The sequence below is a fragment of the Xenia sp. Carnegie-2017 genome, unplaced genomic scaffold (assembly GCF_021976095.1).
Source record: "Xenia sp. Carnegie-2017 unplaced genomic scaffold, XeniaSp_v1 HiC_scaffold_18, whole genome shotgun sequence".
In the NCBI taxonomy this organism is placed as follows: domain Eukaryota; kingdom Metazoa; phylum Cnidaria; class Anthozoa; order Malacalcyonacea; family Xeniidae; genus Xenia; species Xenia sp. Carnegie-2017.
In genome coordinates, this window is record NW_025813480.1 from 194148 (window position 1) to 482505 (window position 288358).

General features: G+C 33.4%; 14 protein-coding genes and 11 long non-coding RNA genes across 52 annotated transcripts in view; 22 read left to right on the top strand and 3 right to left on the bottom strand.

Moving 5' to 3' along the window:
* The first annotated feature begins 7744 nt into the window (after positions 1-7744).
* On the top strand, positions 7745-9529 carry LOC124437939 (uncharacterized protein F54H12.2-like). The gene is made up of 2 exons (XM_046987900.1): positions 7745-8057; positions 8523-9529. Exons 1-2 carry the CDS (start codon positions 7745-7747, stop codon positions 9527-9529), a joined length of 1320 nt encoding a protein of 439 aa, XP_046843856.1.
* A 9942-nt stretch (positions 9530-19471) lies between these two features.
* Positions 19472-21944, top strand: LOC124437902. Its single transcript, XR_006945891.1, has 3 exons — positions 19472-19554; positions 21180-21259; positions 21807-21944. It is a non-coding gene; the product is annotated as an uncharacterized LOC124437902 (long non-coding RNA).
* A 984-nt stretch (positions 21945-22928) lies between these two features.
* On the top strand, positions 22929-24939 carry LOC124437909. Its single transcript, XR_006945899.1, has 2 exons — positions 22929-23716; positions 24219-24939. It is a non-coding gene; the product is annotated as an uncharacterized LOC124437909 (long non-coding RNA).
* Positions 24940-43974: 19035 nt separating this feature from the next.
* LOC124437915 lies at positions 43975-44934 on the top strand. The gene is made up of 2 exons (XR_006945904.1): positions 43975-44049; positions 44435-44934. It is a non-coding gene; the product is annotated as an uncharacterized LOC124437915 (long non-coding RNA).
* A 2866-nt stretch (positions 44935-47800) lies between these two features.
* On the top strand, positions 47801-48272 carry LOC124437912. Its single transcript, XR_006945901.1, has 2 exons — positions 47801-47859; positions 47940-48272. It is a non-coding gene; the product is annotated as an uncharacterized LOC124437912 (long non-coding RNA).
* A 1709-nt stretch (positions 48273-49981) lies between these two features.
* Positions 49982-69014, top strand: LOC124437892. The gene is made up of 26 exons (XM_046987867.1): positions 49982-50015; positions 50269-50346; positions 50529-50612; positions 51157-51183; positions 51462-51512; positions 52317-52349; positions 52641-52664; positions 54131-54160; positions 54905-54934; positions 59399-59419; positions 61697-61735; positions 62212-62490; positions 62942-62965; positions 63148-63171; positions 63540-63596; positions 63756-63782; positions 64060-64110; positions 64289-64324; positions 64786-64827; positions 65249-65371; positions 65515-66465; positions 66603-66656; positions 67030-67104; positions 67193-67243; positions 67325-67409; positions 67529-69014. Exons 2-26 carry the CDS (start codon positions 50283-50285, stop codon positions 68457-68459), a joined length of 3213 nt encoding a protein of 1070 aa, XP_046843823.1. The 5' UTR covers positions 49982-50015; positions 50269-50282; the 3' UTR covers positions 68460-69014.
* A 4551-nt stretch (positions 69015-73565) lies between these two features.
* Positions 73566-73753, top strand: LOC124437904. The gene is made up of 2 exons (XR_006945893.1): positions 73566-73612; positions 73690-73753. It is a non-coding gene; the product is annotated as an uncharacterized LOC124437904 (long non-coding RNA).
* Positions 73754-93891: 20138 nt separating this feature from the next.
* On the bottom strand, positions 93892-94527 carry LOC124437940. The gene has a single exon (XM_046987901.1). It carries the CDS (start codon positions 94525-94527, stop codon positions 93892-93894), a length of 636 nt encoding a protein of 211 aa, XP_046843857.1.
* Positions 94528-96020: 1493 nt separating this feature from the next.
* LOC124437941 (serine/threonine-protein kinase/endoribonuclease IRE2-like) lies at positions 96021-97452 on the top strand. Its single transcript, XM_046987902.1, has 3 exons — positions 96021-96716; positions 97100-97290; positions 97428-97452. Exons 1-3 carry the CDS (start codon positions 96051-96053, stop codon positions 97450-97452), a joined length of 882 nt encoding a protein of 293 aa, XP_046843858.1. The 5' UTR covers positions 96021-96050.
* A 17-nt stretch (positions 97453-97469) lies between these two features.
* LOC124437906 lies at positions 97470-97951 on the top strand. Its single transcript, XR_006945896.1, has 2 exons — positions 97470-97691; positions 97855-97951. It is a non-coding gene; the product is annotated as an uncharacterized LOC124437906 (long non-coding RNA).
* Positions 97952-102218: 4267 nt separating this feature from the next.
* On the bottom strand, positions 102219-109154 carry LOC124437899. Its single transcript, XM_046987877.1, has 3 exons — positions 108652-109154; positions 108388-108538; positions 102219-102429 (listed from the first exon to the last, which is right to left on the bottom strand). The coding sequence occupies exons 1-3, from the start codon at positions 108900-108902 to the stop codon at positions 102409-102411; spliced, it is 423 nt and encodes a 140-aa protein (XP_046843833.1). The 5' UTR covers positions 108903-109154; the 3' UTR covers positions 102219-102408.
* On the top strand, positions 106935-108272 carry LOC124437898. Its single transcript, XM_046987876.1, has 3 exons — positions 106935-107305; positions 107394-107628; positions 107708-108272. Exons 1-3 carry the CDS (start codon positions 107240-107242, stop codon positions 107875-107877), a joined length of 471 nt encoding a protein of 156 aa, XP_046843832.1. The 5' UTR covers positions 106935-107239; the 3' UTR covers positions 107878-108272.
* On the bottom strand, positions 107309-108359 carry LOC124437905. Its single transcript, XR_006945895.1, has 2 exons — positions 108296-108359; positions 107309-107674 (listed from the first exon to the last, which is right to left on the bottom strand). It is a non-coding gene; the product is annotated as an uncharacterized LOC124437905 (long non-coding RNA).
* A 101-nt stretch (positions 109155-109255) lies between the features above and the next one.
* On the top strand, positions 109256-110230 carry LOC124437913. The gene is made up of 3 exons (XR_006945902.1): positions 109256-109354; positions 109641-109707; positions 110203-110230. It is a non-coding gene; the product is annotated as an uncharacterized LOC124437913 (long non-coding RNA).
* An 11298-nt stretch (positions 110231-121528) lies between these two features.
* Positions 121529-122248, top strand: LOC124437942. The gene is made up of 2 exons (XM_046987903.1): positions 121529-121876; positions 122039-122248. Exons 1-2 carry the CDS (start codon positions 121661-121663, stop codon positions 122246-122248), a joined length of 426 nt encoding a protein of 141 aa, XP_046843859.1. The 5' UTR covers positions 121529-121660.
* On the top strand, positions 122216-184547 carry LOC124437890 (serine/threonine-protein kinase BCK1/SLK1/SSP31-like). Of its 24 annotated transcripts, XM_046987860.1 has the most exons (47): positions 122216-122603; positions 126462-126703; positions 128464-128496; positions 132166-132201; positions 132753-132785; positions 136712-136747; positions 137296-137334; positions 139194-139226; positions 140802-140837; positions 141388-141423; positions 142007-142039; positions 143612-143647; positions 144197-144232; positions 144816-144848; positions 146713-146745; positions 148608-148640; positions 150323-150358; positions 150692-150760; positions 151076-151096; positions 151356-151442; positions 152597-152626; positions 155199-155222; positions 156184-156264; positions 157241-157261; positions 157362-157418; positions 157499-157573; positions 157679-157732; positions 159865-159891; positions 160493-160513; positions 161477-161557; positions 162812-162892; positions 163990-164049; positions 164127-164201; positions 164307-164360; positions 167392-167412; positions 168458-168511; positions 169412-169465; positions 170573-170596; positions 171411-171479; positions 171785-171805; positions 172065-172151; positions 172356-172409; positions 173298-173351; positions 174409-174432; positions 175314-176026; positions 176349-176732; positions 180731-181165. In XM_046987860.1, exons 2-47 carry the CDS (start codon positions 126523-126525, stop codon positions 180758-180760), a joined length of 3210 nt encoding a protein of 1069 aa, XP_046843816.1. In that variant the 5' UTR covers positions 122216-122603; positions 126462-126522; the 3' UTR covers positions 180761-181165. The 24 variants fall into 24 exon arrangements, with proteins under 24 accessions (XP_046843816.1, XP_046843798.1, XP_046843801.1 ...); XM_046987842.1 differs by lacking the exons at positions 176349-176732; positions 180731-181165 and adding an exon at positions 183589-184547; XM_046987845.1 differs by lacking the exons at positions 176349-176732; positions 180731-181165 and adding an exon at positions 183589-184547 and having other exon boundaries at positions 164316-164360.
* Positions 184548-186657: 2110 nt separating this feature from the next.
* LOC124437900 lies at positions 186658-190758 on the top strand. Of its 2 annotated transcripts, XM_046987879.1 has the most exons (5): positions 186658-186776; positions 188207-188251; positions 188785-188805; positions 190087-190168; positions 190278-190758. In XM_046987879.1, exons 2-5 carry the CDS (start codon positions 188224-188226, stop codon positions 190432-190434), a joined length of 288 nt encoding a protein of 95 aa, XP_046843835.1. In that variant the 5' UTR covers positions 186658-186776; positions 188207-188223; the 3' UTR covers positions 190435-190758. The 2 variants fall into 2 exon arrangements, with proteins under 2 accessions (XP_046843835.1, XP_046843834.1); XM_046987878.1 differs by lacking the exon at positions 186658-186776 and having other exon boundaries at positions 188110-188251.
* A 2145-nt stretch (positions 190759-192903) lies between these two features.
* LOC124437907 lies at positions 192904-193242 on the top strand. Its single transcript, XR_006945897.1, has 2 exons — positions 192904-193057; positions 193127-193242. It is a non-coding gene; the product is annotated as an uncharacterized LOC124437907 (long non-coding RNA).
* Positions 193243-197018: 3776 nt separating this feature from the next.
* LOC124437894 (serine/threonine-protein kinase PLK4-like) lies at positions 197019-228116 on the top strand. Its single transcript, XM_046987868.1, has 10 exons — positions 197019-197043; positions 213240-213337; positions 215604-215670; positions 217687-218651; positions 219166-219878; positions 219966-220563; positions 221335-222047; positions 222428-223052; positions 226387-227096; positions 227185-228116. Exons 5-9 carry the CDS (start codon positions 219747-219749, stop codon positions 227016-227018), a joined length of 2700 nt encoding a protein of 899 aa, XP_046843824.1. The 5' UTR covers positions 197019-197043; positions 213240-213337; positions 215604-215670; positions 217687-218651; positions 219166-219746; the 3' UTR covers positions 227019-227096; positions 227185-228116.
* A 10965-nt stretch (positions 228117-239081) lies between these two features.
* LOC124437910 lies at positions 239082-240225 on the top strand. Its single transcript, XR_006945900.1, has 3 exons — positions 239082-239118; positions 239790-239891; positions 240178-240225. It is a non-coding gene; the product is annotated as an uncharacterized LOC124437910 (long non-coding RNA).
* A 916-nt stretch (positions 240226-241141) lies between these two features.
* Positions 241142-251688, top strand: LOC124437897. Its single transcript, XM_046987875.1, has 7 exons — positions 241142-241222; positions 243316-243401; positions 243658-243708; positions 248845-248944; positions 249047-249294; positions 251106-251187; positions 251295-251688. The coding sequence occupies exons 2-7, from the start codon at positions 243377-243379 to the stop codon at positions 251326-251328; spliced, it is 540 nt and encodes a 179-aa protein (XP_046843831.1). The 5' UTR covers positions 241142-241222; positions 243316-243376; the 3' UTR covers positions 251329-251688.
* Positions 251689-264410: 12722 nt separating this feature from the next.
* LOC124437931 lies at positions 264411-264855 on the top strand. Its single transcript, XR_006945917.1, has 3 exons — positions 264411-264482; positions 264552-264645; positions 264735-264855. It is a non-coding gene; the product is annotated as an uncharacterized LOC124437931 (long non-coding RNA).
* A 4597-nt stretch (positions 264856-269452) lies between these two features.
* Positions 269453-288358, top strand: part of LOC124437874 (serine/threonine-protein kinase/endoribonuclease IRE2-like) — a 125774-nt gene continuing 106868 nt past the window's right edge. For all 4 annotated transcript variants that reach the window (XR_006945876.1, XR_006945878.1, XR_006945877.1 and 1 more), the window contains exon 1: positions 269453-269576. The gene's annotated coding sequence lies outside the window, so the exon portion shown is untranslated. The remainder of the gene's footprint in view (positions 269577-288358) is intronic.
* Positions 281545-282835, top strand: LOC124437943 (serine/threonine-protein kinase/endoribonuclease IRE2-like). The gene is made up of 2 exons (XM_046987904.1): positions 281545-281950; positions 282285-282835. The coding sequence occupies exons 1-2, from the start codon at positions 281848-281850 to the stop codon at positions 282833-282835; spliced, it is 654 nt and encodes a 217-aa protein (XP_046843860.1). The 5' UTR covers positions 281545-281847.
* Positions 282836-284337, top strand: LOC124437945 (serine/threonine-protein kinase/endoribonuclease IRE1a-like). The gene is made up of 3 exons (XM_046987905.1): positions 282836-282993; positions 283081-283666; positions 284270-284337. Exons 1-3 carry the CDS (start codon positions 282991-282993, stop codon positions 284335-284337), a joined length of 657 nt encoding a protein of 218 aa, XP_046843861.1. The 5' UTR covers positions 282836-282990.

Sequence of the window (288358 nt, forward strand, 5' to 3'; positions counted from 1 at the left end):
TTTAAGGTTTTAGTATCCACCACACTGACTGTTTATGACAATTTTTTTGAAAAATAGAATGCCGAATGGTAGCGCCATGTTGCAACAAAGGGGAAATATCCTTGGAATTGAACAGCATAGACTGGACAACATTTGAAAGGAAACCCAGCTGGCTTGAACAGAAACTGGGATGCCACGTTTAAAGACCTTTTATCGTGGATGCTATGCAGTGCTAAAACCTGAAGACATGCCATCTGCCAATGAGGCGTTAAAACACCCTTATCTACAATCAGATGAAGAGAAATTTAGCATGCTGTGTGATATGGGGAACCAACTGGAGGTGAAACATTCACACAGTCAAAATTCTCCCACCAGATGTTCATAAGCAGTTGCATGGCTCCACAGAATGGATGAAGCGTATCGATGATGAAGTCGTCAAAGATTTGATCAACTTTGAAGTAAACGACAGTATAAGAACTCTAAAGTACGAGTCTACATGGGCAGGATGCTTAAGATTTATGCGAAACGTTGACCAACATTGGCAAAATAAGCCTCGTCCGCATCTATCACAACATGTGAAGCAAGGCAATTATAAAAAGTATTTCCTGCAACGTTTTCCTGAACTTCCTCTTCTGGTGCACAAAGTCATTAGGTCACTGGAAAACGAAATCTGTTCACAAGAATAATTAAGAACGTCGTGCAATTGTTCAGGATTTGTTTACACTATCTACTCATAAGTTTTATTGTCTCGCTTTTAAATTTAATGACTTTTTATTTAAACACTTTCTCACTCGATACTGAAGTCTTATAATTAATTATGTAATATATACTGTGAAAAATTTTAATCTCCGCAAATGGATATGATTACTTAAAATATTTATAATGGGACTGAAAATATTACTAATTCGAATGTAGTGGCAAGGTGTCCCTTGCAATACATGACATTCATGTTGTTAAATGAATTAAAATTGTATGTGGCTGCGACTCAAAAATATTTAGGTTTTTGAGCGTTGGAGATTTACCTCATCGCAGAATACAGCGAGGAGTTAAAAATTGGGTAACTCCAGTCATATGATCTATCCAGCATCCAATCATCAATGTATCTTGCTACAAGAAACAGTCTGATGTTATGATAAGTGTTTGTTGTAGACATTTAAATGTAGTTGAACTCTGCAAATAACAAATAAAGTCAATTTTTGACGTTTCAGTATCCACCGCCACTAACCTTGTAACTGTTATCATGTTTTTTATTCATTTTGGAATGCACGAATAGTAGCTTTTTATGTTGAAACAAATGGAAAACATCGTTTTGTACCTGAACGGTTTTTATTTTTTCGTAAATGTTTTCAGTAGGAAAGCTAGTTGATATTGGCAAATAGTCGAATTCAATTATTTAAGTAACACTTTATGCAATGAAATTGTCAAATTTATTCAATGAAATACAAATGTTTCACTTCACTCCAAAGATTTGAGAAATTTTTGAAAAATCTTCCTTTTCCCTTTTGCTTTTGATTATTGAATATATCCAAGCTGTTTGTACACCTGCCACATTTCAACATCATGTCGAATGCTTTATTGATAATTCTCTGCTTTCTTTGTAAACGGAAAACAACCATAGATTTGCCATATTCCATTGTACAATCGGAAGATTTTTTGTTTGCAAGCCTGTTATGGTCATTCTCAGTCTTACTCGTGTTACAGTTCATTACCGTTTGCATCAAATTATCTCAAGAGATATTTAAGATATCGGAAAAATAAACGCATAAACCGCAGTCCTGTGTTTTTCTACTGTAGAAGTCCAGCCAGGCATTTCTACGAAGTTGACCGACATTTCTTGCTACTCGGAGTGGACTTGGATGAAATCAAAGATGCCACACTAAAACCAGAAGACAAGCCTTCTGCAGACGAAGAATGTTATAAAGTTGGAAAACAACGATCGATTAAAACAAATGTCTGTGTTAGATAAAATGCAAAATGAATGAAAGCTTGAGCGCTTTCCGGCACCCGTGTCATAATTACCAGATATTCAACATGTTGAATAATTTCGGTCAGGAATGAATGTTTCTTCCAAGGCGCGCATGAAAAGCTATCGCTTCAGCAAATGTAAGTTTTACGCATGCTCTGTCTACGGTAATATTTGCTATTCAAGCAAAACGGCTGCTGTTTATGGTAAGTTTGATTCGTCAACAGGTGTAGAAGACAAAGAAATGTTGCTTTTGCCATTTTTGCGTTTGGCGAAGGCGTTTGATAGCAGCTAAATCAACTACATGAACAAAGCGTGGGATTTCTGGACGGCCTACACAGGCAGCTACAAATATTGTCCGTGAGCTGGACGCTAAAGATGCTGAGCAGTTTCGGAAATATCGTAGATTGGATTAAACCGCTTTCGATGAATGAATTTGGTCTTCTAACATTATATCAGCTATCACGTTTTGTGACGCCATCTTCGTCTAAAGTATAAAATGAGTTACTTTGCGCATGCGTAAAGTTACATTTGCTGAGGCGATAGCTTTTGATGCGCGCTCACATGGAGGAAACATTCATTCGTGACCAACATTATTTAACATGATGAATATCTGACAAATATGACACGCGTGCCGGAAAGCGCTCAAAAATGCCGCCGAACACTGGAGGAACTTGCTTACGCCAACTTTCGCGAGTGAAGCTTAGCTCAGCTACAGTATAGTGAATATACAGTAGAGCCACTCTATTGAAATTTTTTGTGTCACGCATATCTTATTACACAAGTGATTACCATAGTGTCAGCCAGTCAATTGCAATTTCTGACCAATAGGAATGATGAAATGGCTTACGGATGCCAGTAATCTTACAAAATATACAGCAGCCAGTTGCACAGTCATGAAGCATTTTCAACCCTGTGCTGAATTGAGCTCCGTTAAGTGAGTTGAAACTTCAGCTATGTCTTAATACAAATCATTCGCTATATCAAACGCGCGATTATAAGCCAAATTTTCTACCCTGTGCTGAGTTCAAGCCCGATGCTGAAATTTCAACCCCGTTTTAGCTAATCGGGTTGAAATTGCGGCTCCAATTTGGGGCTGATTACAGAAGCCGGGTAGCCGTGATTCAGCCAAGCGTTAAATGATTTTGGCAAATGGAAACGATTCAATACTTGTCATCAGATAAATCTTCTGGAGCAATTTCACAATATTCTGATTTAATAACTACGCAAAACATTTAAAATTAAAACAACCAACTTGGCCTAATTTGAGATCTACAACAGGAATGAATTGCGGCATTTAACAAACATTTACCCTTGAAGTTTTGGCCCCTTTCAATCCCTCGAAATCATTTCACGCCTCACTGAATCCCGGTTAACTGGGATCATGTAAACAGCCCCTTATCGTTCTAACTTCGCCATGTGTCGAACTCAGCACTGGAACGAAAATTACCACCATGTAATCGTTTTTATCATAGGGCTGAGTTTTTCAACCATATCTAGTCAATAGATGTCGGATAGACATGATTTTTATGTTTTATATTTCTGGTTTCTATTGGATTAGATTCCTGTTAATTTCTAATTACTTTTTAACTAATTTCCAAAGGCTATAATTTGTTTTGGAGGACCCCAAACAGATTTTTAGAGTTTTTGTATTTATGTAACACGGCGATTTGTAATTTTCAGGGTGCCAATTTAGCACCCTTTAGGGAAATGAAATATGGAGCTTTTGGCTGCGTACTTCTATTAAAAATGGACGCCATATTGAAAAACAAACAATGCTCTTTGTTTGAAATGTTACGCCATAGGGCACAGCAACAATAGAAGATTTATTGTTTGGTAAACGATCAGTATTTAGGCATAGACATCAAGAAATAGTTTTTTTTGCATACGGCTTATGCTTAAGTCACAAAATAATTTTACAAAACTTACATGAAGTAATTCAATCATTAGTAAAACAATCATGTTTATTTCAAGAACTACGGAAAGGTTTTAAGGGTTTTTCAACAATTATTTCTACATTATTAAAAAAATAATTAATGTGGACATTTTGTGCTCTTATTTAAAAATTGGAAGTCCCTTTGGAACTTTTGAAGATGGATAATTGTTTTTTTGAATGTGAAGACATGAGCAAAGTGTTGATAAAGGCAGGTAAAGAAAGAGTGAAAAAAATCATTGACGCGAGCAAAACTAGAGGAGATTCCATTCATGAATGGTTAGAAAAAGAGAATCCTTGAAGGGAATCCTGACTTTCAAATAAAATGTTGCAAGTCATGTGTATCATCGTATACTTTACTGAACCATATAAAGCGTCATTTAAAAATTCAAAGCGTGAGTCAAGAAAAAACTGATGCTACAACTTTCTCGTTTGTTGTAAAACGTACACGACATTCAAATTCAAGGGCAACGTTTTCTTTCCAGGAAGACTGTGTTTTTGCGGTGAAAAATGTTTTATGCGAAAAGTTCCCCGTCACTCTAGTCGATGGCATTCACTTACCTTGTGTAAGATGGCAGATCGTGGTGTGGGGCAAAAGTCATTTAATGAAACGATATTATATGCGTGTGACATACGTAATGATAAATGAGCAGAGCAAGTACAAGCCAGAGTACTAGGGGCAGTTAGTGACCTTTATGCTACCGATGCCAAATACCACTGGGACTGCCGACCAAATTTCATGGCACCACGACAAATGTTCAAATGTGCAAATGCAACGGAAAGTCAGAATAAGGAAGACGAAAGTAGTTAAGGTGCAGGTATGGTCCCGGAAGTAAACGGAGCTCTTACCCGTGTCAATTAGTTTCCAGTCCTAGGAAGTAAACAGGGCGCGCGCGTGTAAACCGGAAACGAACTTAACGGGGGAATGTTGAATGTGATAGGTTATCATAATAAAGGGAAATGAAACAATTGACAAGAAATATTATCTAATTTATTAAAGCATCCAATAAAATGTCTTAAAGCCCTCATTGTGTATTTCATTACACGATTCACTATATAGTCGAACTATCGTCTTAAAAATGTTATTTGCGTTGTTCATTATTGCATTGCTTTTGGACGTTTTGAAAAAAGACAAAAAATATGGCACACATGTTTAATCAGATATATGCAGACACTGTTGAGTTTGAAGAAGTTAGTCACAGCGATCTTATCAATTTGATTTTCGTCGATTTTATAAGTAAAAAGATTCAAGAGCTACGAAGAGCTGAAAAGGATGAAAGTAAAGCAGATCCTTGGGTAGAGTATCAAAACGTTTTAGAAATGATGACTGAGGAAGATCGTTGGTTCAATTTTGCAGCTCGAGCAGTCGAAACAATTAATCGCGAACATGTCTGGAATGGAATATGTGAAGCCTTTAAGTTTCTAAAGAACTGTGGACCTTCGAACTCTCACAAGACATATTTTGACAAACTGTTTAGTGCTACTTGGGTAGAACTAATGTTAATTTACACGGAGACAAAACGTCCTCCTTTTTTTCAACATCTCTTTGACTATGCTGATTGTAGTTGTAAACTGAAATACAAATCAACTATGTAATTGCTTTGACAAAAGAAAAATAAAATATAAATTTCAATGTTATTGCATTTTGACTTCAGTTGTTTTATGACCATGTCATTGTGAAAATGGGAATCGGTAGCAGCAAACGTGAAATTAGAAATGCAAAAAGGGATAAAAATCATAGTCGTCAGAAAATGTTTCGCTTGGGTATAAGTTTCGGACGCAACGATCTCAATCTTGAGGGTCATTTGCAAGCAGGATACACAAGTAAAACTGTTAAAAATTATGGACCCGCCGCAGTTAAACTTCCAACAGATAATGCGATAGAAGAAACACTGCCTGTAACTGAAAACATTGAACCCATCGATAATGAGTAGTTAAAAGAAATTGACATCTAATTGCAAAATTATTATCACGAGAACATTGTCATGAGTAACGTTGACCAGTACTTAGCCGGTGTATACTTCAATCCAAAACGTCCTGGAAGCTACGGAGGTGTTGAACGTTTGTACCGCGATGTAAAGGCAGAAGGAATATATGACATTAGTCGTGAAAGAATTAAAGAATGGCTCATGCAACAAGACGCATACTCTTTGCATAAACCTATTCGAAGAAAGTTTGAAAGAAATCGTGTCGTAGTGAGTGGTATTGACGACCAGTGGCAATTGGATCTTGCAGACATGCAATCTTTGCAAAAGTATAATGATGGTTATCGCTATCTTCTTATCTGTATCGATGTTTTTTCCAAATATGCATGGGCTGTTCCATTACAAAAGAAAACAGGATCGTCGTTGGTAGAAGCTTTTAAAAAGATTTTGTCATCAGGGCGTAAACCGACACACATTCAACTGATCAAGGCTCGGAGTTTTTTAATCGAGACTTTAAGAAACTTTTGGCAGAAGAAAACGTTACCTTATTTAATACATTTAACGAGACGAAGGCATCCATCGTTGAGCGTTTGATACGTACACTGAAAACTAAAATGTAGCGCTACTTCACAGCAAACAAAACCATGAGATACATTGACATGCTTCCTGATCTACTGTATTCTTATAATCATAGCATGCATCGCAGCATTAAGGAAAAACCGATCAATGTTACAAGTGAAAATGAAGATAGAATTCGGCAAAATCTATACGGGGATAGCAAATTAAATAAACCTATGCATGTAAAATATAAGTTTGATATAGGTAACCAAGTACGAATAAGTAAAATAAAACGAAGGTTTGAGAAGGGGTATTTACCGAATTTTTCAAAAGAAATTTTCACTGTAAGTCAAAAATACCGCGCAATCCTCCTGTATACAGACTGAAAGATCATGAAGGGACGAACTTCAAGGAACATTTTATGAAAAGAACTTCAAAAGTCATCAAGAAAGACGATGTTTATGAGATTGAAAAATACTTAAGAAACGTGGTAGAGGGGCAATGTACAATATTTTGTAAAGTGGTCTGGCTACCCTAACAAATTTAATTCATGGGTACCAGCATCGGAAATACATATATAAAACGTAACCGTTTTCATGATTTTTCATTTCACATTATACCTTAAAGATGAGCGGACACACTTCTATCTGACATTACCTAGTAATGCATCTCTCTCTGTATTTCCTGAGAATAAGATTTCAGGTTATCGCGTAAAACTACCTCACGTTGTGAATTTAAATGGTAATTGGGAAGTAGGATTGTATTCAATTACATATCCTCATACATGGTACACGTTGAAAAAAGGTTTGGATACACATATATATGTAACTCACAAAACAGGTCTACCTACTCCGGTATTTGTCGACTATGGCTTGTATGAAAAGCCTTCGACCTAGTAAAATCAGTTAACGAGACTCTTGACAAAGAAGTAAAAGACAATATCAAATTGAGCTTTGACCCCGAACAGAAAAATTAAAGTGCATGTAAGACAGGGTTACAAAATATCATTTAATCAACGAATGTCGGTCTTACTCGGCTTTGGCGGAAAAGACGTAGAGATTTTAAAACAACCGAAAGTCCTTATGCTTGTGATTTGCACGGATCCGTCATGATGTATGTATATTGCAACATTGTACAACCGCAAGTTGTTGGAGACGTCAATGTAAAATTACTAAAGGCAGTTGCTATTCAAGGAAAATATGGAGACATTGTTTCAAGAACATTCACTAATATCCAATACTTACCCGTGCAAACAAAATCTTTTGAGGACATCGAAATTCTCTTAAGGGACGAGTTAGGAAATCCCATCGCATTTGAACGAGGGAAGTCGATAGTGACACTTCATTTCAGAAAACAATCCTTATCTTATTTTACATAAGAAAAAATATGAGTAGAACAAACCGTTATGTTCAATATTATCTCAATCAGCAAAAAGGATACGGATCACAACCTGTCTTTAGAGGAGCATCCTGGCAAAAAGGTTATGGGCAGATGGGTTATGGTCTTGGTGGTTTATTTCGTAGATTGGCTAGAGCTGCAATACCTTTGGCAAAAACCGGCGCAAAAGCTCTAGGTAAAATTGCCCTCGATACAGGTGCAAACGTTTTGGGTGATGTTATCTCAGGGAAAAGTTTTAAAAAGTCTGCAAAATCTCGTGTTAATCAAGCAGCAAAAGAAACAGGGAAAAAAGCTGTAAACCGTATACAACAGTTTGCTCAAACAGGAAGAGGAAAACCCCAGAAGAAACAGGCAAAAAACAGCTAAAAGAGAAAAGCATCGTCTTCTCATGTCATTTACCATTCAGCCAAGAGACATAAAGCAGCTAAAGAAGCAGAAGATATTTTCGGTTAAATATGGAGTTCGTTCATCCAAAATCAGCAGAATGTACAAAAGTGAACTTGATATATTTTTCGTACCCCAACGCAAACCAGTTTGAAAAGGGGCGATGGATAGACCATCCACCTGTCTCTAGTGTATCTGAAAGCGGTCCGATTACCTTTTAGCGCCAGGTACAGAAGATTATGTTGACTTGTCTAACACAATGTTGATGGTCAGAGCAAAAGTAACGAAAGCTGACGGTGGAAATCTCGACGATGGCGCTAAAGTAGGACCGGTGAACAATTTCTTGCATAGTTTGTTTAAGCAAGTTGATGTGTTTTGAAAGGGAAGCTAGTAACCCAAGCGACAGGAACTTATCCTTATCGTGCATATATCGATACACTTTTGAATTATGGTCCATCAGCTAAACAATCCCAGCTGACAGCTGCGTTGTTTTACAAGGACGAAGCTTCAAAAATGGAGGTTGCCGACCCAGCAAACGCCAGTCCAAACAATGGCTTGAAAACACGAAGTAAGTTTAGTGCGAGAAGTGCAATTGTCGAAATGGGAGGCCCTATATTTTGTGATGTTTTCTTCGGTGAACGCCTCCTGCTTAGCTATGTTGATTTGAAAGTGGTATTGAACCGTACCAGTGACGAGTTTGCCCTAATGGCATCCGAGGACGATGCAGCATTTAAAGTGAAACTGGTGGATGTTTATCTAAAAGTTCGCAAAGTTAAAGTGAATCCTAGTAGAGCTATGTCTCACGAAGTTGCACTGAAAAAAAGCCCAGCCGTTTACCCTGTAAGGCGTGTGGACTGCAAAAGTTTCATCATTCCATCAGGAAACCCATCGTTGCAAAAAGATAATCTTTTCAACGGTTTGGTACCGAAATCACTTGTCGTCGGGCTTGTTGCAAGTGCTGCATTCAATGGTGCTTATAAATTAAACCCATTCAATTTCCAGCATTTCAACGTTTCATCCTTAGGCATTTCTGTAAACGGCGAATCTCTACCATCTAAACCTTTCAAGCTGTCGTTTGGTAACAATCCTAGATACATAGAAGCATTTCTATCACAATTTGCTGGCACTGGAAAAATGTTTTTGAACGCCGGAAATGGAATTGATCGTGACGAGTTTCTAAAGGGTTTTGCTTTGTACTGTTTTGATTTGACGCCTGATATGTGTGGTACGGGAGAACATTTTAATACAGTGCAAAAAGGAAATCTTGCCATTGACATACAATTCTCAACAGCACCAACTAATGCTGTTAGTCTTGTGTGCTATGGAGAGTTTGAAAACGTGATCTTTATCGATTCTGAGAGGAATGTTGTCTATGACTACATTGGTTAAATGAACACCTCACAAATATCGTCTGCTTTGAGATCGGATCCTGTTACAAGCAAGAAATTTCTTGGTGTTTTTCCAGCCAATCGTTTACCTAAAGTAATCAAAAGTTATCCGAATGGGTTTATAGCAAACACCGATATCAGCGGAAAACCTGGAAGTCATTGGGTTGCATTTTACTTTCCGTCTGAACGAAAAGCCGAATTCTTCGACAGCTATGGCCAGTCGCCTGAGACTTATCATAAATTCTTTAGAGACTATTTGAAACATTATGATTGGGATTTTAATGCACGCAAATTACAAAGTATTTGGACCGATGTATGTGGACAATATTGTATATTTTACCTAAGCCAAAGAGTGCGAGGTCATAGTATGAGTAGAATTGTAAGCATGTTTGATGGTAATACTGTTGAAAACGATAAGAAGGTATCGAATTTTGTAAACAAACATTTTCAAATAGAAACTAGTGTAATCCCTAACAACGGAAATCAGTCAAGTACAAACTTATTTGTAAAAGATTGAAGTGTTTAATAATCAATAAAAAGTTCTTTGTGTGACTTAATTGCTTGCATTTTGTATTTACATATTTTCATTGACAACAAGGAGGAAAATGATATCAACTGCGATTTTATTTAAAGAAAAATCCTTTACAAGACATATTAATAGCTTAACCAACGTAATTGAGTTTTCTTGTGTGTAGTGGAAATGAATTTCGTTTTGATGAACTAGGATAAACTGTTTCGTTTTCTTCACGTGGTGAAGTTTCCATTTGAGCCTCCTTCCATCTCATATCGTTCCTAACCAAATCTCGAGGAATGTTTATTTTTGATAAAACACGAAAGAATTCTTTAGACCCTTTAGGATTGAAATTTTCCTTCCTCTCACAGCATCGCTAATTAGATCTGTTATGTTTGATTGCGGAATGGTGACTCCCTCAAGTTTGACTTGTCCAGAACCGTCCCAAGATATTATACTTGGCTGTGTTCTAAGGCGCTGCAATATTGCTTTCGCCCGCTCACGCATAGTTTTGGCACACTTTGTACAATGACAGAGTCAGCTAATGTCTGATTTTCGTTGTCACTTATGTTTTTCATTCCCATCAGTGTCTACCACGTACCATGGGTATCTGATTATCTTTCTGTTGCTTCAATTTAAGGAATTGTTCAAAGTTTGCGTTAAAAGTTTTTGTCTTTGATCGTCACTCATATCGTCTTGTTGAAGAATATGAGAGCTGCGAGTCTTTATTCATCATATTCATCATGATCGGACTAGTTTCAAGTTTTTGTTGTTTTTCGTATCTGTTAAATACATCTTCAGGTACAAGAATCATACGCTTGGCATGCTTCATTTTGTCAACAAACTACCTAGCACTGTCAAAACCGGAGGTAGTAACGCAGTCAGCAGATTTCCCCCTTTTTGATTTAAAATCTTTTTCTTCTTGCACTTGAAATTCTCTTGTTGGCTAATGCTCCGTGATGTTTCTTACACCTCGACAATCGACATTCTTGATTCACAGATATAGATACAGTTCCTTTTAACACGTCGACTGCACCTTCACAAATACACAAAATAACGTCAGAAGGCCATGTTCGATGATCACTTTTCAAACTTTTGGTTTAGATTTTGGAAGTACTTGCAAATACGGAAGACTGTTCCTAATTCGCTTAGACATTGTGCTTAATGATTGTTGATGGCGATGATTATTACCTATGTCCATAGACAATATGCTTTCCACCAAGCGAGATATTTGTTCTGACATATTGTCATGTGTGAGCTGATGCATATCCAGCATTACATAACGAAAAGGGCGGTTTGTAGCATCTTGAAATGATTCCAAAAGGTAATTCGTTTTCTTCGGATACATTTGTCGTGCCAGTGTGGAGAAACCTAAAATGTCTCTAGGGTTTTTTGAAAATGATCATGTAATGAGAATTTAGACTTATAGTTCGCGATTGTTTACCAGGCGGAAATAAATTTTGCGTTAAATACATGACAGATATTCCGCGATGATGTGACCCGCGGGTAAATAAATCCGACATTCGTTGATCATTAGAACACTCGGACATAAGATCGTCTACAATGACTAAAGAGTTTTGACATCCTTCCAAAACATCGGTCAAGTTCTCAGGGAATCCTTCGACGAAGCAAATGTTTGGAATTTTCGATTCCATTTCACCAAATTCACTTTGCCGTTCGCCATAAGAGTAAATAATTTTATTCGGAACGGGATAAAAAAGTTCATTTAAATTATAAAGCATCGACCTAACCAAATAGCTTTTGCCTGACTGACTTTGACCACACACATAAAAGTTGGCAGGTGTTCTAAAACGTACGTCCATTGTCTCGCAAATAAAAGCAAACATGTTCAGCTTTCACTTTTATAACCACTCGCTAGTAAACATTTTGACATATTCAAAAAAAGAAGGAATGATTCGACTGGTTTGAATGGGGCGGTATTTGTAAAATAGTGACAAAGTGCATACATTAAGAATACATTGGACAATGAGCAATTTTTATTAAATATTTTTCTAATTATCTACATCAATCAAACAAAAAAGTCTCTTTGATTACATATGAACAAGTCTTACTCTAGCATATATTTATGACAGAAAATTTTAAAAAGCACTTGATGGTTTTACTTTAAAATCCTCACAAGCATAGGCATGCCTTTTAATCGTTCATTCATTTTGTAACTACATTCATAGTTCACAAGAGTTGTTTGTAACTTTTCCAATTGCCATAATAAATTCCTTGCTGCCTGCATGTTTTTTTTTATGGCGGCATGTGCAACCCATGGTGAAAAATGTGGTTATGTGAAGAGATATCATTTGTTAGATTGTTCTAACATGAATCTGAAGCATGTTCCTGTCGGAACGGTAAAAAATACACGAATAAGGATTTTGTCGTTGAGACGAAACAACATTAAAGCTGTGAATGAACTTAATGTTATTCGTGCGTACCCAAGACTTATGTACATTGATTTACGTGAAAAACCTCTGTCCTGTCCTGTAAATTTCTCAATGTTAAATGTGTGGTATGATCCGTGTCCAACCAGAAAAAGATTTGTATTTGACGCCTGTGAACTCATTTTCGTCTGTGACACCACTTTTTTCGTGTACGTCAGCCACAAGAAATCGTTTACCTCAGTCGTTCGTCAGTTTTTCTTCTCTTCCATCGTCGTTGATTATGTCCACCACATGTAAATCATCGCACGTTCCGTTGTCCCTCCGAAAGTTTTATGTTCATCCCTCGCTGATTTTTTTTAACATGTCAACCTCCATTTCAACTTCATCACAGTCGCTGTTATTATCGTCTACATCTTTGCTGTTGTCGCCGTCAACGTCATCAACACCTCCACATTCAGCGATATCATTTTCAACTTCAAAGTCATCACCCCTGTTGTCGTTATTACCACTGTTACCACCACTCTCACCATCAACATCACCACCGTTTCATTCGCAGCTGTCGTCTTCGTCTTTACATTCATCACCCTCCTTGTCGTTATCACCATCACAGTCAGAATCAATGGTATCGCCTTCATCGTTTATGTATTTTGTTCCACCAGCGAAAGAAAAAACTGTCAACTTTTATGTGTTGGTTCCTTCTACGTTAGTTTCCATATTTGTCTGTATAATGCTGATGTATTGCATAGTTCACAATTGTCGTCGCTGTTTCCCCTCTGTACATACCGATCACATAGAAATGACTGCGTATTGTGTTCAATCATCGTCAGCCTTGTCCAGTGTAGAAATGTGTCAAACAACCTTAGTCTAAAAATATGTATATTTGTTTGTTAGTTTGCTTCTCATTGATTCAAAACTATTCATCTTTTTTTTGTTGTTAAAAATGTATACAGTATATGTATGTATCTTTAATTTACCTGCATTGGTATTATATCTGTTGATCCACTTGTCTGTAAAATGAAAGTTCACTGTCGGATTGATCACTGTCATCTAGAAACTCCATATCTGATTGTCTTTCGGAAAAGACTTCTTCATCATTTTCGGAGTCGGTTATCATTAAATCAATCGACTTGCTAATTTCCTCCTCTTCTGACCCGCTTTCCATGTCATTTTCTTGCACAATTTTGATGAACGGATGTAAACAAAATATCATCCGTCACCGCATCGTGTGTGGGAGAAGTCTGATGGTGTGAACTTTCAAGTGTCGGCACCTTCGTCTATTATTATTCGTTAGTCAAAGACAACTTGATATTTTTTAATTTGATTTCTATTTACAAGATTGCGCGACCATTTTGCTCAGACTATTTTGCATTCTTCTATTTCTACAGTTGATGTTTTTTCTACATAGTTATAAATCATTTCTTTTAACGAATCAAAGTTTAAAAGCAAGCTTTTTTTAAGTTTCAATGTGACACCTCTTATTTTACAATGCTGTTTACCATTACTAATTGTATAAGCATTATTTCTAGGACCTCCACAGACAAATTTAGTAGTGTGCTCGCCTTTGTCAATTTCATTAGTCAAATCCCGCAAATAGTCACCCAGAAGAGGCTTTTCTGAATCAGGCGTTGCAACAAAAACTACGGTGTCCATATAAAATATTATTATGCAATCGGTCTAACACGTTGTATAATGCTAAACGTACCCATGCAGTAGTAAAAATACCAATAAATATATGTGTTGTTTTATTTTCCTTTGAAACTCACAATGACACTTGTAAATAACTTCAACTAAATCGTCATTCAGTAATTGCATATCGTGAATCTCGGTATCGGCGCTATTTAGTCGATTGTACAATACAAAGCGTCGTGAATAAATTCAGTAATTAACATGTCATTACTTTGTGCAAATTTACCCCACAGTGAATTCAAACAAAGCTTTGCTAGTGATCTTAACCCTGCATTTTTTACAATTTTCTCCTTACGCAATAGAATTCCCTCATGCTTTAGGTAGTCATTGATATATTTTGCCTGGTCTGATTCTGAGGAAATCCATGCGGGGTAGCCTGAAGCCTCTTGTTTTAATCGCAAAAGAAATTGACATTTTCGCTAAATAAGCTGTCAGAGCTTTCTTCGAAATGCCAGATTTCATGTATCTCTAAAACTTTGTAGCCTTTTCAATTGCCTTAGTCATTTCAATGGTAGTAAAGTCCCCAAAAACACGCTCGTTTTCTGAATGATGACATTCTGCCGTGTAATCCATTCTGCCAAAGTAATTAGAAAGGTCTTTAAAGGTTTTGTGAATAATTGTGGGATGACCCGTAGGATAACGTCGATTTTTTCATAACAAACATGTAAAGACTTGTAAAATCGTAATAAAAGATTTTCTCGTTTTCTTCAGCCTTATGAAACAACTTAAAGCCTTCAACTCTACCTCCAAAAAAACTATCAGTCGCGCATAGGTCTGTTATGAATTCGTGTGTGTTTAGAAAATACTGCATTTGCGGTGTCTGTCTCAGTCGTTTGAAATCATGCTCACATATCGTTTTCACATTATACCTTAACTCTAATAATCTTTTCTCACGCTCAATGGTTCGATTGTACGCGTCTCTTAGTGTTGTCCCTCTGTGATAAGGATTTTCACCTCTCAAATCAAGACATAAGGCAGCCGTGATAAACTTTACCATAAAACTCATACACAGTATTAGTGTCTTCGCAAAATCCGTTGACGAAAATATTTAAAATAGTAAACCTACAGTTTCATAAATATATGGACTCTAGCTGTGCTAGCCGATTCTAATTACCTCAAGGATTAAGTTTTGTCTGCATTTTTTAATTGTTTGATTAAGGCTTCTTTTAATCATGTTTCCGTTAAAATTTTTTCCCATGAAAATTACCAAAATAGTAAACATACAGTTTCATAAATATGTGGACTCTAGCTGTGCTAGCCAATTATAATTATCTCAAGGATTAAGTTTTGTCTACATTTTTTATTGTTTGATTAAGGCTTCTTTTAATCATATTTCCATTAAAATTCTTTCTCCACACGAATGATGAATAATTTCGTCTTGCTTGTTTTCATTGTATAATGACAAGTTAAAAATTGCAGAGATGATAATTGTTAAGACTCATAGCCATAATTTTTAAGACAGTATTGATACATAATATTTTTTCCAAACCAAAACTGACAATGACCTTGAAAGTTATTTCACAATCTTACTTGGCGATGCTTGAAATACATTAGGCATGCTGACATACGAGTTAATTTACTGTTTTAATTCTTTAATGCCTTCATTCAACCTGAAACGCACGCATGCCAAGGAATTAATCGATCCATTGGAAAATTACTGCCAACAAAAGAGCCTATGTCAATAATGTGCATGTAAAAGCACTCACAAAGTCTCAGGCAAGTAAACGGCGAAGGCATCAGCAAAGAAAACCAACAGCTAGAATGGCTACACAAAACACCATTAGACCGATTTTAAGTAAGTTGAATTGGAATACAATTTCAATGTTACATATGACTTTAGAAAATTTAAGTTGCGATTTTGTTCATTGTTTTAGGCCAGTGAGAACACTGCCACCTATGGGTGATCTGTCTACCGAGCTGTGGGCATAAAGTACATCTATCTTTGGTTTGAAGAGAGGCTAGTAGAATGCTTGCCATTCAAATGTCCGATATGCTTTAAAGTCAAATAATTAATATGCTTGCTGAATGTTGCAGTCGTGTTTTTTTTTATGTAATGTCCATTGCTTTATACTCTAGATGTTTTGACGAAGAAGTTGATCGCTTCTTAGAAGATTTTTTTGAGTATGTATTTTTATAATTCTTTATCTTTTGAAAAGTGATACAGTAGAACAGTCAGTAAGATTGATTTCTTTTTATTTCAGAGTGATCGTTGCTAGTTTCTTTCAATAAAATGTTTATTTCAATAAAATTTATTTAAGAATATCAACGTCTCATGTTCTAATTTGTTCTTTTTTTCTGTCAAAAATATTTTTCTCCAATCATTACAAGTGTACTTGATAAGTTCTAGCCCATTTACTATCGGAGTCATGTCTTGTAAACTATCAAAGAAGGATTTCATGACTTCTTCCTCATCAATTTTTGATACTGCATCTTCAAAGTAAATCGCTACCCTTTCATCATTAGGCATCATCAAGCATTCATGGCGCTTTTGTGAGGGGTGTTGAACGCGACAACCGTCACAGTCTTTTGCCACAAGTTCGTATATTTTAAAACCAATTTCAGTAGCATAGCACTTTAACAATTTATTCTGTATATTGCTTTGGCGTTCATCTAAAACATGGCTCTCATCTTCAAATTCGAAGGACGATTCCTTCACTTTCTTTGCTTGCTCAATGTCTACTTTTAAAGCCATTTTCGTTTTAGTAAGACAAAAATTACCAAATAACTTTAACTCAATAAAATTGTAACGTGTTCTCCTTTTTTATATTTGCAAAGGAAACAAGAAAGCGGATCTAATATTGCTTTAAGAATAGAAACCAATTGGCAATTTTAATTAAGTTTTATCGTGTTGCAATTAATCATGTCATCCAATAGCAACCTTCGTTCATTTTATGTCGTTTCCGGTTTACACGCGCGCGCCCTGTTTACTTCCTAGGACTGGAAACTAATTGACACGGGTAAGAGCTCCGTTTACTTCCGGGACCATACCTGCACCTTAACTACTGACGAAGATGAGGCTTTCCAAACTGTTATTAATAAGATAAGACCTGATTGTTTGCCATAAATTCCAAAGGGCTATTGATGTATAAAAAGCATTTTCTATAAAGTAAAAATGTCTTCCTATGTATGCAGATAAACCTTGAAATTTGGCAAAACAGCAAAGTATTTTTCATGATCACTAGGTAATTTTTCTGATGATCATTATAATTTCTAAACTAAATTATTTCAGATTTACATTTAAACGAGCTTTGATCATATGAAAAGATATTTATCATAACCAGTAAGAATGACACATGAACCAATTTCAACATTCATGTAATTATATGATTGAAGGCATGTTGGTTACATTCTGTTTGTATTGGCAAAGCCAATGCTACTGGTGATTGCTATAAAGCACACCTTGCATATAATTACAGAAGATAATAGTCAAGTGAAATGCAAGTAAACATTAAGCTGTCCCTAATTGCAAATTTTCACTCTGATAATTTTTGCTTAATCCTTGGCAGAAAAAAATTTTGAATTTTTTCTGGAAAGGTGAATTTGATGGCCCTGTTTGTGGAGATGGGTAAAGGGTTACAATAAACTTGCATGGTTTGAAGTTTGAACTTTTCTACATCTATGAACTGCCCCTTGTAGTACAAAATTTCTAACTTAACTAAACTCATTACATAGAGGTTTGGATGGGGGTCTCTAGGGGGGTCTATGCCTGACAACTTGATAGAAATTCTTAAAGACAATATATTTTTTGGAATAGCATTATTGTAAATTGAATTTTGTTCCTGGCATGGTAATGAGCCATATATTTGGCATGATAATGAGCCTAAATATTTGGCAAAACATTCAAGTATTGTTCACTTCAGAAAACGTAAGCAAAATGTTTTGTATTTGCGCAAAAACGATGCCCACAAATTGCATTTTGTATTGCTCTAAAACGCTGAAAATGGCATTTCCAAGTCTCTGAAATTCAAAATTTCCCAGGGGAGAATACCTCGGACCCCCCACAGGTGCGGAGCGCCTCTGACGTTTTATGACTGACGTTTGAAAAATCCTAGATCCGCCCCTGCTTTATCATATATGAGTCATAAGATATCATTATACTATAAAAATCTGGATATGACTGTTCTATGTCAAAAACAATGACCTTATTTTTAAAATACGGTGAAAGATCAGGAAATAAATGTAAAAAGAAGTCATAAAAACAGGTATGACTGAAAGAGTACATTTAAGCAGTATTAAAATATGTTTTTGTTATTGGGTTAAATTACAGTAATTTAGAAAATGTTCATATGGCCTTTGCCATAATCACCACAAAACGCAACAAACTCTTGTTCGCAACATTTTTCATTCAGTCTGTGGAAATGTTCAATAACAGCCAAATAATAAAATTTTAGATCCCTAACCTCTTTGTTTTAGAAAATCTTTGCAACTCATTTTGTATCTACATTTCTACAACACAGCATGCCTGTATCAGTATGTATTATTTTCATAATTTATTTAAACATGTGCTAAAAAGCAGAAGTGAGACAGTTCGGATGGCTGAAATCTAGAAATAAAATGTGTCAGCCAATATATGAGCTCTTAAATTAGATTTTCACTAAGGGTGCCAAGGTGACACCCTTAAAATTATGAATTTTATATTTTGTAAAGATACAAGAAATGCAAAAACCTGTTTGGGGTCCTTCACAGCAACGTTCTGTCTTAAAGTGGCATTTGGCAACTGGACTATAATTAGAATTTATATTTAGTTAATTTAACACGCACAATAAAACATGCGAGTAAACAGCCATTTTCATGTCAAGAACGTTGGTCAGAGAAAATCATTAATCACCCACATGCCACAATGGCTACTCCATTTTCACATTCTCTGCATGAACAAAAACTGGTAGTAACTGTAACGTACGGAGCAAATGCCACTAGCAAGCTGCTGTAGACCCAATTTGACTTTATATTTTCTTTACAACCCGCCTACAATAATTCACTAATTTTCTTATTTACACTTCTTTATTAAGTAAATTCTGTTAGTAACTTATACGTCTTTTTATGTACATGCACTATTCGTGTAAGACTTATATATTATTTATTGGCACAGGATCATGCACGTAGCCAGAACAATAATTGGGGCATATTCATATACATTAATTTTATAATCCGTAAAAACAAATTTTATCTTTACGATAGAAAACATGCTCAATTGCATGCGCATATAAAATTTAAATAAAAGATTTCCAAATTCATTATTCACAAATTTTATTTTCTCTCCACCCACCCCCTCCCTAAGGGAAAGTATAGTTTTTTCCAGCTGGGATCTTTGGAAATGCTCCATTGTTAAAAGATAATTTACATACGCGATGCAAAACAAGACATACGTATTATTTTGATAGTTGCTTCTCATCAGACGAAGCAAAAACTTTAAGTAGTGGAACAAGCACTGAAATTATTGTAAGTTTTATTTTTATCGTATTCTCTTTATGATTTAACAGTGGTACGCTTTGCCATAAAAATTTGCGAATTCTTTCTGTATATGTAATGACAATGCTGAAATTCCATTGCGTCAAACGTTTGACTTAAATGCCACAAGTTTGAATTTGTATGTAGTTTTAGTCTCTATTTATTTCTCCTTGTCTAAGATTATATTTTAAAGGTATAGATTTTTACAAATAGCGAAAATTTAGAAAAAAATTAATCAGACAGCAAGTACTAAAACAATTCCATATCATTGGGCTGGGGTGTTCGATTGTTACTCACTAATATATCGTTATTCTTATAAAATAGCGTTACAACAAGACCATTTTAAAGCTCTTATTATTTGGGCAACTTTGTTAGCGTGTATATTAAATATTTATTTTGTTCATGAGTCATGAGTCAAGAGACTTGAACTACGTAGGCGGGAATGGACACGCAAGCAAATTTTTCAATAAAAAATAAAATTCATAGGAAGATTGCTGTTGGCGTTGTTTAAATTATTTTCATCAGCTTATCATTTAGATCTTGACAAATTTCCATTGGTACTTCATGATGATTTGGTTGAAAACTGGTAATCGCTTGAAAACTCTATAAAATTGAAATTACATGGATTACTATGCAGCATTTCAATAAATACGATATTCAAGTTTATCGTTTGCATTTTTTCGTCTGTTTAACGTTTCAGAGGGAAAAAACTGTAAATCTTAAGTACATCATAACTGAAATAAATATTACTGAAAGATTGCCGATAAAAATTTCGCATAACTTATCTTTGACATTGAAAATATTCAAAGTTACCAGTTCATTAAATGCACCATGCTAAGCAAACACAAAACGGAAAATTGAAGAATGATGAGAATATTAAAATGACGTGTTCTCTAACACTCGAATTTATTTGCAATATGAATACGATGTGAATAATACATATGTCGTAATCAACTATCTCAAGTGTTATTATATATAGATAAGTAGATTGCAATGCAGTTTTCAAGAGCTTAGCTTGTTTTTAATTTGCTGAAATTTAATCGTTGTTGCTAATACCTGTATCTAACATCTTAAATTTTATTTTTTAGAAATTATTGTTTTCCTATCAAAGTAAAAACAAGTTGCTTTTCTTTCTGTCATAATGATGATTAAATGTCCAAGCGCTTTGATAAAAAGCAAAAAAATAAAATTGTCAAAGCCAAAATGATTAAGATACACTAAACTTAATTATTTTTATGATGCTTCGTTATTGGTCAACGCTGACTACATCGTACAGTACAAAATTCTTGTATATGCATTCCACACACATCTTTATAGAAGTTCATTTCACTGACTTCCACACACGCAGTTCAACCAATAATTTAGTAGAACTACCGCAAGTTTTTTTTCTTGAATTTATGTATGGCACTTTTCATTAATGAGATTATTTCTTCCTGAATTAAAGACTGAACATTTCTATAAAGCTATTTGCATCAAAGACAGAAGTGATGTATATTATTTCAAATTGTATATTTTAATTAGCCATGTATACATCTACATGCATAATGTACCTTTTAAAACATCCCATACAATTATCATACCGTCTTTGATTAGTAATTTTATTTGGTATTTTTTAGTTCTAACCATTTTGTCATTCAAATGGATCCAAGCTACAACTCCTCAGAAAGTCTGGTCAGAAACTCAAGCTTTTCAGAAGGTAACCTTAAGAACATTAGGTTCATTAATTCTCCGAACTCTTTTAACTCGACAGATGCTTTCATCATTGATTTTCAATCTCAATGTTTTCGCCTTTAAAGTGGAAAGGTCCTGACATCAACTTTTCCATTCACAAGAATTGAAAATTATTTAGCAGTGGAAAATCAAAAGCAAGCTGACGCAATTTCTAAAGTTAACGAGAGTAAATTAAGTGTGGAAACAAGGTGTTAATAACTTTTAAGAGGAGCATTCAGTCTAAACATCCCTCAACGTCCTTTGAACTAAATATCCCTCATCCGTGTGTTTGGGAGCAGGGAAATACGATGTTAATACAAATAAACTGAAGCAAAGGCAAACATGTTGTTATGTTATAATTTAGTAGCTAAATATAAAAGTCAGTTCACCTTAACTGCTAAAGATGTGTAGGTATTTCAAATCTTGTCTAATAGTCACATTTTTTTGATGTGCATATAATTAGAAAATTAAATTTCTTCTTGATACATTGATTTATTCCTTTCTAAATAGTCTACTTTACTTTTTAATTGAAGAATTGCTGTCTCAACCGTGGAAATGTTATGATAAATCAATAATGCATCACCAAATGTTCAAAATGATGGAGGAATATGGGCAGGAAAATCCAAGAAAAGTTAAACTTGTAAATGGTGTAAAGGTTATTTGTTCTGAAGAGTTTTGCTTGGTAAAGGAAGTGATGGAACTCGTGTTTACCTTGGACTCGGAAAGATGGTTACGGAAAAGCAGTAAAACGATTGCTTCGAGATAACTGTGCGGAGTTGGCCAAACGAGAAAAAGATATTTTGAATGAGTTGAATGCCAAGCGCTCAAATTATGTTGTGAATTATTGGTATCTTGAAGAAGAACCAGGCACAGATTATTTGTATTTGATATTAGATTTGTGTGAAGAATCGTTAGAGAGCTATGTGAAATCTTCTTCTTTGCAAGATCTTCAAAAAGTCGTTCCTAAAGTTCTTATTCAAATCTTAAATGGTCTAGTTCACCTTCACAGTGCTCCGTGTCCTATTCTTCATCGGGATTTAAGACCATCAAACGTTCTTCGAGATGTGGATGGAAATTTTTTAATCGCTGACTTTGGTATATGTCGAGAATTATTAAATGAAACTTCGACACATCAAAGCATACAAAAAGGAGCTAAAGGTTGGATAGCTCCAGAGTCATATGACGCATCAGATGAATCAATTGATAAAGTTCGTTACAAAAAAGAGTCTGACATTATGGTAAGTTCTTGAAGTAGAAATAGAGGTCCCTACCAAATACAACATTCAAATGTTGTATTTGGTAGGGATATCATTATCACTGCCACTGTTATCATTATAACTTTTAAATAAAATTTTTGTTTACCTTCATTGTACAGTCATATAGTGGCGAAATACAAGTTGTACTGTATAAAATATAAAAATATGTATATGTATGATAATGAATTGTTAATATTGCCTTATTGGTTTTACGATTGTATGTCTCTCATTTAGATTGCTATAAAAAATTCATGGCTACGATTCTTAATTGGAGAACATTATTCTGATTTTTTTCGAACTGAACTTGTATTTTTTGCAACTAAAAAATAGATTAACTCCATTTTTTATTGAAAATAGAATGCCGGAATGGTGGCTTATTATGTTGCAACAAAGGGGAAACATCCTTTTGGAATTAAACAGCATAGACTGGACAACATTTTGAAAGGAAACCCAGTTGCCTTGATCGAAATCGAGGATGCCACGTTCAAAGACCTTTTATCGTGGATGCTACAGCTAAAACCGGAAGACAGACCATCGGCCAAAAAGGCGTTAAAACACCCTTATCTACAAACCGATAGGGAGAATTTTGATTTGCTGTGTGATGTTGGGAATGAACCAGAAATAAAGACATCATCTCCACATTCTCTTCCCTCAAATATTCGTGAGCAGTTAAGTCTTTCAATAGGTTGGATGGACCGTATCGATTCTGAATTCTTTAATCATTTCAACAAAGTATCCGACTCTACATGGTTAGGTTGCCTAAGATTTTTACGAAACGTTCGCCAGCATTGGCGTGATAAACCTCGTCCACAACTGTCATCATGTGTTAAAGATGGAAACTATCAAGAGTATTTTCTTCAACTTTTTGAGGAGCTGCCTTATCTAGTTCACCGAGCCATAAGATTGAGTGACTGGAAGGCAAGACCTGATCTAGAGAAACATTTTCAAGTAAGACACAGAAATGAGTTTTCATTTTTGATGGCCAAGCTATAAATTAGGGGTCCATGACACTATATTTGTTATTTTCACTCTCGTTCTCCTCTTCATTTATTGTACTTAATGCATGTATGTTTTGAATTCTGTATATTGCCGTTGCAAATATATTTTAGACAGTGAGCATCCTGTAAAACTTGAAGAAGGCAAGGGAAAGAAAAGCGAAGCTGTTATTGACTACGCTGATCTTAACGGTAAATAGCTATGTAACAACAAACAAATTCTGTGTACGTGTCACTTTTCTTAAATATTCTACCAAAAACCGTAATCTCTTCACTTGTATCTGGTGCATCGTTTTCTAATTTTGTGCAACTGAAAATAACGGTTCCAAGCATGTGTGATAGTACTAGCAATAGTCAAAAATCTTTAGACGAGATAAACGATTTGTCCGATATCCAAAGATAGTGACGAGTACCTACGAATCATAGTGATTCAGAGACTTTGGCATATTATTATCGTATGGTAAAAGAAGATTATAGCTTATTATGTTTTCAAACTTGTAAAGAACACATATGCAATAGTAAATATTGTGTATCTTTTGCTTTATGTCAGCAAATGCTTTCACGTCATATGCATTAATGCTGAAATTGCAAAAAATGCTTGCTTAGAAAAAGAAGAGAGTTTTCGATTAGAGTTATTAATCCTTTTAGCAGCTCCTTTCACTTATTTTATTTTCTTTGCATTATTTATCCTAAGTGTAAATGGTCAGATGAAATGACGAATGGAAAAACAAGAACATTATCGTTTTCAATTTAAAGCTAAAATGTGCCACATCAATGAAGTCTTTTTATTGTCTGCAAAAGAGGTTTATGAGAAAGCAATTGGCAAGAAGGAAATCAATGATACCACAATTCAAGATCCTCTTTTATGTATGTTTTAATTTAAGGCTCTTAAGTAACCAAGTTGGATATTACATGGCCAGATTTCTATGAATTTTTATTGGATTTTGCAATGTTATATAATTAACTGTTATTTTTGTCTTCAAATGACTAACGATCCAAAACTGAAGGCGAATGAAATTTAAATTTGATTTCCATACATCATGTTTGTTATGTAAAATATTCAATAAATTTTAACATGTGTAATTTAGTAATACATAGCATTTCTTCAAGTATAACAATGTATAACAATACATATTACTATATATAACAATACAATATGGATGTCATGACTTGTAACGCAATTAAGGAGTTGCTCGATCTGTGCTCAAAATCCGTTGTACTTTAGCGTTATATAATTCTTTCGTATGAGCTCCGAGCGTGAGTTCAATGTACTAGAACGCTATTCAGTTTATGTACGTCACTACAGTACCACTGCAAAGGGTAAAAGATTGATATGCATAAAAAGAACAACTTATTGAATTGGGGAAATTGGTAATATTTGAATAAAATGACACTTTCATGTGAGGTTGTGATCATTTCCTAGTATTTCTTTTGTTGCAGCTTTGAAATTGTTAAAAGAAAATCTGTGTACGTTGAGATAATGATGACGAAGTCAAAGTTGCTGAACTTTTGTTTATTCAGGCTTAGTTGTGTTGCATTTTTTTTTTGAGACAAAAGATGGTATGTTTTAAGCCACAAGCTTGCATTTATGAATTTCAGTCTTTTAAATACTTCGCCAGATCTGTCTCTTTCAGTCATTTGTTACTTGTTAGGTCAAGATCTACATTTTCAGTTAATTTCCATTGATTCTATTATTGTAGTGTGTATCATTGGTGTGTATGGAATTCAAAGTATGAATACTGCCGAGGGACTCTACCATGTTTCATTATTTTAATTGAAACATCCATATTTCTCATGCCTTGCTTTACAAAAGACAATTTTCGCAATTATTCGTGAGTTATCAGTTATTTAATGATAAGCTTTTCGTCTTGAGAGAAGAATTTTTATCAGATTATATTTATTTTGAGGGCTATTTAAATTACAAATTAAACATAAATACAGTAAACCAAGTCATTAATCTCATAATTATGTCAACAACAACTCACTCGTAATGCAATTCGTCTTTGCATGTTGTCAATCACATTTTTTCCTAATTTTTGATCGCTTAGCTCTACAAAAAAAAATGGCTCAGGAGCCGCGAAGCTATGTATGTTCGGAAACCTCCAATTTTTAGATTGTGAGCATTTTATAAGATTTGATAAAAAATGGAATACCTGGTTTATACAGATGTGCAAACTTTTCAATTAGGGTGACATGATGCAGTTAAAAAAAAAATCGAATTAAATATCAAAAAATTTATCACACTAGTTTAACTATTGTCAATTACCACACAGTTAGCATGGCACAAACACAACTTTTCGAAACCCCTGCGGTTGCATGTATTGTTTTATATGCAAGTGTTTATTATATATTTCTGGGCTTGTTTTCTTGTTGTACCGACAGAAAATCCCAGAAGAAAAGAAGTGTCTGCTCGAAATATCAAGAACCAAACCAAGTCAATGATATGAGCCTGAGAGTATTTTCCTAAATTATTGTTGTGAATTGATTTAATGCCTTTTGTTCATGTTTTGTACTCCAACTTTCTACACTAAGTTATTGGTTGAAAGAACGATTGTTGGCAAAGCATTCAGCAGCTTTACCAGTCAATGTTATGCTTTTAAACAAAAAAATATAACATCCATCGCTAAAATGACTTCACTTAAGTGCATCCGTTATCAAAGAATGGGTTGTCTAATAAGGATGTGGATATTATGTACATTGTCATTGTTAAGAAGGAAGATTTTCAGCATTTTGGTATAAATCATATTGTATGATGCAAATGACCAGCTTTCAAAATTCGAACAGCTAGCCCACTGCAGGGCGTTCGTAGCGAGTAGAATGAGACTTATTTATTAAACTCAAGATTTGAACAATGCTATTTTCCAGAATGCAGTCTATGTTTAAGATTTTAGCAAGTTTGTAGATTCCGTGGACTCTGTAGCATGTGCATAAAAAACTGAAGGAGTCACGGTCCATTCCTATCTCGAAACACGTTTTTCTGAACGAAATTAAAATCGACTAAAACAGATCATCTCTACTTGTACCTAGTTCATGGTATTTTATAACTGTTTGGGACTCCTACAATTCATTGACTTGTTATCAATTAGGATCATGGGATTGGGACGAAAATCTTCACGACCATAATTAAAGATGGGTTAGGTAAGCCAGCTGGTAAAGGCCGTTGAGTCTTCAGTGGTCTGGGGACAAGTAAGATGATTACATGAATCTTAATTTTTTTAAATGGAAACATCGCTTTTAAATGTTGGTTAAATGTTGCCAATAATATAAATAAATATTTACGAAATGAACTTACATGAAAATAGTTTTATAACCATTAAGCTAGTTAAGTAAAGGAGAAATACATTTTTATAGGTTTTGTTATCTGTGGATTTTACAATGATTCACAGCAGTGGCGTGGTGGAAGGGGGGGCCAGGGGGGCCAGGGCCCCCCTAGCTGTTGATTTTGGGGGGCGCTGAATTGAATACGAGTCATCAAGTTTTAAAAATGGGCTATAAAAATTAAAAACGCATTTGAAACAGAACAGTTATTTTCGCAGTTATATATTCAGTGAATGAAGTTAACTTTAGGGAATTAGGTAAAAAGTAGACAGACCAAAATGAAACCTTGTAAGGGGGTCGAATAAAGAATAGGATATTGACGAGAATTCTATAATTAGATGTTTCGTTTGTGGACAACACCTGCATAATTTGTCACGATGACTGTAGACAACATATAGGGAAGAAACTAGAATTGTGAATATTCATATATTCAGCTTTGCCCTGCTGATTTCTATTGAATTTAACATCGCCAACAAAAGAAATCAACAGCAAGGCAGAGCTGAATATATGAATATTTACACCACCCCCCAATTAGCATTCTAGTTTCGCCTATGCGTACACGGCCAAATTGTCCTCTTAAGGGACGCAACAAGGCCTAAAATGTGTAATTTTTTGCCTATCTTAATCAATGTTTTTTGCTTCCCTCACAGACTGTAATCGTTACTGGCATTGTATCTTATAAATCCGAGCGTAATAATATATTTTCAAAATGACAGTAGTGCAGTCATTGGTAAATTGCTATCATAATGCATAGTCTAAAATGAAGTAGCCCTTAATGATACCGCAGCATGTACTGCATTGTTTGTTTTGTGTTATTTACATTTTCATCGTTACGACGATTCATTTGTCATTTTTAGTAGTAAAGCAAGTTATTATACGGTAAAACTTTTTTAAATCACTTAAAGGTTCTTCGTAAATGTTCAAGATTCATTTATCAGCAGTTATCGAATGTGCATAACAGCATATATTTAATTAAAATTAAAATATTTTTTAAACAACAACATTTGAAGACCAATTAAACTAATGTCTCAAAATGCAAAACTCTCATTTTGAGCAGATGTAATACCGATGTAATTCACACAACAAACATTTCATTTGATAATTCCTTTGTGTTGGGAAGTCTATTTTAATATTATTTAATGTACATCATGGATCATGGTGCAATGTTAAAGACTAACTGCAATGTCTAATTCTTTCAACACCACAAAGAGAAAAAAGTCGGGTGCTGAGTATCGAAGATTAAAGAAAGCTAGACAAGAAGAATTTTCAAAACTTGGGGAAGTTTTGCTTGATTACTTTAAACCTATACAAAATGACCCACCATGCATTTTGTCACAAACAACAGAGAAGTTAGAATTAAAACTCAGGGAAACGCCGAACATCAGTGAAGACCTTAAACAAGTGCATGCGCAAGAAAAATCTGAGTCGACAGAAGTAAACGATCAAGATGAGCATACTTTCAAATCAATCAAAAGCAATGATTCTGTTGGTGAATGCCCTGATATTGACAGCTTTGTCAATTCAAATGAATGTAAGGAAGGCGAAGGCATCTCAGAATCTGCTGAAAATGAATTGAATCAAAATTCCTCTATTGATACGAAAGAAAACACGTTTGATCCTGGGACAATTGTTGATCTTAATCTCAGCATTAGCGAAAAAAGGTGTTTACTTAAAATGAATCCATGCCAACCATCCCTGTTTGTTTTGAAACAAAGGAGGATAGTACAAGGAGATCGCACTCGCTATTGCTCCAAGCAGGTTTTTTTCCACGATGATGGGACAAGACGAAAATGGATTTCCTATTCACTAAGTGAAGACAGCTTGTTTAGCATACCATGCATTCTGTTTACAGATGTAACGTCTAGGGGAGAAAATATTCGGTCAAATCAAGGAAAAGCTTTTGCAAACATTGGTTTCTCCAAATGGAAAAAGCAGTATATTAGAATTCTGGAGCATGAAAAATGCAATTCTCATCTAAACGCAAAAGTTGCAGAAGGTCTTTTCCTTCAAGAAAACTCAATATCGGATCAGTTTCATCACCAGGGAAAATCGAGTCTGAAAGACGTAAAAGGAAGTTGTTTTAAACAAAACAGTTTTGAAACGTGTGATAGATGTTATTATGTTTCTTGGAAGACAAGGGCTTTCCTTTAGGGTCACTGTTCACTGACAAATTTCTATGTTAATACAGGAAACTTTTGGAAACGCTTAAATTATTGTCAGAGTACGATCAACCAATCAATGAGCATCTTGAGAAAGTTCGTGATCACCAAGTGCAATCGACAAAGAATGGTGGTAAAACTGATGAAAAAGGAATCAAAGGACGTGGCTCATGGCTAACGTTTTTGAGCAATGATATTCAAAATAAGTTAATCAATATCATTGGTAAAGAAATATATTCTGTAATTGTACAAAAAAATACGCAACTGCAAAGCATGGGCATTGATTGCTGATACAACACCCGATATAACTCATACAGAGCAATTGAGTATATGCGTAAGGCTTGTTAATGAAACTGGCGAGTGTTCTGAACACGTTTTGTCATGCCAAAAAGCAATTGGAACAATTGCACATGACCTATGCACTGCTATTACAACAATATTACAATTGCATGGAGTTTCATTTGAAAAACTTGTTGCCCAAACGTATGACGGAGCATCCACTATGAGCGGATGTTATAATGGTTTGCACGATTGTAAAAGAGAAAATCGGAAACCACATCATATTTGTTCACTGCTATGCGCATACACTAAATCACGTCTTGTCCGATTCAGCTTGTGTTGCTATTGATGTCATTACTCTTTTTGACTCTCTCGAAAAACTGCACGTTCTCTTTAATAATTCTCATAAAGTACACGAATTGTTTCAATTGGTTCAAAAGAATGAAAACCTCAAAATTTTTTCGATTAAACGTCTTAATACAGTTCGATGGAATGCAAGAGAATTTTGTCTAAACGTATTTCTTTGAGATTCGAGTGCATCATGCGAGTGCTCCAAAAGTAGCTGAGGAAAGATCGTTCACTGAAAGTCAGCGAGCAACAGCAAATGGATTGCAAGCAGCTTTTCAGACAAAGCAATTTGTTGCGACTGCCTGTCTTTCCAAGAAATTTTGGAATTACTGGACCTTTAAGTCGATATCTACAGAGCGTAAATGCTGACTTTGGAAAAGCAATGGATATGGTTGATAGCTCAATTTCTAGAATTCAAATCATACGTGACAAACCAGAAAAAATCATTGAAATGTCCGATTCTTTTGCATTAGATGTCGAATAGAGGTCTACACGACCTCGTCGACGACCAATGGACGGAGAACAAGCCAGAGATGATTTGGCAGATTCACCAAAAGCACAATGGAGGCGAGACACATTTTATAAAGTGCTAGATTCCATTCAATTTTCAATGAAGAATCGTTTTGAAAAGAATCGACCACTAATGAAATCATTTGCTTTATTCGCACCCAATCAATTTGACGAAGTCTCGAGCAAGTACAAGACATCTCAAAAGATCTTCAATCTGCAGTGAAAGCCTTTTGTGATGTGTATAAGATAGACCCAAAGATGCGCTACTGAACTGTTAAGCTTTGCAGAAACATTTAAAAAATTTCACTGTTCTCAGTTTACAACTCAAAGTGACCATGATCATAATAAGCAGAACTTTGAAACTATTGATGATGGTGATGGTGATGATGATGATGAAAATCATTCTGATACTGACATAAGTAAGCATTCGAATAATGCGTCAGATACCGAGAACGCTAAAACTCTGTCATTCTTAGATGCCTTGAAGCTGCTTTGTTTTCCAAAGTACCATTTACTCGACGCATACCCAACATTATGCAAAGTTTATTCAATTGCAGTAGCCATACCCATTAGCTCAGCAACTGCTGAACGTTCTTTTTCTTCGCTGAAGAGAGTAAAAACGAGGATTCGATCTACGATGGTACAGGAACGCCTGGAATCATTGCTTTTAATGAACGTTGAAAGGGAAACTCTCATTTCTATCGACAAAGATAGAATCATAACTTTACTTGGGAAAACCTCCCCAACGCTTGCAAAGGCATTAATATAAAATATTTTTCTATGAAAAACAAAAAACGTAACAGACATATAATTGCTTGATGAAACTTTGTTTTTAAGTTACTTTCTTTTTATGAAGATTCATGTTTGTGTTTTATAAAATGAAAATAACTAAAATACTTGAAAATAGCAATAACAAAAGGTGAAAGGGGCGCAAAATTTGTGTTGGCCACCGCAGTAAAAACTATGCCACCACGCCACTGATTCACAGTTAATTTATCATCAACCATTCAGGGTGAGTCGGTAATGAAAGTATGTATTGGTTTTATATTTGTTTGCTCTCAAAGCTCTTCTCTTGGTTTTGTACGTATAATATAAATAAAATTAGTAAATATTTACGAAATGAACTCACATGAAAATAGTATTGTAATCATCAAAGTTAGTTAAGTAAATGAGAAATATATTATTATAGGTTTAGTATATGTAGATATCATAATGATTCACAGTTTGTTTATCATCAACGCTTCAATGTGAGTAGATTTGAGATATATGATGGATATATATGGGTTAATGTTTTTTATAGATCAAATTTCCTCTCTAGGCCGTTGTTGGTTTGTTAGTTTACACCGATCATTTATGCAGTTTAGGAACTTGTGTTTGATTGCTGTGGATGGCAGACGTTTGTGGCTGTTCAAAACACATCAGGCCATGGAAAAATAATAAGTTTTATTATTGATTGAAGAAAGTAACTGGGAACAAGTAAGATAAATGTTTTGAATTTTTTTCAAATGAAAACATCTTTATTAAATGTTAGCAAAAATATAAATATTTACAAAATGAACTTAAATGAAAATAGTTTTATGCAGGTATTGGTTAATGGTTATAGATAAAATTTCCCCTTCAGGTTCTTTTGTTGGTTTTGTGCATATTAGCTTGTAATTATTCAAGTATGTAATTTATAATTAAATTTGAATGAGATATAGTGAGATAAGTTGCAGTACGATATTAAATGAAAGCTTGAACAAGGGCTACAAAGTGAAGGCTTATTTTTATTTGTGGTATCACCTGACATGATTAATGCAATTATACTAAGATAAAATGAAAAATGCCATGACATTAAAAATTCTAGTAAATGAATGTCCAAGGTTAGACAAAAATGATGTCATGGGTAATTGTGGGATATATTTCTGGAAAAACATTGAAGAAGTGTTTTAGGATTTGTTTGTGATTATTTCTTTGAAGCTCAAGGAAAAGTGAATGAATTTATCTGTAAATTGTTGGTGATTGTTATGAAGGTATCAAGCACTTGTGATATGTTGAAAATGAAGACTTATTTAGTTGAGAAATTTTAAGCATTTATTATGTGCTATTATTTTGTTTACCAGTAATTATATCTAACTTTATTAATTCAAGTATTTACTTAATTAATTTTAGGCCCATTCTCCTGAAGACATTCCTCTGTTGTGAAAAAATACTTTGGAAAAATTCGTGCCCTTGCTGGTTAGAGTCGGCCAAAGATCGTATTTTCATGTAAAGGTGCACCTGATTTTTGTATTATTGAAAAGAGAATTCCTTACATAAGTTCACCTAAAGCTATTTCTTACTAATAGTTTTCATTAACACATTATTTTGTTATGCAATCAAAAAACACCTCTACTATCTGCAAATGGGCTTCGAAAAAGTATATAATTGTTGGATTCCATTATTATTATGCTAAATTCATGCGTATTTTTCATAACTTGGACACAGTCACTGAATGAAAATGTATCTGCAATGAGTATTTTTAATGTTTGTTTACAATTACTCATTACTGTCTATCTAGTTTGCACTAATATTAAGCTGTACAATTTTCTGGGAGAGGTCTCACTGGTCTGTTTCAACATTGAAGGTGAGTTATTTTATTTGTCCGAGAAATTAGGCTATGGAAAACAAGAGAGTGGCAGACATCATGTCTGTGATGACACTCTATGCACTGCCTTTTTATCATATTTCTTAATTACAAAAAGTTCAAAACCTTTTTTCAACCCCCCACAAATAATGACAATTCTGTTGTTAGTATCAGGAGTTCAAAGTATCATGATAAAACAAGTTGTCAATCAATGAATTCAATGTTTCAAAATAGTAATATCGTTTGAACAATTTAAATATCAGGTCTTGAAGCATAGATAAATGGAATGAAACATAACTCATATTTCATCGCAATTGCCGGATGGTCTCATAACAATTGCGAATTGTTAAATTTATGCCTACTAGAAAGTTCTTATCCTGTGTTAAAGTGACTGCAACTCCACTTGTTTAAATCTTTTAGCGTCTCCTGTTTTACAGGCTTCGCACGTGTACGCAAGCGTACCTATTTTTGTTAATGCATTTTGTCAAATTCACAGAATGTCCGAAGTTTTTTCATGAGCAGTTGCAAGGTCAACAAAATGGTGACAGAAACGATAAAGTAAGGATTTTTTCTTGCTGCCCAAGCCATCATCCAGTATGATATAAAGAAAATTCCAGTTGAATAATTTAAGAAACAGTCCATTCATAAACAATTTGTGTTTTGCTATAGGTAGATTTACGCAAGATTTATTGGAATTAATGTTTATTTGTAATAACTGTTTATTTGTAGACAATACTTTTTTCAAACACATTTCAACTTTACGATTGTGAGCATACTGAAATGCAGTCATTTACGAAATCTGCTTAGTGAAATCTCCATAAAGCATGTTTTTCCAGCTATGATCTTTTGAATTTGAAATGCTACATTGTAAAAGAAATATTTCTTTCTCTCAAGGTCACGAGTTGAAGAGGAAGGCATTCGTGCTGTCAGACGGAAGCACAAACGGTGAAGAAGTGGAGGTTGTTGAAACTTTTAAAGGTGAGAGAACTTTTACAAACATAGTTGTGACATGTTCTTTACTGGATAAAAACTACATGTTGCTATTCTAGATTGCATTTGTGAATTCTTTCAATACCCTAATAACCATTTTAAGAACATTTCACGCGTCAGGCGTTTGATTCAATCGCCAATAGTTTGTATTGGGTTTTTCTATAAGATAGAAAGTCAGTCTCTTGTCGATTAAATCGAACTTCCAATCGAACTAAATGAAAAACTCTTAACATTTTGTTATTACCTTTATACAAAACAAAAGACTCCACAAATTCAATTTAGTTTTTTTGAGCGTAACAGTCTTTAATTCCATGTACAAATCTCTAATTTCTGTTTTTAACACATATCTTTCAGTTTCTTATTAGTTACAGTTAACAAAAAATAAATTTGAAAATTTACCAGGAAGAATTCGATTAGAATGATAATAGGAAAATAAAAATAGACAAATTCTCGGTATCCCTAGTATTGAATGAACAAAGATCTTTTTCTTGTTATTTTAAATAGATGCATCTTAAATAGTTATGCAATGAAGTGTGTCATTGACACGCGTAATATCACACTTTTCAATGAATTCTTGCATTTTAGATGAACGGACTATTCTAAATTCTAATACTGTATATCTTACATGCCAATAACCTTAAGGTTTTTTTCTTCTCATTAGGTGTTGCATGGTAGCGCCCTGTTTGATTCGGTTGTCCAAATTTAGAATCTCCTGTGTTTTTTTTTAAATCTAGTCGACTGCAATCAATGATTAATCACCAACATTAAACAGTTATACTATAAAACGTTCCATTTGCTGTGATTACAATAAGCGGATTGTGTTTTTATTTATGCTTTTAAATATCTTGGTAGAGATTTTTACGGAAAAAAGTAACTTCCAATTACGTTCACATTGACAAAGACACCATTGCCTTACTGAGTTTAAGGTGTCCCTGATTGTGATAGCTTCATCATAATTGGTGAAAGTAAACCATTGCACTTAATATGTTTCAAATCAAGTTTATAAAGATGAAACTTGACGATAGTAGTCTTTTCTATACCTTGTTATAGCTACCTTGTTGCTGTGACAAATTTTTTGTGATTTTGTTGTTTTGTTGGGTAATCATAATTTTTAGAATCTGTGAATAATAAGCTTTCCCCTAAGATGTAGCTACTTTGCTACTATTATGATGAATATTTTTGTTTCGACAATAATTTGTAAAAAAAAAACACTCTTATTTGGCGTACTTCAAATGATTATCGTAGATTTTTGACGATTAACTTCATACAGTTGAATGTTTTAAAACATTGATACAAGTAACGTTTAACAAGGATGAGTACAATTTCTGAAAATTTTCTTCCTGCGTATGTTTTATTTTTATAAATTTTCATCTATGTTAAGGTTAATAATCACAGAAAGTTGCATGTTGACGTATGGCGTTGAAGGTTATGATGTTATATGTAATTTAAACGCCTTAATGATTGAATATTAAAACTGTGCAAGCATTCTATTTTAATCTTTTCATTTCAACGAGTGAGAAAGACGAAGATTTAATAAATATGTATTTATGATTGCAGAATTTCCTAAGTTCGATATATTTACCTTGGATAATACAGAATTTATAGAGTTGCCTTCAACGAATGAAAAGTTACTTCATGGATGACGGTAAGTTATATACAATCAAATTTATGTGAGACCCTCGTAAATTGTGTGTAAGCTATACATGCAAATATATGGATATATTTACCAACATTTTATCGTAGAACATACATACACTTTATTGATCTTTTTATCTCGATAATCGTCTTTATGCACCAACTATAGATATATTTTTAAGGTTTTTTCAGAGTCGAATTTTATTGACTAAAATACTGTCACACGTTTGGTGACTTTTCAATTGACAAAACGTTACGAGTCTAAAGGTGAAGAAGCGGAATATTACCCCGACTATGAAAGTAAGTTATACTATCAAATTTATGTATAAGGCACTTATAAATTGTATCTGCCATACGTAGTGATATACTTTCTAACATTCAACGTATACTCCTTGATTATGTTTTTCCTTGTAATCTCGTCATCTCAGAATATTTTACGTCTCTTTGCCCCCAATATTTTTAAGCATTTTCGATTCAAAATCCCTTCATGAGATTGTTTGTGTAAGATAATAATAATATCCAAAATAACTATAAAAATAGCTTAAAAGCATTGTGGAAACTGGATGATTTTCCAAAGCTATAATTCACAAAGTTTAGGTGTTGAACAACACAAAATAAGTCAGTTTTAAGTTAATGTCATCATCAAAGAAGAGCTTTTGACAATTCAAATAAACATTCGGCATACAAGTTTCAGGCACCGTGGAGGATCGATAATTGGGGGCTCATATTCATATATTTATGTTGTAATCCATAGAAAACAATGGATTTCAAAAGATCTTAAGCCTGCATATATGAATATATGAATATTAGCCCCCAATTATCGATCCTCCGCGGTGCCTGTTTAGTATATGTTCCTTGTCGTTTTGAGTAAAAACGCGACAAAGTGTTGGATATGAATAGATCAAAATATTGTATCATTCTGATTACAAATCGTATTACAATGCGAAATAATATTGGTCAATTTTGGTGAATCTCAGCAGAAATAGATCCGTCCGCCATTTTTTCTGTTCCTTTCCGCCGTTCAGTGGTTTTATTTGTTTGAATTTTGTTACCTGAAATCAATTTAGAGGAGTTTGTAAAGATGCGTTCTGGCGGCCCCCATATGCCTTCTGGTAGTGGTGTCTCTCCTTAAATCATTCGTGGGGTATTCCCCCCTGACTGTACCCCAGCCACAACGTTTCATAGATATATCCTATGTTTCATAGATATACATAGGATCGATGAATAGGCGTAGGAACAGATTTAAATTTGGGGTTGGGGTTAAAGTCGAGGAGTATAGTATATACTCCACCCTTATTTTTTAAGCTTTAGTGAGTCTAGTAGAAACATTGAAAATGGAGTAAGTCATGAAGGCTTTATGATTTAGTTTTACTTCATTACAATACACAAAGTGCAAGTATTGTTCAAAAATCAATACATTGTACAAAACGAAAGAATTTAACTAATAACCTAAACGATTGGTCGTACTATTTGCAAGCTACGAATTCTAGGTCAGTGTCAGACTAAGATGTTTTCACTCTCTGAAGAGTTAAAAATGGACCTTTGTTGTATGCATTAAATGGGTACATAGAAGTTTATGAGCTTTACTACACATACAAGGACGTACGTTTTCATAATGTCCCTTATCGTGCTAATTCAAGTGATATCCATAATTCGCATTTGATCTTAGCATAAATTTTGCTCGTTTGCGGTCTTTACTAAATTTGACAGTATTGATATTGTTTTCCTTCTTAAGTCAATTTCTACTTCGTTCTTGAACTTTCTGTAGTCTGTGTGATGGGTACATAACATAAAACCCCTATATGCACCTATCACAAGTTCAATATTTGCATATCAAACTTTATTTGTCAAACCTGAGCTGCAGTTCATATCAAATACTGCTGTCCGCGTGCAACACTGTATACTTTACTTTTTTTTAAAAAAGGCATCGATCTCTGCAGTTCTGACAGTAAAACCAAGTCTCGCTCAAAGATTTTCTGGTAAATTAAAGTGAGCCACTTCAGCCATTAGTAAACCTAAAGGGCAAGATTGAGCTACACAATATACCAATACAGCATTCGGTTCTTGTCTTTGAATTGGGTTAAGTGACTGCTTTCAGATGTCAAGTCATATAGGTATTTGCTGCCCCATCATGTGCTTGTTTATGACTGTTCAATTCAGGGGAAGGTTACCGCGAATAAGGATGTTGTGACGATCAAGTCGTCATGCAACTTGGGAATAAACAATTTAATGAAATATACCAAATTACAATTTCTTACTTTCAAATTGCGTTAAGGACCGTTTGGTTCCACGTACAACATTCAAAAACAACAATTTGACTTTTACTCTAACTAAACAACAACACCCTTTCAAAACGTCACTTCCTGCTTCCCATGCTGTCCAAAGAGGCAATTCATACGGTAGCCACAATAGTGAACATAAGCATCAGAAAACTGACTTATTAAATATCTCGGGTAATATGTATTTGCTGTTAAATTCTGTGAAATTAAAGGTATTTTGATGAGCCTTGAGACAGACACTGATAATAAAGATATCAGTCACTATAGAAGATTTTATTATTGTCGTTCACTCCATCAAAGCAGCAATCTTTACTCAATAAAACCCCTGTTGCGACTCGTAAAGGTGAAAAATGTTCATTTTAGGCCATGTAGGATGTTGAAACTTCGTTTTCTTTAAATAAAATTTGATGGATATTTGCGATTATGAAAGAACAAATCTACAACAGAAATTTAAAGATGCTCAAAGTTACTTTACAACTGTAGTACTTAACCATCACTTAATTTATGTTTCTGTTGATAACGTAAATGTTTTACATTATTTCTCAGCTTAAACTTTATCGTTTCGTGTAGGTGACGTAGCTAATTCTATTTTCCCGATGACGTGTATTTAACGAAAGGAAAGCAATGAAAAAAGGAAAGCAATGATGGCAACATTGATGATAATTATGCAGGATATGTGAATTTAAGGACCAATTTTCCATGACTTAAAGAAAGAGTTTACAGCCAATAAACACACTGGTGGGAAGGTGTACTATGTTGGTCAACATGGTTATGATGTGTTTAATGTTCAAAACCAACAACTGTTCTTACTGTGAGAACTTTTCATCTACTAAGAAAGTCGAACTATTACAGGTCAGTCCTTCTACATCAAACTTTAAACATTAAACAAGACTTTGTTGAATGCTTATTTTTATGTGAAAATCGTCCACTGTTCGGCGTACATGTTGTTTTTTCCTTAACGAATGAAATATGCAATGATTTCATCGTCTATTAACGATAACTATTGTAAATAAGCTAGTTTTGTAGTTTCGTACTGCGTATGTATGAAATGACTTTTCATTTTTCTTGCCGGTGTCCGAAGCCTAATCTGTGAGTCTGCAAATCTAAACCTTTAATTCAATTATCGAAAACTTTTACTAATAATTTATCAAAAAATGCTTCGTTTCGAATCGGCAAATTTCGTGTTTCTATCCACTTTTCTAGAACATGGATGAACGTACAATATTGCAAAGAATATGGCTACTTTCACATTTTGAAGACTGGAAAAAGGATATCTTTTCTAAGTCAATATTTGTTGAACTGAGTCGCAAGAATGACTGCACGGAATAATAAAAAGAGAATTTAAGATCTGTTTCCGCTTGCCTATTGGTTTATCTGTTTTTCAAACTTTAATGGTCGTTTATTAGAGAGAATTATTTCAAGATATTTTTTCGAGAGGTAAGTTGTTAACACAATTTTGTTTAAGTTTCTGTAGAAAAAAATGAAAACTGCATTCTATATTACACCGGCTGAAAATGGTGGTTACATCCCAGATGTTTGGCAATTGCTACCAACTCTATAATCACCGTTATCGTAACTGCGTAAAAGCACTATAGATAAAGCGCATTTAATAAAAACGACAAGTTTTTTTTAAAATAAACATGTTTCAACATCTCATGATGCCATCTACAGTATATACTCTTTTAAAAAAACTTGTCGTATTATTTACCGTTATCACTTCGCTTGATTTCCATTTTCTACAAACATTTTCAATGTTTCAATTCAAGCATCGTCTTCTTAAATTCGATGCGAAGGATGGAAAAGAGTCTGCTTAAGGAGGCATATACAGTAAAACTTTTACTAAAATTATGAGAGAAATACTTTGGATGAAATTGATAGTGGTGCAAACAAGGGTGAATTTGAATATAACGTAAAAACAGACAAAGTTCTTATTTTAGGCTTAGAAGATCTTGGGTCTGTTGAAGAGAGTAAAGTTGGCATTAGAAACACGTTAGAAATGTCTCATGAAACCCTTCAAAATGCTGGTGTATCAGCGAATCAAACTCGTGAAGCTAAAGACAGTCGTGTGGACGACGTGATTCGTGTTTCCCACGAGAGTCGTGGATCTAACGTGGGACGAGTTGCTAATGAGTATCGTGTTGTTGAAGAATGGAAGTCTTCAGAGTTTCATGAAAACAGAAAAAAGGAAAGTGGTAATTTCAATGTTGATGATAAATATGGAGAATATGTGAAGCTAAAGTCTAATGCTCCACTACGTACAGAGAGGTTACAGCCAATCAACTTCTCTTCCAAGAAGACAGCCACAATGACGTAACATAGTGTGGCGTCACATGACAACCGCTCAAGAAACATGATGCCCAGTGATTCAGTGAGAAATTATACCAATATGGGCTAAAGTCAATATGGCGATGATGTGTCATGGTTCTGGTAATAGTAAAAGATACATTGTTGAACACCGTCCAAAACTATCCCATGTTAAAAATGCTAAAACCTCGATTTATTACAAAACTTCTGGTCGATCTAAACTCAGCTCACATTCAGATGCGTCAGAAGTAGATTATAAATCATCCCCTTCAAGACCAAATTAATGATCAAAATTCTCCAACAATTTACTCCGACAAAAAGTGGGAAGAGAAATCACATGACCCAGAAATCATGTCCATTGTCAGTGGCAGGGAGTTTTCTGAATTCCTACCCACTACTCCATGGCCAAGCGACAGCCAATCAGATATCTCTACAGATGGATATTCCCGTGGTAGTTATAAATCATTTAAAAACAAACTTGAAAGAAACTTTAAAGAAAACAGGGAGGTTGTTGTTGAAGACAGAAGTCAATCAGATCAAGAAAAGCATAATGAAGAAACTTTAGAGGTATTTATATGTAAAATAAAGTAAATGTATATAATGTTTTTTTGTTTGTCCTTGCACTGCTATGGGTCTATTCTATTTACTTAACTTAAGTTACAAAAATCTTTCACAACATTGCTTTAGATTGTCTTCTATCATACAATATTTTCTATTTTCTATAAACAGCGTTTACGAAATGGTAAGACGCGTGAGAGGAATGGAAACGAAAGTAGAAAAAACGTCGGTTCATAAATAAAGAGACGAGCAGTTCATCGTGGACTCATAATGACAGCGGAAAACGTTATAGAAATACACTTGTTGAAGTATCTATTAGAGAATGTGATCGGAGATGAGTGGTTTATCTGTAAGTTTACCAGACTTTGTTATATTGTATTCTTTACATGATTAAAGGCTGATATTCTTTAAAAATACTCGAGTTTGTGATTTCTTTTAGGGTGTATATATTAACAACGTTAAGAAAATTATATTGCGTCAGACATTAATTTTCATTGCAAAAGTTTGTGTATGTAACTTATTTAGATCTTCCTGTACAAATACTCCGATTTAGTATAGAAGTAAAGATTTTCTACCCCCATTTTTACAACTTAGACTTGTTTGAGTTCCATGCATAATAACATACTTCTCTGTCACATTGAACTTTTTTTTCTACTCTTTAAAATGTATGTTTTAAGTATTGTATAGATGTTGCCAACCTTCTCAACGTTAAGTAAAATTAAGTTCTATATTTTCCCGTTGCAAACGTTTTCAGGAAACATAAATCCTGTGAAAATTGAAGGAAGTCAATGGAAAGAAAAGTGAAGATATTATTGACAGCCGTAATCTTGATGGAAAATGAAGTATAACAAACTCTTAACTAATCATGTGCCACTTTCAAATTGTTAATTTGAACAACGACCAAGAAATTGGTTCATAAAGTCATATCAAGGATAACTTGCATGTATAGTCACTGAAGTATGATTATTAATTAACTTAAATTCCATCATATATGTATGTAAAGGTCTTAATTGATGTAGGGCGTGAATGCATGAAAAGCAATTACGGAAATGTTGTATTAATTATAGTCGTAGAGCATCTTGCAAATAAATATAATGTTTGTTATATACTTCGTCATAAAAGTTGAATATGTTACGAACATGTACATCTTTTCTATTTCAAGCTGGAGAAAAGTATTAAAGCGAGTTGTATAGGGTAGCCGTAAGTATGTTTACTAAAGTTAAGACCTTTTAAACAAAAATTCTTATGCTCCACTGTTATTTGGTTATCACAACATTACCGTACACTAAACATGGTTACTCTGGGTCATATGATATCTTCCACGTATATTTAGGGATATATTTCTGGAAAAAGATTGGAGAAAGTGTTTTAGGTCGCTCTGTTTGTGATTATTTCTTTGAAGCTCATGGAAAGGTGAATGAGTTTATGTGTAAATTGTTGGTGATTGACATTTGTTTGTTGGTGCTTGTTTGGTTGAGAAGATTAAAGTTACTTTAATGAACAGTTGCTATTATCGATTCGTCTCACAAAAGTGCATCTACGCAGATCAAATCAACTATCGTCATTCATTTTAAGGTCACGAAGACATTCCTCCAGTAATTGCAACAGGATTTGGTTATCTGTCATGATCTCTTATTTTTTTCTGTTGTGGAAAATGAAGGTTTGTGTTTGTTTGAAATGATTGATTAATATTGCTTATTTATGTTTATTTTGAACCCATTGCCTCTAATTGAAAGAGATTGATTGCCAGTCTTGATTGAAAGAATACAGCATATATTGCAAGGAAATGTTATCATTCAATGTTTCCAAAAACTGTGTTATTTCCTTTGATTAAACTTAATTTTGTATTCATGCAGGCTTTATGAATGTCATCTCAAAATCTTCGTCTTACTTAAAATGCTGTTACATGTCACATTTTTCATGTTGCATGAGGCATTGTATCATATCTACAGTGAACATTACAAGAAATGTATATTTGTTCTAGATTTGACAACGATTCTAGTGATTATTTCAAAAATTGCTTGTAACTTTCGACTTGTATCGTGAGCGTTTTGATTTGGAGACTTTCTATATGTAATCTCTCCATTGGATCTATCTTTTCTCACTGCCTCGTTCTTTGATTTCTGCCTGTCTCGACACTACTCGACCTAAACCATCATAAACAAAATTAAATTCATAGCCGCGTAAAATACCTTTTTGTAACAGCTGTTTTAATAATGGTTTTTCAAAACAGTAAGCGTCACAAATAGCACCTGCTATGACAGCGCCTTTTTGTTAAAATGCTGCACTTTTCTCTCCACAGGATCTTAGTTCTTATGTGACGACTGATTCCTTATTTATCTGCTAAAGACTGCTTCTCACAGAGATAGACGTCTTCAGATACTGTTTTCATAAGTTGTTGAAACATGTCTAAAATTTGATCAAGTTGTTTTTGAAACTGTCAGAAATGACGCATCGATTTTTAAGACTGACATAAAGAGAGGAAACTGCGTGTCAGTTTTCAATTTAAATACTAATGATTGAAATTTCTAAATAAACATGGCAATTTGTTAAACGTTTCTATTTCAGGAAATTTCATTGGTAGACGACCGTCGTCATGGAATTACCTGCAAACGTTTGTACATAATTCCTGACACTCGCTCATTTACATCATTTGGCAGGAAGACGTTTTACAACGAAGACAAATTTAAAATATAAGTTTTATCAATAACTATCGACTTAAGAAGAATTATAGGATATACAAAATACTCTAGTTTAACTTTAGAGACATGGGAAAAATATGAAATGCTCATGGTTTAGAATAAGTCTTTCTTATTTCCTCCGCCAAGTGTTTATTCGTTTTTTAATTTGATATGACAAAACAGACGATACATGAACAATTTTATTCATATGGCTTTGAATTGGTCATTGGAAATGTATTGCATTCCCAGAATTTTCTTAAGACGAACATCGTCCATCAAAAAGGGCATTTTCACAACTTTAAACAGCCATAAAAATGGAATAATTTGATCAAATCAAAAACTTTTTTACTGATACTCTAGAAATCGCACTTAAATTTAATATCGCCAATAATATATATGGCCCGTAGATGTAAAATGTGTTTATGTAGCACATAAAAATCTTAAAATCACATGTAAGCAGTGTCAAACATGAATAGCCAGGCGTTATGTATAGTATGATGTCGTTTTATATACAAACACGAAAAACACAGTTATTTCTCAATTGATATAAATTATTTGAAGGAATCCAAACAATTTATTTTATATAAAGCTCTAAATCTACATGAGTGGTGTCTCAAACATGATGAGTATTGTATGGGGCCATTTGTGCTAAAGACGAGAGGCATAAATAACCAATTAAAGAAAACGGGCTGTTTAATTAAGTCCACTTCTAAAAGTGTTTATTTAAATTTTTTTTAACTTTTTATTGTTACATATGTTTACAAAGGAATTGATTACATACAAACCTATTTTGAGAAAATGAGACAACATTATTCATTATCAAGAATTGGCTTACTAGTTCAATGCAATATCTCTATCGGTTGATAAATGCAAAAGTGCACTACCTTCAACCTCTTGAAGTTTTTCTGATGTGGTGACGCTTCCTATTATCACCGACTACTTGCCTAAAACTGGGAATATAACACCCCCCTCTCCCACACACATTCACCTCGTATGCTTTTTTACACTTAATTTGAACTACATTGACTATTAATTCATGTAGTTCCCTAGACAAATCCCGTTTTTTCAGGGAAGAGTTTTTGTGTCAGTGCAGCAAATGTGTTAATCCGTTGGTGAGATGAGAAAGATGCACATTATATGTGTTAAAGCTCAAAAACAGTTGTGTAAACCGATGGTTTTGAGCTTTAACACATATAATGTGCATCTTTCTCATCTTTCTCATAATCAATTTTTACATATTACAGATACTGGTATGACAAATTAATGAGAAATTACGTTGACGAAAAGAAAAGTTCAACGAATGTCTAGCATGATTTGTGTTCAACACTATGATATGCCTAGTGAGCGGTCTTGCGGTAAGTTGACCCTGTTTTGCCGTAAAGATGAAAAATATTACGCGTTGACTTGTTGCCACGTTGGTTTTGGACCTCATCTGAAGTTGAATGATGACCTTCTTGCGATTCAAGATGAAATTAGTAAAAACAAAGAAAGCATTCAGCGTTTATTGCATGAAAATAAATATACTTTCTCGGATGATGATGACAGCGTGGTTGGTCATTTTTCTGACTTCTCTTATGGTCCTGAAATCGATATCATGTCTATCACTGTTGGCAATAAAGAGGATTTTCAGAAGCTTGTTGGTGATGAATTGGAAGATGTTAATTCAAACTTTGATGACGTATTTAGCAAAATTCACGAAAGACGATGCCAAGGGGAATCTGTGAAAGTTCGCACAGCCACTTGTGGGCTACTGTGTTGCCTTAAGTTTTCACATTTTGAAAGCACATAAGGGCTACTTGTGTTGCCTTAAGTTTTCACATTTTGTTGAAAGTCATGTGATTTTGCGTAATGTTATTGTGATAAAAAGTGATGAGTCATTTCTTCAGGATGGTGACGCTGTTGTTCTTGTTTATTTTTTGGATGAAAAAATAATTGGCAACCGTTTGCGTATGGATTTGCAAAATCAACTGATTATCACGGAGAGACAGATTATATATGCTTGAGATTAAACATTGCCTTAAAAGCACTCGGCCTTCAGGGTGGTCAGTTTTTTAAACCGAGGAACAATGGCGACACTCTATCCGTTAGTGATAAACACATCGACGACGGCACTGCATTGAATAACACCAGCCGTGAGACGACTGATACGAGCACGGATTAACGACTGTCACAGACGAATCAACTATTACATCAAACAACAAGAACAAAGACTGAACAAACTGAAGGAGCTCATACCAACGACAGTAAGTGATACTTTACTTTCTACGATACAAACTATTTCAGAGAAACGAGCAAACAAGACAGAGACACAACACCAAATCAAACAACAACAAAAACTTGAACGTCTAAAACAAACTAAAACACGTACAAGACATAAACATGACGATAACTGGGTGAGGAATATTTCTTCCCACTCATTAGACGAAACTGAAACGCGACTACTATCTTACGGACTAAAACATTCCATAACACCTAGACAAATCCCGACTGAGACGATAGTATCAAGTGTCGAGGCTTTCCTAGCGTATCAAAGGGAATCGTCCGAGACAACCAAAGACGGGATCAGAAGCAGGATAGCCTCCACTTTACAATCGTCCTCTATACGTGACAACAACTTGACAAAAGACGAACAACAAGCACTCAAACGACTAAAACACGACAACAACATCGTCATTTTACCAGGAGACAAAGGACGCGTGACTGTGGTCATGGACAGGAATGATTACTTTAACAAAATGGACACCCTTGTTAACGACAGACAAACGTACGAACAACTCAAACGAGACCCAACACCATCATTAGTACGCAAACTTAACAGCAAGATTTTCTCTATGAAAAAATCTAACATTATATCTGAACGTATTTACTATCGACTCAGATGTTCAGTACCACGACCACCCAGACTATACGGACTACCAAAACTTCACAAATCACAAATATCCATGCGACCAATTGTATCATTCTGTGGTTCGCCTACTTACGAACTTTCAAAGTACTTGACTAACATACTGCAACCACTTACAAACAAATCAAAACACAAGCTACAATCCACTGAAACTTTCATTAAAAAACTGTGCACTATACAAATACCGGACAACTATATACTAGTTTCCTTTGATGTGAAATCACTGTTCACCAGTATTCCACTTGATCTGGCACTTACTTGTACAAAAACCCTCATTACAAACACCACGGACGTACTGCCATTACCGACAGAAGACATTATGGAGTTACTGGAGCTCTGCCTCACCTCGACTTACTTCCAATACAAAGGAGCACACTACAAACAATTACATGGGACAGCAATGGGCTCACCCGTTTCTGTTGTAGTTGCTGAAATTGTAATGCAATCTATAGGGGAACGGGCGCTCATGACTTACAAACATGCACTACCTTTTTGGTTTCGCTACGTAGATGACAAAATCACAGCACTACATGCAGACGAGATTGATGACTTCCATACTCACATCAACAAACAGAACAGCCACATACAATTTACCAAAGATGTCGAAGAAAACGGAACTCTTCCTTTTCTCGACTGTTTGGTAAAACATGACAATCAAAAACTACGAACAACAGTTTATCGCAAACCAACACATACTGACCGACTACTAGACCAATCATCTTACAACCCTACATCACACAAAGCCACCACAATCAGAACATTAACAAGACGTGCACAAGTCATATGTGATTCACCGGACGCTCTACAAAACGAAAACAACTATCTCAAACGTGTTTGACAAAAACAACTATAACTCTGACTTTATCAAACGCAACACTTACAAACCCAACGAACCCAACGAAACGAACAACTCAGTGACAGCAGCAACGATACCTTACATCAAAGGTACGTCTGAGACTATCTTGCGTATCTTACGACCATACCACATACGTGTCGCACATAAACCAATCACAACGTTACGACAAGTACTAACGAACATAAAAGACAAAGAACAACCCAACGAACGACAAGGTGCAGTTTACAAAATAAACTGCTCCGACTGCCACGCCTCCTATATCGGGGAAACTGGCAGGAACTTAAACATAAGACTTACTGAGCACAAACCAGCTACTAAGAAACAAGACAAAACTAATCACATTGCCGAACACCACCGAATCACGAAGCACAACATTGACTGGGACTCGGCAAAATGCATCACTTACAGTACTGACTATAGACAACGGCTTACATTAGAAAGTTGGTATACCAACTTGGAACAAACCCCCCTGAACAGATCACAGCAATTACCGGCACCTTACAAAAGACTTATTCACAATACAAACAAACGATCAACTAAAGACATTACATTTCAAACTAATTCACAATGACAATACACAATTGACACCCACACATTACAACTAAAAACGTCACACCTAAATCACACATCACAACTAAAAATAAAATATTTCATTTCACACTAATCCACAATGACAATACGCATTTCCTGTACACACAATACAATGACGTAAGAACCAGATAACAAATACGGCTAACCTGACGTTTACTCCTCATTTGACTCTGAAGATGACTACTGCTAAGGTTGTCGAAACGTCAGTCAACAACAACAAGAACAGTCCTTCTCAGGACTTTATTAACCTGGACGATCATCATTTACAAACATGTACTTCTCTGTCACATTGAACTTTTTTTTCTACTCTTTAAGATGTATGTTTTAAGCATTGTATAAATGTTTCCAACCTTCTCAACGTTAAGTAAAATTATTTTCCCGTTGCAAACGTTTTTAGGAAACATAAATCCTGTGAAAATTGAAGGAAGTCAATGGAAAGAAAAGTGAAGATATTATTGACAACCGTAATCTTGATGGAAAATGAAGTATAACAAACTTTTAAATAATCATGTGCCACTTTCAAATTGTTAATTTGAGCAACGACCAAGAAATTGGTTCATAAAGTCATATCAAGAATTACTTGAATGTATAGTCACTGAAGAATGGATTATTTATAGACTTAAATTCGATCATATATGTATGTAAAGGTCTTAATTAATGTAGGACGTGAATGCATGAAAAGGAATTAGTGAAATGTTGTATTAATTATAGTCGTAGAGCATCTTGCAAATCATGTCATACATTTCGTCATAAAAGTTGAATTTGTAAGAACATGTACATATTTTCTATTTCAAGCTGGAAAACATTATTAAAGCGAGTCTTATAGGGTAGCCGTAAGTATGTTTACAAAAGTAAGGCGTTTTAAAGAAAATTCTTATGCTCCACAGTTATTTGGTTATCACAACATTACCGTACACTAAACATGGTTACTCTGGCTCATCTGATGTCTTCCACGTATATTTAAGGATATATTTCTGGAAAAAGATTGGAGAAGTGTTTTAAGTCGCTCTGTTTGTGATTTTTTCTTTAAAGCTCAAGGAAAGGTGAATGAGTTTATGTGTATATTGTTGGTTATTGACAATTGTTTGTTGGTGCTTGTTTGCTTGAGAAGTTTAAAGTTACTCTAATGAACAGTTGCTGTTATAGATTCGTCTCACAAAAGTGCATCTACGCAGATCAATTCAACTATCGTCGTTGATTTCAAGGTCACGAAGACATTCCTCCAGTAATTTCAACAGGATTTGTTTATCTGTCATGATCTCTGATTTTGATTGCAAGAATACAGCATATATTGCAAGGAAATGTTATCATTCAATGTTTCCAGAAACTGTGTTATTTCCTTTGAATAAACTTAACTTTGTATTCATGCAGGCTTTATAAATGTCATCTCCAAATCTTTGTCTTAATTAAAATGCTGTTACATGTTACATTTTTCATGTTGCATGAGGCCTTGTATCATATCTACAGTGAACACTACAAGAAATGTATATTCGTTTTAGATTGACAACGATGCCAGTGATGATTTCCAAAATTGCTTAGAACTTGCGACTTGCATCGTGAGCGTTCTGTTTTGGAGACTTTCTATATGTCATCTCTCCATTGGATCTATCTTTTCTCACTGCCTCGTTCTTTGATTTCTGCCTGTCTCGACAATACTCGACCTAAACCATCATAAACAAAATTAAGTTCATTGCCACGTTAAATACCTTTTTGTAACAGCTGTTTTAATAATGGTTTTTCAAAACAGGCAGCGTCACAAATAGCACCTGCTATGACAGCGCCTTTTTGTTAAAATGCTACACTTTTCTCCCCACAGGATCTTAGTTCTTATGTGACGACTGATTCCTTATCTATCTGCTAAAGACTGCTTCTCACAAAAATAGGCGTCTTCAGATACTGTTTTCATAAATTGTTGAAACATGTCTAAAATTTGATCAAGTTGTTTTTGAAACTGTCAGAAATGACGCATCGATTTTTAAGACTGACATAAAGAGAGAAAACTGCGTGTCAGTTTTCAATTTAAATACTAATGATTGAAATTTCTTAAATAAACATGGCAATTTAGTAAAAGTTTCTATTTCAGGGAATTTCATTGGTAGACGACCGTCGTCATGGATTTACCTGCAAACGTTTTTACATAATTCCCGACACTCGCTGAGTTACATCATTTGGCAGCAAGACGTTTTACAACGAAGACAAATTTAAAAAGTAAGTTTTATCAATAAATATCGACTTAAGAAGAATTATAGGATATACAAAATACTCTAGTTTAACTTTAGAGACTTAGTAAAAACATAAATCGTTGGCCAGCATTGGAATGATAAGCCTCGCCTTCATCTATCGCCTTATGTTAAAGAAGGCAACTATAAAAAGTACTTTTTGCAATATTTTCCCGATCTTTCTCTTCGTGTGCATGAAATCATAAGGTCAACTGACTGGGAAACAAGACCTTATCTCAAGAAACATTTTACCTGTAAGCCATAAAAATGAATTTTCTTTTTCAAAGACATTGTTGAATTAGGTTTCCATGGTGATATAAATAACGTCGATTTAATTTTGAGGCTCATTAGTCTTTTTCGGTAAATTAACAAATTGTTTTTTTACTCCACCCCAACTCTCTTTTTTGGTTGTATTTTTATTCAGTGTGTTTTTAACACTCTATAATGTTTTCCTCTACACTTTAAGCTGTACATAATAATAAAAATACCGTTGTGAACATTTTTTAGATACTGAATATCATATGGAAATTGAAGAAGTTAGTGGAAAGAAAAGCAAAGACGTCATGGACAATCTTGATCTTGACGGTAAATAAAGTTACAACAAACTAATGCTTACTGGAAGTTAATCATTCTCAAAATATAACTCTTGTCTACAACTTAGCACATATTATATTAATCCTTTCTTGAGATGCTTTATTTGACATCGATTAACTTGTTATATGTAAATGTGAACAAATTTTTTTATCTTTAATTTTCATATAAAACAGAGAAGATTCAGTGGCAACATGTTGGTTGGCATAGCCATTTTGTTTTTCATATTGGTGTAGAGAAGAAAGGACGTCGTCGTAAAGGTTGGTATAGTCATATATACAACATATTAATGACGAATGTTTTTGTTTATTACGTGTCAACTTACCCTGACATTGACTTGATAAAATTGTGTGATGTGGTCTGCATTGGTCGAACATGGAGCAAAATTACTGTTACAGCAAGGAATGTATTTCCAATGAGCAACGCTGCGTTCAAAAAAACACTCCACACCAAATGAAACATTCATTTCATTCCAACAGTCAAAACATTTGTCATTGAAGATGGTAATGTTTGAAGAAATATTTTGCATGACAACATTCACCATGTTGAGAGAAATATTTCTCACATTCGTGTAACTAAAACAACTTTTATCAATTGAAAACAGTATGTTGCGTAAAAGAAACAATGTTGTTTTTAGTTTTTCATTCTTCACAAGATCTTACCGATATTTAAAGAATGGTAATATGTAAAATAATAGTTGTCTTTGCCTCATAGCTATTGTTCCTGGGAATAAGTTGATGATGTTGCAATAAGTTTTTAGCAATAAAAATCATAAAATAATATTCTGTTTGTTATTGTTTTTAGCAATTAGAGCTCTGAAAGTTCCCAAAGGTGACTATGTTGTGAATCATCGTCTATTCATGGAAACCATGTTTTTTTTTATTTTCTACTCCATTGTTAAATACAATTCAGTTAATGTGCACGAGAATGGATTTTGTTCAAATGACTAAAAATTGTGCATACATCCATAGTTTTATATTCTTTTTTCTTGGCATGATTTATGAAAGAAAGTTTATCCATTCCTATTTTTCACTCCTCGACAGTATAAGTAAACTGAAACCTGTCCATGTTTTGGTGCATGTAACTAATATAATTTTTTCATACTGCAGCCTTGCAGGCAAAAAATGTGCCATCGGAAAAACATCAACTCTTGAAGAAAGGTAGTATTGTAAGGCATTAGTACGACGATTGAATTAAAGAAATATAATGAAAAGTTTACAGGATACTCAACATGGATATTCGTTTTTGCATGGCAGGAGAAATGACTTTAGAGACAGTGTTATCTATATTAGAAAAAAGAGACGCGCGTTCATTTGTTCGCGCGTTCATTTGTAACAAGGAATACTGTAGCATAGCTACTTTTTTGAAAGTTTTTTACAACTCACTTGTTCTACCTTTCCACACACAAACAGAAAACTTTTGATACACACAAATGCTTCATTAAATAATTATCGTACTTATCTTGTTAGAACAATTTAATAGAACAATTTAACAATTTAAATTTTGTTTTAACCTGAGAACAGTTTGACGATAGCATAGTCATGCAATAAAATAATATCGACAATGTTTATTGTTGCTTATGCATCTTTGTTTTTTACTAAATCATGGAGAAAAGTTGAATTTATATCAGCTAGGAAGTTCTTTATGTCTATGTAGTCTCAATTTTTCAACAATAAGATAGTCAACCTGTCTTATGTAAATGTGACAATAATATTTATTTTTCTCTATAGTTTCGTTCTTGTATGCTATCCCTTGGTAGCATGCAAAAACATGTCTAGAGCAAAGGAACAATGTTTTGTACTTGTGATTAAAAAGGCAAAAACTCAAAAACCAATTATTTTTACAAAGTAGAGTTATATGTTGGCTATTATTTTTATTTTTAAATTAATGCACTGTGAATCAGTCAACCTGTCATTTGTAATCGTAATTAAAATATCTTATTGTTTGTTTATTTAATGCAAAAGAGATTCACGAGAAGGAAAGGCCACTTTGTGAAGGTTGGTATATTGATGCAGCATACTTATAATGGATACAGTTGTTTGGTGTTGTTATTTTATTCATCTTGGTGAATCTAGAATTATAATATTATTGGACATGTAGAAACTTGAGTATGACTGTTTAAGTTATTTGAGGCTTTTAAATATCCACGGTGTTGAAATTGAATTGAAAACTGAAGTGTAATTTCTACTTTGATCCACTGTCTTGTACTTCTTTTTTAACGTTTGAATCAAACTTGTCATGTGTGAACCTAATCATGTTGTTTTGTCGTTTATTTATTTATAATGCAGAGGAGCAACGACGACATCGTAAAGGTATTTTCTTTGGTATTATCTTGCGGCATACTGATAATAATATGTTTGTTTAGGGTTGCTATTTTATTTGCAATGTTGAATCATGAATGATCATATTCCTGGTCTTATTAGATATTTTAAAACTAAAGTATAAGTACAGTAACCTTAGTTGATAATGATGTGGCTGCATGTGCCGCTGTGTATTTAGCAGGAATTTTGCGTAGATTGTTTCCATCTCGGTTATGACGCGTTACGTAAAGCCTAATGTGAATGTTCAATGTATTGGTAGTTAGTTGCTCTTATAGGCTGCAATTGGTGTATTCTTTGGTTGGTAAAACTCTCCTCTACGAAAGATTGCTTTTTTCCAATTTTCATTTTTTTTTAACACAGTGTTTCAACATCTTTAATATTCTTTGGCAAACCGGCTTTAAACGCTTTTGTATGTTATTTCATCATGAACATTAGAGCCCAGCTTATTGCAATTACATGAATTGTTATTGCAAAAATAAGAATGTAATAAAGGATTTTATTAATTCTATTGACGTTTCCTCGCAACGCGCGACATCTTCAGAATATTGGTATAAAGTTGCAAAATAAGAATAAAAATTAGCTACAGTATTTACAATGCAGAATAAATTAAGTAGTAATGGGAGATTAACCAATCATAGGAAGGCTAGAAGAATGACCACCCAGCTCTTTGAAGGGAAAGAAATCGGACAGTCGGCAACCAGAACGGAACATAAAGTGAAGTGATAAGTGTTGGGAAGCAGACGAGCAGAGTTTAGTTAGTTGTGTTGGAACTTGAACAGCGTGTTTACCAGTAAAAAGCATGCTAAAATGCATGTTGTTTTCGGTGGTGTCAACGTCTGTATTATTAGTGTTAGGTGTGGCGAAAATGCGGCTTTCAAATTTACGTGTCAATGCGGAGCTTTGTATGTGGGCCAAACACGGCGATTCTTTCATACACGAATCTCAGAACATTTGGGAGTCTCGCCTTTAAAGGGAGAAAATGCAAAACAGCTCCAGTATCTATAAACATTGTAATGAAAAGGACGTATCTCCTTTCCTGACAATTTTTCCATAATATCTTATTCTAATTCTCCTTCTCTAAATCTCGAACAATTAGTTCGTGAAAGCTAACTTATTTCGAATCTTCAACCCTTCTTATTTTTGTAATAGCAATTTAAATCATTGCAATAAGCTGGGTTCTAATGTTCATTATAAGATTTTATTTCCCGTCTGGAAAATCTATTTATTTGTTCATGATGTTTGTATCAGGATAAGACAGATTGCATTGAAATTCATCCACCATTCTTCCACCTCCTCCGACGTTTTTGATTTTAGCATTTCACTTGACCTTTCATTTGTGAGTGTTGAAATAAGTTTGTTTGTTTTAAGATAATTACAGTTTTATGAAATGCTGACTGTGAATTAGTCGAACTGTCAAGTGTAATATTGTTTTTATTGTTTATTTTTTCATAATGTAGCATGGATGACATCTCTATTACTGCTTCAAGGTTGGTATAATCCTTCTGTATATTACAAAAATAATGAAAGTTTATGGCTATTGACATAATTTCAATAATAAGTCATACAAAGTATAAGTTTTTATTAAGCCTTTAATGACCAAGCGCGAGGTTTATACGGAGAAATAACGGACCGAGGTGCGAGGTTTGTACAAAAAGACAAAGGTCCGATATTTCTCAATAAAGACCGATAAAGTGAGGTTATTAAAAGGATTATTATATGGCATTATTTAACCTGAAACGAAGCTTGCTTTCTTTCTCGTCCTTGCTGTTTTTACAGGTTGATTTTCACTTTTCTAGTTTTCGTCCATAAAAAATAAAGTCGTTTTAAATTGTATTTTCTAGATAGTTTAACTGTTTTCCAAGTGTTTTTCCTTCGAATCACATTCGTAAATTGTTTTTTTGTTTCGTTCATTTTTCGTTTCGCTATTTGCTTTACGAAATTTGTTTACATTTGACTGTAAAATTACGCGTTTTGGACCGTGGTCGATTACGGTAAAAAAATAGACCGGCAAAAACATTTCTGAGCCAATCAAAGCGCATCATTTAGCCGGAAGTTACGCTTGCCATATAATAATGATGCTTAAATTATTTTGAACTTCGTTCTCACCTTGTAATTCGTATTACGAAAGCATAATTCTCATGTCTGGGTTTTGTTTGTCTTGAAAATTAAAGTTTTATTATAACCATAAGTAAGTTAATTTAAGAATTATATTGTCCGTTTTTACACTGTAGAAATAAAGCAGAAAATAAATCAACTTAGAGGTTAGTATGGTTATGCATGCAGTAATGATAATGACGAATGTTTAAAAGAATGGAAAAAATCGACTTTATAGATGACATTTGTAACATTAATTAAATGCTCATGTATACAACAGAAAGAAAGATCGTGGTAAATCCCCGTTACAATAATAGATTATTGCATGTTTGGTGAGTGCGTACGATTTTTATGCACGAGTTGAGAAGGATTGAAAACACACGAGTGAGCGCAACGAGTTTGTTTTCAATCCTTCTAAACAAGTACATTATAAAAATCGTACAAACGAACCAACCATGAAGTAATCGTTTTAGCATACGAGTATTGAAATTTAGATTATATTATAAATAAACACAATGAAACGCGTGCGCTGATTGGTTTAGAGCTGTGTTTGCATTAGCCTGGGCAAAACACATCTGAGCTCAACCAATCAAATCCATCATAACAATCAATCAGTCAAAGAGAATTTGCAAATCGATCACGAATGCATTTTAGAGCAAATTAAAAGGTTTACTTTAAATTTGTCTGTTTCGCATTATTGTTATTTTATAAAAGAAATAAAAGATGTTTTTCGTGTTTGCACTTTTCGAGCATGTGAAACCCTCGAGCTTCGGCCTCGGGCTTGCACTGATCTGCTCTCGAGCTCTACCAAAGGTCTCCTCGGTTTGCATAAGCCTGTGCAAACACAGTAAACATCTTTTATTTCTTAAGTGAAATTTTCGCCATAGAGAGCACAATTTCAAATGCTTCAAAACAATCACCTAATTTAAATAAAAAAATACATTAACACAAATAAATTGTTCATTGGGAATAACTTATTTTCCCGCCGTTTCTGTCTTAACATTTTGAAAGGTAATTCTTCTCGTACGTAGGAACTTTGTTCGTTTTTTTTTACGTTTTTTTTTGGAAGGAAGCGTAATAAACTTGATTAAATATTTATTAAGTTGTTTGACGGGAATATTGTCCATGCTTTAAAAGTCATGTTTCGACGATGAAAATTAGTGAAGAAATCCAATGTCCTGCTGTTTGAATCATTTCCCTTACACTTATAATGAATTCGCTTACGGATAGTGTCTTGGCAAACTCTAACGCCATTGACAAATGAAATCGAAAAAAGATTGTTTTTGTTTTCTTTAGTTTTAACGCTGTTCACCGTTCGTGGTAAAACTTGACATGTATTTTGTCACTAGTGAAAAAAATGATATATCTAATCAGAATGCAGATACGACGTTTTTCACTAGTGAAAAAAATCGTATGTCCAATCAGGTGCTCGGAAAGATCAGGCATATGATTTTACTTCATCGTTTTGTTGCGCATAAATTTCAGTACTCGTATGATAACAGAGTATAGTAGTAATTCGGATTAGATATAAGTTTAAATTGCTTATGAAACGAAAACTTTGCTATTTCAATAAAAGTTTTATTGAGCAGAACTTTCAAAATAATAGTAGACTTCCGAAAAAAGTTTATCCATATCGCTTTTCATACTCAAAATATTTAGGTTTTCGAATATTCAATTTATACAACTAATGACGTCACCACAATGCATAATGGAAATTAAATTTTCGGATATATCTACTGATATGTTACTTCAGCCAAGCAGAGTTTCTTCATTGTCAGAAGTATAAGTGTTATAAAATTCCCCCTACTCATTTCAATCAAAAATTGCCAGGAAACTAAAGGATATTTAAAACTTTGCAGTAACTCATCATGCTATGTATGACGTCATTAGTTATGTAAATCAGACATTACAAAAACTTCAATATCTTAAGAATGAGTAGAGTTATGTGTAAACTGTTGTAAGAAGTATACTATTCAATTTAAAAGTTCTGTTCTATGCATGAGAATATAATTTAAATAGAAAACTTTTTATTTCATAGTCACTTAAAAAATCATGCTCAGTTTATAGCAAAGATAAGATTCAAAATACGACAAAAACAAGCCAAAAACATAGAAGACAAGGCTTGTACAAAATGAATTAGTAGTCGAATTCGAAACGTACCGTATTTTATGCAGTGAACTCCATTACCTTACATCAAAAATAACTTTTGTAAGTGGAAACATGATGCCTTTTTTCTGTTGCTGTTAGGATTTATTGACTTACAGGTTAGTATGGTCGTGTAAGTAACAAATGACGAATGGTTATTGATAATGCATAAATGAAAAATTAGTTTTGTAATGTGAAAGATAGTTTTTCTTCTTAGCAAAAGGAGGTTAGTGTAGAACAATACCTCGACATTAATCTTTGTTTCTTCCATTATCATCAATGTCCACTGCAAAGAATTTCCTTCCATGATTACAAAACTGTCGTTTAAAATAGTAGCGAGAGACTTGCTGAGCGAAAATCGAATTCGTGTAATAAAAATAAATGTCCAACATAAAGTTTTAATCAAAGCCATAGAAATAGACGAAAGGTTGTAAAATTGAATTTATTGTGACGTTTCGTCTTTACTCAGGACATCTTCAGACAAGTAATAAATAATAAATAGGATGTTAAGACAAGATATTATATTTACAAAAGGTGTTAAATTACTACTAAAGGAGGCGTTGTCAAATGGATTATATGATAAGGAAGTTAAGAAGTAAAACCGATCACATTCACAGCTGAAGTCGAACAAAACAGAAAACTATCATTTCTTGACATTGACATCTCTCGCACAAATGGAAAATTCACCACTTCCGTCTACCGCAAACCTACTTTCACTGGCCTCTTCACTAACTTCCACAGCTTCATCCCACTTACTTACAAACTTTCACTAGTCTCCTGCTTACTTCACCGCATCTTCCACATTTGTTCTACTTACAAAAATTTTCACACACAACTCGAATTTACCAAAAAGTCACTCACAAATCACACGTCGCTTCCTTAACAACACCTTTGCCCCCAAACCACCTGTCTTGACTGCTCACAAAATGCCGATCTATTTTTGTCTTCATTTCACCGGCATGCACTCCCTTCAAATTCGCACACAAATCAATAGCCTTTAGGCTGCAGCCTCCCACATATATCTATTAAATTTGTTTTCCGCCCTTCCCAACGTATCTCTTCTTTCTTCCCCTTTAAGGACAAAATTCCCAAACCTCTGAAATCTGGTGTAGTCTACTTATTCAAGTGTCAAAGCTACAACGCGTCGTATGTGGCTCAAACCACACGTCATCTGCACACCAAATTTTCGGAGCATTTGGGAATATCCCCCCTTACAGGCAACCAAGTTTCCCGCCCAGCGTTATCGAGCATTTTTGCTCACATTAACGCAACTGGACGCACCCCCAACCTAGACGACTTTAATATAATTTCCTCTTCTAACGATTCTTATGAACTCTCCATTCATGAGAGCCTTATAATCAATAAATACAAGCCTTCACTTAACGTACAAGGAAGTTCCATTCCACTTAACCTCTTTTAATGTCACTATATTTTACTTCCTAACTTCCTTACCGTACAATCCATTTGACACCGCCTACTTTAGTAGTAATTTAACACCTTTTGTAAATATAATATCTTCTCTCAACATCCTATTAATTAATTGTTACTTCTCTGAAAATGTCTTGAGTAAAGACGAAACGTTACAATAATTTCAATTTTACAACTTTTGGTCTATTTCTATGTTGGGCGTTGATTTTCATTACACGAATACATTACTATCACATTTTGGTGAATTTTTGACACAAAACACAGATGCCCAATGTAAAATTTACTCACATTTTCATTGCTGTCTTGCATGTGTTAAACAATCTTTATATATCCTCTCACGTTTTTTACGATATTTGCCCATAAATGAGTGCAGCACTTTTTGGAGGAAAGGAATTATTTTTCAGTTTACGTTAATGCAACTGAAATATCATTGTTACATGACGTTCTATTTTGTACTTCTCTCTCCTCTCGTTTACCCAGGAAACACATTCTGTTATTTGAACTTATTCGTGTCTGAATATTAAAATTTTACAATTTTTAAATGTGTCAGTTAATTTTTCATTTGTAAACGGGAAAATATTGCTTTAAAGCGTTTTTTAGCCAGTATTTTGGATATATTTCGTCTTCGCGCTAAATATCAGCAGATTTTTTGTTTTCATTAAAGCAGACGCGATATCTTACGAGGTCTACGGAAATGCATCGATCATTTAATTTATCTTAATGTTGGTTTCAACAGTTCTTTTTAAAAATATATACCAAGGTTATAGTTGTAATTTACCATGGTAAATATGCTCATCAAAGCAGTATTTAGTTTTCTTACCACAACCATGCAAGGCTTTGTTTTATAAAACTTAAAAATTGTATTGTTTTCATTGTTACGTTTTTTATGTATAATTTTGTTTATGGTTGTTTATGCCTGTTTATGTTCACTATATCCAAAGTTAATTCATTTTAAGAGGTTATTCGTCTGTTATATGTTATGAGTTTATGAACAATAAGATAGTCATTTTAACCTATAATGTGTAAGTGGAAAAATAATGTCTTTTTTTATGTTGCAGATTTGAATAGTGGACTTAGAGGTTAGTATAGGCGTGTAATTAACTATTGACGAATGCTTATTGATAATGCATAAATGAAAATATGTTTTGTAATGTGAAAGATAATTTTTGTTTTTAGCAATGTGAAAGTTAGTATAGAACGATACCACGACTTCCATCTTTCTGTCTTCCATTATCATCAATGTTCACTGAAAATAATTTACTTGCCCGACACAACTATCACATTTTGATGAATTTTTGACACAGAACACAGATGTCCAATGTTAAGTTTACTCACATTTACAAAGTTTACATTGCTGCCTTACATTTGTTAAACAATCTTTATGATGTTTAAGAAATCTTTAACCTCTCACGTTTTTGACGATTTTCGCCAATAAATCAGCGCAGCACTTTTTATGAGGAAATGAATTATTTTAAGTTTACGCTGATGCAACTAAAATAGGATTGTTTCTATACGTTCATTATTGTACTGCTCTCTCCTCTTGTTTACCCAGGAAAGATTCTGTTATTTGAGTTTATTCGTCCATAAGTATTAAAATTTTACAGTTTTACGATGCTTCAGTTAACCTTTCATTATTAAACGAAAAAACACTGCTGTAAAGAGCATAGTTTCCGTTGTTTTAGATATATTCTAAAACAACGGAAACTACGACATCTTTGCTATAGGTTTTACACCTCGAAACACAATCATTCACAAACAACATAAACATCAGACTATGGAAAAGATATGTCGACGACATCTTTGCCATAGTCAAGAAAGACAAAACTGAACAAATCTTACATACCATAAACAATACCACAAAGAACATTACCTTTACTAAAGACGAAGAGCGCGACAAACAACTTACATTCCTCGACATCCTACTAACCATAACAGATGACGGTACACTAAACACACAAGTATACCGCAAAACCACCCACACAGACCAAATCTCAATTTCAACAGCAATCATCCAACACAACACAAAATAAGCTGCATTCGAACACTTTTTAACAGGATAAATAAAACAGTCATTGTAACACCGAAGAAGCCAAGAAAACAGAGCGCAACTACTTATACTGCACATTTGTTAAAAACAATTACCCTAGAATCTTCATAAACAAAACTATAAACAAAATACAAAACAAAACACAAACCGACAAAAGCAACAAGTAACCGGACGAAACAGTAGAAATCGTCACATTACCGTACATAACGGGACATCAGAAATGACTGCCAGACTTCTTCGACCATTTAATATTAACGTTGCCCACAAACCTACACAAAAACTCAAATCATGTTTCACCAAACATAAAGACAAAACAACAATTCAGATACAACTGACACGATCTACATGATACCATGTAAAGACTGTTTAAAGCAATACATAGGACAAACATCAAAAAAATTGAAACAAGAGTCACAGAACACAAAAAAGCCATAAAACGATGAGATCCGAACTCACTACCGGCAGAACATACCCACGAAAACAACCACACATTCGACTGGACAGAAACTAAAGTACTCGGACGCGCACAGGCTAAACACGCACGCGAATTTAAAGAAGCTTGGTACAGTAAAGACAACGACACAATAAACAGACATATCGACATACCCATCATATACTCACAACTAAAGAAAAAGGACAAAAGAAACTACAAACAACACCAAAACTACAACACTACACTCTAATAACATTAACACCGATCATATTTACAATACACCAAAACCCATGGCAACGCATTTCCTTCCATCCAATCACATTAATCCACCCGCCAATCCAATTAGACGCTCTAAGCGTCTACAAGCTAAAAGCACGTGTAAATAAATAATATCCTCATTCTGATGAAGGCTCGAAGCAACAAGTCGAAAGCTCAATAAAAAAGTTATTTAAAATCCGGAAAAACCTTTATATTTTATTTATGTATTTATGTATAGTCAAGAAATTTCCCTACATTATTTATGTTTTTGATTGTTTATGTCTGTTTATGTTCACTGTGTTATGTGAACATTAACTTGGGAAGATAATTTTGTTTTTATAGGATTTTTTATTGGGTTTTTTCTGTGTTATCCTGGCAGCATTTGGAAGACAATGTTGTCATGCAATATATTACCTTAATAATGCATGTTTATGGTTGTTTTTGTCTGTTTATGTTCAATGTAATGAAGCAAAATAATTCATTTTAAGAGGTTATTTGTCTGTTCAGGGACGGACATGACTTCTCAAGCTCCTGTGTCTGTTATAGTCTCAGTTTTTTAACAATAAGATAATCAAATTGACATGACATATGTAAATGTGAAAATATTTTTTTATATAGCAATATCTATGCTTTCTTGGAATCCTGATCGTCGCATCGGTTAGTAGATATGATGATTGATGTTCTTGATGATATGATGATTGATGAAATTCTAAACATTACAATGATGTAACAATTAGATTTAAAATTTCGTCATAAAATAGCCTATAATATTATCTATAATGTTTATGGTTGTTTATGTGTCTTTGTTTTTACTAAATTGGAGAAAAGTTGAATTATTTTATGAAGCTTTTTGTGTCTATATAGTGTCAGTTTTTCAACAATAATGATTGTGTACCTGTCTTATGTAAATGCGAAAATAATATTTATTTTTGTCTAATTGTAAATTTCTTTCGAATTTTAAATGATTTGCATGGTCATGCACAGCAAATATAACAATTTATTAGTAATGAATAGTTTCATTAGTAAAAAGTTATTTTTTCCCTCAGTGCTTCCGTGCTTCGGTGCCTCAGTGCTTTTGTTGCATGAAAAGTGATAACAATTACGAGTAAAATTATGAATTCTGCTTGATATAGAACAAAACGTGGCGAATTCTATCTTCAGTGCTGCAAAGGATGATCTTCTCCATGAAATTGCCAAGTTCATTAGTCCTCAGTGGATCGAGCTTGGTAGAAAGTTATCTATACCAAAAAGAGAATTGGACAAAATTAATTCTAAACATAAAAAAGTGGAAGAAAGGGCATTTCAAATGCTTAGATATTGGAAAAGAAACAGTGGAAGAAATGCTACAGAAAAAATTTTACTTTATGCTCTGACCGCTATTGGCCGTCAAGATGTTGTACAATATTTGCAAGGTATTTGTTGCCTGCTAGTTTTTGAGAGTATTGTAGAATGTTAATTGTACTGATGTTAGCTACGCTGTGTCTCACTCACAGAAAGAGATCGTTACTGTATAGAAAAAATATATTCAATCAATGACATTGAACTAAGTTATTTATTACTGTAAAAAATGCACGATGAATGGTGAACAAAGGCTGACGCATCTCTATAATTACTGAAAGCGTTCAAATTTGCCTCGTTTTTTGCATTTGGTTTGTGTTCAGCCATTGTAGCAATGATATTTTATTTACAATGTTGTAAATAAATCAATTATTTGTAATTTACATTCTTGTCACTGAAATACGATTGCCATTTATAAATATCTTTTATCGCTTTCTTTTCTTGAGATGCTTTATTTGACATCGATTAACTTCTTATATGTAAATGTGAACAAATTTTTTTATCTTTAATTTTCATATAAAACAGAAAAGATTCAGTGGCGACGTAATGGTTGGTATAACCATTAATTTTTATAATGACTGTTTACTTTCATTAATACACACTATGTTAAAATCATATAAATATATAGTTGCTCTTCTTCTGTGTGAGCGTAAACTGTGAATCCTCCAACTTGTTTTGTGTGAGCGTAAACTTAATTTTATTTACATTGTTTGTTTTTCATATTGATGTAGAGAAGAAAGGACGTCGTCGTAAAGGTTGGTATAGTCATATATACAACATATTAATGACGACTGTTTTTGTTCATTGTGTGTCAACTTACCCTGACATTGATTTGATAAAAATGTGTGATGTGGCCTGCATATGTCGAACATGGAGCAAAATTACTGTTGCAGCAAGGAATGTATTTCCAATGAGCAACAATAAAACACTCCACACCAAATGAAATATTCCTTTCATTCCAACAGTAAAAACATTTGTCATTGAAGATGGTAATGTTTGAATAAATATTTTGCATAACAACATTCACTATGTTGAGAGAAATACTTCTCACATTCGTGGAATTGAAACAAGTTGTATCAATTCTAAGCAATATGTTGCGTAAAAGAAACAATGTTGTTTTTAGTTTTTAATTCTTCACAAGATCTTACCGATATTGAGGAATACAGATATTTAAAGAATGGTAATACTGTTATTTTTTGAATGTATTTTATGTGTAATATACAAAATAATAGTTGCCTTTGCCTCATAGCTATTGTTCATGGGAATGAGTTGATGATGTTGCAATACGTTTTTAGCAATAAAAATCATAAAATAATATTCTGTTTGTTATTGTTTTTAGCAATTAGAGCTCTGAAAGTTCCCAAAGGTGACTATGTTGTGAATCATCGTCTATTCATGGAAACAACGTTTTTTTTATTTTCTACTGTATTGTTAAATACAATTCAGTTAATGTACGCGAGAATGGATAATGTTCAAAAGACTAAAAATTGTGCATACATCCATAGTTTTCTATTCTTTTTTCTTGGGATGATTTATAAAAGAAAGTTTATCCATTCCTATTTTTTACTCCTCGACAGTATAAGTAAACTGAAACCTGTCCATGTTATGGTGCATATAACTAATATCATTTTTTCATACTGCAGCCTTGCAGGCAAAAGATGTGCCATCGGAAAAACATCAACGCTTGAAGAAAGGTAGTATTGTGCGTCATTAGTACGACGATTGAATTAAAGAAATATAATGAAAAGTTTACAGGATACTCAACATGGATATTCGTTTTTGCATGGCAGGAGAAATGACTTTAGAGACAGTGTTATCTATATTAGAAAAAAGAGACGCGCATTCATTTGTTCTCTTTTGTTTCAAATGTAGAATTGATGGAAAGAAAGATGGAACGATATAAAGAAGGTAAAGGGATAATTTAAAATTTTGTTTTTCAACAAATCAATGTTAAATGTAACAAACAATACTGAAGCGTAGCTACTTTTTCAAAAGTTTTTTTCACGTTCGCGTGTCTTCACTTTTTTTACAACTCACTTGCTCTACCTTTCCACAATCGAACAGAAAACTTGTGCTACACACCAATGCTTCATTAAATGATTATTGTACTTATCCCTTAGCTTCTTTTCCCAGCTAAAAAATTCTGATATACTACTTGTGTTTTATTGTGTCTATCTTTGCAAGAATAAATAATTACTTTTGCTTTCGATGGTGTATGAAATAAATTTTGTGCATCTTTCCCGGTTTTGTTTGAAAGGTTTTGTTCAACATTTGTTCATAGAATGAGTAAATATCTACTTAACATAAAATCTTTGATTCTAATTTATTACTTTTAAAATAAAAACTAATGTTACTTTTGCACGATACAGTTGTAGATGCACTGTGGACGAGAAATCATTTATTTTATAAAGGTAATGAATGAAATAGCTTGCTTATATCAAGTCAAATTTTGACTCTGAAGATGACTACCGCTAAGGTTGTCGAAACGTCAGTCAACAACTACAAAAACAGTCCATCTCAGGACTATACCAACGTGGACGATCTACATTTACAAACATAAGTTGGTATTGTTCTAATGACTGATTTATGATTTTTAATAAGCGCTATGTTAATAGCTATACCTAAAGTCATAAATAGGTGTAAAAGATTTGGCTGGCTTTGCCACTGAAACTTATGTTGTGAATAACACTTTTGATAACTTTTTTTACTGATATAGTGGCCGAGTTTTTAGCTACGTCTTCACTTTGGAATTATTATTTTATATTAAGGTTTATGGATTTATTCTATTTAAAAAATTATTTGAATGAATGATTGTAATTCCTTTTATAAAAGCTGTAAATTCTACCAATGTGGTCGCTCAAGATGACGTCCATGTTACCCACGAGGATGCAGCAGCAAATCTGGCCCAAGATTATGAGATTATTGCTCAAGATGAGTCGAAAATCAACAGTGCCGGTAACTTATTGCTTCATTTAAATCATAAACACATTAATTTGTATTGTTTTGTTCATCGGGCCGATTGAAAAACATAAAATTTGCGGGCCGAAAATTTGATATCAGGCGGCATGTAACATGCTTTAATAATTAATTAAATTTAGGGTTGACTGTCAATCTTACAAAATCGAGCAAAAATTTGACAAAAGAGATACATGATGTGCATGGAATCCAAACATTGAAATCGAGAGAATTTTGGTCGCCATCGTCCATTGAAGCACCCTTTCGGCTTCTTTCAAATATCGAAATACCACATGATGGAAATCAGAATGGTGGAACATCTCGCGGTACGATAACACTGATTTGTCTGAAGGATGGTGTTTACTCCGCCTTGACATGCGCACATGTTGCTTGTGCCACTGACCACCAGCAAACATTTCTTGACGGAGAGCGACTGGTATCAATCAACAAAGCTGTAGAAACCTTGAATAAACACGATGAAAACAAGTATATGTACACACCGTCTAAGAGTGACTGTAAAGCAGAAATTGGATCCACTCATCGGCACACCTTTGCTCAGTTTGATAGTGAAACAGACATCATGTCTATCAGTATTGGCAAGCAAGAAGATTTCAAGAAACTTATTGGTGATGAAATGGAAGATGTTGTGTTGAACTTGGATGATGCAAATTTAGAACTTCAACGAAGGGTTGAAGACAACAAGGAGGCTGTTAAAGTCCGCACAGCCACTGGTGTCGAGGGCTTCATCAGTGAACTGAATTATGAATATTGGTGTAAAAATTCCACACGTCGCATTTTCCAGAATGCTATCAAGATAAAAAGTTGTCAAACATTTCTTGATTCTGGTGATTCTGGTACTCTTGTTTGGTTTTTGGATGAAAAAGAAAATTGGCAACCGTTTGCGTATGGAGTTTGCGAAGTATGTGATGATGGTGACAGCGGTTCAGAAAAAAGTTACATCTGCCTGAAGTTGAACCACGGCTTAAAAGCTCTTGGTCTTCAGAATGGTCAATTTCTTAGACTTCGGGACAATGGTCTTACTGTATACAACAGTGCTAAAAGCGGCGATGGTGAAGGAGGTGCAGCTAACAAAAGTAAGGTGTTTTGAGTTATTACTTCTTTGCCTTGTGTGAACATTTTGCAGCTAGAAAGGCTTGCTGTATATCAATGAAGAAAGTTTCGTTTTCTATAAAGTAACGCTAGCCTTTTATATTCTTTTGTAATATTTCAGAAGACTCTAAAGTGGCACTGAAATTTCGACGCATTAATTATAAACGTCGACAAGGTATTGTTTTGAATCATTTAATTTTTAATGTCCTGGTGAATATTTTACATCCTGAAAATTAATCCACAATCGGAGATGTTTAAAAATACACATTGATTATGAGCAACAGCTTTACAGCCCTATATATATTTTACCTATAGCATAAGTATTGCAATAAATAAAGGCTATCTTTTGCATAGGACATGCACTTATTGTTATAAGCTGCCGAGAGAAAATAAGGACAAGAGAATATCATGAAAATAATAATCGTGTCGATAAGCAACTCGTCACTTTTCTGTTTTACAATTTTTCTTGTCAATGCATGAATTCTTAAATCAAATGTTCTCTCATTGTAGAATTTTAATTAATAAGTGTTTGATTCTTTAAAAACCAGATTCGATTTCCCGTGTTCATCAACAGCCACCGTCAAAAAAATTAAAAAACATGGAATTCTCGTCAAAAGATAATGGTATTTAATGATTATGATTTATCATTATCTTAGACTTGAAAACAGTGCACACTCAGAACAACTAAAAATCATAAATTTGTATTGATAGAAAAGAATCCAGTCACATCAACTGGTGCTCGGTTGACATCGGAAATTACAGGTAAAATCGACACTTTATTTACCATGGATTGCATGTTTAACCGTTGATATTAATTTTATGCAACTATCTGAGGATATGTAGGTACCGATGACTTTCAATACTTCAAAAAAAAATTTCTCACCGACGATTTCAAAATGAGCAATGACGTGCATAAGAAATTGAAAAGGTAAATCTTACTATTTGTGTTTTTTTTATATTTCTTCAATTCCAGTTGAGTTTTTATCCACGCGAAGATATTTTTCTGCTTTATTGTTTAATCTTTCCGTGATTTTTCCACATTTGCAGCTTTGATTGGTTTTGTGGAAAATGTGGAACAGCGGGTCCAACTGACCAGATGCCATATCTTCACTTGTACATGGTCGTTGATTACACTAACGGAATAACTGATCATAATATGAAACAAGAAATCAACGAGAAACTTGGTTGGCAAGCTTCAAAGTACATCGAATTCCGACCAAACGACCCGTCAAAGGTGTGGAAGGTTCGACCTCTATCCAACAAGCGACTGGAAGTGGAACGCGATGATATTCCTTACATGCGATCCAGTGGCACGTTGACAATGTTCCGCATGAAAGATGGAGAACAATACGCGTTGAGCTGTTTCCACGTTGGTTATGAAATTGGCCGGATACGGAACGATGACGTTAACCCGTTTTTGGCAATTCAAGATGAAATTGAAGTAAACAGAAATGCCACTCAGCGATTTATGGAAGAAAATAAGTATTATCTCTCAGATGATGACGAAGTGGTTGGTAATTTTTCCCAGTTTGATTTTGGACCTGAAACTGATATCATGGCCATCAAAGTTGATGAAGTTAAAATGAAAAATATTTCAGATGAAATGGAGAACTATTCTCATGACGTATTGTCGAGGCTTTTTCTTAGAAAGCATCGTGGTGAAGAGAACATTGTTCAAAAAGCTCAAGAAATTTTTGGAAACATTGAGGATCTAATGTTTAATTTTGATGATGAAGACGGAAGACCCGTATTTTGTAACGCAGTGTTGGTAAAAAGTGATGTTGAGTTTCTAATGGACGGAGATTCAGGATCTCTTGTGTATTTTTGTGATAATGAAGACAACCAAAAACGACCTTTTGCATATGGTGTTGCTGAATTGAGCGGGGAAGACCAAAACGGAAAAGTGGAGACGTTCTACATTTGCTTGAGATTAAAAGATGCTTTGGAAAAATTGGAACTTATGGAAAAAAAGTCGTAAAATTGAATGAATTCCTTTGATTGTTTAATATCCCAATTTCTTTCCCAAGCAATTTTTCCTGCAAAATAATTACCTTCTATGTAACCGTATGCATTAGTTTGAACTTAATCATTAATTTAACATTTATCCATTTATTTAATTTTTGTTTAACTATCCAGGCTTAATTATAATGAACGAATTAAAGAACCAATTCAAAAGAACGATTGTCAATAAAAACATACATTTAATTTGATTTTAACGTAATAATTTATATTCCCTAAAGTTCATATTACTTATCAATAATGTAATAATCCAATAGTTCAATAATTATGAATATGTAACTTAATTGAGCAAAAAACAAGCTGTAACTAACCATATATCACATAAGTGAAAACCTTACATATCTGACCGCTGACTTTCTGATTTCTTTTCTCATAAATGGAACGAGGAAATTAGAAACAGTTGAAAACAACCCATCCGTTTTTCTTCGTAAATAATTTTAGTGTACTTAACGATTGAATTGTCGTTACTATACATGTTATTTGTCTATTTCATAATTATAAATGAACCAAGTTGTATGATTTTTGGTTTTTGTTCGATCATTGATAAGCAAAACGTTGTCACAATACAAGAATAACTTTTTTTTCAGTTTTTATTAACTTTTGGTTAGCAATATGATTTATGTCTCCTGGCAATAACTATCATGTTAATCCGTACAAGTTTTTTAACAAATCAACTTTGGCAAAAACCTGGTGAGTGTCGTATGTATCCAAAAATAACAGAAATGTTAGTAAATTGTCTAAACCTAATCTCTTCTTGAAAATTTATATTCAACCTTAATTTCAACTCTCGCAAGAATCAAAATGCAACATTACAGAATCACTGCCTGGGTTGTCATTTGTCAAACAAAAGAGAAACTACTTAATAATTATACATAACTAATGCATAATTAAGGTTTGTGAACAAATAACTGCCATGACTTAGCTAAGGTATTTAGAAATCAGGCAGAACACATTCGTAACTTCGTTCGTTAAAGTCTGTTTGAAGTAGCTAACTTATGTAACGTCTGAGTTCGATATTTACATGTAGTTAGTGTTCAATATTTCCTATGATTATAGAATCGTTCATGTTCAACAAAAACATCTCTACTTAATGAAACGAACATCAAAGGCTACCATGTCAGATAATTTTCGATTGAGAATTACCTGGAATTCTCAGCAATTAAAATGTATTTCTTCACAAATGTAGCTCTTTTTCAAAATCAAATTTATTATTGTACTCCTATAATTATAAGGGAGGGGAGGGGAGGGGTTATTTTAGCCAATTAGAAAGTAGCTATTATTAATTGAGTAAATTATGATTATATAGCAGGATTTAAGATTGTCACTGAAGAGTGAAGTCCTTCTAGTTATTTAGATGTTTAAAGAAATTGGTAAAGATAGAGTTACGAACTCAGATAAATGCTTTTAGGTTTGAGTGAAAAACATGACGTTTGTGACTTAATTTTTGAATAGTAGCCTCCAAATTCTTTTGATCTCTTTCCTGCTGGTCTTTTGAAATTGCTTACATTTTTTAAATATATGTATTTTTCGACTACGTCTTTAGAATGTTCTGAAATCCGAAGTGAACAAACAGCAGCGAAGAAGTTAAAAGTTTATGAAACAATAAAAGACTGGAAACCTTTTTGTAAGTTTTATACACTTAATTGATTGTATAATTTATTAAGAGTATATAACAGAGTAAAAAATATTGTTTTGAATTTTGAATTCTTATAGTGTATAATAACAATTTTAGAAAATTATATTGCGTCAATATTTGATTTAATCACCAAGAGTCTGTTTCTCTATCTTATTTCTACCTCCTCTTACAAACCTAATTCTTAACAGGGTCTTAATTTTTCGACATCGCGAAAAAACATTAAAGAATTAATTGATAGGCAATGGCGATACGGCGAGCAAAACATTTCCGTAGAAATAGGGATTTTCTTTTCTTTATCATTCCACAATGGATTTCATTGCCATGCATACCTTAAATCCAGATTATTATACAACTTTTATCGTTTGAACAGTCTAGCTGTTGTATGTAAATATATGATGTATACGACGGTGTGAGAATTCGTTACCGGAAGTTAAAATGCAGTGGAATTTTTTTGAAATTAGCTACGAAATGAAAATCGCCAATATATATATTATAGCTATATACATATCAGTCACTTAACTTTTAATTTTCAAACTGATTTTCATTATATAGATATGTATGTATAAGCTTGTATAAGCTTATACATCATACAAATGTCACTTTGTCTAACGTCACATATCCTTTTATCATTTTCTAAACTTCAAACTAGAAGGTCTTCACGATGACGGTCTTCTTTTTGATGTTATTCATGATTTACTTAGCTAAGATTACTGTCCACAATTAGAGCAATTACAAGACATACCTGACAAATGCTGTTCTTCCACAGTGACAGTTTTATCATTGCATCATTCGTTAAAGGGACGAGTCAATTATTTTTGCTAATTAGAAAGTATTCATTAGTTGAAAAAATCGTGATTATATAGCTGTGATTATAATAAAGACTTAAGATTTTCAGTGATGACTTCCATATATAGTTACTTTGACGTTCGAGAAATAAAAATAGTCAGAGTTGCCGGTTTTGCAAGCCATTCATTGTGTTGTTTTCTTGACTAAAACAACTGTTGTTTCTTCCCTGATTTGTCGAAATTTAAAGTTATTTTTGCAACATGACGTCGTTGGGACCAAAATTTCCTTTAATTTGATTTTTGGTCATGAAGAGATTATACTTTTAAAAAAACATTTTGATAGTTTATAGAAAAGCGTACAAACATTATACCGTCGAAATGGCGCTCTCTTGTTTTTCCCATTCACTATTTTTAGCTGACTAAAAATCTTTAAAGGAAGTGAAGAATTATTTTATTTTAACCACTAACCAAACAATCAATTCTTACTGAACCAAATTTTTACAGCTTTGCCAATCTTTTTTGCCATTAGGAAGAAAAGAATTTGCATTCATTCCATATGGCTGACAAAAGTGACTCTTCAAAAGGTATCAGGCTATGGGCAAATACTAAGTGCATGCATTATGTTATAAATGCACATTCAGTCAAATTAAGTCGTATGGCATGATGACTGGGAATAAAATATCTGTAAAAATTAGTGCGTAAATAGCGTAGGCATCTTTTGAACGTGTCTAATGATGAGCTGGTTTAAGCTCATAGAAAAATATATGTTGTCAAGGAAAAGTCGGTCAATTTTTCGAAGAACATATTTAAGATTATAAAGATGATAATCTGCCCCAATATTTTATTAGCTACATATTAAAAAAACACTCAACATTTTAATACAGAAACATTAAACTGGAAAAATATAAGTTCTTAATTTGATGATTTATCAATGTTATAGATGACCTGAAGATCCGAGCTGTGTTTAAAACAGCAAAATCTGTATCCTCACCCGACAAGGATAATTTGAGAAAAGGTCACGAGTTCAATTACATAGTGCATTTTGTTGGGAAGAGACTCTAAAAATTATGTTCTTTGTCTTCCTTAAAGTGATACTATGATGAAAATTTTGCCTCTCGTTTGTTTTCATAGATTAATGGTGTATGTAAAAAAATGTCTTCTGGCGAAATTTTAACGCAATATATTTAAATCTGCTCGAGTTACGTAGCGATAAAACTTGAAATTTAAGAGCCGCCATTGAAAGGCGCCATATTTGAATTGTCAGGTAGGAAGGTGCTTAACTCGCGGCTGTTTACAATATAACACTATATACAAATAGAGATTTAAAAGGTTGGTTAACTCAATTTTTTTTAACATTCCTTCATCACGCTGTTTCATGCAAGATTGCAGTAAAATAAGTCTGATAGAAGTACAGGCAATTCTTTGCATAAAAGCCCAAATGACGAGTCTTTGAGAAGAATTTGGGTTAAATTTGTTCAGACGAAGCGCGCAAATTTTAATCCGAGTTCGCGCGAAATTCTATTTATGATTTGTTCGAATCAGTCTTCGGAAGATTGTTTTGAGCATTTATTCCAATTGGGTGGTATGATTAGACGGCACAAAGTTGGTGCCGTACCTACAATTTGGAAGAAATCACCAACACCAACAACGTCAAGAGAGCGGCGTTAGCACAAGTTGCAACTATGATATACTTACATATATTGCAGATGATAAATTTACACAATTTGAGAGAAGCAATAATACATCCAGGCAAACTTCCAATATATAATGTACATTTATACTAAGGTTTTAAAGGAAATGCAAAATAAAGTGTCTGTATCCAGCATGAACAAAGAAGAATTAAACCTAACTGGCTTTGAACATAACGAAGCTGCTATTTCAAGAACAAATTCGTTCAGGCAAACTTCGTTAAAGCCAGGGTGATCCAAAATGCATTTCTTTTCATCGAATTCGTTATGATACATTTTACCACGGCATTGCTCTATTTCCATGCAGCATTGGCACTCTTGAGGGTTGACAACAAGATCCAACGAACAATGGCCACATTCACACCTTTAAAATTGGCCAAATCGTATGTTTCCATAAAGCTATCATAGCTAACGGCAGACGATTCAGATCAAAGTAACACACGAAGAATGACATCTTACCATGAAAGTAACATCAACACGGGCATCAAAACGATCTTGCAGCACGTCTTCAACCCGCCGTTCTGCGACTGCAGCTTCGTACTCAGCAATTTTATCGGGCGAAGCAAGCGGTTCAATATTATCGGCAAATGGCAAAATTTCCGAATTAGATTCGTCCGAATTTGCCGTCATAAATTCCGATGAAGAAAGCGAGCGAGCTAGATCTCGATGAATTTGACATTTGTTTGCTCTACTTATGTATTATTTTGTTTACTTTCCATTTGCACTTCTTGCCGTGTTAAGACTATGACGCCACAGACTTGGCTGATTGCATATACTCAAAATGGCCGATTTTAATGGCGGACAGGAAAATTAGACATTTTAAATGTTCATAACTCCCTCGTTATATTAATAATTTTTGCTTACATTTTACGAAAGCAATAATTGATATGCGTTTAAACTATTGAATGCTAAAATCGATGATTTTTCAACGTTAAGTTTTCGTCATAGAAGCACTTTAATGTAAGTCGCATCTCTTTAAAACGGTCTATACAATATGTTGAAGGTGATTTGAGTTACGTTATTTTATTACTGTATTTTGATGAGGCCTCTGACAAATCTGTGTTTATATTTTGCGTAAAGGTGACAGCGTCAGCAAAGGCTATACCGATGAAAAGGAATTGTCGTCTGCAATACCTCACAAAAAGTAAGCACATCAAATTTGATCAGTTTTGAAAAAATAGTCTGTTTTCTCTTCATTTCATCTTTAAAAGAAGGATTTTATAATTTATTTGTGGGATGACACGCTTGGCTGATGAGTCGATGACGATGTTTAAAAAGGCAAAAAATTTTTATCTTTAATCCTGTATTTTTATAATTATATTAAAAGTTTCCGAAGTACAATATTAAAATAAGGAAATATAACTTCAGTTGGTATATTACTACTGAATTTTTACAGCTGATTGGCATTTTTATTGCTCTGCAAAAAACAGCATAGCTGTTGTAATTATTTTCCCACAAGTGATCTTTATATAATTTCGGACTGATTTTCTGGTTGTACTGTTGACATAAAATTGCAAAATGATGGAGTGATCTTGAAGAAATTTTCAGGTAGGCAAGAATGACCAATTTAATGACCAATGTACACGCAATCGACTTGTTATGCGAGCAATTAATTTCAAAAGATGGCATTTTTCAATTCTTCAAAACAGCAAAGCGTTTCCTTACAGCAGTTTTATAGAAAAAATATCAAATTTGAAACGTTTCATTGAGGAAATAACACGATGACCATGTGGAGACATTAGATAATTTGCATGTAGTCAGAAAAAAGAAAGATTGAAAAAATTCCTTCCTTTAAAATTAGTGTGGCTTTATAAGCTATTGATTCAACTTTCATAGCTATATCATGTTGCATTATAAAGTCAGTAAATATAACTTTGATTTTTGTTAATGGAAGGAAAAAGTTTAAACACGTTAGCTGCTTCTGAATCAAAAATAAAATGTAAATTTCATGCACTTGTTTTTTATTTTTTGTCCAGTTCATGGTCGAGATTTATTATAAGTCTTTTTTCGTAGATAAAGCTCCCATTCCCAACACGAGTGACTTTAAAAATACGTTTTTAACCAAAGGCTGCAAAATTGAAGATTGGGTGCATAAAAAATTGAAAAGGTAATGATTTCTTATCATATTTAGTATAATTTTGATTCATTTGGCTTGACAAGCCGCCATCATGCTAATTTTTTGTCGAACACCATGACGTTTTCCCATTCACAGTTTTCCTTGGCGTTGTGGAAAATTTGGCATAGCCAGTCCGAACGAAGACATGCCTTATGCTCATTTGTACCTCGAAGTGAACAAAAAAATGACAGAGAATGTTTTGAAACAAGAAATCAATAAGACATTTAATGGCAATGCTTCAGAATACATTGAATTACGTTTTGTCGACCCATCAGACGAAATAATAATTCGACCACTATCCAACATGGTTCACTCAAAGCGCGATGATGAGCCTAATGTAAAATCCAGTGGCACGTTGACTCTGTTCAGCTGTAAAGATGGAAAACATTACGCGTTGACTTGTCTTCATGTTGGATCTGGAAAAATTCCGGAAGGTGCCCATCCAATCTTTTACATTCGAGACAAAATTGAAAATGATAATTTGGCATTTGAGAGATTTCTACTAACAAACAAGTACTCTTATACTCATAAAAACAGCATAACAATACCTCTTCGCGAGCTATTTCATTACTCATTTGATCTTGAAACCGACATCATGGCAATTTTAATTGATGACAAAAAAAATGAGTTTACTGCAGCTGAAATAGAGATGCCGAGTTCTTCCTATTCTGTGTTTGGTAATTTGTTATCAAAGGCAAATAAAAAAGTTTATAAAGTTGGCGACGAGTCTCGCTTGAACGTCATTGATGACCTCAGTCGTACCGTTTTTGACAGCAACAACAAAGAAGTGTATCGTAACATAGTGGCAGTAAAGAGTGATAACGAATTCCTCCGGCCTGGAGATTCTGGTTGCCTAGTGTATTATTATGACGAGAACAACAAAAAGATACCATTTGCGTATGGAGTTGCTGCAGTGACCGAGAAAAACGAGACGTATTATGTTTGCATGAGATTAGAAGATGGTTTGAAAAATTTGGGACTTCTCAAAAAGGTCTCCTTCAAAGACTTTCTATGTGCAACTGAATGATTAGTCTTTGTGATAAAGAACATATATATGCATCATTTAAGACCTATATACTCATTTAACTTATGTTTATTTTTATATCATTTTTACAGGCATTAATTTGTTTAGAATTCATTCATTAATTTAACATGAACGCAATTTTTTTGCGAAAGTTCTTACTGTTGCTAAGAACTTGTTTTAGAAATGTCCTTATCTTCAACATGATTTCCGTCGCTACATATCATGAAAAATGTGTATTCAAAAATTATAATTATTAGTGATCGAGTTGTATTTTACAACTAAATCCAGCTATAGAACTATATTTGCATCTGTGGCTAATATAAAGGTACAGAAGAAAAAATAGTCAAGTTATACATGCACCAGTTTCTGAGTAAATTAATTAAGTACTTTCATTACTTCATATTCATTTCAATGCTTGGTTTAAAAGTTATATTTTGTATCATAAAAATTAGTCTAAACATAATTATACGTTTTTTACAGTGTAACTTTCTTATAATTCTCTCGTGACGAGCGAGAGCCTCCTTATACAATATAACTCTCTCATCATGAGCAAAAGCATCCATGGGCTTCATGAAAAAAATGGATTATCCACTTTTTATAATAGTTTTTACAAAAATAACATTTAACAAGCCAAGCAGTTTGTTACGTCTGTATTGAATCTCGCTTTCAACCATTTTGCACTTAACAGAACACTTTTTGGATTCAAATGAATTCTTTTGATTGCATAGAGACAGCCGTTAAATTTATTACGTACATAAGCGTATATAAAGCATTTTCAAATCACGTACAAAATTTCTTTCACTTGACAAAATTACCACCTATTTAAACGATGTATGTAATAAAAAGTTTTCTAACTGCATATTTTAGCTCCTCAAAAAACTGAGAAAATTGAACTTTTGCATAAAAAAAAGTTAAAGGTTACATGATGCTACCATTTGATTCTATACATTTATCTTTATGAAAAGTGTATTGATGTTATTACTATAAACAAAGGTCAAGGTCAGTAGAGTAGTCAACTGTATTTTGTTTTACTCATGTCTTTTAGTGTGTCATTTGCGTGTTGTATATTAATGTATTTGTGTGAATGCCATTAACTACATGTTGCTAAATAAAGTTGAAGAAACACAAGAGTTTAAATTATGGGACCATCATTTTTTACTTTTTCTGATACATTTTATTTTTTTCATTGATGAAAAAGTCACAAAAAATGTGAATTAAAAATGTAGTTTTGCGCATGTTATCTACAAGCAGATTTCTCAAAAAAAATTGTTAAAGAAATATTTGAGACAAGCTTTCAAAAGTATACGAGGAATATCATTTTTAAACTAGAATATCTGCGACACTCACAGATTTATCTTTAGGAAAGAGGACGACGAAAACACCACCCACATTGCAATCAAATTCTTCGTTTAAAGAGACTTATTTGAATCAGGTGACAACTTTGGTTTACGTAGAAATTTGCGAAGGATATGGTTTCGGTGGTTTCAATTTGAGCTTCTTCCTTTTTGCCGAATCTACTACTTATGAAAGAAATAAAGGCGTGCAGGATGGAGGACATGGATCATCTTATTATTAAAAAATGGAGAAGAAAATCCTGACATCAACTGAAGATAAGTAAGGTAATGTTGGTGATTCTAAAGTGGACTGGGGACTAGTAACATGAATGTTAATTTTTTTAAATGGAAACATTGTTGTTAGTAGAAATATAATAAATATTTACGAAATGAACTTAAATGAAAATAGATTTATAACCATTTTTAAATTTAGATAAACGGGAAATATCATTTCATGTTGCGAACTTTTTACAGGTTTTGTTATTTGTGGATTTTACAATGATTCTCAGGGTTAGTAAGTATGAACATTCTTTGGTCAATAGTCAGTAAATGATGTTCATTTCAAGGAGATTGATAACATTTACTTAACTGAAAACAAAATTATTTTTACAATGTACATTCATGTGCTACATTGTAATTTTGTTTTGTACCTTGCTTTTCCTTTCAATTGATTTTACCAGATGCAGTTTCCTGTTAACCCAGTTTATTTGTCTCTACAATTTACATGAGCATACCATCTAATCTAATTTCTCATACATTTTTTCAAAAAGGAGATAATTAAAAGTGAATTAGTTAACCTGTCATATGTAAGTGAGAAATTAATGTGTTTTTTTTTTCATATTTACAGGATCTTCCTTTTTATCATTGCGTGCAAGTAAGTACTAAGAACAATACTTATGACAAATGCTCTTGGATAATTTTGTACCTTGCTTTTCCTTTCAATTGATTTTACTACATGCAGTTTTCTGTTATCCCAGTTCATCTGCCTCTACAGTTCTAAATAAAGTCACAGTAGTCATGAATAATTTTACGCTCCATTTTTTATAATTGTAGTCAAAGAACTCAGAATACGATATGACTAATTTATGTTTGTAGTAATTATGTCTTCTGTTAATTTGTCATAAATTTTTCTGAAAATGAGATAATCATAAATTACTTGTTGAACCTGTCGTGTGTAAGAGAGAAATGACTGTTTATTTTTCAATTTCACCGAGTCTAACCTTTCTAAGCTGCTTGAAGGTAAGTACTAAAAACAATACTTATGACAAATGTTTTTGGGCAATTTTCTCTAAATGAGTCAAACTGTCACCATAAAACGTATAAATGTTCATAATATTATTTTCATTGGGATTTTTCACATTGCAAATGGAAAGGAGGCCTTGTTTTAAATAGTCACGGTAGTATAGTACGGGGTTTCATCAATATTTTTACACTCTTTGACTTATAATTGTGGTCAAAGAGCTCTGAATTGTTTTATTTTCCATTCTTACTATTACGATCCAATGCAAAATTCTGACGTCTGAATTTCGCCCTCATTATTTAAAATCAGGTTTTTACGACAATAAAATTAGAATAATTGAATAAAAATCATTATTTTTAAGAAAATATTTTGTCCCTAACCATATCCTTGGAATTTTTTTGCGATAAGAAAATCAACTGTAAATTAGTTAATCTTTCATTCCGTAAATATTGAAATAATATTTTCTGGGAGGTCATGAGATTTACTGATGATGAATCTTTATATATAAAGCATAAGTAACAAAAATATTTAATTTCATTCCTTGAACAATAACCTCCATTGTTGTAAATGAAGATTAGTATTATGAAAACTACGAAACAAGCTATTGTTGTTTCTTTACTAGAAGTAATAATCCAACTATAAACGACCACAATTATTAACTTTTGATGATAAAACCACGAAAGTTAGCCACATTACTATAACTTCTCGAGTAGTATATTTTATGGTTATGGTTAGCCTAAAGGTGTTATCGAATAATGTGCATGTCATGAAGAATCTACATGGAAACGTTGCTTCTTAAATAAGTCCAATTTTAAGTCTTTATTCAAATTTTTTTACATAATTTTATTTCTTTTGTTTTATCAGTCATGTTTTGCACTGTTCATGTTATTTGTTGTAATTTTGTTTCTTTTCCTTAAACAATGAAATACACATAGTGCATGCTCAGGCCTGCATGCATGTGGTCCAAAATCAATCTGGGTGTTTTTATACACTTGTATATTTTCCTTAGTGAATACCTTTAAACAAGGCAAAGCAACTAGAAGTTATTACATCGTTCGACACTGTACATACATGTAATATAATCACTAAGTTGAAAAAAAATTACTTTTTTATATTCACGCAACTAAAATACGATTGGTGCGTTAATCTTCTATTTTGTACTTCTCTCTCAACTTGTTTAGCCAGAAAAAATTCAAATTTTCGAGTTTATTCTTTGCTAAGTGATTAAAATTTTACAATTTTAAGTTTGCGATTACCGGAGGACAGTTTGACGATAGTATTACTAAATTGGAGTAGTGTTAATTATATGAAGTTTTTATGTGTCTATATAGTCTTGCTTTTTGAACAATAAGATAGTCAACTTGACCTATCTTATGTAATTGTGAAAATAGTATTTGTTTTTCTTCCTACTTTCGTTCTTCTATGTTCTTAAGAATATATCGCTTGCTAGCATGCAAAAACATGCCTATTTTCCATTTTAATAATGCGTAAATGAAAAGCAGTTTTGTAATGTGAAAGATAATTTTTCTTTTTAGCAAAGTGAAGGTTAGTATAGAACGATACCACGACTTCCATCTTTCTGTTTTCCATTATCATCAATGTTCACTGAAAATAATTTACTTGCACGACACAACTATGACATTTTGATGAATTTTTGACACAGAACACAGATGTCCAATGTAAAATTTACTCACATTTACAAAGTTTACATTGCTGCCTTACATTTGTTAAACAATTTTTGTATAACCTCTCACGTTTTTAACGATTTTTGCTCATAAATCAGTGCAGCACTTTTTGGAGGAAAGGAATTATTTATCAGTTTACGTCAATGCAACTGAAATATCATTGTTACATGACGTTCTATTTTGTACTTCTCTCTCGTCTCGTTTACCCAGGAAACATTCTTTTATTTAAACTTATTCGTCTCTAAAAATTAAAATTTTATAATTTTTAAATGTGTCAGTTAATTTTTCATTTGTAAACGGGAAAATATTGCTTTAAAGAGTTTTTTTGCCAGTATTTTGGATATATTTCATCTTTGCGCTAAATATCAGCAGATTTTTTGTTTTCATTAAAGCAGACGCGATACCTTACGAGGTCTACCGAAATGCATTGATCATTTAATTTATCTTAATGTTGGTTTTCAACAGTTCTTTTTAAAAACATATACCAAGGTTATAGTTGTAATTTACCATGGTAAATATGCTCCTCAAAGCAGTATTTAGTTTTCTTACCACAACCAAGGCTTTGTTTTATAAAACTTAAAAATTGTTTTGTTTTCATTGTTATGTTTTTATGTATAATGAAATCTCCTTATGTTAATTTTGTTTATGGTTGTTTATGCCTGTTTATGTTCACTATATCCAAAGTTAATTCATTTTAAGAAGTTATTCGTCTGTTATATGTTATGAGTTTATGAACAATAAGATAGTCATTTTGACCTATAATGTGTAAGTTGAAAAATAATGTCTTTTTTTCTGTTGCAGATTTGATTCGTCGACATGTAGGTTAGTATGGTCGTGTAATTAACTATTGACGAATGCTTATTGATAATGCATAAATGAAAAATTGTTTTGTAATGTGAAAGTAAAATTTACTCACATTTTCATTGCTGTCTTGCATGTGTCAAACAATCTTTATAAAATCTCTCACGTTTTTTACGATATTTGCCCATAAATCAGCGCAGCACTTTTTATGAGTAAAGGAAATATTTTAAATTTACGTTGATGCAACTGAAGTATGATTGTTACTTGACGTTTTATTTTGTACTTTCTCTCTCCTCTTGTTTGCACAGGAAACATTCTGTTTTTGTGTTTATTCGTCCCTAAGTATTAAAATTTTACAAATTTAAGATGTATCAATTAACCTTTTTTACCAATTACTTTTACAAAGTAAAGTTGTATGCTGTTTTGTTAGGTATCATATTTGGTATTATTATTCACTATGTAAGCAATGTTGAATAGAAACGTTGCTTCTTAAATAACTCCACTTTTAATGTTTTTCACTATTACATGTTATTTATTGTAACTTTGGCTCTTTTCCTGTAAACAATAAAATACACATAGTGCATGCCCAGGCCTGCATGCATGTATTCAAAATCAACCTAGGTGTTTTTTATACACAAGTAGTGTCCCACAGTTAAATACGTTAAAACAAGGGAAAACAACTACAAGTTATTACATCGTTCGACACTGTACCTACATGTAATATAATCACGAAGTTGAAGATAAGTTATTTTTTTTACATTCACGCAACTAATGTTTATACAATCATGTTTAGAAGTAAGCATAATTCAATTTTTTATAATGAAATACCTATATTAAGCCACGCGTTTTTAACGGTTCTTTTTGCATTTCCCTGTTAAGTTCTAAATCAGATTTATCTTGTGTAAAAGTAAACATTAAATTGTTTTTCTTTTTTTGTTTTGATAATACAGTAAAGGAAGAAAGAATACGTCGTGAAGGTTGGTATTTTCATGCAGACTAATTACGGTTTAGGGTATTTTAGGTTTGACAATATACACTGTTTACTATTTTTAAATGTGTCAGTTAATTTTTCATTTGTAAACGGGAAAATATAGCTTTAAAGAGTTTTTTTTGCCAGTATTTTGGATATATTTCGTCTTTGCGCTAAATATCAGCAGATTTTTTGTTTTCTTTAAAGCAGACGCGATACCTTACGAGGTCTACCGAAATGCATCGATCATTTAATTTATCTTAATGTTGGTTTTCAACAGTTCTTTTTAAAAACATATGCCAAGGTTATAGTTGTAATTTACCATGGTAAATATGCTCTTCAAAGCAGTATTTAGTTTTCTTACCACAAGCAAGGCTTTGTTTTATAAAACTTAAAAATTGTATTGTTTTCATTGTTATGTTTTTATGTATAATCATGAAATATCCTTATGTTAATTTTGTTTATGGTTGTTTATGCCTGTTTATGTTCACTATATCCAAAGTTAATTCATTTTAAGAAGTTATTCGTCTGTTATATGTTATGAGTTTATGAACAATAAGATAGTCATTTTGACCTATAATGTGTAAGTTGAAAAATAATGTCTTTTTTTTTCTGTTGCTGATTGGAATCGTCGACTTAGTGGTTAGTATGGGCGTGTAATTAACTATTGACGAATGCTTATTGATAATGCATAAATAAAAAATTGTTTTGTAGTGTGAAAGTACAATTTACTCACATTTTCATTGCTGTCTTGCATGTGTTAAACAATCTTTTTAAAATCTCTCAAGTTTTTTACGATATTCGCCCATAAATCAGCGCAGCACTTTTTAGGAGTAAAGGATATATTTTAAATTTACGTTGATGCAACTGAAGTATGATTGTTACTTGACGTTCTATTTTGTACTTCTCTCTCCTCTCGTTTACACTCACGCAACTAAAATACAAATGGTGCGTTAAAATTTTTATTTTGTATATTTTTCTATCCGTTCGTTTACCCAGTGAATATTCAAATATCCGTGCTTATTCTTTGCTAAGCGATTAAAGTTTTACAATTTTAAGTTTGTGTTAACCTGAGGACAGTTTGACGATTGTAGGGTCATACAATTTATTAATATTGATAATGTTTATTGTTGTTTATGTGTCTTTGTTTTTAGTAAATTACAGAAAGTTAATTAATTTTATGAAGTTTTTATGTGTCTATACAGTTATAATTTTTTTAACAATAGGATAGTCAATTTGGCCTGTTTTGTGTTTGTGTGAAAATAATATTTGTTTTTCTTTAAATGCAGAAATTTTGGAAGCAACAGGTTTGTATGGTTATGCATGCAGGGCAATATAACAATGTATTAGTAAAAAATACTTTTATTAGTAAAAAGGTCAGACTCAATAAAACATTCACATAACCAACATTCTTTTACAAAATTAAATATTATTTTCATTACAAACTAATTTACATTAATGCAACTGGAATACAATATATTTCCTGCTTAGTTAACCTTTTATTTCGTAAATGTTGAAATAATTATTTGTCATGCAATTTACTGATGATGAATCTTCATACATAAAGCATAAATGACAAAAATATTCAGAATAATAAAGATATTCGAAATTCTTTCCTTAGCGAAGTCTATAAGATTATACATTTGATGTATAATCATATATTGTTATGTATAGTCATAAACTGTCCTTACATTATTTATGTTTTTCGTTGTTTATGTTTGTTTATGTTCACTGTGTTATGTGAACATTAACATGGGAAGATAATTTTGTTTTCATAGGGTTTTTTATTGGATTTTTTTCTGTGTTGTCCTGGCAACATTTGGAAGACAATGTTGTCATGCAATATATTACCTTAATAATGCATGTTTATTGTTGTTTTTGTCTGTTTATGTTTAATGTATTGAAGCAAAATTAATTCATTTTAAGAGGTTACTTGTCTGTTTACGGACGGATATGACTTCCCAAGCCCCTGTGTCTGTTATAGTCTCAGTTTTTTAACAATAAGATAATCAAATTGACATGCCTTATGTAAATGTGAAAATATTTTTTTTATAGTGTGTTCTTTCAGCTTTGTTTGGTGTCATTCTTTTCATCGCATTGGTTAGTAGATATGACGGTGTAACAATTAGATTTAAAATTTTGTCATGCAATAGCCAAAATAATATCTATAATGTTTATGGTTGTGTATGTGTCTTTGTTTTTGCTAAATTGGAGAGAAGTTGAATTACTTCATGAAGCGTTTTGTGTCTATATAGTGTCAGTTTTTCAACCATAATGGTTGTGTACCTGTCTTATGTAATTGCGAAAATAACATTTATTTTTATCTATATGTAAATTTCTTTCGAATTTTATGAGATTTGTATTGTCATGCACAGCAATATATCAATGTATTAGTAATGAATAGTTTCATTAGTAAAAAGTTATTTTTTCCCTCAGTGCTTCCGTGCTTCGGTGCTTCAGTGCTTTTGTTCCATGAAAAGTGATAACAATTATGAGTAAAATTATGAATTCTGCTTGATATAGAACAAAAAGTGACGAAATCTATCGTCAGTGCTGCAAAGGATGATCTTCTCCATGAAATTGCCTACTTCATTAGTCCTCAGTGGATCGAGCTTGGTAGAAAGTTATCGATACCTAAAAGCGAATTGGACAAAATTAATTCTAAACATAAAAAAGTGGAAGAAAGGGCATTTCAAATGCTTAGATATTGGAAAAGAAACAGTGGAAGAAATGCTACAGAAACAATTTTACTTCATGCTCTGACCGCTATTGGCCGTCAAGATATTGTCCAATATTTACAAGGTATTGCATTTAGACATTTGTTGCCTGCAAGTTTTTGAGAGACTTGTAGAATATTGTACTGATGTTAACTACGCTGTGTCTCACTCACAAAAAGAGATCGTTACTGTATAGAAAAATATATTTAATCAATGACATTGAATTAAGTTATTTATTACTGTAAAAAATGCATGATGAATGGTGAACAAAGGCTGACGCCTCTTTATAATTACTGAAAGCTTTCAAATTTGTCTCGTTTTTTGCATTTGGTTTGTGTTCATCCATTGTAGTAATGATATTTTATTAACATTTTGGAAACAAATAAAAAAAATCGATAATTTCTAATTTACTTTCTTGTGACTAAAATACGAATAATTTTATCGCTTTCTTTTTTGAAAAGTTTTTTATTATATAAAATCGAATACTTAGATTGTATTCTTATAATTTTTATTTAATTTTATCTAGTTTTATGCAATTTTTATGAAATTTTACGTAAATGTAGTTTGTACTCGTCCATCGTTGAAATCAGTGTAGGTTGACTGAGTTAACGTTTCTGGATAAAAAATTTCCTATTCTTTTACTATTCTTCGACTATGTGCTTAACGCTTGACTCATCATAAGTTGGTATAGCCGATTATTGCTCAAGATGAGTCGAAGATCAACGGTGCTGGTAATTTATTGCTTCATTTAAATTAAAAAAACATTAATTTGTATTGTTTTGTTCATCGGGCCGATTGAAAAATATAAATTTTGCGGGCCGAAAATTTGATATGATGCGGCATGTAACATGTTTTAATAATTAATCAACTTTAGGGTTGACTGTCAATCTTACAAAATCGAGCATGAATTTGGCAAAAGGGATACATGATGTGCATGGAATCCAAACATTGAAATCGAGAGAATTTTGGTCGCCATCGTCCATTGAAGCACCCTTTCGGCTTCTTTCAAATATCGAAATACCACATAATGGGAATCAGAATGGTGGAGCATCTCGCGGTACGATAACACTGATTTGTCTGAAGGGTGGTGTTTACTCCGCCTTGACATGCGCACATGTTGCTTGTGCCACTGACTATCAGCAAACATTTCTTGACGGAGAGCGACTGGTATCAATCAGCAAAGCTGTACAAATCTTGAATAAACACGATGAAAACAAGTATATGTACACTCCGTCTAAGAGTGACTGTAAAGCAGAAATTGGATCTTCTTATCGACACACCTTTGCTCAGTTTGATAGTGAAACAGACATCATGTCTATCAATATTGGCAAGCAAGAAGATTTCAAGAAACTTATTGGTGATGAAATGGAAGATGTTGTTTTAAACTTGAATCATGCAAGTGAAGAACTTCAACGAAGGGTTGAGGACAACAAGGAGGCTGTTAAAGTCCGCACAGCCACTGGTGTTGAGGGCTTCATCAATGAATTGAATTATGAGTATTGGTGTAAAAATTCCCCGCGTCGCATTTTCCAGAATGCTATCAAGATAAAAAGTTGTCAAACATTTCTTGATTCCGGTGACTCTGGTACACTTGTTTGGTTTTTGGATGAAAAAAAAAATTGGCAACCGTTCGCGTATGGAGTTTGCGAAATATGTGATGATGGTGACAGCGGTTCAGAAAAAAGTTACATCTGCCTGAAGTTAAACCACGGCTTAAAAGCTCTTGGTCTTCAGAATGGTCAATTTTTTAGACTTCGGGACAATGGTCTTACTGTATCCAAAAGTGCTAAAAGCGTCGATGGTGAAGGAGGTGCAGCTAACAAAAGTAAGATGTTTTGAGTTATTACTTCTTTGCCTTGTGTGAACATTTTGCAGCTAGAAAGGCTTGCTGTATATCAATGAAGAAAGTTTCGTTTTCTATAAAGTAACGCTAGCCTTTTATATTATTTTGTTTTTATGTAATATTTCAGAAGACTCTCAAGTAACGGTAAAATGTCGACGCATTAATTATAAACGTCGACAAGGTATTATTTTGAATCATTAAATTTTTGATGTCCAGGTGAATGATTTTCATCCTAAAAATTAGTCCACAATCGTTGTTGTTTAAAAAAACACATTGATTAGGAGCAACAGCTTTGCAGCCCTATATATATTTTACCTATAGCATAAGTGTTGCAATAAATAAAGGCTATCTTTTGCATAGGACATGCACTTATTGTTAAAAGCTGTCGAGAGAAAAAAAGGACAAGTGAATATCATAAAAATAATAAAGGGGTTGATGTCAATAAGCAACGCTTCATTTTTCTGTTTTACAATTTTTCTTGTCGATGCATGAATTTTTATGAAATGAAATGTTCTCTCATTGTAGAATTTTATGCATTACTATTACATTCTAATTAATAAGTGTTTGATTCTTTTAGAACCAGATTCGATTTCCCGTGTTTATCAACAGCCACCGTCAAAAATATTAAAAAACAAGGAATTCTTGTTAAAAGTTAATGGTATTTAATGATTATGATTTATTACTATCTTAGACTTGAAAACAGTGCACACTCAGAACAACTAAAAATCATAAATTTGTATTGATAGGAAAGAATCCAGTCACATCAACTGGTGCTCGGTTGACATCGGAAATTACAGGTAAAATTGACTCTTTATTTACCATGGATTGCATGTTTAACCGTTGATATTAATTTTATGCAACTATCTGAGGATATGTAGGTACCGATGACTTTCAATTCTTCAAAAAAAAATTTCTCACCGACGATTTCAAAATGAGCAATGACGTGCATAAGAAACTAAAAAGGTAAATCTCACTATTTGTGTTTTTTTGATATTCCTTCAATTCCAGTTGAGTTTTTATCAACGCGAAGATATTTTTCTGCTTTATTGTTCAATCTTTCCGTGATTTTTCCACATTTGCAGCTTTGATTGGTTTTGTGGAAAATGTGGAACAGCGGGTCCAACTGACCAGATGCCATATCTTCACTTGTACATGGTCGTTGATTACGTTAACGGAATAACTGATCACGATATGAAACAAGAAATCAACGAGAAACTTGGTTGGCAAGCTTCAAAGTACATCGAATTCCGACCAAACGACCCGTCAAAGGTGTGGAAGGTTCGACCTCTATCCAACAAGCGACTCGAAGTGGAACGCGATGATATTCCTTACATGCGATCCAGTTGCCCGTTTTGGAAACATTGAGGATCTAATGTTTAATTTTGATGACGACGACGGAAGACCCGTATTTTGTAACGCAGTGTTGGTAAAAAGTGATGTTAAGTTTCTAATGGACGGAGATTCAGGATCTCTTGTGTATTTTTGTGATGATGAAAACAAGAAAAAACGACGTTTTGCATATGGTGTTGCTGAAGGAAGAAAGACCAAAACGGAAAAGTGGAGACGTTCTACATTTGCTTGAGATTAAAAGATGCTTTGGAAAAATTGGAACTTATGGAAAAAAAGTCGTAAAATTGAATGAATTCCTTAGATTGTTTAATATCCCAATTTCTTTCCCAAGCAATTTTTTCTGCAAAATAATTACCTTCTATGTAACCGTATGCATTAGTTTGAACTTAATCATTAATTTAACATTTATCCATTTATTTAATTTTTTTTTAACTATCCAAGTTCAAATTATAATGAACGAATTAAAGAACCAATTCAAAAGAACGATTGTCAATAAAAACGTACATTTAATTTGATTTTAACGTATTAATTTATATTCCCTAAAGTTCATATTACTTATCAATAATGTAATAATCCAATAGTTCAATAATTATGAATATGTAACTTAATTGAGCAAAAAACAAGCTGTAACTAACCATATATCACATAAATGAAAACCTTACATATCTTACCGCTGACGTTCTGATTTTTTTCTCATAAATGAAACGAGGATATTAGAAACATGATCTTCGCACTTTGCTGGAAAATTTAAGCAATCGTCTCAGGACCTGAAAAAATCAGGTGACTCAACGGGATTCAAACCATGACCTCTGCGGTGCCGGTGCAGCGCTCTGACCAACTGAGCTATGAAGTCACACATGAAGTGCTTAAATTGTCCAGCAAAGTGCGAAGATCATATCTTCATTTAATTTCAAATACCGCACAGCATAAAACATTCATACGATATTAGAAACAGTTGAAAACAACCCATCCGTTTTTCTTCGTAAATAATTTTAGTGTACTTAACGATTGAATTGTCGTTACTATACATGTTATGTGTCTATTTCATAATTATAAATGAACCAAGTTGTATGATTTTTGGTTTTTGTTCGATCATTGATAAGCAAAACGTTGTCACTATACATGAATAATAAAGAATATTTTTTTTTCCAGTTTTTATTAACTTTTGGTTAGCAATATGATTTAGGTCTCCTGGCAATAACTATCATGTTAAAATGCGTACAAGTTCTTTAACAAATCAACTTTGGCAAAAACCTGGTGAGTGTCGTATGTATCCAAAAATAACAGAAATTTTAGTAAATTGTCTAAACCTAATTCCTTCTTGAAAACTTATGTTCAACCTTAATTTCAACTCTCGCAAGAATCAAAATGCAACATTACAGAATCACTGCCTGGGTTGTCATTTGTCAAACAAAAGAGACACTACTTAATAATTATACATAACTAATGCATAATTGAGGTTTGTGAACAAATAACTGCCATGACTTAGCTAAGGTATTTAGAAATCAGGCAGAACACATTCGTAACTTCGTTCGTTAAAGTCTGTTAAAGTATGTAAAGTCCTCATTTGTATGTCACAGTTGATTTTGAGAAAGAAAATTCGGAGGCTGCTATCAAAAATGAGATCGATGAAAAGTTAAAATGGAAAGCATCGAAATACATCGAATTACGATCTAAACCATTGAAAGAAGCAAAGTTTCGAATGCTGTCTAAAATTATAGCGCAAAGAACCGAGGGTCGTTTTGGAACATTGACAATGTTCTGCCTTAAGAATGATATGTACTATGCCTTGACCTGTGCTCATGCGGGTGTTGTCAATAATTTGGATGACCCTCAACAAGACTTTTGTGGCGGAGTCCAATTTATGGAAATCCAAGAATCTCTAAATGCCACAGTTAACGAAGAAAGCATGGAATACGTTTACAACGGACAACAGATTGTCCGTGTTCCGGATCAAACGAGAGTGGTGTCTAATAAAGAAGTCGATATTATTTACATCGTCATTGGTAGGGAGGAAGATTTTCAGGAGCTTGCTGTAAATAATCAGATGACTCTCAATTTAGATTTGGATATGCAGTGCCATACAGGCCCTCACCACCTGCATTGCATGTGAAACAAACAACTCCAATGTTCTCAAAAGACATCTGAATAGACTACACTTCAATCCAAATGCATTTTCGACAATTCTTTGTGCTTGTGAAAGTCTATAGTTAAAAACTTTCTCATCACCTATTGCAGTCTGGTGTGGATATGGTTTCATTAGATTTTCATTCAAAGCAAATGCCTCATCTCCAAGCAGAAAGTAAGGTATAGGCAATAATGTATCTCTTAGTTCTTCAGCTTGTGGGAAATAGCATATGTTTTTAAGGTGACTGTCTTTAAAAATTCCTCCATCTGACTGGTTGCCAAGGGCTCCAAGATCAAATGAGATGAATTTAGCATTTGCATCTGCAATAGCCAAGAGGACTATTCTAAAATGTTTTTTATAGTTAAAGTACTCAGACGCTGAGTTTGGAGGTGCACACAAGTTGATATTTTTACCATCAATGTTGCCAACTGCATGGGGAAAGTTCCATTTGCATAAATTCATCAGCAATGTGTAACCATTGTTGTTTTGTTGTGGGTAGCTTTAAATATTCTTCCTTCAGCACATTATACAAAGCTTCACAAACCTCAGATACAATTTTTGAAATAGATGAAACTGATATTCTGAAACTGTACATCAAATCTTTGTATGAGCATCCTGATGCTAAGAACTTTAATGTTACACACAAGCGATCATGAACAGATATAGCATCTCTCATATTGGTGTTTTTCTTTTCAATGAATGGTGTTAGTTTTTCACATAGCTCATCAAACAAAATGGAATCCATCCTTAAAAGTAGTAAAGATTATAATTTGTAAATAAAAGTAAAGAAAATAAGAAAATTTCATTATTAAAAAAAGAACGTAAAATATGAATTGATTGTACAATCCACTGACCAACTTAATTTTGAAGAGTGCATGAATAAAAAGACTATCACATTTCTTAACTTACCGAAACAAATTTCTAAATACATCATGGTCAGTCACTCGGATCTCTTGAATTAAATTTTGTGCTAACCCTTGTGCGTATAGGCGCTGCGCAGTTTTCCACGGTTTTACCCACCATCGTCGTGACTTTCGTTTTTTTTCACTTCGTGCACCATTAGAGATGTTATAATAGCTACTGCTTGAAGTTTTTCGGCCTTGGTCAGCGCCATTTTTGCACAAACAGTGCATTAAAAGTACGTCGTAAAATGAAGTATGGACATGTAACTGTTCATTATTACAATGGGCGCAATACATCAATCGCTATGCGAACAGATATATTTACATATATTTGGTGTCGTTTACACGGTCAAATGTATTTGTCGCATAAAAATTGTCATATTAAAATTGCTCGTGTAAACGGGCCTATAAAGAGAGAAAACTGCGTGTCAGTGTTCAGTTTAAATACTAATGATTGAAATTTCTAGATAAACATGGCAATTTATTAAACGTTTCTATTTCAGGGAATTTCATTGGTAGACGACCGTCGTCATGGATTTACCTGCAAACGATTGTTCATAATTCCCGATACTCGCATTGGCAGGAAGACGTTTCACAACGAAGAGAAATTTAAAAAGTAAGTTTTATCAATAAATATCGACTTAAGAAGAATTATAGGATATACAAAATACTCTAGTTTAACTTTAGAGACATAGTAAAATATGAAATGCTCATGGTTTCGAATAAGTCTTTCTTATTTCCTCCGCCAAGTGTTTATTCGTTTTTTAATTTGATATGACAAAACAGACGATACATGAACAATTTTATTCATATGGCTTTTTATTGGTCATTGGAAATGTATTGCATTCCCATAATTTTCTTAAGACGAACATCGTCCATCAAAAAGGGCATTTTCACAACTTTAAACCGCCATGAAAATGGAATAATTTGATCAAATCAAAAACTTTTTACTGATGACTAGAAATTGCACTTAAATTTAATATCGCCAATGATATATGGCCATTGAGTTCTATAAGACCTGGAGGGGAAACGTCAACAAAATTACTATAAATTATCAGTGCACGGCCTCGTGGTCAAAAACATGGCGGATTTTGGTTGTCAAAGTCAGCGGAAAGACGTGGGCTCATAAAATAAAATTTTTTTCGCCTACCCGGATTTGACAACCACATTTGCGATTATATAAAATATCAATGCCAAGCACAAAAACTTTTATCAATAAGAAAAGTGTTATGTCAGAGAAACCAATGCACTTTAATTTAAGAAATCGTATTTTCAATGGGAAAGTAATGTAGTTCTGTTCAGTAGTAGATCCATGGTTTTCAATGACAATCCAGTTTCTAATATCTTGGCTCAAAACAGAACCAGCAACATGATTATTGAATTTCTGAATTTCGTTCTTTTGCTTTCTTAGTTCAAGATAATTTCTTCATAAGTTGTCATTAGATTTATCAGAATATCATAATACTTTATAAGACACCCAGAATCAATCCTACCAAAAAAAACTCAAAAAAATTACATACCTACTTATAATATATTTCCAGTCGACTTAAGTCGTAGGGGTAAGCTAACTTATTCCAACTCCTTTTTGGACATTTTAACTAAGATGTACCCGTCTGTTCAAGAAAGACAGTTGCACCAAGCTGTTCACAAACAGTCCAATACACAAGTATTGTGCATGGGATTATGCATTAAAGCTTAACAACACATTGACAGTTTAAAGAATACAAACAAACAAACAAACAACATTTATATACCGGCCAGTATTAATCCCCGCCAGGGGGGTTGACCGGTCCATGAATTTTTCCACGCCACACATCTCTATCCCTCGCCATATCTCTCGTTATACCCATCGCCTTCATATCACTGTTCACAGCATCCATCCATCTCTTTCTCGGTCTACCTCGTTTATCAACTCCAACATTCATTCATTTCTTTTCCTTTCCATCCACCCTTCCATCTTTTTCCACCTTCTCATCCTTCCGATCCTATCCATCAACTTCCCACACTCTGCATTCTCCCTTCTTCAACTTCCATTTCCACACTCTTCATTCCGAAACTTCAAACCCACCACACTTCCTAAGAACTCTGTTCCTCCACTCACCCTCTTCCATCATTTGCTTCATCCTTTTAAACTCCGATACACCTTCCAAACTCACGTCACCCAGTTCAAACCGTTCAATCGCGACTCGCCCACCACTCGACACGCCCACTCAAAATCAGTCTTGTCAATCCACGGACACCTGAACATTTCCATTTATGCACCCACCTTCCTCCACTCTTTTCCACATGGCCATTTATCACTGTCCTTCACCTCCACCTGCCTCGAGCATCTCATGCCCTTCGTCTTTGCCTCATTCACTTTCAGTCCCTTGACTTCTATTGCCGTTTTCCATTCTCGGTACCATTCCATGACTTTCTGCTTCGACTCCGCCACCAAGACAATGTCATCTGCATACAACAAACACCAGCATCCTTCTTTCTTCTCACTTCCTCTGTCAGTACATCCATCACACAAGCAAACAGTAACGGCGACAAGACTGAACCTTGATGAACACCAACTTTACCTCAAAACACCAGATCTAGCACCTTCCTCCGTAACCACCGCCTCTACACCTTCATAAGTCTCCATAACTGCCCGAACCATATTCTCTGTCACACCTTTCTTACGCAGCGCGTACTCGATCACCTTTCTCGGAACTCTATCAAACGCCTTCTCCAAATCTACAAACACCATATACAATTCTCTGTCCTTCTCCAAAATTTCTCCTGCAGCTGCCTCAACACAAAACACGCATCCGTCGTTCCTCTCCCGGTATGAATCCATACTCTTCCCCATCCGAACAACTTCCCTCAACCTTCTTTCAAACACTCTCTACTATCTTCAACGCATGCTCCATCAGCTTAATAGTCCTGTAATTCCCACATACCGTCGCTCCTTTGTACAGCGGGACCACTAGACTCTTTCTCCATGTACTCGGCATCTTTGAGCCCTCAAAACCTCGTTCACATTACAAACTCTCTCACATAGTTCATTGTCCAACATTTCGCTACCACTTCGGTCCCGTTTTCCTTTCTTCATCTTGCGCAGAGCCGCCGCCACCTCATCAACACACTATTCCCACGGCCCAAAACTTCATCCGCTTCAACTTTCTCATTTCCACTATTCTCCCAATCATCCACACTTCAACCGTGTCCCCCTATCTTCCACCTTCTCCAGTTCTTCCATTTCCTCCTTCCATTCTCTTTCTGATTCTTTCTTTCCTTTAGCCACTTCGCGCCTTTTTCTTGAATCCAAATCGATCCTATTCTTCTCCACCTTTCCACTTCCTTTGCTCGTTGATCCCACCACCATGCCTGTTCTTCTACTACCGCCTTTACTTCTACAACATACCTTCTCCGCTGCCTTTAAAACACCCTTCTCCAAGCACGTCCATCGCTCCTCCGCCGTCTCACCCTCAACATTCAATGTCGCAATTTCGTCACGGAAACACTGCTTCCCTTCATTCGATCGTAACTTCCATAGCTTAAGCCTGCCTCTACCCTCAACCTTTCTCCTCTTCACCTTCCTGATTCTCCAGTCCATGACCAGCAACTTGTGCTGGGTCACACATTCTTCTCCTGCAATCACTTTTGCATCCTTCACGTTTTTCCTCTCTTCTTCATTCACCAGTATATAATCGACCACCGTCCTACTGTTACCAGATTCATACGTCACAAGCTTGCTTTCTTCCTTTATAAACCACGTATTCACTACCACCATCCCACAACTCGCTGCTAACTCCAATATCGCCTCGCCTTCAGCATTCATATCACCAACTCCAAAACCTCCATGCGCACAGTATCCTTTTCTTACGCTTGACCGTTCCAATCACCAAGCATCACACATCGCCCTCTAATGTCTGCTCTCACTGCATACACGCTGTCGTATAACTTTTCCTTCTCCTCCGTACTTCGTCCAACCTGCGGAGCATACACCACAACGAAACTCACAACTTCGGCCTCAATAACTACAATCAACTCTCAGGACTCTGTCCGAAACTCTCTTCACTGCTACAACCGACTTCGCCCAATCCTCTCTTATCGCAAAGCCAACACCATTCGTGCCACTTCCGTTTCCCTTCCAAAACCACTTAAATCTCGCTCCATTATCTTCACCCTTTATGACTCTCGTACCTTCACCTTTAAACCTTACCTCCTGAAACCCACACACATCAACTTTCCTTCTCTTCAACATGTCCGCCACTTCTGCACTCCTTCCCTTCATTGTCCCAACGTTCACTGTGCCTACCCGAAGGGTGACACTTCCACAACCATTCGATCCGGAGATTCTTCGCACCCCCTGCCCACTGAAGGGCTGCCGGGGACTGGGGGCCATATCCTCTTTTCCAAAGTTCATGATTTTTGTTGGAGCAAAAGTTTTACGGTAGGATGCCCTTCCTTACACCAACCCCTTTTAGTCGTCTTTTACGACACGCAGAGGATACGTTGGCGCAATTCTAAGCCGGCAACCACACGGCAATAATTTATAACCTAATAAATTAATTTTAAAAGGTATCATTATATGTAGCCAACTAAAATCTTTTAATTCAAAAATAATGCAAATGTTGTGGATCAAAATCATGTGAAAATTTTAAACTTTGTAAACATAGAAATTTGATCAGTATGTATAGAAAGTGAAAACTGGCTATAATGCTAAAAATAAATTTTGAAAACCATCATGATCAACGTGTCAGTTACATGTATACGTTACACGTACACAAATTAACTTAAATAGAATATAATTTATGTTGAAAACATCCTTTTAAAACATATTATTTGATTATTGATAGCCAATAAAAAGCCAATAATTCTGGTAAAAAAACTCAAGCTTTTCAGAAGGTAACCTTAAAAACATTAGGTTCTTTAATTCTCCGAACTCTTTTCACCTCGACAGATGCTTTCATCTTTGATTTTTCAATCTCAATGTTTCCGCATTTAAAGTGAAAAGATCCTGACGTCCCTCAACGTCCTTTGAACTAAATATCCCTCATCCGTGTGTTTGGGAGCAGGGAAATATGCTGTTAATATAAATAAACTGAAACAAAGGCAAACATGTTGTTATGTTATTATGTTATTATTCAGTAGCTAAATATAAAAGTCAGTTCACCTTAACGGGCAAAGCGGTGTAGGTATTTCATATCTTGTCTAATAGCCACATTTTTTTGATGTGCGTATAATTAGAAAATTAAATTGCTTCTTGATACATTGATTTATTCCTTTCTAAATAGTCTACTTTACTTTTTAATTGAAGAATTTCTGTCTCAACCATGGAAATGTTATGATAAATCAATAATGCACCAGCAAAAGTTCAGAATGATGGAAGAATATGGGCAGAAAAATCCAAGAAACGTTAAACTTGTAAATGGTGTAAAGATTATTTGTTCTGAAGAGTTTTTGCTTGGTAAAGGAAGTGATGGAACTCGTGTTTACATTGGACTCGGAAAAGATGGTTACGGAAAAGCAGTAAAACGATTGCTTCGAGATAACTGCGCGGAGTTAGCCAAACGAGAAAAAGATATTTTGAATGAGTTTAATGCCAAGCGTTCAAATTATATTGTGAATTATTGGCATCTTGAAGAAGAACCAGGCACAGATTATTTGTATTTGATATTAGATTTGTGTGAAGAATCGTTAGAGAGTTTTGTGAAATCTTCTACTTTGCAATATCTTCAAAAAGCACTTCCTACAATTCTTATGCAGATTTTAAAAGGTTTAGCTGATCTTCACAGCGGTCCGTGTCCTATTCTTCATCGGGATTTAAGACCATCAAACGTTCTTCGAGATGTACAAGGAAATTTTTTAGTCGCGGACTTTGGTATAAGTCATATGTTATCTGATGAAACTTCGACACATTGGAGCATACAAAGAGGAGCTAAATATTGGATAGCTCCAGAGTCATATAACGCATCAGATGATACAATTAATAAAGTTCGTTACAAAAAAGAGTCTGACATTATGGTAAGTTCTTGAAGTAGAAATAGAGGTCCAACTACAGGTCAATGTTGTTTTTGCATTTGAATGTTGTATTTGGTACGGATATCATTATCACTGCCACTGATATCATTATCACTTTTAAATAAAATTTTTGTTTACCTTCATTGTACAGTCATATAGTGGCGAAAGAAAAATTGTACTGTATAAAATATAAAAATATGTATATGTATGATAATGAATTGTTGTTATTGCCTTATTGGTTTTACGATTGTATGTCTCTCATTTAGATTGCTCTAAAAAATTATGGCTACGACTCTTAATTGGAGAGCATTTTGCTAATTTTTTCGAACTGAACTTGTATTTTTGCAAGTAACAAATAAGTTAACTCCATTTTTTATTGAAAATAGAATGCCGGAATGGTGGCTTATTATGTTGCAACAAAGGGGAAACATCCTTTTGGAATTGAACGGCATAGACTGGACAACATTTTGAAAGGAAACCCAGTTGGCTTGGATGAAATCGAGGATGTCACGCTCATAGACCTTTTATCGTGGATGCTACAGCTAAAACCGGAAGACAGACAATTGGCCAACGAAGCGTTAAAACACCCTTATCTACAAACCAATAAGGAGAATTTCGATTTTCTGTGTGATGTTGGGAATGAACCAGAAATAAAGACATCATCACCACATTCTCTTCCCTCAAATCTTCGTGAGCAGTTAAATCTTTCAATAGGTTGGATGGACCGTATCGATCCTGAAGTCTTTAAACATTTCAATAAAGTATCCGACTCTACATGGTTAGGTTGCTTAAGATTTTTACGAAACGTTCGCCAGCATTGGCATGATAAACCTCGTCCACAACTGTCATCATGTGTTAAAGATGGAAACTATCAAGAGTGTTTTCTTCAACTTTTTGAGGAACTGCCTTATCTAGTTCACAGAGCCATAAGATTGAGTGACTGGAAGGCAAGACCTGATCTAGAGAAACATTTTCCAAGTAAGACACAGAAATGAGTTTTCATTTTTGATGGCCAAGCTATAAATTAGGGGTCTATGACACTATATTTGTTGTTTTCACTCTAGTTCTCCTCTTCATTTACTGTACTTAATGCATATATATGTTTTGAATTCTGTATATTGCCATTGCAAACATTTGTTAGACAGTGAACATCCTGTAAAACTTGAAGAAGGCAAGGGAAAGAAAAGCGAAGGTGTTATTGACTACGCTGAACTTAACGGTAAATAGCTATGTAACAAACTAATTCTGTGTACGTGTCACTTTTCTTAAATATTCTACCAAAATTCGTAATCTCTTCACTTGTATCTGGTGCATCGTTTTCTAATTTTGTGCAACTGAAAATAACGGTTCAAGCATGTGTGATAGTACTAGCAATAGTCAAAAATCTTTAGACGAGATTAACGATTTGTCCGATATCCAAAGATAGTGACGAGTACCTACGAATCATGGTGATTCAGAGACTTTGGCATATTTTTATCGTATGGTAAAAAGAAGCTTATAGCTTATTATATTGTCAAACTTGTAAAGAATACATATGCAATATTAAATATTGTGTATCTTTTGCTTTAAGTCAGCAAATGCTTTCACGTCGTATGCATTAATGCTGAAATTGCGAAAAATGCTTGCTTAGAAAAAGAAGAGAGTTTTCGATTAGAGTTATTAATCCTTTTAGCAGCTCATTTCACTTATTTTCTTTGCATGATTTATCCTAAGTGTAAATGGTCAGATCAAATGACGAATGGAAAAACAAGAACATTATCGTTTCAATTTAAAGCTAAAATGTGCACATCAATGAAGTCTTTTTATTGTCTGCAAAAGAGGTTTATGGGAAAGCAATTGGCAAGAAGGAAATAAATGATACCACAATTCAAGATCGTCTTTTATGTATGTTTTAATTTGAGGCTCTTAAGAAAGTTAGATTAAGTAACCAAGTTGGATATTACATGGCCAGATTGCTATGAATTTTCGTTAGATTTTACAATGTTATATAATTAAATATTTTTTTGTCTTCAAATGACGAACGATCTAAAACTGAAGGCGAATGAAATTTAAATTTGATTTCCATACATCATGTTTGTTATTTAAAATATACAATAAATTTTAACATGTGTAATTTGATAATACATAGCATTTCTTCAAGTGTAACAATGTATAACAATACATATAACTATATATAACAATATAATATGGATGTTATGACTTGTAACGCAATTAAGGAGTTGCTCGATCTGTGTTCAAAATCCGTTGTACTTTAGCGTTATATAAGTCTTTCGTATGAGCTCCGAGCGTGAGTTCAATGTACTAGAACGCTATTAAGTTTATGTACGTCACTACAGTACCACTGCAAAGGGTAAAAGATTGATACACATAAAAAGAACAACTTATTGTATTGGGGAAATAGGTAATATTTGAATAAAATGACACTTTTATGTGAGGTTGTGACTATTTCCTAGTATTTCTTTTGTTGCAGCTTTGAAATTGTTAAAAGAAAATCTGTGTACGCTGAGGTTAATGATGACGAAGTCAAAGTTGTTGAATTTTTGTCTATTCAGGCTTAGTTGTGTTGCATTTTTCTTTAGACAAAAGATGGTATGTTTTAAGCCACAAGCTTTCATTTATGAATTTTAGTCTTTTAAATACTTAGCCAGATCTGTCTCTTTCAGTCATTTGTTACTTGTTACGTCAAGATTTACATTCTCAGTTTATTTCCATTGATTCTATTATTGTAGTGTGTATCATTGATGTGTATGGAATTCAAAGTATGAATACTGCCGAGGGACTCCAGCTTAATTGCCTTCATGCATGTTTCGTTATTTTAATTGAATTCTTGTTTATTTTACATTTAAATATTACAACATTGTCTTAGTGCCAACTCTAGAAATTTCTGAATTGAAGATTAAATTCCTAAGAACGCGAGACGGGGTCGGCGGCCATATTTTTTAGCCACTAAGCATTCGTAAATCGTTATCCTATGAATATTTATCCAGGGAGTAAGTTGTCGTATAGTCAGTGGTATAGTTAATTACGTTAGTATTCTGTGCATTCTCTGTGACGATGGTGTTAGTATCAGAGTTGTAAATTGACAAGTAAGTAAACCTGTTAAAAGCTTGATTGCCCTAATCTGAAGACAGGATGCATTGTATTCCATTGTATCAGTTATCAGCAATATGCTTCACTCTTGCTAGCATTGTTCGTTTTAACGAGTGGTTTATGATATATTGGTTGTTAATAAGTATGGGGCGCGAAGTGTTTCTTTATTATTTACGGAATTTTTAATGTTTAATTTCATTATTTATTAAATAACCAAACGTAATAGGTTGGTTATTTCAAATAACCAATTTGCCAAAACATGGTTATTTTACAAATAACCATTTTTTGGACTAGCATAAGTTTGGTTGTATCAAATAATCAATTGACAAAATTTAGTTATTTAATAAATAATGAAATTAAACATTAAAAATTCCGTAAATAATAAAAAACATTAGAAATCGTCGTCATGGATTTACCTCACTGATCTGATAATAGACTGGATATAGCTTCTACAGGTAGCAAAATGAAGCCTAATTATAGTAGCGAGAGACTTGCCGAGCGGAAATCGAATTCGTGTGATAAAATTAATGCCCAACATAAAGTTCCGATTAGAGCCATAGAAATAGCACATGCGAGAATATATTTTGTTTCATTGCCAATGCAAGATAGTTCACTGTTCGCTTTCCAATTTCTGAGGCTGTTATGATCTAGTATACGTTTCAATTCTTTAGAAATGAGACGAGTTACTTTTTTTATCATTCTTTCTTTATGTTGAGAGATTGTTGACATTTTATTTTTGCTGTAACTTTATTTTTTCATGAGCAAAGTACTACTGATGCTTAAACAAGACAAGTTTGTTTAGTTTCTTTCGCACTTTATCTTTAGTTTCCATTTTTGTAGTTGTTTTTCTCAAATGGTATAGTCGCACCTTGAATATTCGAAAACCCATGTTTGTAAACGTTATCCGGCATACATTTCTATTAAATGAAGATATGACATTCATACATTTCTATAGTAATTTGTATCTCACCGTGGTACCCGGAAGTGGATTTTGCATATATAATTAGGCTTCACTTTTGCTTCCTGTAGAAGCAATATCCAGTCTATTATCAGATCAGTGATTTACCTGCAAACGTTTGTTCATAACTCCCGACCACAGAATAGATACATACAGAAGCGCCACTCGATGTCGGAGCCTTTGATGTTCCTGTCCCCAGCATCCGGGCAACTTTACACGGTGGCCATGTTTCCAGCCAGATAAATGCAGCCAGATCGTAATATAATATATAGTTCTACGGATGGGTTTTGGCAAATAAACCCAAATATTTCTATAGATTGGCCATTTTTTTAATATTTTTTTGTGTGGATACAGTTAACACATCAAGCTCTCAACAATTTATCATTAATTCGACGTCCGTTTTGATAAATGAGGGTTTATTCGGAATATTTACAAAGTAGATATGTATCTGACGAGATGCGTACTCGGTATATGGTTTGTCGTCAGTTTTAATTTTATCATATAAGAATTCTGCAGAGAATCTTGAAGACATTTGTTCTAACATTTGAAATCTCGGTCTTGGCTGAAACAAGTGACAAATCAAATTATCCTCTAGTTAGTTTATATATTGCAAACAACGTTTGGCAGGACATTCGAATCACCAAAATTGTCTACCCTGGTGTTTTAAACTATCAGAAGCGATGCTGCATGGCCACTATGAAAGTCATCTGATGCCAAAATATTTTGTATTCATCACAGTTGTGACTTGTGAAGCTTGAATGACTTTTTGAGCAAGTTGGAACATAAGCAGCAGCATGTTGGCCTCCACCAATAAAGTGCTTGAATAGCAATTTGTAAAACATATACTGCCATATGGTCGACATGACTTAACTTTGTTATTTCTGCCTTTTTAAATTCAATCAGGAGATTATTTATATATTTGACATGGATGCTTATTGATGATGTGAGAAGTGAACATAAAAAAGCTTCCTGAATGCTTTTGTGAATTGGATTGGTGTTGGCTTGGCACAGTTTCCCCCTGTCAAATGTTTTAAAAAAGTTTTCTGGTGTATCTGTGTTTCACCTTTTGGTAAACGTGTAAAGTATTACGATTTAAATAATGGCATTAAGAGTAACTATAACTGGTTTTTGTCAGAATAAGTTCTATTTGTGACATGATTTCTTACAATAAAAATTTTAATTTACTGAATGAAGTTTATGGATTTTAGCAAAAATTGAATTTTCGAGCCCTTTGTTGCAATAATTTCTCTCTGCTGGTTGATCAGTGCGGTGAATCAGACATAATTCTAATCATTTTTCACATACAATTGTTGGTCACAACTCACAAGTGAAGTTTAACCAAAGAGGTAAGCTGTAGGAGCTTGACAATATGTTTGACATAATGGTAAAGTTGTTAATTTAATTGTAACAATTTATCAATAACTTCATTCTTTAAAAAATTGTAATTTCATATATTATTTATTAAAAATAAGACAACAAAAAACATCTTTATTTGTAAGTTAATACAAATTTGACAGACATGATAGCCACAGGAACTCAATATACAATTACAAATAAAAACTTTCAATTACAATTATGCAGACAAGCTACATTGTAAATAAAAATCCCCGATTCAAGAATCAAATATAAATTAGTTTAGTCCAAATTTTATACTAATAACGTCTTCATCTGAAGAACGTTCTTTACGCACAGTAGGTCGTTTTATCGCTTCTATCAAATCCGTTGACCATTCTAATAGGAAACTCTTTACTAGAAAATACAGAAATGTAATCACACTAAATATATTTATTACTTTTGCCCTAAATTATAAATTCTTAGGGAAACTGCCGTTCAATATAAGAGACGTTCTAAACATGGATCTCGCATACAATTCAAGGCAAGAAACTATAAAACCCGTAAAATTATATTTGACGAACGTATTTTACAACAAAACTGTTTCTCACCTCATATGCTTGGTATCCTATCCGATGGCATTAAAAATTTTCTCCATAAGTGAATTTAAATTCGTCAAATTTTCGAAAAACAACTCTTCATAATATTAATCTATATACATTCTGGCCAGTTTATCTGGCTGGAGTAATGGCGGACGCAAAAGATGCGCACTTAAGAACTGGGTACAAGTAGGGGACAGATTTTTCGCTGAGTGGCGCTTCTGTATGTATCTATTCTGTGTCCCGACCATTGAGCTCTATAAGACCTGGAGGGGCAAAGGGGCCTGGGCCTCGTGGTCAAAAACATGGCGGTAATGGCGGATTTTGGTGGTCAAAACTTCCACTTTAAAATTTTTTTTCAATATTCACTCCCTCCTGATTTCTAATACTGTTTGTATGAACGAAAACAAGTGAGAAAAAAAAACAATTACGATACCGACAGCATATCATGTGAAAATAATGCTTCAGCATTGCGTGAAAAACACAGTACAGACACACATCAAAATAAAGAAGATCGACGGTAGAGGAACGCATACTTTGGATGTAACATTTAAGTTATTTTTTTACATTTTAGCCTATTAAAAGTGAAAATCAAACGGCATTCTTTACTAGACCTGTCAATCTCGTCAAACTTATACATTATTTCATGCTTTTTTGTGTTTGACTGTTTGTCAACAGTTTGTTGCACCTATTTTTCTTGCTTCAAATGGATAAATCTGTGTAAAAATGCTCCTAAGGAAGCGAGAAAATGTTTGCTTCAGTCCTACGACATAAGTCAACTAAAATTTACCATGGATAAGTATCATAAGTGTATTGTCATTACCTGATAAATCTACTGAAAACTCATAAAGAAAGTATGTTGAACTAGAAGAGCTACAAAAGAAAAAATTCAAAACACCATGACACTGTTGCTTGGTAATTTGTATTTTGTAAACAGCTTGGCAGAATCTTGGATCTATTACTGAACAGAACTACATTAATTTTCCATTGAAATTACAAACTTGGAAACTAAAGTGCATTGGTTTCTCTGACAAAAACACTGTCTATTGCTGCATGAAGGCAAAATAGTTATTTGACAGTGTAGGTGAAGAAATTTATCAAGTTCTATAGATATTATTGTGCATTACTTACAGTTTTGGAATTGTGTAATATATGTCATGAACAAGATATAATTTTTCAAAATGCTAACCCTTCGAGCACTACTACTCTTCTGTTTTGCTTAAACAACTTACAGCTACCAATACTAATTATTTATATGTACAAACTAACATTTGAGAATTAAATGATAAACAACTTGTTAAATCTTTGTATTTTACATCAAGCCTTTGAATTAGTTCCTTTTATCTCTTGGTAAAAAATATTAATGAAAGACTTACAAATCAAGTTTCTCGAAAATAGTATTTTGTACAAAGAAACTAAATAATTGGAAAGGTCACATGTTGAAGACAGACTTTGCTTCTTTGACTAGGTTGCTTGACCATGAGCAAATTTAAATTTGTTTACAATTTGTTTAAAGAATTCTTTTATTGATTTCTACTAATTCTTCATAAGACACAAAGAATTTCTTTGCCATCTATTTTGCTTCTTCTACATTCAACTTCATTGTAACCAATGCATCCGATGTGAATTTGTGGATCATCTGGAATCATACCAAGTATGGATTTGATGAGATGAGACAATAATATGTTTAATTTTTCATGCATATTAATGATATAATCATAAGCTACTGTTGAACAAAAATTTCAAGGTAGAAACAAATCTTAGCACATTGTTCAACACACTACTTTTATCTTGGTTTTGAAGTAGTAACCTGTTTACTATAACAATAAATAGTTCATTTACAGAAACGCTAAGTAGTACATTAAAATTGTTTGCATAAATCCAACTTTCCAATCCCATTATAATTGTCTACACTATACAGTCAGTCAAATTGAGCAGGCAAACAGTTTAATAGTTATTTTTATTATACAACATATACCATAGTTCTCATTAATTTTGCATGGCACTGCATTCAATTTCAACACAACTCTGTTGTAAACTTTCCCTTCATCTTTTCAAAAAAAACATGAACAAATTATGCCCCATTTTTGGGAGGTAAACTCAATTCAAATCAGGAGAGTTTAGCTTGATGCCTTGATCATGATACAAGATGGATGCAAAACTCGATAAAAATTGACAGCTTCGACACGTCTGGCGAGCGATTAAGTGAAGAACAAACAAGACTGGACCAAAATAACTTTAAATTAAAACTTAGTAGTAGAAACACTCTTCAAGTATCGTGTTAAAAACAAAATAGTAAAACTAATACTGTGCTACTTACCGGAGTCATGAAATGTTTCCTTTTCTGTCGCTATTTCAGCGTCCGCAAACCACAGAAGTTGGCAATTTAATAAATAAATTTTAAAAAAGTGTTTATGTTAGGAAAACAAAAAGTTTTGATATTTTCTATACTCGCAATTGTGGTGGTCAAATCAGGGTGGGCGACAAAAATTTTATTTCATGAGCCCGCGTCTCTCCGCTGACTTTGACCACCAAAATCCGCCATGTTTTTGACCACGCGGCCGCGCGCTAATAATTTATAGTAATTTTGTTGATCATGATGTTTCCCCTCCAGTTATTATAGAACTCAATGGTCCCGACACTGGCTAAGTTACATCATTTGGCAGGAACACGTTTTACAACCAAGACAAATTTAAAAAGTAAGTTTTATCAATAAATATCGACTTAAGAAGAATTATAGGATATACAAAATTCTCTAGTTTAACTTTAGAGACATAGTAAAAATATGAAATGCTCATGGTTTAGAATAAGTCTTTCTTATTTCCTCCGCCACATGTTTATTCGTTTTTTAATTTGATATGACAAAACAGACGATACATGAACAATTTTATTCATATGGCTTTGAATTGGTCATTGGAAATGTATTGCATTCCCATAATTTTCTTAAGACAAACATCGTCCATCAAAAAGGGCATTTTCACGACTTTAAACCGCCATAAAAATGGAATAATTTGATCAAATCAAAAACTTTTTTACTGATACACTAGAAATCGCACTTAAATTTAATATCGCCAATGATATATGGCCCGTAGATGTAAAATTTGTTTATGTAGCACATAAAAATCGTAAAATCACATGTAAGCCCCTGTCAAACATGATTAGCCAGGCGTTGTGTATAGTATGATGTCGTTGTATATACAAACAAGAAAAACACAATTATTTATCAATTGATATAAATTATTTGAATGAATCCAGACAATTCATTTTATTTAAGGCTGTAAAACTACATGTGTGGTGTCTCAAACATGCTGAGTATTGTATAGGGCCATTTGCGCTAAAGACACGAGGCATAAATAACCAATTAAAGAAGTCCCGAGGGGCTGTTTAAATAAGTCCACTTCTAAAAGTATTTTTTTAAATTTTTTTTCACTTTTTTTGGTTACATATGGTTACGAATGAATTGGTTACATACAAATCTAACCTATTGTGAGAAAATGAGACAACATTATTCATTATCAAGAATTGGTTTACTAGTTCAATGCATTATCTCTATGGGTTGGTAAATATGCAGAGGTGCATAAAGTTGCAATTTGTTTGTGATTATTTCTTCGAAGCTCAAGGAAAAGTGAATGAATTTATGTGTGAATTGTTGGTGATTGATATGAAAGTATCAAGCACTTGTGATATGTTGAAAATGAAGACTTATTTAGTTGAGAAATTTTAAAGTGCTACTGAAGTGAAATTTTCATATTTCGTTTTTCGATACAAACGTTTTCTCTGTATTTTACTGATCATTTTGAGCTATCGCCCAATGAATTTAGTCGATGGGAACGCATCGAACTTTGCGTTCAAACATGGCATATTTGCTTGTTTTGATGCGAATTTGACTTTGAGTGCGTGACGTCATTTAAAGGACGGAAGTTCAATTTTAAAGCTCTTAGTATATAAAAATTATATACGAACAAGCATATTTCCAACTTGAATTTTACATATTTTATAACTTCTCTTCGCAAAAATTGCGTATATTTAGTGACAAATGAGCAACACGCATAGGTAAGCAACATTTACAATCGATTAGAGTTTTATAAACTTCTTGAATTAACTTATATTTCTCAATAAACTGGGTGTTGCATCCTTGACGTAGTCTGTGGTTTTAAAACCCATGCAATATTATCACAACGCACATAATATAAGGAGAATAATTTTTTATTAAGTTATTCAAACGTAACGATACACTGCAAGTTTAAATATGGCGAGTAGGCAAAATTCTGCAAAAAATCGTCGAGGAGGACAATATTGTGTTGCTGGTTGGCCCAACGGAAAAAGTTGTACAAACAGTCAACACACAGAGGGTGTCTCAGTACATCGTTTCCCCATGAATGACAAGGAGAGGCTGAGTAAATGGACAAAATTTGTTAGGAGACATAGGCCAAAATTCGTTCCTCAACAGTACTCTGTGCTATGTTCAATGCATTTCGCAGATTCTGCATTCACCGTGAACGCAACAGTTGCAAAATCGCTAAACATGAGACGACAATTGCGCTCTGATGCTGTTCCACTCTGTAAAAGGCATTTCAATCCAAGGTGATAAGAGCAATCGCGACCGCAGAGTTGCAAGTACAAAATTATACAAGTTAAATTACACAAGTTTGTATGCACAACCTGGAAATGCATGTAAATGTGTCTTATTATCTTCAACAGGTGTTGCGTGAAGTAACACGAAGTGTAAAAGATGTTGAACCCGCTGTTAAACATACTGATGATGAAGGGAATTCTGACGAGTGTAACACGACAGAAAGCGTTGATAGTGAACCAGTTAGAGAAAAAGTCCCAGAAGCCTTAAACAAAACGTTCTCGGATCGAATTTCCAAAACTGAGGCAATCCAATGGCATTTGGATAGGAAACAACTATCTTCAACACCATTGTTTCCCACATGTAAGTTGTTCATGCTACCATGTATAATAGGTATGGCCAGTGCATTCTAAAAGTAAACACATTAAATTGTTATTTATAGATCAACAGCAAGATGTACTGCAAGCAAAAGGTTTAGACAAAGAAAAACAAGCTGCTTCAACAGGTCCTTCAGATCCAAAAAAAACGCGCTTATGCAAAAATTGTGGACAGCTAATGAAAGGACATCCAAAAAGTCATTGTCCACAAGAATTACTTGACAAACATTCTTAGCAGGCCAACTTTAAAGTTAGTTATAAAATAATATACTATGCTACAAAAAATGTTTCCTACTTCTATCAGTTTCTTTCCTGTGCTGACTTGTAGCCAGCATGTTCTTGGCCTAGGGGATTTCGTAATGGAAATTGTTTTCGGATGTCTGTGTAGATACATGCAGGTAATGGTCTAGAATTTTCCCAACCAAGGCATCCACACAGCCATCGAATGACCCAACGGCATGCAACTGCTCTCAAGTATCTATGAGAAATTCAAAATAGTAATTTCTATTTGATTATTTATTTTGACTTCACACAACAAAATTGCGAAGCATCACAGCACAATAATGAACCACATAAAGGTAAAAAGTAGAGATACATGGCAAGATATTAATCATTCGTTACAAAACAAAATTAGCAATCAAAAATGTACTAACTCATTTTCATGTATTCTACGACGCTTGTATGACCTTCCATCTTGGTCTCTTAGAAGTGAGCCAACATTCTTCAAGACTGTAGCATGTGTCACAATCATGTACTCTTCGTGAAGAGTAACACAGCTAATTTTTTCAATGCTACCATCGAATACCAGTTTATGTAAAGTAGGCCCAACCTCTTGACAACAACGGTATTCAATGGCATCTGTCAGCAGTTGAGTACGACACAAGCTACATGCACACCTATAAAAAAGTGGTTTGTTATCATATTTATGCACCACGACATAAGGACAAAATAACATGTTTAATTCATGGTTTAATTTCTTCTAGAGTTCTAATAACATTTATCAACTTACCACTTATCTAACTGAACGGTTCCTTCGAACCTCGCTTCCAATGTTCGAGGTTCTAAGCCATCTGCGTCTTCTTCAACCGACACAAAATTCTCTCCGACTGCGTTCGCAAGAGGTTCATTTTCGTAAGGATTTACAACTGAATTAGCCACAATTGTATCCTCATCGCCGGAATTCGAAAGTAAATTTTCATTTTCCATATCTGAGTTTTCAGTATCCGAAATGCGTTCGCTTTCACTGCTTGAAGAACTCATATTTTATTGTGTATATGTGTTAAAAATCTAACAAAATACTAGTAAATCAATGCTCATACTTCGACTTCCGTCCTTTTAATTACGTCACATCCGTATAATATTTCAGTAGTAAAAATTCGCACGCGTAACCCAACTTTGAGCAAAAATTTATTGATGATCCCGTGCTTCAATATGCATAAAAATTATACCAAAGTGATCAGGAAAGATAGAACTATTTGATTATAGAAAAAAAATCGATACCCAAAATTTCACTTCAGTAGCACTTTAAGCATTTATTATGAGCTGTTCTTTTGTTTACCAGTAATTATATCTAACTTTATTAAATCAAGTATTTGCTTATTTAATTTCATGCCCATTTTCCTGAAAACATTCCTCTGTTGTGAAAAAATACTTTGGAAAAATTTGCACCCTTGCTGGCCAGTGTCGGCCAAAGATCGTATTTTCACATAAAGGTGCACCTGATTTTTGTATTATTGAAAAGAGAATTCCTTACATAAGTTCACCTAAAGCTATTTCCTACTAATAGTTTTCATTAACACATTATTTTGTTATGCAATCAAAAAAGACCTCAACTATCTGCAAATGGGCTCTGAAAAAGTATATAATTGTTGGTTTCCGTTATTATTATGCTAAATTCATGCGTATTTTTTGTAATTTGGACACAGTCACTGAATGAAAATGTATCTGCAATGAGTATTTTTAATGTTTGTTTACAATTACTCATTACTGTCTATCTAGTTTGCACTAATATTGAGCTGTACAATTTTCTTGGAGAGGTCTCACTGGTCTGTTTGCAACATTGAAGGTGAGTTATTTTATTTGTCCAAGAAATTAGGCTATGCAAAACAAGAGAGGGGCAGACATCATGTCTGTGATGACACTCTATGCACTGCCTTTTTATCATATTTCTTATTTACAAAAAGTTCAAACCTTTTTTCAATCCCCTACAAATAATAACAATTCTGTTGTTATTATCAGGAGTTCAAAGTATCATGATAAAACAAGTTGTCAATCAATGAATTCAATGTTTCAAAATAGTAATATCATTTGAACAATTTAAATATCAGGTCTTGAAGCATAGATAAATGGGATCAAACATAACTCATATTTCATCGCAATTGCCGGATTTTCTCATAACAATTGCGAACTGTTAAATTTATGCATACTAGAAAATTCTTATCCAGTGTTAAAGTGACTGCAACTCCTCTTGTTTCAATCTTTTTGCGTCTCCTGTTTTACCGGCTTCCCACGTGTACGCAAGCGTACCTATTTTTGTTAATGCATTTTGTCAAATTCACAGAATGTTCGAAGTTTTTTCATGAGCAAGGTTGCAAGGTCAACAAAATGGTGACAGAAATGTTAAAGTAAGAATTTTTTCTTGCTGCCCAAGCCATCATCCAGTATGATATAAAGAAAAGTTATTTGCAGACGATACTTTTTTCAAACACATTTCAACTTTACGATTGTGAGCATACTGAAATGCAATCATTTACGAAATCTGCTTAGAGAAATCTCCATAAAGCATGTTTTTCCAGCTATGATCTTTTGAATTTGAAATGCTACATTGTAAAAGAAATATTTATTTCTCTCAAGGTCACGAGCTGCAGAAGAAGGCATTCGTGCTGTCAGACGGAAGCAAGAACGGTGAAGAAGTGGAGGTTGTTGAAACTTTTCAAGGTGAGAGAATTTTTACAAACATAGTTGTGACATGTTCTTTACTGGATAAAAACTACACGTTGCTATTCTAGATTGCATTTGTGAATTCTTTCAATACCCAAATAACCATTTAAAGAACATTTCACGCGTCAGGCGTTTGATTCAATCGCCAATAGTTTGTATTGGATTTTTCTATAAGATAGAAAGTCAGTCTCTTGGCGATTAAATGGAACTTCCAATGCCTAAATGAAAAACTCTTAACATTTTGTTATTACCTTTATACAAAACAAAAGACTTCACAAATTCAATTTAGTTTTTTTAGCGTAACAGTCTTTAATTCCATGTACAAATCCCCAATTTCTGTTTTTAACACATATCTTTCAGTCTCTTATTAGTTACAGTTAACAAGAAATAATTTTGAACATTTACCAGGAAGAATTCGATTAGAATGATAATAGGAAAATAAAAATAGACAAATTCTCGGTATCGCTAGTATCGAATGAACAAAGATCTTTTTCTTGTTATTTTAAATAGTTACATCTTAAATAGTTATGCAATGAAGTGTGTCATTGACACGCGTAATATCACATTTTTCAATAAATTCTTGCATTTTAGATGAACGGACTATTCTAAATTCTAATACTGTATATCTTACATGCCAACACCCTTAAGGTTTTTTTCTTCTCATTAGGTGTTGCATGGTAGCGCCTTGTTTGATTCGGTTGTCCAAATTTAGAATCTCATGTGTGTTTTTTTAAATCTAGTCGACTGCAATCAATGGTTAATCACCAACATTAAACAGTTATACTATAAAACGTTCCATTTGCTGTGATTACAATAAGCGGATTGTGTTTTGATTTATGTTTTTAAATTTCTTGGTAGAGATTTGTTTACGGGAAAAAGTAACTTCCAATTTCTTTCACATTGACAAAGACCCCATTGCCTTACTGAGTTTAAGGTGTCCCTGATTGTGATAGCTTCATCATAATTGGTGAAAGTAAACCATTGCACTTAATATGTTTTAAATCAAGTTTATAAAGATGAAACTTGACGATAGTAGTCTTTTCTATACCTTGTTATAGCTACCTTGTTGCTGTGACAAATTTTTTGTGATTTTGTTGTTTTGTTGGGTAATCATAATTTTTAGAATCTGTGAATAATAAGCTTTCCCCTAAGATGTAGCTACTTTGCTACTATTATGATAAATATTTTTGTTTCGACAATAATTTGTAAAAAAGAAACACCCTTATTTGGCGTGCATCAAATGATTATCGTAGATTTTTGACGATTAACTTCATACAGTTGGATGTTTTAAAACATTGATACAAGTAACGTTTAAAAAGTATGAGTACAATTTCTGAAAATTTTCTTCCTGCGTATGTTTAATTTTTATAAATTTTCATCTATGTTAATGTTAATAATCACGGAAAGTTGCTTTGTGGACGTACGGCGTTGAAGGTTATGATGTTATATGTAATTTAAACGCCTTAATGATTGAATATTAAAACTGTGCAAGAATTCTATTTTAATCTTTTCATTTTAGCGAGTGAGAAAGACGAAGATTTGATAAATATGTACTTATGATTGCAGAATTTCCTAAGTTCGATATTCAACTTGGATAATACAGAATTTATAGAGTTGCCTTCAACGAATGAAAAGTTACTTCATGGATGACGGTAAGTTATATACAATCAAATTTATGCGAGACCCTCGTAAATTGTGTGTAAGCTATACATTCAAATATATGGATATATTTACCAACATTTTATCGTAGAACATACATACATTTTATTGATCTTTTTATCTCGATAATCGTCGTCTAGAGATTTTATGTCTTTATGCACCAACTATAGATATCTTTAAGGTTTTTTCTGAGTCGAATTTTATTCACTAAAATACTGTCACACGTTTGGTGACTTTTTAATTGACAGAACGTTACGAGTCTAAAGGTGAAGGAACGGAATATTACCCCGACTATGAAAGTAAGTTATACTATCAAATTTATGTGTAAAGCACTTATAAATTGTATCTACCATACGTAGTGATATATTTTCTAACATTCAACATATACTCCTTCATTATGCTTTTTCTTGTTATGTCGTCATCTCAGGATATTTTACGCCTCCTTGCGCCCCATATTTTTAAGCATTTTCGATTCAAAATCCCTTTATGAGATTGTTTGTGTAAGATAATAATAATATCCGTAATAACTATAAAAATAGCTTAAGAAGCATTTGTACAAACTGGACGATTTTCCAAAGCTATAATTCACAAAGTTTAGGTGTTGAACAACACAAAATAAGTCAGTTTTAAGTTAATGTCGTCACCAAGAAAGAGCTTTTGAGAATTTAGATGAACCTTCGGCATACAAGTTTCAGGCACCGCGGAGGATCGATAATTGGGGGGTGGCTCATATTCATATATTTATGTACTAATCCTTAGAAAACAATGGATTTCAAAAGATCGTAAGCCTGCATATCAAGAATATATGAATATTAGCCCCCTCCCCAATTATCGATCCTCTGCCGTGCCTGTTTATTATATGTTCCTTGTCCTTTTGAGTAAAAACGCGGCAAAGTGTTGGATGTGAATAGATCAAAATATTGTATCATTCTGATTACAAATTGTATTACAATGCGAAATAATATTGGTCAATTTTGGTGAATCTCAGCAGAAATAGATCCGTCCGCCATTTTTTCTGATCCGTTCCGCCGTTCAGTGGTTTTATTTGTTTGAATTTTGTTTCCTGAAATAAATTTAGAGGAGTTTGTAAAGATGCGTTCTGGCGGCCCCCATAAGCCTTCTGGTAGTGGTGTCTCCCCTTAAATCATTCGTGGGGCATTCCCCCCTGACTGTACCCCAGCCACAACGCCAATGGTTCGGTGTTTCATAGATATACATAGGATTGATACATAGGCGTAGAAACAGATTTAAATTTGTGTGTGGGGTTAAAGTCGACGAGTATAGTATATACTCCACCCTTTTTTTTTGAAACTTTAGGGAGTCTGGTACAAACATTGAAAATGGAGAAAGTCATGAAACCTTTATGATTTAGTTGTACTTCATTACAATACACAAAGTGCAAGTATTGTTCACAAATCAATACATTGCACAAAACAAACGAATTTAACTAATAGCCTAAACGATTGGTCGTACTAGTTGCAAGCTAGGAATTCTAGTTCAATATCAGACTGAGATGTTTTCATTCTCTGAAGAGTTAAAAATGGACCTTTGTTGTATGCATTAAATGGGTACAAAGAAGTTTATGAGCTTTACTACACATACAAGGACGTACGTTTTCATAATGTCGCGTATCGTGCTAATTCAAGTGATATCCATAATTCGCATTTGATCTTAGCATAAATTTTGCTCGTTTGCGGTCTTTACTAAATCTGACAGTATTGATATTGTTTTCCTTCTTAAGTCAATTTCTACTTCGTTCTTGAACTTTCTGTAGTTTGTGTGATGGGTACATAACATAAAACCCCTATATGCACCTATCACAAGCAAGTATTTATTGAAGATGGCATCATGAGTTGTTGAAACATGTTTATTTTAACAAACTTGTCGTATTAATTACCGTTATCACTTTGCTTGATTTCCTTTTTCTACAAATATTTTCAATGTTTCAATTCAAGCATTCATGGAAAAGAGTCTGCTTAAGGAGGCATATACAGTAAAACATTTACTAAAATTATGAGAGAAAATACTTTGGATGAAATTGATAGTGGTGCAAACAAGGGTGAAGTTTAATATAACGTAAAAACAGACAAAGTTCATATTTTAGGCTTAAACGATCATGGCTCTGTTGAAGAGAGTAATGTTGACAATAGAAACAGGTTACAAATGTCTCATGAAACCCTTCAAATGCTGGTGTATCAGCGAATGAAACTCGTGAAGCTAAAGAGAGTCGTGTGGACGACGTGATTCGTGTTTCCCACGAGAATCGTGGATCTAATGTGGGACGAGTTCTTAATGAGGATCGTGTTGTTGAAGAATGGAAGTTTTCGGAGTTTCATGAAAACAGAAAAAAGGAAAGTGGTAATTTCAATGTTGATGATAAATATGGAGAATATGTGAAGCTAAAGTCCAATGCTCCACTACGTACAGAGAGGTTACAGCCAATCAACTTCTCTTCCAAGGAGACAGCCACAATGACGTCACGTAGTATGGCGTCACATGACAACCGTTCAAGAAACATGATGCAGTGATTCAGTGAGAAATTATATCAACATGGGTTACAGTCAATATGGCGATGATGTGTCTAGTGTTGATCATCAACTACCTCTAGTTGTTGTGAGAACATTTGATCATCCAGGAAAGTCGTACTCTTAACAGGTCAGTTATACTACCACGGGGCCCTTAAACTATTATAGGTCAGTCATACTACCACAGGGCACTTATATGGAATGCCATAGCTGTCTTATATGATCAGTTTTCAATATATGATGATGAAACTTCATTATATGATGATGAAACTTCATTATATGATGATGAAACTTCATTATATGGTGATGAAACTTCATTATATGGTGATGAAACTTCATTATATGATGATGAAACTTCATTATATGGTGATGAAACTTCATTATATGGTGATGAAACTTCATTATATGATGATGAAACTTCATTATATGGTGATGAAACTTCATTATATGGTGATGAAACTTCATTATATGGTGATGAAACTTCATTATATGATGATGAAACTTCATTATATGATGATGAAACTTCATTATATGGTGATGAAACTTCATTATATGGTGATGAAACTTCATTATATGATGATGAAACTTCATTATATGGTGATGAAACTTCATTATATGGTGATGAAACTTCATTATATGATGATGAAGTCATTTAATTGAGCCCGTAGTTTGTTCGTAGGGAAGTTTTTATAAACTTTATGTTGTTTATGCGATCTTACGAAAACATAAAAATATTTTACGTTTATTTGCATTATTTGTATTATTTGCGCTGTTCGTTAGTTCGTGGGCCGTATTTAAGACTTAAGACCACTGTTGAAAAATGGACAAAATTTTAGATGACGCAGGGCTTTCTGCATTGCGTGAAAGATTTCAGGAAGAAAGAATTGATCCTGAAATCGTGATTTCAATGTCTGATGAGGAATTATCTCGTCTTGGCGTATCTACGATGGGTGATCGTATTCGTTTGCGTTCTGCGTGCTGAGGAAAAGGGGTTTTGAAGTCGAAAACACCTCCCCGTCTATCTCCACTGTCTCAGCAGCAACCGTTGCGTCGGAACGTGCCAGATTGTTCAATCCTCGACAAAGAGGGTCGAACAGAAAGAGAAAAGCTCCGCAACGTTCTGGTCGCACGTGGACGGCTCAGTTCATTTGTTTGGCTAATCGCTTGCAAACCGTCATTCCAAGTGCAAGCGAGAAACAAACTTTGAATGATGCTGGTTTGGGTTTGAAAAAAATAAAGTTTTCTGCTGAGGATGGCGAAACGCAAGTTGCCGAGAAAATCATGTCTAAAGATATTGTTAATGATGAGACTCTTGGTTTCCCACAACTGAAAGAAGGTGGCGGCTTTGAGTTGTTACAATGTCAGTCGAGTAGCAGACAATTGACAATGATCAAATGCCATTGGTCAGCAAAAGATCTGAAGGCTAATCTTGGGGGCTCAGTCTAAGATTTACATCAGACCAATTCAAAAAAATTTGTCAACTGAGTCAAAGAAGCCGGGAAGTGTAAATCACATCACGCAGGCTTGTGAAATGTGCCAAAAGAATTTCCTATGCACGAGTTGAGAAATCACTTGTATACATGTACATCAGGCTTGTTTGACTCTGACTCTGGTGAGGGAATTGTTTCAGCAACAGAATCAGGGTGTGAAGAGCGAAGTGCTGCTGTTACTATTGAAGCAGAAGGCACAAGTGCAATAAATGCAAATGTCCATGTAGAAGGGAATGTAGGGGGAAGTAACACTGCACCAGAAGTTATAAATCTTGAAAACATTTGTGAAAACGTTAATACTGTAGAAGAAATAATGCCAAATATGGAAGGAAAAGCTGGGATTGACTCAGTCATTGATGTAATTGTTGATTATTGCCATACATCTAATACCTTTACCACAAAAGAAGTTGTTCGGTTACTGCAGACCAGGTTGATACGAGGTCGGAGTCTGGAAGTTGAAAGTGAAGATGTCTGCCCAGAAGGAGCTACAAACTACATTCTGGTTGATCGGCACAATCTTTGGAAACAGGCATAGAGGAAATTTCGGGACTGGAGGATCCTCTTCTTACCTTAGATGTTCAGTTTTATGGAGAGGTAAATCAGTGATCTCCAATAATGTTTAAGGTTTTTGTAATATTTCCAACTTTGTCATATTTTGTAACAATTATGCATTTTAGCAAGCTGAAGATTATGGTGGACCACGTAAAGAATTTTTTCGTTTAATTTTACTGGAAATAAAAGAAAAATATTTCGAGGATGGCATTTGAGAACTTCTGGCTGATGAATACGCTACCATTGGGACAATTATGGGTAGGTATATTGATGAAATTGGTACTTTTGTTCATTATTTTTACATTAAAATGATTTCAATGTTTCACTTTTAAGGGCTGAGTATATTGCAAAATGGAAAGCTTCCTCAGTTTTTGTCAGATTTCATAATGCATGAGATATTCATACAAGAGCAAAAGTCCGAGTGCATCAAAAATTGGGGTCTTAAAAAAGTTGGTATATACCAGGTATGTTGTCTTAAAATCAAGTTTAACTTTCAATTTAATGTGATGTTCTTTTTTAACTATCAATTTTTTAATAATTGCAGATTTGTTGTAAAATACCAACTGTACAAGAAATTTTCAAGCCGAACCCATTTAGCAAGTTAACATTAAAGAAGATAAATGCACTTCTTGTTCCTGATCTTAGCCCTGTTGGCTCAAACCGAAGGAAATATGAAACTGAAGTTTATACATTGTTTAGCAAGTACATGAAAGAAATTGCTGGTAATTTATGTACCAAATTTCAATTTCCATATTGGTTATGCACTTGTATGTTGCTATATGTATATATATATACTTGTCAGATCTTTTTGTAGCTGGTCGAAGAGGAGACATCAAATTAGAGTGGATTTTGAGATTTGGGACCGCCACAGATGAAGAGCCATTGCTGGGATTTAAACTTGCCCCAAAAATAAGATTCACTGAGATGACAAACTCTTTTCTCCCAACAGCCAACACTTGCATAAATGTAATTACAATTCCCTATGCTTCAAACAACACTCAGCAATTACCAGCTGCTGAGGTTCTGTTTGCATTATATGATGAGGCATTTTCTTCTGCTCACTTTGGACATATTTAATTTCATATCATATTTGCATCAATATCAAATAATAAAAACATGCACATGTTTTACTGTTGATAACCATAATATCTGTTAATTATTTGACAATTTTGAATGTATTGGTCAATTTTATAGTTAGCTGGTTCTGGTGGCACTTGGTTTAGCTCATTTATGCATGCTTCACTTAAATTGAGAGCAGGTGGGGGGAAAATAGGCCTGCTTTCTTGCTCATCATCATTTGTAATGGCAATGTCACCATCCACTCCATATTCATTTAAATTTGGAATGGGAATATTTTTCCAATTGGATTTTGCTGCTGACCAGCAATCCACAGCCGTAATGGACTAGTCTTGGTTGATCGCATTCGATGATTCGCCCATGCTCTTTGCCAGATGTGAAGTTTCTCATTAATATCATTCATATAAGTATAGTGCAATGCAGCTATGTGATTTTCATTAAGGGATCAAGTAGGTCTTCATCTTCCAAGAAATAGAACATATGGTAAAAGAAACTCAGCACACCTTGAAAACATCCTCCAAAGCCTCTCGATCCTTTGATTATGAGTACTCTTTCCTGTGATTATACTACCACGATTGCTTCCTCTTTTTTCAATCATGTAATCAGCAATTCTCACATTTTCCATACCCTTATCTGTTCGAACCCGGCGTGGCAGACCAAATTCACCCACAGCATTTAGAAAACACCCAAGGACTGTATCTGCTCTATTGTTATTGGTACAGTCAAGCATCACTGGTAATCTACTGAAAGCATCAATTGCACCAACAATAACAAAATGCCATCTTACAAGTTTATGATTCGTATCAACGTGCCATAAGTGGTTTGGTCCTTTCACATTATAAACTCGACGCTGCAACCTCCTTTTCTTCCTATCATTCACACCATAACTATCAACGCGATGTATGGCGTCACGCAATCGTCCTCGCTGCACCTTGATGCCTTTGCCAACCAGAAATTGTTTTATCATTGTTTCTCCGCAAAAGGGAAACTCCGAAATGATTTCACGTACACGGTTATCTAGCATGCCATCATCTATTTCAGTAAATTCATACTTGCTAAGTCCATATTCACGCATACGTCGATAAATTGTAGACTCTGAGACTGATAGCAATGTAGCTATTTCACTAATAAGAAATCCTTCGTCAATGTAGCTTTCTAATAATGCTTTTGGTATTTCATATTTAGCGCTTTCTGCATCTCGTTTCAACTTAGCTGGCTTTGCTGTACCATATTTAGTGCATTCAATTCGCAGAGTCATTATTTCACTTGATAAATACATACCCAACTGATGAAAATCGTATAGAGAGAGCATACAAACAATATTGGGAGTGATTTTTTCTTCCTTGAATCTCGGATATAATGAGCCAAGTCCTAAAGTTTCCAAAATATTCTTCATCTGCAAAGCTGGCGTGGAGGTGGAGGCCATCGTGACGTTAACGTAAAATATTTTTATGTTTTCGTAAGATCGCATAAACAACATAAAGTTTATAAAAATTTCCCTACGAACAAACTACGGGCTCAATTAAATGACTTCATCATCATATAATGAAGTTTCATCACCATATAATGAAGTTTCATCATCATATAATGAAGTTTCATCACCATATAATGAAGTTTCTTCACCATATAATGAAGTTTCATCATCATATAATGAAGTTTCATCACCATATAATGAAGTTTCATCACCATATAATGAAGTTTCATCATCATATAATGAAGTTTCATCACCATATAATGAAGTTTCATCACTATATAATGAAGTTTCATCATCATATAATGAAGTTTCATCACCATATAATGAAGTTTCATCACCATATAATGAAGTTTCATTACCATATAATGAAGTTTCATCATCATATAATGAAGTTTCATCACCATATAATGAAGTTTCATCATATAATGAAGTTTCATCACCATATAATGAAGTTTCATCACCATATAATGAAGTTTCATCACCATATAATGAAGTTTCATCACCATATAATGAAGTTTCATCACCATATAATGAAGTTTCACCATATAATGAAGTTTCATCACCATATAATGAAGTTTCTTCCATATAATGAAGTTTCATCATCATATAAGTTTCATCACCATATAATGAAGTTTCATCACCATATAATGAAGTTTCATCATCATATAATGAAGTTTCATCACCATATAATGAAGTTTCATCATCATATAATGAAGTTTCATCACCATATAATGAAGTTTCATCACTATATAATGAAGTTTCATCATCATATAATGAAGTTTCATCACCATATAATGAAGTTTCATCACCATATAATGAAGTTTCATTACCATATAATGAAGTTTCATCATCATATAATGAAGTTTCATCACCATATAATGAAGTTTCATCATCATATAATGAAGTTTCATCACCATATAATGAAGTTTCATCACCATATAATGAAGTTTCATCACCATATAATGAAGTTTCATCACCATATAATGAAGTTTCATCACCATATAATGAAGTTTCATCACCATATAATGAAGTTTCATCACCATATAATGAAGTTTCATCATCATATAATGAAGTTTCATCACCATATAATGAAGTCTCATCACCATATAATGAAGTTTCATCACCATATAATGAAGTTTCATCACCATATAATGAAGTTTCATCACCATATAATGAAGTTTCATCACCATATAATGAAGTTTCATCACCATATAATGAAGTTTCATCATCATATAATGAAGTTTCATCACCATATAATGAAGTTTCATCACCATATAATGAAGTTTCATCATCATATAATGAAGTTTCATCACCATATAATGAAGTTTCATCACCATATAATGAAGTTTCATCATCATATAATGAAGTTTCATCATCATATAATGAAGTTTCATCATCATATATTGAAAACTGATCATATAAGACAGCTATGGCATTCCATACACTTAAACTATTACAAGTCAGTTGTACTACCACAGAGCAGTTATACTATTTCAGCTCGGTTATTGTACAAGTCACTGCACACGTAATCCTACTCTGTTATTTATTCACTTCCAATGGCTTACTATGCTTAATTTTATCAAACACACACGTTGTCTTTCAGGGATGTATTGTTATCGCTAATTGGGGCTATTGTTCATATATGCATGTTATAAATCCGTAGATAACAATACATTTCAAAAGATATTAATTCAGCATATCATAAATATATGAATAAGAGCCCCTCCATCTAGCGATAGCAATACATCCCTGTTGTCTTTTCCTTTGATTTTTAAAGTTTCTAAAATTACCATTGCTCTTTGTAGACAAAGGAGATCATTGCCAAGAAACCACTCTAGACTAAACTACAAAAAATCTTTTAAATCTTCCACGACTCGCAGACGAAAACCTTTACCATCTGCCTGGACAGTAAACCTTCGAAATTCGCCGTCAAGACATGAAAATTATGAAGATGTTTACTCTTATTACTTACCACCTAGAAGAAAAGCAAAATATCAAGGCTCAACTCGTACACGAGATTACATGAATGACGAAATGAAAGTTTGTGAAGGTAAAAGTCATGATTCTGGTAATAGTAAAAGATGCATAGTTGAAAAACCGTCCAAAACTATCCCATGCTAAAAATGCTAAAACCTCGACTTATTACAAAGCTTCTGGCGATCGCAACTCAGCTCACATTCAGATGCGTCAGAAGTAGATTATAAATCATCGCCTGTCCTTCAAGACCAAATTAAGGATCAAAATTTTCAAGCAATTTATTCCGACGAAAAGTGGGAAGAGAAATCACATTACGCAGAAATCATGTCCACTGTCAGTGGCAGTGAGTTTTCTGAATTCTTACCCACTCCTCCACGGCCAAGCGACAGCCAATCAGATATCTCTACGGATGGATATTTCCGTGGTAGTTATAAATCATTTAAAAACAAACCTGAAAGAAACGTTAAAGAAAACAGAGAGGTTGTTGCTGAAGAGACAAGTCAATCAGATCAAGAAAAGCATAATGAAGAAACTTTAGAGGTATTTATATGTAAAATAAAGTAAATGTATTTGATGTTTTATTTGTTTGTCCTTGCACTGCTATGGGTCTATTCTATTTACTTACTTAAGTTTTAAAAGTCTTTCTCATCATTGCTTTAGATTGTCTTCTATCATACAACATTTTCTATTTTCTATAAGCAGCGTTTACGATATGGTGAGACGTGTGAGAGGAATGGAAACAAAAGTAGAAAAAACGTCGGTTCATTTAATAAAGAGACGAGCTGTTCATCGTGGACTCATAATAACAGCGGTTTTAGAAAGAAACATGTGCCAATAAATGGTGTTCAAGTCCTTTCACCAGAACCAGTTTTAATTCAGTTTGAAAGTAGCGATGAGGAGAAAGAAAATTGAAGTTGAATGATTTATTAACAAGCTATTTTAGACTTATAAATGGTTCACTTTATATGGTGAATTTACTATCTATGTAATAACTTTCTTTTTATTTTTCATACATTTGAAGGACATTTAAATCCACAAATTATTCATTCTCCCCCCTCCCCCCATGGAGAACATATAGCATTTGTTTCAAAAAAATGTACTTCCTACTGTTATTTTGAAATTTCTACATTGTTAAAATAATCTTTTTTATGACGACATTGCAAACAAGGCGTTATTATTGATGTTTCTAACCTGACGGAAAACGTTATAGAAATACACTTGTTGGAATAACTATTGGAGACTGTGATTCGAGATCAGTGGTTTATTTGTAAGTTTACCTGACTTTGTTATATTGTATTCTTTACATGATTAAAGGCTGATATTCTTTAAAAATACTTGAGTTTGTGATTTCTTTAAGGTGTATATATTAACAACGTTAAGAAAATTGTATTGCGTCAGACGTTAATTTTCATTGCCGAAAGTTTGTGTATGTAACTTATTTATATCTCCCTTTACAACTACTCCGATTTAGTGTAGAAGTAAAGATTTTCTACCCATCACGCAAAAAACATAAAGTTTGTAGACAGTAATTATACGGACTTAAACATTTCTATAGCATTATAGTGTTTTTTTTGCTGCGTTTTTAATCACAACTAAACTTTCATACATACAGAATGTCGACAGTGTTATATTTAACGTATTCACAATGCTTTAGCTTTGTTAGCGTGTTTACTTTCTCTTCTTCATGACAATTTTATGAAATACGTTGGCGGAAGTGGACACGCAAGCAAATTGTATTGTGAGAAATATTATACTTGAGAAAACTGTTCTTGGTGTTGTCTAAATTAATTTTTCATTTATGATATGTATATAAACTATTTTGCATTGATACTTTAAATATTGTCATTCGTGAACATTTTCATGAAATGATTTAACAAGAAACGCTTGCTTGTCTTTGATTAGCTCATCGTACAACTGAAAATGTCGGAAATGTCTTGTCCTATTTCAGATACTTTTGTATATCAAACAATTCAAACATTCTGTATATCAAACATTATCTGGATTTTCCAGCATTTGACTAAAATTTGTCACTTCAAGTTTGCATTCCATTACCTATATGCGGGGGTGGGGGCTGGTGGAAGCGCATAGTTTCAGTCTACTCTTTGTTTTAAAGAGTAGCAATATTCCTGTAGTCTTTGTGAACGTTAAGTAGATTACAACTATTACAAATATTGAGGATTATCGATGATCGTCTTCATATATACGTTAATGTTTGAAATGCTTAATGTTTAACGAAAGAAATAAAAGTTACCGGTTGATTAAATGCACCATGCTAAGCAAAACAAGAATGATGAGAATATTAAAATAACTTGTTCTCTCGCAGTCGGATATGAATGCAATATGAATACGATATGAATAATTTATGTTTTTATTAATTATCTTTTCTTTTATGGCAAAGAAACGTATTGCAATGAAGCTTTCAACAGATTTTACACTGTCTTAAAGCTGTAGTTTGAGCTAAATTGATTTAATCTTTATCTCTAACATCTGCATTCTTTAAAAATTATCATTTTCCGATCCAAGTAAAAACAAGTTTCTTTTACTGCTGGGATAATGACGTTATTGAAAATCATATTTATCGTTCAAATGATCATGACGTTTTTAAATTGTCGTTAAGTTTCGATTGTTTTCATAAAATTGGCAAGTCTTTGAACAAGCATGTTTTGTTGAAAATGTTGCTGTTTTTATACACTTACAGGAAAATTTTGCTGTCTTTACAGGAAATTTTTTTTTTTTTTGTTTTTTTTATTATCTTTTTTATTATTATTTTTTTTTTGTCAGTTGGCAATTTTTTGAACTAGCATGGTTTATTAAAAAAAACAAAGATTAACATTTACTAATTCATATGTTTTCTTGTAAAAGTCTTGCTATCATATACAAAATTTAAATTTTTTAACATTAAAATGGTACTGTTCATTTTGATATCTTTTGAAGGACACATGCAACATAAAATTCGGATTGTTATTTTTGTACTTTGCATAAAGGAATAGCTCCAACTAATAGTTCACCAAAGTTTGAGACTCAAAGGATAAATATTTTAGAAGATATGGTGGTTTAAAGTCGATGCTTTACTGATAACGCACTGAAAATGCCGTTGTGACGTAATAGTTGACATTCGCTAAACGCGGTCAATTGCGCGCTTCGTTCAAAATATATTGGTAACTTCTTAACAACACGACAATTTAGCATTGAAAATTTAGTTTATTGTGCCGCATTTAATTGTAAAAACGGTTCTTCTAAGAGCCACCAAACGCAGCAAAAGGTTTCTTTTTTTTCGTTTCCCGAAAACAAGCGCATGCGAGATATTTGGATTGAAAAAATCCGACGCAAAAATTGGAAGCCAACAAAGAGCTCAAAATTGTGCTCGCAACATTTGGAGAGTTCGTGCTTCGTGCAAAATTTTGAAGCGATGCAATCAGTAGGATGGACAGCAGGACGGCTTCGCCTTAAGAAGGATGCTGTACCCACGATTTTTGAATACTCTGTGGAACCCACAAGTGTAGCATCTAAAAGGAAGCAGCCAACAAATTTTAGAACTGCATTTGAGAAGAGACGAAGGCAAGAGGTGATTATTATAGTTATAGTTAGCAATATTTGTTTACATTTATCAAAAACTAAGCTATTACCATTACCAAATTGAGGACAATTTTATAATTTTAGATTATTGACGACGTTCTTGCAGAACATGACGACTTTCTTGAAGGAGACGACCACGATGTGTCGACATCGGCTAGAAATGTTTGTGCATTTTAAATCAAAGGAAGTTTGTCTAAGATAATAGATGTCAAAATATATGTAGACAGCGAAACACAAACGTATAAAGTGGTAACTAATTCAGACTAATGTCGTTTAATTTTTTCTTTGTTATTTTAACTCATAGAAAATTCTTTGTACCTTAGAAGCGCAATGTGAAATGCCAAGCAGACATAACAATCCGTCCGCAAAAACACGTAAGGTCAAGAACCACTCAAACAAAAGTGCCAAATATGATAAATAGAGGTATAGACTTTCCATTTCGGCCGTTTTGATTTTTGTGAAAAATCCAGCAATACGATAATTTTATGCTAAGGTACGGAGGTTGAGTTAATTTCAACAAAAAATCATAGCACACAGACGACGTCATGTGAAATTGAACATTTTGAGGATAGGGCTGTATGGTCTGATACAGAAAGCACGTCGACGATGAGCAATAGCTACAATGGATCAGACTCTCACTCGTTTTCTTCACTCTCAGTCATAGGTCCAATGTCATGTGTGCACACGATCATAGCTGTTATTACGACAGCTTCGTTTGTACACACTGTGGCAAACTCTTCCCTCTTGTGTGATGCAAATATGATCGCCATGTATCAGAGGATCAGTATTGTTTACCTCTTGGCAACATATACTTTCCCGTCCTGTACTCATGACCACACAAAAGCCACACTCACACCTAAAAGATAAAAACATTGTTTTTACTTTGGGAAAAAACAATGAAGCATCAACAAAATGCAACTAACCATTCAACATTTCCAATTCTGTGAATGTGTTTATCTTCGCTTTCCGATGACGGAGAATTGTCATCATTATGACCACCTTGCGCGTTGGCCAAAGGCTCAAACATGTAAGGTTGTACCTTATTATTATTGATGATAATATAATAATCGGCTTCTTCTTCAGAAGAATCCATTAATCTTTGATAAATAAAAAAGAGTAATAGCAAACTACCGAAAGCCGTGCAAGCACTGCATGCAAGTCGTAGAACGATATAAGAACGATGCTTATGTCAACTAATACGTCACTCTTTCCCAGTTCCCAGACTTAAACAATCTCACGGCGTTTTAGCAATGGTCATCGAATATCGTGTTTTTACCGATTATAATCCTAAATATCTTTTGAAATATTTTGCGGACAACTTTGAAACTTGGTAAATCTTATTTTCACGCTATAGGCATTACAATAAAATAAAGTTGTTTTCTAGCTTGCATGTGTCCTTTAAGGCCAATATTTCTACTAACAGGTTAGACGAACGGGTTACAAAGTTTGATGATGTTTTAAAAACTAGCTTTTTTTCTTTGTAATACCTAGTTTACATTTCTCCGGTTTTCCTGTGAACGCAAATAAATGTATGTTTGTTCGTTCACAGAATTAAAGACTGGACATTTTCATTGCATTCTGTGACTCCATAAACTCGAGAAATACAAAAAATGGATACGAAAGACTCGAGAATTTCAGAAAATGGCACCGAGGACTCGGGAATTTTAGGAATTGGCACCAAAGACTCGGAAATTTTGGAAATTGGCACCAAAAACTTGGGAATTTCAGAAATTGTCACCAAAGACTCGGGAAATTTGGAAATTGGCACCAAAGACTCGGAAATTTGGAAAGGTAACGCAAAAGCACCCTAATATTTAATTTTATAGGTAAATTATATTGCCGACACTTCACGACACTATTTATTCGTGTGTCATAATATGAACATTCTTTGTTCGATAGTCAGTAAATGATGTTCATTTCATGGAGATTGATAACATTTAGTTAACTGAAGACAAAATTATTTTCACAATGTACATTCATGTGCTACATTATAATTTTTTTTTGAATTAGAAGAATTGAATAAAGCTCATTATTTTTAAGAAAATATGTTGTCCCTAACCATATCCTTGCAATTTTGTAGCGATAAGAAAATCAACGGTAAATTAGTTAATCTTTCATTCATTAAATATTGAAATAACATTTTTTTAGAGGTCATGAGATTTACCGATGATGAATCTTTATCTATAAAGCATAAGTAACAAAAATATTTCATTTCATTGCTTGAACAATAACCTCCATTGTTGTAAATGAAGTTTAGTATTATGAAAACTACGAAACAAGCTATTATTGTTTCTTTACTAGAAGTAATAATCCAACTATAAACGACCACAATTTTTAACTTTCATGATAGAACCACGAAAGTTTGCCACATTACTATAACTTTTCCAGTAGTATATTTTATGGATATGGTTAGCCTAAAGGTGTTATCGAATAATGTGCATGTCATGAAGAATCTACATGGAAACGTTACTTCTTAAATAAGACCAATTTTAAGTCTTCATTCAAATTTTTTTACATAATTTTATTTCTTTTGTCATATCAGTCATGTTTTGGAATTTTTCATGTTATTTGTTGTAATTTTGTTTCTTTTCCTATAAACAATGAAATACACATAGTGCATGCTCAGGGTACTGCATGCATGTGGTCCAAAATCAACATGGGTGTTTTTATACACTAGCAGTGTCCCGTTAGTAAATACGTTTAAACAAGGCAAAGCAACTACAAATTATTATATTGTTCGACACTGTACATACATGTAATATAATCACTACACATTAAAAACAAATTACTTTTTTTACATTCACGCGACTTAAATACGATAAGTACGTTAAAGTTTTATTTTGTACTCATCTCTCAACTTGTTTACCCAGAAAAAATTCAAAGATTCGAGCTTATTCTTTGCTAAGTGATTAAAATTTTACAATTTCAAGTTTAAAGATGGATTTCAAAATAGCAAATACCATGGTGAATGGTGATAATAACAATGTAATAGTTCTTAAAAGAACTGTTTCAACCAGAACACTAACCCAACAATTCAAAGGAACCGTTAGTTACAGATAGAAAGAGACACTATGCATTTCGGCAGACTACTCGTCAGGTGTCAACGTCTGCTAAATGAGAACCTCGAAATCATGCTATATTTATAATTTTACAAAAGGTCAATGTCATCCCTATTTTTAGAGATGAAACTTAAAACAGAGACAGATTAAACACGTAATCCTTTTGTCGGCAAAGGACAGGATTAGTCAATTTAATTAATACCGACTCCATGACGCGTAGCTGGAATAACGAGCGACATTTTTTAATAATTCTAAAGTTTTCATCAGAATAAGCATTGGCACAGCGAGTGTTGCTCAAAAGATGTTTTCCATAGAAAAATGTTTCGTACTTGTGACTAAAAAGGCAAAAACTCAAAAACCAATTATTTTTACATGGTTGAGTTTTATGTTGCCAACAATTTTTATTCTTAAATTAATGCACTATGAATCAATCAACCTGTCATTTGTAATCGTAATTAAAGTATCTTATTGTTTTTTTTTTTAATGCAAAAGAGATCCGCGAGAGGCAAAGGCTCCTTTGTGAAGGTTGGTATATTGATGCAGCATACTTATTATAGATACAGTTGTTTGGTGTTGTTATTTTATTCATCTTGTTGAATCTAGAATTATATTATTTTTGGACTTGTGAGACATGTAGAATCTAAAGTTTATTCTTTGCTAAGTGTTTAAAATTCAACAATTTTTATTTTGTGATAACCTGAGAACAGTTTGAGGATAATCATCCCCATTGTAATGAAACAGGATATATTTCGTTATTTGACAATTTTTCCATACTATCTTCTTCTCATTCTATTTTAAATCTCGAACCATTAGTTCGTGAAAGCTAACTTATTTCGAATCTTCAACCCTTCTTATTTTTGTAATGGCAATTCAAATTATTGCAATAAACTGGGTTCGAATGTCCATTATAAGATTTTATTTCCCGTCTGGAAAATCTATTGTTTTTGTTTGTTCATGACGTTTGTATCAGGATAAGACAGATTGCATTGAAATTCATCCACCATTCTTCCACCTCCTCCGACGTTTTTGATTTTAGCATTTCACTTGACCTTTCATTTGTGAATGTTGAAATAAGTTTGTTTGTTTTAAGATAATTACAGTTTTATATAACGGTGAGTGTGAATTAGTCGAAGTGTCAAGTGTAATATTGTTTTTATTGTTTATTTTTCATAATGTAGAACTGACGATAATTCAAACACTTGAATGTTGGTATAATCCTTCTGTACATTACAAAAATAATGAAAGTTTATGGCGATTGACATAATTGCAATAATAAGTCATACAAACTATAAGTTTTTATTAAGCCTTTAATGACCGAGCGCGAGGTCTATACGGAGAAATAACGGACCGAGGGGCGAGGTTTGTACAAAAAGACAGAGGTCATATTTCTCAGTAAAAAACCGAGAAAGTGAGGTTATTGAAAGGATTATTACATGGCATTATTTAACCTGAAACGAAGCTTTTGCAAAATTAAATATTATTTTCATTACAAATTAATTTACGTTAATGCAACTAAAATACGAATGGTTCGTTAAACTTCTATTTTGTATATTTCTCTATCCGTTCGTTTACCCAATGAATATTCAAATTCCGAGTTTATTCTTTGCTAAGTGATTCAAATTTTACAACTAAGTTAGTGTTATTGTCAATTTCAGTTAACTTTTCAAATGGCGGTTGCCAAGTTACTTTCTAATGTTGCCAACTACATTTCCAAATATGGAATATTCGATATGAACTTGTCAACTTGAGTACTGAAGTTGTGTACTCGAGTACTGAAGTTGTGTACTTGAGTACAGAAGTTGTGTAGTTGAGTGTTGAAGTTGTGTACTTGAGTACTGAAGTTGTGTACTTGAGTACTGAAGTTGTGTACTTGAGTACAGAAGTTGTGTACTTGAGTACTGAAGTTGTGTACTTGAGTACTGAAGTTGTGTACTTGAGTACAGAAGTTGTGTACTTGAGTACTGAAGTTGTGTACTTGAGCACTGAAGTTGTGAACTTGAGTACAGAAGTTGTGTAATTGAGTACTGAAGTTGTGAACTAAAGTTGCGAAGTACTAGCAAACGCGAAAGGTCTTTGTACCCTGTAGACATTTGGCAATGAATCCGTTCAGTAAGCGAGGAAAAGCTTTACCAATAGAAGTAAGAAATGAAATACTTGAAATGTGGTTAAATAACGAGCGTTTGATAAACATTTCGAAACAACTAAACCTACCGTATAAGACTATATCAAATATAATAGATCTATGGGTAAACACTGGTTCTATTGCACCTCGCCAGAGCGAACGTGATGTTCGAACCACGCTTACAGATGACGTTATTGCATACACTGAATATCTAAAAATTAATAAACCATCTATTTACGCAAAAGAGATTCAGCAACACCTAGAAAATAACAAAGGTTGCCTTCCAGCAAACATACCTAGCAGGTCATCCATTTGTAGAATTTTGAATAAAGATCTTGGTTACTCTTACAAGATAATAAGTCAAATTCCTCGAGAGACAGAACGGCCGGGCATTATGGAGAAGTTAGAAGCTTACCTAGCAAATATTTCATTGATTGATTACAACCGTATGCATTTCTTTTATAAGTCGTCTGTAGTTGTTACGAGTGGCAACAGACGTCGAGGGCACAGTATGCAGGGTACTCCTGCATTTAAAATCCAACGATACGCTTCTAGTGCTACATTTACTGTAAATTTATTACATAATGTAAACGGCGTATCACATTATAACACTCTTAGAGGGCCGTCAAACGGATTAGAAATTCTAAAGCTTTTCCTTGTTTACTGAACGGATTCATTGCCAAATTTCTACAGGGTACAAAGATCTTTCGCGTACGCTAGTACTTCGCAACTTTAGTTCACAACTTCGGTACTTAAGTACACAACTTCAGGATCGTGACTAAAACACCACACGAGTACATACGAGTATATACGAGTACATACGAGTAACATACGAGTACATACGAGTAACATACGACTATTTTCTGATCAACAAATGAGAAACAACACAATTTCTTCAATACATTGATATTTGCTTTTATTTTTCCTTGTATTTGTGTGGAATTTGGGGCAACAATTTGATGGATTTAAATGCTGAAAAGGTATTTTACTTTCATACTACATTCATTTGTATGTTTTAGTTGAATTTGGTATAGATATTTTGTCGATGCGATTTGCCAGTATTTGAGCCCTTTTTGACACACTTTCACCTAGGAAATACATATTTATGAAAGCGATTATACATTCATTTTGACTCTGAAGATGACTACCGCTAAGGTTGTCGAAACGTCAGTCAACAACAACAAAAACAGTCCGTCTCAGGACTATACGTAACACAGTGCAACTCTCATTTAATTCAAATATATACATTTATTTCATATAGCACGTTTTGAAAGCATTATTTATTCGTTGTTTATTTAATCGCTTTCATAAATATGTATTTCCTAGGTGAAAGTGTTTCCAAAAGCGCTCAAATACTGGCAAATCGCATCGACAAAATATCTATAACAAATTCAACTAAAACATACAAATGAATGTAGTATGAAAGTAAAATACCTTTTCAGCATTTAAATCCATCAAATGGTTGCCCCGAAGTCCACACAAATACAAGGAAAAATAAACGCAAATATCAATGTATTGAAGAAATTGTGTTGTTTCTCATTTGTTGACCAGAAAATAGTCGTATGTCACTCGTATGTACTCGTATGTACTTGTATGTCACTCGTATGTACTCGTATGTTACTCGTATGTACTCGTATGTTACTCGTATGTACTCGTATGTTACTCGTATGTACTCGTATGTACTCGTGTGGTGTTTTAGTCACGATCCAACTTCAGTACTCAAGTACACAACTTGTCAACTCAAGTTGACAAGCTCATAACGAATATTCCATATTTGGAAATGTAGTTGGCAACATTAGAAAGTTACTTGGCAACCGCCATTTGAAAAGTTAACTGAAATCCACAGTAACCTGAGGAAAGTTTGACGATCGTAGGTAGGGTCATACTATTTATTAGTATTGATAATGTTTATTGTTGTTTATGTGTCTTTGTTTTTAGTAATTTGAAGAAAGCTAATTAATCTTAGGAACTTTTTTGTGTCTATACAGTTTTATATTTTTTAACTTTAAGATAGTCAATTTGGCCTTTCTTGTGTTAATGTGAAAATAAAATTTGTTTTTCTTTATTTGCAGCACTTGGGTATTGGGAAGGTGTGTATGGTTATGCATGTACGGCAATATAACAATGTATTAGTAAAGAATAGTTTTATTAGTAAAAAGTTATTTTTCCCCCTTAATAATGTAAGGTTTAATAAAACATTCACATTACCAACATTCTTTTTGCAAAATTAAATATTATTTTCATTACAAATTAATTTACATTCATGCACTGGAATACAATGTATTTCGTGCTTAGTTAACCTTTTATTTCGTAAATGTTGAAATAATATTTTGTTGGAGGTCATGCAATTTACTGTTGATGAATCTTCATATATAAAGCATAAATGACAAAAATATTCAGAAAAATAAAGATATTAGAAATTCTTTCTTTAGCAAAGTGCATAAGCTCATACATTTCATGTATAATCACGAATTTATTTTTTTTTAATTTAATCACATGAACAATAATCTCCATAATTGTAAATGTTACATGTTATTTTATGCAACTTTGTTTCTTTTCCTGTAAACAATGAAATACATAGTGCATGCCCAGGGTATTGCATGTACGTCGACTTGACCTGTCTTAAATAACTACAAAAATACTTTTTATTTTTTTCTAGTTCTAACAAGCTTTTATGTCGTATGTCTCATTGGTTAGTATGATCGTGCACAGTTATATACTACTTATGAAAGATTATATATAATACATGAATGATGGGTAGTTTTACAAGTAAGAAGTTAATTTTTTCCTTAACAAAGTAAGCTTTAATAAATATTTAGGTAAACAACATTCTTTTTGCAAAGTTAAGTATTTTCATTACAAATTAATTTACATTAATGTAACTGAAATACAATATATTTCGTGCTTAGATATTGTCGATTTTAGTTAACTTTTCAAATGGCGGTTGCCAAGTTACTTTCTAATGTTGCCAGTTACATTTCCAAATATGGAATATTTGATATGAAATTATAAACTTGAGTTGATAAGTTGTGTACTTGAGTACTGAAGTTGTGAACCAAAGTTGCGAAGTACTAGCAAACGCGAAAGGTCTTTGTACCCTGTAGACATTTGGCAATGAATCCGTTCAGTAAGCAAGGAAAAGCTTTACCAGTAGAAGTAAGAAATGAAATACTTGAAATGTGGTTAAATAACTAGCGTTTGACAAACATTTCGAAACCACTAAACCTACCGTATAAGACTATATCAAATACAATAGATCTATGGGTAGACACTGGTTCTATTGTACCTCGCCAGAGCGAACGTGATGTTCGAACCACGCGTACAGATGACGTTATTGCATACACTGAATATCTAAAAATTAATAAACCATCTATTTACGCAAAAGAGATTTAGCAACACCTAGAAAATAACAAAGTTTGCCTCCAGCAAACATACCTAGTAGGTCATCCATTAGTAGAATTTTGAATAAAGATCTTGGTTACCCTTACAAGATAATAAGTCAAATTCCTCGAGAGACAGAACGGCCGGGCATTATGGAGAAGTTAGAAGCTTACCTCTTAACAGGGGCGGATCTAGGATTTTTCAAACATCAGTCATAAAACGTCGAAGGCGCTCCGCACCTGGGGGGGGTCTGAGGCATTCTCCCCTGAGAAATTTTGAATTTCAGAGTCTTGAAAATGCCATTTTCAGCGTTTTAGAGCAATACAAAATGTATTTGTGGGCATCGTTTTTGCGTAAAACAACACATTTTGCTTACGTTTTTTTTCAAAAAAAAAAAAAATGAAGTGAACAATACTTGAATGTTTTGCCAAATATTTAGGCTCGTTATCATGCCAAATATATGGCTCATTAGCATGTCTAGGAACGTAAAATTTATTTTACAATAATGCTATTCAAAAACAGATATAGTCTTTAAAAATTTCTACCAAGTTGTCAGGCATAGACCCCCCTAGAGACCCCCATTCAAACCTCTATGTAATGAGTTTAGTTAAGTTAGAAATTTGGTACTACAAGTGACAGTTCATAGATATAGAAAAGCTCAGACTTCAAACCATGCAAGTTTATTGTAACCCTTTACCCATCTCCACATCGGTGCCAGCAAATTCACCTTTTGAGAAAAAACTCAAAATTTTTTTCAGCCAAAGGTTAAGCAAAAATTATCAGAGTGAAAATTTGCAGTTAAGGATAGCCTAATGCCATAAATGTTTATTAGGCATTTCACTAGACTATTATCTCCTGTACATATATGCAAGGTGTGCTATATAGCAATCACTAGTAGCATTGTATTTGCAAATACAAACAGAATGTAACCAACATGTCTTTAATTATATAATTACATGAATGTTAAAATTGGTTCATGTGTCATGCTTACTGGTTATGATAAATATCTTTTCATATGATCAAAGCTTGTTTAAATGTAAATCAGAAATAATTTAGTTTAGAAATTATAATGATCATCAGAAAAATTACCTAGTGATCATGAAAAATACTTTGCTGTTTTGCCAAATTTCAAGGTTTATCTGCATACATAGAAAGACATTTTTACTTTATAGAAAATGCTTTTCATACATCAATAGCCCTTTGGAATTTATGGCAAACAATCTGGTATGAGCCGTAGATTAACACACCTTTACATCTCTACATGAGGTGTTCAGTTAGAAAAGGGGACAATATGTGACATGGGACAACATTCCATGTATGTGAAATACTCAGGTTTAATACCATTCCAGTCAAATTGTCAAAATAAAAAGCTTCATGGATCAGAAGACTCAAAATCACAGGTTATAGTAAACAGCTTCTCATGTAATCAATGTTAGTTTTCTCAAATCTTAAACAATATGTAGTATAACTGTCCAATGATTGAATGATCAATGATCATAAACTGAAAAACCCCAAACATTTGTTTATGATAAAGTAAATAATAGTATGGCGCCTTATGGCTACAGATTTTTTGTCCATTGAAATATATTTGCAGGAATGTAGGATTTCGCTGCCGTATAACGGCCACGATTCCCCAAGCACTAAAGAAATCATAGCTAAAAGTCCTTCGTCAACAACAATTTTAGAAGCATCGATCTGCTTACCATACGCCATATTGACATAAATCGCATCACACACTCGCATAAATTGACTTTGATATATTACATTCATGCATACACTTCAATTGTCCTTTACTTACGATTTTGGATGTAAATTTCTGCTGATAAAACTCAAAACAATGTTGGCTTTCTTTTGAACATCAATGACTGAAATGTCGCTCGCGAGATCGTCTTTGCCAAGCATTTAAAATTTATCCATAAATTTCCACCCTCTTGAAAAAATTCACATTTTGGACAGCAGCATTCATGTCAATATATGAATTTGTAAAAGATTTCCATAAATTCCATCTGATTGTAGTTTAGTTTCTATCATGCTTATTAAAATTACTATAAAACGATCAAACATTCAATTCAGACAGTGAGCTTGACTATGTTAGTTCAGTTGGCTATCAGTCGAAATCCGTCAAACCAATCACAATAAAGCAAAATTCAAATGAACCAATTGTAAGATAGCAATTGACTCCTTATACGTCCGGCCACCCTTATTATCAGTCGAGACCATTCCAGACTGTCCACTGATCTGGCTATTGACCAATAAAATAAGCGTTTTGACGTTCATAGACTCCTTTATCCGTCGAACCAGTCAAGCCACCCCGCTTATCAGTCGGTTATTCCAGGTCAATTAAAATTCAACTGATCTGGTTACCAACGAGATATTCATTGGATTAGTCATTAGTTTTCAATAATAAATAATGCGGGATTTTTATCACGAAGTAAATGCGATAAGAAAATAAGAATAATTAATGAATTTTTAATTAATATGAATAGGTAATTTTTGAATTTCAAACATCAGTCGCGCGACGGATTTGACATACTCTAGATCCGCCCCTGCCTCTTAAATATTTCATTGATTGATTGCAACCGTATGCATTTCTTTGATGAGTCGTCTGTAGTTGTTACGATTGGCAACAGACGTCGAAAGCACAGTATGCAGTGTACTCCTTTATTTGAAATCCAACGATACGCTTCTAGTGCCACATTTACTGTAAATTTATTACATAATATAAACGGCGTATCACATTATAACACTCTTAGAGGGCCGTCAAACGGATTAGATTTGCTAAAGCTTTTCCTTGTTTACTGAACGGATTCATTGCCGATTGTCTACAGGGTACAAAGATCTTTCGCGTTTGCTAGTACTTCCAAACTTTAGCTCACAACTTCAGTACTTAAGTACACAACTTGTCAACTCAAGTTTACAACTTCATATCGAATATTCCATATTTGGAAATATAACTGGCAACATTAGAAAGTTACTTGGCAACCGCCATTTGAAAAGTTAACTGAAATCCACAGTAACCTGAGGACAGTTTGACGATCGTAGGGCCATACTATTTATTAGTATTGATAATGTTTATTGTTGTTTATGTGTCTTTGTTTTTAGTAAATTGAAGAAAGTTAATTAATTTTATGAAGTTTTTATGTGTCTATACAGTTATAAGTTTTTTGACTTTAAGATAGTCAATTTGGCCTTTCTTGTGTTAATGTGAAAAAAAAATTGGTTTTTCTTTATTTGCAGCACTTGAGTATGCGGATCGTGTGTATGGTTATTCATGTACGGCAATATAACAATGTATTAGTAAAGAATAGTTTTATTAGTAAAAAGTTATTTTCCCCCTTAATAATGTAAGGTTTAATAAAACATGAACATTACCAACATTCTTTTTGCAAAATTAAATATTATTTTCATTACAAATTAATTTACATTAATGCAACTGGAATACAATATATTTCGTGCTTAGTTAACCTTTTATTTTGTAATTGTTGAAATAATATTTTGTTGGAGGTCATGCAATTTACTGTTGATGAATCTTCATATATAAAGCATAAATGACAAAAATATTCAGAAAAATAAAGATATTAGAAATTCTTTCTTTAGCAAAGTGCATAAGCTCATACATTTCATGTATAATCACGAATTTTCTTTTTTTAATTTAATCGCATGAACAATAATTTCCATAATTGTAACTGTTACATGTTATTTTATGCAACTTTGTTTCTTTTCCTGTAAACAATGAAATACATAGTGCATGCCCAGGGTATTGCATGCACGTCGACTTGACCTGTCTTATGTAATTATAAAAATACTTTATTTTTTTCTAGTTCTAAGCATTCTTTTACCTTTATGTTGCCTTGGCATTGGTTAGTATGATCGTGCACAGCTATATACTACTTATAAAAGATTCTATATAATACATAAATGATGGGTAGTTTTATAAGTAAGAAGTTAATTCTTTTCCTTAACAAAGTAAGTCTCAATAAATATTTAGGTAAACAACATTCTTTTTGCAAAGTTAAGTATTTTCATTACAAATTAATTTATATTAATGCAACTGGAATACAATATATTTCGTGCTTAGATATTGTCGATTTCAGTTAACTTTTCAAATGGTGGTTGCCAAGTTACTTTCTAATGTTGCCAGTTACATTTCCAAATACGAAATATTCGATATGAACTTGTGAACTTAAGTTCACAAGTTGTGTACTTGAGTACTGAAGTTGTGAACTAAAGTTGCGAAGTATTAGCAATCGTGAAAGGTCTTTGTACCCTGTATACATTTGGCAATGAATCCGTTCAGTAAGCAAGGAAAAGCTTTACCAGTAGAAGTAAGAAATGAAATACTTGAAATGTGGTTAAATAACTAGCGTTTGACAAACATTTCGAAACCACTAAACCTACCCCTTAAGACTATATCAAATACAATAGATCTATGGGTAGACACTGGTTCTATTGCACCTCAGCAGAGCGAACGTGATGTTCGAACCACGCGTACAGATGACGTTATTGCATACGCTGAATATCTAAAAATTAATAAACCATCTATTTACGCAAAAGAGACTTAGCAACATCTAGAAAATAACAAAGTTTGCCTTCTAGCAAACATACCTAGCAGGTCATCTATTAGTAGAATTTTGAATAAAGATCTTGGTTACACTTACAAGATAATAAGTCAAATTACACGTGAGACAGAACGGCCGGGCGTTATGGAGAAGTTAGAAGCTTAAATAGCAAATATTTCATTGATTGATTGCAACCGTATACATTTCTTTTATGAGTCGTCTGTAGTTGTTACGATTGGCAACAGACGTCGAGGGCACAGTATGCAGGGTACTCCTGCATTTGAAATCCAACGATATGCTTCTAGTGCTACATTTACTGTAAATTTATTACATAATGTGAACGGTGTATCACATTATAACACTCTTAGAGGGCCGTCAAACGGATTAGAATTGCTAAAGCGTTTCCTTGCTTACTGAACGGATTCATTGCCAAGTGTCTACTGGGTACAAAGACCTTTCGCATTTGCTAGTACTTCGCAACTTTAGTTCACAACTTCAGTACTTAAGTACACAACTTCAGTACTCAAGTACACAACTTGTCAACTCAAGTTGACAAGTTCATATCGAATATTCCATATTTGGAAATGTAAATGGCAACATTAGAAAGTACGGCAATATAACAATATATTAGTAAAGAATAGTTCTATTAGTAAAAAGTTATTTTTCCCCCTTAATAAGGTAAGGTTCAATAAAACATTCACATTACCAACATTCTTTTTGCAAAATTAAATATTATTTTTATTACAAATTAATTTACATTAATGCAACTGGAATACAATATATTTCGTGCTTAGTTAACCTTTTATTTCGTAAATTTTGAAATAACATTTTATTGGAGGTCATGCAATTTACTGTTGATGAATCTTCATATATAAAGCATAAATGACAAAAATATTCAGAAAAATAAAGATATTAGAAATTCTTTCTTTAGCAAAGTGCATAAGCTTATACATTTCATGCATAATAACGAATTTCCTTTTTTTAATTTAATCACATGAACAATAATCTCCATAGTTGTAATTGATGTTACATGTTATTTATTGCAACTTTGTTTCTTTTCCTGTAAACAATGAAATACATAGTGCATGCCCAGGGTACTGCATGTACGTCGACTTGACCTGTCTTATGTAATTATAAAAATACTTTTTATTTTTTTCTAGGTTTAGTATGCCTTCTTTATGGAGTTTTCATTGGTTAGTATGATCGTGCACAGCTATATACTACATATGAAAGATTATGTATAATACATAAATGATGGGTAGTTTTACAAGTAAGAAGTTAATTTTTTTCCTTAACAAAGGAAGGTTCAATAAATATTTAGGTAAACAACATTCTTTTTGCAAAATTAAATATTATTTTCATTACAAATTATTTTACATAAATGCAACTGGAATACAATATATTTCGTGCTTAGATATTGTCGATTTTAGTTAACTTTTCAAATGGCGGTTGCCAAGTTACTTTCTAATGTTGCCAGTTATATTTCCAAATATGGAATATATGATATGAAATTGTAAACTTGAGTTGATAAGTTGTGTATTGGAGTACTGAAGTTGTGAACTAAAGTTGCGAAGTACTAGCAAACGCGAAAGGTCTTTGTACCCTGTAGACATTTGGCAATGAATCCGTTCAGTAAGCAAGGAAAAGCTTTACCAGTAGAAGTAAGAAATGAAATACTTGAAATGTGGTTAAATAACTAGCGTTTGACAAACATTTCGAAACCACTAATCCTACCGTATAAGACTATATCAAATACAATAGATCTATAAGTAGGCACTGGTTCTATTGCACCTCGCCAGAGCGAACGTGATGTTCGAACCACGCGTACAGATGACGTTATTGCATACACTGAATATCTAAAAATTAATAAACCATCTATTTACGCAAAAGAGATTCAGCAACATCTAGAAAATAACAAAGTTTGCCTTCTTGCAAACATACCTAGCAGGTCATCTATTAGTAGAATTTTTAATAAAGACCTTGGTTACACTTGCAAGATAATAAGTCAAATTACACGTGAGACAGAACGGCCGGGCGTTATGGAGAAGTTAGAAGCTTAAATAGCAAATATTTCATTGATTGATTGCAACCGTATACATTTCTTTTATGAGTCGTCCGTAGTTGTTACGATTGGCAACAGACGTCCAGGGCACAGTATGCAGGGTACTCCTGCATTTGAAATCCAACGATATGCTTTTAGTGCTACATTTACTCTAAATTTATTACATAATGTGAACGGTGTATCACATTATAACACTCTTAGATGGATGTCAAACGGATTAGAATTGCTAAAGTTTTTCCTTGTTTACTGAACGGATTCATTGCCGATTGTCTACAGGGTACAAAGATCTTTCGCGTTTGCTAGTACTTCCAAACTTTAGCTCACAACTTCAGTACTTAAGTACACAACTTCAGTACTCAAGTACACAACTTGTCAACTCAAGTTTACAACTTCATATCGAATATTCCATATTTGGAAATATAACTGGCAACATTAGAAAGTTACTTGGCAACCGCCATTTGAAAAGTTAACTGAAATCCACAGTAACCTGAGGACAGTTTGACGATCGTAGGGCCATACTATTTATTAGTATTGATAACGTTTATTGTTGTTTATGTGTCTTTGTTTCTAGTAAATTGAAGAAAGTTAATTAATTTTATGAAGTTTTTATGTGTCTGTACAGTTATAAGTTTTTTGACTTTAAGATAGTCAATTTGGCCTTTCTTGTGTTAATGTGAAAACAAAATTTGTTTTTCTTTATTTGCAGCACTTTGGTTTGCGGATCGTGTGTATGGTCATTCATGTACGGCAATATAACAATGTATTAGTAAAGAATAGTTTTATTAGTAAAAAGTTATTTTTCCCCCTTAATAATGTAAGGTTTAATAAAACATGAACATTACCAACATTCTTTTTGCAAAATTAAATATTATTTTCATTACAAATTAATTTACATTAATGCAACTGGAATGCAATATATTTCGTGCTTAGTTAACCTTTTATTTTGTAATTGTTGAAATAATATTTGTTGGAGGTTGTGCAATTTACTGTTGATGAATCTTCATATATAAAGCATAAATGACAAAAATATTCAGAGAAATAAAGATATTAGAAATTCTTTCTTTAGCAAAGTGCATAAGCTCATACATTTTATGTATAATCACGAATTTTCTTTTTTTAATTTAATCGCATGAACAATAATCTCCATAATTGTAATTGTTACATGTTATTTTATGCAACTTTGTTTCTTTTCCTGTAAACAATGAAATACATAGTGCATGCCCAGAGTACTGCATGTATGTCGACTTGACCTGTCTTATGTAATTATAAAAATACTTTTTATTTTTTTCTAGGTTTAGTATACCTTCTTTTTGGAGCTTATTTGATTGGTTAGTATGATCGTGCACAGCTATATACTACATATGAAAGATTATATATAATACATAAATGATGGGTAGTTTTACAAGTAAGAAGTTAATTTTTTCCTTAACAAAGTAAGGTTCAATAAATATTTAGGTAAACAACATTCTTTTTGCAAAGTTAAGTATTCTCATTACAAATTAATTTACATTAATGCAACTGGAATACAATATATTTCGTGCTTAGTTAACCTTTTATTTCGTAAATTTTGAAATTACATTTTGTTCGAGGTCATGCAATTTACTGTTGATGAATCTTCATATATAAAGCATAAATGACAAAAATATTCAGAAAAATAAAGATATTAGAAATTCTTTCTTTAGCAAAGTGCATAAGCTTATACATTTCATGTATAATAACAAATTTCCTTTTTTTAATTTGATCACATGAACAATAATCTCCATAATTGTAATTGATGTTACATGTTATTTATTGCAACTTTGTTTCTTTTCCTGTAAACAATGAAATACATAGTGCATGCCCAGGGTATTGCATGTACGTCGACTTGACCTGTCTTATGTAATTATAAAAATACTTTTTATTTTTTTCTAGGTGTAGTATACCTTCTTTATGGAGTTTTCAGTGGTTAGTATGATCGTGCACAGCTATATACTACATATGAAAGATTATATATAATACATAAATGATGGGTAGTTTTACAAGTAAGAAGTTAATTTTTTTCCTTAACAAAGTAAGGTTCAATAAATATTTAGGTAAACAACATTCTTTTTGCAAAATTAAATATTATTTTCATTACAAATTATTTTACAATAATGCAACTGGAATACAATATATTTCGTGCTTAGATATTGTCGATTTTAGTTAACTTTTCAAATGGCGGTTGCCAAGTTACTTTCTAATGTTGCCAGTTAAATTTCCAAATATGGAATATATGATATGAAATTGTAAACTTGAGTTGATAAGTTGTGTATTTGAGTACTGAAGTTGTGAACTAAAGTTGCGAAGTACTAGCAAACGCGAAAGGTCTTTGTACCCTGTAGACATTTGGCAATGAATCCGTTCAGTAAGCAAGGAAAAGCTTTACCAGTAGAAGTAAGAAATGAAATACTTGAAATGTGGTTAAATAACTAGCGTTTGACAAACATTTCGAAACCACTAAACCTACCGTATAAGACTATATCAAATAGAATAGATCTATGGGTAGACACTGGTTCTATTGCACCTCGCCAGAGCGAACGTGATGTTCGAACCACGCGTACAGATGACGTTATTGCATACACTGAATATCTAAAAATTAATAAACCATCTATTTACGCAAAAGAGATTTAGCAACACCTAGAAAATAACAGAGTTTGCCTTCCAGCAAACATACCTAGTAGGTCATCCATTAGTAGAATTTTGAATAAAGATCTTGGTTACTCTTACAAGATAATAAGTCAAATTCATCGAGAGACAGAACGGCCGGGCATTATGGAGAAGTTAGAAGCTTACCTAACTAATATTTCATTGATTGATTGCAACCGTATGCATTTCTTTGATGAGTCGTCTGTTGTTACGATTGGCAACAGACGTCGAAAGCACAGTATGCAGGGTACTCCTGCATTTGAAATCCAACGATATGCTTCTAGTGCTACATTTACTGTAAATTTATTACATAATATAAACGGCGTATCACATTATAACACTCTTAGAGGGCCGTCAAACGGATTAGAATTGCTAAAGCTTTTCCTTGTTTACTGAACGGATTCATTGCCGATTGTCTACAGGGTACAAAGATCTTTCGCGTTTGCTAGTACTTCCAAACTTTAGCTCACAACTTCAGTACTTAAGTACACAACTTCAGTACTCAAGTACACAACTTGTCAACTCAAGTTTACAATTTTGGATCGAATATTCCATATTTGGAAATATAACTGGCAACATTAGAAAGTTACTTGGCAACCGCCATTTGAAAAGTTAACTGAAATCCACAGTAACCTGAGGACAGTTTGACGATCGTAGGGCCATACTATTTATTAGTATTGATAATGTTTATTGTTGTTTATGTGTCTTTGTTTCTAGTAAATTGAAGAAAGTTAATTAATTTTATGAAGTTTTTATGTGTCTGTACAGTTATAAGTTTTTTGACTTTAAGATAGTCAATTTGGCCTTTCTTGTGTTAATGTGAAAACAAAATTTGTTTTTCTTTATTTGCAGCACTTTGGTTTGCGGATCGTGTGTATGGTTATTCATGTACGGCAATATAACAATGTATTAGTAAAGAATAGTTTTATTAGTAAAAAGTTATTTTTCCCCCTTAATAATGTAAGGTTTAATAAAACATGAACATTACCAACATTCTTTTGCAAAATTAAATATTATATTCATTACAAATTAATTTACATTAATGCAACTGGAATGCAATATATTTCGTGCTTAGTTAACCTTTTATTTTGTAATTGTTGAAATAATATTTGTTGGAGGTTATGCAATTTACTGTTGATGAATCTTCATATATAAAGCATAAATGACAAAAATATTCAGAGAAATAAAGATATTAGAAATTCTTTCTTTAGCAAAGTGCATAAGCTCATACATTTTATGTATAATCACGAATTTTCTTTTTTTAATTTAATCGCATGAACAATAATCTCCATAATTGTAATTGTTACATGTTATTTTATGCAACTTTGTTTCTTTTCCTGTAAACAATGAAATACATAGTGCATGCCCAGGGTACTGCATGTACGTCGACTTGACCTGTCTTATGTAATTATAAAAATACTTTTTATTTTTTTCTAGGTTTAGTATACCTTCTTTTTGGAGCTTATTTGATTGGTTAGTATGATCGTGCACAGCTATATACTACATATGAAAGATTATATATAATACATAAATGATGGGTAGTTTTACAAGTAAGAAGTTAATTTTTTCCTTAACAAAGTAAGGTTCAATAAATATTTAGGTAAACCACATTCTTTTTGCAAAGTTAAGTATTTTCATTACAAATTAATTTACATTAATGCAACTGGAATACAATATATTTCGTGCTTAGTTAACCTTTTATTTCGTAAATTTTGAAATTACATTTTGTTCGAGGTCATGCAATTTACTGTTGATGAATCTTCATATATAAAGCATAAATGACAAAAATATTCAGAAAAATCAAGATATTAGAAATTCTTTCTTTAGCAAAGTGCATAAGTTTATACATTTCATGTATAATAACAAATTTCCTTTTTTTAATTTGATCACATGAACAATAATCTCCATAATTGTAATTGATGTTACATGTTATTTATTGCAACTTTGTTTCTTTTCCTGTAAACAATGAAATACATAGTGCATGCCCAGGGTATTGCATGTACGTCGACTTGACCTGTCTTATGTAATTATAAAAATACTTTTTATTTTTTTCTAGGTGTAGTATACCTTCTTTATGGAGTTTTCAGTGGTTAGTATGATCGTGCACAGCTATATACTACATATGAAAGATTATATATAATACATAAATGATGGGTAGTTTTACAAGTAAGAAGTTAATTTTTTTTCCTTAACTAAGTAAGGTTCAATAAATATTTAGGTAAACAACATTCTTTTTGCAAAATTAAATATTATTTTCATTACAAATTATTTTACAATAATGCAACTGGAATACAATATATTTCGTGCTTAGATATTGTCGATTTTAGTTAACTTTTCAAATGGCGGTTGCCAAGTTACTTTCTAATGTTGCCAGTTAAATTTCCAAATATGGAATATATGATATGAAATTGTAAACTTGAGTTGATAAGTTGTGTATTGGAGTACTGAAGTTGTGAACTAAAGTTGCGAAGTACTAGCAAACGCGAAAGGTCTTTGTACCCTGTAGACATTTGGCAATGAATCCGTTCAGTAAGCAAGGAAAAGCTTTACCAGTAGAAGTAAGAAATGAAATACTTGAAATGTGGTTAAATAACGAGCGTTTGACAAACATTTTGAAACCACTAAACCTACCGTATAAGACTATATCAAATAGAATAGATCTATGGGTAGACACTGGTTCTATTGCACCTCGCCATAGCGAACGTGATGTTCGAACCACGCGTACAGATGACGTTATTGCATACGCTGAATATCTAAAAATTAATAAATCATCTATTTACGCAAAAGAGATTCAGCAACACCTAGAGAATAACAAAGTTTGCCTTCCAGCAAACATACCTAGCAGGTCATCCATTAGTAGATTTTCGAAAAGAGATCTTGTTTACACTTACAAGATAATAAGTCAAATTACACGTGAGACAGAACGGCCGGGCGTTATGGAGAAGTTAGAAGCTTAAATAGCAAATATTTCATTGATTGATTGCAACCGTATACATTTCTTTTATGAGTCGTCTGTAGTTGTTACGATTGGCAACAGACGTCGAGGGCACAGTATGCAGGGTACTCCTGCATTTGAAATCCAACGATATACTTCTAGTGCTACATTTACTGTAAATTTATTGCATAATGTGAACGGCGTATCACATTATAACACTCTTAGAGGGCCGTCAAACGGATTAGAATTGCTAAAGCGTTTCCTTGCTTACTGAACGGATTCATTGCCAAGTGTCTACTGGGTACATAGACCTTTCGCATTTGCTAGTACTTCGCAACTTTAGTTCACAACTTCAGTACTTAAGTACACAACTTCAGTACTCAAGTACAAAACTTGTCAACTCAAGTTGACAAGTTCATATCGAATATTCCATATTTGGAAATGTAAATGGCAACATTAGAAAGTACGGCAATATAACAATGTATTAGTAAAGAATAGTTCTATTAGTAAAAAGTTATTTTTCCCCCTTAATAAGGTAAGGTTCAATAAAACATTCACATTACCAACATTCTTTTTGCAAAATTAAATATTATTTTTATTACAAATTAATTTACATTAATGCAACTGGAATACAATATATTTCGTGCTTAGTTAACCTTTTATTTCGTAAATTTTGAAATAACATTTTGTTGGAGGTCATGCAATTTACTGTTGATGAATCTTCATATATAAAGCATAAATGACAAAAATATTCAGAAAAATAAAGATATTAGAAATTCTTTCTTTAGCAAAGTGCATAAGCTTATACATTTCATGTATAATAACGAATTTCCTTTTTTTTAATTTGATCACATGAACAATAATCTCCATAATTGTAATTGATGTTACATGTTAATTATTGCAACTTTGTTTCTTTTCCTGTAAACAATGAAATACATAGTGCATGCCCAGGGTATTGCATGTACGTCGACTTGACCTGTCTTATGTAATTATAAAAATACTTTTTATTTTTTTCTAGGTTTATTATACCTTCTTTATGTAGTTTCCATTGGTTAGTATGATCGTGCACAGCTATATACTACATATGAAAGATTATATATAATACATAAATGATGGGTAGTTTTACAAGTAAGAAGTTAATTTTTTTCCTTAACTAAGTAAGGTTCAATAAATATTTAGGTAAACAACATTCTTTTTGCAAAATTAAATATTATTTTCATTACAAATTATTTTACAATAATGCAACTGGAATACAATATATTTCGTGCTTAGATATTGTCGATTTTAGTTAACTTTTCAAATGGCGGTTGCCAAGTTACTTTCTAATGTTGCCAGTTAAATTTCCAAATATGGAATATATGATATGAAATTGTAAACTTGAGTTGATAAGTTGTGTATTTGAGTACTGAAGTTGTGAACTAAAGTTGCGAAGTACTAGCAAACGCGAAAGGTCTTTGTACCCTGTAGACATTTGGCAATGAATCCGTTCAGTAAGCAAGGAAAAGCTTTACCAGTAGAAGTAAGAAATGAAATACTTGAAATGTGGTTAAATAACGAGCGTTTGACAAACATTTCGAAACCACTAAACCTACCGTATAGGACTATATCAAATACAATAGATCTCTGGGTAGACACTGGTTCTATTGCACCTCGCCATAGCGAACGTGATGTTCGAACCACGCGTACAGATGACGTTATTGCATACGCTGAATATCTAAAAATTAATAAATCATCTATTTACGCAAAAGAGATTCAGCAACACCTAGAGAATAACAAAGTTTGCCTTCCAGCAAACATACCTAGCAGGTCATCCATTAGTAGATTTTCGAAAAGAGATCTTGTTTACACTTACAAGATAATAAGTCAAATTACACGTGAGACAGAACGGCCGGGCGTTATGGAGAAGTTAGAAGCTTAAATAGCAAATATTTCATTGATTGATTGCAACCGTATACATTTCTTTTATGAGTCGTCTGTAGTTGTTACGATTGGCAACAGACGTCGAGGGCACAGTATGCAGGGTACTCCTGCATTTGAAATCCAACGATATGCTTCTAGTGCTACATTTACTGTAAATTTATTACATAATGTGAACGGCGTATCACATTATAACACTCTTAGAGGGCCGTCAAACGGATTAGAATTGCTAAAGCGTTTCCTTGCTTACTGAACGGATTCATTGCCAAGTGTCTACTGGGTACAAAGACCTTTCGCATTTGCTAGTACTTCGCAACTTTAGTTCACAACTTCAGTACTTAAGTACACAACTTCAGTACTCAAGTACAAAACTTGTCAACTCAAGTTGACAAGTTCATATCGAATATTCCATATTTGGAAATGTAAATGGCAACATTAGAAAGTACGGCAATATAACAATGTATTAGTAAAGAATAGTTCTATTAGTAAAAAGTTATTTTTCCCCCTTAATAAGGTAAGGTTCAATAAAACATTCACATTACCAACATTCTTTTTGCAAAATTAAATATTATTTTTATTACAAATTAATTTACATTAATGCAACTGGAATACAATATATTTCGTGCTTAGTTAACCTTTTATTTCGTAAATTTTGAAATAACATTTTGTTCGAGGTCATGCAATTTACTGTTGATGAATCTTCATATATAAAGCATAAATGACAAAAATATTCAGAAAAATAAAGATATTAGAAATTCTTTCTTTAGCAAAGTGCATAAGTTTATACATTTCATGTATAATAACAAATTTCCTTTTTTTAATTTGATCACATGAACAATAATCTCCATAATTGTAATTGATGTTACATGTTATTTATTGCAACTTTGTTTCTTTTCCTGTAAACAATGAAATACATAGTGCATGCCCAGGGTATTGCATGTACGTCGACTTGACCTGTCTTATGTAATTATAAAAATACTTTTTATTTTTTTCTAGGTTTATTATACCTTCTTTATGGAGTTTCCATTGGTTAGTATGATCGTGCACAGCTATATACTACATATGAAAGATTATATATAATACATAAATGATGGGTAGTTTTACAAGTAAGAAGTTAATTTTTTTCCTTAACTAAGTAAGGTTCAATAAATATTTAGGTAAACAACATTCTTTTTGCAAAATTAAATATTATTTTCATTACAAGTTTTTTTACAATAATGCAACTGGAATACAATATATTTCGTGCTTAGATATTGTCGATTTTAGTTAACTTTTCAAATGGCGGTTGCCAAGTTACTTTCTAATGTTTCCAGTTAAATTTCCAAATATGGAATATATGATATGAAATTGTAAACTTGAGTTGATAAGTTGTGTATTTGAGTACTGAAGTTGTGAACTAAAGTTGCGAAGTACTAGCAAACGCGAAAGGTCTTTGTACCCTGTAGACATTTGGCAATGAATCCGTTCAGTAAGCAAGGAAAAGCTTTACCAGTAGAAGTAAGAAATGAAATACTTGAAATGTGGTGAAATAACTAGCGTTTGACAAACATTTCGAAACCACTAAACCTACCGTATAAGACTGTATCAAATACAATAGACCTATGGGTAGACACTGGTTCTATTGCACCTCACCAGAGCGAACGTGATGTTCGAACCACGCGTACAGATGACGTTATTGCATACACTGAATATCTAAAAATTAATAAACCATCTATTTACGCAAAAGAGACTTAGCAACATCTAGAAAATAACAAAGTTTGCCTTCTTGCAAACATACCTAGCAGGTCATCTATTAGTAGAATGTTGAATAAAGATCTTGGTTACACTTACAAGATAATAAGTCAAATTACACGTGAGACAGAACGGCCGGGCGTTATGGAGAAGTTAGAAGCTTAAATAGCAAATATTTCATTGATTGATTGCAACCGTATACATTTCTTTTATGAGTCGTCTGTAGTTGTTACGATTGACAACAGACCTCGAGGGCACAGTATGCAGGATACTCCTGCATTTGAAATCCAACGATACGCTTCTAGTGCCACATTTACTGTAAATTTATTACATAATGTGAACGGCGTATCACATTATAACACTCTTAGAGGGCCGTCAAACGGATTAGAATTGCTAAAGTTTTTCCTTGCTTACTGAACGGATTCATTGCCAAGTGTCTACAGGGTACAAAGACCTTTCGCATTTGCTAGTACTTCGCAACTTTAGTTCACAACTTCAGTACTTAAGTACACAACTATTTGCTAAAGCTTTTCCTTGTTTACTGAACGGATTCATTGCCGATTGTCTACAGGGTACAAAGATCTTTCGCGTTTGCTAGTACTTCCAAACTTTAGCTCACAACTTCAGTACTTAAGTACACAACTTGTCAACTCAAGTTTACAACTTCATATCGAATATTCCATATTTGGAAATATAACTGGCAACATTAGAAAGTTACTTGGCAACCGCCATTTGAAAAGTTAACTGAAATCCACATTAACCTGAGGACAGTTTGACGATCGTAGGTCCATACTATTTATTAGTATTGATAATGTTTATTGTTGTTTATGTGTCTTTATTTTTAGTAAATTGAAGAAAGTTAATTAATTTTATGAAGTTTTTATGTGTCTATACAGTTATAAGTTTTTTGACTTTAAGATAGTCAATTTGGCCTTTCTTGTGTTAATGTGAAAACAAAATTTGTTTTTCTTTATTTGCAGCACTTGGGTATGCGGATCGTGTGTATGGTTATTCATGTACGGCAATATAACAATGTATTAGTAAAGAATAGTTTTATTAGTAAAAAGTTATTTTTCCCCCTTAATAATGTAAGGTTTAATAAAACATGAACATTACCAACATTCTTTTTGCAAAATTAAATATTATTTTCATTACGAATTATTTTACAATAATGCAACTGGAATACAATATTATGGTGTATGAAATGAGATTTTTGTATATTTCCCAGTTTTCTTTGAAAGGTTTGTCCAACAATTGTTCATAGAATGAGTAAATATCTACTCAACATAAAATCTTTGATTCTAATTTATATTACTCTGCTAAATATCGTTTAATCGTTTCAAAACTAGGTTCCAATAATTTTCAAGAGCCAACATTAAAAGAATCTGAAACTGATCCATCGATGAAAAAAGATAACAGTATTTATGCAGACTTTTGTTAATTAAGATATCATAGTAGCTATCACCATCCTTAGACGGAAAACTTAGACAAATCACTGAATCCTGGTTAGCTTGAATCATATAAACAGCTCTTAAGTATTGAAATTTTGCAATTTTAACTTTGTTATAACCTTCTGAATTTTTGTTTTTTTTTTAAATTGGAGAAATATCAATTAATTTCAGGAAGCTTTTTATGTCTATAAAGTCTCAGTTTTTTAACAATATAGTTAAAACAGTCAACTTGACGTGTCTTTTGCAATTGTAAAAATAATTTTTATTTTTCTTTACTTGCAGAAATTAAGCGACTTAGCGAAGGTTAGTATGGTCAAAACAGACACTTACGGTGTTTGCACAGGCTGGCTTTACTCAAATGTAATCTTTATTGCCTTTTGAAATGTTAAGTACAAACAAGAATGCAATGTAACCATTTAGATTCGTTTATATCTTCCTTATTCACATACTTTTGTTAATGGTCAAAAATATGAGATGTAATGAAGAGTGAAATAACTCAGCAAGTATTCCTTTTATCTTGCTATGATATATTAACCGTGTAATGTAATGCATTAATTTCCAGCTTCTTACGAAAAGATATCTTTGCCATTTCCCATGAGTGACAACGACTATGACGACATTGACAAAACTCCTTCTACAACAGTACTTGGTAAGAAATTGTATTTTGTTAGCAAACATTTGCACAAACATCTTTACATTCCCTTTAAAAGTCAGACACAAACATAAGAGTCGTTTATATCATGCGTATCATTCATACGTTTGTAAAGGGTCAGATAAGAGAATTTTAGAAATTTTTGATCATACTGTAATTTTATTTAATTGCATTGCAAGAAATTAGTTTGATTTATCTATTAGATGATGATAACAGTGAAGTCATCATTGGTGTTTCGCCTTCTACATCAAAACCTGGTTAGCAAAAAAATTTTGTTAGCCAACATTTGCCCAAACATTTCCATGTTTTGCAACGCTAAATACAAACAATAATTTGTAGCCTAATAAATTAATTTTAAAAGGTATCGTTATATGTAGCCAACAAACTTTGTTATCATAGAAATTTGATCAATATGTATAGAAAGTGAAAACTGGCTATGATGCTAAAAGTGAATTGTGAAAACCATCATGATCAACGTGTCAGTTACATGTATACGTTACACGTACACAAATGAACTTAAATAGAATATTGTTGAAAACATCCTTTTAAAACATATTATTTGATTATTTATAGCCAATAAAAGCCAATAATTATGTTTACGAATACATAGTTTCATTTAGCGTTTAGGTGGTAGCTAGATGCCCTGATGTTGGATCTAAGCTACCGTTTCCTTTAATTTTTTTGTGACAGATAACTGTTTCAAGAGATATTTATAGTGTGTTATGTAAAAGTGAATTATTAGTTTTACGGAAAAACTTGCAATAAACCCACGTTGTTATTTTTCCACCCAAAAGATTAGAAACCACAAAGTAAGGTAGTTCAACTCACTGGTTCAACTCCCTCTTTGTAAACACACGGTATTAGCATAACCATGCTTGTAATATTTGCAAGACCGAATCACATACAATAAATGGCTACGTAACTGCAAATTCTAAATAAATTATGGCTCGCTGAAAGGTTTGAGGGGGAGTGTTCTACGTCATGGGACCAACTTTATTGTGACTTTATTGGATCAAATATCCCAAAATTTTAGTCAGACCGACATTTTTCGTCTTTTATCCGTTTGTGGATCTACTTTTTATTCATATTTTACAAAAACTGGGTAGTGTAACATGTGATGTACACTTTTATTTTCTTTATCATGTATTTAGATGCAGATGATAATTTGGATCTAAACACAGGTAACCTTAAAAACATTAGGTTCTTTAATTCTCCGAACTCTTTTCACCTCGACAGATGCTTTCATCTTTGATTTTTCAATCTCAATGTTTCCCCATTTAAAGGGACTGCACTGCATATTTACATAAGATCGTTATACCAGAATATTGGCATAAAGTCGTTAAAAGTATGCAAAGCCGATGTGGGCAGCAAAAAATTAAAATGCATGCCAAAAAATGTTCTTTATGAAAATGTTCTTTGTGACTTAGATATTGGCGTGAGTCGTTTGAAAAATAACAAGCGTTGTTTTTAAAATGTCAGCGTTTTGACAGATTGCTATTTTTATCCGAAACCTTCAGAATAAAAAATTCTTACCATTGAATGAATTATTTTATTGTGTTGTGTTCAGCAAATATCAATTATTCATTACATTGACGGCAAATTAATTATTTAATTTACACTCCTGAAACTGAAAACGATTAATGCGTTATATTTTGTGTTTCCCTACCATCTGGTTTACTTAAACAAAATTAAAATAATCTGTTTTTGTTCTTCCCAAAGTCTCCTACTTTTTATCTAATGAAAAAAAATGCGCAAGTGATCAGTTAACTGCCACGTGTAAATTTAACATAACGTTGTTTTTAAGATTTATTTTTATTACTGCAATAAGAAAGAAACGACATCGAAAAGGTCGGTATAGTCATGCAAAAACAAATAGTAATAATGTTTATATGGTTGTTTATGTCTGCTTATGTTCAATGTATTTGAAAAGTGTTACCTTCAAACTCCAGTTTTTCTCTCTCAGCTTTTTTACCCGTGTAAAATTCAAACAATGGCTGTAGATTCTCCATGCGTGAAACGTAGTCGTATCATGAACATTAATGCCCAGCTTATTGCAATAATTTAAAATGCCATTGTAGTCAGAAATATGAAAAGAGGAAATTTTATTGACGTTTCATCGCAGCGCTCGACATCTTTAGAATGGTAGTATAAGTATGGAATAAGATTACAAAAAGGATATAAGTATTTGCAATGTATGAATAAATTAAGTAGTAAAACAGGGATTAACCAATCACAGGAAGAACCTTATGTTCTTATATCATCATTCTAAAGATTTCGAGGGGCGTTCAACTCACAGCAGGTTCTATACTTCTATTGGAAATAATGATGCGATGCTGAAATCCATGAACGCTTTCATTTCATGTATCATTTTTTATTGTTATCAGATTTATTAGCATTTACACGAACATTTTCTTTTCACTTCATTCTCAATACCACTGCGGCAGAGTCAAGAATGCGGGTGTGATATCAGGTACCAAGTAGCAAGTACTGGGTAACATGTAGCGGGGTAATGCCAGAGAAGACTGGTACTATTTAGCATTATAATATAATACCGGATAAACGCTTTATTAAAAAGGCGTATTGAACTTGTTGTGGTAAAAAAAACGGCGATTCAATGAAGAAACTTAACGAATTTAATTGTAAGTCTTAAAAGTTTTATTGTCCGAAGCTTTCACCGTTTTTAACAAAAAAATATTCTTTTGTTTATGTTGTTTTGTATAACATTGGAAGCATTGCGAATTGAAATTTGTGTTTGCATGCATTAAAAGCTGAATATACTGACTGAATATTCTGATATTTTGTCCTCGATACGTTGCTTCCTCCATTTGTGCACACGTAATTTTCTCCTTTGACGATAAACATAACAAAATAATTTCTTAGCTTCCTTTCAAAATCAAAGCAAAATGCAGGAGGAATTTACTACTTGAAAGCAAGAACATTTGGAATACCAAAAACACTAAAAAAAATGTTAGCGTTTTCCAAGAAAGAAAAGTAAAAAGCAAGCAATGCAACAACTGCTACTTCTTTTTTTTCTTTTTTTTCAAGAGTGGTCATTCCACGTAATTCTCAAAGCGAATCGGCAAATATTTATTTTCATTGCGCAAATCAATCACAATGTGTGGCAAAGACACAATGCTACTTATATGGGCGCCTGTATTCAATTCTTCTTGAATTAGGCACATCTTAGATAACAATTGGAAATGCAATATTTTCGCACAAAGAATAATTTATACGAATAAACTTCTACCAGGTACCCTCCCCTCGGTATTTGCTTTCCGATATCTGCTTTCCAATACTTGGTACCCCGTGCTTATGCCCTTGTTTTTTTATCATGCCAATCTTTTGCAAAGAATGCTGGAAAATTTGTTAAAAAACATTATTATCTGTGATTAGCTAAGTTACAACAACAGGTTTATTCGTCCCTAAAAAGACGTAAAAAGAGTCATTCACACATAACACTGACTGAAAATGTACTGTTCTTGATTTTCACTCTTAAAATATCACTGAGTTTTTAAAGTAGATGTATACAAGTAATATACAATTTGACAATTGACGTATGAATTGACGTTCTTTGGGATAGATTTTTGTGGTTGTTAACTCCTGTTTGCTGTTTGTATAAACTGTCTTGGAGCAAATTTAATTCATTTAAGAGGCTTTTTGTCTCTATTTAGTCACATTTTTTAACAATAAGATATTCAATTTGAAGTATAATGCGTAAATGTGATAATAATGTGATTTTTTTATACATTGCAGATAGTAACGATAATGATGTTGAAGGTTAGTTTATCATGTAGTATAATACTTACAAATGTTTATAAATAACGCATTAATGACAATAGTTTTGTCACCGTCTAATTATTTATGTACCGAGAGGTGTATTTAAGCATTTATCTTCTCCAGGTCTCTCAATTCTCAGGTTTTCTTTTCACGTTGGCATATCTGTTCTCTTTCAAGTTACTTAGCATTCCAATCCTTTTTCTTTCCTTATGTTTTTTACAATTAACTCTTTCCTCGTCCACTTCTTTTAACAAGTTATTACCGCGAAAGATGTGTCAATTCTACGTCTTTTTAATTCTATGGTATTTCTACCCAACAGCTCTCTTATTTCATCTACAACATCAACATAATTTCTATTGTTTTCCTTTCTATTCAGCCTGATCTCCATTCTTCCCGAGATTCACATCACAAGTGCCTCTATCTTTCTCATATCTTTCCTTCGCTTTTCATGACTATGATCCAAAAAAATACTACAAGCACTAAACAACTGTTTTGATGATTCAATTTTTCTTTTTCCTACGTATACCTTTTGTGAGTACTTTTCTTTTGTTGAAAGCTGATTTTGCCATTTCTCTTTTCATTTTTATCTCTTGTCATTATCTGTTATCAAGGAACCCAAATAACAAATATGTTTTACCTGCGTAATTCTTCATTCAAAACTATATCAAGATTGCCGCCAAATTATTTGGAAACTGCAGTAACTTTTGTCGTCTTTATATTTATGCTCATACCATATTCTCATGATACACCACCCAATCTATCTAAGATATTCTGCATAATTTTTTCGTCATAAATGCGTGTTATCATCCGTAAGAAACAATTATTTTCAAAAGAACTTGATCTTGCAAAACATGTATAATGAATATTATTATGTCATTATCGAGTTAGCTACGCCACTGAGGAAAGCTGTGTATTGTATTATATTATCATTTGGTAATGTTATTTATTTGCATTGTTCCAGCTTCTAAAATAAGAGAACCTTCTGAATGTCAATTGAATGATAATGACAGTTTGGAAGACAGCGATGCAATGCCTTCATCAGGTAACAAAATTTTTATTTTTTAGAAAAATCATTCTTTATTGTCGTTCTGTTTCCTGCTTGTCTCTCAGCTTATATTTACAATGTAAATTTTACATTAAAGTGTATAAGAGTGATTATTGAAGAAAAACAGGTACGCAATGAGTACATGTAACAGCCTTTCTTCAACACAGTTCAAATGATCCATATTTAACGAACATAAAATGTATGAGACATTTATATAAAATTTATAAAAGCCTCTTTAAGAAGTGAAAGATTATAATTTCACAACTATGATAATAATTTTGTAAAATATTGTCACAAACACTACTTACGCAAGCTATTGAAAATCTCACACACTGGGCTAGCCAAAAACACAAAATAGTGACTTCTCTGAAAATACCTCAAATTTATACAATGAATTTATCATTGCTAGGGCATTTATACTCTAGCATAAGATGGTTTCGGTAGTGTGACACCCTGTATAATTGTACTGCACAGAAAAAAATATCACGTATCATATAGCGTCTTTCAAGCTATTATTTAATTCATGGGATACAACAATATCATGACTTTTGCATGGCTTTACAGAAGTTTATCATAATTTAGCCAGTCATATTCACGCACTTTTGTCGTCATACAAAACATTGAAGCGTAAGTTTAAATTGTCATTATTCTAAGGTATAGCCTGAGTTCGGGTAATCCATACAGTCCCTTTTTGCGTTCCTAAATATATGACCAAAACATGGACGTCTTTTAAAGTACAATTGTTAAAATTTTCAGCGACTAAAAATCAAAAACCTCTCTTTAAGCTTTAGAATAAGTTTTAAAAAACCACTGATGATTGTTAGAAAAAAGTTAGCCACATCATGAGCATGACAAGCCAGTCTGTGATTATGTTTTATAGCTAGATTGAATTGCTTACTTACTTTTTTAAATGCATTTCAAGCAGTTACTTTGCTGTGTTTCAATGTAATTATACTGTTGTTTTTATGTTTAGTTTGTCGTGCGATAGAAGAAGGTACATTTTATTTCAATGTGAATCCACAGTGCTATCCGCAGTTATTGGTGCTAATTATTTTATGACTCCTGTCAACTTTGAAATCTAATTTATGTTTTAGTTTCCCATAATGATGAACTTAAAAAAGTAGACCAATCTTCATCTTCTAGTACAATGAGTAATACGAATTTTTGATATTTATTAATGGAGCTTGAAACTCTGTTCTTTGCATTAATGTTCTTGTCTTATTCTCTATAGAGCAACATATAAAAAGAGAGGGTATTTTGCCCAATATCACGTCTTTAGAAAGTGATGAAAAAAGTAAAATGAGAGGTAATGAAGTGGGAAATTATTGTGGAATAGCTCACCAAATATTACCTTAATCTTGCTGCATGCGATGTTTTGTAATTATGTTATCATATTATTGTATTGTTACAGCATTTGAAGATGTTAACGTTGCCAAAAGTGCTGTGCCTTCTAAATCGGAAGCTGGTAAGTAACAGTCTTTTCTTTACTTCCCAGCCTCATATTATCAACGTAAATTATACATGTAAATCTACATTCTACATACACAGTTACTAGTTTCTTTACTGAATTTCTAAAATACAACATTACTACTAAATTTTTCACATTTTAAAAGGTGAGCTAAAAGTTTTGCATAGTACTGTACTGCATAATAACATAAGATCGTTACACTAGAATATTTGCACAAGATCGTTAAAAGTATGCAAAGCCGATGTGGGCGGCAAAAAATTAAAATGCATGCTAAAAAATGTTCTTTATGAAAATGCTCTTTGTGACTTAGATATTGGCGTGAGTCGTTTGAAAAATAACAAGCGTTGTTTTCAAAATGTCAGCGTTTTGACATTTCGCTATTTTTATCCGAAACCCTAAGAATAAAAAATTCTTATCATTGAATGAATTATTTTATTGTGTGTTCAGCAAATATCAAGTATTCATTAAATTGACGGCAAATTAATTATTTAATTTACACTCCTGAAACTGAAAACGATTAATGCGTTATATTTTGTGTTTCCCTACCATCTGGTTTACTTAAACAAAATCAAAATAATCTGTTTTTGTTCTTCCCAAAGTCTCCTACTTTTTATCTAATGAAAAAAAAATGCGCAAGTGATCAGTTAACTGCCACGTGTAAATTTAACGTAACGTTGTTTTTAAGATTTGTTTTTTTAATATTGCAATAAAAAAGAAACGACATCGAAAAGGTCGGTATAGTCATGGTAGTATAAGTATGGTATAAGATTACAAAAAGGATATAAGTATTTACAATGTATGAATAAATTAAGTAGTAAAACAGGGATTAACCAATCACAGGAAGCCTTATATTCTTATATCATCATTCTAAAGATGTTGAGGGATCTTCAACCCACAGCAGGTTCTATACTTCTATTAGAAAAATGATGCGATGCAGAAATCCATGAACGCTTTTATTTCATGTATCATTTTTTATTATTATCAGATTTATTAGCATTTACACGAACATTTTCTTTTCACTTGATTCTCAATACCACTGCGGCAGAGTCAAGAATGCGGGTGTGATACCAGGTACCAAGTAGCAAGTACTGGGTAACATGTAGCGGGGTAATGCTAGAGAAGACTGGTACTATATAGCAGTATAATATAATACCGGATAAACGCTTTATCAAAAAGGCGTATTGAACTTGTTGTGGTAAAAAAAACGGCGATTCAATGAAGAAACTTAACGAATTTAATTGTAAGTCTTAAAAGTTATATTGTCTGAAGCTTTCACCGTTTTTAACAAAAAATATTCTTTTGTTTATGTTGTTTTGTATAACATTGGAAGCATTGCGAATTGAAATTTGTGTTTGCATGCATTAAAAGCTGAATATACTGACTGAATATTCTGATATTTTGTCCTCGATACGTTGCTTCCTCCATTTGTGCACACGTAATTTTCCCCTTTGACGATAAACGTAACAAAATACTTTCTTAGCTTCCTTTCAAAATCAAAGCAAAATGCAGGAGGAATTTACTACTTGAAAGCAAGAACATTTGGAATACCAAAAACACTAGAAAAAAAATGTTAGCGTTTTCCAAGAAAGAAAAGTAAAAAGCAAGCAATGCAACAACTGCTACTTCTTTTTTTTCTTACGGCAAGAGTGGTCATTCCACGGAATTCTCAAAGCGAACCTGCAAATATTTATTTACATTGCGCAAGCAATCACAATGTGTGGCAAAGACACAATGCTACTTCTATGGGCGCCTGTATTCAATTCTTCTTGAATTAGGCACATCTTAAATAGCAATTGGGCATGCAATATTTTCGCACAAAGATTAATTTATACGAATAAACTGCTATCTGGTACAAGGTACCTTCCACTCGATATTTGCTTTCCGATATCCGCTTTCCGATACCTGGTACCCGGTGCTTATGCTTTTGTTTTCCATCATACTAATCTTTTGCAAAGAGTGTCGAAACATCAGTTAAGGCTAGAACCAACAGTCTGCAACAACCTGAATTATCTACTAACGTCTACAAACATGTAATTGCATAACCTGGGTAAAAATTTGTAAATTTCAAATCATGAAAAATTGTGTGTTATAATGTTTCTTTTCATGTTCTTTATTTTTTCTTAATGCAGAAAAGAAAGAAAGACGACGTCGCAAAGGTCATGAACTTTACTTACGATAATGATTACTTTGTTTGTTTATGCCTGTTTACATTTTGCTGTGTTGAAAAGAAACTAATTTTAAGCGTGTTTTCTATTTCTATGCAGCCACATTTAAGAATAATAATTTCAAATATAACATGTCCTTTTTGCATTAAATATTAGTTTCTAATGTTGACATTTGGAAATTGACATATAAATGCTGAAAAATTTATTTAAAACATTGTTGTCTGTAATTAGCTCGGTTACAACAATAGGTTTATTTGTCTCTAAAAAGAAGTAAAAAGAGTCATTCACACATGACACTGATTGAAAATATACTGGTCTTGATTTTCACTCTTGAAATATCATTGAGTTTTCAAAGTAGATGTATACAACTGATATACAAATTGACAACTGATGTATGAATTGACGTTGTTTTGGGATGGATTTTTGTGGTTGTTAATTCCCGTTTGCTGTTATTATCAACTGTCTTGGAGCAAAGTCAATTCATTTAAAAGGCTCATCGTCTCTATTTAGTCATAATTTTAAACAATAAGATATTGAATTTGAAGTGTAATGCTTAAATGTGATAATAATGTGATTTTTTTATACATTGCAGATAGTAACGATGATGATGAAGGTTAGTTTATCATGTAGTATAATACTTACAAATGTTTATAAATAACGCATTAACGACAATAGTTTTTGTCGCCGTTTAGTTATTTATGTACCGAGAGATCTATTTAAGCATTTATCTTCTCCAGGTCTCTCAATTCTCAGGTTTTCTTTTGAAGATGGAATATTTGTTCTCTTTCAAGTTACTTAGCATTCCAATTCTTTTTCTTTCCTTCGGTTTGTTGCTATAAACTCTTTCCTCGGCCACTTATTTCAACACGTTATTACTGCGAAAGATGTGTCAATTCTACCTCTTTTTAATTCTATGGTATTTCTACCCAACATCTCTCTTTTTTCATCTACAACATCAACATCACCTCTATTGTTTTCCTTTCTATTCAGCCTACTCTCCATTCTTCCCGAGATTCACATCACAAGTGCCTCTATCTTTCTCATAACTATCGCTTGCTCTTCATGACTATGATCCAAAAACGATGCTACAAACAACAAACAACTGTTTTAATGATTCAATTTTTCTTTTTTTTACGTATACCTTTTGTGAGTAATTTTCTTTTGTTGAAAGCTGATTTTGCCATATCTCTTTTCATTTTTATCTCTTGTAATTATCTGTTATCAAGGAACCCAAATAACAAATATGTTTTACCTGCGTAATTCTTCATTCTAAACTATATCAAGATTGCCACAAAATTGTTTGGAAACTGTAGTAACTTCTGTCGTCTTTATATTTGTGCTCATACCATATTCTTCTGATACATCACCCAGTCTATCTAAGAATTCTGCATAATTTTTTTCGTCATAAATGGGTGTTATTATCCGTAAGAAACAATTAATTTCAAAAGAACTTGATCTTGCAAAACATGTATAATGAATATTATTATGTCATCATCGAGTTAGCTACGCCCCTTAAGAAAGCTGTGTATTGTATTATATTATCATTTGGTAATGTTTTTTTTTTGCATTGTTCCAGCTTCAAAAATAACAGAAACGTCTGTAGTTCAATTGAATGATAATCACGGTTTCGAAGACCGCGATGCAATGCCTTCATCAGGTAACAAAATTTTTATTTTTCAGAAAAATCATTCTTCATTGTCGTTCTGTTTCCTGCTTGTCTCTCAACTCATATTTACAATGTAAATTTTACATAAAAGTCTATAAGAGTGATCATTGAAGAAAAACAGGTACGCATTGCGTACATGTAACAGCCTTTCTTCAACACAATTCAAATGATTCGTAGTTGACGAACATAAAATGTATGAGACATTTATATAAGATTTATCAAAGTCTTTTTAAGAAGTGAAAGATTATAAGTTTACAACTTTAATATTAATTTTGTAAATAATTGTCAAATTCAACTTACGCCAGGTATTGAAAATCTCACACAGTGGGCTGGCCAAAAACACAAAATTGTGAATTATCAATAAATACCACCAATTTCTACAATGAAGTCTACTTCCCAGCTACTATGCATTGGTCATTCACAAACCTCCAGTGGCATATAACCAGCCAACAACTTTGTTGATGCTATGTAAATTTTAATGTGCTCACTCACTGTAAAACAATTACTTTTTCAAGAAATGAATAATAATAATGGTGTAAAACTTACATAGGATGAACAATTTTGTGGGCTAGCTACGCCACTGCAAGCCTATAATGTCTTTCTGTAAATTCATCTCCTCTTAATTTGACTCTTTCGTCAACACCATGCAATGCTTCTACCATCATCATCCTTTCATTATAAACAGAAAACAACCTCTGCTCATTCTCTTACTTCTTCAAAACCGCCACTTTGGCGTCAGAGTATGAAATGATTCTTGTAATACATGGGAATGCTGAATGCTGTCAGTTTATTTTTTTCAGAGTATCTGCAACTGGTATGCTCCTGTCGGTAAAACTTTCTTTGACAAAGGTTTAGAACTGCTTCTTTCCAACCTTTTTACGTTATTAGTGGTTTTGATAATATCATCACTCATTAATTTCTTAGTGTAAATACAATTGTAGCTAATCGCCTTCAATAAATGCACCTCCTAATAAGTCAAACGACGATATCATTTTTTAAAAGTGTCAAAATGTAAATCAGGATTTAAAAAACAACGGAGTAGCCAGCTCAATAATTTGGGGAGGAGAGCTTGTATTCATAAATGCGTGTTATCATCCGTAAGAAACAATTTTAAAAGAACTTGATCTTGCAAAACATGTATAATGAATATTATTATGTCATCATCGAGTTAGCTACGCCCCTTAAGAAAGCTGTGTATTGTATTATATTATCATTTGGTAATGTTTTTTTTTTGCATTGTTCCAGTTTCAAAAATAACAGAAACTTCTGTAGGTCAATTGAAGGATAACGAGAGTTTCGAAGACAGTGATGCAATGCCTTTATCAGGTAACAAAATTGTTATTTTTCAGAAAAATCATTCTTCAATGTCGTTCTGTTTCCTGCTCATCTCTCAGCTCATATTTACAATGTAAATTTTACATTAAAGTCTATAAGAGTGACCATTGAAGAAAAACAGGTACGCAATGCGTACATGTAACAGCCTTTCTTCAACACAATTCAAATGATTCATAGTTGACGAACATAAAATGTATGAGACATTTATATAAGATTTATAAAAGCCTCTTTATGAAATGAAAGATTATAATTTTACAACTATAATAATAATTTTGTAAATAATTGTCAAACACAACTTACGCCAGGTATTGAAAATCTCACACGGTGGGCTGGCCAAAAACACAAAATAGTGAATTCTCAAAAAGTACCACAAATTTATACAATGAATTCTTCATTGCTAGGGCATTTATACTCTAGCAAAAGATGGTTTCGGTAGTGTGACACCCTGTATAATTGTACTGCACAGAAATAAATATCACATATCATATAGCGTCTTTCAAGCTATTATTTACTTCATGGGATACAACAATATCATGACTTTTGCATGGCTTTATAGAAGTTTATCATAATTTAGCCATTCATATTCACGCACTTTTGTCGTCATACTAAGCATTGGAGCGTAAGTTTAAAATGTCATTATTCTAAGGCATAGCCTGAGTTCATGTAACCCATACAGTCTCTTTTTGCGTTCCTAAATATATGACCAAAACATGGATGTCTTTTAAAGTACAATTGTTAAAATTTTCAGCGACTAAAAATCAAACACCTCTCTTTAAGCTTTAGAATAAGTTTTAAAAAACCACTGATGATTGTTAGAAAAAAGTTAGCCACATCATGAGCATGACAAGCCAGTCTGTGATTATGTTTTATAGTTCGATTGAATTGCTTAGGTACTTTTTTAAAATGCATTTTCAAGCAGATAGTTTGCTGTGTTTCAATGTAATTATACTGGTTTTTTTATGTTTAGTTTGTCTTGCAATAGAAGAAGGTGCATTTTATTTCATTGTGAATCCACAGCGCTATCCGCAGCTATTGGTGCTAATTATTTTATGACTCCTGTCAACTTTGAAATCTAATTTATGTTTTAGTTTCCCATAATGATGTACTTGAAAAAGTAGACCAATCTTCATCTTCTAGTACAATGAGTAGTACGACTTGTGGATATTTATTAATGGAACTTGAAACTCTGTTCTTTTCATTAATGTTCTTGTCTTATTCTCTTCAGAGCAACATACAAAACGAGGGGGTGGTTTTCCAAATATCACGTCTTTAGAAAGTGATGACGAAAGTAAAATGAGAGGTAATGAAGTGAAAAAATATTGTGGAATAGCTCACCAAATATTACCTTAGTCTTGCTGCATGTGATGTTTTGTAATTATGTTATCATATAATTGCATTGTTACTGCATTTGAAGATGTTAACGTTGCCAAAAGTGCTGTGCCTTCTGAATCGGAAGCTGGTAAGTAACAGTCTTTTCTTTACTTCCTAACCTCATATTATCAACGTAAATTATACATGTAATTCTACATTCTACATACACAATTACTAGTTTCTTTACTGAATTTCTAAAATACAACATTACTACTAAATTTTTCACATTTTAAAAGGTGAGCTAAAACTTTTGCATAGCACTGTACTGCATATTTACATAAGATCGTTACACCTGAATATTTGCGTAAGATCGTTAAAAGGATGCAAAGCCGATGTGGGCAGCAAAAATTAAAATGCATGCCAAAAAATGTTCTTTATGAAAATGCTCTTTGTGACTTAGATAATGGTGTGAGTCGTTAAGAAAATCACAAGCGTTGTTTTCAAAATGTCAGCGTTTTGACAGATTGCTATTTTTATCCGAAACCTTCAGAATAAAAAATTCTTACTATTGAATGAATTATTTTATTGTGTTGTGCTCAGCAAATATCAATTATTCATTACATTGACGGCAAATAGATTATTTAATTTACACTCCTGAAACTGAAAACGATTGATGCGTTGGCGTTATATTTTGTATTTCCCTACCACTTGGTTTACTTAAGCAAATTTAAAATAATCTGTGTTTGCTCTTCCACAAGTCTCAGACTTTTTATCTAATGAAAAGAAATGCGCAATTGATCAATTAACTGCCACGTGTAAATTTAACATAACGTTGTTTTAAGATATATTTTTTTAATACTGCAATAAAAAAGAATCGACATCGTAAAGGTCGGTATAGTCATGCAAAAACTAGTAGTAGTAATGTTTATATGGTAGTTTATGTCTGCTTATGTTCAATGTATTTGAAAAGTGTTACTTTCAAACTCCAGTTTTTCTCTCTCAGCATGTTAACCCCTGCAAAATTCAAACAGTGGCTGTAGATTCTCCATGCGTGAAACGTAGTCGTATCATGAACATTAATGCCTAGCTTATTGCAATAATATAAATTGCCATTGTAGTCAGAAATATGAAAAGAGGAAATTTTATTGACGTTTCGTCACAGCGCTCGACATCTTTAGAATGGTAGCATAAGTGTGGTATAAGATTACAAAAAGGATATAAGTATTTACAATGTATGAATAAATTAAGTAGTAAAACAGGGATTAACCAATAACAGGAAGCCTTATACTCTTATATCATCATTCTAAAGATGTCGAGGGGCGTTCAACACACAGCCGGTTCTATACTTCTATTAGAAATAATGATGCGATGCAGAAATCCATGAACGCTTTCATTTCATGTATCATTTTTTATTATTATCAGATTTATTAGCATTTACACGAACATTTTCTTTTCACTTCATTCTCAATACCACTGCGGCAGAGTCAAGAATGCGGGTGTGATACCAGGTACCAAGTAGAAAGTACTGGGTAACATGTAGCGGGGTAATGCCAGAGAAGACTGGTACTATTTAGCAGTATAATATAATACCGGATAAACGCTTTATCAAAAAGGCGTATTGAACTTGTTGTGGTAAAAAAAACGGCGATTCAATGAAGAAACTTAACGAATTTAATTGTAAGTCTTAAAAGTTATATTGTCTGAAGCTTTCACCGTTTTTAACAAAAAATATTCTTTTGTTTATGTTGTTTTGTATAACATTGGAAGCATTGCGAATTGAAATTTGTGTTTGCATGCATAAAAAGCTGAATATACTGACTGAATATTCTGATATTTTGTCCTCGATACGTTGCTTCCTCCATTTGTGCACACGTAATTTTCCCCTTTGACGGTAAACACAACAAAATACTTTCTTAGCTTCCTTTCAAAATCAAAGCAAAATGCAGGAGGAATTTACTACTTGAAAGCAAGAACATTTGGAATACCGAAAACACTAGAAAAAAAATGTTAGCGTTTTCCAAGAAAGAAAAGTAAAAAGCAAGCAATGCAACAACTGCTACTTCTTTTTTTTCTTACGGCAAGAGTGGTCATTCCACGGAATTCTCAAAGCGAACCTGCAAGTATTTATTTTCATTGCGCAAGCAATCACAATGTGTGGCAAAGACACAATGCTATTTTTCGGGCGCCTGTATTCAATTCTTCTTGAATTAGGCACATCTTAAATAGCAATTGGGCATGCAATATTTTCGCACAAAGATTAATTTATACGAATAAACTGCTATCTGGTACAAGGTACCTTCCACTCGATATTTGCTTTCCGATATCTGCTTTCCGATACCTGGTACCCGGTGCTTATGCTTTTGTTTTCCATCATACCAATCTTTTGCAAAGAGTGTCGAAACATCAGCTAAGGCTAGAACCAACAGTCTGCAACAACCTGAATTATCTACTAACGTCTACAAACATGTAATTGCATAACCTGGGTAAAAATTTGTAAATTTCAAATCATGAAAAATTGTGTGTTATAATGTTTCTTTTCATGTTCTTTATTTCTTCATAATGCAGAAAAGAAAGAAAGACGACGTCACAAAAGTCATGAACTTTACTTACGATAATGATTACTCTGTTTGTTTATGTCCGTTTACATTTTACTGTATTGAAAAGAAACTAATGTTAAGCGTGTTTTCTGTTTCTATGCTGCCACATTTAAGAAGAATAATTTCAATTATAACATGTCCTCTTTGCACTAAATATTAGTTTTTAATGTTGACATTTGGAAATTGACATATAAAGGCTGGAAAATTTGTTTAAAACATTGTTGTCTGTGATTAGCTAGTTTATTCGTCCCTAACAAGAAGTAAAAAGAGTCATTCAACCACAGCACTGACTGAAAATATACTGGTCTTGATTTTCACTCTTGAAATATCATTGAGTTTTCAAAGTAGATGTATACAACTGATATACAAATTGACAGCTGATGTATGAATTGACGTTGTTTTGGGATGGATTTTTGTGGCTGTTAATTCCCGTTTTCTGTTATTATCAACTGTCTTGGAGCAAAGTCAATTCATTTAAGAGGCTTTTCGTCTCTATTTAGTCACAATTTTAAACAATAAGATATTGAATTTGAAGTGTAATGCTTAAATGTGATAATAATGTGATTTTTTTATACATTGCAGATAGTAACGATGATGATGAAGGTTAGTTTATCATGTAGTATAATACTTACAAATGTTTATAAATAACGCATTAACGACAATAGTTTTTGTCGCCGTTTAGTTATTTATGTACCGAGAGATCTATTTAAGCATTTATCTTCTCCAGGTCTCTCAATTCTCAGGTTTTATTTTCACGTTGGCATATTTGTTCTCTTTCAAGTTACTTAGCATTCCAATTCTTTTTCTTTCCTTCGGTTTGTTGCTATAAACTCTTTCCTCAGCCACTTATTTCAACACGTTATTACTGCGAAAGATGTGTCAATTCTACCTCTTTTTAATTCTATGGTATTTCTACCCAACATCTCTCTTTTTCATCTACAACATCAACATCACCTCTATTGTTTTCCTTTCTATTCAGCCTACTCTCCATTCTTCCGAGATTCACATCACAAGTGCCTCTATCTTTCTCATAACTATCGCTTGCTCTTCATGACTATGATCCAAAAACGATGCTACAAACAACAAACAACTGTTTTAATGATTCAATTTTTCTTTTTTTTACGTATACCTTTTGTGAGTAATTTTCTTTTGTTGAAAGCTGATTTTGCCATATCTCTTTTCATTTTTATCTCTTGTAATTATCTGTTATCAAGGAACCCAAATAACAAATATGTTTTACCTGCGTAATTCTTCATTCAAAACTATATCAAGATTGCCACCAAATTGTTTGGAAACTGCAGTAACTTCTGTCGTCTTTATATTTGTGCTCATACCTTATTCTTCTTATACATCACCCAGTCTATCTAAGATATTCTGCATAATTTTTTTCTTCATAAATGCGTGTTATTATCCGTAAGAAACAATTAATTTCAAAAGAACTTGATCTTGCAAAACATGTATAATGAATATTTGCACAAATATCTTTTTATTCCCTTTAAAAGTCAACTACGAACAATTAAGAGTCGTTTATGTCATGCGTATCATTCATACGTTTGTAAAGGGTCAGATAAGAGTGTTTTAGAATTTGGCATCATACTGTAATGTTATTTGATTGCATTGCAAGAAATTAATTTGATTTATCTATTAGATGATAATAATAGTGAAGACATGATTGGTGTTTCGCCTTCCACATCAAAACATGGTAAGCAAAAGAATTTTGTTACCAAACATTTTCCCAAACATTTCCATGTTTAGCAACGCTAAATACAAACAATAATTTATAGCCTAATAAATTAATTTTAAAAGGTATCGTTATATGTAGCCAACAAACTTTGTTATCATAGAAATTTAATCAATATGTATAGAAAGTGAAAACTGGCTATGATGCTAAAAGTGAAATGTGAAAACCATCATGATCAACGTGTCAGTTGCATGTATACGTTACACGTACACAAATGAACTTAAATAGAATATTGTTGAAAACATCCTTTTAAAACATATTATTTCATTATTGATAGCCAATAGAAGCCAATAATTATGTTTACGAATACATAGTTTCATTTCGCGTTTAGGTAGTAGCTAGATGCCATGATGCTGGATCTAAGTTATCCGTTTCCTTTAATTTTTTTGTGAAAGATAACTGTTTCAAGAGATATTTATGATGTGTTATGAAAAAGTAAATTTATTAGTTTTACGGAAAAACTTGCAATAAAACCCACGTTGTCATTTTTCCACCCAAAAGATTAGAAACCACAAAGTAAGGTAGTTCAACTCACTAGTTCAACTCTCTCTTTGCAAACACACGGTATTAGCATAACCATGCATGTAATATTTGCAAGACCGAATAACATACAATAAGTAGTTACGTAAATGCAAATTCTAAATAAATTATGAGTCGCTGAAAGGTTTAAGAAGGAGTGTGCTACGTCCTGGAACCAGCTTTATTGTGTCTTTATTGGATCAAATATCCCAAAATTTTAGTCGGACCGACATTTTTCGTCTTTTTCCGTTTCTGGACCGACTTTTTATTCATATTTTACAAAAGCTGGTGATATAGTGTAACATGTGATATACACTTTTATTTTCTTTATCATGTGTTTAGATGAAGATGATAATTTGGATGAACACTTTTGGATGAACACAAGCTTTTTAGAAGGTAACCTTAAAAACATTAGGTTCTTTAATTCTCCGAACTCTTTTCACCTCGACAGATGCTTTCATCTTTGATTTTTCAATCTCAATGTTTCCGCATTTAAAGGAAACTGTCCTGTATATTTACATAAGATCGTTACACTAGAATATTTGCATAAGATCGTTAAATGTATGCAAAGCCGATGTGGGCAGCAAAAAACTAAAATGCATGCCAAAAAAGGTTTTTTATGAAAATGCTCTTTGTGACTTAGATTTTGGTTTGAGTCGTTTAAAAACTAACAAGCGTTGTTTTTAAAATGTCAGCGTTTTGACAGATTGCTATTTTTAACTACTTCCGATATAATGGTGCAAAAAAATAAATTTTAAAAGATTTACCCATTCCTATCATGTTGCCATTTTACGACGGTGAGATACTCGACTGGGAATCGAATGCAAAACATAAATATAAACTTTGTGCTAGGGATTAATGATGGTTGTCTTAATGCAGAAAAGAGTGTGGAAGAAGGATACCTTTGTGAATGATTTTTTATATATCCATGTTTATAAACCTGCAACATTCTTAATAAATCAAAGCGTTCTCAACTTTCACTGTGTTGCAACTAAAATCATTTTTTGCTCTTGCGCTTGCACACGACGATAATAAAACTGCTGTTTTCAAAATTGATTGTACAAACTATATGCTTGTCTACAATAACCTTAAAAATATAATGATAGCTACATATAAAAATACTTTCATTTGTTTCCACATATTACATCATTACTCATGTGACAACCAATATCTTGAGCCATGGTTATTTTCCTTGTAATGAATACAGAAAAAAACATGTTCTTGTTGAAGAGAAAAATCAATCCAAAATACTTTTTATAATGGAAAATTGTAATTTGTGGGTCTGTAATTTTTATATTTTCTTATATTTGTAATCGGTGTGGTATTATGTTGCGACCAAATCTTAAAAGAAGCCCATACATTAACGTTGTTCACAGTTCATGATAAAGAGCCCATTAAATTGTTTTGTTGTGTTATAAATGAAACAAAAAATGCTCTAGTTGCTTGTCACTATAACTATACAATATTTTAATATTATTTTATTATTTATTTTTCATAATGCAGAAGAGGGAAAACAACGTTTGGAAGGTTGGTATAACGAATTATTTTCAGTTTCGTAAATGATTATGATTAATTTTTTTACTGCTCTCAATATCTTGAGTTGGAAAATGCTCTGTAAATTTTTAATGACTATTAATTAGGAATGAAAAATTCTTTTCATTGCATACATAAAAATGTCCGTATCTGAACGTAAAGTGCAGCATGTCGTAAGAAACCATCTTAACTATTTCTTATTGTTCCCAGTTAAAACAAAGTCAGTTATTGAAGGGATCATTGCTTTGTAAACATTTGTAGAGATCATTGAGTAAATTCAATTTATTTTAAGAGGATTTTTGGTCATGACATTCAGATACTAAGTTTCATGTTTTATGTTAATGTGAAAAGGATGTGTGTTTTATCCTTTAAAGAATTGCTCAATCTAATGTAGCAGATCTAGCGTATCTTTAGTATACCTTGTTTATAGAATTTACATTGGTTAGTATGACTGTGCACAGCTATATACTACATATGAAAGATTATATATAATACATAAATGATGGGTAGTTTAACAAGTAAGAAGTTAATTTTTTTCCTTAACAAAGTAAGGTTCAATAAATATTTAGGTAAACAACATTCTTTTTGAAAAATTAAATATTATTTTCATTACAAATTATTTTACAATAGTGCAACTGGAATACAATATGATGGTGTATGAAATGAATTTTTTGTATCTTTCCCAGTTTTCTTTGAAAGGTTTTGTCCAACAATTGTTCATAGAATGAGTAAATATGTACTCAACATAAAATCTTTGATTCTAATTTATATTACTCTGCTAAATATCGTTTAATCGTTTCAAAACTAGGTTCCAATAATTTTCAAGAGCCAACATTAAAAGAATCTGAAACTGATCCATCGATGAAAAAAGATAACGGTATTTATGCAGATTTTTGTTAATTAAGATATCATGGTACGGTAGAAAACGGGAAACTTAGAGAAAAGATTGAATTCTGATTAGCTTGGATCATGTAAACAGCTCTTAAGTATTGAAATTTTGCAATTTTAACTTTGTGATAACCTTCTGATATTTTGTTTTTATTAAATTGGAGAAATATCAATTAATTTTAGGAAGCTTTTTATGTCTATATAGTCTCAGTTTTTGAACAATATAGTTAAAACAGTCAACTTGACGTGTCTTATGCAATTGCAAAAATAATTTTTATTTTTCTTTACTTGCAGAAATTAAGCGACTTAGCGAAGGTTAGTATGGTCAAAACAGACACTTACGGTGTTTGCACAGGCTGGCTTTACTCAAATGTAATCTTTATTGCCTTTTGAAATGTTAAGTACAAACAAGAATGCAATGTAACCATTGCGATTCGTTTATAACTTCTTTATTCACATACTTTTGTTAACGGTCAAAAATATGAGATGTAATGAAGAGTGAAATAACTCAGCAAGTATTCCTTTTATCTTGCTATGATATATTAACCGTGTAATGTAATGCATTAATTTCCAGCTTCTTACGAAAAGATATCTTTGCCATTTCCCATGAGTGCCAACGACTATGACGACATTGACAAAACTCCTTCTACAGCAGTAATTGGTAAGAAATTGTATTTTGTTAGCAAACATTTGCACAAGCATCTTACCTTCCCTTTAAAATCTAACACAAACATAAGAGCCGTTTATATCATGCGTATCATTCATACGTTTGTAAAGGGTCAGATAAGAGAGTTTTAGAAATTTTTCATCATACTGTAATGTTATTTAATTGCATTGCAAGAAATTAGTTTGATTTATCTATTAGATGATGATAACAGTGAAGTCATTATTGGTGTTTCGCCTTCCACATCAAAACCTGGTAATCAAAAGAATTTTGTTAGCCAACATTTGCCCAAACATTTCCATGTTAAATACAAACAATAATTTATAGCCTAATAAATTAATTTTAAAAGGTATCGTTATATGTAGCCAACAAACTTTGTTATCATAGAAATTTGATCAATATGTATAGAAAGTGAAAACTGGCTATGATGCTAAAAGTGAATTGTGAAAACCATCATGATCAACGTGTTAGTTGCATGTATACGTTACACGTACACAAATGAACTTAAATAGAATATTGTTGAAAACATCCTTTTAAAACATATTATTTGATTATTGATAGGCAATAAAAGCCAATAATTATGTTAACGAATACATAGTTTCATTTAGCGTTTAGGTAGTAGCTAGATGGCTTGATTTTGGATCTAAGTTATCCGTTTCCTTTAATTCTTTTGTGAAAGATAACTGTTTCAAGAGATATTAATGATGTGTTACGAAAAAGTAAATTTATTTGTTTTACGGAAAAACTTGCAATAAAACCCACGTTATCATTTTTCCACCCAAAAGATTAGAAACCACAAAATAAGGTTATTCAACTCACTGGTTAAACTCCCTCTTTGCAAACACACGGTATTAGCATAACCATGCATGTAATATTTGCAAGACCGAATAACATACAATAAATGGTTACGTAAATGCAAATTCTAAATAAATTATGGCTCGCTGAAAGGTTTAAGAAGGAGTGTGCTACGTACTGGGACCAGCTTTATTGTGACTTTATTGGATCAAATATCCCAAAATTTTAGTCAGACCGACATTTTTCGTCTTTTTTTTTGTTTGTGGACCTACTTTTTATTCATATTTTACAAAAGCTGGGTAGTGTAACATGTGATATACACTTTTGTTTTCTTTATCATGTGTTTAGATGCAGATGATAATTTGGATGAACACTTTTGGATGAGCACAAGCTTTTTAGAAGGTAACCTTAAAAACATTAGGTTCTTTAATTTTCCGAACTCTTTTCACCTCGACAGATGCATTCATCTTTGATTTTTCAATCTCAATGTTTCCGCATTTAAAGGGAACTTTACTGCATTTTTACATAAGATCGTTACACTAGAATATTTGCATAAGATCGTTAAATATATGCAAAGCCGATTTGGGCTGCAAAAAACTAAAATGCATGCCAAAAAAGGTTTTTTATGAAATGCTCTTTGTGACTTAGATATTGGTTTGAGTCGTTTAAAAAATAACAAGCGCTGTTTTTAAAATGTCAGCGTTTTGACAGATTGCTATTTTTAACTACTTCCGTTATAATGGTGCAAAAAATAAATTTTAAAAGATTTACTCATTCCAATCATGTTGCCATTTTACGACGGTGAGATACTCGACTGGGAATCGAATGCAAAACATAAATATAAACTTTGTGCTAGGGCTTAATGCAGAAAAGAGTGTGGAAGAAAGATACCTTTGTGAAGGTTTCGTTATATATCCGTGTTTATAAACCTGCAACATTCTTAATAAATCAAAGCGTTCTCAACTTTCCCTGTGTTGCAACTAAAATAATTTTTTGCTATTGCGCTTGCACACGACGATAATAAAATTGCTGTTTTCCAAATTGATTGTACAAACTATATGCTTGTCTACAATAACCTTAAAAATATAATGAGAGCTATATATAAAAATACTTTCATTTGTTTCCACATATTACATCATTACTCATGTGACGACCAATATCTTGAGCCATGGTTATTTTCCTTGTAATGAATACAGAAACAAACATGTTCTTGTTGAAGAGAAAAATCAATCAAAAATACTTTTTATAATGGAAAATTAAAATTTGTGGGTCATATGGTATTATGTTGCGACCTAATCTTAAAAGAAGCCCATACATTAACGTTGTTCACAGTTCATAATAAAGAGCCCATTAAATTGTTTTCTTTTGTTATAAATGAAACAAAAAATGCTCTAGTTGCTTGTCACTATAACAATATATTATTTTAATATTATTTTATTATTTATTTTTCATAATGCAGAAGAGGGAAAACAACGTTTGGAAGGTTGGTATAACGAATTATTTTCAGTTTCGTAAAGCATTATGATTAATTTTTTTTTACTACTCTCAATTGCTCGAGTTGGAAAATGCTGTGTAAATTTTTTCAATTCTCAGAATTTTTTAATGACTATTAATTAAGAATGAAAAATCTTTTCATTGCATGCATGAAAATGTCCGTGTCTGAACATAAAGTGCAGCATGTCGTAAGCAACCATTTTAACTATTTCTTATTGTTCCCAGTTAAAATAAAGTCAGTTATTGAAAGGATCATTGCTTTGTAAACATTTGTAGAGGTCATTGAGTAAATTCAATTTATTTTAAGAGGATCATAACTTCGGTCATAACTTTTCAACATTCAGATACTAAATTTCATATTTTATGCTTATATGAAAAGGATGTGCATTTTATCCATTGCAGAGTTGCTCAATCTAGTATAGCAGATCTAGCGTTTGTCAAAATGAATTATAGATGCTCAATTTTAAATTCAAAATATGTTTGAACCAAAACTATTGGATTTAAATTTCAAAAAATTAAACTTTACCAATGGACTTGCCTCTATGTATTTGGAAATGGAAATATATCCAAGCATGAGCTGCAGCAATTTATTTTGACGTACCCTAGATCCGCCACTGGCTTTATTGAGTTAAAGGTTGGTATGGTCATGCAATGAACTAATCGTGGAACGTGAATTGTATGATGACCAACTTATTTCTACCGGAGTAAATGTTATTTCCATATCAAAATAAAAACATCCGTGTTTTCTCATCCAGAGAAAACCACAGCAATGTTATATGTTATGTGATATTGCCAAAACAAATAAAACAATGAATTGATGACTTTATCAGTCCTTTTTTAATTTTTCCTGATTTGTACTTCTTCTTTAAGTTCAAGAATTGTTGCGTCAACCATGGAAATGTTTTGATAAATCAATAATACATCAGAAGAAGTTTAAAAAGATGGAGAAATATGGACGCAAACATCCAGAAAAAGTTACACTGCTCAGTGAATTGCGTGTAATTTTCATGAAGGAGTTTTTGCTTGGCAAGGGAAGTGATGGAACCCGTGTTTACCTTGCCCTGGGAAATAATGGTTATGGAAAAGCAGTAAAGCGAATACACAAAGATAGTGGCAAAGACTATGCAAATCGAGAAAAAGAAATTTTGATTGAGTTGAATGCAAAGCGTTCAAATCATGTTGTGAACTTTTGCCATTTAGAAGAGAACCTTGACGAAGAGTATTTGTACATGATATTAGATTTGTGTGAAGAATCGTTAGAGAGTTATGTGAAATCTTCTTCTTTGCAAGATCTTCAAAAAGTCGTTCCTACAATTCTTATGCAGATTTTAAAAGGTTTAGCTGATCTTCACAGCGGTGAGCGTCCTATTCTTCATCGGGATTTAAGACCATCAAACGTTCTTCGAGATGTGGATGGAAATTTTTTAATCGCTGACTTTGGTATAAGTCATATGTTATCTAATGAAACTTCGACACATCGGAGCATACAAAGAGGAGCTAAAAATTGGATATCTCCAGAGTCATATGACGCATCAGATGCATCAATTAATAAAGTTCGTTACAAAAAAGAGTCTGACATTATGGTAAGTTCTTGAAGTGTAACTAGAGGTCTAACTACAGCTCAATGTTTTATTTGCATTGAATTAAATATTGCTATTTTGTAGTGATAATTATTTAAATAAAAATAAATTAATTTTGTTAATCGTGCTACAGTTACAATTGTATGTTCCTTATTTAGATTGCTTTTAATATATATATATGGCTCCAATTCTATTTAGAGAACATTTTTTAGATTTTTTTAAGCTTCACATTAATTGTTGAGTTCTGCAAATCGCAAATAAATTTAATCTCGAAGGTTTTAGTATCCACCACTGACTGCTTATGACAATTTTTTATTGAAAATAGAATGCAGGAATGGTGGCTTATTATGTTGCAACAAAGGGAAAACATCCTTTTGGACATGAACGGCATAGATTGGACAACATTTTGAGAGGAAACCCAGTTGGATTGGGCGAAATCAAGGATGCCACGTTCAAAAACCTTTTATCGTGGATGCTACAGTTAAAACCTGAAGACAGGCCATCTGCCGATAAGGCGTTAAAGCACCCTTATCTACAACCAGACGAAGAGAAATTTAACATGCTATGTGATATGGGGAACCAACTGGAGGTGAAACATTCACGAGGTCAAAATTCTCCCACTTCAGACGTTTATACGCAGTTGTATGACTCCATAGAATGGATGAAGCGTATCGACTATAAAGTCGTCAAAGATTTGATCAACTTTGAGGTAAACGATAGTATAAGAACTCTAAAGTACGAGTCTACATGGGCAGGATGCTTAAAATTCATACGAAACGTCGACCAACATTGGCAAGATAAGCGTCGTCCGCATCTATCACAATATGTGAAGCAAGGCAATTATAAAAAGTATTTCTTGCAACGTTTTCCTGAACTTCCTCTTCTGGTGTACAAAGTCAATAGGACATTGGAAAACGAAATCTGATCACAAGAATAATCAAGAACATCGTGCATTTGTTCAGGATTTGTTTATACTATCTACTCATAAGTTTTATTGTCTCGCTTTTAAATTTAATGACTTTTCATTTAGGCATTTTCTCACTCGATACTGAAGCAAATGGATATGATTACTTAAACTATTTATAATGGGACATAAAATATTACTAAGTCAAATGTGTAGTCACGTAGGGGCAACGTATCCCTCGCAATACATGGCATTCATCTTGTTAGATGAATTAAAATTGTATGTTCGTCATTCGTATTTTGTTAAATATATGCAGGGCTGCGACTCAAAATTATTTAGATTTTTGAGCGTTGGAGATTTACCTCATCGCAGAATACAGAGATAAGTTAACAATTGGATAACTCCAGTCATATGATCTATCCAGCATCCAATCATCAATGTATCTTGTTACAAGAAACAGTCTGATGTTATGATAAGTATTTGTTGTGGACATTTAAATGTAGTTGAATTCTGCAAATAACAAATAAAGTCAATTTTTGACGTTTCAGTATCCACCGCCACTAACCTTGTAACTGTTATGATGTTTTTTTTATTGATTTTAGAATGTAGGAATAGTAGCGTTTTATGTTGAAACAAATAGAAAACATCGTTTCGGACCCGAGCGGTTTTATTTTTTCGTAAATGTTTTCAGTATGAAAGCTAGTTGATATTGGCAAATAGTCGAAGTCAATTATTTAAGTAACATTTTATGCAATGAAATTTGTCAAATTTATTCAATGAAATACAGATGATGTTTCACTTCACTCCAAAGATTTGAGAAATTTTTGACAGATCTTCCTTTTCCCTTTTGCTTTTGATTATTGAATATATCCAAGCTGTTTGTACACCTGCCACATTTCAACATCATGTCGAAATGCTTTATTGATAATTCTCCGCTTTCTTTGTAAACGGAAAACACCCATAGATTTGCCATGTTCGATTCTACAATAGGAAGATTTTTCGTTCGCAAGCCTGTTATGGTCATTCTCAGTCCTACTCGTGTTACAGTTCATTACCGTTCGCATCAAATTAACTCGAGAGCTATTTAAGATATCGGCAAAATATACGCATAGACCGCAGTCCTGTGTTTTTCTACTGTAGAAGCCCAGCCGGGCATTTCTACGAAGTTGACCGACATTTCTTGCTACTTGGAGTGGACTTGGATGAAATCATAGATGCCACACTAAAACCAGAAGACAAGCCATCTGCAGACGAAGAATGTTATGTATAAAGTTGGAAAACAACGATCGATTAAAACAAATATCTGTGTTAGATAAAATGCAAAATGAGTAAAGTTTGAGCGCTTTCCGGCACCCGTGTCATAATTACCAGATATTCAACATGATGAATAATTTCGGTCAGGAATAAATGTTTCCTCCAAATGTGCGCGCATGAAAATCTATCGCCTCAGCAAATGTAACATTTATGCATGCTCTGTCTACGGTAATATTTGCTATTCAAAGCAAAATGGCTGCTGCTTATGGTATGTTTGATTCGTCGTCAGGTGTAGAAGACAAAGAAATGTTGCTTTTGCCATTTTTACTGCGGCTACGGCAAAGGCATTTGAGACAGGGATGGATTAAAGAAGGTTTTTTTGAAAAATTTTTTTTCTTTATTCTTTAATTCAATTAAAGACAATTAAAGACAATTAAAGAAAACTTTTCGAGAAAACCATTAAAACTTTAACAAAATTTCAAACAAATTGTCAAAAAGGAAATAATTATTCCTGAGCTAAATATTCAATAGTGCTAAAATGCAAATATGAAATATAAAGTTTTTACTTTGTTGTGCCACCAGCTTGAGACTTTAACGAGTCACTAGGCTCTGTATTCTCATCAAGACAACCTCATATTACATAGTGAATGCACAAGGGAACCACGGAGAAAATACGCTATTATTTAATATTTTAATGTGACATTGGATAAACACTATTTCAGACGTAAGAGCATAAATAAGAAACATTAAAGACAATTTTTAGTTTTGATTCAAATCTTCTTTAATCATTAAAGAAGATTAAAGAAAAAATGATTAAAGAATAAATGCCATCCCTGGTTTGAGAGCAGCTAAATCAACTACATGGACAAAGCGTGGAATTTCTGGACGGCCTACACAGGGAGCTACAAATATTATCCGTGAGCTGGATGCTGAAGATGCTGAGCAGTTTCGGAAGTATCGTAGATTGGATAAAACCGCTTTCGATAAATGAATTTGGTCTTCTAACATTATATCAGCTATCATGTTTGTGCCGCCATCTTCGTCCAAAGTATAAAATGAGTTACTTTGCGCATGCGTAAAGTTACATTTGCTGAGGCGATAGCTTTTGATGCGCGCTCACTTGGAGGAAACATTCATTCGTGACCAACATTATTCAACATGTTGAATATATGACAAATATGACACGCGTGCCGGAAAGCGCTCAAAAATGAGGTCCTTCACGGCAACGTTCTGTCTTAAAGAGGCATTTGGCAACCGGACTATAATTAGAATTTAAATTTAATTGAGTTAATTTAACACGCACAATAAAACATGCGAGTAAACAGCCATTTTCATGTCAAGAACGCTGGTCAAAGACAATCATTAATCATCCAAATGCCACAATGGCTACTAAATTTTACATTGTCTGCATGAACAAAAACTGGTAGTAACTGTAACGTACGGAGCAAAGCCAATAGCAAGCTGCTGTAGACCCAATTTGACTTTATATTTTCTTTACAACCCGCCTACAATAATTCACTAATTTTCTTATTTACACTTCTTTATTGACATTCCTTTAAGTAAATTCTGTTAGTATACGTCTTTTTATGTACATGCACTACTCGTGTTATGGACGGTAAGACTTGTATATTATTTATTGGCACAGGATCATGCACGTAGCCAGAACAATAATTGGGGGGAGGGCATATTCATAAACATCAATTTTATAATCCGTAAAAACAAATTTTATCTTTACGATAGAAAACATGCTCAATTGCATGCGCATATAAAATTTAAATAAAACATTTCCAAATTCAATATTCACAAATTTTATTTTCACTCCACCCACCCCCTCCCTAAGGGAAAGTATAGTTTTTTCCAGCTGTGATCTTTGGAAATGCTTCCATTGTTAAAAGATTATTTACATACGCGATGCAAAACAAGTCATACGTATTATTTTGATAGTTGCTTCTCATCAGACGAAGCAAAAACGTTTAAGAAGTGGAACAAGCACTGAAATTATTGTAAGTTTTATTTGTATCGTATTCTCTTTATGATTTAACACTGGTACGCTTTGCAATAAAAATTTGCGAATTCTTTCAGTATATGTAATGACAATGTTCAAATTCCATTGCGTCAGACGTTTGACTTAAAGGCCACAAGTTTGAATTTATATGTAGTTTTAGTCTCTTTTTATTGCTCCATGTCTAAGATTATATTTTTAAAAGTATAGATTTTTACAAATAGCGGAAAAATTAGAAAAAATTAGTCAGACAGCAAGTACTAAAAAATTCCATAACATTGGGCTGGGATGTTGGATTGTTACTCACTAATATATCGTTATTCTTTTAAAATAGCGTTACAACAAGACTATTTTAAAGTTCTTATTATTTGGGCAACTTTGTTAGCGTGTATATTAAATATTTATTTTGTTCATGAGTCATAAGTCAAGAGGTTTGAACTACGTAGGCAGGAATAGACACGTAAGCAAATTTTTCAATAAAAAATAAAATTCATAGGAAGATTGTTGTTGACATTGTTTAAACTATTTTTATCATCTTATCATTTAGATCTTGACAATTTCCGTTGGTACTTCATGATGATTTGGTTGGAAACTGGTAATCGCTAGAAAACTCTGTAAAACTGAAATTACATGGATTACTATGCAGCATTTCAATAAATACGATATTCAAGTTTATCGTTTGCATTTTTTCGTCTGTTTAATGTTTCAGAGGGAAAAAACTGTAAATGTTATGTACATCATAACTGAAATAAATCTTACTGAAAGATTGCCGATAAAAATTTCGTATAACTTATCTTTGAAAAGTGAAAATATTCATAGTTACCGGTTCATTAAATGCACCATGCTAAGTAGATTGCAATGCAGCTTTCAAAAGCTTACCCTGTCTTTAATTTGCTGAAATTTAATCGTTATTGCTAATACCTGTATCTAACATCTTAAGTTTTATTTTTTAGAAATTATTATTTTCCTATCCAAGTAAAAACAAGTTGCTTTTCTTTCTGTCATAATGATGATTAAATGTCCAAGCGCTTTGATAAGAAGTTTTTTTGGAAATTTGTCTTGTTTTTTATAAAATGAAAGCAAAAACAGGATTTTAATAAAATGAAAGCAAAAACATAACAATAAAATTGTCAAAGCCAAAAAGATCGAGATACACTAAATTTAATTAATTTTATGATGCTTCGTTTTTGGTCAAAAATTATTTTATATACTCTTTCAATGTAAGATGTCTTCATTTTGACATGTTTAAAGCATGTTCAAAAATACTTTTGTATTTCTTAGCTACCACGTTTGATCATGAGCAGCGCTGACTACATCGTACAGTACAAAATTCTTGTATATGCATTCCACACACATCTTTTAGAAGTTCATTTCACTGACTTCCGCACACGCAGTTCAACCAATAATTTAATAGAACTACCTCAAGTTTTTTTCTTGAATTTATGTATGGCACTTTTCATTAATGAGATTGTTTCTTCCTGAATTAAAGACTGAACATTTCCATAAAGCTATTTGCATCATTAAAGACAGAAGTAATGTTTAATATTTCAATTTGTATATTTTAATGAGCCATGTATACATTAAACACGTGGTCAATATAACGACTGTTTCATGATGTAGCTTTTATTGAATCGCATACAAGTATCGTACCGTCTTTGATTAGTAAATTTTTTTTGGTACGGATTTTTTAGTTCTAACATTTTTGCCATTCAAATGGATCCAAGCCACAATTTCTTAGAAAGTCTGGTCAAAAACTCAGGCATTTCAGAAGGTAACCTTAAAAACATTAGGTTCTTTAATTCTCCGAACTCTTTTCACTACGACAGATGCTTTCATCTTTGATTTTTCAATCTCAATGTTTTGGCATTTAAAAGAAAAGATACTGACATTAACTTTTCCATTCACAAGAATTGAAAATTATTTAGCAGTGGAAAAATCAAAAAGATAGCTGACGCAATTTCTAAAGTTAACGAGAGTAAATTAAGTGTGAAAACAAGGTGTTGATAACTTTTATGAGGAACATTCAGTCTAAACGTCCCTCAACGTACTTTGAACTAAATATCTCTCATTCGTGTGTTTGGAAGCAGGGAAATACGCTATTAATACAAATAAACTGAAACAAAGCCAAACATGTTGTTATGTTATTATGTTATTATTTAGTAGCTAAATTTAAAAGTTTGTTCACCTTAACTGGCAAAGCGGTGTAGGTGTTTCAAATCTTGTCTAATAGCCACATTTTTTTGATGTGCGTATAATTAGAAAATTAAATTGCTTCTTGATACATTGATTTATTCCTTTCTAAATAGTCTACTTTACTTTTTAATTGAAGAATTGCTTTCTCAACCATGGAAATGTTATGATAAATCAATAATGCATCAGCCAAAGTTCAGAATGATGGAGAAATATGGGAAGGAAAATCCAGGAAAAGTCAAACTTGAAAATGGTGTAAAGGTTATTTGTTCTGAAGAGTTTTTGCTTGGTAAAGGAAGTGATGGAACTCGTGTTTACCTTGGACTCGGAAAAGATGGTTACGGAAAAGCAGTAAAACGATTGCTTCGAGATAACTGCGTGGAGTTAGCCAAACGAGAAAAAGAAATTTTGAATGAGTTGAATGCAAAGCGTTCAAATTATGTTGTGAATTATTGGTATCTTGAAGAAGAACCAGGCACAGATTACTTGTATTTGATATTAGATTTGTGTGAAGAATCGTTAGAGAGTTATGTGAAATCTTCTTCTTTGCAAGATCTTCAAAAAGTCGTTCCTAAAGTTCTTATTCAGACCTTAAATGGTCTAGTTCACCTTCACAGTGGTTCGTGTCCTATTCTTCATCGGGATTTAAGACCATCAAACGTTCTTCTAGATGTGGATGGAAATTTTTTCATCGCTGACTTTGGTATAAGTCGAAAATTATTAAATGAATCTTCGACACATCGGAGCATACAAAGGGGAGCAAAAAATTGGATAGCTCCAGAGTCATATAACGCATCAGATGATACAATTAATAAAGTTCGTTACAAAAAAGAGTCTGACATTATGGTAAGTTCTTGAAGTAGAAATAGAGGTCCAACTACAGGTCAATGTTATTTTTGCATTTGAATGTTGTATTTGGTAGGGATATCATTATCACTGCCACTGATATCATTATCACTTTTAAATATAATTTTTGTTTACCTCTATTGTACAGTCATATAGTGGCGAAATACAAATTGTACTTATAAAATATAAAAATATGTATATGTATGATAATGAATTGCTGTTATTGCCTTATTGGTTTTACGATTGTATGTCTCTCATTTAGATTGGCTACGACTCTTAATTGGAGAACATTTTGCTGATTTTTTTTGAACTGAACTTGTATTTTTTGCAACTAACAAATGAATTAGCTCCATTTTTTATTGAAAATAGAATGCCGGAATGGTGGCTTATTATTTTGCAACAAAGGGAAAACATCCTTTTGGCATTGAACGGCATAGACTGGACAACATTTTGAAAGGAAACCCAGTTGGCTTGGACGAAATCAAGGATGCCACGTTCAAAGACCTTTTATCGTGGATGCTACAGCTAGAACCGGAAGACAGACCATTGGCCAACGAAGCGTTAAAACACCCTTATCTACAAACCGATAAGGAGAATTTCGCTTTTCTGTGTGATGTTGGGAATGAACCAGAAATAAAGACATCATCTCCACATTCTCTTCCCTCAAATATTCGTGAGCAGTTAAATCTTTCAATAGTTTGGATGGACCGTATCGATCCTGAATTCTTTAATCATTTCAATAAAGTATCCGACTCTACATGGTTAGGTTGCCTAAGATTTTTACGAAACGTTCGCCAGCATTGGCGTGATAAACCTCGTCCACAACTGTCATCATGTGTTAAAGATGGAAACTATCAAGAGTATTTTCTTCAACTTTTTGAGGAGCTGCCTTATCTAGTTCACAGAGCCATAAGATTGAGTGATTGGAAGGCAAGACCTGATCTAGAGAAACATTTTCCAAGTAAGACACAGAAATGAGTTTTCATTTTTGATGGCCAAGCTATAAATTAGGGGTCCATGACGCTATATTTGTTATTTTCACTCTAGTTCTCTTCTTCATTTACTGTACTTAATGCATGTATGTTTTTAATTCTGTATATTGCGGTTGCAAACATTTGTTAGACAGTGAACATCCTGTAAAACTTGAAGAAGGCAGGGGAAAGAAAAGCGAAGGTGTTATTGACAACGCTGATCTTAACGGTAAATAGCTATGTAACAACAAACTAATGCTGTGTACGTATCACTTTTCTCAAATATTCTACCAAAAATCGTAATCTCTTCACTTGTATCTGGTGCGTGTTCTAAAAGGATAAAATCTAAAACATTAATTTTTGAGCCTCGTTTCCATGTCGCTCAGATTTTCAATCCAAATGCCTCAAATAAAACGTAATTTACACGATGTTGCCGTGCTAGGATTTTGTGGGACTTTCGATATGTTGTAAAGGGATATCAAATATACCAAAATCAGTTGAAATTTCTTTTGTGGAAATTTGTTCAAGCTTAGAGTGTTTTTGGTCGTAGATTGACTGGACTATACGACATCCAACAATTGAACGATTGAAGTGTTGGCATTATAAAAGAAATGCCAAAAAAGAATCGTCACAGAATATGGAACTAACGATATCCATATTCTGTGATATCGTGTTTGTTTTAGAAAAATTATTTATAATTTACTATAGACACCAGGGGGAGGTCGAGAATATTATTTTTCTGCAAAGCGATCATTTCAGCGGAAATACGTCCTTTGGCCGCCATTTTTTTGGCGTCCTCGCCCCAGTAAAGTTAGCCGCTCCAGTTATTATAGAACTCAATGGCAGGAACACGTTTTGCAAGGAAGACAAATTTAAAAAGTAAGTTTTATCAATAAATATCGACTTAAGAAGAATTATAGGATATACAAAATACTCTAGTTTAACTTTAGAGACATAGTAAAAATATGAAATGCTCATGGTTTAGAATAAGTCTTTCTTATTTCCTCCGCCAAGTGTTTATTCGTTTTTTAATTTGAAATGACAAAACAGACGATACATGAACAATTTTATTCATATGGCTTTGAATTGGTCATTGGAAATGTATTGCATTCCCAGAATTTTCTTAAGATGAACATCGTCCATCAAAAATGGCCTTTTCACAACTTTAAACCGCCATAAAAATGGAATAATTTGATCAAATCCAAAACTTTTTTACTGATCCAAAACTTCACTAGAAATCGCACTTAAATTTAATATCGCCAATGATGTATGGCCCGTAGATGTAAAATTTGTTTATGTAACACATAAATATCGTAAAATCACATGTAAGGCACTGTCAAACATGAATAGCCAGGCGTTGTGTATAGTATGATGTCGTTGTATATACAAACAAGAAAAACACAATTATTTCTCAATTTATATAAATTATTTGAATGAATCCAAACAATTCATTTTATTTAAGGCTGTAAAACTACATGTGTGGTGTCTCAAACATGATGAGTATTGTATAGGGCCATTTGTGCTAAAGATGAGAGACATAAATAACCAATTAAAGAAAACTACATGTGTGGTGTCTCAAACATGATGAGTATTGTATAGGGCCATTTGTGCTATAGACAAGAGGCATAAATAACCAATTAAAAAAGTCGGGGCTGTTTAAATAAGTCCACTTCTAAAAGTGCTTTTTTAAATTTTTTTTCACTTTTTTTGGTTACATATGGTTACGAATGAATTGGTTACATACAAACCTATTGTGAGAAAATGAGACCTTATTCATTATCAAGAATTGGTTTACTAGCTCAATGCATTATCTCTGTGGGTTGGTAAATATGCAAAAGTGCATAAAGTTGCAATTTGTTTGTGATTATTTCTTCAAAGCTCAAGGAAAAGTGAATGAATTTATGTGTAAATTGTTGGTGATTGATATGAAGGTATCAAGCACTTGTGATATGTTGAAAATGAAGACTTATTTAGTTGAGAAATTTTAAGTATTTATTATGTGCTATTATTTTGTTTACCAGTAATTATATCTAACTTTATTAAAAGTAAATCGTAACCATATGTAACCAAAAAAAGTGAAAAAAAAATTTAAAAAAACACTTTTAGAAGTGTTATTAAATTTGATTTAATTTCATGCCCATTTTCCTGAAAACGTTCCTCTGTTGTGAAAAAATACTTTGGAAAAATTTGCAGCCTTGCTGGCCAGAGTCGGCCTAAGATTGTATTTTCACGTAAAGGTGCACCTGATTTTTGTATTATTGAAAAGAGAATTCCTTACATAAGTTCACCTAAAGCTATTTCTTTGTAATAGTTTTCAATAACACATTGTTTTGTTTTGCAATCAAAAAACACCTCAACTATCTGCAAATGGGCTTCAAAAAAGTAATTGTTGGATTCCATTATTATTATGCTAAATTCATACGTATTTTTCATAATTTGGATACATTCACTGAATGAAAATGTATCTGCAATAAGTATTTTTAATGTTTGTTTACAATTACTCATTACTGTCTATCTAGTTTGCACTAATATTGAGCTGTACAGTTTTCTGGGAGAGGTCTCACTGCTCGGTTTGCAACATTGAAGGTGAGTTATTTTATTTGTCCGAGAAATTAGGCTAGGCAAAACAAGAGAGTGGCAGACATCATGTCTGTGATGGCACTCTATGCACTGCCTTTTTTCATATTTCTTATTTGGTTTGAAAGTTAAAAGCTGAAAGTCGTCAGACTTACCGTTTAATCAAACACGGCATATAAAGAAAAACAGTAATGGCTGTGTTTGAATAGTAAAACTGTTGTTCTTCCTGTAATGAGTCGAAACATAAATAAGCTTAAATATTAAATTAACGTGAACAGAAATTTCATTAAAATTAAAATTATTATGTGATCGAAGATGGATGGCAACAAAACACAATGACAACTAAATCAAGAATGTATGAAATTAAAAAAATGTTAAGACCTCTAAAAAATGTCTTGAGCTTCAATTGCATCTTACAAGGGGGGTGATTTATTCACGAATCTTGCAAGTACTCGAAATTGCCCATGAAACTTTTTTGATGAATGAGTTGATTGCTTCGTCTTTAGTTATACTGGATGACTATATTTGTCGTTTACAACTGTGCTATTATTTTGTTTACCAGTAATTATATCTAACTTTATTAAATCAAGTATTTGCTTATTTAATTTCATGCCCATTTTCCTGAAAACATTCCTCTGTTGTGAAAAAATACTTTGGAAAAATTTGCACCCTTGCTGGCCAGTGTCGGCCAAAGATCGTATTTTCACATAAAGATGCACCTGATTTTTGTATTATTGAAAAGAGAATTCCTTACATAAGTTCACCTAAAGCTATTTCTTACTAATAGTTTTCATTAACACATTATTTTGTTATGCAATCAAAAAATACCTCAACTATCTGCAAATGAGCTCCGAAAAAGTATATAATTGTTGGTTTCCGTTATTATTATGCTAAATTCATGCGGACACAGTCACTGAATGAAAATGTATCATATTTCTTATTTACAAAAAGTTCAAACCTTTTTTCAATCCCCCACAAATAATGACAATTCTGTTGTTAGTATCAGGAGTTCAAAGTATCATGACAAAACAAGTTGTCAATCAATGAATTCAATGTTTCAAAATAGTAATATTGTTTAAACAGAATTTAAATATCAGGTCTTGAAGCATAGATAAATGGGATCAAACATAACTCATATTTCATCGCAATTGCCAGATGATCTCATAACAATTTCGATCTGTTAAATTTATGCCTACTAGAAAGTTCTTGTCCTGTGTTAAAGTGATTGCAACTCAACTTGTTTCAATCTTTTTGCATCTCCTGTTTTACAGTTGATGGAAAGACACGTAAATTAAATACTTGCATAATTTTTATTCTTAGGGCCTGTTTGTATGGAGCCGAGTTACCCGGCTGAGCGAGTTTAATCTACAATATATTAACGCTCACATTCAATAGCAACTTAACCTATAACTTAACCATGACTTGTTTTGTTTGTGTAGATTCAGAGGTAGTGGAAATGTCTTTGAAATTAAAACGTGAAGGAGGTAAACATGTTGGAAATTCATGTGAATATTATAAAGTCCAAAAATTTTCACTGCCCTCGATGATTAAAAAAGCATTGTAACTAATATATTGGGAAGAGTCACTATGTGTAGTATATACCCTGCATTCAGTACATTAACCTGCCGTCATAATTATTGCAGAAATAAATTTGCTTAAATTTGCAACTCTAGCACGTGATCAACTTTTTACTGGGAACTGTCGAGGAAAATGAAAAGATCAATAATAAACCAATAGTATTGTTAGTGACAGCTCTGTGTAGTATATTTGTATAGCTCTCTGAAATGTTTTACAGCTCAGTTATATTTTCCTTGTTCGTAGTATAGTCATGCAATATAACAATATCGATAATGTTTATTGTTATTTGTGCATCTTTGTTTTGATGAATTGAAGAAAAATTAATTAATTTTATGAAAGCTTTTCTGTCTATATAGTCTCAGTTTTCAGCAATTAGGTAGTTAATTTGACATGTCTTCAGTAAATGTGAAAATAATATTTATTTTCCTCTACATTGCAGAACCTATGGACCTTTACGAAGGTTAGTATTTTCATTTATTATAGAAGCTAATTAAATAAACGTTTTACGATGTATTAATAAAAAATAGTTTTATAAGTAAAAAGTTTTTCCCCTCAACAGAGTAATGTTCAATAAAACATTTACTTTACCAACTTTCTTTTTTCAAAATTAATTATTATTTTCATTGCAAAGTAATTTACATTAATGTAGTTTACTGTAATCCCGCTGGTATCAAATATGATACCACGCATTAAAATATGTTAAAAAAACTAAATTTATTTCAATTATGTTAACAACTTTTACCCTTCAGATGAGTATAAAATGAAGTATTACATAGCATGTTTATACCCGCTGACACGTTTATGCATTGAATTATAAATGTGACCAGAGATATACCGGGCGGAAAGCGAAGTTTAAATATAAATATCAAAGCCCAGCAAAGTGCTTTTAAAAGAGCCATTTAATGCATAAAAAGAACATGCATTGTTTACATGAAATATGTTATTTGTATTTATACATGACATGAAAAAGGCTTTTCAAATAGTTTTTTTGCGAGAATATTTACTTTTCATTATGACACACTGAGCTATATATGTACTTGCAAAGTTTGTGTTTTCGTGACATGAAAAATGCTTCTTTAAAAACACATTTTTCTCTTTATTCCATGATTCAAATTTTTGGAAACTTTAATAGTTTGTGTATTTAAACGGGAACTACAATATTTTGGCAGTAGAAACAGGTAGGCATATCTAGAACTTCTTATAACTCAGAAAAAGCGAATATTTTCGCACGGTTTATTGCCAACTTTTTTTTTCGTCAGGTAATATTTCAGAAACTAAACGACCTTGGTTAAATACTTTAAATTATTTTTTTAAATGATCGTATCAACGGTAAAAATTTGATATAATTGTTTATCGTACCTATTATTTAAGAGCAAATAGCAATTTTTTGTCGTGACGCCTCAAAAGAAAACATTGAGGCAGAGACCAGTAACTCTGCAAAGGGTATTTTATGTTTATGTTACGTGCAAAAAATCTGTAAATGCCATTCTTATACCATGTCGAAAACTTGATAAAACACTCTAATCTTGTGAATAAGATTAATATGACCTGATTAACGTCATAGCGTATAAAAGCGTCTAGCGTATCACGACCAAAACCAGAAATCCAGAACAAAGTAATATATGATCCCATGTATATGATTCGTCAATTTTTAGTCTTATTTATGTCTTATCGTATGGAAGTTTCATCGTAGTTAATGTTGGTGCACCAAAGTTATCAATTATATTTTTATGATATTTAGAAGCCAATCATGACGTCAACTTCCATAAACTTCTACACAAAAGTAAGAATATTAAAGCTGACGTTCACGAGGCTCTACAAAGGTAATTTTTCTTTCATGGGATATCGATTATGTATGTTGACCTCTGTGTATGTCGGAACATTACGAAAAATAGTTTTTAGACAATATATAGTTATCGTTTCTTGTTTAAGTTGTTCGTGGCTTAGTGGGAAGTATGGAATAGCTCGCCCAAACAAGAAGATGTCGTTTCTTCATTTGTATGTCACAAGCACAATTGATTTTGAGAAAGAAAATTCGGAGGCTGCTATCAAAAATGAGATCGATGAAAAGTTAAAATGGAAAGCATAGAAATACATCGAATTACGATATAAACCATTGAAAGAAGCAAAGTTTCGAATGCTGTAAAAGCGAAAACTTCATTTATTTACTTTCCACTGTAGATTTTTAAACAGCTAGATTTGATGAGTGAGTCAAAACAGATGGATATTACATACTGCACGTTTCTATTCATTTACATTGTCATGTAGTTACTCTTACTATAAAAACATTTACTAAGTATTTGCCATTCAACATGACTAATTTCAGTACTTTGCCGTCGTGTATTTATAAATAAATATTTGTTTGGTTTGCACTTATTTGATTTAATCAATTAAAAAGCAAAAATTCCTGAAATCTGTAGTTATGCATTAATTATGAGTATATAGCTCTTGCTCAAAAAAAAACAAAAACAAGCTTTAAAGCTACCACAGGTAGCAAGCGACAACGTTTCGTATATGACGATCTTGTTTTTTTTGCAAGTGAAATAATGTGAAATAATTTTACACGTTCTTCAACAAATTTACTCTCGCCCAATACTTGTTCTTCATTTAGAAGACCCAGTGTTTTCACCTGAAGATCATAACCATGTATGCAACTCTCACAAGGTGGAGTACTGCATAACACTTAAGTTTCTGGCTTGTTACTTGTCAGTTGACTATACACGTTATGGTGATGGAGTCTGTGGACCAATAACTGTATGACTTAGATAAGATATTTGTGCTAAGCTCTTACGTGAATTGTTTATCAAAGGTCTGTTGCAACAAACTTTCTCACATTACATCTGTGTTTGAGATGTGAACATGTAGTAAGATATAGTTCGGTATTTTGCTCAAGAGTTTTGGCTTATTTTTGACTTGATATATTGATATAGCACACTATCATTTGATTTGTTACTATATTATCTCTCTATGCAGTCTCCAAAGATAAATTTTCGAATGCAGCTTTTTGATGCTAGGACTCAAACAAATTTATTTTCGAAATGCAGTTTTTGTTTGACGTGTGATTCCATCAGTTCATCCTGGGGACTCCTGATGATGATGAAGCTTACCTCATCTGCTTGAAATTGGACATAGCTTTGAATGAACTGAATCTTAACGATGGTCAATATTTTACAGATGACGAAAAAACCTTCCACGACAACATTTCCCTTGAAAAACTTCCCATGACATCAGTAATAGTTATTTTTATAGAAACTAACTTTTACATTGTCTTTTTAATTCTCTAAAAATTAACAATCTCAAAGTCTAGATTGAGTGCCATTGTAAAAGTTTGGTCATTTCTATAAACAAGATCAATCATGTTTCACCAGTCCTTATTTTATAAACATTTACGAGGTACTAACTCCTTATTGATGATCTAATAATCCAATAATTATGAATATATGAAACTTTTACTTAGTAAAGAACTTACCATATAACATAAATGAAAACCTTACATATCTGACATCCTGTTTTTTTGCTCTAAGAGAAACGAGAATATTAAAAACAGTCGTCCATTTTCGTTCGTGAAGAATTTTGATGCTAAGTACATTTAGCGATTAAATTATTTTTAGTTCATTTTGTTTGTCTATTTAATAATTATAAATAAACCTTGTATGATTTTTGGTTTTTTGTTTAATCATTGGTCAGCAAACACGTTGTAACGATACATGAACTATACAGAATAACTTTTTTCTTGTTTGTTTTTATTAACTTTTCGTTAGCAATATGATTTAGTCTTTCCGACAGTAAATACTATGTTATTTAACGTATGCAAGTTATTCAACAAATCAACTCTAGCAGCATGGCACAACACTGGTGAGTGTCGTACATGAAAACAACAGAAATGTTGATAAACTTCTAATTCTAATTGCTTCTTGAAAATTTATGTTCAATTAATTTCAACTCACGGCCATTACAGAAACACTTTGATTCCTGGCTTTTCACATGTTACACAATAATTATACATGATTATTACATCACTGAGGTCTGTGGACCAATAACTGCATGACTTAACTGAGGTATTTAGACAGAACTCATTCGTAACTTGTTCGTCAAGGTCTGTTTCAACTAGCTGCTTTACGTTACATCTGAGTTTAAAAACTCTCGAGGAAAATATCAAACTCTAATATTTTACATGATCATATATCAGTTGTTTTTTTTAGTCGATGAAAATCAAAATTGATAAGAATCCATGACAAGAAAATCACGGTCCCTCATGCATCTCTATTTCTAAATACTTTTTTAAAACGAAATAAAATCGGCTAAAAGCAAAGCACCTCTCTTGTATGTACGTATTACATGGTATTTTATCCGTCATCATATTTCATTTATAACTGTTTGAGATTCTTTTACATTTTAAAGACTTGTTTTCTTTGACGATGAAGACGAAAATCTTTATGATCATCAAGTGAAGATTAGTAAGGTAAGGTCGGTGAGTCTTTAGTGGACTGGGGACTAGTAAGATGAATGTTATTTTTTAAATGGAAACATTGTCATTAATATTGGCTAGCAATAATATAAATAAAATTAATAAATATTTACGAAATGAACTTACATGAAAATAGTTTAATAACCATCAAAGTTAGTTAAGTAAACGAGAAATATATTATTATAGGTTTAGTGTATGTAGATATCACAATGATTCACAGTTTGTTTATCATCAACGCTTCAATGTGAGTAGATATGAGATATGATGGATATATATGGGTTAATGTTTTTTATAGATCAAATTTCGTCTCTAGGCCCTTGTTGGTTTGTTAGTTTACACCGATCATTTATGCAGTTTAGGAACTTGTGTTTGATTGCTGTGGATGGCAGACGTTTGTGGCTGTTCAAAAGACATCAGGCCATGGAAAAATAATAAGTTTTATTATCAACTGAAGAAAGTAACTGGGACAAGTAAGATGAATGTTTTGAATTTTTTTCAAATGGAAACATGTTAATTAAATATTAGCAAAAATATAAATATTTATAAAATGAACTTAAATGAAAATAGTTTTATGCTTGTATTGGTTAATGGTTATAGATAAAATTTCCCCTTCAGGCTCTTTTGTTGGTTTTGTGCATATTAGCTTGTAATTATTCAAGTATGTAATTTATAATTAAATTTGAATGAGATATAGTGAGATAAGTTGCAGTATGATATTAAATGAAAGCTTGAACAAGGGCTACAAAGTGAAGGCTTATTTTTATTTGTGGTATCACCTGACATGATTAATGCAATTATACTAAGATAAAATGAAAAATGCCATGACATTAAAAAGTCCAGTAAACGAATGTCCGAGGTTAGACAAAAATGATGTCATGGGTAATTGTGGGATATATTTCTAGAAGAACATTGGAGAAGTGTTTTAGGATTTGTTTGTGATTATTTCTTTGAAGCTCAAGGAAAAGTGAATGAATTTATGTGTAAATTGTTGGTGATTGATATGAAGGTATCAAGCACTTGTGATATGTTGAAAATGAAGACTTATTTAGTTGAGAAATTTTAAGCATTTATTATGTGCTATTCTTTTGTTTACCAGTAGTTATATCTAACTTTATTAAATCAAGTATTTGCTTATTTAATTTCAGGCTCATTTTCCTGAAAACATTCCTCTGTTGTGAAAAAATACTTTGGAAAAATTCGCACCCTTCCTTGCCAGAGTTGGCCAAAGATCATATTTTCATGTAAAGGTGCACCTGATTTTTGTATTATTGAAAAGAGAATTCCTTCCACAAGTGCACCTAAAGCTATTTCTTACTAATAGTTTTTGTTAACACATTATTTTCTTATGCAATCAAAAAACACCTCTTCTATCTGCAAATGGGCTCCGAAAAAGTATATAATTGTTGGATTTCATATATATTATGGTAAGTTCATGCGTATTTTTCATAATTTGGACACAGTCACTGAATGAAAATACATCTGCAATAAGTATTTTTAATGTATGTTTACAATTACTCATTACTGTCTATCTAGTTTGCACTAATATTGAGCTGTACAATTTTCTTGGAGAGGTCTCACTGGTCTGTTTGCAACATTGATGATAAGTTATTTTATTTGTCCAAGAAATTAGGCTATGCAAAACAAAAGAGTGGCAGACATCATGTCTGTGATGACACTCTATGCACTGCCTTTTTATCATATTTCTTATTTACAAAAAGTTCAAACCTTTTTTCAATCCCCCACAAATAATAACAATTCTGTTGTTATTATCAGGAGTTCAAAGTATCATGATAAAACAAGTTGTCAATCATTGAATTCAACGTTTCAAAAGAGAAATTATTGTTTGAACAATTTAAATACAAGGTCTTGAAGCATAGATAAATGAGATCAAACATAACTCATATTTCATCGCAATTGCCGGATGGTCTCCTAACAATTGCGAACTGTTAAATTTATGCATACTAGAAAATTCTTATCCCGTGTTAAAGTGACTGCAACTCCACTTGTTTCAATCTTTTTGCGTCTCCTGTTTTACAGGCTTCCCTCATGTACGCAAGCGTACCTATTTTTGTTAATGCATTTTGTCAAATTCATAGAATGTCCGAAGTTTTTTTAATGAGCAGTTGCAACGTCAACAAAATGGTGACAGAAACAATAAAGTAAGGATTTTTTCTTGCTGCCCAAGCCATCATCCAGTTTGATATAAAGAAAATTCCAGTTGAATAATTTAAGAAACAGTCCATTCATAAACAATTTGTGTTTTGCTATAGGTAGATTTACGCAAGATTTATTGGAGTTAATGTTTATTTGTACAGGATACTTTTTTCAAACACATTTCAACTTTACGATTGTGAGTATACTGAAATGCAGTCATTTACGAAATCTGCTTTGAGAAATCTCCATAAAGCATATTTTTCCAGCTATGAAAAATAGCTGTGTTTGAAGTTTGAAATGCTACATTGTAAAAGAAATATTTATTTCTCTCAAGGTCACGAGCTGCAAAAGAAGGCATTCGTGCTGTCAGACGGAAGCTAAAACGATGAGGAAGTGGAGGTTGTTGGAAATTTTAAAGGTGAGAGTTTTTTTACAAACATAGTTGTGACATGTTCTTTACTGGATAAAAACTACACGTTGCTATTCTAGATTGCATTTGTGAATTCTTTCAATACCTAATAACCATTTTAAGAACATTTCACGCGTCAGGCGTTTGATTCAATCGCCAATAGTTTGTATTGGATTTTTCTATAAGATAGAAAGTTAGTCTCTTGGCGATTAAATCGAACTTCCAATGCCTAAATGAAAAGCTCTTAACATTTTATTATTACCTTTATACAAAACAAAAGACCTCACAAATTCAATTTAGTTTTCTTGAGCGTAACAGTCTTTAATTCCATGTACAAATCCCCAATTTCTGTTTTTAACACATATCTTTCAGTCTCTTATTAGTTACAGTTAACAAAAAATAATTTTGAACATTTACCAGGAAGAATTCGATTAGAATGATAATATGAAAATAAAAATAGACAAATTCTCGGTATCGCTAGTGTCGAATGAACAAAGATCTTTTTCTTGTTATTTTAAATATTTTCATCTTAAATAGTTATGCAATGAAGTGTGTCATTGACACGCGTAATATCACATTTTTCAATGAATTCTTGCATTTTAGATGAACGGACTATTCTAAATTCTAATACTGTATATCTTACATGCCAACACCCTTAAGGTTTTTCTTCTCATTAGGTGTTGCATGGTAGCGCCTTGTTTGATTCGGTTGTCCAAATTTAGAATCTCATGTTTTTTTAAATCTAGTCGACTGCAATCAATGGTTAATCACAAACATTAAACAGTTATACTATAAAACGTTCCATTTGCTGTGATTACAATAAGCGGATTGTGTTTTGTTTATGCATTTAAATTTCTTGGTAGAGATTTACGGAAAAAGTAACTTCCAATTTTGTTCACATTGACAAAGACCCCATTGCCTTACTGAGTTTAAGGTGTCCCTGATTGTGCTAGCTTTATCATAATTGGTGAAAGTAAACTTAATTTGTTTAAATCAAGTGTATAAAGATGAAACTTGACGATAGTAGTCTTTTCTATACCTTGTTATAGCTACCTTGTTGCTGTGACAATTTTTGTGATTTTGTTGTTTTGTTGGGTAATCATAATTTTTAGAATCTGTGAATAATAAGCTTTCCCCTAAGATGTAGCTACTTTGCTACTATTATGATAAATATTTTTGTTTCGACAATAATTTGTAAAAAAAAATCTTATTTGGCGTGTATCAAATGATTATCGTAGATTTTTGACGATTAACTTCATACAGTTGGATGTTTTAAAACATTGATGCAAGTAACGTTTAACAAGGATGAGTACAATTTCTGAAAATTTTCTTCCTGCGTATGATTAATTTTTATAAATTTTCATCTATGTTAAGGCTAATAATCACGGAAAGTTTCTTTAAAATTAAATGAGATATGATCTTCGCACTTAGCTGGACAATTTAAGCAATCGTCTCAGGACCTGAAAAAATCAGGTGACTCAACGAGATTCGAACCCATGACCTCTGCGGTGCCGGTGCAGTGCTCTGACCACTGAGCTATGAAGTCACACAGTGGTGAGCAGGTCAATATTGTTGGGCTCATGTTTTCTCGTGAAATGAATGACCTGCTCACCACTGTGTGACTTCATAGCTCAGTGGTCAGAGCACTGGCACCGCAGAGGTCATGGGTTCGAATTTGAGTCACCTGATTTTTCATCCTAGACGATTGCTTAAATCCAGCTCATTATCATCAATTTCAAAAACACACTGCATAAAAACATTCATATGAAAGTTTCTTTGTTGACGTGTGGCGTTGAAGGTTATGATGTTACATGTACTTTAAACGCCTTAATGATTGAATATTAAAACTGTGCAAGAATTCTATTTTAATCTTTTCATTTCAACGAGGGAGAAAGACGAAGATTTGATAAATATGTATTTATGATTGCAGAATTTCCTAAGTTCGATGTATTAACCTTGGATAATACAGAATTTATAGAGTTTCCTTCAACGAATGAAAAGTTACTTCATGGATGACGGTAAGTTATATACAATCAAATTTATGCGAGACTCTCGTAAATTGTGTGTAAGCTATACATACAAAAATATGGATATATTTACCAACATTTTATCTTAGAACATACATACACTTTATTGATCTTTTTATCTCGATAATCGTCGTCTAGAGATTTTATGTCTTTATGCACCAACTATAGATATATCTGTAAGGTTTTTTCTAAGTCGATTGTTATTGACTAAAATACTGTCACACGTTTGGTGACTTTTTAATTGAAAGAACGTTACGAGTCTAAAGGTGAAGGAACGGAATATTACCCCGACTTTGAAAATTAGTTATACTATCAAATTTATGTATAAGGCACTTATAAATTGTATCTTCCATACGTAGTGATATACTTTCTAACATTCAACGTATACTCCTTGATTATGCTTTTCCTTGTTATCTCGTCATCTCAGGATATTTTATTTCTCCTTGCGCCCAATATTTTTAAGCATTTTCGATTCAAAATCCCTTCATGAGATTGTTTGTGTGAGATAATAATAATATCCATAATAACTATAAAAATAGCTTAAGAAGCATTTGTGCACACTGGACGATTTTCCAAAGCTATAGTTTACAAAGTTTAGGTGTTGAACAACACAAAATAAGTCAGTTTTAAGTTAATGTCGTTGTCAAAAAAGAGCTTTTGACAATTCAGATGAACCTTCGGCATACAAGTTTCAGGCACCGCGGAGGATCGATAATTGGGGGCTCATATTCATATATTCATGTTATAATCCTTAGAAAACAATGGATTTCAAAAGATCTTAAGCCTGCATATATGAATATATGAATATTACCCCCAATTATCGATCCTCCCTGCCTGTTTATTATATGTTCCTTGTCATATTGAGTAAAAACGCGACAAAGTGTTGGATATGAATAGATCAAAATATTGTATCATTCTGATTATAAATTGTATTACAATGCGAAATAATATTGGTCAATTTTGGTGAATCTCAGCAGAAATAGATCCGTCCGCCATTTTTTCTGTTCCTTCCCCGCCGTTCAGTGGTTTTATTTGTTTGAATTTTGTTTCCTGAAATAAATTTGGAGGAGTTTGTAAAGATGCGTTCTGGCGGCCCCCATATGCCTTCTGTTAGTGGTGTCTTGCCTTAAATCATTCGTGGGGTATTCCCCCCTGGCTGTACCCCTGCCACAACGCCAATGGTTCGGTGTTTCATAGATATACATAGGATTGATACATAGGCGTAGAAACAGATTTAAATTTGGGGGTGGGGTTAAAGTCGACGAGTATAGTATATACTCCACCCTTATTTTTTGAAGCTTTAGGGAGTCTGGTACAAACATTGAAAATGGAGAAAGTCATGAAACCTTTATGATTTAGTTGTACTTCATTACAATACACAAAGTGCAAGTATTGTTCAAAAATCAATACATTGCACAAAACAAACGAATTTAACTAATAGCCTAAACGATTGGTCGTACTAGTTGCAAGCTACGAATTCTAGTTCAATGTCAGACTAAGTTGTTTTCACTCTCTGAAGAGTTAAAAATGGACCTTTGTTGTATGCATTAAATGGGTACAAAGAAGTTTATGAGCTTTACTACACATACAAGGACGTACGTTTTCATGATGTCGCTTATCGTGTTAATTCAAGTGATGTCCATGATTCGCATTTGATCTTATCATAAATTTTGCTCGTTTGCGGTCTTTACTAAATTTGAAAGTATTGATATTGTTTTCCTTCTTAAGTCAATTTCTACTTCGTTCTTGAACTTTCTGTAGTCTGTGTGATGGGTAGATAAAATATAACCCGTATATGCACCTATCACAAGTTCAATATTTGCCTAAGATCAAACTTTATTTGTCAAACCTGAGCTCCAGTTCATATCAAATACTGCTATCCGCGTGCAACACTGCGTACTTTTTTTAAAAAAGCATCGATCGCTGCAGTTCTGACAGTAAAACCTAGTCTCGCCCAAAAATTTTATGGTAGATTAAAGTGAGCCACCTCAGCTATTAGTCAAATTGAGGGCAAGATTGAGCTACACAATATACCATTACAGTCTTCGGTTCTTCTCTTTGAATTGGGTCTAGTAACTGCATTCAGATGTCGAGTCATATAGGTATTTGCTGCCCCATCATGTGCTTGTTTATGACTGTTCAAGTTAGAGGAAGGTTACCGCGAATAAGGATGTACACAGTATTTTATCAAAAGCTCCCAAAAACGTGTTCATTTCGAAGTTTTTTGGCATTGTCTGGTTTATCTATAAAAATAATAAGACGGTAAAATTGCCAGAACGCTCATTTTATACACGTCGCGTGCAATACACAACAGAATTTAAACTTTCAACTTTTCGAGTTGAATTAGATTTTTAATTTCTCATTTTCTTTGCGCAAGCGGTTGCAAACTGCTCTCCCGCTTTTCAAGATTAATTTTTTGCTTTTAGATAAACCAGGCGATGCGAAAATACTTAGACGTGGACACATTTTGGAAATTTTGGTATAAAGATAATTTTCTTGTCATTTAAAAATGTTCTAATATTTTTGTACACCTTGTGAATTGTTGATATCTTACAGTTCATGGTTGTCTGCTCTCTAATTAAACATCCTACACATCTATGGGGCGCCAAATGTGCATTTATTATTTAAGTACATTATCGCATTATTTTGCATGATTTATTTAATTATATATGATAATTGCATTTAGTAGTTAGTAGTTTGCTTATTTCAAATAACCATTTTGTGACAACGTGCTTTAAGTTTATTATACCAAAGAACCAGTTTTACTTTCTTTGATAAAATTTGGTTACATCAAATAACCAGTTTTACTTCCTTTGATAAAATTTGGTTATATCAAATAACCAAAATAATTTTGTTACACTTGGCGAAGCAAAAAATGTCAAAACATGATAAGCCCACTCTCCCCTTCGGATTTTTATGTCTTGCGAGATGTAGCGGTTTTTTCCAACCGAATTTCTATGCGCGCTTTGTGTTTGGTGAACTCTCTTATTGACGATTGTTTCATACAAAGAAAGGATTTTGGTTTTCAATGAATTCCGCCGATTCCTCCGAAAGGCTTGCGACATCATTAACTGATGTTATAGAGCGAGCCATTCGTGAAACTAATCAAACTATTACGAACTCTGCCAAGGTAAGCAGTACATTTAAATAAGGAAGAAATAAATGCGTATGGTCTTTGGCAATTATATTAAACTATGTGTATAAAGTATCAGGTATTGCTGGATGATTTCCCTAATTTCCATTATGGTGATAATGGAAAAATTCCTATTCAAATGTGCTGCTTACCTTGGCAGAGTTCGTAATAGTTTCACGAATGGCTCGCCCTATAGTGTCAGAGAAATATTTATATAATTATTCTTTTACCGAATCAAATATTCTCCAGTGTAAGAATAAAAATTCCATAATTATGTTTATGCTTGAAATGTGGAGCATATCTGAAACAATTGAACTTTTTGCAAATACATGTATTCTTAACAAAAGTGGTTGTTAAGCAGATCATTGTTTTGTGAAAATCTTTGCTTTTTGTAAAACAGCGTTGGAGCTTTTTATCTTTATATTTTCTACTACATGTCTTAGGTCATCTTACACAACGTTTTGAGAATGCTTTTAGATCCATTCAATTTCAGACATCTCATCGGTATAGAAACAATCTTCATTTGGCATAAAGTGTTTTAGTTGTTTATCTCTTTGAAGACTTCTCATATTCTTTGTGTCGTATAGTCATGCAATATCCTTATATATGTTGATAAGAATTATTTATAAATAAAATAATGGAATCGTGTAGTAAAGAAGAAATTATTTTTATTGTACTTGCATGCTGAAAACAATTGTTTTGTGTTGATGATTTATGGGATATATTTTGAGATATTCTCACCTATTTTTAATTCACTACCAAAGTTTATTCATCATTACCAATAATAATATTTTACTCTAATGCGGTTATGAGTTGTTTTGAAACAAAACTACTGAAGCCACGAAGTTTTGCAAGTTGGTATAATATTACAGAATAATGATTAAAGATGACTGTTAGTGGTTGTTTTTGCTTGGGTTGCTAATCAGTTAATCACTATGACTATGTAGGAAGAAATGGTATAAATGTACATTTGTGCAACTGAAATATAATTAATGGATAGATTCTGCACTTTCTTTCTATTATTATATATGTATATCCGCAAAGTTATGATACCTGAGGTTATATACATGTGTATTAATTTTTCTGCAGTTAGATTTTCCCTTGTGAGCACAGTTAACCTGTCTTGTGTAAAGCTAAACGATTGGTTGTAAAATACAGTATTTGTATTTATTTACACTTAACAATTATAATATAGGCATTATGCTTTTTAGGCATCGATGACAAAATTTATGTATAGCGCTGATGATGCTTGTACAGGACAGTATATACTGTATCATCAGTCCTACATCATAAAGTGCAAAATTAAAGTTACAAGGCTAACCTAAAGTTTTTACAATAGTAAAAATGAAAATGTATACAGCTGCGTAGAAACTCATATTATGGTTATGCTGTATTTGCGGTATACTAATTTGGACAAAGTTTGTGTACCTAAGTTCATCATTTTGCTTGTGCTAAATAAATACAAAACAATTGCATTTATGTAACCTCGATGAATGCAACGATTTTTCCCCTCATGATGATAATTTTACAATTGTACGAAAAAGAACGTTCATTATTCTCACTTATAAGTTTCATTCCTTAGCGTAAGAACTAATTTATTAACGTTGATGAGCTTGGAAATGTTTTCTACGTTGCATTGTGTTCACAACCATGAGCTACTCCCATCTCTACGCCACTGTAATGCATTCAGGGCAGTTTAGAGGAGGGAGGACAGAGCAATTTAACCCCCCCGCCCCCGTGTTAAGGGTTCCGGAATAAAAAAACAAGGCAAACCAAAATGTAATGCGTGTCCATATTGTTAGGTTTTGTGATGTAGCCATCTATCTTTAGTATATATTGGCTTACACTAACAAATAGAGCTATTAAATGAAGATATGATCTTCGCACTTTGCTGGACAATTTAAGCAATTGTCTCATTGTCCAGCCAATTGCGAATTCATATCTTCATTTAATTTCAAACGCCGCACTGCATATAACATTCTTTCAAATAGAGATATCACAGGTAACTATTACGATCATGTTTAATATTTAACGTCAATGTCTATGGTCTACGATCTATCTTACAATGGTTAAATTACTTCTATTTATACAAGATGTTACGTATGGATATATTTGTTTCTTTACTAATTATGGTTGCTTTACAATCAACGGAAAGCTATTAAGAACTATAAAAAATATTGTGATTATTGTACATAAGCATCTCTTAAAATAATCATTTAGTTAGTTATACTTGACTTAATTATTTACTAATTACAGGAAGAATATGAGAGCATATCTTAACACATATGTCACGGAGAAGAGGCACCGTAATTAAATTGTTTCCCAGTCCCCTTATTTCTCTGAACGGCCCTGAATGTATTTTTTATTGTTGCTACAAGTTATAAATGTTTTCAAATTCTTTGTTTATCTTTTTCCTATGACAGATAAACAACTGTGCGACATGCCATCAATTATTTCGCCTGCTGTATCTTCTTTACCTAAAATCAACTCACGTCTTCCTATTATGTTGCAAAAGCAGCATAACGACATATGTGTTACGAAATTTTCCCAAGTTCTCGGAGTTGTCGTGCTTCGGCACTTACACAGGGTGTATAAAAAACTGAACATTTAGGAAAACTTACACAGGGTGTATAAAAAACTGAACAGTTAGGAAAACGTCTTTGAAGTGATCAGTTCGAATGATCTGCAAAAGCCTTTAGAAATAGCTTGCGCGCTAAAATTAGAAAGCTGAAAATCAATTGGAGAACGTAGAGTCAAAATATAACCGTACGTGTCAAGCTGTCAAAGTTTCGAGAAAATTGTACAGTTTCTAAATCGTGGATTATTTTTCTTTTTTCTTCTCGAAATTCTATTTTTTTAAAAGCTTTATTAATTCTTCGTGTTTCATTATTTTAAGCTCACGTTTATAAATAATTGATGATATTGTATTTAAAAACCAAAAATTCAAAGCTCAAGTTTTTAATGTTGTCAAAAATTCAAAGAGTTCCATTGTATCATTGCTTGTAGGTTTTAAGTATTGTAGCCGACCTGTTTTGTGTTCTAGAAGCAGATGAAATTTTCAAACATTACAAGTTGTGTAACTAAAGAATTTATCAACACTTCACTTCTCATTGTGTTTTCATGTGGGTATTTTTTTGTTGGAGTATGAAAGTTTTAAAAAATTTGCATGGCATGCTTAAATGATTAATTATTGTATTAGAATTCCAGTATTTTTTCTAATCGATTGATCTGAAATGTATTTATTTTGCTTCAAATCTTCATATGAGAACAATATTTCTCGTGCAATCCAAAACGTTTCACTAAAAATCTTCTATTTTAACTCCCCCTCCTCCCCCTTCCCCCTCTGTCTTTCGTTTGGGATCTTTTCAAATTGCTTGTATTATTATAAGAGTATCTACGACAATTTGCAAAAAAGGTATCAACATAATTTGATAGTTCTAATTAACGGGAACAAAGATTATCTTGGCTTGGGAAATATTGGTTCTACCACTGAAAGATTTGTGGACGACCTGAAGAAAGATAAAATGGTCTGTCTTTGTCATATAGCATTGGGAGGATTGAACAAGCTGATTGAAAATTATGAGAAATCTTTGGAGCATTATAGAAAAGGATTCTCTCTTATTGAATGTCAACACCAAGAAAATCAGCAGGAACAAAAAAAAAGAACCAAAGAAAGTTGATGGTATTAACGTTAGTAAAGATTTCATCGAACACAACATGAAGAACTTGTCAATTGTTACGTCAACTGGAATCATGAATGGAGTGTTAGTTGTTTACTGGGTATTAGCAGAATTGTCTGAAAAACTTAAAAGATGGGACGAGACAACCTGTATTTGCAAAAAAATATCTGGAGTTGGGCACTGAAGTTGAGGACATACCAGAACAAATGAACGCTAGGGTGTGTTTATATACGAATATACGGAAAGGATGGGCGTGATAACTTGAGGGAGTCAGTACAATTGAAATTACAAGAACTAGATAATAAAAAAAATAATGCGGGTACGAATGCACGCGAGGGTAAGAGACAACTTTTGCTTCGGATTAACAATAAATTTAGGATTTTAAATACTGCATTATAAGTAAAGGTTTCTCCGGATTTTTCAAAATTTATTCTATTGAGCTTTCGACTCGGTTCTGATGAGGGCTCGAAGAACGCTCAAGAAAAATACAATTAACATTATATGTACATAGTCGTTCGTTACCAAAATATATGATGTGGATTTGCCAGTGCCAAAGCTTTGTTACGCCAGTCTGGAGACATGATGTATTATATCTAATAATTTTAGTTATCAGCTATATCTTCCACTCTTGCCAGGATTTGTTTCCTTAAACGATTGGTTTATGATTTAACAATTACTATACGGTTTTACCGTTACGGCAGTTCAAACATCACTGGCGTATAACAATTAATATAAATTCAGGGTTAAGAGCTTAAGAATTCTACCAAGAATATACTTGGAATATATGATAACGAATTTAAATGATTTATTTATGAAATGGTTGTTATGACAAATTGTGCAGTCAGTTCCTATTTGAATCATTTGGACGTTGAAATATTTCTAATTAATTGATTTTCTTATTTTAGTAATCCTTAAAAGTAATATTTTCACTCCGATTTCAGAATTGTAGATTTGTATATATATATATATATAAGTTTGAAAATTTGTAATCCAGGCATTGAATATATAAAAGATAAAACGTTTCTCCGGATTTTTAAATGATTTTTATTGAGCTTTCGACTCGTTGCTTCAAGCTAAAAAGCACGTGTAAATAATATTTTTCATTCTGATGAAGGCTCGAAGCAACGAGTCGAAAGCTCAATAAAATCATTTAAAAATCCGGAGAAACGTTTTATCTTTTATATATATATATATATAAGTTTGAAAATTGGTAATCCAGGCATTTCATACATAAAAGATAAAAGTTTCTCCGGATTTTAAAAGACTTTTTATTGAGCTTTAGACTCGTTGCTGCAGTGACCGAGAAAAACGAGACGTATTATGTTTGACTCTCCTTCAAAGATTTTGCAAGTGGCACTAAATGATTACTCTTTGTGATGAAGAACATATATATGCATCATTTAAAACCTATGTATTCATTTAACTTATGTTCATTTATTTATTATTTTTACAGGCATTAATTTGTTTAGAATTTATTCATTGATTTAAGATTTGCGCAATTTTTTTGCGAAAGTTCCTACTGTAGCTAAGAACTTGTTTTAGAAATGTCCTTATCTTCAACATGATTTCCGTCGCTACATATCATGAAAAGCGTGTATTCAAAAATTATAATTATTAGTGATCGAGCTGTATTTTACAACTAAATACAGCTATAGAACTATATTTGCATCTGTGGCTAATATAAAGGTACAGAAGAAAAAAAATAGTCAAGTTTTACAGACTCCAGTTTCTGAGTAAATTAATACTGTACTTTCATTACTTCGTATTCATTTCAATGCTTGGTTTGATAGTTATATTTTGTATAATATAAATATGTCAAATACGACTATGTTTTTTTCAATGTTTTGTCACGAATGCTATCTATTACAAGGACTCAAATTATATGGTGATTTAACGACACGAGCAATCATCTTGTCAAGGTATGAGAATATCTTTACTCGAAAAAATGTTCACGAAACGTTGATATAAGCTCATATCAAAAGGAGTTTCCACGATTATTATAAATTCGCAGTACAGAGTTCACGATTCAAAATTCAAACTTGCTAGAAGGATTTACCTTGTAGTTCTCAAGGGTTGACATAATGTATGTTAAAATCACTTCTATGTTCAGACAAGAATTACATCAAATAATTGAGTAGAGTTAGCTTGATGATCGTTAGCGCGTGCTAATTGAAGTGGATTATGATTGTGCAAGAAAATGACTCGAGTCATTTGACACTAACCTGTCTCCTAAGAATTGGTGAAATTTGATGGGACCTTTGTTCGTTTCAGCCTCGAAATCCGGAAAGACATCACCTAAGTTAACCGTTATTGCAGTACAGCTTTTTTACTTTGCCCAAGTAGATCTGTAGATGAATAATAGCACGTTTATTGTGGTGTGGGGTGATGCGTGATGGGGTGAGTCGCAATTAAATATTTAATTATGAACATTATTGTAACTTGTTGTGTAACCTTGCAACATCAAGAGCAACAAAATTGAACGAAACCTTAGTAAAAATTTTGTAAATTTATCGAAACGTGGGTGATGACATTGGTCATTATAGATAATCATTGTTGTTGAGTGATAAATGTTTTTCTTTCGTTATTTCCTGATCGATTTCTTAGATTTCAACTTCTTCGTTTAAGAGGATTTATTTGAATTGGGTGACAACTTTGGTTTACGTAGAGTTTGACGAAGGATATGGTTTCGGTGGTTTCGATTTGAGCTTCTTAGCTTCCTTTTTGCCGAACCTACTACTTATGAAAGAAATAAAGGTGGGCGGGATGGAGGACACGGGTTATCTTATTAAAAAAGGACAGGAAAATCCTGACATACACTGAAGATAAGTAAGGTAATGTTGGTGAGTCTAAAGTGGACTGGGGACTAGCAACATGAATGTTAATTTTTTAAATGGAAACATCGTTGTTAGTAGAAATATAATAAATATTTGCGAAATGAACTTAAATGAAAATAGTTTTATAACCATTTTTTAATTTAAATAAACGAGAAATATCATTTTATGTTGCGAATTTTTTACAGGTTTTGTTATTTGTGGATTTTACAATGATTCTCAGGGTTAGTAAGTATTGCCGTATTGCTTATAAAGTTATGACTTACATATTTATTTCCTCTCCAGGACTTGCTCCTTTCCTGGTTTTGTATGAAGGAAAGCTTGAACAAAGGGAAGGTATAAGGAAGTTATCATGTGACATGATTAATGCACAGATAAAATGAAAAATATCATGAGAATTGTGTGATATTCGCTGGTATTGGTATTTTTAAAAGTTTTGACATCAGAAAGGTGTTACCAAGTGTCATTTGAACGCAATAGTTTCAGTCTCCTCAATCATTTATTTATCGCAACATTATTGTCCACTAAAAATGGTGACTGTATGTCATATGATGTTTTTCATGTATATTTTGGGATAATTTCTGGAAAAGAATTGAAGAAGTGTTTTAGGATGCTCCGTTTGTGATTATATCTTTGAAGCTCAAGGAAAGGTGAATGGTTTATATGTAAATTGTTGGTGATTGACTTCACTTGTGATGTATTGAAGACTATTTATTTAGTTGATCAGTTTTAAGCATGTATCATGTGCCAATATATATTTGTCAAACAATAACTGCACTTTACTTTCTTAAATCAAGTATTTGCTAATTTCAGGTCAGTTTTCCTGAAGACATTCCTGTCATTGCAACATGATTTGGTTATTTCAACTGTATATTTTGTCATATTTCGTCGTTGTTTATGTTGTTGAAAATGAAGGTTTGTGTCTAAATTTATCAATGATGAACTGATATTGCAACAATGTTTTTTTGTGGGCAACTGTCATTGATCAAAACAGACTTTTGTCAGTTTTTGAATATGAATGCACTGCTCATGTATGTACTGTCTTCACTCTACTAAAGGCATGATATTCTTTTGTGATAAACTAGGCAGAAAGGCCATTTTACACAGGTCATGAATCTCTGGGTGTGAAATTGTGAATTAAGGTGGAAAAGTGAATCACAATTTTCGTTACAAGTTTGTTGAACTATCACCCTGAAATGAGAAACATACCTTGTTTCTTGTTTCTGGTATGTTGTTTCATTTCATATCTTGCTGGACAATAGTCAGAATACAGGATTGATGTAACTAAAAACAAACATTTCAAAATTGACAAAGTAGAACGTTTATCATAGTTTTTAAATGTTCATGAAATCATGAAAATATTTTCAAACTATTAAACACTTCATGTTACGTTTGGTTAGTTATTATAGTTCACACTTGTCATCAGTATCTTTATGTTCTATGTAATTCCGACATACTCAGTTTGGTTATATCAATTGCACTATGCACTATCTTTGTCTGAATGTTTGAAACTTTGTCGACTCTGTTTGCTTTAACTTTAAAGCATTTTACTACACAGGTAGACACAAGAACAGGAAAATTTTTTCCAGTTCTAAAAATCATGAAAAAACCACTACTTCTTACAGTTTTCATCCAGTAGATCTAAATAAGAAGTTAAGATGAAAATATTAAAATTAAAATTATAGCGTGTTCATGAGATTTAAAAGTTTAGCTAAAATGTAAAGTTACTTAGGTTTTTGTTTTTACCGCGCGTTTAGTGCATCGCAAGTGGTCGAAGGTTATTTTAGAAATTGCGACATGTCATTCATATCCTCATGAATAGAGTATAAGAATTAAGTACTGGGTGATTCTGCCGTCGCTTGTGCGACATTTACACTGTGATTCAATAGTTATTACCTACTTAAAGCTTAGACAAAAATGAATGCATTACAAATTAATACATTGTGGTAAAATGTTTGGCTTTTAATATTCATGTACATTTTATATGTTGGTGATATTAGCCAAATCATATATGAATGTAAATTTAAGAACTTCAAAATAGAATTTTTTTTTGCACACAATTTTCAAGGAAAAAGCTTTAACATGGTGAACATGAATATCAAAAAACTGACATAGGAAATATCTCGGGTAGGATGTATTCGCTGTTAAATTCTGTGAAATTAAAGGTATTTTGATGAGCCTTGAGACAGACACTGATAATGAAGATATCAGTCACTATAGAAGATTTTATTTTTGTCCGTCAATGTAGCAATCTTTACTTGATAAAACCCCTGTTGGGAATTGTAAAGGTTGAAAAATTTCATTTTAGGCCATGTAGGGTGTTGAAACTTCGTTTTGTTTAAATAAAATTTGATGGATATTTGCGATTATGAAAGATCAAATCTGCAACACAAACTTAAAGATGCTCAAAGTTACTTTACAACTGTAGTACTTAACCTAAATGTTTTACATTATTTCTCAGCTTAAACTTTATCGTTTCGTGTAGGTGACGTAGCTAATTCTATTTTCCCGATGACGTGTATTTAACGAGGACCATGTTGTGAAATGTAAGTCTAACCTGGAGTTTCATGAAAACAAAAAAACAGGAAAGCAATGATGGCAACATTGATGATAATTATGTAGGATGTGTGAATTTAAAGACCAATGTTCCATGACTTAAAGAAAGAGTTTTGCCAATAAACACACTGGTGAGAAGGTGTACTATGTTGGTCAACATGGTTATGATGTGTTTAATGTTCAAAACCAACAACTGTTCTTACTGTGAAAACTTTTGATCTACTAAGAAAGTGAAACTATTACAGGTCAGTACTTGTACATCAAACTTTAAACATTAAACAAGACTTTGTTGAATGCTTGTTTTTATGTGAAAATCTTCCACCGTTCGGCGTACATGTTTTTTTCCTTAACGAATGAAATATGCAATGATTTCATCGTCTATTAACGATAACTATTATCGTAAATAATCTAGTTTCATAGTTTCGTACTGCGTATGTATGAAATGATTTTTCATTTTTCTTGCCGGTGTCCGAAGCCTAATCTGTGAGTCTGCTAATCTAAACCTTTAATTTAATTATCGAAAACTTTTACTAAAAATTTATCAAAAAATGCTTTGTTTTGAATCGGCAAATTTCGTGTTTCTATCCACTTTTCTAGAACATGGATGAATGTACAATATTGCAAACAATATGGATACTTTCACATTTTTATGACTGGGAAAAGGATATCTTTTCTAAGTCAATATTTACTTGTTGAACTGAGTCTCGAGAATGACTACACGGAATAATAAAAGGAGAATTTAAGATCTGTTTCCGCTTGCCATTGCTATTGGTTTATCTGTTTTTCAAACTTTAATGGTCGTTTATTACAGAGAATTATTTCAAGATATTTTTTCGAGAGGTAAGTTGTTAACACAGTTTTGTTTAAGATTCTGTAGAAAATAATGAAAACTGCAGTCTATATTACACCGGCTGAAAATGGTGGTCACAACCCAGATGTTTGGCAATTGCTACCAACTCTATAATCACCGTTATCGTAACTGCGTAAAAGTACTATTGATAAAGCGCATTTAATAAAAACGACAAGTTTTTTTTTTAAATAAACATGTTTTAACATCTCATGATGCCATCTTCAGTATATACTCTTTTAAAAAAACTTGTCGTATTAATTACCGTTATCACTTCGCTTGATTTCCTTTTTCTACAAACGTTTTCAATGTTTCAATTCAAGCTTCGTCTTCTTAAGCTCGATACTAAGGATGGAAAAGAGTCTGCTTAAGAAGGCATATACAGTAAAACTTTTACTAAAATTATGAGAGAAAACACTGTGGACGAAATTGGAAGTGGTACAAACAAGGGTGAAGTTGAATATAACGTAAAAACAGACAAAGTTCTTATTTTAGGCGTAGAAGATCATGGGTCTGTTGAAGAAAGTAATGTTGGCAATAGAAACAGGTTACAAATGTCTCGTGAAAACCTTCAAAATGCTAGTGTATCAGCGAATCAAACTCGTGATTCTAAATAGAGTCGTGTGGACGACGTGATTCGTGTTTCCCACGAGAATCGTGGATATAATGTGGGACGAGTTGTTAATGAGTATCGTGTTGTCGAAGAATGTAAGTTTTCTTCAGAGTTTCATGAAAACAGAAAAAAAGGAAAGTGGTAATTTCAATGTGGATGATAAATATGGAGAATATGTGAAGCTAAAGTCTATTGCTCCACTACGTACAGAGAGGTTACAGCCAATCAACTTCTCTTCCAAGGAGACAGCCGCAATGACGTCACGTAGTATGGCGTCACATGACAACCGTTCAAGAAACATGATGCCCAGTGATTCAGTGAGAAATTATACCAACATGGGCTACAGTTGATATGGCGATGATGTGTCTAGTGTTCATCATCAACAGCCTGTTGTTGTTGTGAGAACATTTGATCATCCAGGAAAGTCGTACTCTTACAGGCCAGTTGTACTACTGCAGGTCAGCAATACTATAACAGGTCAGTTGTACTACCACAGGTCACTTATACTATTACAGCTCGATTGCAGTACAAATCACTGACTTGAATTCAACTGCACACGTAATCCTACTCTGTTATTTATTCACCTCCAATGGCTTACTATGCTTAATTTTATCAAAGACACACGTTGTCTTTCAGGGATGTATTGCTATCGCTTATTGGGGGGGGGGGCTTTTGTTCATATATGCATGTTATAAATCCGTAGATAACAATACATTTCAAAACATATTAATTCAGCATATCATGAATATATGAGTAAGAGCCCCTCCAATTAGCGATAGCAATACATTGATGTTTTCTTTTCCTTTGATTTTTAAACTTTCTGAAAATACCATTGCTCTTTGTAGACAAAGGAGATCGTTGCCAAGAAACCACTCAAGACTCAACTACAAAAATTCTTTTAAATCTTCGAAGACTCGCAGACGAAAACCTTTACCATCTGCCTGGACAATAAACCTTCGAAATTCGCCGCCAAGACATGAAAATTCGCCGCCAAGACATGATTTCAGGTTTATCAGACAATTGCTTAAATTGTCCAGCAAAGTGCGAAGTTCATATCTTCATTTAATTTCAGACACCGCACTGCGTATAACATTCTTTCAAAAGATACATTGTTGAAAACAGTCCAAAACTATCCCATGCTAAAAATGCTAAAACCTCGACTTATTACAAAACTTCTGCTCGATCGCAACTCAGCTCACATTCAGATGCGTCAGAAGTAGATTATAAATCATCGCCTGTCCTTCACGACCAAATTAAGGATCAAAATTTTCAAGCAATTTATTCCGACAAAAAGTGGGAAGGGAAATCACATGAGCCAGAAATCATGTCCATTGTCAGTGGCAGTGAGTTTTCTGAATTCTTACCCACTCCTCCACGGCCAAGCGACAGCCAATCAGATATCTCTACGAATGGATATTCCCGTGGTAGTTATAAATCATTTAAAAACAAACTTGAAAGAAACGTTAAAGAAAACAGGGAGGTTGTTGTTGAAGACAGAAGTCAATCAGATCAAGAAAAACATAATGAATCATTTGAAGAAACTTTAGAGGTATTTATATGTAAAATAAAGTAAATGTATTTGATTTTTTTTTGCTTATCCTTGCACTGCTATGGGTCTACTCTATTTACTTAACTTAAGTTTCAAAAATCTTTCACATCATTGCTTTAGATTGTCTTCTTTCGTACAACATTTTCTATTTTCTATAAACAGCGTTTACGAAAGGGTGAGACGCGTGAGAGGAATGGAAACAAAAGTAGAAAAAACGTCGGTTCATTTAATAGAGATGAGCAGCTCATCGTGGACTCATAATGACAGCGGTTTTAGAAAGAAACATCATGTGCCAATAAATGGTGTTCAAGTCCTACCACCAGAACCAGTTTTTATTCAGTTTGAAAGTAGCGATGGGGAGAAAGAAAATTGAAGTTGAATGTTTTATTAACAAGCTTTTTTAGACTTATAAATGGTTCATTTTATATGGTGAATTTACTATCTATGTAATAACTTTCTATTTATTTTTCATACATTTGAAGGACATTTAAATCCACAAATTATTCATTCTCCCCCCTCCCCCCATGGAGAACATAAAGCATTTTTTCAAAAAAATGTACTTCCTACTGTTCTTTTGAAGTTTCTACATTGTTAAAATAATCTTTTTATGACGACATTACAAACAAGGCGTTATTATTGATGTTTCTAACCTGACGGAAACGTTATAGAAATACACTTGTTGAAATACCTATTGGAGACTGTGATCGGAGATCAGTTGTTTATCTGTAAGTTTACCAGACTTTGTTATATTGTATTCTTTACATGATTAAAGGCTGATATTCTTTAAAAATACTTGAGTTTATGATTTCTTTTGGGTGTAGGGTAACAACGTTAAGAAAATTATATTGCGTCAGACGTTAATTTTCATTGCCGAAAGTTTGTGTATGTAATTTATTTATATCTCCCTGTACAAATACTCCGATTTAGTATAGAAGTAAAGATATTCCACCCATCACGCAAAAAACATAAAGTTTGTAGGCAGTAACTATACGAACTAAAGCAATTTTATAGCATTACAGTGTTTTTTTCTGCTGCGTTTTTAATCACAATTAAACTTTCATACATACAGAATCTCGACAGTGTTATATACGATGCTTTAGCTTTGTTAGCGTGTATACTTTCTTTTCTTCATGACAATTTTATGAACTACGTTGGCGGAAGTGGACACGCAAGCAAATTGTATTATGAGAAATATAAGTCTTGAGAAAACTGCTCTTGGTGTTGTCTAAATTAATGTCTTCATTTATGATATGTATATAAACCATTTTGCACTGATACTTTAAATATTGTCATTCGTGAACATTTTCATAAAATGATTTAACAAGAAACGATTGCTTGTCTTCGATTAGCTCATCGTACAACTGAAAATGTCGGAATTGTCTTGTCCTATGTCAGATACTTGTGTATATCAAACATTATTCTGTATATCAAACATTATCTGGATTATGCAGCGTTTGAATCAAATTAGTCCCTTCAAGTTTGCATCCATTACCTATATGCGGGGGGTGGGTGCTGGTGGGAGCGCATAGTTTCAGTCTACTCTATGTTTTAAAGAGTAGCTATATTCCTATAGTCTTTGTGAACGTTAAGTAAATTACAACTATTGAAAATATTGAGGATTATCGATGATCATATATACGTTAATGTTTCAAAAACGAAAGAAATAAAAGTTACCGGTTCATTAAATGCACCATGCTAAGCAAAACAAGAATGATGTGAATTTTAAAATGCTTGCTCTCTCGCAGTCGGATATGAATGCAATATGAATACTATATGAATAATTTATGTTTTTCTTAATTATCTTTTCTTTTATAACAAAGAAATGTACTGCAACGCCGCTTTCAACAGATTTTACACTGTCTTAAAGCTTTTGTTTGAGCTAAATTGATTTAATCTTTATCTCTAACATCTGCATTCTTCAAAAATTATCATTTTCCTATCCAAGTAAAAACAAGTTTCTTTTACTGCTGGGATAATGACGATAATGAAAATCATATTTATCGTTCAAATGATCATGATGTTTTTAAATTGTCGTTAAGTTTCGATTGTTTTCATAAAGTTGGCAAGTCTTTGAACAAGCATGGTTTGTTGAAAATGTTGTTAAGTGTTTGTTGTTTTTATACACTTACAGGAAAATTTTTTTGTCTAAAGTTGGCAATTCACTAGCTGTGCTGTTGTGATTGTAAACATGAATTGCTAAAATGATTGGTGCTAACATAAGTTGGTGGTGCCATTATGGTTGATGTACTCCTAGATATTTTAAAATCGATAACATCTGAATTCTCAAAATCATTTTTTCATTTCAAATCAAATCAAATGAAATCATTAATTTATTTCAACTAAATAATTTTTTTGAAATAGCTGTTTCGCCCAATGTCAGGGCTCATCAGCATGCCCAGGAATTACAAATGCCATTTACATCATAGATCAGCATGGACAGCCTTGTAAAAAGCTAAATGAGCAAACTGGTTTTCAGGCGCCAGAAACTAGCCTTTCACACCTTTGCATGAAAACAGAGGAGTTCGGTTAGACAAGGGAGACTTTTTGAAACATTTCATGGGGATACAATTGCTCAATTTTGCATCTCATTCCAGTCGTTTCTAACCCTTTAGGAATATATAATTTGATCGAGCCGGCCTGAGTGAGCACGACTAAAAACTGGCGAAAGACGTTGCTTGTGCTTTTAAGGGCATTGATTAGGCAGGCATCGGGCTAAAACACAAGTATAATGTGTGCAAAATGACGTATGTGATGAATAACCGACTGTTTTTTGTGTTTCCTCTATTGTACTTGCTTATGTCGCACACCAAAGACATTTTCGAAAGCATTCGCGTTTAAAATTTAAACCACGCCCTTTCAAAACTCCTCCAATCTCCGCCATTAAGGATCGCCAGGTCACCATATCTTGCTGTGATCTTTTCAAATTGAGAAAATTTATGTAGGTATGAGAACTTGCAAAACAAGTCATTCTTGTTGTTTTGATGCTTGTAGTCAGACGGTAGTAAAAACGGTGAAGAAGTCGACAGTGTTGAATTACTTGAAGACCGGAGAATTTTTTGTAAGTTTTGCAGACTTAGTTGTATTGTACTCTCATCGATAGTCAATATTAAAAACCGGAACGACTTAAAACATAAAGTTGAATTTAGCGGATTTTTTTATTCATTAGAAAATTCATTGTGTCAGAAGTTAAATTTGATCACATAAAGCCTGTCTTTCTTCCTTATTTATATGTTTATTTTTCGAGTACAAATCTTCAGATTATATTTTTAACAGGATAATTCTTTGCAACTCATCGGAATGAAAGTAAAAATTATTTAGGCAATAACAATTCAAATTAAAACCATTTCATAATGATTGGTGTATTTTTGTACAGTTTTTATTCTCTAGTCAAGATTCCGATTTTCAATTTCCAAAAAACAAGGCAATAACATAGGTTTTTACTTTGTTAACGTGTATTCATGACAAAAGTGGTATGATATACGTGGCAGGAAGAGCACACGCATGCAAATTTTCTTATGAAAAAGAATATGCTTGGGAATTATTTCAATACTTAGAGTTATAGGCTGATAAGTTTATTTCATAAAGGTGAAGCACCTTATTGATGAGAATTAGAAGAATCAAACTTTTGAGATAGTTTATCATTAACCAATTATCTGTGCTGCATTACTGCAATCTCGAATAGATTAAATGCAAGTTTTATCAAATGTATATCTTTTGAAGCTTCGAAAGATTCAATCTTGCGCATTTTCCGTATACTATTTAACTAAGGCCAACGGATTGTAAAAATTTGATCCTTGGTGCGTCTTGTGATTTTCTCTTGACACAGATTCATTGCGCTGTAGACCTGAACTTTGTGGTTTATAATAAGTTTGTCATGTAAGTTGCAATTTACAATGCATTGTGACGTGTGGGTACCTCCCTATTCGTAAACTACATACGAATTAAGATTGGACTGCACCGAGGGCTTTGTACTAGGAGTCATTTTAAAATGTTTTGATCCTGGTCAACCTCATATACTTCTATATTAAAAAAATTGGCGCCTTTATTTTGTTGTTTGATTTTCTTTCCTAGAAAAATCATTATTTACTACAACTTCATCAATAAATCGCTGAGGATTTTTTCAAAGCACGTTTCGGTATTGACGCATCTTTGTTTATGCATGCGCAATTTTGCTCAAATATGTATTAGACACGAGTTGGAGCAAATTTCCCAATTTATATATATTAATCTACGACTATGTGCAACTATATGCAAGACAGGTATTCGACATAGTTTAATGGTTCTGATCTGACGAGAACAAAAATGGTAAAGAAATCAAATTTGTGATACCGTTAACTCAAAGATCGTCACATTGATTGTAAATTTTCCAGACTTTGTTGTATTGTTTTCTTCTTTGCGTGTTTCAACACCTGTGTATAAAAATATTAGGAAAAAAGATGCTCAAAAGAAATCAGACGAAAGTTTTTAATGCAAAATACTATATTCAATTTCAAGTTGTCGCATTTTGCGTTGTCTTCATATGCTAAATATGTATTGTCTTGATGCGTGACTTTCGTGACTGTGGGAGTGGGGGTTTGCAACGTGCAATTACCGACAAACACGTGGTTAGTATATATATATCTTAATGAATACTTTGCATGACGCTACAAAAGTAAGTCGCTCCAGGCTTTTCCTGCGACTGACAAGCTCCATAAAAAGGAGTATTTTGCCTATATTAAACAGCCTTAAAATTGAGGCGATTTGAGAAAATTAAAAACTTTTTTTGCAAATACAGTGGAAATCACTCCTAACTTCAATGTTGCTGAAGTGGGCACTTTAATGAATTAATTAACTTACGAAACTTATCGGGAGGGGGGAATGTTAAAACATTCATTATCGAGAATTGATTTGCCTTCAATTTGCAAAATTGCCCTATCTTTAACCTATTGGTATATAACACCCTACACACACTCTTCATACATGTTAGTCAGATCTCTCATTTGCTTGCTCTAAACTTCCATAAATGAATTTCTTCTATTGTAATTTTGAAACTAAAGAGTGAACTAAATAAAGCTCATAATTTTGCTTTATATAGTTAAACAGTTAACTTTGATGTTTGGCGCAAAAAAATAAGTACAATAAAGAAAAGTTTGCTGTTCACATAAAGAACATTGGAGAACTTAGATAAATTTTTGCGTGACTACTAGAAGAGATCTAGCTTTCACGGTTCCAGCAGTTATGGGGATCTTGGAAGAAGGGAATTGTTCTATGAATAATGGCGATTATAAAACGGCTATTGAACATTACAATAATTGTGTAGAAGTTGCAGACGAAAATAGCCTGAAAACGATAGCATATTTTGGTCTTGGTAATGCTTACACACTCTCTGATAATTGGGAGGAAGGATTGAACAGTTTTAATCATTGCTTAAAGTTTTCGTCTAAAGTTGAAAGTGAATATTTTGAACATCAAGTATACCTTGGCCTGGGGAGTGTTCATTCTACCATTAAAAGATTGGAGGACGCAATGAAGAAAGATGAAATGGAATGTCTCTGCCATATTGCACTGGGAGGATTGAACAAGTCGCTTGGAAATTATGAGCAATCTTTGGAGCATTATAGAAAAGGATTCTCTTTTATTGATTGTGAACACCAAGAAGAAGAAATGCAACCTCGACAACGGAAAGAAAATCAACAAGAACAAAGTAAACGGCGTGAACGACCGCGACGACCAAGAAAAGTTGGTGGTATTAACGTTGGTAAAGATTTCGTCAACCTTAACATGAAGAACTTGTCAATTGTTACTTCAGCTGGAATTGTCAGTGGATTGTTGGCTGTTCTATGGGAATTAGCAGAATTGTTTGATAAACTTGAGCAATATAGGGAAGCAGTAGAAATTTATGAAACATATCTGGAGATGGTCACAAAAGATGAAGATATAGAAAAACAAACGAACGTCATGGAGCGTCTGGTGCAAATATACGATGAAGAAGAGCGTTATTACTTAAGGAATTCAATGACAACAAGATTACAAGAATTTCATGAAAGAAAAAGAACCAAGGTACAAAATGCACATGACTTCAGCAATTAAGAGACAAATTTGCTAATTAACAAATACTATAAATTTAAGGATAAAATTGAAAATATCTACTTTGAAATTCACGTAAAACTTGTTTGCCGTGTTCAATGTTTAGCATGAATTCAATGTGGAATACACACTCTTTTTATACGTTTATGCAAAATAGCTAATAACTTTTCGTTTAGTTACAAAAACTAGTCTTAGTTTTTGTTTTTCCATTTTGCAAAACAATACCCTCATGATATGAGTAAAAGACCTGGGTGAAATTTTCCGTGTAAGAGCTTTTTAGAGCCATTCTTATCAGACCTCATTGCTTAAATAAATGGTCGTAATATGTTTATTTGTGGTTTTGTAAGTTTTTTTTACAAATTGCATATGCTATCTGAATCGTTGGTGCAGTAGGGAAACTCGAGCACTGCTATTTATTTATTATTTGTCTATTTAGCTACAACTTATTACTCTCTCTATAAATGAAATACTTTTACTTCTATTTCAGAATTGCAGCTGCATGAATGGAAATACAATGATAAATCGACAAAACATAAAGAATTGCTCTTAAAATTAATTGAGTATGGGAAAGACCCTAATGTTGAGGTTAAACATGTGGACGATGTACGTGTAATTTTCAAAGAAGAGTTTTGCATCGGTAGAGGAAGTGATGGAACCCGTGTTTATCTTGGACTGGGAAAGGATGGTTACGGTAAAGCAGTGAAACGAATTCTTCGTGATAATACTTATTTGGCACAGCACGAAGAAAAAATTTTTAATGAAATCAATGCTAAGAAGTCGGATTATGTGCTAAATTATTATTGCTTGAGACAACATAGAGGAACAGACTATGTTTATTTGATTCTCGATCTATGTGAAGAATCGTTGAAGGAATATGTGGAATCAAATTCAAACAGTTTGGATTACCTTCAAAACATACTTCCCGACATTCTTAAACAAATTTTAAAAGGATTAGCTGATCTTCATAGCGGTCCACGTCCCATTCTTCATCGAGATTTGAAACCTTCCAATGTTCTCCGAGACACACAAGGCAAATTTTTGATAGCCGATTTTGGTATTAGTCGAATTATGAAGAATGACTCTCAGACACATGTAAGCGCTGCTAATAGGGGAACTCAGCATTGGATTGCCCCTGAATCTTATATTGTTGATGAAAAATTATTTGATAAAGCACGTTACAAACCAGAGTCTGATGTAATGGTAGGTATTGGGTTGTTACTATTTGCAAATTGTACGTAAATTTAGTTTTTACATTTTACGTACTCTGTTATGTTTAATTTATTTTAGAATGCAGGAATGGTGGCTTACTTTGTTGCAACAAAAGGAAAACATCCTTTTGGTACTAAAGTGTGCATACTTCAAAATTTGTTGGATGGAAAACCTGTTGGCTTGAAGGAAATCAGTAATGTCGAACTAAATGATCTTCTATCATGGATGCTACAACATAAACCCGAACTCAGGCCATCTGCAAAGGAGGCGTTAAAACACCCTTATCTACTATCTGATGAAGAAAAGTTTGACTTGCTGTGTGAAGTTGGGAATCAACCGGAGATAAAGATACAGCAATTAAATCATCTTCTCAGCTTAGATGTCCATGAGCAGTTAAATGATTTAAAAAATTGGAAGGGTCGTATTGATCCTGAAGTCTTCAGTGATTTCAACATGGGACACTACGATGCTACATGGTTAGGTTGCTTGAAATTTATACAAAACGTTGATCAGCATTGGCTTGATGAGCATCGTACAAAACTGTTACCATATATCAAGGAAGGCAATTATAAAGAGTATTTTGTACGGGTTTTACCAGAGCTTCCTCTTCTGGTGCACAGAATCATGAGGTTAAACGAATGGATCTTAAGACCTGATATGGAAAAACGTGTTCCTAGTAAGTTACAGCCATAGAAATAATTCTTCAGTTTTAACGATATTGCTAAATTATATGAATTTTCCCACTGTAACGTCGGAACATAATAGGGTTTTCTACTTGTTTGCAAAAGCAATTTTTTCTCGTGAATCGTAAAAAGTCTCTCTTTCCTTATAAATTCTTTGCATTGTTTGTCCGGAGCACTTGTGGCGCTTCTGTTTCTCCGGTTCAAAAAATGCAATTTATTTTAAGAGTATTTTTAGTCATATAACTTTTTAACATTCAGATACTAAATTTCATATTTTATGTTAATGTGAAAACAATGTGTGTTTTATCTATTGCAGAATTGCTCAATCTAGTATAGCAGATCTAGCGTCTGTCAAAATGAATTATAGATGCCCAATTTTAAATTCAAAATATGTTCAAACCAAAACTATTTGATTTGAATTTCAAAATATTAAACTTTATCAATGGACTTGCCTCTATGTATTTGGAAATGGAAATATATCCAAGCATGAGCTGCAGCAATTTATTTTGACGTACTCTAGATCCGCCACTGGCTTTATTGAGTTAAAGGTTGGTATGGTCATGCAATGAACTAATCGTGGAACGTCGATTTTTGCGCGTGAATTGTATGATGACCAACTCATTTTTACCGGAGTAAATGTTATTTCCATATCAAAGTAAAAACATCCGTTTTAACTTGATATGGAACAACAATGTTATATGTTATGTGATATTGACAAAACAAGTAAAACTGTGAATTGCAGAATTTATTACTTCTCCTTTAAGTTCAAGAATTGTTGCGTCAACCATGGAAATGTTTTGATAAATCAATAATACATCAGGAATTGTTTAAAAAGATGGAGGAATATGGACGCAAGCATCCAGAAAAAGTTACACTGCTCAGTGAATTGCGTGTAATTTTCATGAAGGAGTTTTTGCTTGGCAAGGGAAGTGATGGAACCCGTGTTTACCTTGCCCTGGGAAATGATGGTTATGGAAAAGCAGTAAAGCGAATACGCAAAGATTGCGGCTTAGACTATACAAATCGAGAAAAAGAAATTTTTAATGAGTTGAATGCAAAGCGTTCAAATTATGTTGTGAATTTTTGGGATTTAAAAGATAACCTTGACGAAGAGTATTTGTACATGATATTAGATTTGTGTGAAGAATCGTTAGAGAGTTATGTGAAATCTTCTTCTTTGCAAAATCTACAAAAAGTCGTTCCTACAATTCTTATGCAGATTTTAAAAGGTTTAGCTGATCTTCACAGTGGTCTATGTCCTATTCTTCATCGGGATTTAAGACCATCGAACGTTCTTCGAGATGTGGATGGAAATTTTTTAATCGCTGACTTTGGTATAAGTCATATGTTTTCTGATGAAACTTCGACACATCTGAGCATACAGAGAGGAGCTAAAAATTGGATAGCTCCAGAGTCATATGACAAAACAGATGGATCAATTAATAAAGTTCGTTACAAAAAAGAGTCTGACATTATGGTAAGTTCTTGAAGTAGAACTAGAGGTCCAACTACAGCTCAATGTTTTATTTGCATTTATTTAAATAATGGTATTTGGTAGTGATAATGATTTTACCTCAATTTTTTTCTTTACATCGATTGTATCGTCATATTGTGTAAACCTATAAATTTAAATAGAAATAAATTAATTTTTGATAAACGTGTTACAGTTACAATTGTATGTTCCTTATTTAGATTGCTTTTAATACATATATATGGCTACAATTCTACTTGGAGAACATCTTTTAGATTTTTTAAGCTGCACATTTATTGCTGAGTTCTGCAAATCGCAAATAATTTTAGTCTTTAAGGTTTTAGTATCCACCACTGACAGCTTATGACAATTTTTATTGAAAATAGAATGCAGGAATGGTGGCTTATTATGTTGCAACAAAGGGAAAACATCCTTTTGGACATGAACGGCATATACTGGACAACATTTTGATTGGAAACCCAGTTGGATTGGACGAAATCAAGGATGCCATGCTCAAAGACCTTTTATCGTGGATGCTACAACTAAAACCTGAAGACAGACCATCTGCCAATGAGGCGTTAAAACATCCTTATCTACAATCAGACGAAGAGAAATTTAACATGCTGTGTGATATGGGGAACCAACTGGAGTTGAAACATTTACAAGGTCAAAATTCTCCCATTTCGGATGTTCATACGCAGTTGTATGGTTCCACAGAATGGATGAAGCGTATTGATGATGAAGTCGTCAAAGATTTGATCAACTTTGAAGTAAACGACAGTATAAGAACTCTAAAGTACGAGTCTACATGGGCAGGATGCCTAAGATTTATACGAAACGTTGACCAACATTGGCAAAATAAGCCTCGTCCGCATCTATCACAATATGTGAAGCAAGGCAATTATAAAGAGCATTTCCTGCAAGTTTTCCCGGAGCTTCCTCTTCTGGTGCACAAAGTCATATGGTCGACTCACTGGAAATCCACTCCAGATCTGGAAGAACACTTTGCTAGTAAGTTAACCATTAAAATATTTCTTTTTCGTCAATGATGTAGCTAATGAATCTCTAAAATCTCTAAGTGTAAAAAATGCAACCTAGTCAGTCAGTTATTCCGGTTATACAGTCGAAGTGTAAATTTTTTGCGTTTGATTTGTCACGATATGTTTGTTCATTAGTGCATCAAAGATTGTCATGAACAAGCTAACCATTTTAAAAATTTTATCTCCAACATTCCCTTTGACGTTATGAAATGGTTAAAACGCAAATATATTTTTAACATATACTAATATTGATATAGATATAAACAAGGAGTGAGTCTTTGCAGGGACGGCGAAGCAACATTATGAAGTGCGAGGCTAAGTCTTCACTTCTACTACGGCGTCTTAAAAAACACCTCTAAAAAATGACTGCAGCTCAGTCTAAATATATTTTTTGCAAAAAGTGAGGGGGGAGGGCTTCAGCTCTCCCAATCCCCCAGGCTGTTAACGTTAGTGCAAAGCTTATGATTAACTGTAAGGATTTTTACAGTTAGACAAAGTATGACCCTCACACTCCAAAAAGTGTTTATCTTTGTGATAAAGTTTTGACTGTTCCAATATCAGCAATGTACATGGCATTGAATAATGAACATTTTCTAAGAAATTTGTCCCCACAGGGGCAATACTTTCTAGTAAATATGGCCCCCCTTACAAACTTTAAAATTTTTTTAGAACCAAGATCACTGGCGATCCAACATAATACAAGTTATGTAGATCTATACATTTAGTCACATAATATCAAACTAATCAGAATAACTAACGCACTTTAGTGATGACGTCATGTGAATATTCACGCGTCCAATAAAGTGCGAGTAAAAAGCAAATATCAAAAACTTGAATGACTTACACATTTCATACACACATTCTGCAAACGCATCCCCGCTGTGTAAATCCCTGTCCTCACTTATGCGTTTTCTGTTAAAAACTCAAACTTTTTGATGCTTTTTGGCCATCCGTCTACACTGAAACGCTCAAAAACGGACACACTGCGAAATGAAAACGTATGGATTTGAAAGCGCTCTCAAAAATGGAGTGATTTGAAAATGCGTGCGTTTTGTTTTAATGTGGACACTCAAAAAACGAAGCCTTTGGACGATGACGTCAATGACTACTTTTTCTGGCATTTTTAAAATTCAATACAAATTTGGCGAGCCTGAGTGACGTGTTTTTAAGGTTGTATATTTGTTTAATCCCTATTTTGGAAGTTGATATTTTGATTTCACAGCTTTTATCGATAATTTATAAAAGGAGAATTTTGACTCTTCGAACATTGGTTTTTTCCAGTGGCTCACACAACCACTATCGAATAAATAAGCCATATGAAAGAAAGCCAGGAAGATTTTGGGTTTGTCCAGGAAAACAAGCGCGTGGTAGGATAACTTTGTATCTGAAATTATGAATTACTTGCCTTGGAAGATATCTTTATTGGCGCAAGATGTCACGAAAACTGTGGGCGCTTTATGTATAAGCATGCGCAGTTAATTATTTAACACACTTTTAATTCGGTATTAACTTTTAATTTCGAAAACGCATTAGTGTGGACAGATGCAGATAACACAAAAAATCTGTCAATATTGCAAAAAGTTTCATAAAATAACTTTTAAACTCGTAGAAATTCGATTTTAGTAAACACTTAACTATTTCCAGCTTTAAATAACGTAAATAACTACTTTTTGTTCGTTTGCAGATTGTGTTAAGAAGTGATTGAGTCATTTAAGCCTTTATGCTTTTTAGTTAGTGGAATGATTTTCATGAGTCATTACTTTAGTTATACCCACTCTTTACTCGACTCACTTATACTCACTCTTTAGTTTTTGCTCTTCTGGACTAACTAAATGTGCAAAATTTAGACTATTTATGATGTTGAAAACCGTACAAGCGTAAGAAATATTATATATCATGTTGTACACCATTGAAAATAATGAATTTTGGCAATTCAGACAAAAGACATCAAACGGGTTATTTTAGTGAAAAATAGTCAAATAGTCATATAATTAGTGAAAAATGATCAAAGAGGAAGATATGCTCAATGAGATGAAGTATGGTACAGTGAAAGAAGTCCGAAAGCCAAATAAAGTGAAAGGGTCTGTCATCACGAAAATTGCGCAAAGCAAGTTTTTAAAGAGCAAAAAGTAGTTTTTGGTATTGTATTATAAGTAAACATACGCTTTCAGGGATGTAAGAAATTAAATGTTCTGCTGACCAAAGCAAGGTTTAATAACGTCAAAGAATATTGAGGATGGACGTTTATGACTAAATATCCTCATCCTATATTTGCGGTAACACGTTAGTAAATATTTCTGTTGTAACAAAAGAAATCGAGGTGACCATATCTGTTGACCGATGCAGACTTGTATCTTCGATTATCGACTGTTGGTATGAATGATTCTACTTTAACTGCTATCTCCAAATACACCTTGGCATCAATTGACCAAGTTTAATGAATTCGTGTGCTTTACTTTAAGTCAAACAGAACATCATAAAATTAATGCTTTAAGAAGTGATATTTGTGGTGAATATTGGGTAGAGGCGTTTCTTTAGTTTTGTGCTGCAAAGGTTTTGTGCAATAACCTACGAGCTCTTATTCTCCAGAGCATAATGGTATCGCAGAGCGTTTGACTAGGACAATCACAGCATTGAATCGATCCGATCAGTGATAAAGCTGTCTTGTTGGCTATATAAACAGACAGAAAAGCAATAAATTTCACTTAAAGTTCACATTCTGGTGTTATATATATAGTTCAAAAAGATCGACGATGGCAATGTTCATATTCTATTGGAAATGTTGATCTGCGATTACATTAAGAAGATTTTCATCCAATTTGGGATGGAGAAATGCAAACGCATGTACACCTGTCGAACCGTCGAAAAAAATTTTAGATTTCTCAGACGATGAAAAGATTTAGTAAAAGTCTCTTTTGCTAAATCTCCCTCGGTTTACAGGACTTTTAATCACAAATATCCCTGCGTTTACTTACAATAAAGCTGCTTCTTATTTTCATCTCAAATAATTTACCAATGTACTATATAATATCACAGGGATTGGCATTATGATTGATGTGGACAACACCATTAAATGAAAGTAATATCCGATTTTACTGCCCGAAATTAAGATTAGCCTTTTTGAAAAAAATGAATATATTACCATTTAATGTTTTAAATAATATACCACAAAGCCGAGCTTATACTATTATGTTATTCGCACGTATTCGAATCTTGTGTGCGATGAATTACTTTCAGCTCACTTCCACATGTTTGATTATTTTCATCCTTTATCCCTAAATGTAATACTTTTACATAATTTTTAGAATTGCAGTTGAAAGAATGGAAGTATTTTGATCAATCAATAAAGCACAAAGAGATGTTCTTGAAATTAATTAAGTATGGACGCGACCCAGAGAGCAAGGTTAAATGTGTGAACGACGTACGTGTAATTTTCTCGGACGAGTTTTGCATTGGCATAGGAAATAATGGAAACCGTGTTTATCTTGGACTGAAAAAGGATGGTTATGGAAAAGCAGTGAAACGAATACGTCGAGATATCTGTACCAATGAAGCAGAGAACGAAGTGAAAATTTTCAATGAAATCAAAGCTAAGAAGTCGAGCTATGTTGTGAATTATTACCACTTAGAAGAAAATACCGAAACTGAATATGTCTATTTGATACTTGACCTATGTGAAGAATCGCTGGAGAGTTTTGTAAAATCTTATACTTTGGAGGATCTTCAAAAATCTCTTCCCGAAATTCTCAAGCAAATTTTAAAAGGATTAGCTGATCTTCATAGCGAACCAAATCCTATTCTTCATCGTGATTTAAAACCATCTAATGTTCTTCGAGATGCACAAGGACAATATCTGATAGCTGACTTTGGTAGTAGTCGAATATTGAAAAACGGCCTTAAGACACATGTAAGCGATGCTACTAAGGGAACTCAGTAGTGGATTGCTCCTGAATCATACGTTTTTGGTGAAGAGTCATTTGATAAAGCGCGATACAAACCAGCGTCTGATGTAATGGTGAGTGTAAAAATATAACCATATGCAAATTACTTCCAAATTTTTTAGAAATCCTTTGTTGACACTGTTATGTTTTTATATATTTTAGAATGCAGGAATGGTGGCTTATTATGTTGCAACAAAAGGGAAACATCCTTTTGGACCTCTAGAGCTTAGACTGAAAAACTTGCTAGATGGAAATCCTGTTGGTTTGGAAGAAATCAAGGATTATCAACTTAGAGATCTTCTTTCATGGATGCTACAACATTCACCAGAAGAGAGGCCATCTGCCAAAAAGGCGTTAAAACACCCTTATCTACTATCCGATGAAGAGAAGTTTAGTATGCTGTGTGATGTGGGGAACCAACCGGAAATAATACAATCACAAGGTCAAATATCTCCAAGTTCAGATGTTGTTGCGCAATTGTATGCTCCCATGGAATGGATGACGCGTATCGATGATGAAGTCTTGAAAGATTTCAAAATCTTTGAAAAGAATGGCAAAAAGAAAACTCTGACTTACGAGCCTACATGGGCAAGGTGTTTAAGATTCATAAGAAGAGTGAATGAGCATTGGAACGATAAACCTCGTTCACATTTGTTGCGTTATGTTAAGGAAGGCAACTATGTAGACTATTTCTTGCAACGTTTTCCTGAACTGCCTCTTCTGGTGCACAAAATCATAAGGTCGACTGACTGGAACAAAAGACCCGATCTTCAGAAACATTTTACAGCTTAGTCATACCAACAATTTTTTATGTTAAACGATGTAACCAAATTAGGATTCTATGACACTATACAATGTCCCAATTTAGTTGTTATTTTCACTAAAAAGTTTTTTTCGTTTGATAATATTCAATATGCATGTTTTAAATACTCTATAAATGCTTTCCAAGATGAGAGCATTTTTGATGTGATTTTTAATTGAATGTATTGCCAGAGGCTCCGGAAAGGGGGACGACTGCCAATATTATATTTCACATACTGAGGTTTCTGTAAATGTAACTTGAAAGTTTCAGTTGAATAAAACATTGCGTTATACATTGTATGTGACACTTTAAAGGTATTACACACCCCCTCCCCACCCAAAAAAAAATCCTGCTAGCACCACTGTATGTTGCGTCTAATGGAGAGCTAAAAAGTTGAAACGTTATTGCCTAAATTAATATCTTTTTATACAAGTGTTGTCGTTTCTATATCACTTCATCGCGCTTCTCTAACACTGCTAACACTTCATTCACTTTCAAACTGAAACAAACCTTACACATACGTCAATACAACGCATACCTGTACAGGTACGCACATCCTGTATCTTGTCCCTAATCACTAATAATTTATAAATTATTTTATCTATTTAGTGTAAGTATAAGCAGGGGCCGCGGAGAAGGGGAAATTACCCCCCCCCTACTTTTTTCAATATCTCTTGCTTTGTCAAGTATAAAAGCATAAAATTCAGCCCCAGGAAAATACTTACATTTTATAAGTATGGATGTTTAACAGTATTTCATGTCTCACTTATGTTCCACCTTCATTTTTTAGTGACGTTAGATTGATCAATTATAGCTCGTTCAGATTAATTGCCGGAGTACGATATTCTAGTTCTGGCAAAAATCTGCAGGCCCTTTACACTACGTAGTAACCACTAGCTTCGTTTATTTATAATTTCATGTTTTTCATTGTAAAGAAGTTTTTAAACCATGTGAAAATGCATAAATTTCTATACACGTTACTCAGGTGTCGTCGCTCACATTGGTGCCCGTGCCCGAGCACCGTACTTGGGTAATACCTCTTTTGTGGTGCCCAGACCCGGGCATTTATACACAGGCACCATCAAAATTTTGTGTTCACATTGGTGCCCGTGCCTGAGCACCGTAATTGGGTAATACCTCTTTTGTGGGGCCCAGACCTGGGCACTTATACACAGGCACCATCAAAATTTTGTGTTCACATTGGTGCCTGTGCATGAACACCCTGCCATTGCACTCAGTCTGAACACACGAAATCAAACAAATTTTGTATATTTAATGATTACTGATAAAACTGTTAAAAACAGCTTTACTATAATGGCAACAACAATCCCATTGTATGATATAAATATAGTATTCAATCACACTGAAGGTATCTTATAGCTAAGTTGAAAATTATCTATCATTAGAAATAAAAAATTGAAAAATATTATCGTGTATTTAAAATGTTTATAAAGCATACTACCCATTAGACCATATAGTACTCTTGGAGATACAGTGTCGCCTAGTCCCAACAAGAGCGAACTCTTCAAAAAAGATTTTCTAACCAAGGCAAAATTCGGTGTTTTTCACTATAAAAGGGCTCGTTCTGTTGTTTACAACCAGAGAGCAGAGGCATAAGTTACATGTGCGTATGACGTTTGAAATAATACTTAAAATTCCTTATCCATTCTTTCAGTAAATATATTTGTTTCCCTCTGCGATCTATAGAAATGCTTTGCATTTATTATCAAACGATATTAATCTACGACACATTTAACATACTTTGATGTTTATAATCTGTTTATAACAAAAATGGCAATGAAATCAAAGTTTTTCAAATTTTTTAAACACTTAAAGATCACCGAATTGATTGTAAGTTTTCCAGACTTAGTTGACTCAAAACTAAAGAATGGTACGCGTCAAATGTTAGGTTGAATATATGTGAAATATTTCATGATGTATAATCTATTCATTTGCAAGGGTTAGTTCTGTTTATCTTATTTATCCCTCTGTATTTAACTCTATGTCTTTAACCTTATATTTTTTGTATACTTTTCGCCACAGCGTTAAAAAAGAAAGAACTTTGTTGAGCCGATGAAATGATCTAAAACATTTAATATTTTCTCTTGTCGGATGACGATGTAAATCGTTGCCGGAAATGACACGCAGGCAATTTAAAAAAACTCTTAGGAAAGTTGGTCTTGGCATTATTTAAATCGATTGCATAATTTATCATTTGTATCTGAACTTCTTTTACATTATTTCTTCAAAATTTTGTTATTTGTGAATATTTATAAGAATTAGTTGGTTAACAGACAGTTTTTGAGCCACTGGCCATTAGGGCATTAACCGTGTTTTAAAACTCAGCTAAAATTGCTCGAAAATAAGGACAAAAGGAAGTATTAAAGATTGTTGATAAATAGTATGGAAGTATAAGAAAATACATATAATAAATGTATGAATAGTGAAATAAAAACATAAATAAATTATTGTTACTATCAAGTCGTCATACAACTTGGGAATAAACAATTTAATGAAACAAACCAAATTACAATTTACTACTTTCAAATTACTATCTTCAAATTACTGTCTTTAATTTACTGTCTTCAAGTTACGTTAAGGACCGTTTGGTCCCACGTACAAGATTCAACTACAACAATTTGTTTTTTACTCTTATTAAGCAACAAGACCCTTTCAAACGTCCCTTCCTGCTCCCCATTCCGTCCAAAGCGGCAATTCATACGGTAGCCACACCGGCCCCTAAATAGAAATTGCCAACTTTAAATTCCGATTCCAAATGAGGACCAGAAATAACTTCCCTTTTTCTCGCCTCTCGGTCTTTATCCTTTAGCTCAGGAATTGTTATCCCCTTCTGCCAATGGCTTTCATCCTCCCAAAGGAATGCAGGACCTTTTAACCATTGGCCTTTATTTCTCAACACGTCCAATTTAACGCCCTCGGAGCCTTCATCGGCAGGATTGTCGTCCCGGTTCACGTAATTCCACTCGGATGGGTGCGATCCACTACGAATCACTGACAAACGGTTGGACTCGAATGTGTGAAATCTTTTGCTTTCGTTGTTAATACAATTGAGGACTGACATTGAATCTGTCCAGTAACAAACTCTTTGCGCTACCATATCAAATTCTTCTCGAAAAATCTTCGAAAGTCTTACGGAAATGACGGCAGCCGTTAATTCCAGTCTTGGAATAGAAATCTCCCTTAATGGAGCGAGTCTATCCTTCCCAATCACAAATGAGCAGTGTATTTCGTTGTTTCCATTCTTTTGACGCAAATATGCCACCGCCGAATAGCCAAGTCGAGAGGCGTCGGAGAAAATATGTAGACTCACATCTTTAACTTGTTTGAATCCTTCAGGTTTAAAACAGCGGCAAAACCAAATTTCTTGTAGCTTTGGGAGATCAGCTACCCAACGTTTCCATTGCGAAAGTTCGTTCGCAATGGAAACGCGAACGAACTTTCGCAATGTGGTTGTTAGCTTTCCGCAACAACCCACACAAACATATCCTCTTCTGTGTTCCACTTTATTCCAAGAGTACTTTCTGTGGGAAGCTTATCCAATTTCAAATTCTTTACGGATTTTGCTCTCTCGGTTTCGGGAATCGTTGCTATCAAGCTCCTACTGTTGCTGTACCATTTTGTAAGACGGAATCCTCCTCTTTTCAATAGTTGACGCAATTGACTCGCTAAACTTATTGCTTTCTCTGGTTCGCTTATTGATTTCATCAAGTCATCAAAATACATGTTACGTTTCACCGTCTTTACTGCTAGTGAGTCGTATTCTTGTTGATACAACTCGGCTGTCTTCAGCAAACAGAAATTGGCGATACTTGGAGAAGATGTTGCTCCGAACAAATGTCTCGTCATTCGGTATTCTTCCATGTCTCCAGAAAGGTATTTATTTGGCCACCATAAGAATCGCAATGCGTCTCGATCCTTTGGTTCCACTAGAACTTGATGGAACATTGCTTCTACATCAGCAAGTACTGCAACCAATTCCTCTCTGAAGCGAATTAACACGCCTGTTAGTAGAGTTGTCTGATCCGGACCCTGTAGAAGTTGCTGATTCAACGACGTTTGCTCATATCTGGCTGCACAATCATAGACGACTCTTACCATTTCGGGCTGAAGAGGATGAGTAACCGGGTGATGTGGTAGGTACCACGTTGGTCTGTCATTTACCTCTAGTTGATCCTGAGGAATTCTTTCTGCGTAGCCTTTATCAATGTAATCGTTTATTGTGGCTTGATACTTTTCCGACAGGTTTTCATCCTTGAGGAGCCGTTTTTTCAAAAGCAAGCCTCTGCGTTCTGCGATTATTCTATTATTGGGTAAGGAGGGCGGTTTCTTTCGCCATGGCAGAGCAACTTGAAAATGATTATCCACTACTGTCAGCGTCTCTTCCATTATTTGAAGCGCTCTCTTGTCTTCAAGTGACGGACACACTTTAGTTTCAACTAGAGAGCCCTCAAAGTCGGTCTTCCACAGTCTTTCCAATTGATACTTGAGGCATTCATTTTCCGCTTCATCAACTTCATTGTTAGTGGCAGAGTCAGGGGTATCGAATTCCAATCGGTCAAGATTAGCCGATGCACACCGTTCATTTTGGTTGGCGACAGGAGCAATCACTGTCCATCCTAAACTGTATTTAATTGCCACTGGATCCTTCTCCTCTCCCAATTTATATTCCAAAGGTAGAAACAACTAAGGATTTTCGCGCAGTCCGATAACCAGCATAACTTCACAAGTCTCTAACTCTTGCAACGGAAGATTGCGTAAGTGCGACCATTTTCTTATATCACGTCTTTTCGCTACACAAGACTCTGAAATTGGCATTTGGTTCACCGTTCTGACATTTGGTAATTCAACCACTGTGCTGTCGTCCATAGAACTTACTACGATATCCACTAATTCACACTTTAATTCAGTCGACCCAGTCATCCCTGTCAATGTGAAGTCAAGCTTTCGCCCAGTTATTCCAAGTTGATTTTGCAAACGTTTATGACAAAGTGTTACTTCTGAACCGCTATCCATTAGTGCGTAAGTTCTGACTGACAGTCGATTGTTCCTCTTTGCTTTCATTTTCAGTGGGACAACGCTAAGGCACACGCGGTCTCCGGCCCCAGTTGCTACTGCTACCTTTACTTCATCTGGACTTCCCTCTTTGTTCGTGTTATTTCCTTCACACAGTTTGTCCTTTGAATCCTCTTTACTGGACGTATTCGTTTGTGGTGGATGTAACAACGTATTGTGGCCCTTTCCGCATCCTTCTACTCGACATTTGAGATCAATCTTGGGACAAGATCTGGCATAATGCCCTCTAGTAAGACACCTGAAACAAAGTTAGTGTTCTTGAACAAACTTCTTCTTTTCGTGATAAGGAAGTTTCTTAAACTTATCGCATTTTAATATCCTATGGCCTTCTTGACAAATGAGGCATTTCATGTTTGATGTTCTCCTTTCTTTAAAGTTTCCATCCCTACCGTTCTCTCGTTTTTACGCTCCAGCTGCAAACGAACTAGTTCTCGCAGAGGGACCCTTTTTCCCTTCTAAACTCTTGCCTCCATCTTTCCTTACGACGCCAGAACAGAGATCTTCTCCGAATTCATTTTTCACGAGTTTGGCTCTTTTCTTCACAAACAAAAGGAAATCTTTAAATTTAGGTCTAGAACCAGATTCGATAATAGAGCCCGCACATTCTGTCCACCTAACTCTCATAAATAGTGGTAGCTTACGATTTAATTCACGTAGGGTGTTCATATGGTCCAGCTCGCTTTCATATTCTGGTCCCATACTAACAAGGGTTCTGTTTGCCAGTTCCAGATGTCGAGTTAACTCCAACAAACTTGGTCCATCTGCTTGCTTCAATAGCGGCAAATTCATCAACTTTAGAACGTGAGCCTTTGCAATTATGTACGGTTTGCCAAACTTTTCATACAGTGTGTTTTTCGCGATATTATAACCTTCCTGGGCAGGTAAGTTAACACAACTCTCAATAGCATCACGTGCTTTACCAGTGCAATGTTGTATTAGGAGTTGAAGTCTAGTAGAATTATCTGGATTGTCCTTTTCTAAGCAAGTCTCAAAATTATGCATGAAGGAGGCATAATTTATTGCATCACCCTCAAAGTGCATATATTTGATTTTTGGCATGGAAACTACTTGTCTCAAGGCTTTTACTATCTCGTCTCCTCCTCCTTCCTTTAATTGGATCTGTTCGGCTTTTTGGTCAATGTGTCATAGGAGCTGATTGTGATTCGCCTTCCGACGATCTTACAGTCTGATCTGAGTTAGTTTGAGTTTTCTGCGTTGGTACCTCCGACTGTTTTATTTGTGGTTCGGATTGATCCACTTCAATGATTTTCTCCAAGTCCCCTACATTCCTTGGCTGGGAGGGCATGACTTTTGTTTGCAGTATCGAACTTTGCGGAACATACGCCTTTGCAAACGGTGACAGGTTTTTTGTTAGTTTTGATACCGTTACCGCTGTGGTCTTACCGTGGTCTTCTTCGAGTTCGATCTCTACTTTTTCGCGGCAAGCGTTAAGGCTCACCAACGCTCGCTCTTCTTTCATTTTGGCTTCCATAGCCTCCTTTTCAAATCTTAATTCTGCCATTTTCCTTTCAAGTTCATGTTGTTTCGCTAACTGATCTCTCTTCAGCTGTGCAAGGGCTAACTTTTCTTTCCTTCTGGACACTGTTGAAGACTTGGAACTATGGCTCCTTGACTTACTTGTTGAGCTTCTACTTGTTAGTAATGAAGGAGAACTAACCTCTTCTCCTTGTTGCTTTGCTTCTAATTTGGCATTCCTTTGCCAAGATCTGACTATTTCGTCCAGATGCACCTTTTTTGCCATCTGTTCTTTGTAGCTACGATTTGCTATTTCTCTTTCTTCATCCTGGACGACTAATTCAAGGTATTGTTCGTGAATGTCAACGAACGCCTTCCAATTATCATCATATTGTTTTTTGCGTCTCTTGATTTCGTCCAATGTTGCACCAGCATGAATGCCTTCTTGTAACCATCCCTGATTGGTTATTAAAGTGTTTATTAACCCGATACGAGTCTTAAACAAAACGTTGATTGTTTCGTTTCCGGTCTTTCTTATATTTGATGCCGATGTTGGAGTATTTAGTTCCTTGTTGAACACTGTAAAACCTACGTGTATGAAGCCACTCTCAGATCTTGTTTCCGGTTGGACAATCCGCTCATCTTGCAACACTATCGGCCAAGATTTTACTGACATAATCGAACTCCCAAAATAGAAATGACTTCGCAAACTGCCCTAGCAACTGTCAATCATTCCATGTAATAATCCCAAAAGTTTTGTTGCGATATCCCGTCCCGAATAAGCAAGTATATTCAGATAGCCATTTCCTTCGAGCAATTAAATACGTCGTCTGTAACGAGCGAACATAAATGAAAAACGCCGTCCCTGACGCGAGAATATAGTTGAGATACACGAATATAGATGAGAGTCACCGTCCCTGACGCGAGAATATAGTTGAGATACACGAATATAGATGAGAGTCACCGTCCCTGACGCGAGAATATAGTTGAGATACACGAATATAGATGAGAGTCACCGTCCCTGACGCGAGAATATAGTTGAGATACACGAATATAGATGAGAGTCACCGTCCCTGACGCGAGAATATAGTTGAGATACACGAATATAGATGAGATTCACCGTCCCTGACAAGCGAATATAGATGAAATACACCGTCCCTGACGCGCGAATATATTGTTTACCAATTAACAATCGTGGTGTTTAGGTCCTTAACTGTTACTATCAAGTCGTCATACAACTTGGGAATAAACAATTTAATGAAACAAACCAAATTACAATTTCCTACTTTCAAATTACTATCTTCAAATTACTGTCTTTAATTTACTGTCTTCAAGTTACGTTAAGGACCGTTTGGTACCACGTACAAGTTTCAACTGCAACAATTTGTTTTTTACTCTTATTAAACAACAACACCCTTTTAAACGTCACTTCCTGCTCCCCATTCCGTCCAAAGCGGCAATTCATACGGTAGCCACAATTATGAAATTTTAACAATGAAAGTAGACAAGTCATATAGTCACTGATGTCGAAACTAATTATTGATTTGGCAAACACGATGTGCAATCTACGACATCGTGAAAATGGAGCAAAAATAATTGAAATATACAATTGACTTCACAAAAAAAATCTATAAATTTGGTTTCGAATAACCATTTAGCTAGCGACTTTTAGCTGTGTATGATTTTAATTGCAAAGAAAAGGAGCCAAAGAAACTTGCCATAGATATCGCCAAATATCAAAAGCGTAAAGGATGGTCACATTGGGATGTTGCATGGTTAATGCATCTGAAGCCAGAATGAACTGACCTTTCTGATGAGTTGTTTGTTGTAATGAAGTATTTTGTTTGTGGTAGGCGGAAGCTTTTTGAATATTTCTTTCCTGAAGATAAGACAACTCCACATCGTCCTATTGGAAAGAATGGTAATGCAATGCTAGTGTTTTTTAGTGCAGTTCAAGATATAAAAACAGCGCAAGAGGAGGCAAGAGTGGTTGAACTGATAAGTAGCTTGAACTAAGCAGGTTGAACTGAGCGTTTTAACAAAAATTGAACAGGACAAAATCCGATTATGAAATTCCAGAATGGAATATGATCAAGACAAAATGCACATTGCAAAGGGCAAAATGCGCATTAGTAATTGGAAAATATAGCTTTTAATTTTGCCGGAGATCACCCTCCATATTTTTATAAGAATTGTATTCAAGTTGCAACGTCATTTTTGTTTTAATTGCATTAAAGTTGCAACGTCATTTTTGTATGAATTGCAGTGATGGGCGATACCGCTAGTATCGATTCGATACGATACCGATTACTTTTTCTTAAAAGTATCGAGGTATCGATTACTAAAGCAATTACTTTCTCCAATTTCGAAAACAAAAGTCTGAGCCACATGATAAAGATCTGATAATGGATTGGTAAAGTGTGGCCTTATATTTCAACAATACAACGAAATTTTATTTTTTTTGTCTTAAATTACAAACTGTCATAACATTATTAGGAGTGACGATAAGTTTTCAGAAGCTGTATAAATTCGAATTTAAAAAATTGGTTACATGCTGTTCTGAAAGATAAATAAATATTTTTGCACTTTGGAACATGTTAACAGTAACGATGTATTTTTGAAAGTTACATATTCTTGTTTAAAAAAAGCATCATGTCAACGTTCTTTGCCTTTATTCTACTTCTTTTTTCGCTTACCAGTTCTCCCGCTTAAGAGAAGAGTCTCTTTAGGGAACTGAAGTCGCTGGCACACAGAGATATTTCCTTGCAATTTTTTCAAGAAGGGGTTATTGACAGGCATTTTCTTTCAACCGAATCAATGGATCGCTTTTCCTCGGTATGTTTTTCTGCTTGAAGTATCTTCAGCATTCTTCTTCCACGACAACATTTCCCTTGAAAAACTTCCCATGACATCAGTCATTGTTATTTTTATTGGAACTAACTTTTACATTGTCTTTTTAATTCTCTAAAAATTAACAATCTCAAAGTCTAGATTGAGTGCCATTGTAAAAGTTTAGTCATTTATATAAACAAGATCAATCATGTTTCCTCAGTCCTTATGCAGTCCTAAATGGCTGTCGTGTAGTAACAGTTATTTTAAAAACATTTACGAGGTACTAACTCCTTATTGATGATGTAATAATCCAATAATTATGAATATATGAAACTTTTACTTAGTAAAGAACTAACCATATAACATAAATGAAAACCTTACATATCTGACATCCTGTTTTTTTGCTCTAAGAGAAACGAGAATATTAAAAACAGTCGTCCATTTTTGTTCGTGAAGAATTTTAATGCTAAGTACATTTAGCGTTTAAATTATTTTTAATTCATTTTGTTTGTCTATTTAATAATTATAAATAAACCTTGTATGATTTTTGGTTTTTTGTTTAATCATTGGTCAGGAAACATGTTGTAACGATACATGAACTATACAGAATAACATTTTTCCTGTTTGTTTTTATTAACTTTTCGTTAGCAATATGATTTAGTTTTTCCGACAGTAAATACTATGTTATTTAACGTATGCAAGTTATTCAACAAATCAAATCTTGCAGAAGGGCACTACACTGGTTAGTGTCGTACATGAAAACAACAGAAAGGTTGATAAATCTTCTCATTCTAATTGCTTCTTGAAAATTTATGTTCAACTTAATTTCAACTCTCGGCCATTACAGAAACACTTTGATTCCTGGCTTTTCACATGTTACACAATAATTATACATGATTATTACATCACTGAGGTCTGTGGATCAATAACTGCATGACTTAACTGAGGTATTTAGGCAGAACTCATTCATTGAACTAGCTGCCTTACGTTACATCTGAGTTTGATATATGATCATGTAAAATGTTAGAGTTTGAGTTTGATATTTTCCTCGAGAGTTTTTAGTTGTTTTTTTTTAGTCGATGAAAAGCAAAATTGATAAGAATCCATGACAAGAAAATCACGGTCCCTCATGCATCTCTATTTCTAACTACTTTTTTAAAATAAAATAAAATCGGCTAAAAGCAAAGCCCCTCTCCTAGTATGTACGTATTACATGGTATTTTATCCGTCATCATATTTCATTTATAACTGTTTGAGATTCTTTTACATTTTATTGAATTGTTTTCTTTGACGATGAAGACAAAAATCTTTATGATCATCAAGTGAAGATTAGTCAGATAAAGTCGGCAAGTCTAGTGGACTGGGGAGTAGTAAGATGAATGTTATTTTTTTAAATGGAAACATCGTTATTTATATTGTCTAGCAATAATATAAATGAAATTAATAAATACTTACGAAATGAACTCACATGAAAATAGTTTTATCATCGTTATTTATATTGTCTAGCAATAATATAAATGAAATTAATAAATACTTACGAAATGAACTTACATGAAAATAGTTTTATAACCATCAAAGTTAGTTAAGCAAAGGAGAAATATATTATTATAGTTTTAATATATGTAAATATCACAATGATTCACAGTTTGTTTATCATCAACTCTTCAATGTGAGTAGATATGATATATGATGGATATATATGGGTTAATGTTTTTTATAGATCAAATTTCCTCTCTCGGCCCTTGTTGGTTTGTTAGTTTGCACCGATCATTTATGCAGTTTAGGAACTTGTGTTTGATTGCTGTGGATGGCAGACGTTTGTGGCTGTTCAAAAGACATCAGGCCATGGAAAATAATAAGTTTTATCGACTGAAGAAAGTAACTGGGGACAAGTAAGATGAATGTTTTGAGTTTTTTTCAAATGGAAACATTTTTATTAAATGTTAGCAAAAATATAAATATTTACAAAATGAACTTAAATGAAAATAGTTTTATGCAGGTATTGGTTAATGGTTATAGATAAAATTTCTCCTTCAGGCTCTTTTGTTGGTTTTGTGCATATTAGCTTGTAATTATTCAAGTATGTAATTTATAATTAAATTTGAATGAGATATAGTGAGATAAGTTGCAGTAAGATATTAAATGAAAGCTTGAACAAGGGCTACAAAGTGAAGGCTTATTTTTATTTGTGGTATCATCTGACATGATTAATGCAATTATACTAAGATAAAATGAAAAATGCCATGACATTAAATAGTCCAGTAAAAGAATGTCCAAGGTTAGACAAAAATGATGTCATGGGTAATGGTGGGATATATTTCTGGAAAAACATTGGAGAAGTGTTTTAGGATTTGTTTGTGATTATTTCTTTGAAGCTCAAAAGTGAATGAATTTATGTGTAAATTGTTGGTGATTGATATGAAGGTATCAAGCACTTGTGATATGTTGAAAATGAAGACTTATTTAGTTGAGAAATTTTAAGCATTTATTATGTGCTATTATTTTGTTTACCAGTAATTATATCTAACTTTATTAAATCAAGTATTTGCTTATTTAATTTCAGGCCTATTTTCCTGAAGACATTCCTCTGTTGTGAAAAAATACTTTGGAAAAATTTGCACCCTTGCTGGCCAGAGTCGGCCAAAGATCATATTTTCACGTAAAGGTGCACCTGATTTTTGTATTATTAAAAAGAGAATTCCTTACATAAGTGCACCTAAAGCTATTTCTTACTAATAGTTTTCATTAACACATTATTTTGTTATGCAATCAAAAAACACCTCAACTATCTGTAAATGGGCTCTGAAAAAGTATATAATTTTTGGATTCCATTATTATTATGCTAAATTCATGCATATTTTTCATAATTTGGATACAGTCACTGAATGAAAATGTATCTGCAATGAGTATTTTTAATGTTTATTTACAATTACTCATTACTGTCTATCTAGTTTGCACTAATATTGAGCTGTACAATTTTCTGGGACAGGTCTCACTGGTCTGTTTGCAACATTTAAGGTGAGTTATTTTATTTGTCCAAGAAATTAGGCTATGCAAAACAAGAGAGTGGCAGACATCATGTCTGTGATGACATTCTATGCACTGCCTTTTTATCATATTTCTTATTTACAAAAAGTTTAAACCTTTTTCAATCTCCCACAAATAATAACTATTCTGTTGTTAGTATCAGGAGTTCAAAGTATCATGATAAAACAAGTTGTCAATCAATGAATTCAATGTTTCAAAATAGTAATATCGTTTAAACAGAATTTAAATACCAGGTCTTGAAGCATAGATAAATGGGATCAAACATAACTCATATTTCATCGCAATTGCCGGATGGTCTCATAACAATTTTGAACTGTTAAATTTATGCCTACTACAAAGTTCTTATCCTGTGTTAAAGTGATTGCAACTCAACTTGTTTCAATCTTTATGCGTCTCCTGTTTTACAGGCTTCCCACGTGTACGCAAGCGTACCTATTTTTGTTAATGCATTTTGTCAAATTCACAGAATGTCCGAAGTGTTTTCATGAGCAGTTGCAAGGTCAACAAAATGGTGACAGAAACGATAAAGTAAGGATTTTTTCTTGCTGCCCAAGCCATCATCCAGTATAATATAAAGAAAATTCCAGTTGAATAATTTAAGAAACAGTCCATTCATAAACAATTTGTGTTTTGCTATTGGTAGATTTACGCAAGATTTATTGGAATTAATGTTTATTTGTAATAACTGTTTATTTGTAGAGGATACTTTTTTCAAACACATTTCAACTTTACGATTGTGAGCATACTGAAATGCAATCATTTACGAAATCTGCTTAGAGAAATCTCCATAAAGCATGTTTTTCCAGCTATGATCTTTTGAATTTGAAATGCTACATTGTAAAAGAAATATTTATTTCTCTCAAGGTCATGAGCTGAAGAAGAAGGCATTCGTGCTGTCAGACGGAAGCAAAAACGGTGAAGAAGTGGAGGTTGTTGAAACTTTTAAAGGCGAGAGAATTTTTACAAACATAGTTGTGACATGTTCTTTACTGGATGAAAACTACACGTTGCTATTCTAGATTACATTTGTGAATTCTTTCAATACCCAAATAACCATTTTAAGAACATTTCACGCGTCAGGCGTTTGATTCAATCACCAATAGTTTGTATTGGATTTTCTATAAGATAGAAAGTTAGTCTCTTGGCGATTAAATTGAACTTCCAATGCCTAATTGTAAAACTCTTAACATTTTGTTATTACCTTTATACAAAACAAAAGACTTCACAAATTCAATTTAGTTTTTTTGAGCGTAACCGTCTTTAGTTCCATGTACAAATCCCCAATTTCTGTTTTTAACACATATCTTTCAGTTTCATATTAGTTACAGTTAACAAAAAATAATTTTGAACATTTACCAGGAAAAATTCGATTAGAATGATAATAGGAAAATAAAAATAGACAAATTCTCGGTATCGCTAGTATCGAATGAACAAAGATCTTTTTCTTGTTATTTTAAATATTTGCATCTTAAATAGTTATGCAATGAAGTGTGTCATTGACACGCGTAATATCATTTACCATTTGTACATTTACCAGGAAAAATTTGATTAGAATGATAATAGGAAAATAAAAATAGACAAATTCTCGGTATCGCTAGTATCGAATGAACAAAGATCTTTTTCTTGTTATTTTAAATAGTTGCATCTTAAATAGTTATGCAAAGAAGTGTGTCATTGACACGCGTAATATCATTTACCATTTGTACATTTACCAGGAAGAATTCGATTAGAATGATAATAGGAAAATAAAAATAGACAAATTCTCGGTATCGCTAGTATCGAATGAAAAAAGATCTTTTTCTTGTTATTTTAAATATTTGCATCTTAAATAGTTATGCAATGAAGTGTTTCATTGACACGCGTAATATCATTTACCATTTGAACATTTACCAGGAAGAATTCGATTAGAATGATAATAGGAAAATAAAAATAGACAAATTCTCGGTATCGCTAGTATCGAATGAACATAGATTTTTTTCTTGTTCTTTTAAATAGTTGCATCTTAAATAGTTATGCAATGAAGTGTGTCATTGACACGCGTAATATCACATTTTTCAATGAATTCTTGCATTTTAAATGAACGGACTATTCTAAATTCTAATACTGTATATCTTACATGCCAATACCCTTAAGGTTTTTTTTCTTCTCATTAGGTGCTGCATGGTAGCGCCTTGTTTGATTCGGTTGTCCAAATTTAGAATCTCCTGTGTTTTTTTTTAAATCTAGTCGACTGCAATCAATGGTTAATCACAAACATTAAACAGTTATACTATAAAACGTTCCATTTGCTGTGATTACTATAAGCGGATTGTGTTTTGATTTATGCTTTTAAATTTCTTGGTAGAGATTTGTACGGAAAAAAGTAACTTCCAATTACGTTCACATTGACAAAGACCCCATTGCCTTACTGAGTTGAAGGTGTCCCTAATTGTAATAGCTTCATCATAATTGGTGAAAGTAAACCATTGCACTTAATAGGTTTTAAATGAAGTTTATAAAGATGAAACTTGACGATAGTAGTCTTTTCTATACCTTGTTATCACTACCTTGTTGCTGTGACAATTTTTTGTGATTTTGTTGTTTTGTTGGGTAATCATATTTTTTAGAATCTGTGAATAATAAGCTTTCCCTAAGATGTAGCTACTTTGCTACTATTATGATAAATATTTTGTTTCGACAATAATTTGTAAAAACACCCTTATTTGGCGTGCATCAAATGATTATCGTAGATTTTGACGATTAACTTCATACAGTTGGATGTTTTAAAACATTGATACAAGTAACGTTTAACAAGGATGAGTACAATTTCTGAAAATTTTCTTCCTGCGTATGTTTAATTTTTATAAATTTTCATCTATGTTAAGGCTAATAATCACGGAAAGTTGCTTTGTTGGCGTACGGCGTTGAAGGTTATGATGTTATATGTAATTTAAACACCTTAATAATTGAATATTAAAACTGTGCAAGAATTCTATTTTAATCTTTTCATTTCAACGAGTGAGAAAGACGAAGATTTGATAAATATGTATTTATGATTGCAGAATTTCCTAAGTTCGATATTCACCTTGGATAATACAGAATTTATAGAGTTGCCTTCAACGAATGAAAAGTTACTTCATGGATGACGGTAAGTTATATACAATCAAATTGAAGCGAGACCCTCGTAAATTGTGTGTAAGCTATATATGCAAATATATGGATATGTTTTTCAACATTTTGTCGTAGGACATACATACACTTTATTGATCTTTTACCTCGATAATCGTCGTCTAGAGATTTTATGTCTTTATGCACCAACTATAGATATATCTTTAAGGTTTTTTCTGAGTCGAATTTTATTGACTAAAATACTGTCACACGTTTGGTGACTTTTCAAATGACAGAACGTTACGAATCTAAAGGTGAAGAAACGGAATATTACCCCGACTATGAAAGTAAGTTATATTATCAAATTTATGTGTAAGGCACTTATAAATTGTATCTTCCTTACGTAGTGATATACTTTCTAACATTCAACATATACTCCTTGATTATGCTTTTCCTTGTTATCTCGTCATCTCAGGATATTTTACTTCTCCATGCGCCCAATATTTTTAAGCATTTTGGATTCAAAATCCCTTCATGAAATTGTTTGTGTAAAATAATAATAATATCCATAATAACTATAAAAATAGCTTAAGAAGCATTTGTGCAAACTGGATGATTTTCCAAAGCTATAGTTCACAAAGTTTACGTGTTGAACAACACAAATAAGTCAGTTTTAAGTTAATGTCGTCATCAAAAAAGAGCTTTTGACAATTCAAATGAACCTTCGACATACAAGTTTCAGGCACCGCGGAGGATCGATAATTGGGGGCTCATATTCATATATTCATGTTGTAATCCTTAGAAAACAATGGATTTCAAAAGATCTTAAGCCTGCATATATGAATATATAAATATTAGCCCCTCCCCCCTCAATTATCGATCCTCCGCGGTGCCTGTTTATTATATGTTCCTTGTCATTTTGAGCAAAAACGCGACAAAGTGTTGGATATGAATAGATCAAAATATTGTATCATTCTGATTACAAATTGTATTACAATGCGAAATAATATTGGTCAATTTTGGTGAATCTCATCAGAAATGGATCCGTCCGCCTTTTTTTCTGATCCGTTCCGCCGTTCAGTGGTTTTATTTGTTTGAATTTTGTTTCCTGAAATAAATTTAGAAGAGTTTGTAAAGATGCGTTCTGGTGGCCCCCATATGCCTTCTGGTAGTGGTGTCTCCCCTCAAATCATTCGTGGGGTATTCCCCTCTGGCTGTACCCCAGCCACAACGCCAATGGTTCGGTGTTTCATAGATATACATAGGATTGATACATAGGCGTAGAAACAGATTTAAATTTGGGGGTGGGGTTAAAGTCGACGAGTATAGTATATACTCTACCCTTATTTTTTGAAGCTTTAGGGAGTCTAGTACAAACATTGAAAATGGAGAAAGTCATGAAACCTTTATAACTTAGTTGTACTTCATTTCAATACACAAAGTGCAAGTATTGTTCAAAAATCAATACATTGCACAAAACGAACGAACTTAACTAATAACCTAAACGATTGGTCGTACTATTTACAAGCTACGAATTCTAGTTCAATGTCAGACTGAGATGTTTTCACTCTCTGAAGAGTCAAATATGGACCTTTGTTGTATACATTAAATGGGTACAAAGAAGTTTATGAGCTTTACTACACATACAAGGACGTACGTTTTCATAATGTCGCTTATCGTGCTAATTCAAGTGATATCCATAATTCGCATTTGATCTTATCATAAATTTTGCTCGTTTGCGGTCTTTACTAAGTCTGACAGTATTGATATTGTTATCCTTCTTAAGTCAATTTCTACTTCGTTCTTGAACTTTCTTCAGTCTGTGTGATAGGTACATAACATAAAACCCCTATATGCACCTATCACAAGTTCAATATTTGCCTAAGATCAAACTTTATTTGTCAAACCTGAGCTCCAGTTCATATCAAATACTGCTATCTGCGTGCAACACAGCATACTATTTTTTAAAAAGGCATCGATCGCTGCCGTTCTGACAGTAAAACCTAGTCTCGCTCAAAGATTTTATGGTAGATTAAAGTGAGCCACTTCAGCCATTAGTCAACCTAAAGGACAAGAATGAGCTACACAATATACCAATCAAGCCTTTGGTTCTTCTCTTTGAATTGGGTCTAGTAACTGCATTCAGATGTCGAATCATATAGGTATTTGCTGCCCCATCATCTGCTTGTTTATGACTGTTCAAATCAGGGAAAGGTTACCGCGAATAAGGATGTACACAGTATTTTATCAAAAGTTCCCAAAAACGTGTATATCAATTGATTTCGTTTTCTTGAGTTGTTTGAGTAATGATTTCACCAGGGTTTCACGTTGTAGGGTGGCTTTCGCATGGTCTTCGTTTATGAGTTCAAATTTTGAGGAATCGGAGAGGATTTATTCTGAAGAATGACAATAGCATTGTTGTCATGAAACCTGATAAGGGAAATGCCGTTGTCATCCTTGATAAAACCGACTACAATAACAAAATGTCAGAAATCCTCTCCGATTCCTCAAAATTTGAACTCATAAACGAAGACCCTGTGAAAGCCATCGTACAACGTGAAACCCAGGTGAAATCATTACTCAAACAACTCAGGAAAACGAAATCAATTAATGAAAAAACTTACAATAAACTCTATCCGACTGGCTCACGCATAGGTATACTATATGGACTTCCAAAAATTCACAAACCAACCATTCCCTTACGTCCCATTCTATCTTCTATAAATCACTACTCATATAAACTAGCTAAATTTTTCATTCCGCTGCTTACACCCATCTCCACAAACTCTTTCATGATAAAGGACTCATTCTCCTTCGTACAAGAAATACTTAACACCAGCATCAACTCTAGCAAAGTTGTTATGGCTAGTTTTGACGTAACTTCTCTTTTCTCCAACATTCCCCTACATGAAACAATCAATATCATCTGTGACCTTTTTACTAACCTTAAACAATTTCATGGACTCACTCGCACCGAATTCAGTAATCTACTAACGCTATCTGTTAAAATTGCCAATTTATGTTTAACGACCGCTTATACCACCAAATTGATGGTGTTGCTATGGGTGGTCCCCTTGGCCCCCTTTTTGCCAACATATTCATGTCTTTCCATGAACAAAACTGGCTGAAAAACTGTCCCCACAAATTCAAACCTATTCTCTACAGACGATACGTCGATGATTGCTTCCTCCTTTTTAAATCACTTGATCACGTTCCTCTCTTTTAGACTACATCAACCATCAACACCCCAACATCACTTTTACCTCTGAGACGGAAAATAATGGACGACTACCGTTTTTAGACATTGACATTTACCGCTCAAACGACAAATTCACCACCTCGTAAACCCACATTCACCGGTCTTTTCACAAACTTTAACAGCTTTATCCCACTTTCTTACAAACGCAACTTAATCTCTGGCCTATTACACCGCTTTTTCAAACTCTGCTCTAGTTATGAGACTTTTCATGCCAAATTGAAACCACCAGAAAACTACTCAAACTCAATTGCTCTCCAACTAGTATGTTCGACCACATTGTCCGTCGTTTCCTTGCTACAAAATTCGAACAGAAACCACCTGTCCTTAGTGTCCCAAAGAAAATAGTGTATTTCTGTCTCCCATTCACCGGCTGTCACTCGTTACAAATCCGCACATAAATCAATCGTCTCTACAACGCTGCTTTCCCTCATCTCAATGTCAGATTCGTCTTTCGTACCCCCACACGAATCTCTTCATTTTTTCCCGTTAAAGATAAAATTCCCAAGTCTCTGAGATCTGGTGTTGTTTATTTATACACGTGTCGATACTGTTCCGCGTCGTATGTGGGTCAAACCACACGCCACTTACACACCACTTACACACCACTTACACGCCACTTACACACCAGAATCTCGAAACACTTGGGGATCTCTCCTTTGACCGGAAAACGCTATACCAACCCATTAATGTGAAGTATTCTTTCTCATAGTAACTCCTCCGACTACCCTCATTGCCAGACGATTTTAATATCACCTCATCCTGCTTCGACACATTCGACCTCATGATCCGCGAAAGCCTGATCATCTCTAAACTAAAACCTTCATTAACACCCAAGGCAGCTCCATCCCTCTTAAGCTTTTTAGTCTCAACACCTCACCCTAACAATACATCACATCACACTTAAGCCTGGGCCACACTATCGTCTATATTGACGAAAACGAAAACGAAACGAAAATTCGTGCGCGAAATGCATGCCAGACACGACGAAAAATTACAAGCATGTTTGCAAAGCCAAAACTTTTTTGGCCAATAAGCAAGCGGCATTTTTGACGGATTAGAAAAAATGGCGATCTCTAAAAGAAAAAGATTACTTCTTCTTAAGAAAAAGTTACTGCCTTTAAAGTTGAAAACAAGCAACAGCAAACGTCGATACTGGATTCATCCAATTAATAAACGACGTGATCGTCTTGGACTATTTAACAACTTGATTAAAGAATTACGAGAGCCGAACAATGAAAATAGACACATAAAATACTTGCGAATGACGACGACAAATTTTGACTACATTTTGGATTTAATTAGACCTCACATTACTAAAGTTGGCACACATCTTAGAAAGTCTATTAGACCTGATTTATCAAAACCTTTTGCCACTCCGCCATGTTTGAGTACAAAGTCTGATATTATTAGCCAATACTATGCGTTTTCGTTAACGAAAAAGGTCAAAAGTTCAACTCTTCTAATATGCACGAAAACGAAATTTTCGTCGAGTTTTCGTTCAAAAATTTTCGTTGCGGCAGTTTTCGTTCTGATTTTCGTCGATATGGACGATAGTGTGGCCTAGGCTTAACACATTCACAGTAACCTGATACCTCAAACTATGTAATTAGCTCTATATATATTTATATTCTTGTTAACTTCCTAATTAGTTTGAAGACGTCTTGAGTAAAGACGAAACGTCACTCTTTTAATAAATTTCATAAAACCAAATTGCTTATGACTCTTTTTAAAATTATTTGTTGGGCTCTAATATTTATATTGAGAATCTGTTTCAAGAGATATCTATTATGTGTTCTGAAAAAGTAAATTATTAGTTTTACGGAAAAACTTGCAATAAAACCCACGTTGTCATTTTTCCAACCAAAAGATTAGAAACCACAAACTAAGGTAGTTCAACTCACTGGTTCAACTGTCTTTTTGCAAACACACGGTATTAGCATAACCATGCATGTAATATTTGCAAGACCGAATAACATACAATAAATGGTTACGTAAATGCAAATTCTAAATAAATTATGGCTCGCTGAAAGGTTTGAGGGGGAGTGTTCTACGTCATGGGACCAACTTTATTGTATCTTTATTTGATCAAACATCCCAAAATTTTAGTCAGACCGACATTTTTCGTCTTTTATCCGTTTGTGGACCTACTGTTTATTCATATTTTACAAAAGCTGAGTAGTGTAACATGTGATATACACTTTTATTTTCTTTGTCATGTGTTTAGATGCAGAAGATAATTTGGATGAACACATTAAAATCTTCAAAAGTAAATTTTTTGAAGAACATAGTAACATTAAAGCTGATGTGTGTAATGTACTTGAAAGGTGAAATACTCTAAATGTAGTTCTTGGAGAAATTCAACTTGAATTTTCAGTATTACAAAAACGAATTTTTATCTTGATATGAGCTTAAATATTTGTTTTAAGCTTCACGTGGCTTCACGGAGAGTATGGAACAGCTGGCCCAAACGAGAAGATGCCATTTCTTCACTTATATGTCATGGTTGATGATAGTCAAGAAAAATCGAATGAAATTATAAAGCAAGAGATTGATGAAAAATTTGGATGGGAAGCTTCGAAATACATTGATTTGCCACGCAAAGCTCCTAAAAAAGCAAATTTTCGATTGCTGTCTGATTTTCGCGCTGCAAGAAAGGATGAAGGCGGTAGTGAGGGTAATGTAGTTAGTTTTGCCAAAATTGCCCGACGATGAGGTTGTGCGACAGGTTGTAAGTCCTTATCTACGTGTAGATGAACTCGAAAATATTTCAATTTTCCTAGTCCTTGAAAGACTTCTTGATATTTGTTAATTAGCTCTTCCATTATGGTATTTTCTCTCACTTTTTCGGTATCTTCTCTCACTTTTTCTTGTGCCTTTTCTTTAACGGTTTCCTTCTCAGACTTTGTACTGCCTTCTATGGATACAATTATTTGTACCAGGCCCAATTTTTGAGAACTTTTCCAGCTTATCAAGCCACCCGTATTCCCATTAACAACAAAAAATATCTCCAACCCATATAGTTTATCGGTTTCGACCACACACTGACATTTTTCCTTTAATTGATAGTTGTTTTTTCGACCCATGAGGAAAGATTTTCTCATTTGCTTCCTGTAATATTGGCTTTTTCTTCAATTTGTTAAAATTCACTTCATCCAAGAGATTTACGCTGGAACCGGTATCTGCCATGACTGACACAGGAGTACCATTTATCTTAACTTTAAATTTCGGCAGCTTTTGTTGCGCCGTCAACGTTGAAAATACATAATCATCTTCCATACTTGATTCGGACGTTATTTCTTGCACCGTATTCACTTGACAAGGTCTTACTTGATTACGTTTTATCTGTCCGTTTCGCTTTGTTGATTCAGCGCGAGAACTTTGAAAATTGTCTTGCATCCGCTCTTTGCCTCTTCGATTGTCATAGCAACAAACTTGAAAATGGTTCCACTTTAAACACTGTCGACATTTCTTTCCATATGCCGGGCAATTTGCTTTCCCTGGACGATGTTCACGAGCACAAAATTTGCATTTGATCTTCGATGAATATTCGGAAGCATTTGAGCTTTTATCCGTGAGCGCCTTGAACTGCTTTCTTTTATGCCAAATTCGATTCGTGCTTTCGATGCCTTCTGCTTGTGTTTTTGACATCTCTATTGTTTTTCCCATTTGTATTAATTTCTCAATCGTTATTTCTGGGTCTGCTAACGCTTTTCTCCGCAATTTTGAAGACGAACCATTTTGTATGATCTGAGTTTTTATCTCTCTGCTTTCTTCGTGAAATTCGCAGGATTTGGCCAATTGTTTCAATCTCGTATAGTACGCGGATATTTTTTCTCCTGGGAGTTGATTCGCTTGACGAAACCTATAAACTTCGAATTCTATATTCTTCTGTGGAGTGAAGTAATTTCGTAACGCTTTCTCCGCTTTTCTAAATACATCTTCTTCTCTATCTGGCTCGTCAATTTCTAAAGTTTCGAATATCTCATTAACTTCTTCACCGACATAGTCCAGGAGCATCGCCTTCTTTCTTGCGGCGTTTGTGATGTTCATTGCCAACAACAAATTCTCCAATCTTGATACGTATTTTCCCCAAGCTTTTCTAAGGTCTGGTTCTTCTAGGTTGAACGTCGGGAAGCTAGGCAAAGCTGTCATGTTCGAAATGTAGTATCTTTCTCAGGATCAAGTCATATTTCTTCGTCCATTAATAATCTTTGTCGCCAGATGTAATATTGTTTTGTCATATTACTTTTATACAGATCTTTACTTGATTATAATATACGTAATATGACGTACGAAATACTAATAATTAATTACTTAATAACTATACTACAATGACCAAAACCAGAAATCCAGAGCAAAGTTATTTATGATCCCATGTATATGATTAGTCAATTTTTAGTCTTATTTATGTCTTATCTTATGGAAGTTTCATCGTAGTTAATGTTGGTGCACCAAAGTTATCAATTATATTTTTATGATATTTAGAAGCAAATCATGACGACAACTTCCATAAACTTCTAGACAAAAGTAAGAATATTAAAGCTGACGTTCACAAGGCTCTCCAAAGGTAATTTTTCTTTCATGGGATATCGATTATGTATGTTGACCTGTGCATGTCGGAACATTACGTAAAATAGTTTTTAGACAATATATAGTTATCGTTTCTTGTTTAAGTTGCTCGTGGCTTAGTGGGAAGTATATGGATTAGCTCGCCGAAACAAGAAGATGGCGGTTCCTCACTTATATGTCATGGTTGATGATAGTCAAGAAAAATCGAATGAAATTATAAAGCAAGAGATTGATGGAAAATTTGAATGCGAAGCTTCAAAATACATTGATTTGCCACGTAAAGCTCCTAAAAAAGCGCCTAAAAAAGCAAACAAGGACAGTGAGGTGCAACTTGGCCATGGCCGCAATGCGGTTTTACGGTTCGATAAAGAAACAGACATCATGTTTATTTCTTTTGGTGAAACAGTTTTCAACAGGTGCCTTAAAAAATACATGAAAAGTTTTCAATTAAATTTGAAAAATGCAAATGACGAGCTTTTTCGAAGAGTTGTTCGGGAAAATGAACTCCACGAAATGGACAAAATCCAAATGTAAGAACAAGGAATGATGGAATGGTTAATAAAATGGTAGGAGAGAAAATGGAAGGATGGAATGGAGAAATGGTAGGGAAAGGAATAAAATGGTAATGGAATGGAATGGAAATGGAAAATGGAAGGAGAATAAAAAATGAAAATATAATAGTGATGAGATAAAAAAATTAGTGAAGTTAAAATGAAGGAGATAATAAAATGAAGTGGATAATAAAATGAAGGAGGAATAAAATGAAATAAAATGGAAGGAAATGGAATGGAAGGAATAAAATGTGGAATGGAATGGATAATAAAATGGAATGGAATGGAAATGGAATGGAAGGAAATGGAATGGAATGGAATGGAATGGATAAAAATGGTAGTGAGAGTAATAAAAATGGTGATAAAAAAAATGGAAGTGAGAGTAATGAAGACGGTAGTGAGGGTGATGTAGTTAGTTTTGCCAAACCTGCGAAGACATTTATTTGCCTTAAATTGGACAAAGCTTTGAAAGAACTGAAACTTGAGAATGGCGAATATTTTGGAAGAAATGGTAAGGTGCTATGTTAATGTTATTGTTGTTTAATATATTCCTAAACGTTAAGGCTTACATTACATTTAATGTTTCAGATTCGACAGGTATCGTCAAGTCGGCCCTTCGTTTTCCAAAATTGGGGAAATAATATAACTACGAACATAAAGGACAAAGAACAACCCAAAAACGACAAGGTGCACTGGTACAAAATAAACTGCTCCGATTGCCACGCCTCCTATATCGGGGAAACTGGCAGGAACTTAAACATTAGACTGAACACAAACGAGATACAAAAAAAAGCAAGAAAAAACTAATCACATTGCCGAACATCACCGAATCACAAGGCACAACATTGAATGGGACTAGGCAAAATGCATTACTTACAGTACTGACTATAAACAACGGCTTATATTAGAAAGTTGGTATAGCAACTTGGAAAAAACCACCCTGAACAGATCACAGCAATTACCGGCACCTTACAAACGACTTATTCACAATACAAACAAACGATCAACTAAAAACATTACACTTCACACTAATTCACAATGACAATACACAATTGACACCCACACATCACAACTAAAAATAAAAATATTTCACTTCACACTAATTCACAATGACAATACATATTTCCTGTACACACAATACAATGACGTAAGAACCAGATAACAAATACGGCTAACTTGACGTTTACTCTTCATTTGACTCTTAAAATGACTACCGCTAAAGTTGTCGAAACGTCAGTCAACAACAACAAAAACAGTTTTTCTCATGACTATACCAACCTGGACGATCTACATTTAGGAACATGTATCAATTACATTGATATAAAAAATGCAATGCACCTTAGTTATCATTCTAGTATTTATAATTCATAAATCGATTTCTCATTTGTCATTTCCATTTAGTTTGCGTCTGAAACTCAATGTTGTGACGTAGTCGTACTGACTCGTACAATAGAATGCTAAAACGACAAATTTCGAACTGGCAGCTAACTTTTGTTGATAGATAACTTTACGAATTTTTGTCGAAGTCACAAAATTATTTGTTCAAGTTGATGGGAGTAAGTTCCTTTTTTTAATACTTTTTATTGTCTACTTATCACATATAAAAATTATCACATACAAAAAATGGGTCGTGTAGATGGCTGTCAAATAAAAAGTGGCACATGTCAAGGAGCGAAGTAGATCCCAGGCTTCACATAAAACAACACATGGCGGGTAATAAGACAAACGGGATTTACTATTTGTACAGCAGTTCATGTCGTGACGTCACTTGTGCCGATTGCGTAATAACACGAAAACTACTTTTGAGCGATGAAATTAAATCAATTTCAAGTTTATTTTTGCGCGATCATTTGCATAATGGCGGGTAATTTAAATAATGCAAACAATCGAGATATTCGACAGGTTATAAGCCGATATTTAAGAGGTCGTAGAGAATGGTGAATATTTCACAGGCTGGATTGATGGAGAGACTAACTTGAACGAGTTTTTACAAAAATACGAAGTTGCTGGATCGACATCTTTCAAGCTTCGTTCGTCTGCGCTTCGTTCGTCTGCGCTACGAGTTAACCGTGTATCCAGACTACATCGTTCCAACATCCTGTAACAACAAACACCAGGTGAGACTGTGGGAGTTAAACAAAGAAAAATCAAATTTACTCAACAAATTTTTAACAATGTATATGACGTTGCTTAAAGGAACTAATCATCTTAAAGCCAGTCGCAACACTAATTGCGTTGTGTCCATATTATTGTAGATGGAACGAGTCATTAAACCATCGCTCTTGAACAAGTTAAAAATCGATAAAGAACACAATGAAGCGCAAATTAAAAAAATAAAGAGGTTTTTTGTCAAAGTTCCAAACCAGCAAGCACACACAAACCACCCACACGGAGAAGTGTGCGGCATTTCCAATGGGGTAAATTGAATTATATATATATAAATATATAAATTTAAATAATATATAATATATAATATATATATAATATATATATAAATTTTATATATATGTATTATATATAATTCAGTTTACAATTAACATTAAATAAATATATGTATATTTATTTAGCTATTATGCAAAGCTCACTTCCTGATGGATGTTTGAGCACCCTGGCTCCATTAACCCTCTGTTGTAATATATATGTGAATATATATAAATATATATATATTTGAAAATTGGAGCACTCTGTTTGGAGTGTTCTTGTTTGGAGCACTCTGTTTGGAGTGTTCACTATAATTGGAGTGTTCTTGTATTGAACACTTTTTATTCAAATATACTTGATATTATATATGTATATATATATAATATCAATTATATTTCGTTTCATTGAATAAAGAGTGTTCAATACAAGAGACAACTGTAGAGCATTTAATATATTAATAATTTAATACAATTTAACAGTTAACAAGCAATCAGTTGCCTGATGATTGCTTGTTGCATGAAACTTAAAGTTTCAACTTATTTAATTGATAAATTGTATTAAATTATTAATATATATATATATATATATATATATAGAAAAGAAAATAAATCATAAATAAAAATAAATCATAAATCATAAAATACATAATAAATCATAAATCATAATTATATATATATATATATATATATATATATATATATAAAAGATAAAACGTTTCTCCGGATTTTTAAATGATTTTTATTGAGCTTTCGACTCGTTGCTTCGAGCCTTCATCAGAATGAGGATATTTATTTACACGTGCTTATTAGCTTGGAGACGTTTAGAGCGTCTAATTGGATTAGTGGGTGGATTAATGTGATTGGATGGGGTGAAATGCGTTGCCATGGGTTTTGGTGTGTTGTTAATATGGTTGGTGTTAATAATATTAGAGTGTAGTGTTTTAGTTTTGGTGTTGTTTTTGTTCTTTTATATATTCAATGCCTGATTATAATTTTCAAACTATATATATATTATATATATATATAAGTTTGAAAACCGTATAAGTTTGAAAACCGTACGTCCTGTGTCCCAAGTGCAGGAGTCACCATTGCACTTTGGTGATAGCCGGGAGGGCACATTGTTTATACACTTTGTATATTTATATATATATATATAAATGAAAGATAAAAGTTTCTCCGGATTTAAAGTGATTTCATTTATTAAATGCCTGGATTACAAATTTTCAAACTTATATATATATATATATATATACCGGTATATTGTACATTGAACTCGGCACAAGTGACGTCACGACATGAACTGCTGTACAAATAGTAAATCCCTAAGACAAACTGGCGCGATCAAGTGGTCAGTTTGTTGCTCGATACTGTCAGAGAAAGAGAGTGTATTTGGAATACCATAAGTGAGCATTACAAAAACAGAAATATAAAGAATGCACACTACCAGGAAATACTGCAAGCAATCAAAGTTGAACTGCCAAACGTTGATTTGCCAAGCATCAAAGGTGAGTGATAAGATTACAATGGAGTCGTAAGAATTGCATTTTAGTGATGTATAAACATTGTTTATGCTCTCTGGTTTGCATTAAATCGCAAAGAAAAAATGTCATGTCCTGCTTACATGGCAATGTGTTCAAACTTCTAACTCAGCTTGTTCGCATGCCAAAATTGGTAAAGGAAAACATATCCATCTGTAGCTTTATATGCTATTATTTGGATTCAAATAAGTTTATTCTAATAAAATTTCTGGCTTAAACTTTTAGCAAAGATACAGAGCTTAAGCACATTTTATAGTGAAGAAGTTGGAAAAATAAGAAAAAGCCAAAGTACAGGCAGTGGGGCTAGTGAAGTTTATGTATCAAATGGAAGTTTTTTGACCAGTGCAGTTTCGTGGATGAAGTTATATCACACAATCATCAAGTATTTACAAATGCTATTGATGAACGTTTTGCACAAGACAGAGAAAACCAATTAAATGATTCAATTATTGATAATGAAGATACAGGAAGTGAATGTAGTTTTATTTCAAGCTCAAAGAAGAGGAAACAATCACATAGTCCATTTCTTGAGTCAGCAGCATCTGCCTAGAACCATTTGGCAAAATAAGCAACATCTGCTCCTGAAGACCAGTGGGATATTTTTGGTAAAGATGGGGCACATGCAATGCGTGGTCTGGCAGATAAAGATATACAAAGACGTATCAAGTTTGCCATACAATTGACTATTTTTCAGGTCACAGAGCCCCAATGGGCTCAATAACAACCATTTTATCAAGCAGATTAATCAATAAATAATCAGTTTCAACCACCGTTTTATTAAACTAGGGTATTTTAAATGAACATGTTTCAATGATTAAACTTCTACATCAAAATAACTTACACATTTGTTTTTGAGTCTACTTTACTGGATTTATATACATATAAAGGGCAACATCAACCAGCAAAACAAGTTTTCATATATTTTTTACATTCAAACAAGGTAAATTTATTTCTTTGTTATAATTCTTTAGTTTGTCATTGTCCATTGAAAATCAACTGCCCCTTCTTCAAAGAAATAGTCTTTAAGAGCATTTTTGATTTGTCTTGCATGAGATGATGATGGGCGGGCATCTGGCTGGATGTCACATACTTCATTTTCATTGCCTAATTGTGTTCTCCAAGAACCATTCACAACATTCCCTACTTCATCTTCAAAGTCCATACATCCTGGATGTGTGTAAAACTGGTCCTTCTGACTTATCAAAAGGTTATGCAGTGCCATACAGGCCCTCACCACCTGCATTGCATGTGAAACATCCAACTCCAATGTTCTCAAAAGATATCTGAATCGACTACACATCAATACAAATGCATTTTCGACAATTCTTTGTGCTCGTGAAAGTCTATAGTTAAAAACTTTCTCATCACCTATTGCAGTCTGGTGTGGATATGGCTTCATTAGATTTTCATTCAAAGCAAATGCCTCATCTCCAAGCAGAAAGTAAGGTATAGGCAATAATGTATCTCTTAGTTCTTCAGCTTGTGGGAAATAGCATGTCTTGCATATGTATTTAAAGTGACTGTCTTTAAAAATTCCTCCATCTGTCTGGTTGCCAGGGGCTCCAAGATCAAATAAGATGAATTTAGCATTTGCATCTGCAATAGCCAAGAGGACTATGCTAAAATGTTTTTTTATAGTTAAAGTACTCAAACGCTGAGTTTGGAGGTGCACACAAGTTGATATGTTTACCATCAATGTTGCCAACTGCATGGGGAAAGTGCCATTTGCATATAAATTCATCAGCAATGTGTAACCATTGTTGTTTTGTTGTGGGTGGCTTTAAATATTCTTTCTTCAGCACATTATACAAAGCTTCACAGACCTCAGGTACAATTTTTGAAATGGATGAAACTGATATTCTGAAACTGTACATCAAATCTTTGTATGAGCATCCTGATGCTAAGAACTTTAATGTTACACACAAGCGATCATGAACAGATATAGCATCTCTCATAGTGGTGTTTTTCTTTGCTATGAATGGTGTTAGCTTTTCACATAGCTCATCAAACAAAATGGAATCCATCCTTAAAAGTAGTAAAGATTATAATTTGTAAATAAAAGTAAAGAAAATAAGAAAATTTCATTATTAAAAAAAGAACGTAAAATTTGAATTGATTGTACAATCCATTGACTAGCTTAATTTTGAAGAGTGCATGAATAAAAAGACTATCACATCTTTTAACTTACCGAAACAAATTTCTAAATTCATCATGGTCAGTCACTCGGATCTCTTGAATTAAATTTTGTGCTAACCCTTGTGCGTATCGGCGCTGCGCAGTTTTCGACGGTTTTACCCACCATCGTCGTGACTTTCGCTTTTTTTTCACTTCGTGCACCATTAGAGATGTAATAATAGCTACAGCTTGAAGTTTTTCGGCCTTGGTCAGCGCCATTTTTGCACAAACATTGCATTAAAAGTACGTCGTAAAATGAAGTATGGACATGTAACTGTTCATTATTACAATGGGCGCAATACATCAATCGCCATGCGAACAGATATATTTACATATATTTTGTGTCGTTTTATGGGTCAAATATATTTGTCGCATAAAAATTGTCATATTAAATTTGCTCGTGTAAACGGGCCTATAAAGAGAGAAAACTGCGTGTCAGTGTTCAGTTTAAATACTAATGATTGAAATTTCTAAATAAACATGGCAATTTATTAAACGTTTCTATTTCAGGGAATTTCATTGGTAGACGTCCGTCGTCATGGATTTACCTCACTGATCTGATAATAGATCAGTGATTTACCTGCAAACGTTTGTTCCAGGGTTGTTAGTTTGGCCTTTTTGAGGCCAAATAACTCGATTTTGGCCTTTTTTTTCATTCTTTGGCCGCGAAATTTTTTTTTGGCTATTTGGCTACTTTTTGGCCTCTTTTTACTCAAACAATTTTTTTAAAATTTTTATTGAGCTTTATTTGTAAAAATCTCTTAAATGTACAAAATGCGATGGAAATACAACTAAAAATGATCATAAGGATCAAATTGAGCATTGAATTGTTTTCATCCAATCACAGCTAAGTATAATTCAGCCAATTGTCATGCAATTTAACCAGCTAATCACAAGCAAGCACACAGCTTTGTCTTCGTAGACGTCCGACATCTAGCTATAAATAGCACGTTCGACCACTACTAATACTAGTTAAGACTGATAAAAACGTTATTCGTTGCAATATTATGGCATCAAAATGGAAAGGAGCGTATGATAGCGGAAGAAAATATAACAAGTCTTGGGAAAGTAAATTTAGCTGGCTCACAAAAGCTTCAGACGGAAGTGAAGATGCTTTTTGTAAATTGTGCTGTGCCACAATCAGACCCAAACAAGAAAAACTGATAAACACATCAAACGCATTAAAGTATCTACTACTACAAGGCCCATCCAAGTCGTACGTGTCCCAAAAGTTGCAGAAGAAGTAAAGGTCGCCGAGATCGAGCTAGCTGTTACAATGGCTTGCCATTCGGCAATCTTGACCATGGATCATCTCGGAGGGATAATAGCCCGAAATGCGCGTGGAAGCAGACTTGAGAACATTAAAATGCATAGAAACAAACGCTAAAAACTATTGACCAAAGTTATAAGTCCAGCGTTGAAGGAACAACTGATTGCTGATGTCCAGGGTAAGAAGTTTTCGTTAATTGTGGATGAATCTACTGATATTTCCACATCGGAGCAGGTCTGCATTATCGTAAGGTATTTCAGCGAAGTTGAAAATAAGATCTTTACAGCGTTTGTTGACCTGGTTCCTGTTGTCCACACTTCAGCAGATGATCTTTTTAATGCAATCAAAGATTGCCTTGCCACAATTAAACTTGATTTAGTGAATTGTGTTGGCTATGCTAGTGACGGTGCTTCAGTGATGGTTGGGGAACACAATTCGCTGTGGACAAGAATAGCTGCTGTCGCTCCTCATTGCATCAAGATGACGTGTATTTGCCATTCGTTGTCCCTTTGTGTTCAGCATGCATTTGAGAAACTTCCGTCGAGTGTAGGATTTCTTCTGGCAGAAATTCCGAAATGGTTTTCAAAGAGCGCTATTAGAAGAGAAGCATACAAGACGCTCTACGAAGTGATGAATCCAGATGATGTGCAAGATGCACCGTTTGAGAAGTACTCAACTACGAGGTGGCTTGTGAGAGGAAAAGTAATATTTCGCATTCTCACAAATTGGTTTGAGCTGCAAGCTTACTTCGGAACAGCACAACCACAGACGACGCAGGCAGCAAGATTCAAGGCTCGTATTCTTCTGGACATGCTCAATGATCCATTCCTATATCTTTATTTCCATTTCGTTTCTCCTCTGGTCACAGAATTCGACAGGGTAAATGCCTTCTTCTAGGCAACTGATGGTGATCCAGAAGAAATGTTCACGGAACTAAATGTACACCATAAAAGTTTATATGGTAGAGTTTTCGACCACCAAGGAAAATATCTAGCCATTTATGAAGTTGACTTTGGTGGAACGTTCTTGTCAGAAGCAAAGAAATACATTTCTTCCCAACAAGACAAACGACGTGCTAAAGCTGAAGTTTCTGAAGTGAAAAATAGGTGTCTATAATTTCATGTGGAAGCTGTAAATCAAGTAGAGAAACGTTTACCAGCTGTCCGGAATATCTTTAAAGGTTTAAGCGCCCTGCATCCAAGCAAAGTTCTTGATGTAACAACGAGAGCCGATTTTGAGCAACTTCCGCTTCCTAATCTACGAAAGGATCAAGATTATGCAATTGAGGAGCAGTACAGGAAGAATCGTCCACCGAAATTGGAAAGAGGAACAAATTTTTAACGGCATCATACCTGATACAGCAGTTGCATTTTGGTCAAAGATAGTTCAGTTCCAAACTTCTCTTGGGGTCAAACCATTCAAGGAATTGGCAACTTACGCCTTAAGCTGCCTGACAAATCCTTTAAGCAATGCAGTGGTTGAAAGAACCTTTTCCTTGGTGACATCAGTAAGACCAAACAACGCAATAGGATGAGCTTAGAACTGCTAAATGCCATTATTCGTATTCGTTCCAGCCTACACATTGCCGAGAACTGCTGCATTAACTTTAAGGTAACTAAGCGAATGCTTGAGCTGTTTGCCACTAAACACATGTATGAATGTGAGTAGAATAAACATTATAAGAACTATGCATAAATATTTATGTAAATCTGTATATATGGAGAGCAGTAAAAATGACAACTATGCACGTCGAGATCTTATAGAAAGACAGATAAAATAGTTTATTCACTTTGTATTTTTGACATGGCCTTTTTAAGCTTGTAATGCTTATCAAGAAATTTTGGACGTGTAGTTCATTTTTCTCTTCATTTCGTCAACAAGCACCTTATATTTTGCAACAGCGAATAAATTTTCAGTCTTACGTTCTGTATTCACCTCTTCCCATATGTCCTTTGATGTGAACATTAGGCGTTGGCATCGCTAGATTTGCAATGTATGGTATATATTTATGATAAATCCATATAGACTATAAGAAGCAATTAGAAAAACTTATTAAAACCGCATGCCATAAACAGTGTGGGCTCAGAAAACAAGTTTGGCCTCTTTTGTTGCCATTTGGCCACTTTTCAAACCATATTTGGCTACAAACGAGCGCTGGAGCCTAACAACCCTGGTTTGCTCATAATTCCCGACACTCGCTGAGTTACATCATTTGGCAGGAAGACGTTTTACAACGAAGACAAATTTAAAAAGTAAGTTTTATCAATAAATATCGACTTAAGAAGAATTATAGGATATACAAAATACTCTAGTTAACTTTAGAGACATAGTAAAAATATGAAATGCTCATGGTTTAGAATAAGTCTTTCTTATTTCCTCCGCCAAGTGTTGATTCGTTTTTTAGTTTGATATGACAAAACAGACGATACATGAACAATTTTATTCATATGGCTTTGAATTGCTCATTTGACATGTATTGCATTCCCATAATTTTCTTAAGACGAACATCGTCCATTAAAAAAGGGCATTTTCACGACTTTAAACCGCCATAAAAATGGAATAATTTGATGAAATCAAAACCTTTTTTACTGATACGCTAGAAATCGCACTTAAATTTAATATCGCCAATGATATATGGCCATTGAGTTCTATAAGACCTGGAGGGGAAACGTCAACAAAATTACTATAAATTATTAGTGCACGGGTGGTCAAAAACATGGCGGATTTTGGTTGTCAAAGTCAGCGGAAAGACGCGGGCTCATAAAATAAAATTTTTTTCGCCTACCCGGATTTGACAACCACAATTGCGATTATATAAAATGTCAATGCCAAGCACAAAAACTTTTATCAATAAGAAAAGTGTTATGTCAGAGAAACCAATGCACTTTAATTTAAGAAATCGTCTTTTCAATGGGAAAGTAATGTAGTTCTGTTCAGTAGTAGATCCATGGTTTTCAACGACTATCCAGTTTCTAATATCTTGGCTCAAAACAGAACCAGCAACATGATTATAGAATTTCTGAATTTCGTTCTTTTGCTCTCTTAGTTCAAGGTATTTTCCTCATAAGTTCTTAGTAGATTTATCAGAATATCATAATACTTAAGACAACCAGAATCAATCCTGCCAAAAAAAACTCAAAAAAATTACATACCTACTTATAATTTATTTCCAGTCGACTTAAGTCATAGGGGTAAGCTAACTTTTTCTAACTCCTTTTTGGACATTTTAACTAAGATTTACCCATCTATTCAAGAAAGACAGTTTGACCAAGCTATTCACAAACAGTCCAAAACACAAGTATTGCGCATGGGATTATGCATTAAAGCTTAACAACACATTGACAGTGTAAAGAATGCCATTTGATATTTCTAATATAGCTAAAGCATTACTTGACAAAATATACGTTATTTTCCTGTAGATTTTCCTCATTTAAATTGGTGAGTCTATTTCACAAAAACCTGAAGCATTATTTTCAATATTTATGCTTACGGTATCGTGGTGGTTTTCGCTGGTTGTCATTAATATAAGCAGTAAAAAAAATCCGAGTTCCGGAGGGAACGAATGTTAAAAATTTTTCTCAAAGTGGAAGTTTTGACAACCAAAATCCGCCATTACCACCATGTTTTTTACCACGGGGTCCAGGCCCCTTTTCCCCTCCAGGTCTTATAGAACTCAATGTATATGGCCCGTAGATGTAAAATTTGTTTATGTAGCACATAAAAATCGTAAAATCACATGTAAGCCACTGTCAAACATGAATAGCCAGGCGTTGTGTATAGTATGATGTCGTTTTATACACAAACAAGAAAAATACAATTATTTCTCAATTGATATAAATTATTTGAAAGAATGCAAACAATTCATTTTCTTTAAAGCTGTAAAACTACATGTGTGGTGTCTCAAACATGATGAGTATTGTATAGGGCCATTTGTGCTAAAGACGAGAGGCATAAAAAACCAATTAAAGAAAACGGGGCTGTTTAATTGAGTCCACTTCTAAAAGTGTTTTTTTTTTCATTTAAATTTTTTTTCACTTTTTTTGGTTACATATGGTTACGAATGAATTGGTTACATACAAACCTATTTATGTAACCAATTCATACAAATGAATTGGTTACATACAAACCTATTTTCAGAAAATGAGACAACATTGGGCAGGTGGCTTAAGATTTATACGAAACGTTCACTTGCACTGGCATGATAAACCTAGTCCACGCCTATCACCATATGTGAAGCAAGGTAGCTATAAAGAGTATTTCCCAGAGTTTCCTCTTCTGGTGCACAAAGTCATAAGGTCGACTGACTGCAAAACAAGACCTGATCTCAAAAAACATTTCATGAGTAAGTAAAGCATTCGAAATTATTTTAGTGTATACGAATTACGTAGCTATATATAGAGTTCAATTTACGATTTACAATGTTGAAACTTTGATAGTAATTTTCACTCTACTTGTTTGCCTAAATTATAAAATATATGTGTATTTATATCGCTTGATTTTAAGCAATTACTCTAGCAAATATTTCTAGATACCATACATTATGTGGAAAACAAAGTAGTTGATGGAAAGACACGTAAATTAAATACCTGCATAATTATATATTCTTACTCTGCTGCTGAGTACGATTCCACAACGTACCTATGTTATATAGCTCCATGATCATATTTACAGTTGTAAGGTTTTACTTTGCATTGTCATTAGAAAACATCAATTGCATTAGCTAAATGTTTGTTTCACGATCTATGCGCAAATATATGATGATTTTCTGTCATATTTTTATCAAAAGATGTTAAAAGTCCGAATGATACAACTATCCTATAATTCAAATTCGAAATGGCACTGTATATTCCTGTTTAAAAAAACCTGGCATGTTCTTTACTGAGGTGAAAGAGTTTATGTGTTTTACGCTATCTTTTATTTGTTTTAGAGTCAAGTTCATTTTCGTATACCTGTCTTGAAGAACAAAGAAGCAGTGCATCAACATTCAAAGGTATATCTAATGTGCTGGGATTTTTTATAAGTGAGAAAATCACAAATTGAAATAATAATAATAATATATGTATAAGCAGTGCTGAGGATTGTAGCTAAGAATTCTCGAAATATTTTCATGAGTGAATAATGATAACTTTAACCTTTTAGTTGAAGAAAAGAGAAAAATTATTCTTCTGAGTGCCAAGTCAACTTCAAAAATTGGTAAATTTGATATTTTTTGTTTGGGAGATTCAAAGTCCAGTGACATTGTTTCGTGTTAAATTTTCTAGATGAAACTTCCAGTGGCAGCAAAGAAAAAATTCTGAATTCAATTACTTCTCGTAGTTTCAAGTCATCTTCAAAAACTGGTAAATTTGATATTTTTGTTTTAGGAGATTCTAAGTCCAGTGACATTCATTTTGTGTAATATTTTGTAGATGAACCTTCCACTCCCAACACAGTCGAATTTAAAGAACGTTTTCTTACAAAGGATCACAAAATTAAAGATAGCGTCCATGAAAATTTGAAAAGGTAAATGTTTTTTATCGCTTTTACGTCAATTTTGACTTATTTGACACGAGGAAAAGGCATCGAATATCTTCACTTTTCCACATTTGCAGTTTTCCTTGGCTTTGTGGCAAGTATGGTACATCACGTCCTACTGATGAGATGAATTATCGTCACATGTATCTTGAAGTTGACGAATCAAAGACTGAGGATGTTTTAAAGCAAGAAATCGATGGCAAATTTGAATGGAAAGCTTCAGATTACATCGAATTACGTTATGTTGACCCACGTAAGAAAATAGAAATCCAACAGCTATCCAACAATGTTATGGTAAGTCGAGAGGATGAGCCCAATAGATCAATGTATGGCGCGTTGACTTTGTTCTGCTGTAAGATGAACAGCATTACGCGTTGACTTGCGCTCATGTTGGTTACTTAAAAAGTATTCCCAAAGGGCAAAAGCGTGATTTATACCTGAAACTTTTCGTGACTTATACTGAAACTTTTTAAATATTCAACTTAGTTTGGAGTAAGTAAATCAGTTTTTATAAAGTACTGCTTCAAGGTAAATGAAGTATCCAGTTGCACAAAATGTAGGAAAAGAAATTGAATTTCGGTAAAACGCCTTCCATCATGTCTTCCTATGATAAGTTTATTTGTGCTTGGTTTCATTGGCTTTCATAAAACCCGAGTTTGTGTGGCATTGTTTGAATTTTCAATGAGTTTTGCATGCAAAATCATATTGCAAGTTGGGAGTGAAATCATTCAAAGAAAATAGCTTTTGGCATGTAAGAGGAAACGAAAACTTCACTCACCTGGCGAGATATATTTTTCTTGAGCAACATAAACAACTGCAGCAACACATTGTTGACATATACCATGCTCAAATCGAGCAGGATTTTCACACATTCAAACAGGTAGAACCAATCTCTTGTAATCCTAGAGAAGCATAGTTATTGATATAGATTTATACATTATATTTGCTTATTTGATTGTTCAAATTGGACAGTATATGGTTGAATTTTCAACTTTTGTATTGGATATACTGCCTGCACGTATATAAATGCTGATTACCTGTTATTATTGCAAAAATTTTTTCGTTAGGCTGATTAAAAGAGGACGGAGGACTAGCAAATTAAGTGTCAAGGGAAAATTTAAAAGTGGTTGGTTTACCTTTGGAGAAGCAATACATATATTCAAAAGCGGTAGATATTCTGACTATAGTTCATAAACTCAACCTTCTACGGAACATTCAGAATCTTGGACTACGTTTGGAAAGCCCATGTCACTACCAAATGCACCTAAGAGTTAGAGGCAATAAAATTGATTTTGAAAACTCTCTTAAAGACACTGCTTCTGTTATTTCTGACCTCGTTTATTAAAAACAAGTCTATAGCCAAAAAGCAATCCCCAAAGACGTGATCTTATTTTGCACCGTAGTTGTATAGACAACCTAAATGCAAGCCCCAAATTCGTCAAATCAAAAGATATTTTCTATTAAGTACAGATGGCAGTAGCTACAAATCAATATACCTGTTTTGATTCATATTCAAACCATATGCAAAGTACAAAAAATGACCCAATTTCGGGCTCGTGTTGACTTCAAACTTCCATCGAGAGAAATCGGAGACTTTTTCATTTCTAAATAAAAAACAAGGTTTGTGAATATTCTATGAAATTTACTGATTATTTGTTTTTCTATTTAAAGTTTTACCTTGATAGCTTATTCACGGGTTTCCTTACTGCAATAATTTTAAGCTGATTGGTCTCACCGTTTTTAAAAGGTCCTTTGTTTTGTTCTAACCACAAGAAGTGAAGCAGATGGTCATTTCACTCTCCAAGTCTAAGTATCAACTTTCTTGTTGAGCTGATTTAAACTCATAAACTAAAAAATATCAATCTCACATTTTAGCTTTATGTACCTCTTTTTTGTCATCTAGTTTGGGGACAAAACATTGAAGTTTTTTTATCATTTGGCAAAAAGCAACCCATTGATTTATTCACAGGAATTTCAATGCTCTCGTTGTTGTAATTTGCAGACTTATTTCGAAGAACAGGATTTGTCTTTTGATGATTTATAAAACTGTTTCGTTTCGAGGGTGCAGATTTTTGTCTTGAATCTGTCAACTCAACTTTGTATTTTGAGATTTCTTTTCTAGAAACGTCATAGCCACCGTCCACCAAAGCTTTCCAAATATATCTCACATGGACACTGTCCTCGTCTGATTTACGCTTGGTATTTTTTTTCCTTGAATAAATGGTGTTGCTTGAATTTGACGGTTGCATTGTGCACTTTTTTTTGTAACATTTCTAAGTAATTAGTATTTTGTCGATCTAAGTTTGAATAACGATCATGTTCAATATGTTCTTCTTTGAACTTGGAGTAGTAAGAGTCATCTTTGTTTTCTTCTGTTGAATTAATAAGTGACATGTTTGTTACTCTGCATTTAGTGTTCTTTCGTGAAGCACGATTCTCCAGCAAACTAAAGTCATTTTTTGTCGAAGAGTAGCACGTTCTTGAAGAAACTGATAACTTTTTAATGATTAGATATTTATAAACATCATCGTCGATTTTTACGCTATCACTGGAAGATAATTCTACATTACAGTGAGTTGATTTTAGATGATTGTCCTTATCATCATGTGAGCTATTAACATTATGAATATCTGCATCGTACATTCTATCTAAAGGATCTGTGTTACATGATTTCCTTTTATCTAAATCCCTTTCACCTTTAGAAAGTTGACCAGTCCAAACATCAACACCAGCTGCCTGTTTGGAAGCATTAGAATCATGAATATCGATAACATTGTCATTTGCTTCTTCATTTACAGAAATGATTCGTTGATTTTGTGCAAAGTCATTTCTATCATGCCCTTTTACACCATCACCATGATCTAGTTAAATTGTCTCAAATTGTTCTGCCAGCGACTGCCTACGAAGATCAACGGTCAAGATGTTTTGAGAGATCCGTTGGCTGGCCTAAGAAAACCTTGTTACATCCGGACTTTGGACGTTTTCACAAACTTGCAAACCATAGAAAGAGTTCTTAAAGCAATCTAGAAGTGAATAGCACAAAAAATCCAAGCTAAACAAAATGATGATAAAACATTGCGACATTTCATTTGTAGAAATATCTGCTCATCTCAATATATAGAGATGCTAATAAAAAATTGCTTAGCTCTCCAAAAAGGCCCTCGATAAGATTTTTCAAGAAAAGCGTAATCCTCAATTTGGGAATTTACATTTTGGATGCCTAGCCATTTGGCAACGCTAGGCTTAGAAAGAAATCTTGCCTGGAAAAAGAGAGTCTTCAGTGGTCCATTTTTTCTCAAACTATTTTGTCGAGATACGGGACGATCTTGTGGTGGTTTATCCGGGAAAAGACTACGAACATATTCTATTGCTAATCTTGTTTTCAACTTGCAATGGCTGTTGGGGCTGGTTGTCTTAAGAAAACAAAACAGAAATGTTAATTTGTAATTAGCAATCGGGTTTGTCGTTTGTTTTTAACTTTTCTTTGTACACTACACTTAAATGTGTAATCAATCATCGATCATCAATAATCAATCATTGATCATCGTTTTCTGAGACAAACCGTGATCGACCTGTAATTCTTAATACTGAAGAGTATCGTAGTGTAAATGAAATACATGCTCAAATTTTTAGTCATATGTTTGATTGGTCGTACATTTTTTCGTGAGTGCTTTAGTTTAACATTAAATGGAAGATCACCTGAACCAGTTTTTGTCACCAATTGTGTTTTTGATGGCTCAGCTATGACCCTCTCTTTTCTTGCGTCAATGCAAAGGTATTTACTAGGTTGCTGGAAAGAAGTAGAAAATTATTCTTTGATATATGTTTTCTAAAAACTTCACGAGCATATAGTCAAATCTATTTTATAACATTAGAACAAAGTAAATACTTTACAGTGCCAGACTGCGAGTTTCAGTTTGGTGGAAAAGCAGCTGATAAAATTAAGTGACATACGCTTTGTTGTTAATGATAAGTTAAAAAAGATTTCATACAGCAATAGAATCAAGTTGCCAGCAATACCTGATAATGAAATGAACTTTACAAATAACGTTTGTATTCATCGTTCATTTCATACTTTGATACTTCCATAATCATTTGTTACAATAAGTTGGTATAAAAATGAATGCATCAAAATTCTTTATTTTTTACGGAAATTCACTGTCCATTTTTATTTCCTTTTCATAAACACAAATATGCTAGTAATAAAATAACACAGAGGTTTTTAGTTTCGTTGGTACACTCAACTAAGTTGATATTTTGCTTTCCAAAGAAACGAAAGAGCTTCTCGATCCGTTCGTAGCGAGTAGAATGAGACTTATTTATTAAACTCAGGATTTGAACAAAGTTATTTTCCAGAATGCAGGCTATGTTTAAGGTTTTAGCAAGTTTGTAGATTCCGGAGACTCTGTAGCATATTCATAAAAAACTGAAAGAAGTCACGGTTCATTCCTATCTCGAAATACGTTTTTGTAAACAAAATTAAAATCGACTAAAACAGAACATCTCTCCTTGTACCTAGTGCATGGTATTTCATCTGTCGTTATATTTTATAACTGTTTGGGACTCTTCCAATTCATTGACTTGTTATCAATCAGGATCATGGGATTGAGACGAAAATCTTCTCGACCATAATTAAAGATAAGTTAGGTGAGCCAGCTGGTAAAGGCCGTTGAGTCTTCAGTGGTCTGGGGACAAGTAAGAGGATTACATGAATCTTAATTTTTTTAAATGGAAACATCGCTTTTAAATGTTGGTTAAATGTTGGCAATAATATAAATAAATATTTACGAAATGAACTTACATAAAAATAGTTTTATAACCATTAAGCTAGTTAAGTAAAGGAGAAATACATTTTTATAGGTTTTATTATCTGTGGATTTTACAATGATTCACAGTTTGTTTATCATCAACCATTCAGGGTAAGTCGGTAGTGACAGTATGTATTGGTTTTATATTTGTTTGCTTTCAAAGCTCTTTTGTTGGTTTTGTACGTAACAGCTTGTGATTATTGTGAGAAGTACTTTACAATTATTTGAATGAGATAAAATGAGATTAGTTTCAGTAAGATATTAAAGGAAAGCTTGAACAATGTCAGAAGCATGTGAAGGTAGATTATGAGAAGTATCATGTGACAGGATTAATACCCAGAAGAAATAAAGAATGTCATAAAAATCGTGAGATATTACCTGATATCTGTAATTTTAATCGTGTTGAAGTCAGTTAGATAATGCCATTTTGATGATTTCAGCTTCCTAAATTGTTTAGTTATCACAACTTTACACCAAATGGGTTACTGTGAGTCACTAGGTCATATGATGTTTTTCATGTACATTTAGGGATATATTTCTGGAAAAACATTGGAGAAGTGTTTTGGGACGCTCTGTTTGTGATTATTTCTTCAAGGCTCAAGGAAAGGTAAATGAATTTATGTGTAAATTGCTGTTTGTGCTTGTTTAGTTGAGAAGTTTTAAGTACTTTCTTGAACTGTTTTCATGTTATATTTGTCTGACAAAAATACTCCTAAACAAATTAAATATCATCTTTTATGTTCAGGCTACTTCTCCAGAAGACATTCCTCCTGTAATTGCAACGGGATTCAGTTATCTCATCAGTATATTCCGCCATGATCTCTTCTTCGTTTCTGTTTTTGAAAATGAAGGTTTGTGTTTACATTAAGGTTAGTTAATGTTTTATTAATGTTATTTTGAATCAATTTCCTCTAATCCAATCAAGAGATTGATTGCTAGTTTTAATTTAAAAAGTATGCATTACATTGCAAAGAAGTGTTATCACTCAACAAAAGGCATTGCATTAGGCATTCCTAGTGGTAGATTAAGTCTTTAATTCCATGTACAAATCCACAATTTTCTGTTTTCAACACACATCTTTCAGTCTCTTATTAGTTACAGTTAACAAAAAATAATTTTGAACATTTACCAGGAAAAATTCGATTAGAATGATAATAGGAAAATAAAAATAGACAAATTCTCAATATCGCTAGTATCGAATGAACAAAGATCTTTTTGTTGTTATTTTAAAGAGTTGCATCTTAAATACTTATGCAATTAAGTGTGTCATTGACACGCGTAATATCATTTACCATTTGAGCATTTACTAGGAAGAATTTGATTAGAATGATAATAGAAAAGTAAAAATAGACAAATTCTCGGTATAGCTAATATCGAATGAACAAAGATCGTTTTCTTGTTATTTTTAATATTTGCATCTCTAAATAGTTATGCAATGAAGTGTGTCATTGACACGCGTAATATGACATTTTTCAATGAATTCTTGCATTTTTGATGAACGGACTATTCTAAATTCTAATACTGTATATCTTACATGCCAATACCCTTAAGGTTGTTTTCTTCTCATTAGGTGTTGCATGGTAGCGCCTTGTTTGATTCGGTTGTCCAAATTTAGAATCTCCTGTGTTTTTTTTGAATCTAGTCGACTGCAATCAATGGTTAATCACAAACATTAAACAGTTATACTATAAAACGTTCCATTTGCTGTGATTAAAATAAGCGGATTGTGTTTTGATTTATGCTTTTAAATTCCTTGGTAGAGATTTGTACGGAAAAAAGTAACTTCCAATTACGTTCACATTGACAAAGACACCATTGCCTTACTGAGTTTAAGTTGTCCCTGATATTGCTAGCTTCATCATAATTGGTGAAAGTAAACCATTACCCTTAATATGTTTTAAATCAAGTTTATAAAGATGAAACTTGACGATACTAGTCTTTTCTATACCTTGTTATAGCTACCTTGTTGCTGTTTTGTTGGGTAATCATAATTTTTAGAATCTGTGAATAATAAGCTTTCCCCTAAAATGTAGCTACTTTGCTACTATTATGATAAATATTTTTGTTTCGACAATAATTTGTAAAAAAGAAACACTCTTATTTGGCGTGCATCAAATGATTATCGTAGATTTTTGACGATTAACTTCATACAGTTGGATGTTTTAAAACATTGATAAAAGTAACGTTTAACAAGGATGAGTACAATTTCTGAAAGTTTTCTTCCTGCTTATGTTTAATATTTATAAATTTTCATCTATGTTAGTGCTAATAATCACGGAAAGTTGCTTTGTTGACGTACGGCGTTGAAGGTTATGATGTTATATGTAATTTAAACGCCTTAATGATTGTATATTAAAACTGTGCAAGAATTCTATTTTAATCTTTTCATTTTAACGAGTGAGAAAGACGAAGATTTGATAAATATGTATTTATGATTGCAGAATTTCCTAAGTTCGATATTCACCTTGGATAATACAGAATTTATAGAGTTGCCTTCAACGAATGAAAAGTTACTTCATGGATGACGGTAAGTTATATACAATCGAATTTATGCGAGACCCTCGTAAATTGTGTGTAAGCTATACATGCAAAAATATGGATGTATTTTCCAACATTTTATCGTAGAACATTTACACACTTTATTGATCTTTTTACCTCGATAATTGTTGTCTAGAGATTTTATGTCTTTATGCACCAACTATAGATATATCTTTAAGGCTTTTTCTGAGTCGAATTTTATTGACTAAAATACTGTCACACGTTTTGTGACTTTTCAATTGACAGAACGTTACGAGTCTAAAGAAGAAGGAATGGAATATTACCCCCACTATGAAAGTAAGTTATACTATGAAATTTATGTATAAGGCACTTATAATTTGTATCTGCCATACGTAGTGATATACTTTCTAACATTCAACATATACTCCTTGATTATGCTTTTCGTTGTTATCTCGTCATCTCAGGATATTTTACGTCTCCTTGCGCCCATAATTTTTAAGCATTTTCGATTCAAAATCCCTTCATGAGATTGTTTGTGTAAGATGATAATAATATCCATAATAACTATAAAAATAGCTTAAGAAGCATTTGTGCAAACTGGACGATTATCCAAAGCTATAGTTTACAAATTTAGGTGTTGAACAACATAAAATAAGTCAGTTTTAAGTCAATGTCGTCATCAAAGAAGAGCTTTTGGCAATTCAGATGAACCTTCGGCATACAAGTTTCAGGCACAGCGGAGGATCGATAATTTGGGGGGGGCTCATATTCATATATTCATGTTTTGATCCTTAGAAAACAATGGATTTCAAAGGACTTAAGCCTCCATATCATGAATATATGAATATTACCCCAATTATCAATCCTCCGCGGTGCCTGTTTGTTATATGTTCCTTGTCATTTTGAGTAAAAACGCGACAAAGTGTTGGATATGAATAGATCAAAATATTGTATCATTCTGATTACAAATTGTATTACAATGCGAAATAATATGGGTCAATTTTGGTGAATCTCAGCAGAAATAGATCCGTCCGCCATTTTTTCTTATCCGTTCCGCCGTTCAGGGGTTTTATTTGTTTGAATTTTGTTTCCTGAAATAAATTTAGAGGCGTTTGTAAAGATGCGTTCTAGCGGCCCTCATATGCCTTCTGGTAGCGGATTCTCTCCTCAAATCATTCGTGGGGTATTCCCCCCTGGCTGTACCCCAGCCACAACGCCAATGGCTCGATGTTTCATAGATATACATAGGATTGATACATAGGCGTAGAAACAGATTCAAATTTGGGGGATAAAGTCGACGAGTATAGTATATACTCCACCCTTATTTTTTGAGGCTTTAGGGAGTCTAGTACAAACATTGAAAATGGAGAAAGTCATGAAACCTTTATAATTTAGTTGTACTTCGTTACAATACACAAAGTGCAAGTATAGTTAAAAAATCAATACATTGCACAAAACGAACGAATTTAACTAATAACCTAAACGATTGGTCGTACTAGTTGCAAGCTACGAATTCTAGTTCAATGTCAGACTAAGATATTTTCACTCTCTGAAGAGTTAAAAATAGACCTTTGTTGTATGCATTAAATGGGTACAAAGAAGTTTATGAGCTTTACTACACATACAAGGACGTACGTTTTCATGATGTCGCTTATCGTGCTAATTCAAGTGATATCCATAATTCGCATTTGATCTTAGCATAAATTTTGCTCGTTTGCGGTCTTTACTAAATCTGACAGTATTGATATTGTTATCTTTCTTAAGTCAATTTCTACTTCGTTCTTGAACTTTCTGTACTCTGTGTGATAGGTACATAACATAAAACCCCTATATGCAACTATCACAAATTCAATATTTGCCTAAGATCAAACTTTATTTGTCAAACCTGAGCTCCAGTTCATATCAAATACTGCTATCCGCGTGCAACACTGCATACTTTTTTTAAAAAAGGCATCGATCGCTGCGGTTCTTTTAGTAGAACCTAGTCTTGCTCAAAGATTTTATGGTAGATTAAAGTGAGCCACTTCAGCCATTAGTCAACCTAAAGGGCAAGAAGAAGCTACACAATATACCAATACAGCCTTCGGTTCTTTTCTTTGAATTGGGTCTAGTAAATTCATTTAGATGAGTCGTAGGTATTTGCTTCCCCATCATGTGCTTGTTTATGACTCAGAGGAAGGTGACCGCGAATAAGGATGTTGTGACTATCAAGTCGTTATACAACTTGGGAATAAACAATTTAATGAAATAAACGAAATTACAATTTATTACTTTAAATTACGTTGACCGTTTGGTCCCACGTACAACATTCAACTACAACAATTTGCCTTTTACTCTAAATAAACAGCAACACCCTTTCAAACGTCACTTCCTTCTCCATGCCGTCCAAAGTAAATCATACGGTAGCCACACTGGTCCCTAAATGGAAATTGCAACGTAGCAATCCATTTACAACTATATACCGTGAAATTTGAATAAACAACAAGAATATAACTCTCAAATTCTAAATTATTTAGATATATAAACTTCAAGTGTCCATCTCAAGTAGACATAATTTAGTCACGGACGGATCAAGGTTACTGTGTTCATCTTGTAATCTCCCTTTCGTTGATGTTTGGCTCTGGTCGATACTGTTTAACTAGTTTTACCTTCTCTGTCCGCACATAACCGTCATTACTTGCTATTGCTTCTACAACGACACCTAACGTCCATTGTCCCCTTGGATAGTTTTCTCAGCTACAAGTACTAGATCTTCTTTAAAATTTCCCGGTGTATACCATTTCTTTCTCTCCATTAATGTTGGTAAGTATTCTTTGAGCCATCTACGCCAAAAAACATTTGCTAAGTATTGAGCCTGCTTCCAATTCTTCTTACAGCACAAATCATTTTTGTCAAATAATCCTGGTTGTAAACTAGTACTTGCTCGTAAATGCAATAAGTGGTTTGGAGTTAGAGGATCGTCATCGTCAGGACTGTCACTGTTAAGCGTGAGAGGTCTTGAATTCAGGATTAGAACCACCTCTGCGATCACGGTTTGCAGGACTTGTCTGAAACTTCTTGTCCTTTGAGAATTGCTTTGAGGATTTGTCTAACAGATCGTTTCATTTCTCCCATACGCCTCCCATATCTTGCTAAAGGCGGGTTAAAGTACAAACTTTGAAATTTGCGTGAGAATGTGGTGTTCTGTACATGTGCGAAGATCTCTCTTTCGGCGGCATCCAATTCTTCCATTGCTAGTCGTCGAACTTTAAATTCCGATTCCAAATGAGGACCAGAAATAACTTCCCTTTGTCTCGCCTTGCTGAGAAGATAAATCCTTATAACGTAACAACCAAGCAACAGAACACCTCAACCAAATGGAGGGGCGTGAAATCATATCCAACAAGTGAGGCCTTCTGCAGTCACGTAAATTAGGGCTTCCTTCCTTACTTTGTCCTCATCCTTTAGTTCAGGAATTGTTATCCCTTTGGCCAATGGCTTTCGTCCTCTCAAAGGAATGCAGGACCTTTAACTATGGCCTTTGTGTCTTAACACATGCAATTTAACGCCCTTGGAGCCTTCATCGGCGGGATTGTCATCCCGCTTCACGTAATTCCACTCGGATAGGTGCGATCCACTACGAATCACTTGGACGTTCAAAGTTGATGTGTGTTCTTTGCTTTCGTTGTTAATACATTTGAGAACTGACATTGAATCTGTCCAATAACAAACTCCTTGCACTACCACATCCAATTCTTTTCGAATAATCTTCGAAAGTTTTACGGAAATGACGGCAGTCGTTAATTCCAGTCTTGGTATAGAAATCTCCCTTAATGGAGCGAGTCTAGCCTTCCCAATTACAAATGAGCAGTGTATTTCATTGTTTGCATTCTTAGACGCAAATATGCCACCGCCGAATAGCGAAGTCGAGGCGTCGGAGAAAATATGTAGACTCACATCTTTTACTTCCTTGAATCCTGCAGGTTTAAAACAGCGGCGAACCCGAATTTCTTGTAGCTTAGAGGGATCAGCTACCCAACGTTTCCATTGCGAAAGTTCGTTCACCTGAATGTGATCATCCCATCCAAGTCCTTTACAAAGCATTTGCAGTATTAACTTCGCCTTCATAACAAACGGAGCAATAAAGCCTAAGGGATCGAAAAGCGAATTTACTGCTGACACTATCTTCCGTCGAGTGACAGGACCTTCGTTTTCTAACTGCAACATTCTTTTCCGCAACAACCCATACAAACATATCCTCTTCTGTGTTCTACTTTATTCCAAGAGTACTTTCTGTGGTTAGCTTATTGATTTCATCAAGTCATCGACATACATGTTACGTTTCGCCGTTTCTACTGCTAGAGTCGTATTCTTTCTGAAACAACCCTCGGCTGTCTTCCGCAAACAGAAATTGGCGATACTTGGAAACGACGTTGTTCGAACAAATGTCTTGTCATTCCTGTATTCTTCCATGTTCCAGAAAGGTCTTTATTTGTACCATAAGAATCGCAATGCGTCTCCATCCTTTGGTTCCACTAGAACCTGATGGAACATTGCTTCTACATCAGCAACTACTGCAGCCAATTCCTCTCTGGAAGCGAATTAACACGCCTGTTAGTAGATTTGTCTGATCCGTAATTCCAGAAGTTGCTGATTCAACGACGTTTGCTCATATCTGGCTGCACAATAATAGACGATTCTTACCTTTTCGGGCTTTAGAGGATGAGTAACCGGGTGATGGTAGGTACCACGTTGGTCTGTCGTTTACCTCTAGATCCTGAAGAATCTTTTCTGCGTAGCCTTTATCAATGTAATCGTTTATTGTGGCTTGATACTTTTTCAACAGGTTTTCATCCCTGAGGAGCCGTTTTTCAAAAGTAAGCCTCTGCGTTCTGCGATTATTCTATTATTAGGTAAGGAGGGCGGTTTTTCGCCATGGCAGAGCAACTTGAAAATGATTATCTACTACGTCAGCGTCTCTTCCATTATTTGAAGCGCTCTGCCTTCGCGACGGACACACTTTTTTCAACTAGAGGTTCAAAGTCGGTCTTCCACAGTCTTTCCACCACATTTTCTGAGGCATTCATTTTCCACTTCATCAACTTCATTGTTAGTGGCAGAGTCAGGGGCATCGAATTCAATCGTTCAAGATTAGCCGATGCACTGCTTCATTCCCGGTAGGCGACAGGACCAATCACTGTCCATCCTAAACTGTATTTAATTGCCACTGATCCTTCTCCTCTCCCAATTTATATTCCGTAGAAACAACTTAGGATTTTCGCGCCGTCCGATAACCAGCATAACTTCACAAGTCTCTAACTCTGCAACGGAAGATTGCGTGGTGCGGCCATTTATATCACTTTTGCTACACAAGACTTGAAATTGGTATGTGGTTTACCGCCTGACATTTGGTAATTCAACCACTGTGCTGTCATCCATGAACTTACTACGATATTACCAGTTCACTCTTTAATTCAGTCCATCCAGTCACCCTGTCAATGTGAAGTCAAGTGTTTTTTTCCGTTATTCGCAAGTTGACGTGCTGCCGGTCATGCCACCGGAACCGCTAACACACAGCAAAGTTCTGACTCGATGATGAAATGTCTCCACCTTTCACGGGACAAACGACTTACAAGCCAATGGGCATGGAGATTTGACTGAATGAGCATTGGAACGATATGGTTTTATCAGGCAACTAGTATTGAACTGATTTCTGGTGAATGATAAGGTCACTGACTTTGGTTCCAATTTGAAACTGTACTAGGCATGACACATTGTCCCATTTGTTAATAATTTATACATTTTAAGCACTCTCACAAAAAGACTTTCCAAGATGAGAGCATTTTCTTTTTTATGTGATTTTGGATTCTAATGTATTGTCAGAGGCTCCAAAGGGGACGACTGCCAATATATATTTCACATACTGAGGTTTCTGTAAACGTAACTTGAAAGTTTCTTGAAGTTGAATAAAACATTTGCGTTATACATTGTACATACTTTGGAGGTGTTACACTCCTCCCTCCAAAAAATAAATCCTGCCAGCACCACTATATGTTGTGTCTAATGGAGAGCCAAAAGAAACGTTCTTGACTAAATTAATATCTTTTTATACAAGTGTTTTTGTCTCTATCTCAAACTCTTTAATCTCATATATTTGCATATAATGATTACCGTAAGGTTCATTTTATGTAATATTTTGTAAACATTTAAATAAACGACAATATTTTTCAATTTTTTAATTTTAATAACAGACATGTTTCGACTTCACTCCAAGCCATCTTCGTCGCAGATTTAAGATAGAAATATGATACAACTGTTACATGAAACCACCAGAAATTTTGCAACATGGATCAAAGAATACACCACCTCCGAAAAAAACTCCACGTTGGACAAAACATTAACAAAATCTGAAAGCAAATCTAAATACACTTCATCATGCTTTCTAACACTGCTAACACTTCATTCATTTTCAAACTCAAACCAACCACATACGTCAACACAAACCAGACATGAAGAAACAAGTCCAGCATTTAAATAGTATTTTCCAAATTTAATTTTCCTTTCTTAACTATGCACATCCTGTATCATTTCCCCACCAATTTGTAAATTATTTCTACGTGTGAGTATCAGCAGGGCAATTAGCCCCCCCCTAATTTTTCAATATCTCTTGCTTTGTAAAGTATTAAAGTATAAAAATCCGCCCCAGGAAAATACTTGCATTAGATAAGTATGGATGTTTAACAATATTTCATGTCTCACTTATGTTACACCTTCATTTTTAGTTGACGTTAGATTGATCAATTATAGAGCGCTCAGACTAATTGCCGGAGTAAGATACCCTGTTCTGGCAAAATCTGCAGGTTGAAACCACACTACGTAGCATCCACTAGCTTCGTTTATTTATATTTCGGCGCCGCCGAAAACCGTGCCAACGGCTTTTCATACACGTTACCGTCGTTCACATCAGTGCCCGTGCCTGATTACCGTACTCGGTGATACCTCTTTTCGTGGTGTCTAGACCCAGGCATTTATACACTGGCATCATCAAAATTTTGTGTTCACTATTGCCATGAAGGACTCAAATGTATCAATTCAACTGTAACTAATGGAATCAATTTATTATCTGAATCACATTGTATGATATAAATATCGTATTCAATCACACTGAAGGTGTCTTATAGCTAAATTAAATATTATATATCATTACAAATACAAAATTGAAAAATATCATCGTGTATTTAAAATGTTTATAAAGCATAATACCCATTAGATCATAGAGTACTGTTTTTGAGATACAGAGTCGCCTAGTCCCAACAAGAGCGAACTCTTCCAAAAAGAATTTCTAACCAAGGCAAAATTCGGTGTTTTTCACTATAAAAGGGCCGTTCTGTTGTATACAACCAGAGGCATAAGTTACATGTGCGTATGACGTTTTAAATCATACTTGAAATTCCTTATCTATTCCTTCAGTAAATATATTTGTTTCCCTCTGCGATCTATAGAAATGCTTTACATTTATTATCAAACGATATTAATCTACGACGCATTTAACATACTTTGGTGTTTATAATCTGTTTATAACAAAAATGGAAACGAAATCAAAGTTTCTCAAATTTTCAAACACTTAAAGATTTTCGTATTAATTGTAAGTTTTCCAGACTTTGTTGTATTGTATTAATCACAAAACTAAAGAATGGTACGCATTAAATGTTAGGTTGAATATATGTGAAATATTTCATGATGTATAATCTATTCATTTGCCAGGGTTTGGTCTGTTCATCTTATTTATACCTCTGTATTTAACTCTATGTCTTTAACCTTATATTTTTTGTATACTTTTTACCACAGCGATAAAAAAGAAAAAACTTTGTTGAGACGACAAACTGATCTAAAACATTTAATATTTTCTCTTGTCGGATGACGATGTAAATCGTTGCCGGAAATGACACGCAGGCATTTTAAAAAAAAATTTTGAGAAAGTTGGTCTTGGTATTATTTAAATCGATTGCATGATTTATCATTTCTATCTGAACTTCTTTTACATTCTTTTTCAAAATTTTGTTATGTGTGAATATTTATAAGAATTTGTTGGTTAACAGACAGTTTTGGAGCCACTGGCTATTATGGCATTAACCGTGTTTTAAAACTCAGCTAAAATTGCTCGAGAAAATAAGGACAAAAGGAAGTATTAAAGATTGTTGATAAATAGTATGGAAGTGTAAAAAAATACACATAATAAATGTATGAATAGTTAAATAAAAACATAAATAAATTATGTAATTTTAACAATGAAAGAAGACAAGTCATATAGTCATTGATGTCGAAACTAACTATCGATTTGGCAAACACGGTGTGCATTCTACGACATCGTGAAAATGGAGCAAAAATAATTCATTTATAAAAATGACTTCACAAAAAAATCTATAAATTTGTTTGCGAATACCATTTAGCTAGCGACTTTTAGCTGTGTATAATTTTAATTGCATGCTTATTTACAGCAAAGGATAATGTCAAAGGATAAAGCATTCATACTTGCTTTTCAGTTATGCCTGCTCATGTTTTCTACTCATGAAAAAACCCACAGCTAGTGCAAAGTATAGCTGCTGTAGTAGGATAAGAATAGGACAAAATTCCAAAATAGGAGCAAGAATTAGGTCTTGGTCATTGTTAAGTCACATATTCATTTATCCAGGTCTTTGAAACAGATAACATATACTGTCGCAGAATACATTTACATAATTTAGAACAAATACGTTTATATCTATCATTTTTAGCTCAAGAATCTCCATCAATTAATTTTCTTTATTGTTTTAAATTGAATACCCAAGAAAACAGTCAATAAGACGTTAAAAATTTTGTATTGCGTTAAACACGATAGCAAATGAGCGCCTAGAATCTACGTAGAAATAGATGAAACAAAAAATTTTCTTGTTCGCTTGTAACAAATAACAGTCGATGTTAATTCACAGATACTCTATCAACGCTTCTAAAAGAACCACTACGTTTCCTGTGATTAATCCAAAGTTGGGATTGAAAAGTTCCACTGAAGGAAAGTTGGAAATAATAATCACGAGCTCAAACAAATATTTGCCGTATCACAAGAAAAGATGGGGTTATGGCAGTCACAACCAGCAGCTATGCAGTTCTTGGAAGATGGAAATTTTAATATGAAAATGGCGATTACGAAAGAGCAATTAAACACTACCAAGAATGTTTGAAAGTTACAAACGAAATTAGCGTCAAAATAATGGCGTTCTTTGGTCTTGGTAACGCTTATACTTTCTCTGATGAATGGCAGGAAGGATTAAACTGTTTTAATGATTGTTTGAATCTTTCTTCTAAAGTGGAAAGTAAGTATTTTCAGCATCAAGTATATCTTCACCTGGGAAGTATTCATTCTACCACTGAAAGACTGAAGACGACATAAAGAAAGATGAAATAAATTGTCTCTGCCATATTGCATTAGGAGGATTGAATAAGTTGCTTGGAAATTATGAGAAATCTCTGGAGCATTACAAAAAAGGATTTAATCTTCTTGAATCTCAACAGCAACAACATGAACAGCATCATCGACCACAACGACAAAGAGAAGTTGGTGGTATCAACGCTAGTAAAAGGATTTAATCTTCTTGAATCTCAACAGCAACAACATGAACAGCATCATCGACCACAACGACAAAGAGAAGTTGGTGGTATCAACGTTAGTAAAGATTTCGTCAACCTTAACATGAAGAACTTGTCAATTGTTACTTCAGCTGGAATTGTCAGTGGAGTGTTGGCTGTTTTATGGGAATTAGCAGAATTGTTTGATAAACTTGAGCAAGATAGGGAAGCAGCAGATATTTATGAAATGTATCTGGGGATTGTCCAAAAAGATGAAGATATAGAAAAATAAGAGAATGCTATGAAATATCTGATACAAATATACGAAGAAAAAGAGCGTTATTACTTACGAAATTCAATGGAAGCGAAGTTACAAGAAATCATTAAGAAGAAGAACGAAAAAGGTAGAGAGTTTGCACTAATGAGAAAGCTTTTTAGTAATCTGCTCATTGATTGTTTCCGTTTTACTTAACCTTAATTTTATACTTTTATCATTTTATGAATTTCATTTTTATCATTTTTATATTAAACTTAAAAGTTGTGGAGGACACGTGCCCTCCTTCCTACGTCACTGGCTTGAATGAGTTGTTGATGATGGTTTTTCATAAAATATTTTTAAATGTTCACTTTGTATGAAAATCCTCAATGCAATAAAATGAAGCTTGAGCTACTTTTATACATCTGAGTATTCATGCACATTTGCTCTCTATGAATGTAATACTTTTACTTCAATTTCAGAATTGCAGTTACAAGAATGGAAATACCTTGGTGAATCAACAAAACATAAAGAATTATTCCAAAGACTTATTGAGTATGGGCGCAATCTCAGCATCAAGGTTGAATATGTGGGTAATGTATGTGTAATTTTCTCTGAAGAGTTTTGTATCGGCAAAGGAAGTGATGGAACACGTGTTTATCTTGGACTTGGAAAAGATGGTTACGGTAAAGCAGTGAAACGAATACGACGAGATAACAATCTTGCTCTGCAAGAAAACACAATTTTGAATGAAAGCAATGCACAGAAGTCGGAGTATGTTGTTAATTATTCTTACTTAGAACAAGAGAGTGGAACAGAATATGTATATTTAATACTTGACCTGTGTGAAGAATCACTGCAGGATTTTGTACTGTCAGAAGCAAATTCTTTGACTTGTCTTCAAAAAACTCTTCCCGAAATTCTCAGACAAATTTTAAAAGGATTAGCTGATCTTCATAGCGAGCCACGTCCTATTCTTCATCGAGATTTAAAACCTTCAAATGTTCTACGAGACGCACAAGGTAAATTTTAATAGCCGACTTTGGTATTAGTCGAATATTGAAGGATGGCCGTACGACATATTCAAGCATTGCAAAAAGTGGCACTGAGTATTGGTTTGCTCCTGAATCATATTGTGTGAAGAGTCAGTCGAAAAAAAAAGCTCGTTTCAAAAGACAGTCTGATGTAATGGTAGGTGCAAAAGGGTAACTTTTGCAAATTAAATTGACTTTGATTTTCGACATTTCTTATAAGCTGTTTCATTTTCATTGATTTTAGAATGCAGGAATGGTGGCTTATTATGTTGCAACAAAAAGAAAACATCCTTTTGGTCCTCCAGAGTATAGACTGAAAAACTTGTTAGATGGAAACCCTGTTGGCTTAAAGGAAATCGACGATGTTCAACTTAAAGATCTACTTTCATGGATGCTACAACTTGTACCTGAACTCAGACCATCTGCTATCGAGGCGTTAAAACACCCTTATCTACAATCCTATGAGAAGAACTTTGATATGCTGTGTGATGTGGCAAACCAACCAGGGATAGAGATACCGTATTTAGGTCATCCTCTAAACTCAGATGTGCATGAGCAGTTAAATGGTCTAAAAAATTGGATGGACCGTATTGAACCTGAAGTTTTTAGTAATTTCAATAAAAGTCAATACGACTCCACATGGTTGGGTTGCTTAAAATTTTTGCATAACGTTCACCAGAATTGGCATGATAAACCATTCTTACATACCAAGGAAGGCGAGTATGAAGAGTATTTCTTACGAGTTTTCCCAGAGCTTCCTCATTTGGTGCATAGAATCACAAAGTTTAATGATTGGAAAACAAAACCTGATCTTGAAGAACATTTTACAAGTAAGTTATAACCACTGAAATGATTATATTATTTTCAATGATGGATCCGATTTTAGGCTTTCTTTTCAATGTCAAAAACATTATAGCTTTTGGTACAAACTTTTTTAAAAATGCTGTATTGATAAGACTGACGAAAATTTAATCGAGTCAGTCATTTAGGGTTTCCGTGTAAATTTTCATGGGTGAGGAAAACAAGAATCTTTGTTTTTGATCCATTGCTATTTAGCAATTAAGTTTGGCATGGATATCGGGTTAAAGATTGGCAAACATTCTTTGCATTTTCAGCATTTTATATTTTTGAAGATCCAGAGCTCAAATACTCTTAAACATTATATCGTGATGTTGTTTTCTTATGGTGCATGGTCTTTAGTCTGTAGTCAAATTTCATTTGTAACAGTTTTAAATAAGGTTAGTAGATTCCAACTACTATCTCAGAGTGACAGTCGATAGTAAAAGATGAGAGTAAAAAAAGTCCAGATTTTAAATGAAAAGTCGAGAGTCGAAATAAACTGATTGTATCAATAAGCCTATATTGCTATTTGCTTTGTAGCTACGTATTGTTTGCTATTGTTGCTTATTCATATTTCTACTGTTCTAATGTAGAATCGTATTTGCAAGACTTTAGACAACTTTTAGCTAATTGTTTGACTATTCTTATCATTCATGCCTAAATGTGACAATTTTACGTGATTTTAAGACTTGGTGTGACCAGAGTGGAAATATATTGATGAATCAACACAACATAGAGAATTGCTTTTAAAATTGATCAAGTATGGACGCGATCCCAACGTCGTCATTAAACAAGTGAACGATGTAGGTGTAATTTTCTCAGACGAGTTTTGCATCGGCAAAGGAAGTAATGAAACCCGTGTTTATCTCGGACTGGGAAAAGATGGTTACGGTAAAGCAGTGAAACGAATGCTTAAAGATAACTTCATCAATCTTGCACAGCAAGAAAAGAAAATTTTAAATGGAATCAACCCTTAGGAGTCGAATTATGTTGTAAATTATTACCACTTAGAAGAAGATACTGCAACTGAATATGTATATTTGATACTCGACCTATGTGAAGAATCTCTAGAGAGTTTTGTGCAATCTTCTAGCTTGTATGATCTTCAAAAATCTCTTCCTAAAGTTCTCCGACAAACGCTAAAAGGATTAGCTGATCTTCATAGTGGTTCTATTCTTCATCGAGATTTGAAACCTTCCAATGTTCTCCGTAACTCACAGAGCAAATTTTTGCTAGCTGACTTTGTTATTAGTCGAATGATGAAGAATGACTCCAAGAGATTTAAAAGCAATGCTAAATGGGAAACTGAGTATTGGATTGCTCCTGAATCAGTTAATAATTCATGTTACCAAAAAAAGTCTGATGTAATGGTAGGTTTAGAATTATACCATTTGCAAATTGAAATGTAATTTATTAACTTTACAAAAATGCTGAAAAAACGTTTTCATTGATTTTAGAATGCAGGAATGGTGGCTTATTATGTTGCAACAAAGGGAAACATCCTTTGGACCTCCAGAGTATAGACTGAAAAACTTGTTAGATGGAAACCCTGTTGGCTTAAAGGAAATCGACGATGTTCAACTTAAAGATCTACTTTCATGGATGCTACAACTTGTACCTGAACTAAGACCATCTGCTAGCGAGGCGTTAAAACACCCTTATCTACAATCCTATGAGAAGAACTTTGATATGCTGTGTGATGTGGCAAACCAACCAGGGATAGAGATACCGTATTTAGGTCATCCTCTTAACTCAGATGTGCATGTGCAGTTAAATGGTCTAAAAAATTGGATGGACCGTATTGAACCTGAAGTTTTTAGTATTTTCAATATAAGTCAATACGACTCCACATGGTTGGGTTGCTTAAAATTTTTGCAAAACGTTCACCAGAATTGGCGTGATAAACGACTCATACGTATCAAGGAAGGCAAAGAGTATTTCTTACGAGTTTTCCCAGAGCTTCCTTTGCTGGTGCATAGAATCACAAGGTTGAATGATCGGAAAACAAGACCTGATCTTGAAGAACATTTTACAAGTAAGTTATAACCACTGAAATAATTCTATTATTTTCAATGATTGATATAATTGACAACTATATGACAACAAAATTTATCATGACTACAAAACTCTCAAGAAATGATTAACAACTATAAAGAGTATTTCTTGAGAGTTTTCCAAGAGCTTCCCCTTTTGTTCACAAAATAAAAATTATACAGGAGGGCCATTCAAGTGTGCGCCGCGTCCTCACGTTGGCCATCATTCTAGCAAGACATTTAGGGCTTTTCACTTGTTCCCAACCACTGCAATTACATGTTTTCGTTTCTTCACAATGAAATCGAAAATATATTTCAATATAAGAAGTGACGTCGTGTCATGTCAGTGGTTGGGCTGCCGATATGCGCGAGGACAAAAACATCAAAGGCTCCGACACGAGTGACCCTTCTGTATATTCCATATTCTGTGTTTTGGTGCACAGAATCATAAGGTTAAGAGAATGGAAATCAAGACCTGATCTTGAAGAACAGTTTGCGAGTAAGTTTCAGTCAAAGAAATAATTCTTCAGTATGAACGAGATCTATAAATTAATGTTGCATTTTTCCCTGATAACTTTCCAACATAGCAGTTTGTTGTTTCCGCCTGTTTGCAAGGTGATTTGAACGTGGGGAATCGTATAAATATACTTTTTATCTGTTAATTATTCCTTTTTAAGTCTTATAATTATATTTTATGTTCTAGAAATATATTAAACTATTTTAGAAAAGTTAACTATTTATTATTTCTCATTGAAAAAGTCTGTCATGTGAAAACTCTTGTTAAGACTTTATTATCTTGAATAGGTAAATTAATCACGAACAAATTACATTAGTTAAAGTTTATAAACGTTAATATATGTGCAGCAATGTCTGTTGATTTCAAAGAGAAACAGTTTTTTTCATACATCATGTGTAATGTACTAGCAAACAGCAAATCCGGGAGGAATTGACTTCGAGTTAGCGGAATTAAAGTTGGAGTTGAAGGAGCCAGTTGGAGTTCTCGTGGCTCTACTGTAATACTGATTGTTGTATATCATTTGAGGAGACGTCTGAATCAATAAAGGTACTTATCTGTGTGATTGAAATAAATTTGTTGTTTTTGCAAATTCTTATTTTAAAATGTTTTGCATTTTTCTACGATCAACGTTCACGAGAATATTAAAAAGAATAAAGACACTGCTAGCTCATCGTGGGCTCTTAATGACAGCGGTATCTGTTTCAAACATAAGTAGCAATCAGGAGATAAAACATGGCAGGTGAAGGAACGAGAAAATGAAGTATGTTCGCTTGTGTTTCAATCAATGGTTTTGATGCATGGCCTACATTTCCGGTGAGTCATGCTTTGTAAAACTAACTTTAAAGTTGTGTTTCTTCAAATGTGCAGATAATTTACAGGCTTGTGCTCATTTACTTTTTACATTTTTACCTTTACAAAATTTCTCAAGTCCATCCCCCAAAGATTATTTCCAGCTGTGATCTTTTGAAATCTTTTCATTTTTTGAACAAATATGTATGTGACAAAGTGCATACATTTGTATTATTTTCATGGTTCTATCAGGCGTAAACTAAACGGCAAAGAAGTCAAATTTGATAATCAGGATCAGATAATATTTAGCAAGATTTGCAGACCTACTTTTGTTGTATTCCTGTCATGTTTAAAGAATGGTATGCTTATAAAACACTACATTGAATTTGGGAGTTATTTCAGTGCATTTAATAGCATGTTTGGTAATTTCATTGCGTCAGACGTTTGATTTTATCGCTAAAAACATGTCTGTAATTATCTTCTTTATTTATCTCGACACGAATAAGTCTTCAAATTATATTTTTAACAATACTTACTGATTTTTCACTCATCAAGAAAGTATAGAAACAATATTCAACTATGCAGATTAAGACAATTGTCTTGAAATTTGTGTTTACATATAGCTGCGTTTTTACGTATAAGTAGAGTTAATTATTTTATAGATGTTAAGAGAACCGAGAGAGTTTTATAAATTAGCGTATGTTGTTGCCTATGACGAAAGGTATTAATTAAATGGCTAGAAGTGACACTGATCGAGCTACTGACAATTGTCCTATGTCAGACACTTCAGTAAATCATAGATCATCCGGATTTGCCAGCAATTACAAAATATGTACCTGACAAGTTTAGTTCTTTTACAGAATGTCAATTTTATCATTGCGTGCAAGTACTGTAGGGGAGGATCGAGGGGGTTGCTGTAAAGTATGTGTTTATAATAGTCACGCATGACAATATAAATTGCGTTTATTCAACGTCTTATTTTTATGATTTACATCTCTAAAGTTATTTGATACAGTCATGCATCTTTAAAATATTATCAATGCAGCTTTCAACATGCAGTTGAGATTTTATTTCAACTGCTTCTTTCTTAAAACGAGATGTGGAAAGGCCAGGTTATCTTTAGATGCCAATAGTTACGGAACTGATTGCTTTGTATTAATCGAGTAGAAAATACATACTGTCTTGCTCTTGGTAGACATTGATTTCATCAAAACTGTGCAAGTGTTGAAGATTGCCAATGATGAATTTCAATTTCAAATTTGAAAAATAAACTTAGTCGAAAACTCAAAGTTACTGGTTTGTTAAATATGCCAAGTATACCCGAAGAGAATTTATAAAATCAT

What these genes read in the sequence shown, in the direction of transcription:
- LOC124437900 (XM_046987878.1), top strand. Translation starts at nt 188,185, where the DNA reads ATGACTTGTTTTGTTTGTGTAGATTCAGAGGTAGTGGAAATGTCTTTG. An exon ending in GAAATTAAAACGTGAAGGAG is followed by an intron (nt 188,252 to 188,784) that starts GTAAACATGTTG and finishes TCTACATTGCAG; the next exon opens with AACCTATGGACCTTTACGAA. An exon ending in ACCTATGGACCTTTACGAAG is followed by an intron (nt 188,806 to 190,086) that starts GTTAGTATTTTC and finishes TATGATATTTAG; the next exon opens with AAGCCAATCATGACGTCAAC.
- LOC124437892 (XM_046987867.1), top strand. Translation starts at nt 50,283, where the DNA reads ATGGAAATTGAAGAAGTTAGTGGAAAGAAAAGCAAAGACGTCATGGAC. An exon ending in GGAAAGGCCACTTTGTGAAG is followed by an intron (nt 52,350 to 52,640) that starts GTTGGTATATTG and finishes TTTATAATGCAG; the next exon opens with AGGAGCAACGACGACATCGT. An exon ending in ATTCTCGTCAAAAGATAATG is followed by an intron (nt 67,105 to 67,192) that starts GTATTTAATGAT and finishes TTGTATTGATAG; the next exon opens with AAAAGAATCCAGTCACATCA.
- LOC124437897 (XM_046987875.1), top strand. Translation starts at nt 243,377, where the DNA reads ATGAAAAGTTACTTCATGGATGACG. An exon ending in GGATGAAGGCGGTAGTGAGG is followed by an intron (nt 249,295 to 251,105) that starts GTAATGTAGTTA and finishes TATGATATTTAG; the next exon opens with AAGCAAATCATGACGACAAC. An exon ending in GTTCACAAGGCTCTCCAAAG is followed by an intron (nt 251,188 to 251,294) that starts GTAATTTTTCTT and finishes TTCTTGTTTAAG; the next exon opens with TTGCTCGTGGCTTAGTGGGA.
- LOC124437898 (XM_046987876.1), top strand. Translation starts at nt 107,240, where the DNA reads ATGCTGTTCCACTCTGTAAAAGGCATTTCAATCCAAGGTGATAAGAGC. An exon ending in GCAATCGCGACCGCAGAGTT is followed by an intron (nt 107,306 to 107,393) that starts GCAAGTACAAAA and finishes TATCTTCAACAG; the next exon opens with GTGTTGCGTGAAGTAACACG. An exon ending in AACACCATTGTTTCCCACAT is followed by an intron (nt 107,629 to 107,707) that starts GTAAGTTGTTCA and finishes TGTTATTTATAG; the next exon opens with ATCAACAGCAAGATGTACTG.
- LOC124437941 (XM_046987902.1), top strand. Translation starts at nt 96,051, where the DNA reads ATGCACCAGCAAAAGTTCAGAATGATGGAAGAATATGGGCAGAAAAAT. An exon ending in AAAAAGAGTCTGACATTATG is followed by an intron (nt 96,717 to 97,099) that starts GTAAGTTCTTGA and finishes TATTGAAAATAG; the next exon opens with AATGCCGGAATGGTGGCTTA. An exon ending in AGACAATTGGCCAACGAAGC is followed by an intron (nt 97,291 to 97,427) that starts GTTAAAACACCC and finishes ATCTTTCAATAG; the next exon opens with GTTGGATGGACCGTATCGAT.
- LOC124437945 (XM_046987905.1), top strand. An exon ending in TCTTGAAGAACATTTTACAA is followed by an intron (nt 283,667 to 284,269) that starts GTAAGTTATAAC and finishes GTTCTAATGTAG; the next exon opens with AATCGTATTTGCAAGACTTT.
- LOC124437942 (XM_046987903.1), top strand. Translation starts at nt 121,661, where the DNA reads ATGTCCACTGTCAGTGGCAGTGAGTTTTCTGAATTCTTACCCACTCCT. An exon ending in ATAATGAAGAAACTTTAGAG is followed by an intron (nt 121,877 to 122,038) that starts GTATTTATATGT and finishes TTCTATAAGCAG; the next exon opens with CGTTTACGATATGGTGAGAC.
- LOC124437894 (XM_046987868.1), top strand. Translation starts at nt 219,747, where the DNA reads ATGAAGAATGACTCTCAGACACATGTAAGCGCTGCTAATAGGGGAACT. An exon ending in AACCAGAGTCTGATGTAATG is followed by an intron (nt 219,879 to 219,965) that starts GTAGGTATTGGG and finishes AATTTATTTTAG; the next exon opens with AATGCAGGAATGGTGGCTTA. An exon ending in AAAAAGAGTCTGACATTATG is followed by an intron (nt 222,048 to 222,427) that starts GTAAGTTCTTGA and finishes TATTGAAAATAG; the next exon opens with AATGCAGGAATGGTGGCTTA.
- LOC124437890 (XM_046987842.1), top strand. Translation starts at nt 126,523, where the DNA reads ATGGATACGAAAGACTCGAGAATTTCAGAAAATGGCACCGAGGACTCG. An exon ending in TCTTTATGGAGTTTCCATTG is followed by an intron (nt 148,641 to 150,322) that starts GTTAGTATGATC and finishes CTTTATTTGCAG; the next exon opens with CACTTGGGTATGCGGATCGT. An exon ending in TCCTTCTACAGCAGTAATTG is followed by an intron (nt 172,152 to 172,355) that starts GTAAGAAATTGT and finishes TTTATCTATTAG; the next exon opens with ATGATGATAACAGTGAAGTC.
- LOC124437940 (XM_046987901.1), bottom strand. Translation starts at nt 94,527, where the DNA reads ATGAATGCTGAAGGCGAGGCGATATTGGAGTTAGCAGCGAGTTGTGGG.
- LOC124437943 (XM_046987904.1), top strand. Translation starts at nt 281,848, where the DNA reads ATGAAATATCTGATACAAATATACGAAGAAAAAGAGCGTTATTACTTA. An exon ending in TAAGAAGAAGAACGAAAAAG is followed by an intron (nt 281,951 to 282,284) that starts GTAGAGAGTTTG and finishes CTTCAATTTCAG; the next exon opens with AATTGCAGTTACAAGAATGG.
- LOC124437899 (XM_046987877.1), bottom strand. Translation starts at nt 108,902, where the DNA reads ATGAGTTCTTCAAGCAGTGAAAGCGAACGCATTTCGGATACTGAAAAC. An exon ending in ACCGTTCAGTTAGATAAGTG is followed by an intron (nt 108,539 to 108,651) that starts GTAAGTTGATAA and finishes ACTTTTTTATAG; the next exon opens with GTGTGCATGTAGCTTGTGTC. An exon ending in TTCACGAAGAGTACATGATT is followed by an intron (nt 102,430 to 108,387) that starts GTGACACATGCT and finishes AACGTTCTTCAG; the next exon opens with ATGAAGACGTTATTAGTATA.
- LOC124437939 (XM_046987900.1), top strand. Translation starts at nt 7,745, where the DNA reads ATGAGTAGAACAAACCGTTATGTTCAATATTATCTCAATCAGCAAAAA. An exon ending in AGGGAAAAAAGCTGTAAACC is followed by an intron (nt 8,058 to 8,522) that starts GTATACAACAGT and finishes GTGTTTTGAAAG; the next exon opens with GGAAGCTAGTAACCCAAGCG.